The sequence below is a fragment of the Panthera uncia genome (genome assembly GCF_023721935.1).
Source record: "Panthera uncia isolate 11264 chromosome C1 unlocalized genomic scaffold, Puncia_PCG_1.0 HiC_scaffold_4, whole genome shotgun sequence".
Taxonomy (NCBI): domain Eukaryota; kingdom Metazoa; phylum Chordata; class Mammalia; order Carnivora; family Felidae; genus Panthera; species Panthera uncia.
The window spans coordinates 7,542,569-7,821,967 of record NW_026057585.1 but is presented as its reverse complement, the minus strand read 5'-3'; the positions used below and the strand labels follow the sequence as shown (position 1 = coordinate 7,821,967).

At 45.4% G+C, this 279,399-nt stretch overlaps 3 protein-coding genes and 1 long non-coding RNA gene across 4 annotated transcripts; 2 read left to right on the top strand and 2 right to left on the bottom strand.

Annotated features, from left to right (window-relative positions):
• Nucleotides 1-48,543: 48,543 nt before the first annotated feature.
• VANGL1 (VANGL planar cell polarity protein 1) lies at nucleotides 48,544-104,787 on the top strand. The gene is made up of 8 exons (XM_049618380.1): nucleotides 48,544-48,677; nucleotides 57,334-57,537; nucleotides 64,753-64,885; nucleotides 69,010-69,617; nucleotides 88,917-89,050; nucleotides 90,559-90,691; nucleotides 91,579-91,813; nucleotides 96,013-104,787. The coding sequence occupies exons 2-8, from the start codon at nucleotides 57,467-57,469 to the stop codon at nucleotides 96,271-96,273; spliced, it is 1,575 nt and encodes a 524-aa protein (XP_049474337.1). The 5' UTR covers nucleotides 48,544-48,677; nucleotides 57,334-57,466; the 3' UTR covers nucleotides 96,274-104,787.
• Nucleotides 104,788-109,877: 5,090 nt separating this feature from the next.
• Nucleotides 109,878-172,672, bottom strand: CASQ2 (calsequestrin 2). Its single transcript, XM_049618381.1, has 11 exons — nucleotides 171,595-172,672; nucleotides 148,879-148,963; nucleotides 146,037-146,137; nucleotides 144,548-144,659; nucleotides 139,162-139,235; nucleotides 133,349-133,479; nucleotides 131,861-131,906; nucleotides 124,480-124,534; nucleotides 114,183-114,283; nucleotides 111,974-112,048; nucleotides 109,878-110,427 (listed from the first exon to the last, which is right to left on the bottom strand). The coding sequence occupies exons 1-11, from the start codon at nucleotides 171,826-171,828 to the stop codon at nucleotides 110,215-110,217; spliced, it is 1,227 nt and encodes a 408-aa protein (XP_049474338.1). The 5' UTR covers nucleotides 171,829-172,672; the 3' UTR covers nucleotides 109,878-110,214.
• A 24,643-nt stretch (nucleotides 172,673-197,315) lies between these two features.
• On the top strand, nucleotides 197,316-273,651 carry LOC125913297 (uncharacterized). Its single transcript, XR_007454971.1, has 3 exons — nucleotides 197,316-197,399; nucleotides 234,706-234,808; nucleotides 273,363-273,651. It is a non-coding gene; the product is annotated as an uncharacterized LOC125913297 (long non-coding RNA).
• On the bottom strand, nucleotides 236,720-237,281 carry NHLH2 (nescient helix-loop-helix 2). The gene has a single exon (XM_049618387.1). The coding sequence runs from the start codon at nucleotides 237,279-237,281 to the stop codon at nucleotides 236,874-236,876; it is 408 nt and encodes a 135-aa protein (XP_049474344.1). The 3' UTR covers nucleotides 236,720-236,873.
• Nucleotides 273,652-279,399: the final 5,748 nt, after the last annotated feature.

Here is a 279,399-nt window from a genome sequence, read left to right as displayed (position 1 = left end):
GGGGGGGCGGGGAAGAACAGAGAGAGAAGGAGACACAGGATCCGAAGCAGGATCCAGGCTCTGAGCCATCAGCACAGAGCCCGACGTGGGGCTCGAACTCATGGACTGTGAGATCATGACCTGAGCTGAAATCGGACGCTTAACCAACTGAGCCACCCAGGCGCCCCTTACTGCCAGCTTTAATAGCACTATGGACTTGCAGGGCAGGACTCCCTTCTTGGGCATGTGACCAGTGCCGTCACACGGGGCCTTGGATGTACAAAGAAGGGCCCCAGCTTGGTTCAATGCTCTACCGTCACCATCTTGAAATTCATAGTGATGTTTGACAACAAGCCTGGAGATCACATTACCAGCCATGCTTTCAGAGCCAGGAGGATGCTTCTGGCTCTGCGGGAGTCAGGACAGGGTGGCTCCTGCAACAGAGTGGCCTGTGACTCTCTCATAGGTCTGATATTCATCATTTGCCTCCTCCTAACTCCATCCAAGAAAAGGACAGAGGGGAGACAGCGCTGGTGTAAGTTATTACCCTCTCTGGTAGGTTCTGGGGCAGAACAGAAGATGGTGAATGTTGGGAATGAATGCACCTTGATTAGGAGAAGGGACAAGAATGAACCTCAAACAGGCATCAGGCCCAGGGGCAAGTGCTGCTCAAGGGGCAGAGGTCAGCTCCCAGCTTTCCATGACCGGCTCTATCAGTAGATTCTCTGTCCCCCGGCCTGGATCCTGGGGAGGCCTCACGTGGCTCATCCTCACCGGGCTTGCCTTGGGTTTGAGGTGCTACTGAGGACACAGCCTCTGCCTGCCACAGCTGCCTGCTGTGCCCGCACATCACCTGGCCTCATCATCCCAGGAAGGAGCGAGCTCATCAAACTCAAGTGTGCTTTGGGTCTTTGCTCGTAACCAGTACTGGCTGCCATTTACTGAGCATTTAGTATCTATCAGGCAGGGGCGCCTGGGTGGCTCAGTCAGTTGAGCGTCCGACTTCGGTTCAGGTCACGATCTCACGGTCCGTGAGTTCGAGCCCCGCGTCAGGCTCTGGGCTGATGGCTCAGAGCCTGGAGCCTGCTTCCGATTCTGTGTCTCCCTCTCTCTCTGCCCCTCCCTGTTCATGCTCTGTCTCTCTCTTTCCCAAAAATAAACAAAACGTTAAAAAAAAATAGTATCTATCAGGCAGTGGGACTTGCTCCCATTTAATCCTCAACATGGTGCTGTCAGATAAGTTACACTCTTCTCCCAGTTCATGGATGAGGAAATTGATGTTCAGGGCACCATGTAACTTTCTAAGGTTGAGAAAGCTCCTATTTGATTCCAGGTTTTTCAGACAACAGACACCAGGCTTTTTCTCATTATATTTTATTGTCTCTCTAACATCTACTCACCTCACTGGACTTTTGTGTCTAATATAAACCCTACATCAGTTACAGGTATATACACATGTGTGTTGGTCCAGTGGCACACCCAGGTGGATGATAAGAGAGGCCCATGGGTTATTATTCTCCTGTAAACCTGAAGAATCAGGATAAGAGAGTCTCCCGTCTCTTCCCATCATGTATTTACACCTTGCTCAACCATCTTGCTTATACTTGGTCAGTGAGGACCCTTAGTGGTGAGAGCCGTGATGGCGGCTACATCTTGGGTGCTCTTCCCTAGTGCTTCCCCAATTAAAACTCACAAGAACCCTGAGAAGTAGGCATTGTCATCATTTCCACTTTCCAATCGTGAAATCTTGGAGAGGTTAAGTGCCAAGTTCATACAACTAAACATGGCAGTCATTTATTGATTCATTCAACAAACATTCTTAAAGCAACTGCCATGTGCCAGACCCCATGCCAGACACAAAAGTGAGCAGAAAGCAGCACAGAGCCCATCCTTACATGAGTCAGGATGGTCAGAGAAGGCTGATCTCCGGAGATCCCAGGTATGAACAGGAGTTGACTGGGTCAAGCAGGTATGGGACATGGAGGAAAGTTTCAGTGGAAGGACCACTGTGTGCAAAGCTTGTGGCAAGACACAGCATGATCTATTCAAGGAATTGAAAGAAGGTCAATGGGGCCGAAGTGGACAGAAGGAGAGGGTCATGGAGCGAGAAGAACCTAAAGAAGAAGGGGGTCAGGCCTTGCAAGGCCTTTGAGAACTTTGATCTTTACCCTAAGATCAGTGGAAAGCCAGTGATGAGTTTTAAGGAAAGTGACAGGATACAGACTATAGCTTAAGAAAAGCAGGCTGAGTGGTGGCGAGCAGAGAACAGGCTGAAGAGAGCTAGAATGGAGACACATGGCCAGATGGTTGGCTATTTTAGAAGTCCAGGAGAAAGACAATGGGTTTGGAAGCAGTGGTGGAGATAGAAAAGTTTGAGAGAGAGTGAAGAGGTAAAATCATCGGAGTTGACTATGATTGGATGGGGAAGGTGAGGAAGAGAGAGCTTCCAAGGATTTGAATTCAGCTCTATTAGTCTCCAAAGACTATACTTTTTTTTTAACCACCAGCCCTTAAGCATTTGGTTGCTCAGGATTAAGTTCAGCTAGATATAACCAAAATCCCCAAAACCAATAGTTTCAATGAGATAAACATTTATTTTTCACTCACATAAAGAAGTTTGGAGGCAATCCATCCATGAAGAGTTTAGGGTTCTGCCATGTTAAGAATCCAGGCATCTTGTATTTGCTTGCTTGTCTTTCCTTAGCACACGGCTTCTACTTCTTGGTCCAAATGGCATCTTGAATTCAGCCAGACCATCTGCATTCCAGCCAGTGGGAAAGAGGAAGAGGAGAAAGGGAATGTCTCTCCCCTGTCAGGTCATTTCTTGGAAGTCACATGCCAAACTTCTGATTACATCTCATTTACCAGAACTCGGTCAATAACCATACTAGCTGCATAAGAGGCTAAGAATTAGCACCTTTATTTTGGGTAGTGACGGGCCAGCTTAAATTAAAGGGGTCAACTACTAAGAAGGAGGGGAGAACGGATGGCAGGCTCCACTACAACCACAAGCCCTGAGTCTGTGCAATACCAAACCCCATGCTAAATGATGAAAAGTCAAAAGCAGAGACTCAAATATACTGAAGTAAATTCCCCTAGGTCTCAATTTTATGCATACTTCCACGTTCCATTTTTGTCCAGTTGTCGGACTGCTTATTGGTTTCAAAATGCCCATCTTGAATGAAAATGGTACAGCCGCTGTGGAAAACAGTTTGGCAAGACCCTCAAAAAGTTAAACATAGAATTACCCTACCACCCTATAATTCCACTGCTAGGTTTACCCCCAAGAGAACTGGAAATATATATTCATGCAAAAATGTATACACGAATGTTCGTGACAACATTTAGAGCAGCCAGAAAGTGGAGACATCCCGAATGGCCACCAGTTAATGAATGGATAAACAGAATGTTTATGTGTGTGTGTGTGTGTGTGTGTGTGTATACATATATACATATATATATGTGTGTGTGTATATATACACACACACATATACACACACACACACACACACACACATACACACACACACACATATATATACACGTATATATTTGTACATATATATAAACATATATATATTTGGTTAAATCCAGTGTGATAACACTGTTTAATTCTGGCTTTTGATTCATGACCTCAAAATCATATTTAGTGATAGGAAGCCAAATACTTGTGCTTTTTTTGCCTGAATTTTACAATTTTTCTGAAGGTGCCTGTTATCACACATCACTGAATGCTGCTGTGTATTAGTTATCTAATGCTGGGTAACAAATGACACCATGCCTCAGCAGCTTAAAACAATGATAATTGAGGACCTCACAGCTTCTGTGGGTCAGGTATCCAGGAGCAGTTTAGCTGAGTGGTTCTGGCTCAGGGTTTCCAGAAGGGTCTCTGTCAAGCTGCCAGCCAGAGCTGCTGTCCTAGACACAAGACCGGGGCTGCGGGATGTGCTTCCAAGCGTTCCACTGGCAGTGGACTTCACCATGAGCCTCTTCACGGGGCTGCTCACAATATAGCCTCTCCCCAGAATGAGTGATGAGAAAGAGAGAGACAGACAGACAGAAACATGCCACCATGTCTTTTTAACTTAATCTCAGAATTGACATTAAGCACTTCTGCCGTATTCTATTGGTCACACAGACCAACCCGGCACAGCGTGAGAAGGGACACATGGGGGGGTGAATACCAGAAGGCAGGGTCACTGGGGCTCTCTGGAGGGCTGGCTGCTCCAGGGAGACAGCAGTACTCAGGCTGGACAGACCCATATATCGGAAGTGACTCGACCAGAGAGGTTGAGTGATGTGAAGTGAAGTCCATGCTCCTCAGTCAGAGTGACACAGCGGAGGTCCAGCTGTGAGTGCTGCTCTGGGAGCTGCTGCTGAGGACAACATGTCCGAGGGCAAAGGGCACCAGACCCGGAATGAGGCCTCTCTGAGTCTGCTGCCCCTTCCACCCTCCATGAGCTTGGACAGACCACTGTCCCTCTCCGGGCCTCTGCTTCCTCATTTGTAGAATGGACAGTGTGATCAGATCAGTGTTTTCCCCTTAGGCTTTCTCTGCCCCCAGGGATCCAAGGATGTGCTGTCAGAGGAGTTCTGGGTGTATTAGGCCCCCGTGTAAGGCTTCATGGGGGGAAAAAATAAAGGTATGTCACTGATTAAAGGTAATACAAAGAACAAAGTGAGCTTGAAAGCCACTGTACTGTGTGATGCTCAAACTCCCCCACGTCTTCACTTTTGAATATCTCGGTCTGAGACTCAGCTAAGCCCGTGCTACGGGATGGCTCTCAGTCACGCTGTAGGTATGCGAAGAATGTGCAGTTATGTTCCATCCTGTGCTTGGCTAACCAGAGGGAAATTGCCCTTGTATCAGATGCCACAATAATTGTCATTCAATCATTTTCTTATTGCCTGGAAGGGGAGTAATCATAAAGGAAGGGTGGTGTCAGCCCGGTTGACACGAGGCCAACAGATCCGGGTGGAAAGAGAAAGATCAGTCATCGGGACTTGTGGCTCAAGCAGAGAAGCAGGGAAGGAGTGCGGGGAGAGGCCTGGCTCTGAGAAAGGGCTTGCCAGAAGTCCTCAGTTCTTTTCTCCTCGCCTGGGATCACCTCCAGGATGGCCAAGATGAGCCAAGGAGGTCCTGGCTTACTTGGGGAATGTATGGAAATGACAGTGCCTTGGCCCCCGAGGCTTGAAATACACTAGGGGTGGTGGCACTGGAGGGGACAGAGAGGGAAAGTCCCTGGAATGGGGGCAGCCTCTGCTGACTGCCTCTCCCACACAGGAATGTGGGCCCAGGGTTACCAGGCCTTCTCGTTTTTCAGGAGAAGCCAGAAATCCAGGTTTTTATGTGCATATAACGTAAAATGTCCCAATTTTTAAAATACTGTGAAGGCCAAACAAAACTTGTCACTGGGCCAGACCTGATCCAACGGCCACCAGTGTGCGACCCTGAATTCCAAATGAGTGACTCCGTTTTAACCAAAACACCAAGAAAATTAAATAAAAATTTCCATTCTCCTTCTGAGAACTTGGTCCCCTGGACTCATGTTAGTTGTACAACTATTCAGTGCCTACTGTGTGCCAGGCACGGAAAGGATTCTAGAATGTTCCCGTTTTCTCAACTCCTCTCTGACCACAGAGCCCCCCTTTCTCCCTTGCTCCATCTATTAGGTTCTCTGTATGTGGGAAAGTGGGAAGAAAGGAAATAGAAGGGAAGAACATCGGCCAGGAAGAAGAGTTTGCCATGTGTCTTATTCCACGAGTGGAGGGTAAAATTATGCCCCCAAGCCGCCATCTTTGTATCCTCATCAACTAGCCCAGAACTTGAAAGGGCGGGCCTACGCCGGCCAACTCCATCTTGTTCTGTGTCCTTCACCTTGACCACGCCTCCTCCCCTTGAGTAACCTCCCACTCACCTGCCTAACAGGACTCGGACCCTTCCCCAGCCAATCGGCTGAGGCCACAGCCATTACCTCACCAACTGCCCCTAGGCCCCAATAAAACCTTTGTCCTTTGGAAACTCTCTCTCTCCCCGGTATCTCACCACTGCGTCGGTGCAGGTAGGGGACTGAGCTCGAGCTAGCTCGAATAAAGGCTCTTTTGCTTTTACATCGGACTCGGCTCCCTGGCGGTCTTTGGGGATCACGAATTCTGGGCATAACAAACTCATTACTATTTATTGAAAGACCCAATAACAATCACAGCATATATCTATTGATCACCTATATGCATGTATTCCAGTGGTAGTATCATCATCTTATTGGGCCATGAGTTTTAGTCCTCACGACGTTTCCATGATGCAGACAGCTTTGAGAAAACTGAAGCCTACAGAGGCTAAGTAACCTGCCAGAGTCCATAGAGCTCTCAAAGGGTGGGGCTAGATTTACAATGACGTGGATGGAGCTAGAATATGTTATACTAAGCGAAATAAGTCAATCAGAGAAAGACAAATATCATATGATTTCACTCATATGTGGAATTTAAGAAACAAAACAGATGAACATATGGGAAGGGCGGAGGTGGGGGGAAGAGGAAAGAGGGAAGCAAACCACAAGAGACTCTTAGAGAACAAACTGAGGGTTGATGGAGGGAGGTGGGTGGGGGATGGGTTAGATGGGTGATGGGTGTTAAGGAGGGCACTTATGATGAGCACTGGGTGTTGTATGTAAATGAAGTAAATGAATTCTACTCCTGAAACCAATATTGCACTGTATGTTAACTAACTAAAACTTAAATAATAATAAAAAAAGAAAAACAAAGATGTTAGTTGGGGAAAAAAAGGAGGTAGGCTAGAATTTGAAGCCAGGTAGATGAGCCTGACTCCAGAGCACACATTTTTCACATTGTACTGAATGAATCAATGAATGAGTGAATGAATGACTGAGTGAATAAGTGAGCTGAGGTCCTGCTCCCCCTCTCCCTCATCCGGCAACCCCAGCCCTACCTTGCCCTCCCAACTCAGGGGCTGGTCCTAAGGCATAAAGACCTCAGGAGTCAAGAGACCAAGAAGAGTTACAATTGTGCTGATTTCCCAAAAGAATCTTGGGCCATCACTCTCCTTAGAGGTTCAGGCTTCTCCTTTTTGTCATGGGCCTCCCGGGAGCTGTCAGTGTTTAGACCTGCACTTAGCTCCCCTCCCCCATCACATTGATACACTCGGCCTCATTTGCCTTTCAAACACGCTGGAGAAGGGGAAAGCTTCAAGGAAGCTATAGGGGTTTTTTTCTGCATCAAGGAGGACTATTTACCAGCGCACTAGTTTGTTATTTTTTTCTGTACCCCGAGTGTGTAATCAGAGCTCATAATAGTGCTACTGTGTGGGAGGTCTAAGTTTCCTCCCGATTAAGCATCCCCAGATGTTGTAGATCCTGACACTTCATGCCTCCCTGCCTGCTTCCGTTCACCTTCCAGCCTCACTCTTCCTTTTTGCTCCAGCCAGGAGCTCAGCACCGCCTGCCCGCCCTGCGGTTGGCTAATCAGTCAACATTCCCCAACGCGGCAACTCAATGTCTGCCCCAAAGTCTGCTTCCTCCTTGATGTGGTCGAGTGTCTACTGTCTGCTCTGATTCAGAAATCTCTCTTTCATGTGAACCTGATTCCCAACTGCAGTTGGATCTCCTTGCTGCTTTTGGAAATCGCCAACAGCACTCCCCTGGTGCAATCAGAGAAGTCCCTGTGTGGTGCGTGCTGACCCGATGGCCAGACCAAGCATTTCTCCACACTGCAGTTAGTGAACTTGGGATTTCAGATGTCTGGATGAAGCCAGGAAACACTACAGTTCTCCAGATAGGTGCAATGTTTATTTTTGCAAAGTATCATGCTCAAAGGATACTAAGGAGAATCCAAATAGGGACCTCTCCCCCACCCCCAATCCACCCAGGACCAGCTCTGTGAGTTTAATAGCTCTGTGTCCTGAGGACTTTGGCCTTAATTACCCAGAAAAGGATACTGGGGGATCTTAGAATAACAAAAGACTTTGGAATCCGCAGAATGTGGGGTGGGGGGGCACTACGGGATGGGGGGGGCTACATTCTCACTCCGCCAAGGGCTACTTCTGGGATCCAAAGAAAAGCCACTGAATTTGGGGGCTTCATTTTCCTCACCCACAAAAATAGGAATAATAAGAACAAAAATTGCCTCACAAAATTATTGCGATAATTGAATAAATTAGCATATGCACGTGGATGTCCTTGGGACCGAGTAGACCTTCATGAACTATCATTTATAAGATTTGGAACCTTGCACAAATTTCTTCATGCCCTACAGCTCAGTTTCCTCATCTATACAATTAGGATTAATAAGAAAACCCCATAGTTTCAATGTGACAATTAAATGAGATAATCTATATAAATCAATTAGCAAAATACCCCGCACTAGTAAATGTTTAATAAATATTTGCTCTATTATTATTATCTTTACGTTAGGGAAACAATTGCTTCTGAGGTGGTTGGAAGTCCTTTATATATATACATATATATATATATATGTATATATATATGTATATATATATATATATATATATATATGTAGATGGAATATTCTCCCTGAAATATTTTTTATTAATTGTGATACTTTTTACTAATTATCTTCACTGTTATCTGGATTAATTTGCAGAGTTAAAAAGTGAGTGTATAGCCTAGGGAAAGTTCATTCCAGCCCCTGGCATAGTTATCAAAACTTCCCAGAAGAAAAGAGGAGCTGAATTAATGAGATGATCTTGTCCTGTTGGAGGTCCCAAAGTCAGATGGCTGAGGGATGTCCTCTTTCATTCCAGTAACCAAGGGCAGAGGTGGGAAGGTTGCCACTGGCTAAGGCTTCAGGCAGTTTCCTGAGTCAGAAGCTGGATGACCAAGATATACATTTACCAGCACCCCAGACCCCACTAACTGTTTTCACTCCTGCTTCCCAGCACATTTCACAGAGAGTTCTTTCTTTTGCTGGTTGGAAAGGGCGTGGGGATACAAAGGTATTGAAATATTGGTGCAAGCAACACCGTGGACACTTCAGGATGCTTAAATAAGGCAGAGTTTACTTGAAGATTAACCACAAATCATTTCTGAGCTGGCCATAGATTTAGAGGATCCAGGTGAGGGATACCCACCTTCAGCAAGAAAACGGACTCTAGAATGCTGAAAGCCTGTCTTGGTCACCGGAAGCTGATGAAACAATATTACAAACTTGGTTGACAAACCACTAATTGGTTCAGGTTCTTCTATTAATACCCGTTTACCTGAATGAACATTTACATTTGGACCCAATCCAGCCGTTCCTGCCACCAGATGGTTTATAGATTCGTGCTGAGACACATCTGAAAAGTAACATCTGGAAATCTTTGAATCACATTCTTCTTGCTAAAAGATCCCTAGGGAAACGGGGGCCTCAAAAAGAGAAAGATCCAAACTTGTAATGGATATTGCAAAGGTTAGGAGATAGTAAAGTTTTTCTGTCTTAATTAAAACTTTGAGAGCACAAAACAGAAATTGACCTGAAATTCTGATCGAAAAAGCATCAATGCCATATATGAGAGAGTGTCCCCTTTTGAATTGTATTATGAAGATGTCATTTATGAGAGTGCCATCTTTAATCCAAGTTTATGAAAATGCCCAATCCCTCATTAGGTCAGTGCTCAAAACCATTTGTCCAACAGTGGTGACAGATTTGCACAGAACTTCTACACACGTGTTTGCTCCGAGGGGCCTGGAGCAATCAACCTTCCTGGGTCGTTTCAAGGTTTAATGAGATAATGTCCCCGAAAGTGCTTTGTAAAACGAAGGACACTTTATAAACTGTAAAGAGCTACATTAACACATGATTAGTTCCTGTTGCAGACAAACTGTTTGACCAAAAGCATAATACAGCAAATAATTAAGGAGCAAAGAAAAGAGCAAAGAAAAATAGCTCCTGCAGGTACAAAACCACAGCTCAGTCTTTATTTTCAGACCAGTGATCAAACCACCAGATTTGAAGGATCGGTTTCCATCACAGACCTGGGGTGCAGGTAGGGAGGCGGTTCCAGTTTTTTTTCTAACTTTGAAAATACACTATATAGAATAGCATCTCAATTTGGAACTTTCTTCCCTATTTGTGAGTCTCAGACTTTCTGGGGCCACAGGTTATTCCAAAGGGTCCATGAATCCTCATGCAGAGCCAGCCCTGAGGGTGGTCTGAACAATATGCATATAGTAGGCCCTGGGAAATATTTCTTGAATGAATGAATAATCCATGTGATTCATATATATATTAGTAGATTTCAAATTTTGTAAATAGCATTGTGTTTTGATTATCTATTGCTGCATAACAAACTACTCTGAAATTTAATGGCTTAAAACAACACTGATTTGTTATTTCTCGCGATTCTGCTCCCGGGCTGGCTGATGCCGCTGGTTTTGCCTGGGATCACACATGTGGTTGCATTCAGCTGGTGGCTGGGCTGATAACTCAGTTGGGGCAGTCAGGCCTCTCTCTGTCCCCTTATGGTCTTTTATGCTCAAGGAGGCTAGCCTAGCTTCCTCGCATGATGGCAGTCAGGTGCCAAGACGGCAAACTTAGAGGGTAAGTGAGCTTTTACCAAGCTGATGCTGGTGTCGAGACCCCTGAGGTCTCTCTGGCCACAGCAGGCCACGCCATCCAAGTCCAGAGTCATTGTAGCAGTAAACTAAACCAGGAGGCTTGACCTTTGCCAACCGACAGTGTGACGGCGTACAACGCCGTCATTAACTAATTATAAACTCATTTAAAAGGGTTACATAAAAGCTGTCGGTCATAATGCTTTGGTCCGTCATCAGAATGCTCATTAAAACTTCAGATACAACTGGGAGCATCCACTAAGTTGTTTGACACGTTAAAGGGATCCTCACAGTTAAAAGAGATGGGACCCCCTTCTCTAAATAAATACACCATCTGCCAAAAATTTACAATATTTGGTCTTACTGGGGCACGGGGGTGGCTCAGTCAGTTAAGTGTTCGACTTCGACTCAGGTCATGATCTCGTGGTTCCTGAGTTCAAGCCCCAGGTTGGGCTCTGTGCCGACAGCTTGGAGCCTGGAGCCTGCTTCGGATTCTGTGTCTCCCTCTCTCTCTGCCCCTCCCCCGTTCACGCGCGCTCTCTCTCTCAAAAATGAATGAACGTTAAAAAAAGAAAGAGAGAGGGGCACGTGGGTGACTCAGTCGGTTAAGTGCCCGACTTCAGTTCAGGTCGTGATCTCGCAGTTCGCGAGTTCGAGCCCCGCATCGGGCTCTGTGCTAACAGCTCAGAGCCTGGAGCCTGCTTCTGATTCTGTGTCTCCCTCTCTCTCTCTGCCCCTCCCCTGCTCACGCTCTGTCTCTCTCTCTCTCTCAAAATAAATAAACATTGAACAAAATTTTAAAAACAAAATATTTGGTCTTACTGATGTTGGGGATGATATTGGACATAGTTGGGAAATGTTGCTTTAATATTTACCATGTTTACTACCGTAGTAGTGAAAGGGCGGGCCTACGCCGGCCAACTCCATCTTGTTCTGTGTCCTTCACCTTGACCACACCTCCTCCCCTTGAGTAACCCCCCCCCCCCACCTGCCTAACAGGACTCGGACCCTTCCCCAGCCAATCGGCTGAGGCCACAGCCATTACCTCACCAACTGCCCCTAGGCCCCAATAAAACCTTTGTCCTTTGGAAACTCGCTCTCTCTCCCCGGTATCTCACCGCTGCGTTGGTGCAAGTAGGGGACTGAGCTCGAGCTAGCTCGAATAAAGGCTCTTTTGCTTTTACATCGGACTCGGCTCCCTGGCGGTCTTTGGGGATCACGAATTCTGGGCATAACAGTAGGATGGTATTAAGTGAAGAATGCTTAAAAAGTGAATTTATTACTGTACCTTTGCTAGAGGAATAAGATGGGGTGTTTGTTCTTTCTCATCCGGGACGGACCATATCGGCCTGAGGTATTCAGGTATTCAGGTATTCAGCCTACGGCTCCTATGGCTTTAATGTGGCAGAAATCAAGGATAAGCACCACAGGATAAATACAAAACCAAGGACAGGGGCACCTGGGTGGCTCAGTCGGTTAAGCGTCTGACTTCGGCTCAGGTCATGATCTCACGGTCTGTGAGTTCGAGCCCCACGTCGGGCTCTGTGCTGACGGCTCAGCCTGGAGCCTGTTTCAGATTCTGTGTCTCCCTCTCTCTCTGACCCTCCCCTGTTCATGCTCTGTCTCTCTCTGTCTCAAAAATGAATAAACATTAAAAAAAAAATTTAAAAAAAACAAACAAACAAACAAAAAAAAAACCAAGGACAGATACCAGGTCAAAAGAAAAAAATGCAACAAATCTTTCCCAAAAATGCAACACTGTAAAGCTGGCGACGGCTAGATATAAAACCTCTACATTTTTTTGAGATGTAACTGACATACATTATATTAGTTTTAGGTATACAACATAATGATTTGATATTTGTATATACAAATACATATATTGATATTTGTGAAATGCTCGCTATAATAAATCTAATTAATGTCTGTCACCATACACGGTTACAGAATTTTTTTCTTGTGATAAGAACTTTTAAGACTTTCTCTCCGAGCAACTGTCAAATATGCAATACAGCATGATTAACTATAGTCTCCATGCTGTACAAGACATCCTCAGAATTTACTTATTTTTTTTTAATTTTTTTTATGTTTATTTATTTTTGAGACAGAGAGAGACAGAGCATGAGCAGGGGAGGGTCAGAGAGAGAGAAGGAGACACAGAATCCGAAGCAGGCTCCAGGCTCTGAGCTGTCAGCACAGAGCCCGATGCGGGGCTCGAACTCACGGACCGTGAGATCATGACCTGAGCCGAAGTCGGACGCCCAACCGACTGAGCCACCCAGGCGCCCCAGAATTTACTTATTTTAGAATTAGACGTTTGTATCTTTTTCTCCCTTCGCTCATTTGTCCACCCCACCCACCTCTGGCAACCGCCAATCTGTTCTCTTTACCTATCCAGCTTAGTTGTTTTTGGTTTTGTTTTTTGCTCTGCCTCATTTTTTTGGTTTTCACATTCTACATCTAAGTGGGATCACATGGTATTTGTCTTTCTTTGACTTATTTCACTTTGTCGTCTCTTATTTCAGCATGATACCCTCAAGTTCCATCCGTGTTATCTGGCACTGCAGAGCTAATATTTAAATGGCAAGATTTCATTCTTTTTATATGGGTGAGTTTATTCATTTACCTATCAATGGACACTTGGGCCGCTTCTACATCTTGGCTATTGTTAATCATGCTGTAATGAACATGGGTGCAGACATCTTCTTGAGTTAGCATTTTCCTTTTCTTAAGATAAATACCGAGACGTGGAATTGCTTTTTCTTCACTTCCTCGACAACACTTGTTATTTCTTGTCTTCTGATGTGGACCATTCTGACAGGTGTGAGGTGATACCTCATTGTGGGTTTGATTCACATTTCCCTGATGTTCACTCATGCTGAGCATCTTTTTGTGCACTTGGCTCTCTGCGTGTCTTTGGAAAAATGGATATTTGGATCCTCTGCCCATTTTTAATCCGATTGTTTGGCTTTCTGCTCGTGGGTTGCACGAGTTCTTTCTATAATTTGGATATTAACCCTTTATCATATGATTTGCAAATAATTTCTACGATTGCATAGGTTGCGTTTTCATTTTGTTGGTGGTTTCCTTTGCTGTGAGGAAACTTTTTAGCTTGCTCTAGTCCCGCTTGTTTATTTGTGCTTTAGTTGCCTTTGCTTTTGGTGTCAGATCCAAAAAAGTCATTGCCGAGACCGATGTAAAGGAGCTTACTCCTAAATTCTGGGAATTTAATGCTTTCAGGTCTTACATTCGAGTCTTTAATCCATTCTGAGCTAGTTTTTGTGTATGGTGTAAGATAGGGGTCTAGTTTCGTTCTTCGGCATGTAGCTGTCCAGTTTTCCCAACACCCTTTGTTGAAGAGACTGTCCTTTTTAGTTTGACTCGGTGTTTTTCATTTCACTTTTGATTTCTTCATTGATGCGTTGGTTGTTTGGTGGCTTGTTGTTTCTTCTCCACATACTTGTGAGTTTTCCAGTTTTCTTCTTGTAACTGATTTCTAGCTTCGTACCATTTGGGCCGGAAAAAATATGCTTGATATGATTTCGGTCTTTTTAAATTTGTTAAGACTTGTCTCGTAACCTAACATACGATCTATCTTGGGGAATATTCCATGTGCACTTGAGAAGTATTCTGTTACGTTTGAATGGAATGCTCTGAATGTATCTGGTAAGTCCATCTGGTCTAACGTTAAAACTTCCTCTTTTAAATATTAGCTCTGTAGTGCCAGATAATGACTATACAGTGAGAAAGGCATCAACCAAGAACAGGAGAGCCAGCAGGGAAAACACTGGGTGAGTATATGTGCACAATGACCTAGAGAAGCTAGTGGTTATCCAACTCAAAAGAGTGAAATCAGAAGTGGAAACGTGAGTTTCCTGATGAACTGGTTATTTTTATTGATGGTCTGAGTCGGTGCTCCCTTTGAGCAATCAATCAGCTGGCTATATAGGCAGACCCGGATCCTTTCCCAAGGAGCCTCCCTATAAGGATGCACACTATACATGTGGTCAGAAGGCAATGCTCTGGCTTATGGCCCGGCTGCAGATGGCATTGGTCCAGTGGACTGTGAGAGGTTGCCTTTGGGCACGCCGCCACCAGAACGGAGCGAGCCGTTGTGCACACCAATCCATAGTGGTGGCTCCCTGGAGGGCCTCCCTGTCCCAGTCCATGGTTTTCTATGCCGTCCTGATGTTCCTCTTCAGATATTTCCAGCAGACCATTGTCTCAGTTTCCTTCTGTAGCCTAGAACTCCTTTCTAGTCTCTTCATTTTATCATTCTTTTCCTTATATACTCACTGTGTACGGAGTGGCAACTGTGTGCAAGGCTCTATGCTGATCAGGGCTACACCGTAGAAATGCAGTTGGTTAGGGAAGCAGCTTTCCCAAATAGCCTCCACAAAGGTAGGAAGTGATAATCAATGTCACAAGTGATAGAATAAAGGGTCAGACGAAGGAACTGTTCCAAAGCTCTCCTATTTCCACTGCTTGCCAGCTTTCTTAAGGGCTCTCTTCCCTCTTTGCTGGAACTCACTTCCCACCCTCTTGTCTTCACAGTCTCTGAGCCACACAGCCACCCCTCTGGCTTTTTTTTTTTTATGTTTATTTATTTTTGAGAGAGAGACAGAGACAGAGCACGAGTGGGGGAGGAGCAGAGAGAGAGGGAGACACAGAATCCAAAGCAGGCTCCAGGCTCTGAGCTGTCAGCACAGAGGCCAACATGGGGCTCGAACTCACCAGCCATGAGATCATGACATAAGCTGAAGTCAGACGCCCAACCGAGCCACCCAGGCGCCCCTACCCCTCTGGCTTTGGTACCTCACTCCCAGCCCTGACCACTCTCCTTCACTCCCAACCAGATTTTCAACTGTCCCTTAGATGTTGTTGTTGAAGCCTTCCAGGCTTCTCTCACGCAGCGTGTCTAAAACTGAACTCATTCTTCTGGAATCTACTGCCCCTCCCATATTCCCAGACTCCAACAATGGCTTCAAGGCAGTCATCTTGGATAATCGTGGATGCATCCTGCCTCTGGATTTCTGACTCTAATACCTGGCCAGGTGTCAGTTGCTTTACCCTGGAGATGCCTCATCCTCTCCTCTTCTTCCTGACTATTGAATAACCTGGTTGTCTTCTCCCAGGACCATCACACTGCCCTCCTAACTGAACCCCTGTTTCCATCTCTTTCTTCTCCAAATGACCTTCTGCTGATTGGTGTTTTTAATATATAAATGTATGTATTTTAAATATATTAAAATTATATGAATAATTCTTAACATCATTTAACATATATTACATTAAATAGATATTAATCATATCTCTCTTCATATATTAATTATTGTATTAATTATTGATTATATTATTTCTTGATTATATTAATATATAATTATGTATAATATACTAATTATATATAAAATATAATTATATTAATTCTTAATTGTGTAATAATTAAATATAGTTGTATCTATCTTCATATATATTATATATAAAGTTATATAATATATAAAATATTTATTAAAGTTATATAGCATGTAAAAATATATTTTTAAATATATTAAAATTATATGAATAATTCTTAACATATCATTAATATATATTAAATTAAATAGATATTAATCATATCTATCTTCATATATTAATGATTGCATTAATTATTTATTACATTAATTCTTGATTATATTAATATATAATTATATATAATATATCAATTATATATAATGTAATTATATTAATTCTTAATTATGTAATAATTAAATATAGATAATTCTATCTTAATATATATTATATATAAAGTTATATAATATATAAAATATATATTAAAGTTATATAACATGTAAAAAATATATATTATATATAAGGTTATATAATTTATATAAAGTTTTATCATATATAACATATATATTATATATAAATAATATACGTGATCATGTCACTTCCCTGCTTCAAAACCTTGTTATTGTGCAGAGCAAAGTCTGGATTTTGTGGATGACACAGAAGGCTGTTACAATTCGGTCTCACGGCTGATACATGAATACCTCCTTGCCTGGCCCCCTTGCACATCCCCCACCCACACAGATGGATACTTTGTAACTCCTCTACAAAACCTCCCTGCTTCTCAGGGGGAAAAATATGTCAAGGACTCAAAACTGAAGAAAATTATTATTAGGAACACCTTTTAGGCAACGCTGGCCTCGTCTAGCGGGACCATCTAGCTCTACAGGGGTTGCGTACCCTTGACTGCCTTTGACAGATTGGGCTACTTCACAGCTCTGTGGAATTCAGGGTTAAGTTGTAGAAAACTGATGTCATGCACATGTTTTCTTCTACAACAATGGGAATGGTCCCTGTCCATAACTGAGCAAATGAGTTTTGTTCCAGGGAGACTGTAAGTTATTGTGTGTCAAATCTTGATTTAAACTGGTTTTCACATCCCACCGTTTCCCTCTTTAGTTAAAGAGTTCTATAATCTTTGATAAGGGTCCAATTAAAATTTCTGTCAGAGTCATGGATCTGCCATTTTGAAAGTAATGTTTCTGGGGTTTTGGTGATCATCCCCAAGCTACTACAGTGTGCTCTCCTCAGGGGGCAGGTAAGCTGCTTACAACACAGTGTGCCCCTCATACACCTGGGGACCTACCAAATCTGGGATAACCCAAAGGGCTCCTGGGAAGTGGCAACAATTTGTTATTTTGCCTTGAAAAAAGGAGGGGATGTTCAAAATAATTAGGTTTGTTTGGCATGCTCCGTATTTCCTAACTAGCTCAACATTATTGTAAGAGCTGCATAGGAAGAATTATCAAATCATTAAAAAAACAAACAAACCACTTAGCCTTCCTGAATTAAATTAGAACAGGTAAACTATTATGAATATAAATATTTTTAAATTGTATGCTTTATGTGAAGACCCTGGAAATTTTTCACTGCATTCACTCTCAGAGGAAAACATTGATCAAATCCATGCGAAATGTACCCCATTTTTATTATCTTATATTCTGCTATTATCGGTCACTGTAATGATTGACCTCAGCCTTTCCATCTTTGTCATCTACAAATAATTTTTGTTTCACTTGGATGCTTGCCTGACATCTCTCTAATAAGCTAGAGTTTGTGTCTTCATCTATATGATCTGAAGAGAAACCAGAGTATATGTGTGTCTTCATCTAAGAAGGAGTCAGGGACTTTGAACTATTGACACTTCAAAAAGTAGCCGGGTGGGTACAAGCTTCCAAACTGACACTTCCTCGACAACTTCAGACCACACCAGTCGACTAAGTGGGATTTCCAAGACTTGCTCTAGTCTGGAAGCAAACGGCTTCACGAAGACAAACTACAGACTGAAATCTCGGCAGCAGCAGGATTCTTGACATGGGGCGCCTGGGTGGCTCAGTTCTTTGAGCGTCCGACTTCCGCTGAGGTCATGATCTTAACGGTTCATGAGTTCGAGCCCCACATGGAGCTCTCCGCTGTCAGCACAGAGCCTGCTTCAGATCCTCTGTATCCCTCTCTCTCTGCTCCTCCCCTGCTCTCACTCTCTCTCAAAAATAAATAAACATTAAAAAAAAAGAATTATTGACATTGTTAGATTGAGTGACCTTGACAAGGTAAGCTTAATTGGAGCTTTCTGTTTAGTGTTGTTCATGCTGGTTTTATGTAATTTTTTCAATGGATCTATCAGGAAACACTTTCTCTTCCTTCTTAAGCTTTCTCTAACTCTTAGTTTAGTAGACTCTGCTTTGAAACAAATTGTATTCAATTCTTATGGATGCTCTCCTCACCCACCAACTCAGAAACTCATAGGGAGTCTCCTAATTTTTTTTTTATGAACACAATATAGTTATTGCATAGGTTCAATAAAATCTGGCTTTTTTGGGGCGCCTGGGTGGCCCAGTCGGTTGAGCGTCCGACTTCAGCTCAGGTCGCGATCTCACCGTTCGTGAGTTCGAGCCCCGCGTCAGGCTCTGGGCTGATGGCTCAGAGCCTGGAGCCTGCTTCCGACTCTGTGTCTCCCTCTCTTTCTGCCCCTCCCCCATTCATGCTCTGTCTCTCTCTGTCTCAAAAATAAATAAACATTAAAAAAATTAAAAAAAAAAATCTGGCTTTTTTTTTCACCAGCATATAATTGTGAATGCTGACTGTACAACCAAGGCCATGTCTGGTATCCCATATTTGAGAAAGATTCTCATTTAATCAGACATGGGAAAAGGGACATGTGACATTAATCCTACAAAGCCCTCTGTTAGCAAAATTGGGAAACACTTTGAAAGGAACAAAGAAGGGACACCTGGGTGGCTCAGTAGGTTGAGTGTCTGACTCTTGATTTTGGCTCAGGTCATGATCCCAGGGTCGTGGGATCAAGCCCCATATCAGGCTCCACACTGAGTGCAGAACCTACTTAAGATTCTCTCTCTCTCTGTCTCTCTCTCTTTCTGCCCCTTTCCCCTGTTCTTGTGCTCACTCTCTCTCTCTAAAAAAACAAATTAGAAAAGGTCAAAGAAGATGGCATGGTGTCCTCTCTAGTACTCGTGCTGGGTTATCTCCACTGTCATTATCTTTGAGCTATTTTACAACTCTGTATGTTGTAGAAATTAAGAATATATTGGATTCTTGTCCATGGAAAAGCAAATTGTAGTTGGTGAAGGTGAAATTGATGATTGCCCTGTGACTATCGGGTGGTTTCATGTAATTAAGCAAATTTATTTTGACATTCGAAGTGGTTGTAATGTCCTGAGCTTTCTCACATCAATAAGTCAGTTAAACAAAGGTCGCCTGGGTGGCTCAGTTGGTTAAGCGTCCGACTTCGGCTCAGGTCATGATCTCACGGTCTGTGAGTTCGAGTCCCACATCAGGCTCTGTGCTGACAGCTCAGAGCCTGGAGCCTGCTTTGGATTCTGTGTCTCCCTCTCTCTCTGTCCCTCCCCTGCTCATGCTGTCTCTCTCTGTCTCAAAAATAAATGAAAACATTAAAAAATAAAATAAATAAGTCAGTTAAACAACATGTTTCCCATGTGTTTATTTTATGTTTGTGTGAGTTGTGATTTTGTTTTTTGTTAAAAAAAAAATCATCTTTTCACAGTTTTGGAGATTATCTAAGTCACACACTGGATTCACCGGACAGAACCCGGTAAATATCATCTCCGGAGGAGTATACTGCACAGGGGACTCAGACCTGGGTGTATCTTTTCTCGCTGACTGTTGGCCAACAGCCTTCTTCAGTTTCCAATTACGGGCCCTTTCCATAGAGCAGGTCACATCCAGACAGCCACCCTCTCAGAGTGAGTGAGCCATAGAGGGGGAGAGAGCATCCAAGAGGGAAGTCACAGTCTTGCTGTAACCTCACATCAGGGGTGACACCCCATCACTTCTGTCATACTTTCTTCATTAGAAGCAAGTCAGTAAGTCCAGCCCACACTCAAGGAGAGGAGGCTACACAAAGGCATGACTACCAGGAGACAGGATCACTAGTGACCCTCACAGAGACTATCCCAAGGACCTTTTATATAAGTGGGTTATAACTGTCAATTCTATCCAGATTAGAAACTGATACTGAGAATTTTTAAGACATTTATTGATTGGTTCATTTAAAGATAAGCAATGATAGGGGCGCTTGGGTGGCTCAGGTGGTTAAGTGTCCAACTCCAGCTCAGGTCGTGATCTCGAAGTTCGTGAGTTCAAGCCCCGCGTCGGGCTCTGTGCTGACAGTGTGGAACCTAGAGCCAGCTTCAGATTCTGTGTCTCCCTCTCTCTGTTCCTCCCCTGCTCACACTCTGTCTCTCTCTCTCAAAAATAGATAAACATTAAATAATTAAAAAAAAATAAAGATAAGCAATGACAAATGCATTGCATGTTAACAAAAATAACATCTTGGTATTATTATTAAAATAGTTTCCACCTCATGGACCCTTGAGAGAGAACTACCATCCTGATGGAGAAGTATCAGTTTGTTCCAGAATACAAAAAAGTTTAACAAAGGACAAAGCTTGGAAAGTTAAATTTATTTGTCTTGGTTTACCCGCATCTGAAAAAACAAACACAAAAGCCATAAAATGTGTTAAAATTATAGCAAAGTTCATTCCATGTTGGTGGGCTTACTTTTCAGTTTACTGATTAATGAAATCTGCCTATGAAAGACTATTCTCTACCTTCTTTATAATCTACCTATATAATAGAGATTCTGGGTCTTACCAGAATAATTTCCTGAATTCCATATTGACTTCATTAGGACCTTTATCATTTAAGGAAAAAAAACAAGGGTCTCCACTTACAAAAGAACTAAGATTCTCTTCAATCCCATGTCACTTAAGTTTACTTCTAAATGTTTTGTCATTTTGACAGAACAGGTAACTAATACTAATTCTCAGTCAACCCATGATCCTACCTTAGACAACATTCCAAACCTCCTTTTACACGTTTTTGTTTTTGTTTTTTTAAATTTTGCCTGATCAAAATTGGATCCCACATATAGGAAAAAATAAAACTTTCACTATCTCTCATACACCTAAAATTTCCTGGAAATTCATAATGATTTACTTTTTTTACTTTACAAAAAGAGAAGTATTAGAAATAATTTGAGGGGCACCTGGGTAGTTCAGTCGGTTAAGCGTCCGACTTCGGCTCAGGTCATGATCTCGCGGTTCATGAGTTCAAGCCCCGCGTTGGGCTCTGTGCTGACAGCTCAGAGCCTGGAGCCTGTTTCAGATTCTGTGTCTCCCTCTCTCTCTCTGCCCCTCCTCCACTCGTGCTCTGTCTCTCTCTGTTTTTCAATAATAAATAAATGGTAAAAAAATTTTTTTAGGAATAATTTGATTTGATATGCTTCTACTACAACAGTTGTATGGAAAGTTGTCACATCAGAAAAGCTACTTGACTTTCCCTGTTTTAAATTTGCATAGGCAAAATGTTATTAATATAAATATTTTAGGAATTATAGGTTTTTATGGGAAAACCCTGGGTATTTGGCAGTGTTCTGGCTGCCATAATGTTTTTTTCCTCTGGGATAGCACTCATCAAAACTCTGATGAAATAGTCTGTTGCATTTTCCTATACTTGTCAGAGTCCTAGAGGTGCTTTGCCTGAAAACAATAGTATCATGTTATATCGATAATGATTTTGCCTATCATTAAAATGTTTAATTGGCCACTTTAATTTGCATAAAGCATATTCTAGGCCAGTGACTCTTAAGTTGGGATGCAGTCTTATTCATGGAGTTTAAAAAAAAATACAAATATCTAGGCCCAAATCCATACTTATTATATCTCTTTACTTAATATTCTAAGGAAAAAACATGTCTTGGCATTTGTTATATGTTAACCTCAAGATTTTTCAACCTTTATTTTTTATGCCATTGAAACAATCAAATTTCCTTGACAATTACATCTTCAACTTTATTAACATGCACCGGATCTTTCACACTTGACAGTAATCAGTCATAAAATAACCACAGCCCTGAGGTCTGTGTTGTGGAAATAAACAGAAACCACCCAAATAGGAAGCAGCAAAGGCTATTCTGAGCTTGCTATAGCAGAGAAGGCATCCACTGTCACTTACGTGTTAGCTGAGACTCAAAGGCAGGCAGAGTGGGAAATCTCTATAAGCAGGAAAGAGGCAAGGCCTTAGATGTGCCCTGATTTGAAGCTGTTGGCTCGGGGAAGCCGTGGATGAACTAACGAGAGCTAACCATGTGGGCATCCTGTGTGATTGATCATATTTAGGGCATCATGTCTGGCTTTCTCTAGTTGGCCCAAAGTTGGAAGTAGGGGCAAAATTTGGGGAAGCTTTCAGTAATTAATCACGTCTTGGTCATCCGGGGCCAATTGCTATAAAAGTTACCCTTCGGCTCCTTGAACAAGTTACTACCTATACAGTAGGTTGGCTCCCCGGGCTGGTTGCTGCAGGTTGTGGGTCAGTTCTACTTTTGTCTGTGGTCTGCCTCTCATCTGTTAGGACATTTAGTCTCTCACTGTCGTTTACAAGTGGCTTTAGTCTCACTCAGTTGCTTGCTTGAAGTCTCTTCTGTAAGCCACAGTCCAGCATTCGTGTCTTCAGCAAAGGACCGTCTCTGAGCCCAGATTGCAGGAAAGACTGTACCGTGTACTATAAACTACTGACACTTCAAAGACCGGCTCTAGGCCCAGGCTTCTGTGCAGCATTGATTAGACAACTTTCAGGCCACAGTAGTGGACTGAGCCAGGATTTCCAGGATTCGTTTTAGTCTAGACACAGATGGCTTCATGAAAGCAGACTCCTAACCCAGGAGCCAGCAGAATAAGAATGAATGACATAAGACCAAATAAACTGACTGAAAGGGCGGGCCTACGCGGGCTGACTCCATCTTGTTCTGTGTCCTTCACCTTGACCACACCTCCTCCCCTTGAGTACCCCCCCCCCACCTGCCTAACAGGACTCGGACCCTTCCCCAGCCAATCGGCTGAGGCCACAGCCATTACCTCACCAACTGCCCCTAGGCCCCAATAAAACCTTTGTCCTTTTGAAACTCGCTCTCTCTCCCCGGTATCTCACCGGGTATCTCACCGCTGCGTGGCTGCAGGTAGGGGATTGAGCTCAAGCTAGCTCGAATAAAGGCTCTTTTGCTTTTACATCGGACTCGGCTCCCTGGCGGTATTTGGGGATCACGAATTCTGGGCATAACACTGACGAGGGACATTTTTACGGTTATTTTATTTTTAATATCATCGATATCATTTTAATGGTCTATCTTCCCTACAGATAAGAAAAGTCCTTTCTCTTTCTTCCTAAGCTTTCTGTAATCGCAATCAATTTAATAAACTACTTTGGTAAACTGAAATAAAACATGTAAAAACGTTGTCTGATTATCCTTGAACCCCAAACCAGAAGTTCTGAATTCTAAGTTTCCTTATTGTCTGTGGTGATATATTTGTGTAAGTTCCTGCCAGGATATAACTAGACAAAAGATTGTACAAGCGAGACCTTAGCAGGAGTGGCACGTTTGAGAATAATCCTCATTGAATTAGGTGTGACCAGCCACTTTTAAGGAACAAGGGTTGACTTTACTTGTGGACCTAATGCCTACAAAGTCCTCCTGGGAATAGGAGTTTGGTTCCTGTTCTCACAGGTGATAAAGAAGGTCACTTCCTGGAAAGCCAGGGACCTTAGCAAATTTGGGGAACCTTGAGAAGAAAAAGATTTACTTAAGTTCATAAGTACCACAGGTGGCCTAGTGGATAGAGCTTCTTGGGTTTGGCTTTCCAGCTTGCTGTCCCCCCCCACCCCCACTCTAAACTTCCTACATCAACTTCTCCATCAGAAGGATTCCTGCACCAAATCCTAACATTCTTCCAGGCCCAGCTCAAACACTTCCTCTTCCAGGAAGCCTTCCTGGTTCCTCCTTCCAGGCAGAAGAATCCTCCCTCCAACGTCCTCAAAGCACTTGCATGGTTTCATGATCTTGGCAGACCCAGGGCAAAGCATAGCACGTGGCACCACACAGAAGATGAAAATATAGCAAATGAAGAGAAGAGGTAACTCGCAGCTAGGAAGAGATAGTGTGTTTGCACTGAGAATTCAAGAGATTAGATTTTAAAATCAGAGGAGAGAGGTCAGGTTTAAGTGTTTGATGCCTAAATGCTACTTCCTAGCAATACTGACCCATTTTGGGGGGTCGGCTACCAGACCCTGCTTTCCCTTCCTCCCTTCTAGGAACGAGGACATGAAACCCTCATGTTAAAAGCTTAGGAGACAGATCTGGTCTGGAATTCTCATCCTTTACTCCTAGGATTGCCAGCAAGTTCCTAACCTCTGTTAGCCCTCAATTTCCTTATCTCTGGAGTGAAAAAAAAAAAAAAACAAAACAATACCCATAGTGCAGGGTGGCTGATAATGTCTGTAAAACAAGTAGCTGCAGCTCCTGGCAAGAAGAAAATGGTAGCTATTGTACCGATATCCCTCCCTCCCTCAGGGATTCCCACTGCCCGTTATATTAGCAAGTTAATAAGCAGCCTGACCCAATTGTTCACCCTTAACTTATTTATAATCCTTAGTGGCTGCTTCTACTTGCCAAGGCTTTTACTTTGGGGGGCCAGGGTCTGCCTTTGTCATTGTTGCCCAGCTGGGTGTGTGTTTCTGGGACTCAGGCTCCGATGCCCCAGGTGACTGCCCCCAGCCTGGGGGTCGGTGCCTGGAGCCACATCTGCAGGGTTTCTTGTGTGGTGTGGGGGGGTGGGGGGGGAGAGGGGTTGGCAGCTGCTGCTGAGGCAGGAGAGGCTGGCCTGTGAGCTGCGGCCCCTCCTGGGTAGATTGCAGCTGTGTGTTAGAGAGGGGCCAGCCCACCCACCTGCAGGAAGCAGGGGTGAGGGGGGGGGTGCTGGGTAGTCCCAGGCCCCGGGCCTTCACAAACCACTTCACAGCCAGACCAGAGTTTCCCCTCCTAATTCTAGGGAGGGGATGCAGGCTAGAACTCACCTCCACCAAGCACCCGCGTCATTTTAGATACTCTGTGACCCTCTGGAGCAGGGCCCTTCACCATCTGAAGAAAGGCCCAGCCTGCTTCCATTTCTTGAAGCTTCCGCTCTCTTTTAAAGAAATGGGTAAAAGCCAAAATGGGATAAGAAGGGCTCTTTATAAAATTTTCATTAATGCTTTTTAATAAAGAAGCGTTAACGGAATGACTATATTAGGAAATAATATTGGGGTCACATTTCAGGTTTCCGGAGCAGGGGACACTCAGGCCCTCCCGGTTCTGCCTCCTCATGCCTTGCTCTCCTGTGTGTTCCTTTCCAGGCCGGCCAGTAGCAGTGGGGGGGCGTGTGGTGTGCATCAGAGGGGCGTGCGCTGGCCGTAGAAATGCAGGCTGCTGCTGGGACTTGTGGGAGACAGTTTCTTCCTGATCTGGGTGTGAGCAACAGACTCCAGTCCTTCCTTCATCGGTCTATGTGGCCTCGAAGCCAATCCAGCCCAATCCAGCCCAGTCCCCTGTTAATTGGTAAACGGTCATTTCTTTGCCCCAGGGATCACAGACCTAGCCCCTCGCTGCAGGAGCAGACCCAGTCTGAGCCCCGAGCCCCGGGGACACTGCCGGGCCCGCCTGGCCTTGAAGACACTCACCGTGGCCCCGAGAACCTGAAGAGCAAGACTGAGGAGTGTGAGGGCACCAGGGGCAGGGAGGATGGAAAAAACAACCTCAAAGGCAATCAGGTAGGAACCAAGGCTCCCACTTCTGAAAAGCAGAAGTGAGGCCCCTTGGGCTATGTATTAAAAGAACCGCTTGGGGACAAAAATGGGCCCAGCCAACTCTGACTGGTCCCCAGAGCTAACCTATTGCCTGTCAGTCCCTGTAGCTGTCCTTGGTCTAGAGAAGGCAGCAAGAGAGCCCTTGTGCTGGTCCCGGGCCCCAGCGATCAGACTGTTGGTTCAGCTCCAAGCCACTGGGCCCAGCTATGAGAGAAGTCTCTGGAAGTCCCTCTGGACTGCTAGGCATATAGTGAGGACATGGCGAGCCAAGAGACCCATGGCGAGCCCTGGATCCCCCTGACCACACCCAGGCTAATACGGAGGCACACAGTATCTCTTTGAACCCACACAAAATCTAGAAGACACGTGTTGCGATTCCCATTGTTCCATGTTAGGCATTAAGAAACTTGCCCGAAGTGTCTACGGTGGAGTATGCTGTAGGGGTGGGCACAGCCCCCTCCGGCTCCAAAAGTCCTTGCTTGTCCCACTGCACCATGATGAACTTGCGAGGGGCTGAACTTCCCATGTGTGTCTTCCATGGTCCCAGCTCGTTCTGCTGCTTATTCTCTTCTAGTCCCACCAGGATCCTGTTCTGCCTTCTCCTCTCTGCTCTCTGGCTCAGGCTGAACTTCGCACCTGCATCAAAGGAGGCCTCTGCCCTCTGGCTTCCCACTGGGTTTGCCCAAAGGGAAGCCCCAGTAGAGATCCCCGGGAGTGGAGACAGGAGGAAGCAGGGAGCAGAGATCCAAAGAAGGTGAGGTTGGGACATTTACTCCCCTGGTTCCCTCCAGTCCTCCTACAGCCCCCCCTGAAGCCTTAGCTCTTATGCTAGATTCCAGTAATTGCCCCTCAGCTGCCCTTAGCCCCGGGGATGGTAATGGCTCGCTTCCCCGTGTTGCTGGCACTATTGTGGTCCTCAGCTCTCGCTGGTTTTCCGTGAGCCTATAATCCCTTGTCATTGCTCTGTCATGAAACTCTCCTCCGTTACTCTCTTCAGGTGTGTCTTCTCCCCCCCCCCCCCCAACACGGTCCCTGACTGAACCCTCCCCGGTTTGCTCCCATTCCTCCGTTTGTGACACTCGTGCCTTCCCTTTCCAGGTGCCCAGTGCCCCCCCCCACCCCCCCGGTCTCCCATTCCCTTCCCAGCCCCCCTCCACCGATACTCCCCTGACACAGGAGGTGCAGCGGCCTCTCTGGCCACCGGGTCCAGAAGATGAGAACACGGAATGCCAGGCTGAGGCTTGTGGCTTTGAACAGGCGTGCTTTGGGATCTCACAGTTGGCCACACACAGACTGGAGGTCAAGGAGCCCGGGGGGGGGGGGGGGGGCGGGGAGGGAGTGCAAGTCAAACACTGTGGAAACGACTCAAGGCCGAGGCACAGAGGGTCTAGGGTGAAGGCAGGAGGATGCTAGGGTGGTTCCTCATTCTGTTAGAGGCTTTCGAGACAGTGTGAGCCTACAGACAGAACGTGGGGCAGCAGGAGTGGGTGGTTTTGAGCCAGGATGTCAGAGACAACAGTGGAATTAACAGCTCTCAGCGATATCTCCTTCCCTACCTGTAACTTTAGCCTCTCCTGGGCAGACCTTTCATGGGCGATGGACAGTGTCAGGGCAGATACTCCAGTCAGATTGCTGCCTCTACCTTTCCTTCACTGTGAAGAAGTCCTGGCCGAAATCCTTTCACAGAATTTCTTATAAAAAGTCCAGAGGAGCCTCTAACCAGCCCTTTTCCATTGTGGCTAAGGAAGCAGCATAACTGGAGATTTAGTGTGTGTTTGGTGCCATCTAGTGACCCAGGAGCCATCAGCCACCCTGCCAGAAACCACTCTCCCGTGAAGTCAGTTTGCCTTCTCTTTGTGCAGAGATGTTCTCAGACCCGGCGTGCGTGAAAATCACCCAGATGCTTGCTAAGCATGAGGGCCCCGGGGATCCAGGCCCTGAGGTTTTAATTTAGTTTGTGTGGGAGGAATCCAGGAATCTGTCATTCTAACTAGCACCTCAGGTGTTTGTGAGGCAAGACTCTGGCCCACACTTTGGGAACAACTCTCATGATGGACTGCATCTTCTAAATATCCTGTTTTGCATGGATAGTTATGTACATTCGCATGGTTTTAAGAATTGTGCTGACGACCCCTAAATCTGTATCTTCAGCAAAACTTCCCAGGTTTCAAGCTGGTATTTTTTGACTGGTTTGCATTATAAACAGATACACAGATTCAACATGGTCATCTCTGAATCCTTAATCTCTGCACCTTATCTCAACCTCCTCTTATTTGGGAGAGGATCAGTTGGTTTTGCTCTATTCAGGCCTTCAACTGATTGAATGAGGCCCACCTACAGCAGGGAGAGCAATCTGCTTTACTCAGCCCTGTTGATTTAAATGTTAAACTCATCCATCTCGATTTCAGAGTTGTGAGTTCAAACGCCACTTTAGGTGTGGAGCTTACTCATAATAAATAACAACAAAGGTGCAAAATTTAAAAAAATTCTTAAAAAAACCAATTCGGTCCAATTCGGTCCAATGTTAAACTCATCCGAAACACACCTACATAGAAAGATCCAGAGTGTTTGACCAAACATCTGGGCACCTCAGGACCCAGTAAGATTGACACAAAAAAATCAACCATCGTGAGTCCAGCCCTTGTCAAGTTGGCCTATCACCTCACCTTAAACTATATTTGATCTCCAAATAAAGAAAATTAGAAAGTCATAATGCTACCTCACATGAGGCAAATATCCTACATTTTGTGTACAACTGAAAATACACTAAGTCCTTCCTTAGAAGTGGGGATAAAGTCCTTGAGTTATGTTTATTTTTCTCCCTGATATCATGTAAGTTAAATACATGATATAAAATTGACAATACTTAGTTCCCCTCATCTCAAAGACGGCAGGGGAGTACAGGAACCCTATGCTTGCCTGGGCCCTCGCACACAGCTAGATAATATCAAATCATTCTGCACACCCAAGAAATTCATCTGAGCACTGCAGAACAAGCTGCACAACTAAAGGGAGAAAAGAGGCCACATTGAGGAGGGTAGGAAGTATGGAGACATAATTTGGGGGAGAAAAGAGTCACAGGTGCTGAGGGAAGGGAGCCCCGATCACAGAGGTGGTGGGGAGAGAGAGAGAGAAAGAGCAGCACACAGGGGTTCACACAAGAAACACACTTCCTCAAAATCATTGGGAAAACGAGAGTGGCTGATCATCATGAGTTTTTGCAACCAGTGGAGTGCAAAGACTGAAGTTTTAGAAGTCCATGCAGTGGCAGGTGTAGAGTCCAGCGGGCATAGCGATGCTCCGGTGGGGAAGGAGGACAGAGGCCTGGAAGTGGAGAGCGTGGTCTGAGAATCCCCTGGGTCACATTGGGAGAGAAGTTCCCCTTTTGGAGTGCATTTGGGAGAGACGGCAATGCCTCTCCGGGGACAAAAGAGCTGGCGGGCTCCACTGAGCTGTCCTTTTCATTAGCACAGGGGCAGAGACACCCACTGAGGGTAGCAAACCTGGATGCCAGCTTTTTGCTGCGCTTGACTCTAAACACCAAGCACCCGCATGTTCATGTCTTTCTAGGACAAATCAGTAGCAGCCACAACACGGTGAGATCAGCACAGGTCCGTGCCACACCAGGTCCTTAAAATCTGGAGTTTTGAAACTCAGCTGGATTGCTTGAGATAAAACAGAGGGGCCCTACACCGCCAGGTGGGCAACAGCCCAGATACAAACAAGGTGAAGGCAGGGATCTAAGGAAGGCCTGGGACACATGAAGCGAGATTGTTCATTCTTGTTTGAGGGCTTCCTGAACAGTGGTGGTGCACACTCTCCTCTGTGGGGGTGAGAGAGCTAGCTGATGCCATTTTTACCCCTACCCATCAGCATGGATGGACTTCAGTGAACAGCACAGTGCCCACAGTGGAGCTTGAGCCACTTACACCAAGACCCACCTCTCCTGCACTCTACAGGTGCCATTTACTAGGGCAAGTATGCTTGAGAACCAATGCAGCAGGCCCCTCTCCCAAAAGACCAGCACAAAAATTCCCACATGCAAAGCTTCAGCTCTGGGGGAAATACAATCAGGCTTATTTTAACAAGCAGACCAAAGCACTCCTAGTTAAAACCCCCCACACAGTGGACGCGGTTCAAACACTCTCCACTGCAGGCAACAAGAAGCTCTGCAGAGGACCAGCCTGAGGGAAAGAACAGCCAAAACACAACAGCAGAGTTCACACAATATACACCAGAAATACTTCTTGAGGTTAGCCCCTGGACTGCATATGACGTCTTCTTAATATAGCCACTCCTCTCAGGAGCAGGAAACAATGGGCTTTCCTAACACAGAGAAGAAGACAGAGACCTAGACAAAATGCCCAGATGGAGGAATTCATCCCAAAAGAAAGAACAAGCTCAGGTCATGGACAGGGGTCCAATGGAAACAGATACAAGTAATATACCTGATCCAGAATTTAAAACAACAATCGTAAGGATACTAGCTAGGCTTGAGAAAAGCATAGAAGACACCAAATTAGAGGTGGGGGGGGGGAACCATAGCAAATTTTTAAAAATAATAAGCACATATTTTAACTACATGGTATGCCCCCCAGAACTGACAACAGTTAGAAAATAACAATTTTCTAGTTATGACCTCAACACTGATCCAAGAAGAGATAGGACCCTGGAAAAGAAGTTGAATCAGGAATTTTGATTCTCATGGGATCTCAAAGGAGGATCTCTACAGACATGCTCCAAAAACTGTGTAGAAAAATAAGGGGAACAATTAGGATTACTCTTAACCCACACCTACACTGAAAGACCATTTGCTTACAAGTGGGCAATGAAGCTTTACAAGGAGCAAAGCAGAGCCAGCTTCGGAGACCTCTCTGGAGTAGAGAATTTAGCGGGGATTTCATGAAAAAGGCACAACAGGATTCGAGCAGGAACAGAAGGAAAATAGCCTCCACCAGAAAGTAACACCAGGAGAACCTTCTGTCCTGAGTGGGGAAATACCGATGGTAAGTTTGAGACCAAGTAGATCAGAGAAAAACACCTGAGCCTTGAGGACCTTAGGGAGAGGGGCATCGCTTAGAGGCTTGATAGTGAAAGGAAAGGAGAGGAAACATCTGAATTTCAGTGTCCTCGGAAACAGCATCACAAAATCAGAAGCCACACACCCTTCATGAAGAAGCTGAACTTCGGGGCGCCTGGGTGGCTCAGTCGGTTGAGTGGCCGACTTCGGCTCAGGTCATGATCTCGTGGTCTGTGAGTTTGAGCCCCGCGTCAGGCTCTGTGCTGACAGCTGAGCCTGGAGACTGTTTCGGATTCTGTGTCTCCCTCTCTCTGACCCTCCCCCGTTCACGCTCTGTCTCTCTCTGTCTCAAAAATAAATAAACGTTAAAAAATTAAAAAAAAAAAAAAAAAAAAGCTGAACTTCATTGTGCCAACTGAAGAGGGCACTGTTGAATTAAGAAACACAGCAAACTGCGCTCAGTCTGGGTGCCCACAAAAGCAGAGTCTGAGACCAGGTTTTGCGTGCAGGTAATCTGAGAAGATCTCAAGTAACAGGAGTGGAGCGTGAGGGCCAAGGTTACGTTATGGAGCTGATTCTTGCTGTGCGCTGGGCCCAGTCTTGCTGGGAACCCTCTGTGGAGCCCTGTAGGATGCAGACTCATCTGCCCTGGAGATAGAAGAGGGGAGTGTTTATTTAATCCACTGGTTGAAATTTAATTGAATCTCATTGGTTCATGTGGCGGCCACGAAGATGTGTTGGTCAATGTCCTTTCGAGATTTCCAGGTACTCTGGGCTGGCAATGCGGAACCTGCTTGGGATTCTCTCTCTCCCTCTCTCTTTCTCTGCCTCACCCCACTTTTGCACACATGCTCTCTCAAAATAAATAAATAAAACTTAAAAAAAAAAAAAGGATTTGGCATGCAGCTGTAAGGAGTGAGTACACTTAGCCCAAAGTCTCAGCTGCAGGGCCTCCGGGATCGGCCTCAGCTTCTGAGCCAGTCCTGCCTTTCTGGAGCAGCACCCAATTCACCAGTGAGCATGGTGGGGGTCCTGGGATCTTGCCATTTCTGCCCAACATGGGAGTCCTCTGCTGGGCAGCATTTGTTCCAGATCTCTCTGTGGGCCCAACGCTTTATCAGATCTGCCTCACCAACCGAGGCTCTCCCTGTCCAATCCGGCTTCCTCCAGTTTCCTTTCACAGGTGTCTGATCTGCGGGTGGCATCTAGGGGCATTTCCTACCAAATTCTCCCCCTGCCCCCATTTTATCTTTCAGTAAGCCCATGCACCCCTCACTCTGTCTCGGCATCTGTTTCTTGGAGGGCTCAGCTGAACTGCCCCATGGATGTTAACTCCTTTGGACTTCAAGGTTGTCACATGTCGGAGGATGGCCCAGCGCGCTCTTGCAGGCGCATCACAGGGCAGCAGTGGAGAAATCCCAGAGGAAACAGCTGGAGGTATTCAATGCAGCTGAGGCCAGGTGCCATCAGTTGATGCCTGTGCCCAGGTGGCTGCCTCAAGGAATGACCAGAGCGACACAGGTGACCTGAGAAGGTGGGAAGCCAGACGTCAAAGGTGCCTGATACAACCAGTCACTGTTGGCACACTCACATCCGTCCCGGACACACCGAACGACACAGCCTTCGGTGTGTGGCCAGACTTCATACAGAAGACGTAGCAAAACAGAGTGCGTGTTGCTGTAACTTCAGTGGGTCTAGGTTGCTTGCCTGGTGTGATGCTTCAAGACCCTCATCCTCGGGGGGTCGGGGCCCTGCTGGGGGCACAGTACTTCTGTGCGGCAGGAACCTGCCTCCAGACCATCATGGCAGCTATAGGGCCAATCATCCCTCCCAATATATATATTTTTTTATGAAATTGATTGTCAAATCGGTTTCCATACAACACCCAGGGCTCGTCCCAACCGGTGCCCTCCTCAATGCCCATCACCCACTTTCCCCTCCCCCCACCCCCCATCAACCCTCAGTTTATTCTCAGTACTCAAGAGTCTCTTATGGTTTGCCTCCCTCCCTCTCTGTGACATTTCTCCCCCTTCCCCTCCCCCTTGGTCTTCTGTTGAGTTTCTCAGGATCCACACATGAGTGAAAACATATGGTATCTGTCTTGCTCTGCCTGACGTATCCCACTTAGCACAATATCCTCCAGTTCCATCCACGTTGCTGCAAATGGCCAGATTTCATCCTTCCTCGTTGCCAAGTAGTATTCCATTGCATATGTAAACCACATCTCCATCCCTTCGTCAGTTGATGGACATTTTGTCTCTTTCCATAATTTGGCTATTGTTCATCCCTCCCAATCTTGCAACTCCTTTCTTGGCCTGCTGCTCCGCTGCGAGAAGGAGCCCGACATGACCAGGTAGCAGCTATAGCTTTGTTTTATTGGAATCCTCACTGTGTCCCCTGGTGGAATATGTATAATGCACCCTCCCCCCCCTCCCCACTAAGTGAACAGCTGGCCAGGATGGGAGAAGGTTAGTCTCCCCTGGACTTCCCCCATTTTCTAAGGGCAGCATTTTGGGGCTCCTCATATTTGGCTTGAAGGTAAGGGATTCTCCCCCACACGGGGGAGAGGAGAAAAAACTATAGCGTTCTCCACTCCGCCATCCCTTTCAGAATTTCCTGCCTTCCTCACTGATTTAATGCTTTCTCTTGATAGGCCCAACGTGGGCAAGAAACCTCTGGGCCAGCTCAGCTACTCCTTAGCACGTCCTGTGGGGATGGGTCCAGGGCCTCTCTCTAGAATCCAATGGTATGCATCATCCACTGCTTTTAGCTGTGAGGCTTCAGCAGAAATTCTGAGACCCCCATCAAATGTCCAATTCAAGATGAAAGTAGGGTCAACCTCATAGAAATGGAAATTAAAGCAACAATGAAATATCACTCTTGACATACAGGGTTGGCAGAAATTATCACAAATAATCACAGGGGTGCCTGGGTGGCTCAGTTAGTTAAGCATCTGACTTCGGCTCACGTCGTGATCTCACAGTTCGTGGGTTCAAGCCCTGCGTCGGGCTCTGTGCTGACAACTCAGAGCCTGGAGCCTGCTTCAGATACTGTGTCTCCCTCTCCCTCTGCCCCTCCCCTGCTCATTCTCTGTCTCTCTCTGTCTCTCAAAAATAAACATTAAACATTTTTTAAAAATAGAAAGAATAATCACAGCCAATGTCAGACAGGACCTGGAGACACCCTGCAGGCTGCTGATGAGAATTTGGTTATCGATTTTTCTTTCCTTTTTGTGGTACAGGGAGAGGCTTTTGTATCTGGATGACACTAATTATAGTTCACTGTGTGTGTGTGTGTGTGTTTAATCTAATATGCAATATATTAAAGTTTTAATTTTTAAAACCTAGTTTATCCTAAACCTCTAAATTCAACCTACAAATCATCCTGTTCTATTTACAAATTCAACAATTAAAAAGGATTTTCAAAAATCATTTCTACTGGCTCTTTGATCAATGCTCAACTAGCAAGTTTCACAGGTTAAATCCTTCTTAAACATTTACTCCCCCTTATTTTTTAATTAATCCTATTTCCTTAGACATTTGAAAATACAATCACAATTTAACATGTTGGATTCTTCCAGGCAATTGAGACTCTTGTCGTGGCAGACTTAACAAGGAGAATTATTCTCAGCAATTATTCTACTACCATAAATTAATAAATCGGTCTTGCAAATGTGGCATTTCAGATTCTCTCACCCATTTCAAACATCATAAAAACAGAAAAGCAGACAAAGCGTATACAAGGCAGCAGAATGATTTCAAGAATTATTACAAATCCCACACGATATCACCAACCGGAAGGAATTTGGCGTCCATTTTTCCATTTTCTGTATACTTATTTGTAGAGCTGTCCAGGGTTAGAGATTGCTCCTTCAACCAAGGGAAACAAAATTACAGCCTCAGCTGAACGATCCTGTTCACGATGCAGATTGAAAAGTTGACCGATCTTACTACCTGGTGGGAGATGGGTCTCTCTTCCACGGCACCACTTACTTGCCTCATCACCCACTTTCTCGGGAGTGCCGTGTTGACACAGGTGTAGGTGATGAGCCGACAGGGGGTGGTCCCACAAGAGAAAGGAACCTCATTCGTAACTCCAGGGTGGTGATTCTGCACATCTCACACTTAGAGTCTGATCTCTCCTCCATGCCAGAATGAATGGAAAGTGCCATGCAAGCCCACCCCTCTAGAATGCATTCTTCCTATTTAAATCAAGCAGCTTCAATGGGGTGCCTGTGTGGCTCAGTCGGTTGGGCGGCCGACTTCGGCTCAGGTCATGATCTCGTGGTCCATGAGTTTGAGCCCCGTGTCGGGCTCTGTGCTGACAGCTCAGAGCCTGGAGCCTGTTTCAGATTCTGTGTCTCCTTCTCTCTGACCCTCCCCTGTTCATGCTCCTCTGTCTCTCTCTGTCTCAAAAAAATAAATAAACTTTAAAAAAATTTTTTTTTAAATCAAGCAGCTTCCACAACAGGCTTTCCTTTTTGTAAAAATGTGATTCTTGGTTCAGATAGTTCTCTCATATTCAGCTGGGGGAGTAGCAGCACAGTGGCAACACTCTTATTAATGAATCTTCCGGAAACAAAGCCCTTTCGTTTCAGAATTCGCCATGGTTGAAACACGCATACGTATCCGCACACCTCATAAGTTACGTTGGCATGTTATATAGTTTAGCAAATTGTCCACTTAGCCCTTCCCTGTTCGTCCAGGCGGAGTCACAGACACACTCTTTCTGCCTTCACTTCTTTCTAGTTTCTCAACTTCCATGCCTGTCGTTCAGGGGACTGGACCCAATACTTGGCCACCAGGGGTGAGCCTGCACAGGCTCAATTCGCAGCCTCATCCTGCTGCTGCCTTGCTGGTCTGTACCCAGCCCCAGACTTCAGTGTCCGCGGTTCGCAGAACATTTCTCTAAAACACCAGAAGCCTCCCCTCGTCCCCAGCCTCCTTGGCCTGGACCCTCCCCTCCTCTATCAGTGTTTCCTCGAGGGTGGCCCACGATCACTCAACACAGAATCACCTGCAGTTGCTTGCTCAACTGCCAAACCCCAGGCCACATCCCAGACATACTGGATCTCTGAGGACAGACACAGCAGTCTGCAAGTTTGAAAGATGACCGCATGTGCTGCAGAGTTTGAGAACCATGCCCTCGATCATTCTTGTCTATGCCTTCCTTGGACCGATGGAGATGGCATGCTGTTCCCTGCGGTGAACGACCTTGGAGTGAAGGCTCTATTGGCCCTCTGCCTGCGGGCATCACCCCTTACCGGCATGACCTTTGCAATGAGCTCTTTATTGGGGGTAATATTCAGTCAGTTTACCGAAATCCCAGCATGCCCTGTCCCATGGCTTGACTTCTATTCTTGCTTAATTTGACTTGACTGCTTTTGTTTTTTAATCTAATGATAATTTATTCCATGAGTGCCCCACTTTTAACAACTTGAAATGCTAATGACCCTGTGAAGCTTCGCTCTGGGCTAAGTGAAGATTCCACATCATCGGGATATTCTCTGAGAGGTCACTCGTCACAGACTGATGGGTCTCAGGCCAAAGAACTACTTCTTCCAGTGAATCATAGAGCTGGAAGCCTGTAATGAATTATACAGCGGCAGTGTGATGCCCTTCCAGGCAGGGGACAGCCCCCTTTAGGAAAGGCGGTCAATTCTCTTAGGAAGATGAGGCTCTTCCTGAGGTTTGAGCTGCAAAATGAACAGTCCACTCAGCTGCTGGGCTGGCCACGCTCCTGGAGAGCGAGTGTGGGCAGCTGGCTCTGCACGGCTACAGGTAGAACAGGGAAGCCCATCCTTTGCCCCCTTCCACTGATGAACAGAACCCCACGTCCATCCAGGTGGGCCCTCGCTCCCACTCTACCCAGCTGTAACACCTGCCTTGTGGGTTTTCACCATCCTATCCTCCCTGGCTTCCCCGAGCAGATAACTGCTAGATGGACCCACACCAGTTATTAATAGTTTGCTGTGTTACCTCGTTTTCGAATCTATCTATCTCGTTATTCTTATCCTCTATCTCGTCTCTGTGAGATACCCACAGAATCTTAGAATGTCAGACCTTAGATCATCTGGCCCAGCTCCTTCTTCATGAACAAAGAAATGGGATGGAAGTCAGGGAATCACCTGTAGAGGCCCACACAGTGGTAGCCTGTGGGAGCCCTGCCCTCATTTCCAGAATCTTCTCTATACCCTCCTACGGCCATATCTGGATGGGAAGAAAAAGGAACAGTCCCCAAACACTGCCCTACCTCTCCTTGTCTATCGCCGTCTCCAGACTTACCCTCGCCTCTGCATGCCAGACCCTCATGTCCGTCTGTCTGCTTGACAGCTCCTCTTGTATATCCAACCAAACATGTCCAAAACTAACCTCTCCAAAGTTCTTATTTCAGGAACTGGCATGTCTGTTCTTGCAGTTGCTTGAGTCAAGACAACTTGGGGGTCACCCTTGCTCTCCGTCTCTCATAGCATATTCTAGGCATCAGTACCTTCACTTTCTATTCAGTGACTTTGCACTGCCTGCACAGTTAGGTCAAAGCCCCAGCCATCATTTCCTTGTATTGCAATGGCATCCCAGACCGTCTCCCTGCATCTACACCTTTCCCCTGCCTGCAGTCTACGCTCTACGCAGCACCTGGGGTATGAGTGTGTCTATGGCTCTCCTCTCCTTCAGGCTTCCCATGGCTCCCATCAGGTACAAGCCATGGTTCTCAGCATGGCCCATGAGACCTGCCTGCCATGACACCCCCCCCTGCCCCACCTCTCCCATGGCTCCCTACTTCTAGGGAGCCACTCTGGCCTCCCTCTTCTCCCTCCCACTTGCCCAGCATGCTGCAGGCTCTAGACGGCTGTTCATTCTTCCCTGCTCTGCTGACTACCCCCCCACCCCCCCCAGCTTAGGCACTCACTCCCTCACTTCCTTCAGGCCCTGCTCAAATCTCTCCTCATGAAAGAGGACTTCTGTACACCCTATACAGAATTTAATAGTGACCCTTCCCCCATGATCCCCTTCCCCTTGTGTTCCTCCCCAAAGCACTTACTAACTGAAATACTTTACATTCACTTGTTACTTTTTATTGCCCTGCACATGGGCTCCATGACAGTGGGGGATCTGTCTGCTTGCTGCTAAATCGCCAGCATGTAGAGGGGTGCCTGTCATTGGTAGCTGCTCAATAAACATTTGGTGAGTGAATGGACAAATGGATGATTCTTGCGGTGGATGCTCGGTGGGGCACTTGACGTCCATTATCTCATTTCATCGTCTTGACAAACCCGTAGGGCAGGTATCGTTATGTCATTATCCTCCCTTTACACTCGAGGAAATGGATTCTCAGAGGGTTAAGAACTAAAACCAAAGTGTTCACAGGGCTCATTGCTGGCAACCGGTAGAGTCAGGATTTGAACTCCGTTCTAATGGATTCAAGGCCCATGCTATTAACTTAAAATGGAACCAAAGGAATCAAACAGACTACCTATCCTTCTTAGAAAGATTAGCATTTTAAAGACTTGGGATGGAGACCATGGTACACTATTGAATCACTGATGGTGGGACTCCATACAGTCTGGCACTAGACCTTCCCAAGCCCTCAGCTTTCATGGAGGGGCCTCTGCTCACCCTGTTTGCAGCATGGGGAGCCTCACCCAGTGCCCATCCGTACAGCTAGGCTGGAAGAGGATTCTCACCATGAGCTGTCATTGTTACCCTGCTGGGCTAATTCTGTCTCGTCAGTGGCTGGACACCTGCATCTTACCAAGACATTAGCGCTGACAGAAGAGGCACATCTCCAGGGATGTTCTGAAACCATAATAACATTAGCAATCCCATGTTTGCCTGCCCCTCCTGCCCTTTGAGCGCCCTCTGAGTTGTCTCCCACCTTTGCTGGGGCACTTTTCTCCTGCCATTCACACATCCTTTTCTTTCATCTCACATACGCAAGGCAAACACACAGGTTTCCCCCGCTTCCTCAACTTTGGACAGGCAGAACTGCGCGGGGGGGAGAGCGGCTTCGTGGGAGTAGGAAGGGCATTGCAGGTTAGGGGACACTTTGAGGAAGTCCATAATGTCAGAGAAGGGAGGGGCGTTCTTCAGAAATGGCAAGTAGGCGCGTGTCTCTGCATCGTGGATGGATGGGGAGCAGGCTGGGTGTGCCTGGGAGAGCACAGCTGTGAAGGTCAGTGGGGAAGACAGTGGAGAGCACAGGGCAAGGTATTCATCTGGACCCTGAATCCAGTGGAGATGCTCTCGTCACACCATCTCAGTGCCCCTTCACCCTGGATGGGGCAGTTCTTGGCCAGTGGGGTTTCGGCAAGCCACCGAGTCGGGCTTTTTGTTCTTCGTTGATCACTGGATTCTTGCCTCTGACCGAGATGTAAACACCTGTGACCCTCACCCCCTGGGCAACTCCTATTCACCATGTGCTCTCACCTCCCAGGACCCTCAGCCTTTCTGCCTGTCCCATCCCAAGGAAGACCTCATACACTTCTCCTAGCTGGAGAGTCCCAGGCTCATCGCTTACCCACGGAGGACCATAATCTCTCCAAGAGCTCAGTTTTCCACGTGTAACATGGGAGACTTACCTCTTCTGGCCATTGAGAAATAAAATGAATCTGATGATAAGAGAATGGGGCTTCCTTCCAGGATGAAGAAAACTGGCAAGATTGTCGTCCTCACGCTGACAATGAGGAAAAGCTGGGTAAGCTGCAAAGTGATAACTTCTATGGAGCCCATGAGAAGTCTGCGTTCACGAGGCAACCAAGTAAACCAAACTCCAAAGAGGGACAGAGGCAGAGTGGTACACGCAGTGTCTCCCTTCGGCAGAGAATGGGAGACAGATGTGGCTGCCGAAGAAACGGGTAGGAAGTGAACTGAAATGTTAGCAAATTCTTAGAGGCCACAGGTGGGTCAGCGTGTCCGTTTGGAATAGCTGGGAGCCCTAGAAAGTAGGAAAGCTGCTTCTCTGGCAAACTCTTCCTCATGAGTCTTCTTCACTGGGCGCTCACAAGAAATATTGGGGGCAGGGAAGGAGACTGCCAGAGGCTCCTCTCGGACACAGGAGGGAAGAAGGTAACACATGGCTGAGGGGGACAGGCACAGAGCCCTCCTTGTTTCCCTGGCCCCTTTTCTCCAATGAAGCAAAAGCATTAAGCCACTGAGGGAGGGTTAGTGAACCTCTAGACCCAGGGCTTCTCAGAGAAGGTAGAAAAGCCTCCCCAGGACATAGGCAACGAACCGTTGCTGCTGGAAAAAAGAGTAGAAGTCAAAACCCTCTACCCCCAGGGGGCAGCAAGAAATACCCAGGGTCCAGACTTCTACACTGATTCCAAGAAGAAGACTATCATACTGGGATAGAGTAGATCAATGAACAGAAGCGCAAGCACAGAAGCAGACCCATGTGAATGCAGTCAATTCTATTTGACCAAGTACAAGAGCAACACGACGGACTCTTCAGGGAGTGGTGCCCGCACAACCGCACGTCCACGTGCCAACAGCTTTCTTACCGAGCTCAAAATGTAAAAAAGATTGTAAGCCCAGAAGTTAAAGCCTTTTGTAATGAAAAGGAGGAATTTTATTCGATCCTGGAATTTATGATTTATTTGACTTTCAGATTCTCACCAAGGCGAGAAAGAAACACAAAGAACACTGCAGAGGAATTCTTTTTTTTTTTTTTTTTTTTTTTAAGGGAAAGGTAGGGAAAAGAAAAGTGGTAGAGGATGGGGTGGGAAGCAATCGTTAATCAGAGATGGGAAGAGGGAATAAAGAAACAACAGAAAGAAATCTGTCTTAGCTATCTGTGACCAGCGAGAAATTCCTGACTGGGAACCAGAAGGCCTGGGTTTAGCCTCAGTCTTGTGAGCGTGCGAAATGTCACTTCACATACCTGAGCTTCTGTAAAATATCTGCTTTAGAGGATTGCCAGGAAAATACCTTTAAATGATAGATTTAAAGTTTTTGCGATGCCTGAAATGTAATTCAAGAAGACAACAAATCTTAATTTCTCCTCTTCGCCTGGTCATTTATATGTTTCACAAATCAGCAAAGTTTCCGTAGAAACTCTGTTTTAAAATTCAGGTTTTAATATGATTCAGGTATGATAGGCCAACGGATCAGGAGACAGTTGCCTTTGAAAAAACAGTTCCTAAGAGGAGAGGACACACGGCACTATGCAGGGTCCCATGGGGAGGTACAGGGTCACTTAGGGGGCAGAGGGATGGACAGAGAACAAGGCCCAGAGCCTCTATGGCTGTTTCACGTGAGAAGGAGTGAGGCGGGGCCAGCAGGCTTAGGACCGGCTACCTTGGATAATTTCAGCAGGTTCTGGGAGGAAGGTCTGTCTCTACTTGACTGGTACCTGGTCCTGGGGTGATTAGGGCTAGTAGACAGTGGCCCAGAGCGTGAAAGCCCGATAAAGGGGGTAGATGGGGTACGGGGTCTGGATTGGTGCTTTGCATGGGAAGAGCAGGGTCACAGGGGGGTCTGCCAGCTCCAAGAATTAGCTAATCCTGGGGACGGGCAGTCCCCCGGGGTCAGCAAAGCCCCAGAGGTCAGAGCCTCAGAAGTACAGAAAACAGAAAGGCATGATTAATACAAACCCCAATCACGAAGGTGGATTCATGGTGGTGTTCTGCCCTGCCCAGACTTGCCCCCCCACCCACCCCGCCGCAGCACCCATGAAGACCGTTTATGAGACACGGGTAAGCAGTTCTGAGTGTGGGCCAGAAGCTAGGGCCTTCCTTCCGTGCCGAGTCGGCTCCACAGCCGGGAGGAGCCTGAGCTCAAGCCAGCAGTGCCAGAGGCTGGTTCAGGCTCCGGAAATAATGCCACCTGCTGTTAGTCTAAGTAATTAGCTTAACGCGGCAGGCAGGGTGTTATTCAAGTGTTTCTCATAAATAGGTAATGAATTACTGATGATGACTCCCTAGATTAAAAAACAACACTGAAGGAGAAACTTCCAGGCCCCAGAAGGTATTATTAGCCAGTTCAGCCCTGCCCACGACGGGCCCTGAGGACGACCCTCTGCACAGCCCCGGCAAGTGGAATCGCTTCCAGGAACACCCAGAAGCACGGAGAAGGCCCTGTGCGCTGGCTGGGGTCTTCATCAGGCGCTCTGCTCCTGGCTCTGTCCTTTCACTGATAACAAAGCTGCCGAAGCAGTGCAAGGGGTGACTGTAGGCTTGGCAGGATCCTGCTTCTGAGATCGGGGCCCTCCCCGGCATTTAGTTCCCTCCCAGCCCCCGAGGTAATGATAGCCGTAGGGCCTGGGCGTGGGCCTTCCTGCCCAGACTGGCACGGGCACCAGTCCCTGGCCCGGCTGCAGAGCCCGCAGGGCACTTGATCCGAGGCCACGGCTGCTTGTTTAGGCTCCCGTGGGCCCGGTGGCTTTACCCGGAGCTCATCTGCTTTCTGGTCCGCCGACTACACGCCCACACCCAACAAAGCTACTTGGTAGAAAATCCCACCATTGCAACTACTTTTTCACGTTTCCATTGGCTGTCCTACCCTCACCTCGAACTCAGCTCATCAAAGACAACAATTCTTAGACACAGAAGAGACTTTAGAGAGCATTAAGTCTGGGGTCCCCTTAAGGCCTTCAGGGTATGTGAGCCCACAGAAATCATTTGAAAAAACGAGGGAATGTGCATTTTTCTGTGGCTTCGACCCCAGCGGCAATCAGCTTCTCAAAGGCCCCTGAGGAGCCGTCCATACACCTCCTCTCCCAGCCTCCCAGGTTCTGTGAGAGCATCTTGCCTCCTCCTTCACGGAGAATACGGAGATGCCCTTGACCTCTTACACCCACCCTGTCTGATCACCTGTCTCCACCTACGCAAGACCTGTCCTTCCACCGGTCTCCCAAGTTACCTTTCCTTTCTTAATTTCGAAATGGAAGATTTCTTCCCCCTGGTCTATAAACAGGCTCCAAGGGCTTCCTCTGTCAGAACACAATAACAACGACACCTGTCTCACCTCCGCCTGTCCCTGTCTTATCTCTTTGCTTCCCACAGTCTGCATCTCTCTACCCATTTCTTGCTCCTTGATCCACTGCACTGTCAACTGCACATAATCTTCAAAAACTTGATGCGTTGTCAGCAGCCTGTCTCCTCCCGGTTCTAAACCCACACTGCTTAAAAGCAGGGTAGCTTAGGGATTAAAGACGGGGCACCTGGGGTGCATGGGTGGCTCACAGGGTTAAGCGACCGACTCCGGCTTGGGTCATGATCTCACGGTTCATGGGTTCGAGCCCTGTATCGGGCTGTGTGCTGACAGCTCAGAGTCTGGAGCCTGCTTCGGATTCTGTGTCTCCTTCTCGCTCTCTGCCCCTTCCCCACCCACACTCCGTCTCTGTTTCTCAAAAATAATAAATACATGTTAAAAAAAATATTTTAAAGATGAGGCATCTGTGGCCGGCCAGTCTGGGTTCAGAGCCCGGCCCCGCCTGTGAGCTGCTGGGTGACCTTCTGCAGCTTTCTTCACTTTCCTATGCCCGAGTCTTCTCTGTAAAATGTAGACGATACAATACTTTACAACGGTGAGGAATAAGTAAGACCTATAAAATGCTAAGTGCGGTGCCTCGTATATAACGAATGCTCAGTGTGCTCTACAAACTTTTGCACCTACACACCCCAAAGGTACTGACATTTCAACATGCCTAAAACTGAACTTACCTTTCCTCCTTGCACTTCTTTCTCCAGGCTCGGCATCTGCCTAGGATGACGCCATCTGTCACTTGGGTTCCCTGTGTCTCCCCAGCCTCCCGTTGGGTCTTCCTGCCTTCACTCTTTCTTCCCCAAACCACTCTGCACACCTCACCTCAGCTCAGTCCTATTCCTCTCCATGAAAACCCTCCAATAGCTCCCGACTGCCCACCAGATAAAGGCCAACTTCCAGGTTCCACCCCGTAAAGCCTTCGGAATTCTGCCCCCTCTTCCAGGCTGTGCCCACCCCCTCTCTCACTCACCCCAGCCCTGCTTCCTCCCTTATGTTCACTCCTTGCGGAACTGCTCTCAGGTGCATGCTGCCTTCCTGTCCTCCCCCCATGACACCACCAGCATCGGAGCGCCTCAGCCCTCCAGATCTGAGTTCCACGCTGCCTCCTGCATAACCCCCTGCCCCACTCTCCAGCTCATCGGCGCCGCACGCTGCCGTCTGATACGGCCACCTGGACATGCTCTGTCACACTTCTGTGCCTCGGCCCAGAATGTTGCCTCCCTCATTATCTGCCAAATACTCATCCTTCCAGTTCTGCTCCCAGGGTCATGGCCAGGTGAAGCCATGCAGGCTGAGCTCCCGTCCTGGGACTGGCTCAGTCACAGCGCTCTCAGATGTGTTGCAAGGCTGTAAGCTGCAGCTTCATCCAAGCAGCCTGGGCTCTTGCAGGACAGTGAGGTTGCACATGCCCGCCCACATCCCTTCTCTCTCTTCCTGCTATGTTTTCTCAGTAGTGCTTGTTATCATCTGACCCCAATACACATGTTGCTCCTTTGTCCATCTCTGTCTCCCCTCTAGAATATGTATTTTACCAGGGCAGAAGCTTGCGTCTGTTATGATGTATCCCCAGAGCCTAGAACAGTGACTGGCACATAGTAAGTGCTCAGTAAATATTTTGTTGACTCACTGATCGGTTACATTACCTATCTTTGTATCCTTAATAGTTGATACATCGCCTGCCTTGTGGTAGATACTAAGTGTACATTTTTGAATGAATGGATGGATGAATGAATACTTTATGGTGTTGTTGCTAGCCTGTTTAAAAAAGTTCAAACACTGGAGTTAGATTCAAAGTTCTCTCTACCTTCTAATCCCGCCACTCAATATCAAATGTGCTGTGTTTAGCATGAGTGCTTATCTGCTACTGCCCTTGACTGTATCCCAGACTACTCGTTTCTTCACACCCCTGTCCACACTCTAAACAGAAATACTATTTACACATTTATTCAACTCATATTTATTAAGCACTTGAGATAAGCCAGTCACTATTCCAGCCACTGTCATCTACCTCTGCCTATTCTCTTCTTTCTTTCCTTAAAGTAAGGACAAGTTGACCCTGACTGACCATCCAGGTCCCTGTCACTTCTCTCCTTAGACACTAATAACCCATAGGTTAGCACCTCATCACTGGCATTATTAACCTAGATAAGATGTGGCTTTTACATATGGGCCTTTTTCACAGAAAACATCTCTGTAGAGAATCAGCACTTTATGACATTTCAAACATTTTGGATGGAAATCTTTCCAAAAAAATTTTTTTTACATTTTTTCCTGTCTTTTAAAAAAAATTTTTTTTAACATTTATTTATTTTTGAGACAGAGAGAGAGAGAGAGAGCATGAACAGGGGAGGGTCAGAGAAAGAGGGAGACATAGAATCTGAAACAGGCTCCAGGCTCTGAGCTGTCAGCACACAGCCCGACGCGGGGCTCGAACTCACAGACCGTGAGATCATGACCTGAGCTGAAGTCGGACGCTCAATCGACTGAGCCACCCAGGCGCCCCTCCTGTCTTCTTAGAGTACTATATACAGAATATCCATCTAATCTTTATAACTCAGGTTCATCACTATTATTCTGTGATGTGACAGTGTGCCAAGAGAGGTAACTGGCAAAAGGGCAGGAATTTGGGAATTAAACAAGCTTCATAATGACCTTTGCAGACCCTAAGGTCTCCTGAGGTCATCCGCTGTTCTGCTTTGGTAAGTATCTTATCTACGGTGGGTTTAGAAATCAGATGATGAAGTTTATCAGAAATGTTTGCAAACTAACTATAGACAGTATCTAAGGGAGCATATGAGAGATTCTCCTACTCATAAAGTCTACCCACTTTAAAGCATGGGTTTTATACAGTCTATTTTGTTAATCAGAGGACTTTCTCCTGTAACTGCTGTTTCTCAGGTGTATTCAGAATTCTTGAGGCTGGATAAGGGACTTTTAAAAATTATGCTTTTGGTGCATTTAGCATTTTATGTACTGTATTCTCTTCTGTTGTTGACTGTCTTCATGTCTTTTCAATTAGATTGTTCCCTGGTTAGATTATAAACTTCTCAGGGTGTCTAGGTGCCTCAGTCAGTTAAGCATCCGACTCTTGATTTGGCTGAGGTCATGATGCCACGGTTTGTGAGATCGAGCCCCACGAAGGGCTCTGCGCTGACAGCACGGAGCCTGCTTGGGATTCTCTCTCCCTCTCTCTCTGCCCCTCCTCCCCACATAAATAAACACTTAAAAAAAAGATTGTAAACTTCTCAAGGGCAAGTGGTATTTTATAGTCACTCATTTATTTGCCAAGCTTTTTTTTTTTTTTTTTAAGCAACTACTATGTGGAAAGATCTTGGATGAAAATAAAGATAAGACATGGTAGCTTCACATTATTAGGGAGCGAAATGCAAATAACCAATAGAAGCTAAGAAGGTAAGTGAAAAAATCCAGAGTGCTGTGTGAATTCAAGTAGGGGAGAGGAATGTTTCCTGGTTGTGAGAACCGGAAAATGCTTTGGTAAGAGGTAGCCTTTGAGCTGGATCTTGGCAGACAGGGAGAATTTTAGTGAGTAGCATTCTAGGCTTTGGGGATACCATGAGAATGGTCAGGAAGGGAGAAATACACACATGAGTTGGTGAAACATACAGTCATGCAGGAGTCTTGAGAGCACCCAACATGTTGTACCCCACTCCCCTACTTGAGTTTGGCATAAATGGAGAATTGAAACAATGGAGTGGCCGTTGGAACCCACAATTTTACCTTCACTACTAATTCAGGTTAAGTTGGAAGATTCAACTTTAGGCAAGAGCTAAATAAGCCTGATCCTCTTTAGGATAGAAAAAAGAAGCCAGGGCAAGCCTCCAGGTTACACAGACCACCATTCAGCTCCTGACAAGTTTTCCAACTCTTACCTTTTACACTTGGATACTTGAGTTTATTGAATTAAAACATAGAGTGGATGGCACTTAAATGCACATTTATTACCTTAAAATAGAGTTTATTATACACTGTTCCCCTTCCCCCGAAAGCACATAGTAACGGTAGCTAGATTTAATAAACTACGGTGAATTATAATCACTTCCCAAGAAAATTTAGTGAGGATTTGTGTATTTCATGGGGGCTATCCAGGATCATCGTAACTAGGAATGGAAATCCCTGGCCTGTTCTAACATTGAACAGTCTATGTTTTAAAGATGAAAGACACATTTTTTTTTAATGTTTATTCATTTTTGAAAGACAGAGAGAGACAGAGCATAAGCAGGGGTGGGGCGGAGAGAGAGGGGTACACAGAATCTGAAGCAGGCTCCAGGCTCTGAGCTGTCGGCACAGAGCACGACACGGGGGTCGAACTCACAAACCACCAGATGATGATCTGAGCCGAAGTCGGATGCTCAACCGACTCAGCCACCCAGGCACCGCGGAAGACACATGTTTTTATAAAGCTCTACATTTCTGCACCTGAGCACGGTGGATAGACAACTGGTTTTACCCTTAAGAAGGTGGCTACCCGCATCAGCAGGACCTGCCCTCTGGAGACAGGTGACAGGTTGGTGAGGGGTGGGCAGATGTCCTGGGGTGGCAGGCTGGGGGTGGGGTTCAAGGTTGGCACTTTGAGCATATGATGTCCTCTGAAGAAGTGTGACATGTGGGAGAGACAATGGGGACGAGAGGGATGGGGCAAGAGGTGGTGAGGGGACAGTATGGGCTTTGGGGTTGAAGTTCCCCCCCCTCCCCCAAGGCTAGCTTAGGGTGGGCGTGTGTTTCCCCACACCAACTGCCCACAGTACTTCATTAGACATGCCTCTACACGAGAGCTCGTCACGTGAGCAACTTTGGGTTCCAGCCGGATTCCAGACTCTCCACAGGGATGCTCAGCCCTACCCACGCGACACAACTAAGTAAGAAGAATGCAGATATTCAAATAAACAGATGACAACTGTTCAGCGCCTGCCTGGGCACCAGCCACTTTCCATCATCCTCCCCAGACGCTGCAAGGTTGGCATTCCCATCCTCTCACTTTCTGGACAGGGAAACAGACTCAGAGATGGAGCCAAAGGGGTTGAATCCGGACTGAGCCCCCCACCCCGGGGGCTGTGTGCCTTCAGAGGTGTGCTCTTCCAGCAGTTTCCAGAAAACTGGCTGGGGTGGGGATGGGGGGGGGGGCAGTGACTGCTCTGTCACAGGAGAAGGGAGAGGGTTGGCTGTGGGGGTGTGGGGGTGTATGGTTATTCGTGGGCTCATTTCCTGGGCTGTGTGAACTTAAGTGTGAGTAACGTGTATTGGTTGGGGGTATATGGACATTTGCAGCTCAGTACTTGGGATGTGTGTACATGAGTGTGTGTGTGTGTTGGGGGGGGGGGCTCAGTCCCTGGTCTGTGTGAATGTATGCGGGGCCCCGGTCAGGGCAAACAGGCTTGGATTTTGTGCACGATTGTGAATATGTGTGTGTGTGCGCGCGCGCGAGCGTTCAAGGGTGCAAGTATGTTGGGGTGCGGGGTGGGGTCGAGGCCGGGACATGCGTTAACGATGTATGAATGAGTGAGTGAGCGAATGATTGAGTGAGTGTGTGTGGTCAGTCCCTGGGGCCTGTGTGTGCATGAGTGTGCACGCGCGTGTGTGAGTGTGTGCGAGCTTCGGGTGTGGAGCGACCGCGGGCGGGGAGGGGCCGGGAGACGCCAGCCGGTCCCGCCCTCCGCTGCAGGTGGGCCGGGCCCGCGGCGGGGCCGGCCGCGCTCGCTGCTCTTGGCTCGCGGCCGCGCCGGGCTCGCAGGGCTGGGCTCGGGCTGCGGGGCGGCGCCGGGACAGGAAGCGGAAAGCGGCAGTGCAGCAGCAGCGGCGGCGGCGGCGGCGGCGGGGCTCTGCCTCTACGGGAGCCCAGCGCAGGCCGCAGAGCCGGGGCCGCTGTGAGCCGAGAGCGCGGGCCGGGGAGCCCGCACGGCCGGCGCGGAGGTGAGTCCCGCGGGAGGCCGGGCGCGGGGCGCGGAGCCGCTCCCCGCCGCGGGACCCCGCGCCCCGACCCCGGACTGGGACCCCGGGTCCCCGCCCTCCTCGCCTCCCGCCCGGGAGCCCGCTCCCCGTCTGCGCACCGCACCCGGATCGTGCCTCCGGGGTCCCACTCCTCTCCCGAGCCCGCGAGGTGCGCCCCTCCTGCCCCGCCGCCCCGGCGCTCCCTCCCCACGCCTCGGACGCCGCCTTCTGCCCCGGCCGCACTTTGGGGTGCGCCTCGGGGTGCGCGTTCCGGCCGGCCGGCGGGGAGTGGCCGACCTTCCCGGGGCACCCGGGCGGCTGTACCGGCCCAGCGGGGCGGGGGGCCGGGCCGCCCTGCGCTCCCTGGGAGTCGGGCGCGCACCGCGGTTCCCACCCTGCCGCGGGGCTCGACCCTGGAGCTGCCGGCCCCGGGCCAGAAACCGGCACAGAGCCGGCCTGTGTTCGCACCTCGCTTGCAAAACTGAGCCGGCCCCGGAGGCCTGTGGGGGGCGAGTCCGGTTGCGCCCGGGAGAGCGCAACAGGCAGGTAGGAGTTTACTTTCAAAAACGCCGGGGTGGAGCAGAAGGCGTCCGGCAAGTCCCCGCCCGAGGTGTCCCCGTTGGAGGAAATCTCACCGCACCGGGGCAGCCTTCGCCACGGGCAGGACCTCCCTTCCTCCTGCAGCCTTTGAACTGCCCCAAGCAACGCGCCCAGAGAAGTGTGAAGCTTTATAAAAATTTAAACGCGTCGCCGGCGGAGGCAGGCGGGGGGCGGAGCCGTGGCCTGGCGGCCGGGAGGTGAGCGGCTGAGCCTCGGAGCTGAGAAATCTCTTGCTCAGTTTTCGCGTGTTCAAACCAGGTCATCAAGGCCCAGCCGAGGAGGTGTCGTGAGCCCGTTTAGCTCCTCGTTAAGAGATGTCAGAGCGCTTAATATTCTGATGATTGTGTGGTTGGCGCGTGCATTCTGTTGAGCCCTTTGGACCAGGCTGTGGTTGGAAGTGCATGTATTTTTAGACCTTTATGCCAAAAGCCACCAAGCTGTAAAGAATCTGGCCGTTTTCACTGATATGTTTATGAATTTTACAGAGTTGCTGGAAAATATTATAGCTTGTGTCACCCATCAACAATGCTAATTAGCATTCTTCCTCCTCCGGGTGGGTTGATTACACAGCTCCTAGGCTTTTTAAAGTGACATGGCAGAAACTGCCTAAAACCAGGGAAAAGTAATTAGTCATTTTATGTAACTACTAATTAGAGTTTTTAGAGCTGAATTAAATCAGTGTGATCTAGCTGGGGCTTTGATTTGTGGGCGGAAACTGTTTTATTCTGCAGTTCAGAGAAAAGGACACTCTTCACCTATCCATGAGCCTTTAGAATTCCCAAACATTGGTGTCTGTCAAGGTAATTAGTGAAATTATTTGGTTGCAACTTAATTTGTAAGTAAAATGGCCGCATTTTGAGACGGCATATTTGCAAGGACTGCTTGCCAGGCAGTACATTTTTATTGTCTTACGTGTTTGAGCACCAGGACAGAACCATAAAGGAAAGTTTCCTTACCAAGCACCATTTCCATGTCACCTTAGTCTATTGAAGAATTAACAGGCGTTGAGTGAGGAAGTTATTCTCCCCTCCATCCCCTGATACACACAAACACCCTGTTTGTCACCCTAGACCTCAGCGGCATTTTTGGGTTACATGGGTGCTTATCCCATTGTATTTTAATAAGCAGTTTCTACCTTTGGACCTGCAGCTATTTCAGATTCTTTTCTTCCGGACTCTCTACAACGCTTGGGACACCGGGCCTGTGAGCAGGAGTTGAAATTGCAAAATTCTTTGTGGGTTATGTGTGGTTTGGGACAATTTATGATGGTTGCCTGCCCTCCAATGTGTAAATAAACAGTTCTGGTAATTGCTGTATTGCTATTCGTTTTCCATAGCTAAGCGCACAGGTTCTGGAATTAGATTCTCAGAGTTCAAGCCCTGGCTCCTTCACTTACTGTGACCTTGCTTTCCTTAACGGTAGCATGACATTAATATCTGATGTCCTTTACATTGTTGTTCTCAGGATTAAGTGGGATATTGCATGCAAATGATTTAAATGGTCCACAACACATAGTAAGCACACAAGTAACTAGTCTGTTAAATTGTTATTGTCATGCGCTCTCTCTGTAAGGTAACTAGCTGTGGTTAGGGGACTAGCTGTGTGTGGGCATGTGATGCGGGCATCGTGCTATGCCATTTTCCAGAAGGTGGACAAGACAGGTTTAAGTGGACCATGTTTCTGCCAGCAGCTTTGGTCTCGCCTGCAGCCTGATGAAAAGGTGCATGCTGCTGTCCCCATTAGTGCCTTTCTGAATGCCATTTATTGGACAGCAATCATTGGACTAGGCACCATGGGATTTACAGAGGAGGTAGTACTCATAAAAATCTGTTTGTTTTTTTTTTAATTTAATGTTTATTTTTTTAGAGATAGAGAGAGAGACAACATGAATGGGACAGGGACAGAGAGAGAGGGAGACACAGAATCTGAAGCAGGCTCCAGGCTCTGAACTGTCAGCACAGAGCCCAATGCAGGGCTCAAACTCACAAACCAAGAGATCATGACCTGAGCCGAGGTCGGACGCTTAACCGACTGAGCCACCCAGGTGCCCCTAAAATCTATTTTTGAAGCTTAAAAATCTAGCAGGGGATAAGGGGGTCACTTGAAAACAGATACTCATCATAGAACCCCAGACATGTTAACCATCCACAGCTCTTCAGAAATCCACACCCTGCTGCTGGGGGGTGTTCCAGGGGTAATTAGTGACTAGAGCCAAGAGCAGTTATTCGAGGAAGGTGAGTTGAAATCTTTGGCAAAACAGGTAAAAAAAAAAAAAAAAAAATGAGTTTAACATTTTCTTTGCTTGTGTATAGTGGCCCAGAATCATTCATTTATCAGAGTTCTGTTGTAATGAAAATATCAATTGGGTTTGTCACAAATGCCACAGGCCTTCTGACCCCCCATCAGCGACCTGGAGGGTGTTTTATGGTTTAGAGAGCACAAGTTCAGCAAAATGTTTTGCAGGGCTTTACCATACCCTTCCCACCCTCCCATACTTACAACCCCAAGGCCCTCCAGATAAACCCAGTGGAACACACAGTTTTTTCTCTGATCCCTTTGATAGTCACTTCCCACCTGGGACTAGTAAAAGGAGGCCCAAGGAACAGAATGGATGTCACTAAATTACTTAGCTACAGTTAACGGTATTAGTTCAAGGTAGAGTAGCACTGACCAAAAAATGTACATATAGTGTAATGCAATTGGTATGGAAGTCTTGTGCAATACTAGGGTATTCTTCCTAAGGAAGAAGGTATTCCTTCCTTGGGGCGGGCTCTGTGCTGACAACTCGGAGCCTGGAGCCTGCTTCGGATTCTGTGCCTCCCTCTCTCTCTGCCCCTCGCCCGCTCACACTTTGTGAGCTTGAAAAAAATAAACTTAAAAAAAAAAGATCTTAAAAGTTAATGGAGTAAACCCTTTAGCATTCTATGTATGATAAAAAGTAATATGCACAGTATGCATAAACATGATTGCACCAGAAACTTCTTTCCCTTGGATTTACTGCAGAAGGAGCAGAGTGGCTCTTTAAATACAGTGTATGTCTCCATACCCCTCACAAGATAACTTTCTACCCTCCAAACCAGAGTTCCCGTAATTACTTCATAGCTGTAGGCAGAGCCGTTGATGTTTTTATAATTTCCTTTTCGTCAAGGTTAACTTGTGTTTACCACTGTCATTACCGTAACATATTATTTCCCTCGTATGATTTTCTGAACACTGTGTTTTTCTTTTAAGTAGTAGTCAGGTATATTTTATGTGGGTGAACTTGACTTTAGGGAAAGATCCTCTCTGAGGCCAGTGACCTTCAATTTGTTTTTAATAAGGCATGGCGAAGGGGGTTCTCTCTGACATTTGTGCCTGGGAATCCCAGAATTTAAGATGCTGCCATGCAGTCAAAAGTGCCCTGTGCACCTGTCCCAGCGTTGCCCTCCTGGCCTTCATGAGATGTCACTTGACCAGCCCTCACCCTTTCCTGGTGTTTGCCTCCGTCTCCCACCCAAGCAGTGCCTATAGCGGGTACTACAGGGGTGAAAGGCAGGAGGGCAGTGGTGGGGGGGGGGGTAGAGGGGGTGGTCAGGATGTTTGTGGGAAGCAGCTGAATGAGACTGCTGCTGATTTTTACTTAGTGTGTCTGCAGTGAGATTGTTGTGTGAGCAAAAAGTTGGTGGTTCTGACATCACCACTAACCTAATCTCTGCGTTACTTTCCTCTTCTGTAAAACTGAAAATGTAAACTAGACAATGGCTAGGGTTTCTTCCACAGTGGATCTGTGGCCTCCAAGGCCTGAGGTCTGCCACAGAAACCCTTACTCAGCACACATTTATTGATTGCCTGGTATATTTCAGGAGCTGAACAGACAGTAATGAATGTGGTCCCTGCCCTCCTGGTGCTTACAGTCTCCACTGGAGCCAGACATTAAGTAATCGTGCAATGTATGATTAGAAATTGTGACATAAAGGAAAAGTATAGGATTCTGTGAAGGGGCCTCATGTAGACTGGAGGGTCCCGAAGGGCCTCTTGAAAGAAGCAGTATTTATTTATTTTTGAATTTTTTTTTCATGTTTGTTTTTGGAGAGAGAAAGCGTGAGCAGGGGAGGAGCGGAGAAAGAGGGGGGCAGAGGATCCAAAGCGGGCTCTGTGCTGACAGCAGAGAGCCGGATGGGGGGCTCGAACTCACAGACTGTGAGATCATGACCTGAGCCAAAGTTGGAGAGCCTGGTGCCTTGAGGGGCCTGGAGCTGGAGAAGGAAGAGTGCAGCCTGGGAGGTGGGCAGGGCCCACACACCAAATGAAGGATTTTGGTTTATGCCAACTGTCGTGGGACACCATCCATGGACTGGTTTCAAGCAGAGAAATGACCTCCACGTTGTGATATGAAAGATCACTCTGGGTGCTGTGCACCTGCCAGTGTGGGTCATCTCTTGGGCCAGGATGATAGAGGGACAGTTCCAGATTCCAGGATCCATATTTATACTTTTTTTTTATTATTATTTTGAGAGAGAGAGCACGCACACAGGCGCGTGCACAGATGTGCAAGTGAAGGGGGGGCAGAGAGAGAGAGGAAGACAGAGGATCCGAAGCAGGCTCTGCACTGTCAGTATGGAGCCTGATGCAGGGCTCGATCCCATGAACTGTGAGATCATGACCTGTGCTGAAACCAAGAGTCTGATGCTTAACTGACTGAGCCACCCAGGGGCCCCTATGTTTACACCTTTATGTGACTGTCCTATTCAGGCCAGTGTAGCAGCCTATCAGTTTATTACCCCAGGAACCTGATTCCTTTTCATTACTTTATTATTTTCCTGATAAGGCATCCCTCTGACCTGATTTGAATCCTGCTACTTTCTTGTGCATAGAGGCGAGCTGTCTCGGAAACATAGCATTGCAGTGATAAGCTTCGCCATGGGTGTTCCTGTGGGCTATATCGAAGCTCTTTCGTTGGCCCTTAAAATGAGTCCACCCGGGATTTTGTCCGTTTGCCTGCTGTTGCTCGTGCTTAATCCTTACTCAGATCTTGGACAAGAGTAGATCGCTGAAATAGAGACAGCATGACTTAGGAGAAAGGGCCCGAGCTCTGTGTAGACTGGGTTCTGTGGAGAGACCTGCAGGCTTCATAATACACGAGCCCTCTGTCCACAGAGCCTAGGGGAAGTGGGTGGCTGAGCACCAGGAGAGTGACGGAGGCTCCTGAGGACTGACGTCAGCACTTAGGGACAGCAGGATGTGTGCGAGTCACAGGAAAGAGACTGTCAGAAGTGGCACTGGGCTGGACGAACGGCGTTGGTGCAGTGACTGTACCCCCTGGCAGAGGAAATTGGAAAGAGGTAGCCGAGTAGGAGATGTGCCCTGGGGATTCTTTCAGTATTTGTTGAGTACCTACCACGTTCACAGTTTCTTGGTGTAGGCAAATCATAGCTCCTGACTCCAAGGAGCTTATGCGAGAATAAATCCGTGGACAAAGAAGAAAGGGCGAGTTTTGAGACTGAAGGGATAACCCGATGGGGGGAGAGGGAAGGCGCGTTGGAGAAATGGTAGCATCAGTACCATCAAGTCAGAGGCTGACGGGCAACAGAGAGCTCTGGGACGACAGGCCGGGGGCCGTGTGCGTGTGCTGTTGTCACTGCTGTGTCCCAGCAGCGCTTACCGGGGTCTCCTGTGGCTGCTTGCTAAATGCAGAGGTAGATGAATGCAGAAATGGGGTCAGAAGGTCTAGGGAAAGGAGGACAAGGCTGTGACCTTTGGGTTTGGCCTACTTAGAGCTAGTTCAGTGGAGTGTCGAGGGAGGAGGATTGGGGTGACAGTCAAGAGGGAGGGAGTGGCAGCAGATACAGACCACCCCTTTGATGAGTACAGGCAGGACTTGTGGGAGAACGTGGACGTGGGTGCCGGTAGAGTCAGGTAAAGCCCTTCCCCAGAGGGCACTCGGGAGCCCAGGATTTCCTTTGAGGGACGTGCCTGGAGTTGTCCTAATAGATGGCCGGAGGTTTTAATGAGGACTTGGAATGACATCCTTGCGCGGAGGGAGGAGGGGAATGAAGCCTGGGTTGCCATGTGCCTTCCACAGGGAGCCTGGTTTAATGCTCTCACCAACCTTGGGAGGAGCTCATGTGAAGTGGCCTCATTTTATGGGCGGTGGGTGAATAGTGGCTCAGAGATGTCATGACTGGGAAGCATGAACAGGACCAGCCCAGGTCTCAGGGCCTGGGTCACCTGCCTCTGAGACAGGCCAGCAGCATTTAGCCAGAATTAGCTAATTAGCTCCTGGTACTGAGAGGTTTAGTAATTTGAGGTTTCATAACCAATAAGGGAGTAAAGCCTGGGATTGGAACCCAGCTCCCGATACCGTATCTGTTTCCATTTTCAGATCACCCCTGGGAGAACAGTGGCTGCCTGATTTATCCCAGTTTGACAGATGAGGAAACTGAGGCCGACTTCAAGGCAAGCGGCCCCTCCCAGGTCGTCCTGGACAGTGAAGAGGTCTGGCTAGAACCCATGTCCCCCCACTGCTCGCCTTGGGCTCTTGATGGCAGAGGAGAAATGATGAGTCCGGACACCCAGGCCCAGGGAGGTTCTCCCAGGGTCACAGCCCCTGGAAGTGAACGTGCCTCACTTAGAGCGAATGCTGAGGGCAGACGCATCCTAAGCGGTGTTTGAGGCTGAGGGCCTCTAGGTTTACAGGTTGTTGGCAGGGTCATTGTGGGGGGCGGGGAGGGCATTGGCATTTGCAGCTCCTTTGTTTTCTCTCCACACTTATCTCACTGGCTTTGTTTGCACTGGAAGGAGGGGCCCTGAATGGGCGGAGACCAGCTCTCCGGTGAGGGATACAGGGGCAGACAGACTTGTGGTTCTCAGGCTTCTAGAAGTCAAGGTTGAGCATGTGGGGCTCAGGAATGTACTTGGAAATGTTTCCCATTTATTTCTATTGCAATGCAATATCTAATGAAAACTTGGGGAAACACCCAGGAGCCCGCAACAAATAAATCACCTACTTCCATTTTCTGATGTTCCCTCTTAATCATGTTTACATAAGCCTTTTATATGATTGTAACTGTAACCCAGATTCAGGATGTATCTATAATCCTGCAGTGTGCCTTTTATTTATTTATTTTTTATTAAAAAAAATTTTTTTTACATCTATTTATTTTTGAGAGAGAGCACGAGCAAGGGAGGGGCAGAGAGAGAGGGAGACACAGAATCCGAAGCAGGCTCCAAGCTCTGAGCTGTCTGCACAGAGCCCGACATGGGGCTCAAGCCCATGTGAGATCGTAACCTGAGCTGAAGTTGGACGCTTAACCAGCTGAACCACCCAGGTGCCCCTGTAGTCTGCCTTTTAAATTTACCATTATATTGTAAAACTTTCCATACTTCGTAATTATTTTAAACAGCTCTATGATTTTTCTTTGGGTGGATGAATCATGTTTTCCTTACCTATTCCTCTGCTTTGGGGGCATTTAGATGATTTCTCACTTTCCACCGTTATAGACGATGCGGTAGTAGTTTTTCTTTAAAAAAAAAAAAAAAAAAAAATTTGTTCCCTAGGATAAATTCTCAGGTGTTTGGATTCCTGGATTAAAGAGACAAAAAACTTTTTCTCTCTTTTCTTTCTTTCTTTTTTTTTCATTGGTTTTCAGCAACTGCAAGCAACATCCCTTAAAAGCTGCTTCCCTGTGTATTGTTCTTGGGACCAGCAAACTGGCAGTGGGGGCTGGGCACTGTCTAGGCTGTGGGATGGGAAGTCACTTCCTCCAGCCTGAACCCATGCAGCGAGGCTGTGGCCAGGAAATGGCCAAGGGCCAGGTCTCTCCCGGCTCTGGTTTGCCTGCTGCTGTGGAAGGGGTTTGGCCTGCCCTGCACCTGCCTCCCAGACACCCGGGGAAGCTCATTGCTGCCTGGGCAGTGCATTTAACACTCAGACACTTCTTCCTTGGTCACTCTGTTCCATAACAGAGACCCCAGAGGAAGTGGTTGCCGTCATTTATCTTCCAAGATCTTTGGGTTGCATTTGACAGTAAATCTCTTTTTTTCTCTCCACTTTTCCTAGAATTTGTTCCTGTCGAAGAGCGGCTCCTGGATCTCCAGACCCTTTGCAGTCTTAGGAGGCGAGTAGGTGAAATTCCCTACCTCTGAGGAGAAACACTGCCCGCTCCTTCATCAAGAGCAAGCTCCCCATTGCTATGGATACCGAATCCACATACTCTGGATATTCTTACTATTCAAGTCATTCGAAAAAATCTCACAGACAAGGGTATGTAAGCTCTGGGTTGTTCCACATTTCCTTCTGGGGACACTGGCGGGTGGGTCCAGATTTCAAGAGTCACTTTTCAAATGGCAAAGCCAGGTTGCAGGGCTGCTGATGGCTGGAGGTTCAGTCCATGGTGCGTGAGAAGCTGCTGGACGTTAAGGGCATTTAACTCGCACTGGGAGTAACTATACCACCAATTTATATTTTACAGCTGCCATTACGGTTGACGACCTTAAGTGTTCACAACTGATTTTATTTTATTTATTTATTTATTTTTAATTTATTTATTTTTAATTATTTTTTTTTAATGTTTATTTATTTTTGAGACAGAAAGAGACAGAGCATGAATGGGGGAGGGTCAGAGAGAGGGAGACACAGAATCTGAAACAGGCTCCAGGCTCTGAGCTGTTAGCACAGAGCCTGACGCGGGACTTGAACTCATGGACCGCGAGATCATGACCTGAGCTGAAGTCGGCCGCTTAACTGACTGAGCCACCCAGGCACCCCACAACTGATTTTATTTATTTATTTTTTTAATTATTTTTTTTTTAATGTTTATTTATTTTTGAGACAGAGAGAGACAGAGCATGAATGGGGGAGGGTCAGAGAGAGAGGGAGACACAGAATCTGAAACAGGCTCCAGGCTCTGAGCCATCAGCACAGAGTCCGACGCGGGGCTCAAACTCACGGACCGTGAGATCATGACCTGAGCCGAAGTCGGCCGCTTAACCGACTGAGCCACCCCGGTGCCCCACAACTGATTTTAAATTAAAGTTTCTCCCTGCAGTGGAAATGTTTTTCATTTCTAAGTGCCTCTCATAGATGACAGTTCTCCCAAAGCTTTACCGAGAATGTAAATGAAAGTTAAAAAAAAAAAAAAAAAAGTGTTAATTTGTTGCTTTTTACCCAAAGCTGCTGACTCATTGTCCACTAGGCATTTGCTGTGAGGTTAATGCACTAGGTGGTGGGATTGGCCTGGTGCCATATCTCTCTCTGACTAGTTTTCCCAGTGAACAGGCCCAGGTTATGAAAAAACGCCATCCGAGGTGATGGGGCCCTGTTGCCCTCCTCTATGCAAAGTGCACAGGTCTGCACTGGTGTGCCTAGAGCCTGCGGTATTCCAGACCTGCAGAATGTTTGGTGAGGAAAGGAACAAGGGAAGGTAGGAAGGAAGAAAGGAAGGAAGGGAGGGAGGGAGGGAGGGAGGGAGGGAGGGGTGCTACTGTAACTGGTTAAGAATACAGATGGTAAAGTTGTAGTGCTGTGTGCTGCCTCTTACTTAGACTCCTCACCTGTGAAATGGGTATAGCAGTACCCTACTTACAGGGCTAGTGAGAGGATTAAATTAGATTGTGCATGTAAAGCGTTTAACACAGCACAAGGTAGGAGGTCACTATCCCGTGGCCGTATCAATGCTGTTAATGGCCTTGGCATGTCAGCATTACATTCAAAGGTCCCAACTGGCCACAGCCCAGAGGTCCAGCTGTGGTCACAGCCCAGTGTGGGCTGGGAACAGTAGTGGAGGTGGTGTTTCCCTGACCAAGCAGTTCCTCATACAAGCAGCTGAATGCAGAGTGGGATTTTGTTTTGTAAAACAGCAGTAAGATGTTTCTGTCTAGTTGACTTACTCGTTGGTGAGCCCACACGGATTTACACAGGCAGCGGGAGGTCTGGGAGGATATTCTCCAAGCTGTCCGCAGCGGTCACCCACAGGAAAGGGTCCAGACACGAGATGGTGACTGATGGCAATTTTGTTTACGCTTTATCTTTCTGTACCCATTCAGTCTTCCCTAAGGGTGTGTTTCATAATTAAGAATATGAACGGAATGAAAGAACATAAAACAAAAATCTCTGAAGATTGTTTAATGACCCGAGACAATGTTTATGAATCGGTGTTATAAAAAAACAGGAGTCAAAACTTTGCACGTTACAATAGTTACATATTCTTATGAGAAAATGAATGGTAACATTGACGATGCTTGTCCTGTTTCTGAGTATCGGGTTATTAAGATTTTGATTGTTGTTGTTGTTTTTGAAACCTCCATTATTTTCTAAATGTTCATGTATTGGTCTTTTAATCCTAAAAATGTGGGGCAGGGATGTGAATGAGCTTGCCCCAGACCCTGGGTAAGCCTTTCTGGCAGCATGTGGAACAGAAGCCTGCTGAGTGAGGCTTCAAGTACCATAGATGAGCCCAGATCCCGAGAAAGTCAGAAACCCTCTGGTGATCAGAGATTCATCACAAATTTCAGCCGCTGGGTACATGTACCAGACGAGTTCTAAAACACCAGAAACAGCTGTTTGGAAACATCAGATCTTTGGCTCTAGCTGGAGAAAGCCATTCCCTTGTCAGTGTGCCAAGCTTCCCTTTTCCACATGGTGGTGACAGAAGTAGGAATTTGGGGTTCTGTTGGTGCTTGGAGATGAATCGGGGAAGACGTGTTCTGAGTAGGAACCACCTCTGGCCTCCCCTGCCTGTATGTGTGTCTCAACTGTCACACTTCAAGGCCCCAGGCTGTGCTCTGCTGTTTCCTCCGGCCTCTCAGGGGCCCCCCAGAAATTGATACAGCAGTGCTCTCGTGGTGACTTTAAGAGACAATAACTTCCAATTAAAACAGCCTGCGGAATTCTTAGTGCCTTTTTGGACCCATGCGGAAAGTCTTTGGCGAATGATAGCACAAGCTGAGACTTTTAATAAAGCAATCAAGGAATGTTCCTGAATACCTATTTAGAAAAGCTCTGGGTGAAGGGATGGGGAAAAACAGCACCCACATGCGGTGAGTTCTCTGAGAGCCCTGGAGGGTATGGTAACTGACGATGGGACCCAGCCTGTAGTCTGTGGATGGTGGATGCCAGGGAGTTCTTTGTCCGGGCGTAAAGAATATTAAGTGGTAATAATACCCCTCACTGGCGCATAAGCAGGCCCTAGACCCAGCCAAGGGTATTGTGTCCCCCAGGAGTGTCCCCGTGAAGGCTGCTCTGCTCAGGGATTTGTCAGAAATTTGAATGAAAAGTAGGAAAGGGGAGGGACCTTGGTTTTTGGTAATTTTAGTAGGCCCCTAACTCAGGAATAATGAAGTGTAGCAAACTTGATATGCCCAGTGACTCGGCGATCATCTTTGGGGGACTGGCTGGGTTCCAAACAGATGACAAGTGACTCCTTTTTAACAAAGAGGTCAGTGGTCTGGTTTTGTGATGTCTGCTGTCTCCAGAGGGTGTCCAGTTAACTTGCTGGGAAAATGGTGCGGACTTCAGCTGACCTTGCCTTACCTTTTGCGTTTCTGGAGTTACATGCTACAGCTATAACAGTGATGCTAAGGAACCCTTGGCAGGTACCTGCTAGGACCCTCAGGCTAGGATCCTCGTGTGCTGAAATGCATTGTTCAAAAGAGGGCTGCCTGAGCAGTGAGGGAACTGGTGCTTTTGTTCCCAGGCCGCCCCAGAGTCAGTTTGCCAGGTGCCCAGCCCTCCCACCCGACTCCATGCCGACCGGAAGCGGCCAGCCAGCCCAGCAGTCAGCAGAGAAAGGACAGGTAGTGGGTGGTGGTAGAGAAGGAAAGGGAGGAGTGACTGGTGGGGCCGGCTTTCCCCAAATAGAAATAGACCAACAACAGACACAGAGCTGAATAGTCTACCCAGGAAATGCCGACTGTGGTGGGAACGGAACAGGAATTGATGGGGGTTCTGGCTGGAGCCAGGGCGTTTTACAGCAGCCCCCAAGGGCTCAGCTCTAGAGCCGCCTGGGTAGATGCGTTTGCACACACATACACACACGCAGGTACAGACACGTGCTGGGGCCTCCTGCGTGCCGTCGCTGGCTTCTCCACCCTCTCGCCCGCACGCACATGGGACAGTTACACTGATCTGGACTCTGATGGGCAGATGCTGCATAGAGACCGACTCACAGGTAAAGACACCGGTTCCTGTGGCTGACACAGCTGCCCGGCACACCGGTGATCCACACCACTGAGGTGGAGCCGGAGACCCTCCCTGGCGTGCATGGCTTTGTCACAGCCCTCTTGTGGCTTGGTGGCCTTACCCACCCCCCTGCTTCAGTCTCCTGTTTCCACTCTTAGATCCCGCAAACAGCGGGGAGCCCTCTCCCGGAGTGCACTCGACACGGCATTTGGAGCCGTAGAGATGGACATGTGAGCACCCACTGTAGTGAGGCGGCCATCCTGCGGCTCAAAGCTCTGCACCCTGGACAGCACCGAATGGCAGTAATTTTGTTGGACTTCTCCATTTAGGACTGGCTCCGACACCTTCCCGGAGCGGTAACTCACAACCGGTGATTTTTGTAAAAGCCGTGTGACCACGGGCACCGGCCCAGTGTTGACAGACCCCGCTGCTGATGCTGTGTCCTGACTCAACGCACGCTGGCCTGAGCCTTGTCCCAGCCTCATCTGCTTAACACTATTTTAATAAAGAAGCCACGCTACGCCGCAACATCGTGAGGCCAGGCGTTACACTCACGGCTCCCATTATTGAGCCCCTGTTGTATACAGGCATGTCACAAACAGCCAGGCTGCCAGACAATCACCCCCAACAACCTCCTCCCCAGAGCATTTGGGGGGAAGCACCTTGCGGCAAGTTTCCCCGGACCGCCCGCATCTTAATCACCGGGGGTGCTGGTGACAAATGCAGATTCCCATTGTCTGCCTGCCAGAATTCCCTAGGGGTGGGGCCAGCGAATGTACCTAAATCCCATCCTGATGCAGGTGTGGGAAGCACTGGTTTAGGGTATCTGGCTCTGGGGGATGAGAAACCTTCCCGGGGTTATCAGATAGTAGACTCCTGTCTGGTTTACCTCAGATGTCACCAGGGGAATGGTTAGGCTGTCACTTCTCCTTTGGGTGCTGCGGGGCCCTTTAAGAGCCGCAGGGGTGGAGGTGGTCAGGTTGATGGCTGGCCCTAGAGAGGCTGTTTCCATCCCTGGGTGCCTCCCCACTTGCTTTCTGCCTTGGCAACGTTCAGGCTCAGCACTTGGCACTCAGTGAAAGAATTTTGATTTCCAGTGGAATTTGTGCTGTCACAGGATTTGACCCCTGGGACTAGTGAATAGATAGATGGGTTGGGGGAGCATGTGACTTGGCTGACGGCGGAAAGAGTGATGGATGGGAAAGCGGTTGGGGATGGTGGAAACACAGGGTGGAAGGGGAGGCTCCTGGGTCTGGCTGATGGAGGCCCTGGGGAGCGGGGGTTCTAGGCTTCGTCTACACTCTTCATCCTGAAGACTGCGCAGGCGCGTGGGAAGGCTCTCCCAACTTGTTTTTTGTTTCGCACACTGGGTCCTTTTGAAGTGAGTGTCTTCGGCAGCCCAGAGCGTTGGACCCATCGCTTCGTGCTGTCCAAGTTCACAGTGCCTTTGTGGCTGCCGGACGTAGCTCCACAGGCAGATTTCTTGGCTCCGGTAGTTCATCCAACAGAGGGTGTCAGGATGAGCATTAGGAATGTTCGTGCCACCAGATCTGCAGATCAGCGCAGCGTAGCGGGTATGAGACGCGGTGGTGGGAGCAGACCTGGGTTCACATCCTGCTCTGCCGCTCACTACGACTTTGGGAAGTCAGTTAACCTCCATGACCCTCAGTTTCCTCATCTGTAAAACAGGGACAAGACTACCAGCCTCAGACAGTCACTGTTAGGATTGAATGAAGTTAATGAATTAAAGCACACCGTGAGGTGCTCTCTAAGTCGGAGTGGGAGTGGAATGATTGGCACTGATGGATGCATCTCTAGGTAAACAGACAGATTCTCTGCTGTTGCCCTCGTAACCTGGTTAAAATAAAACACCCAAGTTGACCAGAGCATGTGTATTTCTAGACTCTAATTTAGCAATAGATTGGGATGATAAGTTATGCTCTAGCAGTTGGAGATGCTGTCACTGAGAACTTCTGGGACCAAGAAAGCCTCCCTGCTCTTTGAAGGAAATAACCAATGATTATCCTAGGGAGGTACTGATAAGGTAGGAGTTTGCCCCCAGGAAGTCTGCATGTGATTTTGTTTGGTAAATGGTAGGTTAACAGGACACTGTGGAGACGGAGTTGGATTGTGTATTAATAGCTCCTTTTATATCTCCTTCTTCGAGGCCCCTGTACTGAAATCTGCATACGTTATCTGTGGGGTATGATCATTATCCCCATGTCAACAGATAAGGAAACTGAGGTTTTCAGAAGTTAAATAATTTGTGCAAGGTCGCACATCGAATAGGGGCAGACCTGAGATCTGACTGATGTCCCCAGAGTCTATTTGTGCAGTGCTCTGTCCTGCCTGGGGGGCCTTGGGAATGAGGGCAAGTGTTTGAGGGAGGACTGATGTCAAGGAGGCCCTATAAGACCGGAGGTTGAGGGAGCTTACTCTTGGCCACCGAGGGGATCCTTTGGGCGGGGGGGCTCCTGAACTGAGTGTTCACAGATGGGGGTGGGAGTCCCAGTTTCCGTAGGTGGTTAATGGCCAGGTTGTGACCACACTCAGCTTCACACAGTAGTTGATCCCTGTTGTAATTTCAACATTGACCCGAGGCAGGGTGTTCTCACGGTTGCCCTGGAAGACCACCCAGGAAGTGCATCTGGGGTAAAATGAGGCAGCAGCCTGTTTTCCGTAGGAAGCCTGAACATACACACACATAGACAGTTGCACCCCTTGGTGTCATTTGTACTAGCTTTTTGTGTTCCTCTGGGTCCTTTGGACTCAGCCAGAGCCTATGGGAATGACTTTCAGTTTGAATTTCTAGGAATGAGAAGTAAATGCTGGTTTAGAATTTCCTTTCTTCTTGTGTTATGCAAAGGTGTAGGGTGACAGTGTGTCCCAGATTTTTTTGGACAGACCAAAGTGTAAACATTTTGCAGTGTTGCCCCCACAAGAAAGTCCTAGAAAATGAATTTAGGCAGATTGTAAGCAAATCAAGTCAGCTACAGAAATTCTAAAATTCACAATGTTAGGCTTTGAAAAGGTGTATTTTCAATTCTACTGTTGAGGGTGGAGTGACAGTCTCTGTGTTGGGTCTTTGGATGGCAGGAGGAAAATACTAAGTTGGGAGTAAAAATGAGCTTATTCCTTGTAGGCGGGTGGCTTGGGTGGGTATTGGCTGCGTGCGTGTGTATATGTGTGTGTGTAGAATTTTTCTAAGCTCAAAATCAAATCTGCAATGTATTTTGATGAGAAGTGATTCACGTGGTATAAACGTGCCAGCTGATGATCAGTCATTTTTGTTTTTTTCAGGGAGAGAAATAGAGAGAGACACAAATCACCCCGGAATAAAGATGGCAGAGGGTCAGAAAAATCTGTCACCATTCAAGCTCCCACTGGAGAGCCCCTGTTGGCAAACGATTCCACTCGGACAGAGGAAGTTCAGGTAAGGATCAAAGGCAGTCTGTAAGCACACTGCCACTGGATCAAGACTCTTTTCAGTAAATGTTTTCCTAAGTCTTGTTGCAGTAGGTTCTCTTGGGTTTTTATCTTTATTTTTCTAGCATGATAATTAGTTTATCTATGTCTCGTGGTTTCTTGTTGGTCTAAGGACAGCCTGTCCTGCCATTGGCTGCCTTGGGGATTGTTCTGAAATGCGATTGGTTGGCCTGCTTTGACTATGGTGTTGAAAAGAAGCCAGCCGGGCTGATGACAGGGCAGAGAAAGGGAAAGTTACAGGCTGTCGTCTCCAGAGACTCGTTCCAAAGTGGAACGGTATGGGAGGGAAGGAAATGTCCTCTCTAGCAGCCCTGAGTGGCATGGAGAAGAAGAGGTTCAGAGAGCCCAGACTGACCGCTAAGAGATATATGAAATAAATCGGGGGCTGGACACTTAGATGCCCGGTAGGAAAACCGGGAAGAATGAAATAGGCCCTCAGTCACAGAGAAGGGACACACACATATCAGGCAGGCTGGGGGCTGAGCAGCAAACTGTGGGGCACCTCAGCGTCTGGACAGAGGCGTGGAGCGTTGGGGTCTGTGGCAAACTAGAGAATGCATTTCCTCTGTTTGGGAAACAGAGCAGCAGCTCCCCAGCTCTGGACACGTCTTACTGCTCAGGGGTGCGGGAATTCTGTGTTTCTGGGTGTACTGGTACTTAAGAAGAGCGGGAAATCAGGATTTTATGTGAAGTCACCCAGTTTTAAAATATTGGCAGTGTATTAAAAGACACCGTGTGGGTTCTTCTCTCTGGGTCCTGACTATCTGGCAGCCCGCCTGAGTTAAATAAACATCTGAGCTGTACTCAGAAACACGCTTGCCTACCTTCCACAGCTCTTGAAATACATGCACGTATAGCCTTGGCCCCGAATAGACCGATGTGTGCTCACACCTGCAGCTGCACACATACGTGCATCTTTAAGCAGACAGAGGCACTTGAAATTGGGATTCCTCAGAGCACACGAGGTGCTCTCAGAACCCAACGCTCAGCTGTGGGATGAAGGTGGAGTTTGGCCAGTGATGAGTAAATGCCGTTAGTAGGAACGTCGCACTGTCTGCCACGGCTCTGGGAGGGCCAGAGGGGTGGCCTTGGCTGGCTGACCCTGAGATTGGACGCCCTTGAAGTGCTGCAGGGTGGCAGTTTCCTTCCGCATGTGGATTCCGCAGTGCTGGCGGCCCGCTGGGAGGACATTTCTTCTATGCCGCTTCTCTACACCTTGGAGCTCACCGGGAAGCTGTTTGTGTTTACACTAAGTTGATGTGATGGGAAAGGCCCTGACATGGGTTTTTGGAGGCGGTACTTCTCCGCAGCTCTGTGACCAAGGGCAGTCATGACCTTTGTGGGCCTCAGGCTCTTTAGATAGCAGATTTAGAGGATCTTAGGTCCTTTCTGTTCTAAGAACCCCAAGCTTCGGAGGACGCTTCGGACAGCTACGCTCTTTAGGCACAAGGTGTACATCCATTCTTTAAATGTACAGGGGATTTAGTTAGAAACGCTGGCTAAACCATAGCAGTGTGGTGGTCAACGAAATGACCACGAGACACTAGGAATAATTACTTCCACACTGATTATCAACTGAATATTAGGCCCAGTACACAACATGGAATCCAGTATTTACGTTTCACTCTTTCTAGGTGTTATAAAGTAAGTTATTTTATGTAGGCTGTGAACTCACCTTATATTACAAGTTGTTGATTTTTTTTTTAATGTTTGTTTATTTTTGAGAGAGAGAGAAAGACCGAGTGCGAGCAGGGGAGGGGCACAGAGAGAGGGAGACACAGAATCCAAAGCAGGCTCCAGGCCCTGAGCTGTCAGCGCAGAGCCCAAGGCGGGACTCGAACTCACGTACCTGCAAGATCGTGACCTGAGCCGAAGTCGGATGCTTAACCAAATGAGCCACCAGGCTCCCCACAAGTTGTTGATTTTTGATGTTGTGGCTATTTTTTCCTCTATATCGGTGATTTTTTTTTTCACTGAAGGAAATTTACCCACAGAAATGAACAGATTTAAAGTGTAGGGTTTGAGAATTTCAAACAGCTGAATAAACCCAGAGAACTTACACTATTGATACATATGTTTTTATTCCTCTACAAAGTTCTCATGTTCTCCCCAGTCAATTCCCGTCCCCACCCCCACCTCTTCAAGACAGACCCTGTTTTGATTTCTACCGCCATAGATTGGTTTTGCCTGCTTTAGAATTTGATATAATTGGGATCGTACTCTTTTGTTTCAGACGTTTTTTAGTCAGCGTAATGATTTTGAGATTTACCAAGTTCTGGTGTGTTTTAGCAATTCATCCTTTTTTATTTTCGCTGAGTAGTATTCTGTCGTCTGAATATACTACAGTTTGTTACCCATCCTTCTGGTGATAGATAGACATTTGAGGTGTGCCATTTGGGGCTACTGTGAATAAAGCTGTTAAGAACATTCTGGCACGGGTCTTCTTGCGGATGTGTATTTTCATTGATTTTGGATAAAACCGTGGGAGTGTCATTGTTGGATCATACAGTTCAGCATATAGTGAAATTTGTATGACCAGACCCGTTTTCAAGAGTGCTTGGACCATTCGGTACTTCCCTCAGACATGTGTGAGTGAGTCTTGGTGGCTTTTGTCTGTTGTCCTAGAGAGTTTGTGGTATGTGATACTTGTAACCTTCCAAGTCGAAGACCTGTTTGTTCATCGGTCAAGACCATTGCCACCGCCCACCAGTCCTTGTCATAGCCTATCTGTTCATAGATCATGATTCTGATCATTTCTAGATCTAAGGTTCTTGTTCAGTTTTGAGATCCCAATTCTTGCTGATTCAGCTATCAACTTAAACTAGATTTTTCAAAGTTGGTGTCTTACACATGAATTTCACCCAGTTTGTCCCTACATCAGACTATTTTCTCCAAGTTAAATCATGTACACAAATCTCTGAGGCAAAAACCTCTTTGGAACCCCTGTGGCTTTTCATTGCCTTTGTAGTGAAGTCAGGTTTGCTTGCCAGCAAAATAGCAGAATTGTTTGAAAATCTTAACAAGTGGATCTTGGTAAAGGAAGAGACTGCTTGCTCCAAATGGAAGCTACCTCAGACTTTAAAAAGAGAGAGGAAAGCACAAAAGTCAGAGACACTGCAATAGTCTGGTAGTTCTGTACCCTCGATATTCCATGTGTCAGTGAGAATGTGTGTTTAGGGAGGAAGTTTTTTGTTTTTTTTTTAAATTTTTTTTTCAATGTTTATTTTTGAGTGACAGAGACAGAGTGTGAGCGGGGGAGGGGCAGAGAGAGAAGGAGACACAGAATCCGAAGCAGGCTCCAGGCTCTGAGCTGTCAGCACAGAGCCCGATGTGGGGCTTGAACTCACGAACCCTGAGATCATGACCTGAGCCGAAGTCTGATACTTAACCGACTGAGCCACCCAGGCGTAGGGAGGAAGTTTTGCGTTGTCCTGGCCTTCCATACTTGAATTTGCTTAGGTTGCTCGCTGAGAAACATTGTCACGGAGTGCTTGACGCTGATACTTCTTGAAGAAAAAAAAAAAAAATAGCTACAGGTTAGCTGTGATTTGTACATGGCAGTGAAGGTCCCTGGCTCTTCAGAGCTGCTGGGGGGTATTATAATACCTCGCTTCCGGAAGTTGGACTCTGTTGGCCTTCGTAACCCAGCCATGAACTGAGGCGAGAACACAGAGTTTTCTTATGTTACGGGTGAGCCCTCACATGTCAGTCTCACGGCGGGATTGCTTATTGGGCCAAAAAGCCTCTCCGGAGATTCCAGCACGGGGGATGATAATCCACATGATAAGATGAATCCCCCAACAAACACACCAAAAGGGTAGACTGCGTTTTCTCTGTTTGGAAAGGTCAGTATATGACCCCCTTGGAAAAATGCCAGTGAAAACCGTTCAGGTCAAAACCTCCTGTATTTGAAGACTTAAGCCTCCGTTTTCTGGGATGCCCGTGGGTGTGAGCTGGCTCAGAGAGGAGGGCCCTCCGTGGGCACTGCGTGTCCAAATGCTTGCTTCGTGGCTTTTGCCAATGACCTGCCGCCTGTGGCTCTTCACGCTCCCTGTTTGTGTTCCCCGTCAGGATGACAACTGGGGAGAGACCACCACGGCCATCACAGGCACCTCAGAGCACAGCATATCGCAGGAGGACATTGCCAGGATCAGCAAGGATATGGAAGACAGCGTGAGGCTGGATTGCAGGCGCTACCTGGGCCTCACCGTGGCCTCGGTCCTTGGACTGCTGGTGTTCCTCACCCCCATTGCCTTCATCCTGTTACCCCCCATCCTGTGGAGGGACGAGCTGGAGCCTTGTGGCACAATTTGTGAGGGACTCTTCATTTCCGTGGCGTTCAAACTCCTCATCCTGCTCATCGGGACCTGGGCGCTCTTCTTCCGCAAGCAGAGAGCTGACGTGCCGCGCGTCTTCGTGTTCCGTGCCCTTCTGTTGGTCCTCATCTTTTTTTTTGTGGTTTCCTATTGGCTGTTTTATGGGGTCCGCATTTTGGACTCTCGGGACCGCAACTACCAGGGTATCGTGCAGTACGCGGTATCCCTCGTGGACGCCCTCCTCTTCATCCACTACCTGGCCATCGTCCTGCTGGAGCTGAGGCAGCTGCAGCCCATGTTCACGCTGCAGGTGGTCCGCTCCACCGACGGCGAGTCCCGGTTCTACAGCCTGGGACACCTGAGGTAAGGGCTGCTGACTGACATCTTTCTAGGAGGCCGCACGTGAGGGGTGAGGACGGGTGCCAGGACCAGAGTCTGACTCCTTCCCTGAGGTTCTGGGAAGACGTGTGTGTGTGCATGTCCGTGTGTGTGTCTGGTGGGGGGTGTCCCTGTCCGTGGACTTTCCTGACTGCGGGGTGGGGTGACACAAATGCTGCCTGTCATCCAGGCTGGAGTTTTATTGGGCGAGCTCTCAAACACAGCAGCTCCCAACAGAGCTGGAGGAAGGATGCCTAGTGATGGCTGCTGGCCTTGCCTCTGAAATTGGCCTGTGGGCAGTGGACAGAGTGGCCAGCACCTCCAGGCTGCTCAGAATCGCTCATTATTCCTTTGTTTTCCGCGCCCAGAGGCGTCCTGGTCTAGGCACTAAATTATATGGCCACCCTAGTGACCCTCCAGTAACGAATCAGGTGCAGGTTGGAGACCCTGAACTTGTGAGAGTTGAGTGTTTTGAAAATGTACGTATGTGGGACAAAGTTAGAAATACATTGAGATGTCATACTTTAAATCTGCGTATATAATCTACTTGGTGGTCAACTAAAAAAGCGGTGGTCGCATTTTATCTCATTTATTTTATTTTTATTTATCCCGACATAAGCGCTTCGTGTAGATTGTCACGTTTAGTCCTCACAGAACCCTTTGCTATAGGTACTCTTCATCCCAGTTTTTTTTTTTTTAATTTTTTTTACGTTTATTTTTGAGACAGAGAGAGACAGAACATGAACGGGGGAGGGTCAGAGAGAGGGAGACACAGAATCTGAAACAGGCTCCGGGCTCCGAGCCATCAGCACAGAGCCCGACGCGGGGCTCGAACCCACGGACCGTGAGATCATGACCTGAGCTGAAGTTGGCCGCTTAACCGACTGAGCCACCCAGGCGCCCCTCTTCATCCCAGTATTACAGATGAGGGGGATTAGGACACTTAAACAATGTGTAGAAACTAGTAACGGCTGGCCTTCGTTCGCAGTCACCTAGTTGTCGTGAAGCTGGGCCTAGGTTAATGCCCTCATCATGGTATGTCTCACTTTGTGTGTACGGGACTATTTGTCTGTTTTCTCCCACCAACTGAGGAAGGGGCTGAGGACAGGGGCTGTGTCTCCCTCTCATTGCACCCCCAGTGTCTGGCCCCGGAGCGTGGCATACAGCCGGCACTCACAGGGCTCCCGGTGAACGGATAGCCTGGGATGACCGACTTGGCCATCTCGTCGGGCTCCCCTGCCTCCTCGGGCGATGTATGTTGAGGTGTGTAACCTGCCTGGCACCTGGTGAGCCCTTAGTTAATTGTGGCCATTACGGCCTCTGATCGTGCAGCTGGCAAAGCAGCCAGTATCGGCAGGCGCACCTTAGTGGATATCAGAACAATGGGCTTTGTCATAGTTCTGGCTGGGACACAGGAAGGTGGCCCAGCCCTGGTTTGCAGCTGGGCCAAACCGGCTCAGTGTTGGCACACACCCTCTTTCATTCCTCTGGCTTCACCTGGGCCACCCCAGGCCTGGGCGGGGGGGGGGGGGGGGGGGGGGGGGTGGTTAGCATTGGAAGCTGCTGCCATCCTGACCGGTCCTTGGAGGGAATTGGTGTCTGAGTCACGCGCCCTGCACAGCAGAATCCTGTGTTTCGAGTCCTTCGCAGATGCCCGTGGGGCTGTGAAGGCAAGTAAGCCGCTGCTGCTTGTTCATCTCTGCTTTCTTTCCCCCTGTTTTGCGGTGGAGAATGACCAGCAGACTTGCATTAGACACCTGTCAGGTGCGCAGCCCGGCACTGGGGCTCCTGATGCGCGATGGCTGCCTTCAGGGCTCTGTTGCGATGCTCCTGGGGCCCACGGACCCTTCCCGGTTGTTCTCACCATGACCGACAACTGCCCAGCCTCTCCCTGCCAACCCTGAAGCCACTAACCCCAGCCCCCAGGGAAACCCGAGGGTAGCACCTTGCCAGCGGCCCCGGGGGGGAGCATGCTGAGGGGGTGCCCTGGTCTTCCTGGTGGCTTCTCTCCGGGCCCTTTGTTTTCCTCCTCTTCCCGCCTTCAGTAAGGCCCTCTTTGTCCTCAGGTGGAAACCCTGCTTCTGGGGTGGAAAGGTGGCTGGGGAAGGGGAGATGCCTTTTCTACACGAATGCCTGGCAGCCCCCGTGACAGCCGGTCTGTGCGAGCTGGAGCGGGCTTGGCACCTCTCCTGCTGGCACCGTGTGGGCTCAGTCACCCGCCGACTCTTGGGCTAAATCTGGTCTGCGCCCAGCGGTGGCCGGAAGAGTCACGGGGCCAGAAATAGAACTTCTAAACCCTTTCGTAAAGTGTGGAAACGGGAGGGGTGGGGGAACCAGAGAGACAAAGAGCGAGGCCAGGAATCAGATCAGCTGATGTGCGCCGCCCTTCTCCCCTCCCTTTATGTAAAGCCTTCCCCGTGGCAATGACCTGACGGGCTTAGGTGCAGGGCCACTGTGAGTTCTTAGTTCTTGTTTTGTCCTCAAAGATGATTTTCTTGAATCGACTGAGCTATTTTTGACAGTTGTCAAAAGAATGCCTGTTCTTTCGTTTCTCGAAGCAAATATGCTCCTCGTTAGCTCTCACAAAAGGCACAGTGGCCCTGTTTGTTGGCAAGAATGGAATTATGGGCTTATTTGAAAACTTCCAGAAAAATAAAAGATTATTGTGGTACAAAGTGAAACGTTGTCAATAGACTAAGATATTACTAACGTTTGTCCAGTGCCTTGGGGATGACAGGGGGCTTTTTAGATGTCTGCTGTCATTTCCCCTCTCTTGCCCTGCCAGGGTGGGGCAGGTGGTATGGGGCTGCTGCCCTTTACAGAGGAGAACCCAGGGTGCCTAGGTGGCTCAGTCGGTCTGACTCAGGTCATGATCTCATGGTTCGTGAGTTCGAGCCCGACATCAGGCTCTGTGCTGACAGCTCAGAGCCTGGAGCCTGCCTCACGTGTGTGTGTGTGTGTGTGTGTGTGTGTGTGTCTCTCTCTCTCTCTCTCTGCCCCTCCCCTGCTTGTGCGCTCGCTTGCGCTCGCTCGCTCTCTCTCAAAAATGAATAAACGTTAAAAAAAATTAGAGGGGAGCCCAAGCTGCACACAGATCAGGGACCTGTGTGCCCTCCTGAGGGTCCCACCCCTCCCCTGCAGCACCCTGGGTCTCAGCACATCTGCTTTGTAATTATGCATGCACACCTCCCTGGTCACTTGTTTTGACCTCATTCTCACAATGAGCTGCTGACTTTTCCAGGATGTCACCAAATATTGGTAAGTTTTGATCTGACCACATTTGGGGAGAAATCCAGAAGAGAGACAAATGGCATTTGATTATCATAGTTAATATATTTCTCAGTTTTGAGCTCTTTAAAGCCAAATGCTGTGAATGTTGGAGCATAGAAGCCAGTCGAATTGACTGAATCTGAGATGTAGGACAGCAGTTTACAGTGAAACCCTAAGGTAACAATCACCTGGTCCTTACCATGTGCCGAGCTCCTTCTGCGCTCCTAACAGAACTCATTTAATCTGAACGGTCCTGGGGGAGGCACCATCATCCTCATCTTCAGAGGAAGGAACTGAGACACAGAAGAGTTAAGCTGGTTGTCTGCTTGTGACTGTGGGAGCCAGAGTTTGAGACCAGGCTGTCTGGTTCCAGAATGTTCTTAACCTTTGGATAGATGCGTCCATATTCGCATCACTGCTTTAAGAACACGTGAACGAACTCGTCACCAATTTGGAGTTGTTCACCGTGGGCTAGGCTGGGTGCTGGCGATTTTTTTAAAATAACGTGATTCTACTGAACTCTCAGCTGCAGGGCTGGAAAGGAGAGAATGCAGAGAGGATTGCCAGAGATGTCCGGCTTGCGCTCTGCAGCCATTCCGTAGCCCATTGGTTCTTTTTGTTCAGTCAGTCAGCACACAAAACCTGGGCCTTGAAACCATAGCGGTAGGCAGCCGACGCCCCCAGCCACCTCGGGCTCCCATTCTCAGAGTCTGCTTGTTCTTACTTTGCATATAGTTCTAACGTTTACTTACCGACTTCTGTACCTCAAACAAGTCCACAAGTAACACATTTCAAGTGAGAGCTGCTATAGGGAGGCATGTGAACATCAAGGAAAAGTGGTAGCCGGGAGTCATCAGCAGAGAGACTGGAACCACAAAAGCAGGTAGAACTCTTGCCTGTTGACAGTGACCCGTGTTCTGTGAGATATTCATTTGGCTGAAGCTCTGTTGTACCTAATTCAGCGAGCAGGCTTTGACTGTGTGGGTTTCTAGGCATGCTTCATTCACTGACGTGGAGAGTATCTTATAAATTGGTGCCGACCCTGCACCTTTTTATCAAGGGTCTGGTTACTGACCATAGAACCACCTGTGCTTTAGAAGAAATGATTCACGGATTGCTTTTTGAACAGTGCAGGTTTATGGTCATGCATGATCGTAGCATTGCTGTGTTGAAAGGGGCTGTCGTGTCCCACCCCCAAAATTCACAGGTGGAAGTGAGAAACATGTCACTGGAGAGTGGCGAAGAGACCGTTTTTATTATAAAGTGGCAAGGAACTTGGCTGAACTGTGTTCATGTTCTGGTGTTCTGTGGCAGGGAGAACTTGTGAATGATGGAATTGGATTTCTAGCTGAGGAATTTTTTTAATAGTTTTTTTTTTTTAATGTTTATTTACTTAGCATGCATGCCAGCGTGTAAGCAGGGGAGGGCAGAGAGAGAGAGAGGGAGAGAGAGGATCCCAAGCAGATGCTGCACTGTCAGTGCAGAGCCCGACCTGGGGCTCGATCTCATGAACTGTGAGATCATGACCTGAGCAGAAATGAAGAGTCAGGTGCTTCGACTGAGCCACCCAGGAGCCCCGATGTTTAGCTGAGAAATTTCTAAGCAAGGTGTTGAGGATGCAGCTTGGGTCCTCCTTAACTGCTTATAGTAAAATGTGACAAGGAGATGTGTTACAGAAGGAGAGGTCGTTAAGCAAAACGGAATCCAAACTTGAAGGTTTGGAAAATTTTCAGCTTATTCATACAGCAAAAAATGATGAAGTGGATACTAAAGAGAACAACATCAAGGGTGTGGTCACACAACTGTTTGATGTTTTCTAAAGTTTATTTGTTTGTTCGTCTGTTTATGAAATCTCTACACCCAATGTGGGGCTCGAACTCATGGCCCCGAGATCTAGAGTTGCGTGCTCTACCAACTGAGCCAGCCAAGCTCTGTTTGATTTAATCCGGATTTGATCAGCCATTCCAGCAGAAGCCAAGAATAAAGATGGGAAGATGGATTTGTCCCAGTAGTAACACTGTCACCTGGGACTAACGGATACAGAGAAGGGGGTGTAGAATGAAGGAAGGCTGAGAACATGTGTTATCCTCATGAATAGGGAGGAATGACCCCAAAGATGATCCAGAGATCATCGGGCTGCCACTCCCACTACAGGCCCAGGGACCAGGTTCCTTTCTCATTGGCTTCAGAGGTTGTGTCCCCCACTTGGGGCCACTGCTGAGAGCTGCTTGGGCAGGGCGAGCCCTGAGCCCCGAGGACACCGTGTTGAACCAAAGAGGATTACCCTTAAGATCAAGATCTTAGGATCTAATGGAATTGGCCTTGCTAGGTTTTGGACTTGTCTGGGACCCATCAACCCTTTCCTCCAGTTTCTCCCTTTTGGAATGAGAATGCCTATCCTATCCCTATCTCATTAATATATTGGAAGCACATAAGTTGTCTGGTTCCACGGGTTCACAGCTGGAGTGGGATCTTTGCTTCACTGTAGGTTATACCTTGAGTCTCAGCACTTACATGAGACTTTGCGCTTAGGGCTGGTGCCGGAATGAGTCAAGACCTTCTGGGCTGTTGGGATGGAATTGGCATATTTTGCATGGGAGAAGAACATCAATTTTAGGGGCCAGGGGTGGAATGTTATGGATTGAATTGTATCACCCAGAATTTATAGGTTGCAACTCTAAACACTGTGTGGCTTTATTTAGAGAAGGGGTATCCGAAGAAGTCATTAAGGTTCAGTGAGGTCATAGATCTGATAAAACGCATGTTCTTATAAGAAGAGACACCAGAGAGCTTACACACACACACACACACAGACGCGCGCGCGCGTGCTCTCTCTCTCTCTCTTTCTCTCACCCCTGTGCTCACGGATCGAGGAACGGCCATGTGTAGATATCATGAGAAGGTTGTCATCTGTAAGCCAGAAAGAGGGCTCTCACCAGAAACTGAATCGGCCAAACCTTGGTCTTGGACATCTGGGCTTCTGAACTCCAAGAAAATAAGTTTCTGTTGTTTAAGCCACTCAGTCTATGGTATTTTGTTATGGTAGCCCGAGCTAAGACGGGAACATGACACAGTGGTGACTCTTGAGCCCAGAGCCCCAGGAAACCATGGGATCAATGAGCGCAGTTCAACCCTGATGAAACAGAGCTCATATTGTCCCTTCTCTGGCTCACGCCTGCGTCCTCACAGCTCGAGTGGGAGCCTTGCTTCTCTCGAATGCACTTGAGTTTTCTAGTTAGAAGTGAGAAAGCGAGAGTCTCTGGGGGAGATTAAGGTTATTCCAGTAATTCCAGGGCAGATCTACCTCCCCTTGAAATCCTAGGTCTGTGATCCTGGGTCAAGAGATATCCAAGCTGGTAATTACACCGCCGATCAGATTTGACCGTCCCGCTGAGCTGTGGGCCCTCCCTCTCACATTCAAGACTGGCATCAACGGGTTTGGTTAGGACCCAGCACCATTGGCTGCAAAGCTGGGGAGTGTTTTTAAGTGACCACCGGGGATTTTGGTTCATGTCATTTATGATCATGGTTTCGTACACAGTTTTCATTTTTAGAGAGATGTGTTTTGTTTAACTGCTTTTCATTGAAGACGTTTGCCAGTCCCCTAAAAAAGCAAAGGATAAAAACGAGTAAAAGCTGAGGAGTAGAGTGGAAAGGTTTTTGCTCGGATCTGCGTTGCTGTGGGAGAATTGTGAGGGCTGCCGTTTGCGGTTTGGCCCGGGGGTGCCTGTTCGAAGTGGCTGTAATGAGGGTGTGAGACGCTGGACACTGCAGCCCTGTGTTTGGACAGCTGCCTCTTGGCAGTGGCCACAGCTGGGAAGGCTTCCCTCGCACAGTGTCTGCCCGTAAGCCCTGCTACGAGCCCCTGAGGGGCCAACCCTCACAGAGTGCAGCCACCGAATGGCCAAGGAGCCCGTGGATGCAGAACTGGTCTAGATGGCCTTCCCATGGGGCCACAGGTGGCTAGGACATGCCAACACACAAGAAGGCAGATGGACAGGTGTCTGCATTCCCTGTCCTGCAGAGCCACTGCCCGGCTCCGCTCTGTGCCCGTTTTGGCTCCGTCTCTGCCGGCAGAGATCTAGTGGGCCAGGCTGATGGCCCTCAGAATTCCCGACTTTTCATGCTCTGCTCCCGTGGTTCTTCCCAAGGCCAGAGGTACTGAGGCTGAGAAATGGGAGGCTGGCTAAGAGAATGCCAGTCAGGCATCCCAGGTGGGTCTGGAGGTACCGTAGTTCCTATCTAAATCTCTGTCTTAGCCCCAAGCAGGCAGTTGTCTTTGATGTTTATCTGGTGTGATTCAGCTCAGTAATTTGAAACGTTGAGAAAGCTGAATTTCCATCCCAGGCAGGGCCGGCAGGTGCGGCCCAAATTGGACCGTGCAGGGAGGTGGCGGTGTGATGGGGTCGGTGCCCTGTCCCGGAAGCAGGGCTGCGGACTCTTCGGGCAGACCGTGGCAATAGCCAAACCTGCCGCTTACAGGGAGGCGTGTCTCAGATTTGCCAGCATTTCTGCTTCGGGAAGGGCCGCCAAGGGGACAGCCCGCCATGACGGGATCACCTCAGAAGGAGGTCTCAAGTGTTGACGCCACACTCAGAACCGCCCGCCCCGTGGATCATGGCACCGTGGCCTAAAAGGGCAACACGCGGGACAGCGTTTTGTTGTCTGGCTCCTGAGACCAGAAGAACCAGGCCGGTGCATGTAGCCGTGAGCTACCTCTCGTCCTCCCAGACTCCTCCCAGGGAGGGAGACCGTGGTCTCTGCACATGTTCTCAGTGTGGTCTGCCTGACATTCGGGAGGGTATTTTCCAGGGTGATCGTTTGTTAAGAGGGGGGACGTAAAGTGCAGAGAGAAGGGCCCCGGTGCTCCCCCAGACTGCACTTTGGAGGCCATTCCTTGGTGACCAACCCCCTTTGAGCTGCTCCCGGCCTCTAGTGTCTCTGCCTCCTGATGGGGAGCCCCTACAGGGCTTGCGTGCAGCCCCATTTGGTGCCTATGCCAGGGACACTTTCCAACCCATAAATATTGATTCAGAGAACTAGGTTTCTGCAGCTTCTGTGTGGCTGGGGAGCCCGCAGGCCGGGGTCCCCCCCGGGAATCCACGCAGCCTGGAAGGGAGCCTCCCTGGGCCGCGCCAGCGGGACAGGGTCCCAGCTGTGGGGCCTCCGTCAAGGTCGGCAGTCTGCCTCCCATCCCAGGATCTCAGGCAGCAATGTGTGTCGCACCTGGCCCATTGTGACAGAGTCCCTGAAAATCCAGGCTTGTGCCCGACTCTTTCTACCGTCCAGTCCAGGTCTGTCAGTAAACACAAGCCGTTTCCCATTTTCGCCCCTCCCTGTCCTCAAGTTCCAAGGTGATCATTGCCTGTTCCCTGTGTGGGATTCGTGTAAGCCACATCCCCAAAGGCGGTCTCGAGACAAACATTTTAATTAAAAGGCAGGAGGGCCCAGAGATGCAAACGCTCGTGTGCGCGGTTCCCAGGAGAGATGGCAGCGGCATTGAGGGGCTAATTATACTCGCGTCTCTGGGACTCGGCATGAACATTGCTGCACCTTGTCCTGACTCCTGGTCACCCCAAAGTCACTTTATCTCTACATCCAGGCCAACAGCGAAGGCCACGCATCCAAGCTGCGGCCTTGCTGACTCTTGTGGGGAGAAGTTAGTCAGAACTGAGCCCATCTGCCGGCTCGCCCACACTGGGAGTTGTCCCAGAAAGTCGAACCATTTTAGCGTTTTCTCAAAGACCCCGGGTTCAGGCCTAAAAAGCCGCCGCCGGATCAGGCACGCCTCTAAGAGTAGTAGGAGAGAGGGAGGCCTTGGTTACTGTTAGCATCCTCTGGATCTTCCTGGCCGGCTCTCCCTCTCTCCTACCCACACACTCCCTCTCTGTCGCGCTGTCCCCCCCTCACCGTCTCCGACCTTTGCCATCCTCTCAGCCTGGCCCTGCTCTTTCCCTGTTTCCATCCGTCTTGCCCTAAATACAGATGTGTTCACTTCCTAAAGCTGCGGCGGGACCACAGACTGGGTGGCTTAAAACAGTTTTCTCTGTCCGTTCTGGAGGCTGGGAGTCTCAAATCTAGGTCCTGGCAGGGCCGGGCTCCCTCTGAATCCTTCCTGGTCTTCCTGGCTTCTGCTGGCCGTCCTTGGCACTCCTTGGTTTGCGTCCACGTAAGCGCAGTCTCCGCTCTGTCATCACGTGGCGCCTTCTGTGTGTGTCCCCTTTTCTTTATAAAGATACCAGTAGGACCTTAACTCACTGTAATTACATCTGCAGGGATCCCATCGTGAGGTCCTGGGTACACACGTGGATTTGGGGAGACACTTCACCCCACCAACAGGGTCTCAAAGCTGTTCTGTGACTCAGCAGGGTGGCCCTGTCGCTGTTACTGTAGTTGTTTGGGAGGGTTGCTTCACACCAGCCTGCTTTGCCCACACCCCTTCCTCTGCCTGGAATTCACCTTACAGCCCGTTGTCCGCACGGCGTGGCCATCATCCATCATTTAACGCTTAGAAACTCCGCTTCGCCTCCGCCGCAGATCTTCACCTGAAACCCTCCACCCCTCCCCTGGTCACAGGTTCTGTCACAGTCTGTGGGTCACCACCGACGGGAGCTTAAGCCTCTTAAGGTTCTTTTCACATCTGTTTCCAGGTCCTTGGGATCTAGCGGGTGCTCCTAACTCATACTAGCCTGTGAATGGTGTTGGAGAGACTGGTTGTTAGGATTTTTTTGAGTGTCAGCATCCTTAGCTGGCTAGTAGAGTAATGAGTACTTGCCCTGAAAGCAAGCCCTTGCGGATTTTGCTGTGACTGGAACCCTGCCTCTTCAGTGCCTTCCTGTCGGCACACACCGAGGTAACCAGATTAATGGCAGCTGTCATTTACGTGGGGCACTAACATGTAAGAAATGCTTCCACGTTTTTCACGCATGAAGAAAGCTGTTTTTGTTGACAGAGCTAAAGGGAGCAGATGAATATTTAAAAAGAAGTGGCTAGGGGCACCTGGGTGGCTCAGTCAGTTAAATGTCTGACTTCAGCTCAAGCCACGATCTCACGGTTCGTGAATTCAAGCCCCGCGTCAGGCTCTGTGCTGATGGCTCGGAGCCTGGAGCCTGCTTCAGATTCTGTGTCTCCCTCTCTCTCTGCCTCTCCCCTGCTCATGCTCTCTCTCTTTTTCTCAAAAAATAAATACACATTAAAAAAAAAAAATTTAAGGGGCACCTGGGTGGCTCAGTCAGTTAAGTATCCAACTTCAGCTCAGGTCATGATCTCACGGTTTGTGAGTTCGAGCCCTGCCTCAGGCTCTGGGCTGACAGCTCAGAGCCTGGAGCCTGCTTCAGATTCTGTGTCTCCCTCTCTCTCTGCCCCTCCCCTGCTCACTCTCTCTCTCTCTCAAAAATAAATACACGTGCAAAAAAATTTTTTTTAATTTAAAAAGAACTGGCTAAAACCTGCCTGAGGCCTCCCCACCTGGCCCTGTCAGGGGAGGGCCTTTCTAGCTGCCCGGAGAGACATTAAAGCCTGTAAAGCGCGAGGATCTCAGACCGGCTGAGCTCTAAAACCTGAATATTTCTGATTTTAATAGCATGTCTTAATTTAATTACGGAAGCCACAACCAAATCGAAGGAAAAGCGAACAAAACAGGGAGCTCTCTGTGTGTGCATGCGTATGTGTGCATATTTGCATACACGCGTTTCTAGGCCTCGGTGCCCTTATTTGCGCAGGAAGAGAGTTAAAAGGGGGGAAGTTTATGGCCACAATTGTTTCCTTCAAATATTTGATGAGCTTTCACAAGAAAGGAGGGTTTGGGTGCAGAAGGAAGCGGTGGCAGGACCCCTGGGTAGAACTTAGAGGAAGGTCATTTCAAGGCCAAGTGAGAGAGAACTTTCTTTTCACAGAGAGGCTGGTTGCCATCCGGGGCGCCATAAAGAGAATCGGTATGTGGATTGGGAGTTTGGCCTAGACAGACTCAGATTTCTTTGCTTCTTGTGTCTCTGCCTGGGTGAGCATTAAGGTTCTCTTCCTTCTGCGAAGAGTAACATTTTGTGATTCAGGGGCAGGGAAGCTTAGGTCGTGCTTTCACCAGAGACGCACGAAGAATCGAGCCAGCAGCCAGCCTCAGCTCTTTGCTGCCAGATGCTCATTGCCCTTAGGAGCGGGACCGTTTGCATTCCATGGCCGTGTGCAGTTCACAGATGCTTTTCCTGCCCTTCCTTCATTTGCTCTTCGGGACATCCGCACGCAGCCCTAGGTGCTCTCTGGCGTCTCGGCTCCGGGGACCGAGAAACAGGCCCCGGAAGGGAAGGGACTGTACAGAGCTACAGGGCCGCGGCAGCAGATTTGGGGTCTAGGCCTTCTGACTCTGAGGCTGCTCCTCGTCCACAGCGTGTGTCATGGGTGCCTCCCGGGAGCAGGGCCCGGTTTGCAGGAGGCTGGGGTTGGCAGGAGACGCTGCGTAAAAACAGGCGGTAGCGCAACTCTAGGGTCTGAGGCAGTAAGGAAAGCTGTGCAGAGGGGATGTGTCCTGGCTTATTTCCTGTGGCAGCGCCCTGTGGCCTTGCTTCAGGCCAAGTACTTCGGAATGTAGTATCTCATTTAATCTTTCGAACGTACCTGAAGGGGTGCCTAGGTGGCTCAGTCAGTTGAGCGTCCAAGTCTTGATTTTGACTCAGGTCATGAGCTCACGGTTTGTGAGTTCGAGCCCTGCGTTGGGCTCGCAGCCTCACTGTGATTCTCTCTCTCTGCCCCACCGCGACTTGTGCGTGTGCGCGCCCTCTCTCTCTTCCTCAAAATAAACTGTACAAAGATTTTTATTTTCATTTATTTTAGAGAGAGAGCACACAAGCTGGGGAGAGGGGCAGAGGGAGGGAGGGAGGGAGGGAGGGAGAGAGAGAGAGAGAGAGAGAGAGAGAGAGAGCGCCTTTAGCAGGCTCTGTGTTCAGTGCAGAGCCTGATGCCAGGCTCAATCCTATGACTCTGGGATCATGACCTGAGGTAAAATCAAGAGTCAAATGCTCAACTGACTGAGCCACCCAGGTGCCCCTAAATAAATATACTTTAAAAAAAAAATACACCTAAACCAGGCAAGCAAGCAACTCCTCCTTGAGAGCAAGAAGGTAGAGGTCTCTGGTTTTTCTCCCAACCTAAATGCCAGCTGACCTTAAAGTCTTGGAAAGCCATAGAATTTGTATTTGTCTCCATTGATATTTAAGCTCAGGAGTTAAGTACAGGTGTCACCAGACTCCAGTCAGATCCTGGCGTATTTGGATCTTGCCCTCTGTCCCTGGAATTAAAAAAAAATTTTTTTTTATGTTTATTTATTTTTGAGAGAGAGAGCGCGCAAGAGCGAGCATGGGGAGGGGCAGAGAGAGAGGGAAACAGAATTCGAAGCAGGCTTCAGTCTCTGAGCTGCAGCACAGAGCCCAATGAGGGGCTCGAACTCACAGACCACGAGATCATGACCTGAGCCGAATTTGGATGCTATTTATTTTTGAGAGAGAGAGAGAGAGAGAGAGAATGGGGGAGGGGCAGAGAGAGAGGGAAATATAATTGGAAGCAGGCTCCAGGCTCTGAGCTGTCAGCACAGAGCCCGATGTGGGGCTCGAACTCACAGACTGCGAGGTTATGACCTGAGCCAAAGTTGGACGCTTCACTGACTGAACCACCCAGGAGCCTCTGGTTCTTTTCTTTTCTTTTCTTTCCTTTCCTTTCCTTTCCTTTCCTTTCCTTTCCTCTTCTCTTTTCTTTTCTTTTCTTTTCTTTTCTTCTCCTTTTCCCAGTTTTTTTAATGTTTATTATTTCTGAGAGAGAGGGAGAGAGCAGGGGAGGAGCAGAGAGGCAGACAGAGGATCCACAGCGGGCTCTGTGCTGACAGCGGAGAGCCCAGTGTGGGGCTCGAACCCAGGAAGTTCAAGGTCAGAGAATAAGCGACAGAGCCGAGAGTCGTGCTGTCTGGGGCCAAAGCCCGGTACCAGCTGCTCTGTGCACACGGTTTCCCACAGCAGAGATGCGGAGAACAGTAGCAAGCGTAGCTGTGTAGGACATTGATTTGGTTTGGGTTTGGGCCTTCAGAGTTCATCTTTCAAAAATGTCTTTCAGGTTCTTAGGAACTAAAGCACGAACTCTGCTCCCAGGTGTTTGTCTCTGCCGCAGTGCACGGGCAGGGCGAGCCCCTTGTCTCTGTTCCCACGGCAGTCGTAACAGACGCCAAAGGCCATGACACGTCTCATTCCACCGTCTTTGTCCTGAAAAGAAAGTGGGCCAGTAAGGCAACATTGTCAGCAGTGAGTTTCACATTTAAAAGTGGCTGTCGAGGGGCGCCTGGGTGGCTCAGTCCGTCAAGCGTGCGACTCTTGATCTCGGCTCAGGTCATGGCCTCACGGTTCCTGAGTTCGAGCCTCGCATCGGGCTCTGTGCTGACAGGGCGGAGCCTGCTTGGGATTCTGTCTTTCCCTCTCTCTGCCCCTCCCCCGCTAATGCTGTTTCTCTCTCTCTCTCTTTCAAAATAAAAATAAAAAATTTTTAAAAAGGTAAATAAAGGTGGCTGTTGAATTGCCTCAGACATGTGTGCTGACCCGTTGCAGGCCTGTCTTTCCCACGAGTTCAAGTTTGGGTCAGCCTGGGCCAAGCAGAGTAGAGGGGTGTGCTTTCGCTCTGGCAATGATGTCGGCTCTTCTGACCCTAAATATTCCATCGTCCGTGTGGTCTGTCACATACCTGGCATTCCTGTCCGTGTCTTTACGTGCAGGTTCAAGGGAATTTCTGTTACAGTTCTGCCTATCACCGTGCTGTTTTCCACAAATCCGTGTGGTCTGTGAGCAGTTATTTCCCTGGATCGTGATGCAGGGGTGTGTGTTGGAACACGATATTGATTGAGCTCAGCCTTCTCTATCTTGCGGGGGGGGTGGTCCTTGCCGTGGGTTTTGGGTGAGGCCATGTCTATAATCTGTACGTCAGGCTCCACCTGCCTATAATACGGGGTTTCTGCGTGAGGGTTGTTTAGTCAGATTACTAGTTCTCAGAATATGACAGCGATAAGAGAGATGGCAGGTTTCTCACCAACTTGATTGTTCTTGCCCCCGCTCCGTCCCCAGAGACCGTCCGGTCTGGAGACTGGGACTAGTTGAAAGATTTGCTTTTCTCCATCTCTGAGGCCCTTTTTGCCTTGGAAACCCCATGGTTTTATGAAATGCATGCTCTGGACTGATCATATGCCTGTTGGGATTCTGGGGTTTCCTACAGGAGCAAGTTGAGCCAGTGAGTAGTATGTACTTGGGGGAAGTCATAGGAGGTGTCCCTTGCACACTGGGGACTTTGATGGCCTTGCTGAAGAGGGAGAGTAGCACGCTTGAAAACCTCACAGGTCCTGTGTGGTGGCTGTTGATGCTGTGTGTTTTAGGGACAGATCAGTGGTGACCAGAGAGTTAGAAAAGGCTTCCTAAAAGAAATTGGGCCTGCTTTGGCCTTGGAAGACCCCAAGTTTGGAAGATGGTGAAGGACAGAGGCTCGGAAAGATACTGAACCTTGACAATGGCCAAGGACAAGGGTGTTCCTGCATCCTGGCATTGTAGGCCATGGCTGAGGCCAGCACTGGTGCCCTGCAGGATGTCCCCTCGGTGGCTGCTGAATTGCTCTTTTACTGGAAGCTAAATGCCATATTAGTAGCATGTCACTTTTAACCTACAGTCAGTTGTCGGACAAACTCAGTCCACGGCATGAATCAGGATCCAGAATAGACATGAAAAAGACCTTAGACTTTGGATTGAAATAGACCTCAGACTCACGTGCCATAGCGGATGACACTTAGCTGGAGCAGAGTTCCTCACCTGGGTCCGCCAAAGCCCTTTTCCTTATTTATACCCAGGCTGAGGATGTATGAGAACAGAAAGATGATTGCCAGAGGCGGGTAGGGAGATAGCACCTAGGAAGGAATCTGATAGCCACAGTGAAGGCTGGAGTATGTGAAGAGATGTGAAGAAACAGCCTTGAGTACCCAGCATGGGGCGTGGGGACAGGTGGCCTCTGTCTCCTGTGGGGTCTGACATTTTCACGGGGCTCTGTACGTGGCACAGCTCATAATTAACACATGAAACATTCATCCTGAGTCACCAACAAGGCTTAAGTCACGTGTAGGTTACTGTCTTTAAAAAGGTGAAAAAAGGCATATTGAATTTTTTTTTAAAGTTTGTTTGTTTTGAGAGAGAGCACATGAGCAGGGGAGGGGCAGAGAGAGAAGGAGAGAGGGAGAACCCCAAGTAGGCTCTGCACTCAGCACACAGAGCCCAAGTGAGGTCACGACCTGAGCCGAAATCAGGACACTTAACCGATTGACTGAGCCACCCAGGTACCCCACATTTTAATCCAGATTTCGCAAACATTTAAAAAAGATTTTTTTTAATGTTTATTTTTGAGAGAGAGAAATAGACAGTGAGTGAGCCTGAGCTGGGGAGGGGCGGAGAGAGAGGGAGACACAGAATCCGAAGCAGGCTCCAGGCTCTGAGCAGTCAGCACAGAGCCCGACGCGGGACTCGAACTCACGAACCTCAAGATCATGACCTGAGCCGAAGTCAGACACTTAACTGATTGAGCCACCCAGGCGCCCCACAAGCAGTTTTTTGAAGTTGGGACTTCAGTTATGTGTTATTTTTAGTTATGTGGAGCTTTCTGTACCCAGCATTGCTAGATCTGTTGAGTGGTGCACAGACGGTTTTCTATGGACGAGGCCATGCACCCCTCTTAGAGGCATTTCTAACCTTCCCAGGGGAGTCCCTCAGCTCCTGTGTCAGCTTGTCAGCCTGGAGTGGGGCTGGCCCGGTCCGTGGCTGCTCCTGGGAAACTCTGGTACCTCTGTGGAGGTGACAGTCCTGGGGAAGGCGAGCACTGCCTGACTTTTCCCCCTCATTCCGAACTGTTTTCCTGAGCAAAGGTTCTCGAGGACTCGGAGAGCCACACAGGTAACGTCAGCAGCTCCTTTCCCGGGTTCCCTGCCCCATCCCTGCGCGCTCCCCAGGGCCGCCTGGGCTTTGGCGTAAGTGGGCTTCGAGGGAGGCTTGTGGACTTGCCCGGTTTGGAGAGTGTCTGCCCGCAGCCCTGTGCCAGAAGGAGGCAGGGCGTGGGGTGGGCACCCCGGCAAGCGAAGCCGTGCTGGAGCTGCGCCTGGGCAGGACATCCCTTCTCCAGGCAGCACAGCACATTGTCTGTGGTTTCAGGGTAGAGAGGCTGGGAAATGGGGCCACCGGGCTCCCATCCAGCTTTCCCTCTCCTGCCTAGCAGGCCCTGACTGAGTTAGCGGGATCCCCTGGGCTCCTCTCTGCGGCCTGGCTGGACAGAAAAGCCAAACCCAGCAACCACAAGAGGGTTTGCTTTGACGATGGGCCTGAGAATAGCCTGTGAGTTGCCCTTTAAGTTTTAAGTTTTGATCAGGGAAATAACTTTCAGCTGGAATCCAGGAGCCTAGGGATGTTTTCACCTTTCACGTGCATATGGTAGTGTGAGAGGAAATATTTGCACGCCAGCGTGTCTGTGTGCATGAACTGAGACATTGTGTGTGCGGGGACTTCTGGTCTCACCAAGCCCGGAGCCTCTGGAGAGACAGTGCACAGGGAAGGGGGTGGGATGGGTGCTTATGAGGGCGGGTGTGTGTGTGTGTGTGTGTGTGTGTGTGCGCGCGCGTGTGCACGCGCGTGCACGCGTGATCAGGCCGCAGAGAGTCTCTGGATGGAGGGGTGGGGGTGAAGAAGTTCTTGTCCCGCTTTGGAAAATACCAGAGACAGCCGTCAAGGAAGAGCCGGGTCGTTCTGAGCTGGAGAGCCACTGAGCAGACTTAAGACCGGTGACACAAAACCTCGGCTCAGGGACCCCTTGGCTTGCTCAGGGAGTCTGGACCTTCCCTGCACTCTTCCCTGTGCTCCCTCAACCCACACGTATTCCCGTCAGCTGTCACAGGGCTTGGGTTCTCTATAGGGCTGGCTAACAAGCAGCCCCTTGCGTCCTGCCTTTGCATTCCTGGGGCTGGGCAGACGGAGGCACTCAAATGTGGAAGGGATATTGAGCAGCCGTGTGACTGAATGACTAGGGCTTTCAAAACGCGCATTTGCTCGTAGGACTCTTACTTCCATTATACAGGGCTGGTCTCGCCAGATTCTCCCAGCCTCCCATGAGTGTGCCTGTCGAGGCTGATACTAAGCAGCAGCCGAGGGTAGACCATTGATTGACTGAAGCACTGTTGGGATATAAGTGGGATAGCTTTGCCATGGCCCTGCTATCAGGGAGGTTAGCTGATTGACTTCTGGATCGTTTTAGACTCTGTGGCAAACAAGGGGAGCCAAGCCGGGGTTTGACAGAGTGTCCAGCTGATAGGTTAGGGGGCTGTGTTGTCTTTCTGTGAAGTGCACATCCCTGAGCCACTCAGAGAGTTACAGTGGCCATCCAGGAATGGAGGGCAACCCTGTCCTGGCACCTGGGCTATTGTAAGTGACCCTGGTAATCTCACCCACTTAGCAGGGGCTAGGAAGGAAAATAAGCAGGGCAAGATAAAAATAAATTTGTAGAGTTGGTGTCAGCACGTACACTGTCCCACAGGGACCACGTGTCACAAGGAAAGAGCATAGGCTGGAGGTTTGTAAATCCAGATTGGAGTTCCAGCTCTCGTGTGTGCTGATCAGAGATTTTTTTTTTTTTAAGTTTATTTATTTATTTTGAGAGAGAGAGCACACGAACAGCCGTGGAGCAGAGAGAGAGAGGGAGAGAGAGAGAATCCCAAGTAAGTTCTACACTGTCAGCACACAGCCCGACAGGGTTAGAACTCACAAACTGCAAGGTCATGACTTGAGCTGAAACCAGGAGTCCCATGCTCAACTGACCGAGCCACCCAGGTGTCCCTGGTCAGAGATTTTTGAATGACAGTTTTCTTACCTTGAATGGTTGTGGGAGTCAGACACGACGGTATGCAAAAATCAGTGCTGTGTGAACCCAAGTTTTTCTTTGAGGTGGTGAGCGTCCTGACCAAGAGCAGGTTCTTCTGCCGCCAGTAGGGAGTGTGGACACCCTCCCTCCTCTGCCCCTGTACCTGTTGGCCTTACCTCTTCTCTGCTGCTCTCCTAGGGGCCTGACCTTGGGCAGGGAGAGCCCGCTGCGTATGCCTCTACTGAGGGCCAGAGACAGCAGAGGGCCAAGGGCAGAAGGCCTCGTAGACCAGGAAAGGTCAAGGTCTCAGCTGAGGGCTCAAGGGGTCTTGCTCCCTCTGAAACATGGAGCTCCAGCTGGCCTGGGACAGATAGGATGGAACCCAGAGGAGGGATCGGGATTAACTAATATCTGCAGGCAGCATGCATTTATGTATTTATGTGTTTATATTTATTTATTTTATGAGAGAAACAGCTCAAATAGGGGAGGGGCAGAGAGAGGGAGAGAAAGAGAATCCCAAGCAGGCCCCGTGCTGCCAGCCTGGCCACCCAGGCGCCCCACTGGAGCCGGCTTCTATCACGTGCCCTCTGCCCTGTGTGGTTGTAGTTGGTTCTGATTTCTAGAAAACCGAAAACCCAGCCTTCCTTACAACAGGGGCGATGGGGCTTAGAGGGAGCCCCTGCACGGAGACCTGAGAAAGCTGAACCTACACTTGGTCCCATCACCCGTTAGCCCTGCCACCATCTGTAAGGCTCTTGACCCTTGTGGGGTCCTCGCTTCCCTCGTTTGTAAACTGAGAAAAACGGGAAAGTTCCGTGCAGCCTAAGCAAATCTAAGTTATAACTGATTCCTTTCTCAGCTGTTGTCTCGGTGGGATGTGGCTAATGACATAGCCCGGGAGAAGGCACAGGAGCCGCTTGATGACGGAACTCAGTCTCACCTTTAAATTCTCGTCCCGGAGACAAATGGGGTGGTGAAACCCAGGAGCCGCTGCCAGTCTGCCAGGTTACCCTTGGTGTCCTGACTCCAGAAGAGGATTTTTTTTTTTTTTTTCATTTAGGACCTGCTTATTCAATGAAAAAGCATTGCATTAATTCTGCCCTCTTTTCTCAGTATCCAGCGAGCAGCATTGGTGGTTCTGGAAAATTACTATAAAGATTTCACCATCTATAACCCCAATCTCCTAACAGCCTCCAAATTCCGAGCAGCCAAGCACATGGCCGGGCTGAAAGTCTACAATGTAGATGGTACGTGCCTTGAAATGGTGTCTCTCGTTGGTGGATCTAGGGAGCACAGTTTGGGCAACTCTTTAGCTTCAACCTTATGGTCCGTCTGTTTGGTTCTCCCTCCCCTCAGTGTCCGTCTCTATGGTACATTCTCAGTTCAGAACCATTTTTTTGCTTTGCTTTGCTTCTCTTTTTCCTTTTCTTTTCTTCCCCCTCCCTCCCTTTTCTTCCTTTTGTTCTTTCGTTCTCTCTCTCTCTCTCTCTCTTTTCTGCAGGCAGACATACTTCCAAAGGAATGTTGATTTACAGCCCACACATGTGGGAGGTTCATTCATTTTGGGATTTTCTGATTGAAAACAATAGTGATGTACGTTTCCTGCATCCTGCTCAGAAAGCCGCTTTTGAAATTTTGGATAAGCTACCCACAGACTCAGCTCCCTAGGTCCGTGGAGTCAGTAACTTTCAGTAGTTCAGGCATCTGGTGAGATACTTACAGGGATTTCTCAATCCTGGCTAGGAGCTGGGGCTGAGTGGGTGGCCGGAGGCCAGAGGCCAGCCGGGGGACGTCAGAGCTGCATTTCAGAGCTATCAGATGGTTAAGTGCAAGAAACAGGACACAGTGTCATTTCTTGCTCAGTGCCTTGGGTCAGGGCAAGAGCTTTGCAGACCCTATAAGAGGATCATATTGTTAACAAGTCGAGTGATTTATGGATGGTGTCCATTTTTACTGGCGATATCCTCCCCATTTTTGGCAGGGGGAGGTGGTTTCATGAGATATGCACTCTGGTGGGATTCCCAGAGGGTTGGTAAATTTCACCTGCTCTGAAAACTTAGCATAAATTCCCACGAGTGAAACCAAGTTATTAACTAAATAGTTGATACAGAAGAAAGCATGTGATCTGCCTTGTCCTTCTGAAAAGCGAAGGTGGTCTGTGGGCAGCTGGAAACAGGGCCGCGAGTTCCAAGTCTGTATTAACAGACGGGCCATATTGCCAGACCTCAAGTCCTTTTTTTTTCTTTTTTTCAATAAACACTGTGACCACTGTGATATTCCAACATGGCTTGCTGTCCTGTGCATAATCCGTGTCTCCATGTCCCTTGGCTTTCTTTTTTCTCTGTCCTCGTTCTCCCCGTTGCGTCTCATTCTCTCTCGTTGTCTTGTTGCCGAAACGTGATGTTCCACATACCCTTTGTGCCAAACTGAAACTTTATGTAGCCGATGGTGAGTAACCTCTTCAGTGTACTCCGTGTGTTGTTTTTGGCCAACGTTTTAATCACCTCCTCCTGAGTTCTTTCTCCATTTCCACTGATCCCAGGGGGTTTGGGGGAGATTTCCTTCCCCCAGGGAGCGCACTGAATGTGAGTACAGGAGGTCCTGTCCACCCTCCTGGGAAGCTCCTTCTGAGATTTGTGTAGGTGCGGGTAGGCGGGTAGACGGTACTGACAGACCGCGGTACTAGCTTTCTGCTGTACTTTGCGGCCCCATGGCATTAAAACCGTTCTTCCGCCTCCACTGTCCTTCCCCAAAGGCCCCAGTAACAATGCCACTGGTCAGTCCCGGGCCATGATTGCTGCTGCCGCTCGGCGCCGAGATTCCAGCCATAACGAGTTGTATTATGAAGAGGCTGAGCACGAGCGGCGGGTGAAGAAGCGGAGAGCAAGGTCTGTCGTCCCCCCACCCCACCCCGACATAACCCCCTGTCATAGTAGACTTTTTATTTATTTTTTTACTGCCGGAATGAAATCTCAATGTGTAAATGTGACATGCTCAAGCCTTAGGACTGTCTCCCGTCCCAGGGTTTCTCAGACTTCGGCGCCCTCGGGAGGGCTTATTAAAGCACGGATCTGAGGGTCCGGGCCCCACCTGCAAAAGTAACTGACTTACTATTCAATGGGACTGGAGCTGGGCCCAAGAATCTGCACATCTTACAAATTCCCAGCTGATGCTGAAGCCGTTGGGCTGCGTGGCCCACGCTTTGAGGGGCCCCCCTCCTACACCCCCAGGCCCTTGTTGGTTTCCAAGTTCTGATCACGTGAACGGAAGCGGACAAAGTTGGTTTCCATCGTGGATGCTGGGCCCCTTCCTTCCTTTTCCCCCCGAGGCTGCTGGTGTGGGTGGCTGGATCAAGGGGGATACAGCTCTGGTTCTTTGCAAGGCTGCTTCTGAACCGCCGGCCACCCCTCAGCGTGTGCAGAGCCCTGTGTGTGGCCAGAGTTTGAGTAATCTTACAGCTCTTTTCCTGTAACCCTTCGTTGTGGAGATGGAAGGGTTGAAGCGAGGCCCCTGAGCTCATTCGTGGCAGAATCGACTTGAGCGGTCATCCCCCCGTCCTAGGGCTCCTTCCTCTTCACCCCTCTGGCTCCCCTGCCTTCCTTTCTCCCTCTGTCCCCTTTCAGCCATCTGGACTGACAGCTAAGGAGGTGAGCCCTGGGTGAGCTGGCAGGCCGGGACGCAGAGGCGGGCGGGGGCCCTTCCAGACCCTTTAGCACCGCTCTGCTCTCAAGCCTGCAGCGGGCCCCGTCCTGATGACTGTTCTGTTGCCCGCCAGGCTGGTGGTGGCCGTGGAGGAGGCCTTCATCCACATCCAGCGTCTCCAGGCCGAAGAGCAGCAGAAAGCCCCAGGGGAGGTGATGGACCCCCGGGAGGCCGCCCAGGCCATCTTCCCCTCCATGGCCCGGGCTCTGCAGAAATACCTGCGCACCACTCGACAGCAGCATTACCACAGCATGGAGAGCATCCTGCAGCACCTGGCCTTCTGCATCACCAACAGCATGACCCCCAAGGTGCCACCTGTCCCTGAGCCTGGGAGGTCCCGCCGTCGGGTGTGCCCGGGAGTGATATGGTCAAAGTCTTCTCTAAAGCACCGACTCGTGAGAATTCATGACTCCCGCTTAACTTTGTATTATCTGGGTGCGATTGGTTTTTGTTAAATGGCCCTTTGATAGCCTCTAGGTTCACACAGAGGAAGGACTTTGACTTAGAGACAGTATAGGCAGTAGTTAAAGGAACTCGGCGGGTTCTGGAACCGAGCAGACTCCTTCTAACCTTCCTCCTCCACCAACAAGCTGGTCACCTTGGGCAAACACTTCAGTGGCTCTGCGCCTCACTTTCCTGCTCTATCCATTGGGGCTAATGGTTAGTACCTACCTCATCGGGCTGCTTTGGGAACTCAAAGAGCTCGTTCATATGAAGTGCTTAGAACAGTGCCCGTCGTATGGTAAAGACTGAATAAATGACTGTTATTAGTGGAGGAAAGAATGCCAGCACTCTGTTAGGCGTTTTGGATGTCGTGGAGTTTGTTTTACTTGAATGGTGTTTTGAATTATGACATGAGCATACTTTCAGGGATATTGCAGGAAACGGCTGTGCATCTCAGAGAGGGCTGTGGCCAAGGAAGCAGAATAGAGTAAATGACCTGTCACCAGACAGAGGGGAGCTCAGATCCCAGCTCCACCAGTTGATTGGTTGGTGACTTTGTAGAAGTCACTCTACATTTGTTTCCTCTTTTATAAAATGGGGACAGTGGCAGCATCTACCCGATAGGCCTGTTGTGTGAAAGTCATGTTAAATGTGGCAACACGACGTGTAAATCACAATGTAGGGAGTAAATGAGCTTGGCGTACAGTGCTCGTGAAACGATTGGTGGCTTTTGTTCTAAGGGCCCGTGTACACGCATCGCCCTGTACATGTACAACGTGTGGCTGTGTTGTCACTCATCAGTAGCAACCGTCAGGAAAGCAATACAGAAATATTCAGTGGGGGTCTGTAAGGTTTCATTTCCAATTTCTTTGACTCACTAATTCCTCTCCTAGAAAAAGTATTCAGCGCAGTCAGATACATACACAAATATACATGAAGGTGATTTTTGCAAAATAATCTGGAATAACTCCACGCCGGCCATCACTTAAAAATAGAACAGTGGCTTATAAATCACTGTATGTCACCTGTTAAAAATAGAAGAATCTTTGTTAGAATATTAAGTTACAAAAAACGGAATGCAAGAAAGTACGAGTATGATACATCTACACATGCAAAGTGATAGCTGATACCATGTGGGATGGAAGCCGTTTTCCTTTTATTTGAGATGTCTTACTGTCCTGGTTGCTTTCGTTTTTGTTTAAAAAATGTATACTTTTGGGGTGCCTGGGTGGCTTAGTGGGTTAAGCGTCTGGCTTTGGCTCAGGTCATGATCTCACAGTTTGTGGGTTCGAGCCCTGCGTCGGGCTCTGTGCTGACAGCTCAGAGCCTGGAGCCTGCTTTGGATTCTGTGTCTCTCTCTCTCTTTCTCTCTCTCTCTCTCTCTCTCTGCCCCTCCCCCCCCCCCCCCGCTCATGCTCCATATCTCTCTCTCTCTTTCTTTTTTTTTCTTTCAAAAATAAACATTTAAAACAAAAATGTATACTTTTTCTGAATTAAAACTCATTTCACACTCTTTCTTTGTGTAAAAATCCAGGCATTAAAGAAAAATATAATGTGCAAAGGGAACTCTCCATTCTACTACCCTAAACTGTTCGTAGTGATAAGGAGTCAGTATGTATGCTTCCAGAGGGGTGTGTGTGTGTGTGTGTGTGTGTGTGTGTGTCTGTCTGTCTAAAGTAGAAGTGGGAAAAAAAGCAAACCACAAATGGGAGCTTATGCACACACATGCACACACACACGCAGTTTGGAAACTTGCTTTTTTCATTTAAAACGATCCCTTGGCTGTTTTCCCATGTCAGTACCTTCCAGATCTCTGTCCTACAGATCTAACTCGTTCTCTTTAGTAGTTGCATCTTATTCCACTGAATAGCACGATTTGTTTAACCAGGGCTTACGATGCACATCTGGATTAAGATCTTTCACTAGTTTAAACCAGGGCTCAGCTGTTTTTGTTAATCGAGTTTTATTGGAACACAGCCACACCCTTTTATTTCCATATCGTCTATGGCTGCTTTCTCTCTACACAGACTGAGTTGACCAGTTGTGCCAGAGTGTGGCTTGTGAAGCTGAAAATATTTACGTTAGAGAAAATGTTGCCAACCCCTGGCCTAAACAGGGTTGCAGCAAATATCTTTTTTACATGTCTTTGTGCATCTGTGTAACTATTTCCGAAAGATAAATTTCTGGTAGAGGAACAGCTAGATCAAAGGTACAGATCTTGCCAAATTGTCCTTCCTATGCATGTTACTATTTTACACTTTTGCCTCTGAGATAGGATTGTTTATTTCTCCCACACAATTGATGTGTTGGGTGTTACCATTCTTTTTAATCACTGTCCTTATGATGTCCAATGATGTCTTTAATCATAAGAGGAAAAAAAATATTTTTCATTTTAATTCCTATTTCTTGAATTATTAATGTGGTAGAACATCTTTTTTACTATGTTAATTTTCTATTAATATTTATTCTATAAATTATTAATTTCATTTCTCTGCTGAGTTATTTCTTTTTCTCATGACTCATAAGAGCTGTTTCTTTTTTGTGAGAGAGAAAGAGAGAAAGAGAGGATGAGCAGGGGAGGGGCAGAGAGAGAAAGAGAATCTTAAAAAAAAATTTTTTTTAAATGTTTATTTTTGAGAGAGAGACAGCATGAGTGGGGAAGGGGCAGAGAGAGAGGGAGACAGAGAATCTGAAGCAGGCATAGAATCTGAGCTGTCAGCACAGAGCCCGACGCAGGACTCGAACTCACAAACCATGAGATCGTGACCTGAACCGAAGTCGGATGCTTAACCGACAGAACCATCCAGATGCTCAGAAGGAGAGAGAGAATCTTAAGCAGGGGCTCAATCTCAGAAACCGTAAGATCATGACCTGAGCCAAAATCAAGAGTCGGACGCTTAACCGACAAGGCCACCCAGGTGCCCCCGTAAGAGCTATTTTTATATTAGAAGGATGTTGAGGCATGGCTGTACTTCCCGCCTTAGAATATAAGCGTACAGATCAGAAATAATATACTTGGCAGCAGAGTGAGGTATAGAAGGAAGGGGATGCACATAGAAACCATCCTGTGTCTAGGACCAGAGTGCTATATCCCGATATATCCTGTCTGAATTGCTGGCTCATTCTTTTCTTGCAGCTTAATCGGTGTATTTATTGATTTAATACACCGCTGAGCCGAATGTCACACGAGAGTCAGGCCAGTGATTATAAGCGCTTGGAGGAGGGTGTGTTCACGTGTCCAGAGGTTCAGGTGGTGGTCTGAGGAGATGTAAACGCCCAGGAGGAACAGTGCATGTGGACACCATTTGGGGCAGAACGGGGGCAGGGGGTGCTGTCCAAGAACTCCCAGGAGCTAAGGAGCTAAGCACTGTTGGAGCGGAAGGACAGGGACATGGGCTCTGGCATCCCTCGGACTTGCCCTGTGCACATTGGTCCCCCGGGAGATCACCATCGCTCACACTGGTTGGGTTTCCCTTGTGCCATGCGATGGTTGGAGGTAATCTTTTCATCCCCACAGCGGCCCTGTGAGTTAGGAGCTGTTACTCTCTCCACTTACAGGGAGGTTAAATGACTTGTCCGCAGTCACACAACCTGTGAGTGGTACAACATGCATTTTCAAGCGTGCAAGTATATCCTTTTATGTGTTAGGCTTACATTTCCCTGGTGTCCCTCGGGGCCAGCCCTTGCCCTGAGGAGCTGTCCGTGCAAGAGGAGGCAGGCCCAGCACAGGGACAAGTGGTGGCATGTGTGGTGGGGCCGAGCCTAGGCTGGGCTGGTGCCTCAGCGATGGCTTCCGGGCAGATTTGGATGCCAGCCACCACCACCCCCACCCTGCCCCACCTCTGGTTGGAAGTTGGCAGAGGGGAATGAGGACGTCCAAGGAGGTTTCCCTACCCAACAAGGTCTCCGTTGTGAGGGTCTGATGGGAATACGGTGTGATAAATTGAGTTCCATCTTGGTTTGCTGGGAAACATTTTCATTGGCACAGGATGAATAGGTCCCTGGTGGCACTGCCGTGGGCGTGGGGTGATTCTTCCCTGATGGCCTTTCCCCTCTTTTCCAGGCCTTTCTGGAACGTTACCTCAGCGCAGGCCCCACCCTGCAGTATGACAAGGAGCGCTGGCTCTCGACGCAGTGGAGACTGGTCAGTGATGAGGCTGTCACTAACGGACTACGGGATGGAATCGTTTTCGTCCTCAAATGCTTGGACTTCAGCCTCGTGGTCAATGTGAAGAAAATTCCATTCATCGTACTCTCGGAAGAGTTCATAGACCCCAAATCTCACAAATTTGTCCTTCGCTTACAGTCTGAGACCTCAGTTTAAAAGTTTTATATTTGTGGCTTTATTACAAAAAAAAAAAAAGAATATATGAGATATATATATATATATATGTATACCAGAGGGGCATCCTTTTTTATTCTTCTTCATCACTGACTGAAACTGGCAGATGATAGACCAGTGTCCTTTCACCATCCGCACTTTATTTGGAAGGAAGCAGGGGATGTCCACCCTGGAAAACAGTGACTGACGACATCTGACTTCTGTGGATGGGACTTCTCTAGAAGCTGTTCCCTGGCGCTTCTGTGACAGCTGTAAACCAAAGCGGAGCTGGTGGCTCTCAGGAGCCTCGCCTTACAGCATCTAGTCCCCGCCTCTCGTCCAGGACCACGCCCTCCTGTCACTTCTGGTCCACCCCCTGGTAGAGCTCCCGGGGGACACATCTTTATTCTGTTCGGGGAAACCAGACACGACATGTCCACACATGTGTTTGTGTAAGTAAACGTCCAGCACCACATCACCCACGGGAGCCACGGGCCGTTCAGGAAACGCCTGCCTTCATCTTTGTTCTTTGTTGCCTTAAGTGCTGCAGAGAGAGGTCACGACAGAAAATGTGCACTATCCGTTTACAGCTCTACGTGATTTTATGTTGTTTTCTCCCCCAAGGAGAAAGCCTGCCTGTCCTGTTTCTGACCCTGCTTCCCTCGAGTTGAGCAGGTAGACCTTTCCTGACCCCACGATTGCCCACCCATCTCCCTCCACCTGCCCTCCCCTGCACGCACCACACACCAGCCAGGGAAGGCTGCCGGGACCTGGCTCTTCACGCGGGCTCACAGGCTTTGTGCGCCGCCTCCAATGGGCCCCGGGGATTGTTTGCACAGGGAAGCATAGAATGCCTACCAGCTAGAACACAGGGCGAGCAAGCCTGCTAGGCTGTCCCTCCCAGGCTGCAGTGGGAGCCCCCCGCCCTCCCGGTCCTCCTCCCGGCTGCTCATAGGGACCAGGCGGAAGACTGACACCAGGACTCAGGGACTGGCAGGTGCAGCTCCGAGCCTCTCATTTCCCACGGGGATGAGTCCTCACCAAAGCTTCAGAGCCGGCTGCCCTGCCACGGGAGACCAAACAGTGCCTGGCGCAGTGACAGCTGCTGCTGTCCGCTCCCTGCTTTCTGACCACCATCACTGTGCAACTCATCACCTCTGCCACTTACCACCAGGGAAGGAGCTGCTTTGGCCCTGGTGCTGGAATTTCTTGTAGTTATTGGGAAAGTGGGGAGAGGGATTGGGTAAGCGGCCGAGCTTGGGAGAAGGAAAGGGAGGGAGCCAGTCTTAGGATCCCGAGCCATTCATCTGTGATTGGTTTCTGAAATGCCGCTGGTTTCAGTGGGCTCACCCCTGGCCAGAGGGAGCAGCCGCGGCTTGGGGGTGGGGGTTGTGGCAAGCTGACCCGGCGGAGGCCTGCTGTAAGGGAGACCCTGTCTGTGCCTCCGTCTGCCTTCCTGTATCATGGCAAACCTTTACAAAGTATTTGGCCTTGCTTTTCCCAGGAAGTTGGGGGTATTCAGTCACCTCGCTTTAGAAAAGGAGAACGCTGTCGGAATGTTCTCTGTGTGTGTGTTGGCTCGTACCTTTACTGGGCTGTGTGTTCCAAAAGTGGTGCAGTATTTGTGTATCATTTTTCAAAATCACAATTGGCTTTGGATATTGGTAACGCACCTGTACCTGAAAAAGTAAACAGCATTCTCGAATCAACAGCCTTCCGCTCAAAAAGACAAGCGTTGGAAAAGCAGAAAGGAGACACCAGTCAGTGTGGCCTCGAGCCAGGATGTGCTGTGTCACTACATGGTTCTGTTTATGAAAAACACATACCATGTAACCATGGTGCTTTTTTCCTAGCTGTTGCCTTTAGGTCCTTTCAAACTGGACATTCCTTATGATATCTTTCTCAGGAAATCTATTTTGGGAGATGGGGCAAGGAAAGGTGTAAGTGGATGAGACTTTGGCTGTGCAGCAGTTCTAATGTCCCAGGCTAAGGGTGTCAGAGGCTTCTGCATCAGGGAGGGACACAGCGGCTGGAGACGCCGTAAGTCCATGGAGTTCATATACAGGACACGTAGTTCGTAATGACACTGTTCATCAACGTTCTAAAATACTGTGCCTCCGACCCGATCTTAAGTCCCCAGCCCAGGAGTTACGTTGGCGTCACTGCCTTGGTGTATGTATTCCCAGCAGGGTGAAAAAGGGTTTAAATTAAGGAATTTGTTTTCTCTCTCCCCTCCCCCCATCCTCCCTCCCCCCAGTCTTTGCATAGGAGAATGTCAGCCTTTCTGAAATTATTGTTTCGGTTTTAAATTGGATATCGATTTTTGACACTGGCTTCGTATTGAGTCCCCTTTGAAAGAAGAACAAAATAAAATGCAGGATCTTTGGGTAAAGCCTTTGCACTTTCAAAACCTTAATAACTCGAGTTGCTGGTGCAGTGGGAACATTGTAAATGACATTAAAGAGATTGAAGGTTTCAGAAAGCTGCGTCACACACTCGAAAACGATGCGTTTTCATTTCAGTCCATGGAACCAATAGGCTATTCTTTTTAAAAGAGGGTAAACTGCCTGAGGGCTAGTAAAATATAGGAGACTTCACATTAGACGAGTCAGGATTTCATTTGCCTTAAATGTTTATAGATTTCCTATAACTTTCAGCCTAAGGTATTAAAACATGAATGTTCAATGTGAGGAGTAGAGGACCCCGAGTGCGTGCCTGAGATCACTCTGTTCCCTGCTGCTGTTTTAACCAGTGGGTAATTTTTGTTCTTCGGTGCCTACTTCTGATGGTGATTATAATTTTCAATCGTCCACGAACTGCGTGTTACAGTTAAAAAGTCTGCATTCCTAGAGGGGGAAGGAACTCTAAGCTTTCTGGTTTATTCATCCTCTGCGTTATCGGTTAAGTCAGAAGCCAGAATACTTTTGCTGAAGTTCACGAAGCCCTTGAGAAAATGCCTGGCCAGGTTTTTGCCCGGCTCTCATCATCTTCCCTCTCTGTCCTTCCCTTTCACATCTACGGCCAGGAGAAACTCTGTGCAGAGGCGGGTGGAGGTAGGTGGCCCTGGGGAGGGCGGGGGGAAGGGGTGTGTGTGTGAGTGCGTGTGTGTGTGTGTGTGTGTGTGCGTGCGCACACGCGCGCACATGCAGCATTGTGGCTCATTGCTAGAGTTCGCCTTTTCAGTGTGTGGGGGGGTGATGAGATGAGGTGTCCCCCTCCCCTCTCACCCTACTCATGGCTCCCCTTCATTTTGTGTGCATGTGTTTAGATACCGCTGTATCTCTGTGGCAAGTGCTCTGTCGAGATGGCAGGAATTAATTACCCTGACTCTCCTCACCCCCACCCCCGGCGCCTGGGGAAGTGAGTGTTAGTCACTCCACAAAACCAAGAGAATCGGGCCCTTGGTTCACACGCCCTCTGGCTGGGCTCTGTGATGTAACGTTCCCTAAATGGGGATGCACATTGTTTGTGGGTATGTGTTTCCATATCTGTGTGCATTTCTCTTGAGGGTAATTTACAAGACAGGCGGCGTCTGGTTTATATGTTAGCCATCTGAACATCTGTGTTGTCTATAGATGGGTTAGTTCTGTCAGCAGGTAATTGATGCGTGTGTTTGTATGGATGAGTGTCTTGAGGGTGTCTGTGTTTCCCCCATACCCTATGGCGGAGAGAGTTCCTAACAGCACCCAATCCTTCGGAAGGCTTCTCTAAAGTCCGTTATTTCTCCCTTGGCTCCTATATTCCTTTCCATCAGTTATACTGGCTTCTCCCCAGGAGTAAATGGCTTTAGCATAGAAGTGTCTTCTGGAAATTTTGATGTCCTGCAGACAATCCATTAAACTCTCTCCTGCCTCAGGACTCTATGACCTGAAAACAGTAAGAAGCAGAGAAAGAAAGGTCAAGCTTTCTGATAATCACTTCTCCAAGTTCACTACCTTGGAAGCCTTATTCTATGTTTCTGAATATAACTTAAAAACTGAGCTTCATAAAAAAAGATAAGACTGATTACTAAAAGTAGCACAGAAATGTTAACATAATATTTAAATAGTCCAGCAGCGATCCTGCGATTGTAAAGTGATGTAAGTATTTCTGGGAAGTGTTTATGCTTTATGGATCTTGTTACAAAAAAAAATAAATAAATAAATCACTACTGTGAATTTACTATGAAACCTTGTGATCACATTCCATCGTTAATAAAATATGAGTCGTTCTTAAGCCCATAGCACAGTTCTTAAATGGTATTCAGGGCAGTAGTGAATCAAGGTAATTTAGACACTACATTGAAGTTGCTGTATTGCACTTTAACCAAGTTGATGCCTAGAAAATTAGATTTCAGGTCATGTTTTTGACAAAACATATTTTGGTCAGACAAGGAAGAGAAGGGTGCCGACACTGTGTCTCAGGTATCACGTCAGGTGCTGTTCTAGAACGGGAACTCCTTGGAGGCAGGGTTATCTCAGTTTAACAGGTGAGAAGGAAGACAATCAGGGAGGGAGGGACCAGTCTCAGGTCTCATGGCTAGTGAATGGGATTTCAAATCTAATGTTTGATTCCAGCCCCTCGCTCTCTGTACCTCGAGGTGTGATCTAAATGATCTGGCATCTGGGAATGTGGAGGAGGGACCTGAGGACACTTGACCTTGAATCTGAACCTGGGGGTGAGGGTTCCTTGGAGGTGGTGGAATCCCTTCGATTCTTTCACTTTGCACCAGAGCTGTGGCCCCAGGGGGAACCTCTCTATGGTGCTGGCATGTTTTTTGCGATTTCTAATTGAAAGAATTTGAGAATGCCCCACCCCCAGGAAAACCAGCACGACCAAGGTGCTGTTGTTCTGGCAGCCACCCTTTGCTTTTGCCCCTCTGGCCCTCTGCCTCCATCCTGCTGGCTTGGGCAGGTGGGCAGCGGGCGGACCAGGCTTCTTCCTGAGCTGAGGAAGCTTCTCACTGGTGCTCTGCTTCACCTGGTTAGGGTGGGAGAAAGACCACCCACAGGCCCAGCCTCAGGAGCTCTGGAACTGGGGGTCCCTGGCCTCCCTGTGACATCGGTGCTCTCAGCAAGCACTTTGCACCCCACTCTTTTTCCCCACAGTTGCCCTCAACAGTTTTAACAGAACTGATGAAACAGAACTCTGGAAACGCAGTTTTCCTCTCTTCTGATGCCTTTAAGTTTTGTTCCTTGGAGTACAGACTACCTTTTTCTCTCCTGCTGTTTGCTTTCCATAAAGGACAGGAAAACGAAGATGGGGCTCTCATTTCTCAGCATGGCTGCTCCTTAGGGATTGGCACAGATTTCCAAAGGGTAGAAAAGCAACTGTAAAACTGCTAAATAAAATAGAATTTGGGGACTCTGTGAGTCTCCCTTGCCAGGCCTTGTCCCATTTTTATTTAGATAATCCAGTTTGCTTTGTTTCACCTGTAAAATAAATCTATTTTAATGGGTTGTTTTAGAGTTTCCCCAATACAACAACAGATCTCTAACAGCCGAAGCATTAAGTGAAAGGTTACTTCCCATATGGCACTAAGGATCTACAATTACGATGTCTCGCAGCTTGAAAACACCAGTGGTTTGACTTAGGGGAATAAAAACACTCTTACCTTGAGCCTGGGAGGGGTGGGGCGCAGTGGGACAAATGTGATAAATGCCAAGGCTTTGGTCTTCAGAGTGTCTTTGGCACTTCTTCTGGCACTGAAATAAGTTTTGCATACAGATATTTGAATGTACAGTTGTCTGGTTTTGTGTTTGCTTATATTTACCGGAGTTTGCCCATGTAACATGAGCTTTCATTCTAAAGGAGCTGGTCATTTAGGAGTCGTTAAGCCCCCCAAAAGCCCAAAGCCTAGGAAAGCTTCATCTCTGAGGACCAGAGACTGTCGCTCAGGGAATTAGTGATGGGACCCAGGCATGGGATCTGTGGGTGACAAGTCTAGTTTGACTCATGTCATAGGGAATTCAGATCGTTGCACACTGTCACCATTGCAGGGGCCAGGTAGGAAGAGGTGCCCCTCCGTTATAGAAACAATGGAATATTCGCTTCATGTGGTTCATCATTCTTCAAGAAAAACGATCGTAAAATTCGAACTCTGGTGGTAATTCCTTATTTTTATAATGGATTTGCTGTAGGGTTTAGTTAAATAGCAAACTCCCCTGAGGTCCCTAAATTAGGACATTACCCAAACTTGATGTCCAAGCAGTCGTTTGTGAGTACAACTGTTGTGTAGAGTACAGGACACTGGCCAGAATGAGAGCGGCTGGGTCCTGACTCATGGGGGTGGTGAACCTCACTCACCTGGTGAATGACCACTTACTCAACAAAGACTCTAGAGAGAAGGCCAGCAGGGCCAAGTCAGGTCTTCAGAGAAGTTCATTTGCCAACAAATTGCTTTTGTATTGAAAGAAATTTTCACTTGTGGATCTACAACCCGGAAGATTCCATGACAAAACCATCTGTCTCTGTCTGAGGGAGCCAGAATGGTTTGTGCAAAAACGGGGCTGGGGGGACTTTGCGTTCTTTCTTGGTAGTTGATACTGTGCTTTTTGTAACCGGGAGGGGGCAGTTTTGCTAATCAGTCTCTGCTCCCGTCACTACGTATGTATGAGACCTTCTGAATAGGCTCTGATGAGGCCTTTCGAACATCTAAATGAATGGATCAACCAGCAGTCATCCGCACGAGGACACTTACACACATGCACAAGGTGTATCCTAGGAGATGTCTTCTCATTGTGACATCTATCAGTACCAATGTTAGTGTTTACAGCTGACACGGCGTACCTGGCAGCCAAGTCATATGGTCCCCTTTTGGGTCCCACCCCCAATCCCAATTAACTGTTAAAACATTTTACATGTTGCATTTTTTTATACTGTAAAACTTGAAAAATAAACTGAACTCCCAAATTGTATTTGGCTTCTTTTTTTAATGTGATTATTTCAATCTAAAAAGTTGTTTGGTGTTTTTCTTTTTTTTTTTTTTTTTTTTTTTTAGGGAACATTTGCGCTCTTGTATGATTTTGATACCCTCTTAAAAACACGTCAAGGTTCTGTGAAAACCAAGACAATTATAATGATAGATTGAATGAAATGTGGATTGCCACTGTAATGAAAACTATCTGTTGTGATCATTTTATGCTCAAGAGAATGTTTTTAAATGAATAGATAACTGGACATTAAAATCGTAGGCTCTAAAAATGAAGATCAAATGGGCCTTTTGAATAAATCAGCAAGTGAAAAAAGATCCTGGAGTTAAGTAGGGAGGAAGAAAAGTGTCAGACCCTGGATTTGTTGGTAAATATTGGATTGTTTTGGTGAGTGGTTTGGTAATTCAATGTTAATTATTGAGGGATTTCAGATAGGTAGGTCTATTCAAAAGGAACTTGATTATTTTCCAAAGAAATGTTGGAACTTGCCTTTTGCTACACTCAGCTACTTTTTACCTGGATAGAATGCTGATAGCACACAATCAAATTCTCACCTGTTGCATGGACAGGGGTCAGAGAAAGCAATTGATTTGAAGATATTCACTGTACAGATTATTGACAAATTCTGTGTCTCTGGGCCATCGGCCAAGACGTGCATACTTTATATCTGCACAAGCAAACCCTGCTGGAGAAAAGATTAAAGTTGCCTGCAGACATAAACCGAAGAGTCCTCTCTTTTTCATTCACTACCCATTCTACTGCTATGGAATTTTGGAAGAGTTTTGAGAATATCAGATGATAAACTATCAGATTATGGAAGTGGAGTGAGAGATACCAGAAAGGCACCAGTTAAGTCACTGCCTGCATACCCAGTGCCAGAGACCGGGCTCACCAGCAGTGGCGTGACATGGACATTGTCCCTGCTTCCGGAGAGACTTGGCAGTTCCCTGCTGGTGTCAACGTGTCACGCAAGCATCTTCTGGTTACACAGGCTAAGGTTGACCTGGAAAAACAAAAACTGCATTCGACTTTTGGGTATGTTCTCTGTATTTACAGTTGAATGTGTTACTGAGGTTCTGAGAATTTGTACTATTTCAGACAAGATGATGATGCATTTGTAGGACTGACACAAGCTTCTTTAAACATTTTCCTTTTCTAGCTTTTTGCTCAGCGCTCCCATCTCACCCACTCATTTCTGCCTTCTGTGATCCGCGTGTGTGAACAAGCGTCAAAGGGCCGTTGATTGAATACTTGAGCGAATGAGTGAATGAGAACACGATAGCATATTCAGGGCTGAAGCTACCAGCCACAATCTAATCACATGTGATTATTTTAAGGGAATCATTGGTGTTTTGGAGGGTCCTAGGGTTAACCTTGAGCATTCTAGCCATCGCTACTCTGAAGAGTTCAGACTGTTAAAATGCCAGATTAATTCCAAAGAGGTCCTTAGTTCACCTTGCAAGCATGTGGGTCTGCAGATGCATTACAATAAATGTGCAGTCAGGTGGCTGTGGTTATCCTGTTCCCGGAGGGTGGGGTCTGGGATTTCTGCTGCCATCCCATGCCGCTTTGCTTCCCGTCGTGGTGCCTGTATTTCTAGGTGACTGTGCTTACCTGACTAAAGAACTTCACACATCGGAAGCTTCCTCACTGAGCCAAAGAGTTCCTGTGTTCGTATTTTATTATTTTATTTATTTTATTTTATTTTATATTTTATATTTTATTTTATTTATTTTATATTTTATTTTATTTTATTCTATTTTACTCTATTCTATTCTATTCTACTCTACTCTTTTTAGCAGTTGGCTCTCCGAAGCAACACTGAACAGATGACAGCATTGCCAAAAAGTCCCTGCATGACTTTGGATAATCACCAGCATATTCTTAATGGTACTAATAGCTTTTGATAATCACTAGCACATTCTTAGCGGTGCTAATCACTGTTAAATTAGCTTTGCGTAGGGCTTAGAGAGTACTTAGTCAAACAAGTTTATTAAGTACCTATCAGAACTTAGGCACTGAGGATAGAACAGAATTAGACAAAGACTTTTCCCCAAGGTTGCTTTCAAACGAATAGACATACACATAAAAGCATAATAAATTGTAGTTTCTATAAGAGAACTTTACACAGGGTGCAGTGAGGGCTCAGCAGATGAGGTGGCCAGTTAGCTCCAAGAGTCACAGAAGAGTCCTAGGATGCACCCTACTTTATACTTAAGGTAAGATAGTTGGGAGTTCGCCAGGCAGGCACAGATGGGAAAGGACAGGCATTCCAGTAGACGGAATAGCATGAGCCAAGGCTTGGAGCTGTTAAGCAGCCAGGAAGTTTCCACAGACTTTAGCTTCTAAGAATAGAGGAGGCAGGTGGTCGGGAAGCATCATGGGAGATGAGGCTGATAAGGTGGATAAAAGGCAACACACATAGACCTTGAGTGTCCTGCAAAGGAAACTGGCCTTTACGTAATTACAAAGGTACACCTGACCCCGTAGCCTGTTGCCAGTGGTGCTGATAAAACAACTTCTGATAAAACAACCACTGGGCGCTATAATCCCAAATGGGGCATGTGGACGCCATAATTCCAAGACAGACACTCCACGTAGGCAGCAGAAATCACCCCGTCTCGTCCGATGCTTTCCTAATCCAGGATCCCAGATCCCGCCAGCATCAGTCAGCGCTACTCACACTTTGCTTTCTTCATACGGAGGCGAGACACTTCAAGGACTTTGGGTTTTACAAAACCCATCCCGTTTCTCCTCCCCAACCTCCCACGACACATCCCGGCTCTGCATTCACAATCAACGACCTTTCCATTCATAGCTCACTCTTTGGCTTCTTTTAGTCAGAAAAAAAAATTTTTAAACACCTATTGGGACTAGAGAGTCACTGAATTTTAAGCATGTGTGTGACATGATCGGTTTTTCATTTTAGAAAGATCACTTGATCGCAGCACTCAGGCTGGGTTGGAGATGGGAGAGCAGTTGGAACCCTGCTGTAACCCAAGTAGGAGATTGTACAGCCTCAGTTACACAGCAGGGGTGGGCGCAGAGGAGAGCCCAGGACTTGCTCCCTAGTCGATGCAGAAGCAGGACACAACAGAATGACTGTAAGATTTCTGGCTCGAACACTGCCAGAGGGGGGATACCTCTTCCCCAACTCCTCTGCTTCTATGAAGAAGGATCATTTCCTACGTGCTGCTGGCCTTTTGCCTAAACCTTACTCCTGTCCTGAGATAGAGCGAGTTACCTGGTTAGTGGGTAAACAGACCTTTGTCCAGATTTCTTGGGGTGAAGTTCTTGGGGGTGAAGTTAGTGTGGAGGGTCTGGTTTTTTTCTCTTCTCCTCCATCCTCGCCCACTGAAAGGCAATGGCCTTGGTCCTCTCTACAAGTCTGATTCCCTTGGGGAGCCCGCAGTTGGAGGCAGGAAGCTTGGGAAGCCCATTCTTCTCATATCTAGTCTCCAAATTGCTGCTCTTCTGTAATAATGGTGATTATTAATTATTATTATTAATTACTAACATTGCACTGCTGACTTCTTGACCTAATTTGGGGGAGATCTTTAAAGCCCCCAAACTGCGTTGATCTTAGGTGCCTAGGGGACCTCCAGATGAAGCTGTCCAGGAGAGATGGTTGGGGTGAGGGGTTTGAAAACAGGAGAGCCTGGCTAGAGATACATGATGCCGGTAACCACAGGTGGAGTGAGATCACCTGGGGGAGTAGATGAGCCGTGGTTCCTAGCCTTGGCTTGTGTCAGTCCCCAGTGACTCTAAAATGTAGACGGTCAGTCTCCAGCTCTGTAGATGGCACATCAGGGTGTCTGGGCTCAAGACGGGCATCTGTGTTTTCTAAATAAGCTTGGAGGACAATATTCTGCTGCTCGCTGAGCAGGGTGGAGAATCCCAGTGGGAGTGGGAAGTTGGAAGGCAGAGCCCCAGGACCCACCAGCACTTACGAGGGGTGAGTATGTCTGCATGTATCAGGATTGTTGATCAAAACCTACTTGGTAATGATCTATGACAAATGACATTACTAGTATGGGCTTCCTGCATTATACACACTAGGGCCTGGACAGTACACAGCCTTATTGTGGAAAAGATCAGCTCATTTCTAGCTATGAGATGTTACTTAAAAAAATACACTGAAAATGATTGTGCATTCTGGATAGCACAATGAATTTTTTCCCCGACAGGATGGCCAGAACTTGCAGTTCTAATTAACCTCCATTTCAAATATGGGAAAAGTTGAGTACGGCCTCCAGGGAAGGAATATCTTGGCTTAAGCAGCGAAAAGAATTGTGGGAAATTCACTTGCGTCCATCTCAGGACACTATCCAAGGAAAAGAACTGGGATCCTTTGATTGCTTAATTTAAGGAATTTGATTTAGTTTAAATCCTTGATTTCAGTATAAAAATGAAGTTACATTTATACTCCTTTAAAGTGTTTGTGTGGCCCTGGGAAAATTCCTTGGGCCGTCTGAGTCTTCACTTCCTCATCTGTAAAATGGGGAGAATAAGAACTTTGTGAGGATTAAATGACATAATACATGTAAAGCACATAGCATCGTGCTCCAGGCACACACCAAACATTCAATAAATACCAGCTCAAGAGGTTTTAGACCAATAACTAAACAGCACTACTACATACAAACAGTACTAACTTAACACTCAGTGCTTCTAACATGGGAGTACCACGACATGATTTAGACTTAATGCATATTACTCAGCCTCCAGGAACAGGGAATTTTTCCTGGGCTGGAGAACAGACCACTTTCATGACAGACCACATTCCTTGACTACTTGAAAGATTAGCTTCAAAGATTGCTTTGAAAATTTACCTCCCCAAGAGCTTATTAGAGGTGTGGTTGGGTCTGGCTGGGTCACAACATAGTCCAGCTTGGGAAGTGTCTGCCTTGCTTTGTGAAGGGGAGGCCTTGTAAGCATTGTTATCCAACAGCGCTGGGGAATGATACGTATTCTGGTGAATCAATCATTCACCCACCAGTTCAAGAAACGAGTGTGTACTTTGTGCTGGATAAAGTGCTAGTTGCTGAGGATACAAAGATAAATAAATTCCTTGCTTCCAAGAAGCCTACAGTTTAGTGAAAAGACAGGCACATAAATATGTTACAATTTAAATGATTTTTTAAGTTCATTTATTTATTCTGTGAGAGAGAGAGAGAGAGCACAGCAAGGGCAGAGAAAGAGAGAGAGGGAGAGAGACAGAATCCCAAGCAGGCTTTGCACTGTCAGCACAGAGCCCAGCGTGGGGCTCGAACCATGAACCTGAGCCGAAACCAAGAGTCGGATGCTCAACCAACCGAGCCACCCAGGCGCTCCTATGTGTTACAATCAAGGACAATTTCCATGGTTTGGGGTATGCACAAAATTCCATGGTTGCAGAGGGGAAGGCAGCCCCTTCAGATCACCTTGACAATTGGATACACAGTGATACCACTCTTCCAATATGGGACTCCATGAAGAGGAGGAGGAGAAGTTTAGGGGAGAAGGTAATGAGTTGGGGTTTTGCCATGTTGTTTGCATTGCTTGTGCAACATCCAAACCAAGATGAATGGGGTCTAAAACTAAGAGAGTGGTCAAGGTTAGAGACCCAGACTTGGACGTCATTAGCCCACAGGTGGTAGCTGATGGGCACGGATGATAGTACCTTGGAAGAAAGTTAGAGTCAAGAGATACTGTGAAACACTATCATTTAAAGGGCAGGCAGGGAAAGAGAGGCCAGAAAGGAAAACAGAGGGAACAGAGAGGTAGGACAGGAACCAAGAGAGAATGAGCAGGATCAGGAAAACCAAGCGAGGATTTCCAAGATAGTCTCAATATTTTCAAAGTATAAGTTTAATGGCAGTGTTAGTTGGCTACTATTCCATACAAGGATTACCCTATTTCCAAAGCATTTGCACCATGTCTAACACGTGTTAAAAGATTGAGAAAATAAATTAGAACGTTATAATGCACACTTACTGCTAAAACTATCAAGCACAATGTAACTTCTAGATAGTTTTGAAGGCACTTTGGGATTCTCTCAGTGCCTGAGGGTGCCATTATGAACTCTAGCTATTGTCCTGTGCAAGTGTGGGAGGGCTGACAAATGGAGCATTGGTTGACCTCTAGATAAACCAACTTTCACTCCCCAAGGGAGGGCTCACTAGCAGCAACAGAGAAGGGTATCTAGATCCCAGTTCAGACTAGGAAGCCAGCTGACTCAATCAGGGGCATGAACCCAGAAGAAAAAATTAAAAACCTGTAATCCTCCCACCTTCCCCACCCCCTTGTGCATAGTGCAAGATTTGTCGTCGCTAAAGGGAAGTTCAGAAAGCAAATCTACCTCCGATCCCAGATCCTAACGTACTAGAAATGATGGTGATATCTGTACACATGGGGTTCAAGGCCTCCCGGTAGCTATCCCAACACTTGGATCTGAGCTCATAAAGGTCTCACCTACACTTGAAAGAATCAGTTTAACTGATTTATAAACTCATTTCTAAGGCTGAGCCCTCCCTAAGAGAGAACCTCTTGCCTTGAGGAGGGATCCCCACTGATGTTCCAGGCACGGGGGCCAAATGGATTAATTGCGGGTCTCCCTGGGCTCCGACTGTAAGGTCACTCTATGCTCGGAGTTTGCCAGCTGTCCATTCTGTTACCGTCACATCTTGAGTAAACTTGAGTAAACTTACTCAAGTAAACTTGAGTAGCGGTGTCAGGGATTGTTTGACCAGACCACTGGATTCCAGCACTGCTACGACCGCTGACGGTCTGGCAAAGAACAAGAGTTTTTCCAAGACAATCAAGACAGTCCACATGGCAATAATTCCCCCACTTGTTCCTGCTGAGTGGGATTACTGGGTTTAGAGGCATTTGCTGAATGGTACAGCTCCTGATGAGAAGGGGTTGGGGAAAGGGATGGGCAAGGGGGAAGGAGCCGGCAGGCGGAGGCCAGGGCTGTGTGCTGTCCCCCGCCGTGCTGTCTGCATGGTCGTGTAGCTGTGATTTTGCTTTGATCAGTCATCCGGGGTGGGGGCTACTCATCATCGTCATCACTGTCATCATTATCCTCATCAGAATTGTCGTCGTCATCGTCATCGTCATCGTCATCATCCCTGTCGTCCTCATCTTCATTGTCGTCGTCTTCAGTGTTTATCTTCCCGGAAAGCACATCCTCGATCCAGTCTTCCAGCTCCTCAGCTGTGGGCAGGTCGTCATCATCTGGGATCTCCATCCAGACGCTGTCGGCCTGCAGCGAGGGACCGAGGGACCGAGGGACTGAGTGAGTGAGTGCAGGAAGGACGAGTCAGACCAGAGGGGTCCAAGCAGCCTGGCTCAGTTGTCAGGGACGTGTGCACACTGTTAAATGTGAAAGCCTCAATGCAGAACACTCTGGGTAGTATCGCACTTGTGCAAGATAAAAGGAGGGGTGTGTGTGTGTGTGTGTGTGTATGTGTGTAGTTTGTGCAGAACGGTTTCTGGGGAAGGAGGAAGAGTGTGGAGGCAGGGCTGTGGAGGGTTGGCAGGGGAATGGGCGGAGCCCAGCATGCTGAGACTGGCAGCTGCTTCAACCCGGCCCTTCCTTAAGATGCAACCTCCCCCCACCCACACACCCCGAATTTCTTCCTTGCTTCTCCACCCAGGAGTAGTTCCTCCAGATCCCCAACACTCCCCATCCTAACCTGCCTGCTCTCCTTATCCCAAGCATTAGGTCGTTACTGTGGAAAGTGCTTGGGATGGGGAGGCAGGCCAGGATTGGGGCGGTTTCCAGGGGTATTGAAATCAAGTATTATTATGAGTTGTAATTATGTTTGCACTGTTTTTTTCCCCCCTCTGATTACATGAGCATATCTACAAGACACCTATTTAATAAGAACAAACATGTATATAACATTTCTGGTAGGATGGCCATGAAACCACTTACCAGTGGTTCCCTCGGGGAATGGGAAAAAGTAGAAGGTCAGGGCAGTGGGAAATACTTTTGCTTTTCACCTTATCGTCTGCTGTTTTACTTAAAAATGTTTTAACTTGAGCAAATTTTAAAACTTGTTTATTATTATTAATTTAAAAGGCAGTTTCGAAAATAAATAAGTACAGAATTCCCCAGGTGACCAGACGCCCAGCAACAGGGTAAAAGGACATTACTACCTGGGCCCCATTCACAAGCATTTCCACTGCCATTAATTAGGGCTCTAATGACTTCTCTGTGACCATCTCTTTCTGTCCATTATTTGCCCATTATCTGTTGTATCTGTGCCCCCTTCTGTTTTTTTTTTTTTTATGGGGGAGTTGTATCAGACATCTGGGCTGAGATCTAAAATTCCTCATGCTCTGCCAGTCCGCCACACCAGCTTGCCTCCCTGCCCTCAGTTCAATGGCACCTGCATGGCGAGAAGAGGCCCCCTCTTCCTATGTGATCTTCCTCCCCTTCTCCTGTAGCCCCCTTGCTGACCAGCCACTGTGCAATGGAAGCTGCATGTGTGGGTTCTTTTGCATTAAAAAAGTTTGTTGTGCTTGGGGAGAAAATTCACAGGAGAGACTACTTGGGTGGAAAGCTCCAAATAGTAAAACAGGACAGCTGGCCCTGTAAGCAAGGAAATATGGCCATACATTTCCAAGGAAGTGCTCATGGAAGCAAATCATGAAACCATAGATTAAGACTGGCTCAGACACTAGGCTTGGGCCACACCGGCAAGTTTTTCATTTCAGGACAGGCTAGACTCGTATACGTGGTGGCCCAGTCAGGACGGGACCGTCTGAGGGTGCCTGAGCAAGCTTTTATGGGGTATACTCACATCTGTCACATTCACCACCCCAATCTGTGGCTTGAATAGATCAATCTTGAAAGTCTTTTCCCAATAGGCAACAAGCTGAAGCAACAACAAAAAAAATGAGATTAGACAGCAGACAGAGGGCATTCCCTGTTAAGGCCACATTTTGTGGCTGGACCCACCTGCCATCCCATCATCATAGGTCACCATTGATTAAAGGTCTCCAAAACATCTGCGGGCACTTTGAAAACTGAAGACTTGGCCTCAGCCCTCAAGCACTTTAAATAAGTATGAAAACAAGATGTTATAACACAAACTATGAAAACATGTAATATAAATTCTTCTACAGCTGTAAGGAAGAATATTACAGAGATGGTCTGACGTTGATTCCCAAATTACTTGTGGCTCTTTTATAGTTTATGTGTGGCGAGAGAGCCATTTTCCCCCACTTCTCTTCCAGTGGCCCATTTAAAAATCCCTTACCTTGCACTACTCTGATCCACGAGGTGGCTGGGAAGGTAGTGAAGTGCCATCCAATTAAAAGGGTTGGTGGCGGGGGAGGCGTACTTTGCCAGGCTTGGGATCCACATGGACTAGACTGGGGGGGGGGGACTAAAGGAATAAGGGGCCGTGGGGCTAAGACAGTGCAAATGTTCAGTGACAGAAAGTCTCCAAGGCAAATATATGGCTTGATGGGGACCAGGGATAGTCAGGAACCTGGATGTCGGGACAGTCTAAAGATTTCTCCTTTGTAAAAACCAAGATAAACAAACACACAGGGCAGGTTGGGAGAGCTGCTGGCCATCTGCAAGCCTGCATAACAAAACAGTCCGGGTAAACTAGAAATACAGTCTGGCAGAGGCTAACTAAAAAATGTCATAATATCTAGGATCTTATGAGGCCATGACTCTGTTACGATTACCCAGAATGATGACAGTGACCTCAGGTGTCAGGAGAGTCTCTGCCTTCGATTCACTTGCTCTGTATGTAGGGTTGGGTTTCAGGACCCTCAAACTCATGAAATCCCCTCCATTTTGACTATTTAATCATGATTTGATCCGTCGTGTCCTATGCAACAAATGGTAATTTCGGGAAGAAGACAAGTTATCGTTTGTAATCTAATGATAACTAAATGTGTACTGGTCACCAGCAGCTGGCTCATCCTAAAGTCCACTGACTAGCAGGCAAAACTTTGGCATCACATAGTCCTGGGTCAGGATATCACGTCTACCACATAGTAGCTTCAACCTCGCCAGCTGTTTTTCTTTTCATCTGTCAGACAGGGATTATGATAGTCCCTACTTCATAGTGTTGTCAGGAGGATTACATGAGATGGTCCGTGTGAAGAATTTACTATGGTTCCAAGCATACAGTAGAGTAAATTAGTTACATCCATTATCACGACCACTGGGCTCGTGTGCTGTACGAATTCTGTTTATTATTCTCTTTAGAAGTAAGCATAACCCTCTCTCAAATAAAATTTGAAAAAACTGGCTCAGGTCACGATCCCAGGGTCGTGAGATCGAGCACCCCCATCGGGCTCCGCGCTGAGTGTGGAGCCTGCTTGGGATTCTCTCTCTCTTTCCCTCTGCCCCCTCTCCTCCCTCTTTCTTTCTGTCTCAAACAAATTAAAAAAAAAAATAAAAATAGGCATAATCAAGGCTTTCTGGCCGTTGATCACTGACACCAGCAAGAGTTTGGACTTTAATTTTCTTACACATTCACCATGTGCTAGATACAATGCTAGGACCTGGGAGAACACAATGCACGTGGCAGATGGTCTTTGCCCTCCAAGAATTTGCTCCTTCTCTCCATGAAGTTCTTAACTCCATGCAAAATGTTCAGGTCTGATTTTAATTTCTTAGTAACTCTGGTTCCCTTGGAATGACGCTCCCCCCTCCCCCAGAACATGAAGGAGACGATAGCAAGGGAGGTGGTGGGATGGGAACAGCAATGGACGTGCTAGCAGAAGAAATTCACCCCGCTCACTTGCGTGGGTGGGCCGGAGGAACCCCTGGTCTCCGGAGAGGTGAGTGCTGGGTCTAATCGTGTCAGTGCGAAAGCCAGTGTTGCCCCAGTGGCCAAGGTCTCCCACACTGGATGGGGGTGGTCATCGTGTTTCTGCAAGTGCGTCTCCTGCTTCACCCCCTGCTCATGCTCCCGGGACTCACAATAACACAAGCATGAGACTGTGAAGGTGACCGCCAAAGGTGCCGGGGTCTGAGCCACTCACCAGAGGAAAGTCATCCGGGTCAATCCACACGATGCTCAGGTCAGGGTTGTCCGTGTTGTCCCTGGCAACCTGTTTCAGGATTTCCAGGAACTCGTAACCATCTGAAGCAGGATTCGAGAAGGCTGAGTAACCCCAGCACAGACATGGCTTCCAACACCAAGAGCAGGGAGTGTGGTTTTTCCACGAGGGTTTCTTAGGCTTATTTGGTGCATACCCTTAATTATAGGATTATTCTATAAAATGAGTCAGATGAGAACTCCAGCCGCAAAGCAGCTTCCTCAAAGGAAATGATAAAAATTTTAAATAAAAAAATTAAAAGTTCACAGGGAAGCGGCTGCTTCTTAACTCAAAGCTGGGCTCCATTGGCTAATCTGCACATGAAAACTGACCAGGCTTGAGTCAGCAAGTACAATCCTAGATCAGAGGAACCCCTGCCTGGTCCTTGGTTCCCTGTGCCCTCTTTGGAAACCAGTAATTTGCCATCCCTGAGTTCTACATACCAAGAACATGTAGCCTGGATGCTTAATTTTCTACAACCTGGAATTTCTAAAACTTTCAAATTATGCTTCTGATTTACAGCTGGTTTCATAGCTTTGAGATAGCAAATAGGGTTTCTCTTCTTCCCTCACCATTTCCTTGTATGTCTGCCTTCCCCCAACCAGGCAGCAGCATTCATTGCCCCCAGGGGAGGGATGATTCATAAGAAAAGCAGAGACAAGCCTTGTGAGCCTCAAGAACACGGTTTTTTGTTTTTTGTTTTTTGTAATAAAAATAAAAAATTAAGCCTAAACCTTTAAGGACTGGGAGCATAAAATTTATACCAGAAACAAAAAGTTTTGGAAGAATGTTTAGTAAGAAAAAGCACACCCTAACCCCACTACATCCCCACCCGACTCCAAACTAGAAACAAAGAGTGGAGACTCTGGGAAGTATCTGAGAATGAGCTCTGTGCCTGTGCGTATGTATGTGTTTGCGCATACGTGTTTTTACGTGTGTGTGCACAGATGTAAGCTGGTGTGTACATGTGTGTCCACACACAGAAACTCCACACTTCCAGGGAAAATCAGAGCATAGGGGCCTCAGGCTTTGTTTCAGAATGAAACTCAGGAAAATGGAAAGGCCCCTGAATCTCCTGGAGGACCCCTCCGTGCAGGAGCACTGGGGCAGAAAGGTCTGTCCCGAGGCCCCACCGAGTTCTCTGTGGTTCTGAGGAACATGGACGATGCCACAGTTGGGATGGACAGGACCAGAGGTGACCTGCTGGGAACAAGGGCTGGAGACCATATGCAACCACAGCCGATGCCAACCAGGTGAATAGTGCACCTGTCTGTGCCCCCGGGAAGCGGCAAGACCCCGGACCTCTAGGGATGGTGGGGGTGAGGGTTGGGGTGGGGGGCATCGATGATCAGACCCAGTTCCCACTGGGTACAATTCAGGTTTGGTTCTAGACAATAAAGTTCCACGTCTGGTCTAGCTGATGTGTGGCCTGAAATGTACACCCTCTCTACAAGCAACTGGCCACCTGCCTCCTAATTCAGTCTGGTAACTGCCCTTTCATTGTAAAGGTTTCTTCTTGTGCTGAGGTCCCAGGCACTTGGTGCTCTTCTCTGTTTAACAAGCCTCGCCCCTCTCCAGGAGCTCTAGCCTTTGCTTGGTAAAGATTTTTCTCTGCCCTTCCTCATCGCCAATACATTCCAGGCAAAATGCATGCGATCCTTAGCAATTCGGCTCTGAGTGGGTGGAGTCACCCACACTGTCACTAGCTCACACTGCTAACTGTGAGATTCAGACTGGGCCCCCTCAGGCCTTGCTATCTGGAGAGCAGAGTTACTGCTAGTAGTCAAGAGGCCGCAGACTCTTCCAGCAGAGATATGCTCTGCCTGGGTGATTTTTCCACCTAGTTTCTGAATTACGGGTCTCCCTTGATATCCAAAAGTAGAACGTTCCTATGAACCAAAATGCTGTAAAGCGAAGAAGCAATAACATTCTATAAAATCCAAAATCCTCTTTGGATTTCTTTTCATTAGCAAAAGCAGGTGTTAACATAGGACTTTTGTAAAAGCAATGTGATGTAAAGCAAATGTTCGGTTAGCGAGGGAAACCTGGAGATCACGAGTTACCTTCTAGGACAGACCCTTGTGAGGAATAGGGCCGCAGGCTTTAGAGTTCATTGTCATTGTGGGGATTGGATGGAGTTGGGTCTGGGGATATTACTCCTGGTGCCTGTAGGAGAGGCTGAGAAGGTCAAGCACTGCGTATTATGATACATAACCCACAGATTCCCTGTTCTGTGGCACAGTTCTATTTCCTGATATCTGGACACCACGGATCTCCCTTCTCTGGGGACAGAACCGTGCCACAGAACAGGGAATCTGTGGGTTATATATCATTACACAGACCACAAGGGGGAATTCTCCAAAAACACTTCCCATGACTAGTTTTAGCAGCCAGAAGGAAGTACTCTGGAAGGTAAGAATCAAATTTAAAAGTGAATTTGGGGGCACCTGGGTGGCTCAGTCGGTTGAGCATCCGACTTCAGCTCAGGTCACGATCTCGCGGTCCGTGAGTTTGAGCCCGCATCAGGCTCTGGGCTGTCAGAGCCTGGAGCCTGCTTCTGATTCTGTGTCTCCCTCTCTCTCTGCCCCACCCCCGTTCATGCTCTGTCTCTCTCTGTCCCAAAAATAAATAAATGTTTAAAAAAAAAAAAAAGTGAATTTGAGGAGCACCTGGGTGGTTTAGTAGGTTAAGTGTCTGACTCTTGACGTCGGCTCAGGTTGTGATCTCACGGTTTGTGGGATCAAGCCCCGCCTTGGGCTCTCTGCTGATAACATGGAGTCTACTTGGGATTCTCTGTCTCCCTCTTTCTGCCCCTCCCCCACACTCACTCATGCTCTCTTGCTCTCTCTCAAAATAAATAAACTTTTTTTTTTTTAAAGTGAACTTGACAAATCAGAAATTCACACAGAGGATGAAATTCAATGACACAGACCCTGATTCAAGTAGAAACTAAACTCGAGATACAAAAGATGAACTTGCATAAAGGGAGGCAAGAAGCCAGTTGGACACTGTATTGCAAAGGGGCAAGGGTGTCACCAGAACTACGACTAAACAGGGGCGCCTGGGTGGCTCAGTCGGTTGAGCGTCCGACTTCGGCTCAGGTCATGATCTCACAGTCTGTGAGTTCAAGCCCCGTGTTGGGCTCTGTGCTGACAGCTCAGAGCCTGGAGCCTGCTTTGGATTCTGTGTCTCCCTCCCTCTCTCTCTCTCTCTCTCTGCCCCTCCCCCACTCATGCTCTGCCTCTCTCTGTCAAAAATAAATTTAAAAAAAACTTAAAAAAATATGACTAAACACACAAGATAGCACTATAGTTTTCTGACGGAAAACCCTACAGAATGTTGGAATAAATAAAAAGAAATGCTATGTACAGGAACCTTTTCTATTCTACATGCTAGAGCAGGCTTGGAGATAAAAATAAAAAAACTGAAGGAATAAAAATTGGGTTCTGCAAGAAAAATCAAATGGACTGGAGTTTTTACATAAACAAGAGAAGTGAAAATTTTGGCTTAATGCTTATTTTTAGGAATATAAAAGATTTTTGCATCTATAGAGTAAGGAAATCTCAGAAAACATTCACAGTAATAAATGGATAAATGAGGTTGACAATAAAGCAAGAGAAACCTCATCCAGATCCAAAGGCAGCTTTTTGACTTTCAGGATGATGAATTCCATAATGGTCATAATCCTTCTCCTCCCTGGACATTTTCAAGAACAGAACAGACGGAAGGAGCCTGGCATGATGCTTAAACACACGGACCCTTGGGGCAAACAACCTTGGTCCAAATCCAGGTTCCGCCATTTTGAGTGTGACTTAGGGCAAGTCTTGGTTCCTCATCTGTAAAGATGGGATGATGATAATCATAGTACCTGTTTCATAAGGTGGTTGTAGGTTACATGAGTTCATACCTCTAAAGCACTGAGATGGTGCGTGGCACATAGTAAGCTTTAGCCGTTATTCCTAAATCATCTGGATTCTTCTGCTTGAATACAAGGAATTTGACCATTCATCTCTCCATTCAATGCATCGGTAATAAATACAATGATCTGGGCGCAAGTGGTGGGTCAGATACAGTCTTGGCCCCATGCAATAGAGAAGACAGACTCATAGGAAGTTACACGGGGAGACAGTATGTGATGGGGTGGCTCCTTCTGGCCCCCGTTAATGACTCCATGACTGAAGGCTTCAGGGTGGCTGTGCCGGTAGGTGTAGCTATGAGAATCTTGCCTCAATATGTGGGTTAGAGCAAGGTTTGTCTCCTTTGTTTTAAAGTCATTAAGCTAACTTGGATATTCCTTAGGGACAGCTTCTGTTTCTTTGTAAAACAGGTGTCCCAGCAGGTGTCTTGGGAAAGAGAAACAGCCATGATGGACTCTCCCTTTCTGACCAGGAAGGCAGGTGTAGGAAGCCATATTTCACTTTTGTTATTCGATGTAAAGCAGAAGATGAGCCCACAATTGGAATCACATGAATAAATGGGTTTGAAATGAATAAATGTTTACTTCATCAGTGATGCACTAAGCTTAGAGACCTTGTAAGAGTGTGGCCGTATATCTTTAATTGTTTTTTGGGGGGGGACAGAGAGAATGTGTGTGCAGAGTGGGCATGTGTGTGCATGGGGGAGGGGCAGAGGGAGAAGGAGAGTGAGAATCTCTCAGGCAGAGCCTACGAGGGGCTCAATCTCACAACCGTGACATTATGACCTGAGCCAAAATCAAGAAGTGGATGCTTAACCGACTGAGCCGCCCGGGCACCCCCATGTATCTTTCAGAAGGAATAGTCCACGATTTTTTAAAAAGCTAGATTTAAAAAAAAAGGAGGAAATATTATTCTGTGCTTTTGGGGGGCCAGTAGTTATTTAGACACCAAAACAACTACAGGACTAGTCTCTGCATTTAATCTTCACATCTGGTCCTGATGGGGTTAGGAAGATCTTAGTATCTCCATTTTAAAGAGGATGGAATTGAGACACAAGGAGAGTATGTGGCTTGCCCGGCGTCACCTGAGAGCAAGGGGCAGAGCCAGGACTGTGACTCAGGTTTTTGGGCTGCACGTCTAGAGCCATTTCCGCTGTCGTTTTCCCTCTGAGAGTTCGGCACTCCTACCAAAGCTGTTGCCATCTTCTTCCCTCAAAGTTGTGCCTGAGATTTGCAAGCTGTGAAAGCTTCAATAGTAGGGAAGCACGGGGCTCCAGGAAACAGCATGGGGGCAGCGTCCTCTGGAGCAGGTGGACAGGGCCGCACCCCTCTTCTTCCCAGCCCCATTGTATTTGGTTGGCTAACTCAGCGGTGTCCCTGAGTGTGACTGGAGTCTCAGAGATCGACCTAAATAAAGAAGAGGGACCTGGCACTGTGACAACTGTGACTCCCTCCCTGCCACACAGGCTTGGAACCTGACGTCCCATGACCCAGCGCTGAGGGCCAGTGTGGAGCCAGGTTTCCCACGGCAGGCGAGAGGCCTCTGGGAATCACAGCTCTGTGGGAGGGGAAACTGGTGATTATGCTCTCCTCCTCCCAGGCAGGGAGGATCTGGTGGGAATGAGGCTGGACCAAGCCCTGGGGGACAGTCCCAGCCGTGACAGGAGCCAGGGCTCTGTCTGGCAGAGACCTGTGTATCTCAGAGCCAAGCCCAGGGGCTGGGGGCCTGGATTTGAGCCCCAGTTCGACCACTTCTTAGCTATGTGACCTGGTGACGTTATTTAAGTTCTCCATGCCTTTGTTTCCTCATCTGTACATCAGGGAAGATGATAAGGACCATACCTAGTACATAGGGTTGTGATACATGCACAGTTAGCACTTAGCAAGAACCCCAAATGCTAAGTTCGATAAATCAGATTTGCATTTGGAAGCTCAAATAAGCAGTCAGCATGCCCACTGCAGACAATTGGTCTCAAAAGCATTTCCTAAGAACCTCAGGCGGTCGCAATCCGGTTGGAACAGGGCTTGGAGACGTTCATTCTGGGGCCAATCCGCGTCTGCACATGGCAGCCCGTCCTCGCGTTTCCAGCTTGTTAGTGCGAATATTCCCTGGGCCCTTGGAGGATATCCATCCAGCATGCGCTCATGTAGAAACGCCAGTCTGCGAACCTTTCAGCAGGTGTTATAAAGAAGATGTCAGCCTGATGCAGACACATCTAGGGGCGGCAGAGGAGAGGCGTTCGTTTTCAAACCTGTCAAACTGTGGCTCCGGGGGCATCCTGAGCGCAGGAGCGGAAGAGGCTCTGGAGGAGGAAGATGGAGCCGCACACAGGGCCTGGGATCTGGGGCGAGAGCAGAGCGCCAGACGTGTCCTTCCAGGGCCCAGAGAGCAGGCACTGAAGTCTGGGAACCAAGCTCACAGCTGGCATTGTCAGCACCGGTCGGAGAAGAGCCCTTGAGGGACCCAGGTCACTAGGATAGACGGTCGTATTCCAAATCTGGGAACATCAGTAGACAGAGGGGAGGACGGCTGACCTCCCTCCTTTACTTGGCACTCTCTTCTCACTTCCCCCTTTCTCCTGGCCTCCCTGCCCACCCTTCCCTGCCCCCTCCTCATCTCCGCGTTCCAGCTGCATTGCGCATGCTCAGAGCCCGTCTAGGGCCAGGTGGCCCGGCAGGTAGGGTGCTCAGCTGCACCGGCAAGAAACCGAAGCTCCTGTGTCTCCTCTGCCTCTGGCCATGTGATCTCGAGCACACACTACGGAACTTCTCTGTGCCTTTCACATGGTGGAGGTGGAGGGGGTGGTGAAGGGCAGCAGAGAGGAAGGAGGGCGGGCCGAGTGATCACTGGAGGTCATTGAGGTGGTAACTGGGAGGGGCCCCCAAGTCTGCAGCAAGGCCTTCCTGTGAAGGAAGCCTTCACAGCTCATTCCTGCTCTGCTTCCCCCAGCAGGCCACCCTGGCCTCAGCTTCCTCAGTTGTAAAATGGGAACAAAACGAGGGACGCCCGCATGGGGTTCTGTCTCATAAGCAGACAAGTGATCATGACCATTTATTTCATCATAATCAGGACGGATTCGGAGGTCAAGAAAGCCTGCTGGAATTTGAATCTTGGCTTAGATACAGCAAGTGATTTGGGTCATTTAACTTCTAAAACCCGCTTTTCTCATCTGAGCTGGGTTGACAATAATCGCACATATATCGCAGCGTGGCTTTGGGGACTGGATGAGGTCATCTCCATATAGCGTGTTTCCTCAAGACTGTTAGCTCTTTAAGGAGAATCGTATGCACTTCCTGGAAGTATGATCGTTCTTTGGCCAGCGGGTAAGGATTTGGTTGGGGCAATCGGCCATGTACAGCTTGTTAGCAAGAGCAAAGGTATATGAGCAACCACTGTCTGGGCAGGAATGAAATTCCTAGTCCTGCAGCCAGGCCCCTCAGCCCCGGGTTACACATCAGTGACCTTCGGATAATGACTGACTAGCCACACAGTCTGGACTTTCGCAGAAAAGCCTTTCCCTTTCCTAGGCCTGAGTGGGCCAGGCCCTCCCTTGATGAAAAAATCTGCTACGAGACCACACGCCCCCTCTTTCAGTGCATTTCTTCCCGCTTCTCAGTAACAAGCCCAAGCTTGGGCTCCTTTGGGGAAAGACACAGCTTCAGGCCCAGGGATATTTGTGCAGGGAGGAGGTGAAAGTAGTTTCAGGAGCTTGATTCATTACAGCAGCAATCTCTGTCAAACAGGTTCCTACAACTTCTTGGAGGCCTCTTTGTTCCATTGTTCCGAAGAGCCAGACAGGCTTCCCCCACCATCCTAGAAGGGAGCAGGTGGGGCAGGGTGGCTGGGGGGAGGGAGGAAGCCCCCCCATCCCCACCCTGAGTCTGGCCAGCACACTGCTGCTGATGGCAATTCCATCTCTGTTCACACAACACCAGGAATCCGACTCTGTTTGATTATACCTTGTAAACCCTGGGCAATTGGCTTCCTTTGCTATTTTCTCCTCCAGGGGCAGAGGGGTAGCCAGAAACTGTGGAGAGAAGCTGGAACCATTCAGGCATTTCTTTTTCAGTCAAAGACTAGATATCCTGGGAGAGTTTTTTCAACTTTGCAAGTCAGTGATGGGAAAACTGAGACAGAGTGGACGTTCAGAACTTTTAATAAAAAAAAAAAGGGGAGGAGGAAACCCTCAGATAATTTGGAGCATACATTTGGTCTTGATACAATGGAACAGTGTTTGGCCCTAACACGGAGTGAATTACTGATGCATGCATGCTACATAATGGAGAACCTCGAACACATTAGGCCAAGCAAAAGGTGCCGGGCATAAAAGGCCACAGATTACATAATTCTACTTCTATGACATGTCCAGAATAATCAAATCCATGGAGATAGAAAGTGGAGTAGTGGCTGCCCAGGGCTGGGGGAGGAGAAACGGGAGCCACTGCTGATGGGCGTGGGCTTTCCTTCTGAGGGCCTGAAAACATTCTGGAACTAGATAGAACACAGCTTTGTGAATATATTAAAGCTACACCGAATCACACACTTTAAAAAGGTGAATACTGTTGGGGCGCCCGGGTGGCTCAGTCGGTTAAAGCACCCAACTTCGGCTCAGGTCATGATCTCATGGCCCGTGAGTTCAAGCCCCATGTCGAGCTCTGTGCTGACAGCTTAGAGCCTGGAGCCTGCTTCAGATTCTGTGTCTCCCTCTCTCTCTCTGCCCCTCCCTGCTCCCACTCTCTCTCTCAAAAATAAATAAGCAATAAAAACAATTTTTTAAAGTGAATATTGTCATGTAGGGATTATCTCTCAAGTTTGATTAAAAATTGTATGATAACAACATTTAAGTCTCAATCTGTAAGAACTACGCAGGCTGATAATGTATTAACAGCATGGCAGTGGAGTCTTGGGGCTCAGTCTTGGTCAGTCATGTGCTGATCTGATCACCTCCTGACAGCTGTTTATTGAGTATCTACTATTCATCAAGGCACTGCACAAGGACCAGGTAAGCGCTGATGGCCAAGACCATCTCTGGCTCCCTCATGACCTACCACTAATTCCTTGTGCCCTTGTGGGAAGTTTGCTCAGCTTCTCGGAGCTTCCTGGTCGTCTCTATGAGTATACAAGAGGCCCCAGGCAAAGGCCACAGTCCTACATTGCCTGGAGCGGCAGTTCCCAAACCCAATGCTGTGTTAACTAACTCACCTCGGAGTTCTGTGAAATTACAGGTTTCTGAAGGTCCTGTTATAATCAGCCCCAGGTGGCTTTGGTGCTTGTGCTTCTCTGTGCTGGCAGGTTTGGAATCCCTGCCCGGGCACCTTATGGCCCAAGGCCTGGCTGTTTAGCCATCCTAAATGAAATTCCCTGCCTTCTCTGGTTGCAATCTGGATTTGCCAGGTCTCCCCAAACACACTTCAGAATGTCCACTCACACTTTCCCTTTGGGGACGATTTATCTCACAGGGCATTGCCAAAGGGACCTAGCATTTTACCGCCGGCAATATTGATTATTCCTGCACTTCACTCTTCACGGATGTGAAAAAGAGTGAAGCCAAGGGGCATCTGGGTGCTCAGTCGGTTAAGCGTCTGACTCTTGATCGCAGCTCAGGTCATGATCTCACGGTTGGGTTCTGTGCAGACAGCACTGAGACTGCTTGGGATTCTCTCTTTCCCTCTCTCTGCCCCCAACCCCCACTCAAAATAAATTAATTAATTAAAAAAAAAGAGTGAAGCCAGGAAATAGTCATCTAGGTTCCCCAATAAAACCAAGTTACTCATCCATTTATAGGGTTATTTTGCACTTTAGAAATTAGCTGCTAGTTTTGTCCAGTTCTCATTATTTGAGGGAATATTTTCTATGAAGTTTCCCAAGCACATACAGGATTTTACAAACCAAAGGGTACATTTGTTGTAATTCTAATGTAGGATTGTTATTTATATAGGCTAGATCACAACACTGGTAAATAAACTTTTAATGTGAACAGAAGTTCTCTCTCTCTCTCTGTCTCACACACACACACACACACACACACACACACACACACCCTGTAAAGCTAGGATGTTTTCATATCCTCCCCAGTACTCAGTGCTCCTTCCTAGTTTGGCCAGCTAAGCAGAACAGAATGAGGTTATGATTCATCCACATCCCTTAGCCACGAGCACAACTGAAAATGAAGTCCTACGTAACAGGCGACCACCAGGGGGTGCCCAATATCTTGCAGTGGCCTTGCAGACAGGAAGTGAGGGAAGAGAAAGGAATGAGGGCCGGCAAAGGTGAGAAGGCAGATCTTGCTCAAGGTGCAAAGGGGAAGATTGGGGGTTTCCTACCTGGGTCACTCCTCTCTGCAAAGGCCACAATGTGGATCCCATTCAAATCATCTTCCTGGAGGAGAAAAGAATCAAAGGTTACGCTCCCAGGGGGAGAGATACTAAGGAGCAAGTCAGAGACAGACAGGGGGGCTGGAACGGAAATGGGCAGCGGGAAGGTGGCGGAGGGGCAGTGGACACGGGGGCCAGGGGAACAGAGGGGCGCACAGTAAGGAAGGAAATATTGACGAGCAACTGGGAGGAACACGTGCTGTTTGATAAATGGGTTTGCGAGACAGGAAAACACCACTACACACATCAGCACTGACAGGGCCTCACTCCCATGGGCTGCTGGGTCCAGGAGAGCTGCAGTAAAAGGCACAAGGAGGAAAAACGTGAGTCTGGCCCGTCAGGCACTCTGAGGGCAGCAAGCACTCTGCACCTAGCTCAGTAAACGCCGTTGTCAGCCTGTGCTTCGAGAATTCACCGCCAGAACCAGCGATTAGGGGAACTTCTGAATGCTGCTGATGGACCCTGCAACCAGCCACAAACTGACAGCAGACAGGACTCTGAGGCAAATTAGGATGTGGGTCTGTTCTGTTCACACAAGAATCATATACAAGCGTAGGGCTTCTCCGCTAACACACCTCCTGTTGAAGAACTTTGTAGTCAGTAAGGGGCACCTTGCTGACGTTGACTTTCCAGGTTTCCTTCCTTGGGGTCCTTTCTGCTTGAGTCCCAAAGCTTGCTGAAGCAGTAAAGGCCTGTAACGGATTTCTATGAGTGTGGGGGGCTGTGGGAAGAGTGGATGTGGGAGCTAGAGAAAGGTGAGGGTGTGACACTGACAAGTGGGTGTGGCTGTGGAGGCCCTGGGCCAGGCCAAGAATCAAGCAGTTATTTCACATCTGTGGGCAAGTGGCACTCCATGTTTCTACATCCTGGACAGAAAGGACCATACATACACCTGTGTCTCCTTCGCATCAACCCATCCCATCCCATCCATAGCAGGAGCTTTGGAGGACCCTCTGTGATGAGAACCGTGATTCCCCAAAAAACACGGAGAGGAAGACGTATAAGAAGGAGGTACCAGGGACAAATCTGAGTGAATACTAATGAAAGGGAGTTACTGGGCACCCTGGCTGTCACACTAGAATCATCCTATAGAAAAAATTCCAGGCATCTCAACCCTCCCATGATCCTCTGTTTTCATTTCAATTGATTTTAATGCCGGTGCAATCCTATCTAAATGCTAATTTTTTTCCCTTTGAGTTTGGAATGGACAAAACCTCCAAAAATTCTAAGAGAGATTAAATGGAAAATATTATTGTTAAAAACAAGAGAGTGGGCCTGGGCTTGGCCAGATGCCCTGGGGAATTGAATTGTACGGATATATACGTGTGTGCGCGCGTCTGTGTGCAAGTTTATTACACAAATCCGACAGCAACCAGAAGGGGAGTCTGAGGTTTGACTGTTTTACATTTGCTATTATCGTCAAAGAGAATATCCTGATCAGTTCTCATTAGGCGGTCCTGTGTCTCTTGTCTCCTGCCATCAGCTGGAAGTGAGCAGTATTAACTCTGTGGAGCAGGCTTCATTTCTGTGTGTGCTTCTGGAATGCATTTGGAAATTGGTTTTGGAATTAAGAATCTATATTTGTTTCCTAAGAGTCTGCTCATAATATGCCTGTCACTCCCCAGGCCTAAGACGGTGCCTGGATGGCGGACTGATGGGGCTCAAAGATTCAGCACACAGCCCTGTGCTTAACACTTGCAAAGAAGCGGGTGCATGCCGGGTGCCAGATATTTTCAGTAATAAACTCACAGAGTGAGAATCCACGGGCAAGCCTAGAAATCAGGGTTGCTCAGTGAGAACCCAACATGCATGAGTGAGGAAGGACCAAGATGGCCACCCACACGACTGAGACCACCCAGGGGCTTTCTCCGAACCCCACAGCCTTCGCTCCAGATCACCCATTTGGTCTTTGGATCATATTGCCTTGGAAACTATCTTTTTAATAGCACCAATATTCCCTTCTCAACCAGATGGCAAGCTCTCACAGGGAAGGGATTATGCCTTGAAATAACAATGGTTAAAACGGCCACAATAGTATCTGCCACTTGCCATTTTTTGTATCAGTACTTTGTAAGTACATTATTTAGAAATCTCAAATGAAAGTCTTATTCCTGTTTAGTGCTTAAAGAATTGAAGTGACTTACCTAAAGCCACAGAACTAGCATGGACATGGCTGGGATTCCAGTCAGTTCTGTGTGGCCCCACATGCTTGTACTTTCTCACTGAAAGAGGTCCAGAATAAGCCACTGTGGCATAAAAATTACTTTGAGCCGAAGGCATATGAATTCCTGAAATCCTTTACCTACCTAAAAACAGAGCCGCCCAAAAGAATTCAATTGTCATCAACCCGCTCCCCGAAAGTAGCTCTAATTTCTCAGATAGATAATATCACAAAACTATCAAATCTCCCATCTATTCCCCAAGGGCCCATTTCTCTTTCCAAAAAAGTCATTTGTTTTTCCATAAGTTCTCTTTTACCTCAACAATCTAACAGGTCACCTATTCTCCCAGAACTGCCCCCTGCCTCTTCCATTTCCAATTAAGATGCTAAGCCCCTTCTTGAGTCACATTTCCTTGTAAACTTCCATGCATAAATCGGTCATTAAATCTGTTTTTTGCTCATGCTAATCTGTATTTTGTCAGTTTCATTTGCAGGCCTTCAATGCTGAACATAAGAGGGTAGAGGAAAGTCTTCTTCCTTGACATCACCTAAAGCAGTAGAATGGGTTCCATGAATCTATTGTCCCCTGCAGGGTGTGTAGGTGTTTCAAACTCAGATTAGTGACTCTTAAGTTAAAGGAGGCTGATAAGGGGCCTTTATGTAAAGTGACTGAGCCCCAGATCCCCCAAAGAACTGGAGATCTAGAATTACTTTGGTGAATACTTTACTCTGAATTCTTTTTCACTTTGTATGTCCATCTGTCATAGCATCAACACGCTGGACTGGTTTATACATTTTGAGACTGTTTCATTTGCTCAACCTTGAACTCCTAAGGACATGACAGCAATGTTCATTTTTATAACCCCTGTGCTTAGCACAATGTAATAGGTTCTTATTAATGCCCATTGACTTAAAAAAAAAAAAATGCCCAGAATCTTAAACACTTGTTGAAAAATCTACAAAATATTAGATTCCAAGAAGAAACTAGTTACCCACCAACCAGATAAATTAATTACCACTGTTCCTGTTTTGCTCTGTTTCCTTCCAGGTTCTGTTGAAGGTTTGTTACTCTTGTTGAGTGGAGAGATGCAAAGGAAAAAACATGCACTTAAAGCTGAAGACTCCCTGGTGCAATGGGATGCTCCAGGGGCTTATCTGGAAGTTTCTGCCCCACCCCCACCCCTTTTAGAAGTACTACTTTGTTACTGCCACAGACAGAGGATTATTTTCTAAGGAACTATTGACTCCCATCCCTGTGGGCTTTTTCCCGGGACTCTGACCGCTTGCCAGCATGGCGAGCCGGTTGGAAGATAAAGTGTCAAAGAGGAAGGACACGTCAGCACTCAGTCTGGACCACCTTGCCCCACCTCGATATTCTTTAAATATTCTAAATAAACAAATAGCTGTTCGATTTATACACAGCAAGTATTGCTGGCCACCAATTTCTTTAGTAATATTCAATTCTGTGTTTTTTATGGCTTGCTGCTTTAAAAACCTGCACAGCTGGGGAAAGAGAAAAGCCGCTAGTTGCTCTAGCTTGACTTAGTTTTTCTATCTTATTTAAATATTTTGCAATGTCTAGGGAAGTGGGTGGTGAAGTTAAAGACTTCCAAGTTCATTAACTGGTCACTTTCTCCAGGATCTGTAGTTTCATTTGCTGCAGCCAAGTGGCCCATGGAGGTGCTGTTCTTTGGAGCAGAGCTCTTCTAGGTGGGCAAAGGTGGACGGGGAAGGTGCATGGAGGGTGGCTCCCCAGAAATCCCTCTGACTTCTCCTTTTTAAGGATGGAAAGATGATGCTGGAAGGGTCTGTCCTGGCTTCCCGCCCTAGATGGAGACTTGGGGTTGGTTAGGTCTGGTTATGGCTTCTGGGGAAGTCGTGTGGGTTTTCCATGATGGGGTGTAGGAAAGAAGTAAGCCAGTCTAGCTGCCCTTTCCTCTAGCAGGTTTAATACACAGCCCTTTCCTGATTAGAAAACAACTGAATATATAATAATGTAGAAAATACCAGCCGTCATTGTTATATCATAGCAAAAGGCTGTAACGTACCTTTTTCCTTAAGTGAAAAGGAAGCAGAGAATGACTTCCAGTGAAGCCAGACAGTGGAAGGGTCTTTCTGAACATCTGCCTCTGACATAATGAGAAGGAGCATTTGTACTGGGCGGTTTGGGGTGGCAGGGTGTTTGTGGTCAGGGGGAGGGGCAGGACACACAGGCTCTTGTGCCATAGCACGTGGTGTCTTGGGTGTGATATGCTGTGTCAGTGAGAAAAGGCTTGAAGGTAGGGCATCTCTTAGGGATGAAGAAAATAAAAAGAACTAAGAATAAAGGCCATAGCACAAAAGAACAGTGAGAATCACTCTCAATTTAAAATGGTACTTTGTGGGGGCCCCTGGGCGGCTCAGTGGGTTAAGCATCCAGGTTCGGCTCAGGTCATGATATTATGGGTGTGAGTTTGAGCCCCGTGTCGGGCTCTGTGCTGACAGCCTGGAGCGTGGAGCCTGCTTCAGATTCTGTATCTCCCTCTCTCTCTGCCCCTCCCCTGCTCACGCTCTGTCTCTCTCTCAAAAATAAATAAACACTTTAAAAAAAATCATAATTAAAAAATAAAATGAATAAAATAAAATGGTACTTTGTGGGGTGCCTGGGTGCCTCAGTTGGTTGAGCATCCGACTCTTGATTTCAACTCAGGTCATGATCCCAGTGTCATGAGATCAAGCCCCGAGCTGGGGTCTGTGCTGAGCATGGAGCTGCTTAAGATTTTCTCTCTCTCCCTCTGCCCCTCCCCTGCTCATGTGCACTCTCTTGCTTTTTCTCAAAGATAAGATGAGATGAGATGAGATGAGATGAGATGAGGTGAGATGAGATGAGATGAGATGAGATGAGATGAGATAAATAATAAAATGAAATAAAATAAAATAAAATAATAAAATAAAACAAAATAAAATAAAATAAAATATAAAATGGTACTTTGTGTCATGAAAGATAAACATCAAGAGCCTATTTGGGATTAAAGACAACTTAGAGAAACATAACAACAAAGTATGAATGTGAGATCCAAGATCAGATCCTGGGCCAGGAAAAAAAAATATATGTATATATATATATATTTTGTGCTATACAGGGCACTAGTGAGACACTGGTCAATTTGAATAAGGTCCATAGAAGAAATAGAATTTTACTAATTTCCTGATTTTGGTAAATATATTGTGGTTATGAGAGAAATTCGTTGTTTTTAGAAAACGTCTGAAGTATTTAGAGGTAAGGGGAGTTGTATCTGCTACTTACTCTCAAATAACTCAGCGGGAAAAAAGTCTATATCTGTATCTGTCCAGAAGTGTGTGATAAAGCAAAGGAGATAAAATGCTAACATTTGGGGAATCTGGTAAACAGATCATGGAATTCTTTACATTATTTTTTGTAAGTCTGAAATTATTTTAAGTAAAAGGTAAAAATGTTTTTAAAGGAATATTATTTTTAAAGCACTGTTATACACTTTTGTTATTTTTAAGTCTTGTCACAAGACCTCCTAAAGGTTACATTTTTGAGGGGCGCCTGCGTGGGCTCAGTCGGTTAAGCGTGTGACTTCAGCTCAGGTCACGATCTCACGGTCCTCCCATGGGTTCGAGCCCCGCATTGGGCTCTGTGCTGACAGCTCAGAGCCTGGAGCCTGTTTTGGATTCTGTGTCTCCCTCTTTTCCTCTGCCCTTCCCCTGCTCATGCTCTGTCTCTCTCTCAAAAATAAATAAACATTAAAAAAAAATTTTAAGGTTAAATTTTTGAAAGGTTTAAATGTTAGGAAAATACGTTGCCAAAGCACTGGGTTGTTCTTAAATAGGCTGCTCCTCCAGACGGGACTATTTGCTCTTCTGTGTCCCATGAAATGTTTGCTCTGTCCTCAGATGTACAAATAAGTTACCAGGCAGTAAAACACAAAGTGTTAAGTTACTCCATGGTTCTGTTCATCTGTCACTTTGGGCTCTGAATTAAAGAATAAATAAATAAATAAGTGCCTCCATATTAATTCCTTTCTCCTCCCCCAACAGCCCCTGACAAAATGGTGCCTTATGGGGACATGGCTTCCTCTAGGGGACTCTACTAAAGAGAACATGAGATTTGGCTCCAAATGATCTAAACTGAAGTCCCAAGATCTAATGCTTATTAGTTTTGTATCCTTGAGTAGTTAACTTAATCCACATGACCACCAGTTGCCCCATGTAAAATGACGTTAAATATGACCTGTTCTACATTACTCTTTGGAACTGTTGAAACATCCAGCTTAAGAGGATACATGCTTTTAAGAGACTGTTAAAAACTGAGAACAAACTGAGGGTTGATGGGGGGTGGGAGGGAGGGGCAGGTGGGTGATGGGTATTGAGGAGGGCACCTTTTGGGATGAGCACTGGGTGTTGTATGGAAACCAATTTGACAATAAACTTCATATATTGGAAAAAAAAAAAAAAGAGGATACATGCTTTGAAAAATGCTCCACAGACTTTGGTCGTTATCGTTTAGGGAATTTTGTGTAAAGCTGAGGTAGGAGGGGAGGTGCACCTCCATGGCCATCTTTCAATATATATCTTTTTGACCCACCTGACACATCATCTATGACACAGACCCAGGGAATAATCTGACTTAGCGCTTTCCAGCACCTTGAGTTGACATTTATGAAAAGGGCTACCGTTGACTGGCCAAACACCTACCATGCTCTGGGTTCTTCGCACTGCTCGTCCCTAACAAAAAGCCCTGATTTGAGAAGCAGAAACTAACTAAAGCTCAGAAGGATAACATAACTTGATGCAGGATGCAGACCTACCAGGTAGCAGATTCTGGATTTGAACCCGCATCTCTATGACCCCCACAGCCTGAGCTCCTTCCATTATATTACCCTGGGTCTCTGGTTGCCAGTCAACAGAAGCCAGTAGTCACTGTGGGAAACCAACTCAGAGATGGAGTAATCTTACCTAGTGGGTGGTACCAAAGACTCTTCAACCGGGTCCATGGAGAACTGGGCTTTAATTTAACTTAATTTAAATGTTGTCCACGTTTCAAATACTCCACCCTCCAGACATCCATTCCAGCACAATAAAACTTGGTTTAAGTTTGGGGACTCCCCTCTTGGGGAATATACTCGTGTCTAAAAAGGCAGAAAGGGTTTGCCACTTTCTTACCCATGTTTCAAACATATCTTCTGGGCGCAGGCGACGTAAGGTGGGTCTGAAAAAAACAAAGGTGAGCTTCTTTGAGGAGGGATTTCCAAGGCAGACGCTGCAGCCTCAGCCCAGCGAAATGTACAATGAGATGCTGGTTCATCTGCGAGGGCATGAAGGGGGTGAAGAGCTCTAGAAATCTCCCCTAAGGAGACAGAGCTGTTCTACCCTGCTTGGTCACACACAGAGCTGAGCCTGAAGCTCCCAGCCTTTTCACAGACCCATGTGATCCAAGGATTACAAACAGTGGGTCAGAGGGCTCAGGCTGGGCTCATTCCCTGGGCAAGAAGCCATTTCCTTCCCCATTGACAGGGGACACTCCTGAGAACCCAGAACAGGCCCAGAATGAGGACACCTGGGAGAGAAAACAAAAGTCTTGGTTTTTCCAGCCCAGAACTGCATTGTCTTGTCATTGGGTCATCACCCAAAAGCTCTTTAGGGATGTGTAGGAAGAACAGGCAAAACTCTATTTTGCTCATGGTTTTATGTCTTTCTGAATGTTGGCAAATAGTGCTGGACATGTTGATATTTGCTCCTCCAAATGCCACCTCCCTGTGGGGACCAGGTCGACCAGGTGATGCAATCATAATGCTCCAGGTTCAATGAACAACGTGGGCATGTGTTGGAGAAGGTGGGTGGTGAGGCGGTGAACCCACCACCATGTTCCATGTTTCAATATTGTCCCTCCCTCAAGAGCAGGGGTCAACAAACTAGAGCTGGCGGGCAAATCCAGCCAGTGCCTCCTGTATTTGTAAATAAGCTTTTATTGGGAAACAGCCACACCCATTCGTTTACATGCTGTCTACAGCTGCTTTCACACTACAACAGTAGAGCTGAGTATTACAACAGAAACCATCTGGCCCGCGGAGCCTGAAATATTTATTCTCTGGCCCTTTATGGGAAAAGTTGGCCGATCTGTGCTACAGCGACTCTAAGTCGTATCAAAAATTGCTCTCCCAGAAGTTCTGTGTATAAATGTTCAGCCATGGCTAAGCTACTTAACTACTCGTAGCCTAATTCCTTGATCTGTAAAATTGGGATAATACTAATTACTCCATAATGTTGAATGTTAGATAAATAGTTTCCATAAGCACTTAGCATGGTATTTGGTATTTGGCTGTCACTAAATCTCTTCTGTTATTATTGTGGAATTTGACTTGTATCTTACTATGACTTAGGGGGGATTTGCTGATTGTGGGGAGGTGGTCTAACCCCATTTGCAGGTGTAGACCCATATTTAGAAAAGGTAGCAACATCCCTGCCCAACTGATCAGTGACCAACAAAGCCATACTACTGACGTCAGTTCTACTGGGGCAGTAACTCCAGGTTGTTGTTCTCGGGAGGCCCACAATGTTAGGACCAAGAGGTTCTTCTCCCTTCCCCAGACCCTAGACCACGACCACCACCACCACCACCACCCCGTATCCCCTGCATGCCATCTGGGGCACCTTTGGTGCTCCTTGACAAACTCCACGAGCTCCTCTTCTGTGTAAGGTTTGTCAGGTATGGCAATGGGCTCTTCCATAAATGGCTCGTAGAAGTCAACCTCATTCATCTTCAAGGATAATTTCTTTGCAACCTGTAACATTCAGAAATCCGACAATAGTTTCCTTAAATGCCAGTTTAGAGTGGCAGTGGGTTGCCCATCTGTAAGGAGTGCGTGAGTTTTCTGGCAAAGACATGACAGTGTTCTTTACAGTTTTAACTTAAATGTTGAAGTAGTAGAGGGGCGCCTAGGTGGCTCAGTCGGTTAAGCGTCCGACTTCAGCTCAGGTCATGATCTTGCAGTCCGTGAATTCGAGCCCCGGGTCAGGCTCTGTGCTGACCGCTCAGAGCCTGGAGCCTGCTTCGGATTCTGTGTCTCCCTCTCTCTCTGTCCCTCCCCCACTCATGCTCTGTCTCTATCAAAAAATGAATAAATGTTAAAAAAAATTTTTTAAATATTGAAATGGTAGAAACTCATCGCCGATGCTTAGCTCAACTGATTCAAGAAGGACCGATAGGAAGGAAAAAACCTATCTGGCAGATGAGGTCCAGGCAGGAGCAGGGAGCAGTGGGAATAAAAAGTGTGAAGTCTAATTGCACAATCGTCATCACGCCACTGTATTTGCCAGGGCTGGGGGAAGAAGCAAATGTCAACAGAGCAAGCTCAGTGTTCTGGGATGCATGGATTTAACTGAACCAATTTTGATAGCACAGGCAATTGATGGAAACCATTTAGAGCATACAAGTACTCAGAATCAGAGGTCAACCCATTAATCCGTCCTCAATCAGCCCCTACCCCCTCCTTTCGATTTAGGCTGAAAGCACTGGCCCTAGGGTTCTCTCTCAGTGCAGGGCTTGTCCTACGGGTTCTCAGGCTCTGGGAACTGCCCGCTTTGTTGCCAGCCAGAGGGTGACCAGCCATCCTGGTTGGTCCAGAGTGGAGGGCTTTCCCAGACTTCAGACTCTTAGTGCTAACACTGGGCTAGTACCCGGCAAGCCAGGGTGAACTGCTCACCCTCTACCAAATAACAAGCTCGGGGAGCCAGCCTGTAGCCCGGGAGACATCGGTGCTCTTGATTAAAGTGGCCACACGGTCTGCTCTCAGGGCAGAATGGTTGCTGTGTTCGCCTGCAGAGCTGCTGAGCTCAAATCTCTTTTTGTGAAATGATTTGAGAGGCCTGGAATGTGCAACGCTTTGTAGAAAATCAAATGCCATTCTTTTCTAGTTCAGAGCTGTGGTCCAAGAAAGCACAGGGATGAACAGTGGTTCCCTTGAAACGAAAGAGGAATTGCCTAAGAGCTGACGCCCTGTGGTGGTAACCGATGGTACAGAGGCCCCGGGCAGCCGTGACTAATTGGGGAGGGGGAGGAACTGGGTATTACATAAGCTGTTATACAAGGAGGGCCATTCTGAGCCAACACTGGTGTCCCTATGGCTTTTGTCATCAATTGCTATTAATTCCAGGTCACTATATTCCAAAAGACATTTCTTAGGAACTACAGTCAGTCAAAAGAGATTTATGGTCATGTTGATTTTGAGGGACAGGGAAGTGTGGCGTTTTTTCTTACTGATCCCCCCCTCTTGTACGGGGCCGGGGGTGGTGTGGATGATGGGGTGGGGAGTGTAGGAGGGAACCAGCAACCACACAACCAGTGTCTGGGTTTTCAAACTGTTGTTTACAAAGCTGGGCCCGTCAGAGAATGGGCTTAAAATGACACTGGATTCTGGGTTTCTGACTTCACTTACTACATATGTTAGGAACCAGGGAACTGTGCTTATAGAAAGTGGGAATTGACAGGACGCGGGAAAACAGTAATAGTAGCAAGCACAAGGGGTGCTCACTCTGTGTCAGGCACTCGTGCAAGGTGCTTTCTGTTGAGTCCTTTATGAATCCTCACTTGGACTGCTGAGGTGAGAACCATCATTATACTTATTTTACAGATAATGAGCCAGAGGCACAATCTGTGTATGCAATTTGTCAAGATCACATATGTGGAGGGGGATAGAGCCTGAATTTAAATCCAGGCAGTGTGTGTGTGTCCGGTCCGTGAGCGCCAGTGTCTGGCTTTGTGATGTTAAGATCATGAACGTAAAGTTGGATTGTGACGTTCTTAGGTTTCAGTCCTGGGAAACCCGAACAAAATTTTCCAGATAGTCACCATGTCCCCACCACCACCACCACAGAGTGCCCCGCTCTGTATCCCTGAGAAGCCCTTTCTTCCACTCTTGCAGTGGTATCTTGGATAGTAAGCCTGCCGTCCTTAGCTCTTAGATTCTCTTGCTCCATTTGCTCCAGAGATGTTGTGGCTTGGTTTGGGATCAGGATGCGTAGATCAATCAGTACCGGTCCCAAACCTGTGGGCCAGGTAAAACTCCCCAGGGAGCTCTCCGAAAACACACATTCCTGGGCCTGGGCACAACCATAAAAAAACACCAACTTCTAGATGTAGGGCTCAGGAATCCATGATTTTAAAAGCTCCTTGGGGGATACCAATATGGGCAGCAGTTGGAAACTACTAACTCCCAAATCTACATCAGCGGCCCTGACATCTCAGTGTCTTTATGGATCTCTTACTCATATATTTAATATCACATATTTATTGGTTTGTTTATTTACTTTCTGTCTTCCCAGCTTCACCTCACCTCCTCCCCTGCCACATTAACTCTAAATTCTACAGGGACAGGAATCTGTTTTGCTCGATGTTGTGTTCCTGGCATCTAGAAGAGCTTCTGGCACATAAAAGGCACTCAATAAATATTCTCCGAATGAGAAAATGAATAAATAAATGAAAGCCATCTCTAGTTATACGTCTTCCCTGCTTGCAGAAAGAGAACTCATCAACCCCATCCTTATGTTGCTCAGTAGATTCTTCTTCCTAGATTCCCTAATGTTTTCAGTAGCTTCAAAGTCTTTGCTGTCTCGAAACAGAGACTTGCAATCTTATTTTTGAGTCTTCTCTTGACTTTCTCTCCCTCACCTCAATAGTGGCCAAGTCCTCTTGTCATCTCGACCTCTGCCAGTTGGCTTTTCGTCTTTGAGACTATATGAGTGCCTCCTTGCCCCTGGACTCTCCTGACTTCACACCTCTACAAAGCACCTCCGCTCTAGTGTGTCCCTCTGGGCTGCCATGCTGTCTCAACAAAAGGTTCTTCCAGCTCCCTCTTCTTCACTAGCGCCCCCTGCTGGACACCATTGAGGCAGCTGCTGGGAGCAGCCAAGCCTTCTGGACTTCACCATCTTCTTGTCTTGGGCTCTGTCTCCCAACTGATGGGTGCAATTTTCAAGCCCCAAGTGACACTGAGTCCTCTAAGTGTGACTGCTTTTCTGTGTCCCATGTAGAGGAAGACAGGGTGTCTTTCTCTTTTTAAATGTTATAAAATCCAACAAGGCTATGTGAACGGGGACACTTATGACTCAGTGTCTTACAGAGTTTTGAGTGAAGAGGTTTCTGAGTTTTTAATTATAGCCTGACCTCACCTTCTTCATGGGCCACAGACACGAAGCCATATGGTTAGGCTGGGAGGCACGTCTGAAAACAAACACTACCCTGAACACAGTGTTGGGCCACCCTTCTCAGAACTGAGGCTTTGTTGCTTGGCCAAGCCCGTCTGCCTGGTTCTGTTCCCTCAGATGATTTCTTACCCAGGAGCCACGTCAGTCACTGCTGGCCTATCATAAATGAACATCAATGATGTATTCAGTTTAGGCTTCCCTGTACGTCCCCTTCTCTCTAAAATTATCTTCCAACCTCCATTTTCCTGGGCTTAGATGGCTGCCTTTTATGCTCAGCAGGACTAACATTTGCTGAATGTTTACCATGTGCCAGACGCCAGCGAAGTGCTTCACGTGTATTGTTTCTTTCTCTGATGTACAGTAAGTAGTATATGGCATTGACTTTGAAGTCAGGCTGAGCTGAGGTTATATCAGGCTTGACTACTTACTCACTATGTGACCATGAGCAAATCACTTAATCTCTCGGTGCCTTGGTTTCATTCTGCGTTGACTGAGAATACTAATCCTCCTTTATAGGAACGTTGAGATAATCGAAAACAGCTATGTAAAGCTCTCAGTACAAAGCCTGGCATGTAAAAAGTACTTAATAAACGATAGTTACTCTTCTTCTTGGCATTCTTGCCCAAGATCTCTTTGGACTCTAATCCAACCAGTTACGGTACATTTTCTTCAAGTTTAGGTTACAAGACTCAGATTATAGACTCTCTTCTGGATCCTTTTTAATCCAGAATTTTTATCCATAGAGGTGGTTCAATACACACATATACAAAGATTGAATACGATCTATTTTTGTCATACTCCTTCCCTGCTTCAGCACCTACAGGCTTCCTTACAGGCTTCCTCTTGTTCTTCACAGAATACTTGAACTTCTCATAGTATAAAGGTCCATCAGAACCCCTTCCCCCACTACCTTATTCCTCAGTAGGCCACTCTCTGCCTAACTTTTACTTGAATGTGATCAGGATTTAGTCTGTCCTAGATTTATTTGTTCTAGTAAATATGGTGATTTAGGGTTTTTAGTTGGTGTGTGTGTGTGTGTGTGTGTGTGTGTGTGAGAGAGAGAGAGAGAGAGAGAGAGAGATTGAGAGAGACAGAGAATCATATATGTGGAGGTGTGGATGTGAGTGTGAATGTGTGTATTGAGTATAGCTAGGTAAGTGTGGTGTGGATTTGAGTGTAAGTGTGTGTGAGGAGGTATGTGTTATATTTGTGTGTTGTGTGAGCATGTGTGTTGTATGTGTCTTGTGTGTTGTGTGCTTATGTGTGTGGTGTTATGTATGTGTGTTGGGTTTGTTGTATGTGTTATATGTGTGGTGGGTGTTTTATATGTGTGTTATGTATGAGTTTTTGTGTTATGTGTGTCTGCTATGTGAGTGTGGGTGTGTGGGCATGCACTCTGAATCTCAAGGGCAGGTACAGGGTACTCTGCTTAAGTGTGTGGTACCAACGAAAGGGCAGGGGTTTGGGGCATAGGCGGGGATCGCAGCACTACCATTAATTCACTGGAGACCTTGGTTATTACTGAATCTTTCTAATTCTGTTTTGTCATCTGGGACGTGGGACTTCTTACCTTTCAAAGTTGTTGAAATGATTAGAGATCATACAAATGCAATATTGCAAGTTGTACTCAACATATGGAAAGCCCTTGATAAATAGTAGCCATTGGAGTCAGAACTCCAACCACAGTAGACCCCAAATAAACTACCCATTGATTCGAAGTCCCTCACATAGGCCGTTCTTCGGCTGATGAAAGCACTTGCCACATCCAGAAAAGAAATAACTGGATTATAGACAAGTACATCAAGGACTTCTCTTGGAGACGTAGGCAACTTACTGAAGCGTGCGAGGCTCCAAATGACCAGTGGTCCTCCCCATTCCATCCCATCCTAACTCAACAGAGTGGGGAGCATGCAACCCTGGGAAGGGGGAGAATCGCTCTAAAAACAAGGAAGCAGTGACCGGTGTCCTGGCACACTCTGCTGATGCATCTCCCACTCTTAGTGATCGAGGTGGCAAAGAGTGGTCCATCATTTTTCATGGACTGTTTTCAGAAATACTCTTCGATCCTCTGGATTTATCATCTTTGTACCCCTCTCCCATTCAAAAGTGATGTCCTGCCATACATCTAGCACTTCTGGAGAAAGTATTAATGGATAGAGGATGGTTAATGTTTCCAAAAGAAGAAAACAGTACTGTAAAGTTCAAATTTTAATCCTACGTGCCTACAAAAGTATTTAAATCGGGGTTTCACAGGTACTTACCCCTTTGTCGAACGTAGCAAAAAATTTGATGTAAGGTTGGAAGTGTTCAGCTGCCTCTTCAAAAGCCTTGTAATCTAAGAGGGAAAAAGATCAAAGAAAGAGACATTTTCAAGATGCACACTGCAGACATTTCTCTCTTTAAATAATGTCGAGAAAGTGGGGGGCCAATTAATCCTGACTGGATAATTATTCAGAAGATATTATTTAGATAGATAATGATTTAGTACTATTTAAACCCACAATTTCCCCCCAAGGTGTTTGAATTGACTGGTATTCACTTGAGCTAAAGAAGAACCCTTTACCACATTTTTATGTGTTTTTGGGAATTGGTAAATGGGAAGGAGAAAATGGAGGAAACTCAGAGAGGGAGGAAAATAGAATATTAGACTCTAAACCCAAGGGAAAAGTTCTTCCACTCAAACTCACCACTAGTTGTAAGTGTGCCCTCTAGAGAGAGTGCAGCTTACTATAAATGAGTGCTAAGAAGAAAATCCACCTTAGTATGTAAAGCAACCTCAATTAAAGATGACATCATGAAGGTACTTTCAACTTCTTAGCAGGAATACCCCTTTTGGTAAATCCTCATTTTTCTTTCCCTCTCATTAATGTTTTATTTTATTTTTGAGAGAGAAAGAGAGAGAGAGAGCGCGAACAGGGGAAGGGCAGTGAGAGAGGGAGACACAGAATCCAAAGCAGGCTCCAGGCTCCAAGCTGTCAGCATAGAGCCTGACGCGGGGCTCAAACCCACAGACTGTGAGATCATGACCTGAGCCGAAGTCAGACGCTTAACCGACTGAGGCACCCAGGCACCTCTCTTTCCCTCTTTTTAAGGTTTTGTTTTTATTCTGACCCCTTGGGAGGATGATTTAAAATTAATCAAGCCTATGCTTGACTCTGGTCCCAAACGTGAGTCCAAACTGGTCAAGAGAGGCATGAGACACATGAGGATGGCCATACTGTGCCTTACTACATCGGGATAGCTACCTGGCAAATACACTGGTCTTTCAGCCTTAGAGGTGAAGGTGATGGTGATGGTAATGATGGTGGTGGTGGCTCTGCATAATGTCTATAATCCTGAAAAGTGGTCATCCTATGATTCATTCTTAAGATTAGCTTTCTCCCATTTTGTGGAATCCCCTGTCTCTTAATCATTACAAGCATAGGCTTTGGCTAGGATTCTAGGAGCATGCAGACTTTTCTAATAGTCAATCAAAAACATTTCAAGAATAATACTGGCTCAGGGAACACCAAGATATAAGACAAAGCCACTGATCTCAAAGGCTCACAACCCAGAGAGGGTATGGATCCTTAGAGAACCACAGTGCAATGTGGTTGCTAGAATAGAGGTAAACACAATAAACACAGATGGGGGGGGGGGTTGAAAAATTTACAAGAATGCCTGTACAGACTGATACACATTCACACAAACCCACCCCCATAAAAGTAACTGGGTAGCCAGAAAATATATCCTATAGACTGATAGTTGGGGTAGAGAAGGGGGTGGAGGGAAAGAAGATGGGTGGGAGGTCTGGAGAATGCATAGAGAGAAGGTGGGAGAGAATGGAAGTGTTTAAGCTATACCGAAGTCATTTATGTGTATCTAAAGCTGCAGTGGGCTCCATCAGAATCCTCCTTCCCTGACCCCCTTGTCCCTGATGAATCTCTCCCTACTTCCTTAACTTCTACCCTGAGGGAAAGAATGGCCTAAACCTGTGTCCAGAGAATTCCCTTCTTCCCCTAGGGAACCAGTCTATATCCCTTTTAAGATGAAGAACGTTAGATAGAGCAAGGCAAGTCCCCAGGGTGGTGCTTCAAACTGTGGCTGAACCTTTAACCTTGCCCAAACAGCAGCTGTCTTGCAGGGAACCTGGTCTAACCTCGGTCTCACCTCATGTGGTCCCAGGTATTTCCTGCCCTCATGTCCTGTTCTGATGCTGACCAGCTCCGTCCTGGCTCCTTCAGTCTGACCCTCCAGTTTCCCCTTCTGGAATAGGCTCCTCAACATTCAGCCTTCAACCTCCAGCTTACTGCAGACTTACCTTAGCATTTCCTCACCTTTCTTCCCATCTCTCAGGGGTTTCTGTTCTGAGTATTGTACCACCCTCCCCCGCCCCCGCAAGCTCCAGATTTCCCCCAGTTTGGAATTCTTAACATCAGCTGAATTCCCCCCAGAGAGTTCCTGTCATGCTCTTTCAACACTAGCATCCATAGCTACATGTTAAAGCCAGATGTGAACCTTCGTGTCCAACTTCCTTGGTAGATGTAGCCCCCCAGTTCTTCCAGGTCCTTTCTAATTTGGTCCCAAATCACTTAGGACCCTCTTCTCCCAAGACCATTCCAGTCTAACTATGTGTGAAACCCCTCCAATTCTCCATTGTCCCTCCATCGTTCTTGCTCTATAGGATGGCTTGGGATCACTTGTAGAGCCAATGCTCTTGGTGCCATTAAAGTTCCCTGACCAATCACCCTCAAATTACAGCAGAAATACAGGACTGCTTCCCTTGGTGCCTTACCAACTCCTAGCTTCCCCATCCACGGACTCCATCCTCTTTTGCAGGGCAAGAAGAAACAGAGAGATGTGGATGCCTGATAGAACGTCGTGATGCTTTCAGTCAGTGTGTGGTAGCAACGGTGCGTCACAACAGCCTTGAGAGACATACATTTTCTTGTGGTGATAAACTTCCTACGTGCTTTCCACAACCATTCAAAATTCTACAGTAGTTAGTATTATATCTGAAAGTCATGGCCCCCTCTGTAAACTTCCTGCATTCTGGAACAATTATCTTCTGCCGAAGACGTCAGCAAGCATTACAGCTAAGACAGCCTTGGAGAGGCCACTCCCCTGACTTCCTCACTGGATCTTCTCAGGTGTTGTGATTGTGACCAAAGTCCACGTTTGTTCGTCATCAGTGATGTTTTTTGGTTTGTGACACTCTGTAAAATATTCCATTTTTTCGGTTTTGATTTAATATGCTCTAATGTTTGTATTTTCTACTAACATCAATGGAATGAATGTATGATTGCTCTTTTTTACTGTGTTCATCATCATCATAATCAGTATTATTAACCTGGTCTGGTATCAGGTATTCCTAAAGACAAACCGTGTCAATTTAAAGATAAAAATTCAGCCTTACGAAGGAGATTGAAATGGCTCACTAAGTGATTTTATTATTTGAATCTTCAGGGGAAAAAAAATGGTAAGACCAGGAGAGCAATATCTGTGTATTCCTAAGGAAATCCTTCATCGTTATTTTCAAATATATAATATGGAAAACTTTGAATTTGAAATCTATTCAGATTATCATAAGAATATTCCATTTATCGGTGAAAAAGAAAGTAATAGCCATGAGGGCTAAAAGAACGCTCACACCTTGGAAGGATAATTTAGAGATTAGATTTCCTGAATTCTGTTCAGTGGTGAAAAAAGACCGCTCATCCATCAAAGACAAAGCAATGACCATTGTCCTATCATTTGCCACCATCCAAAGTCTCTTGTCAACTGTGACCATCAAGAATAGAAGAGATCATTTAAACCCTTCACTGGGAATAGCATGTTGCTGTTTCAAAAGCTATCTCAAAAATCTAAAAATATTTTATTTGAAGGATTTATGCAATGAAATATTTGATAACTTTTATCTTCTTTGATTATTATTATTATTATTATTATTATTGGTAACAGTAGTAGTGTATAAAGAAAGCAAAAGAATGTTTTGTTTTGTTTTTCCACTAAGTCCAAATCCTTTCCAGTTTACTCCTATGGGCTGTATAAGCATTCCCACGTTTTGTGTGTGCCATGGCGTGAAAAAAGTGTGTAAGTCTTGAAAGTACAAAACAGTGTTTAAGTGTGTCAGCTATAAAGTCAGATTCCTAGGACTGACATCGTGGCTCTACAGTTTATTTACTAGCTGTGTGACAGTGAGTGACTTTAACCTTTTTGTTCCTTTCATTTCCTCATCATTAAAATGCGGATAATACGGTAACCACCCTACAGGCTAGTCATGAGAAAGAAATGAAGGCATCTGTATGGAGCTCCTGGCATAGGCCTTGGCCCATGACGTGTGTTTATTAAAGGAAGCTGTTTTTGTCAATTGGTTTAGTAGGGAGAATAGGAACCGGAAGATGTGCTCTTTATCCCAGTCTGGGCCTGGCCTCCCTCCTTATCTGCTGTCCTGAGCTTAATGGAGGAGAGAGAAACAGAGGACAAAACAAACGGAGGGGTGCGGAGAGAAAAGGAGAAAGTGAAATAGAAGGAAATTAAAGAGAAAGAAGAAGGGAGTAGGCAGAGCACCCCCACAGTAGTCAGCATCTAAAAGAAACAGAAAAATCGAAGTGAAATCACCCAAAGGACAGCTGGGCAAACCTCTTTGGCTAGCCACCTTCTGCAGGCACGCTGCTAAGGAGGGCGAGTGGAGAGGCTTTTACATAACACATGAGAAAACGGTTACGTTTGGTTACGGGAGAGGGAAAATAGGTGGGTTGTTGGTGCAAAGACCAAGGATGCCAGCTGGCAGACGGGTAACAGCTTTGCAAAGGATTTTCAAAATATTTTCAAAATATTTTGGACTTTCCAGAAACATCATAAGCAGCCCTCCTTTGCATGTCCCCCACGCACTAATGCTACCATGGTTATGCCCACTCCTTCTATCACTCTCCTTCTCTCCACGGCTGAGACTTCAAGAAAAGGATTACTTCATTGGGTCATGCTGCCAAAGCTGTTTGGAAAGAGGTACTCCAGTAGTAGCCTTGCTGGTCCCTCCTCTTCCTGATTCCCACACTCTACCCTCTCACCCCCGTATGGGTGGTGGTAGCGCTATGAGGCATTCCTGTGCCCGCCCAAAACCGGACCACAAAGCGTTCAAAGGGATTATACCCAAGGGTGAAGCTGTGCTGTTGCAGGGAGCCTTGGTGGTCAGCTGTGGGGTTGGCGAGCAATTTTCCACACTGTGTGGCAGCTGCAAAGCCCCGCCTACTCAAATTTTCCTCTAATCCTGTCCAAGTGACTGAGAAGCTCTCCAACCGGTGACCACAGGAGGGGCTAACGTCACGGAGAGAGAGCCCACTATTTACTTATTTTAGGGGAGAGTCCCACTGGTAGGTGGCCAGGTGGAAAAAGGGGAGGGAGACTTTTCTCTCTTCTGTAAAGCACTCACCTCCCTGCTTCAAGATCAGGGAACATGGCCCCAACCTTAATGCTCTTCCAGCATCCTTGTCTGTTTTGCATAATTCTTGGACATGGGTCCCACCCATGGCAGAGGGTGCAAGATTCTCCCTCCATCCCACCCAGCACAGGATTGCTGGTAGCCCATCTTCTTTATGGGCGACATGTAACATATCTGGTTGGGAATCTAGGCTTTAGACTCCCAGATGGGGCTGACAGACAACTTACACTCCGAGTCTTCACTCTTGAAAAAGCCAATGAGCTTGATGTGGTCCTCGATGCGTTCAAAGGCTTGGACTTCCAGTTTGCTGTTGATGATCTCCACGGGATCCTCAATTAGCTAGAATGCCACACACACACACGTGTATGAAATATGTTCCAACAAGAGAGCTGTTCCTTCCTCAGCGGGGAAATCAGGCACACATGTAAGCTACTTTGGCAGGAAGCTGTGGACCCCATGCATCCCCAGTGAGCACAGCGGCAGCGCCTTCTGAGGAATGGACTTAACTCAGGAGTAGGTCGACTGGGCAATTCTCTCTGTCTCCTCCTCTATTGAGTTTGGAATAGTCTGTGACTCAATTCTGGCCAATGGCTCTCGGGGTAGATTTGCTAAAAGCTTTGGGAAAGTTCTCCTTTCTTTTAAAGAGAACTAAGGAAGCCAGATCCTCCGTGCACCCCCGCCCTTACCTCCCATTGCATATGAATGAGATGTGAGTATCAGCTCCTGCCACTGGCTTTCTTGTAACCAACCTGAGAAGAGTCAGCTGGAGGACAAAACCAACACTCTGAAAAGCAGACTACCTGTGATTTGTCAATAAGTCTAGAATCTGCCCTCTCTCTGCCCTTCCATTTGTGCTTCTAGGTAGCTGAATTTGGTTTCCATTACGTGCATCTAGAAGCCTCCACTTGGCTGACAGAGATGGGCCAGTGCTGGGTTGACCCAGAGTTTTCTGTTGCCTCCTTCACATTTTTAGGGCTTGTAGGTATGGGTCCATGAGAGAGCCGAGAGACTCTTGGGTGCTTTTTCGCAGGAGGTGGCCTTCAACTCTCTTTTGACTCACTCTTTCTGGGTTTTTGAGGCCGTGAGGAAAAGGCCACAGGCCACTGTGCGCTAGCTGGTAGATAGGAAATCACCAGCATAGATGTCATTTACCTGTACAGGTATCTGTTTGAAAGCATTCGACTTCACAGCTATTATTGAAAGTGTGAGTTTATTTATGGATAACATATTTTTTATAATGTCTGTTCCTCTATCTGCCTGAGCATATGGATCTATAGTGTCGTGCTTCTGTGGCTGAGAGGGAGTATGATATCGGGGGCTCATTAGTCCTGCCACCCTCAGCTGATTGTTATTCTATCTCTAAGTGATTACCCATCTCTCTTTCCCACTCTCTCCAGAAGCCCTGGAGCAAAGCCAAGGGGGTGTCAGGGGCTCCTGGTGTATAACTGCTAAGAAAACTAATGTGTTGCCTACACGATCCCGATTAGTGACCCTCTGGTCACTAATAAAACAGTTTCTAAGGTAACTTAAGGGCCAGCTTCCCAGTAGAAAATAGCACTGTGAAGTAGGTACTCCCAGGTTTTTTGTGAAGCATGAGGAATCTGTCTTAGACCACGACAGATTATCCAGCTACTCTGTTTTTACTTTGGGGTTTTACATCCCCCTGTAGTTGAACCCAAACAGCTCCAAGCAGGGCCACTGTGCATAAATGCTTACGTCCAGGAGAAACTCCACCAGGACGTCAGCTGCAAATTCGCCATCAAACTCAATTGTGCGATCGCCCTTAAGAACATACAGACTTCCTTCTTCGTCAAAACCTGGAAGAAACAAAGAGTCCCCAAGACAAGGTCATCCTGATGCAAGAAAAATCATCCCCCGGGCTGAAGTCTGGCTCAAGATCTATGGAGCTAGCATTAACCTCAGGATCAGTTCCCCTTGAAACCACCCCTGTAAAGGACACCCTAAGTACACATTTAAATTGAAATAGTCAAGAACCAATGGCCCCACCTGGACTTTAACTTGATAGAAAAATCTATTCTCTACCCTACCACTGCTTTCATTTTCCAAATATGCTGCCAACCTCATTCTCCCTATAAAATGTTTCAGTGCCCACTTGACTCCTTTTAGCCGGGCATTCCAGTCCCTCCATGACCTAGTGCCAATCCTACCCTTCACATTCTCCCTTGGGTAGACCCGCTCTCTTTGTGTGCTTCCCTCCTTCTTGCCCTCATGCTGATGTGAAAGAGTGTGTAAAGGAAAAGTCACAGAGTGTGGTTCTTTACACAGATGTTCTCCTGGTTCCTCAAATTTGGAGTGACCTCCAACCCTGCTCTCATCCTGGTCAGTTCCTTTGGATCTCGGCTTAGGACTCATCTTTCCCAAGAAGGCCACTCCAATCTCTCTCACCACCATTACTCTTCTCTCAGCTTCATTTACAGGTACTCACTGGAACAGTAAGGTCTCCAAAGGCAGGACCACTGTCACCTTGGTGTCCCCAGAAGCTTGCACAGAGCCTGGACACATCAGGCACCCCATAAATGTCCGTGGCCAGAATGAGCGGCTTGCTTTTCTATCGTGGCTGAATTCTGCACATCTTTTCCCAGTTAGCTGATAATGCTGCAAGGGAAAGTTCTGCCTCTTTTCTGCCCTCCATTGCTGCTGGCGTAATGCTATGCACTTTAACAAATGTTTGCTGGAAAACTATGTTTCCCTCCAGGAATGCTAAATAACTCAGGCTGGCATTTAGTCCAACTGCATGGCATCCTTAATTCCTTAGACTAATTGTTTTCAAACTCTCTATTAGCTGGAGAATGCTTTCTCCAAAGGAACTCTCCTGTAGAGCCTCTAGAGAAGAGGAGGCTGGCCCATTGCCTGCTGTGTCCCAGGGCACATCTGAAAAACCCCAGACACATTCTGGAGCACCATTTGTAAATCTAAAGGGTCAAGGTGTCAAGTATCCTTGAGGCCAGCAATGACCAACAACAACGGGTAACTTGGGAACATCAGCCAGTGTCCTGATGTTGGAGTTTTCTCTGAGTGAAACCAGTTAGGAGACTTTTGTAGTAGTTCAGGCATAGCCTGACGGAGACCAAACTCAGGCAAATGGAAGGAAGGATGACGAAGAAAGAGCAGGTTCACAAAATATCACTGTCCTGTAAACTCTGAGAGCCAAACAGTCCAAAAGAATCTGCTCCAATTCCTCCAGGCTGAATGTAGAGAAAAGTTCGTTTAGATTTTTCAAGCTCTGTCCACTTGAGAATACCCACTGGTCCACTCTTATAAAAGCTTGTCCAGCATTTCCCTCCCACCACGCTAAATTCTTAGATCACTGGAATACTAGTATTTTCCTCTAACTAAATTTACTGGAAATTCTCTCAAATTCAACTTTCCATGAAAGCAATGGGAAAGAAGACTAGGGTAGCAATAGAATCTGGGGGCAGAGAAAAAAGTCATTAAATTGCTTTTGACTAGGGAAGCAGTTTAACATACTCTGTTCCCCCGACCAAAGGGGGAAAATATTCCTTAATTTATCCCCAGGGAAAGAAATACCCCAGACATTCTTAATAATCTGCTATCGTTTTATAACCATGAGTTCTTCCTTGTGTCTAACCTAAATACAATCTCATAAAATTTAAATCTTAAAAAAAAAAAAAAAAGCTGGTCTTCTTGAAAATAAAATAGAGAACAGTTGTTTGTAATGCTCTAAGATAATGAACCTTCGTGTACCTGAAGCCACTAATCTTTCCCCCCCTGCGTTTACTACCCCAAATCCAATTAACCTTTCTTCAAAGGTCCTGTTTTATAAGCTCCTGCTATATTTAAATAGCCATTCTTCACTGGTCATGCAGAAAAGGCAAAATGGGCAGTACATGTGTGTGGGTGTTGGGAAACCAGAGGAGCTACCCATATTGTCTCTCCTTGGGATTAGGGGTGTGAGCGTCTTAAAGTGCACTTGAACTTGAGGGTGACATATTGACACAAGAGATCACAACACGCACTGTGTGGTCACTTAACCATGCTGCCTCTAAATCCTCCCTCTCGCCCTTAATGATAATGCCCAGCTGGGGTTTAGCTTTACATTTAGAAACCACTGGGACCCCAGGGTCACTACTATTAACGTTATCTTGTGTTGGCTGCTTCAGCCAAGAGATAAGGAAATAATAGATGATGGAAGGAGAGATTTGCTCTCTTCCAGAGAGATAACCATGGCAGTGAGATGAAGAGGCTAGGCTTTTAGCCTGTTCTAGGAGCTGAAAAGAAAGGTTTGACTTCTTTGATGCCAATTTCTATGGTGATACAAAGATAGATTTGATGATTCATGTGAAATCATTCAATTCAAGATATATTTGATGATTCATGTGAAATCATTCAATTCAATTCAATTCATTCACTACTTTCATGAAACTCATCCCCAACCCAAGACTAAGGTGTGCAGAATTGTTTTGTATTCATTGAAAAATAGTCCAGTTACCATGCAAGAAGAAATGAAACTGTACTTTTTTTTTTTTTGCAAGACACATTTGTTTCTTCCTGGTATTCCTAAAGAAGTCCCACTTACCCAGTTTCTTGGCAAGCTTGGCTTCTTTCTTGGCATCCACCATCACAAAGCCTATATCTTTATGTTCCAGGACCTGGGCCACAAGCTGAAGGGAAAGACAAGGCAGACAGTAAGGGGACCAAGGGCAGAAAGATGGTACAATATGTTACGGGATAATATTCTGACATAACGACAAGAAGACTGTCCTCCATACGTCCTGTCACTCTGACCAATTCAAGCAGCAACAAAGAGATTCCATGCCATACCCCAGGAGAAGGATGGTTTAGCAGAATGCTGAGAACTTAGGAGAAAAAATATGAGGACCAGACCTAAGATATAGGATTTGGAAGTACATCCACTGTCTCACACCCTCCTCTGCCCTTGAGGTAGATCAAGTTTGAACTGAGAGAAAGGAAAATCAAAAAGGAAGCAAGGAGTATTTGGACAGCCGCAGGTACATGACAATGGGCCCAGAGCCCTTCCCTTGCCACCAACCAAACATGGAGTCAGGTGGGGACACAAGATATCACAAGGTACACTTTGTGGTCACTTAACCATGCCTTATCTAAATCCTCCCTCTCATCCCTGAAAAAGCTGAGGAACCTTAAAATGAAGGAGACCTGTATCCCCAATACTCAAGCATGGTCCTTGGGTTCCTTCAGCCCCTGGGCTTGTGGAGTTGAAATGCCCACCGGGTGTATCTGGCCAATAGACACAAGACGGCTTCTGACGCTTTCCCACAGCCCACTGAGAAAAAGAACCAGTAGAGGACCAGAATGGAACCATCAGCCCCAAAAGTGAAAAGGGTGCAGCAGGGTCCTAGGTGGACAGATGGCTGGACACCAGCACAGGACTGGCATCACGTGAATCTTCCTGAAACTCAGATTTAAGGAAGCAGGGAAACCCTCAACTGACAGAGATCTACGTCCTGCCATCTGGTGAATGGAAGCTTAAATAGAAACAGTGAAGGAGCTACTAGAGAGATCATGAAACATTAATGTCACTTTTCTTTAAATTAAAAAAAATGTTTATGTATTTATTTTGAGACAGAGAGTGAGAGCCAGAAGGGGGCAGGGAAAGGGGGAGAGAGAGAATCCCAAGCAGACTCCATGCTGTCAGCACAGAGCCCCACATGGGGCTCGATCTCATGAACCGTGAGATCATGACTTGAGCCACAATCAAGAACCGGATGCTCAGGGACGCCTGGGTGGCTCAGTAGGTTGAATGTCTGACTTCGGGTCAGGTCATGATCTCACGGGTTCGTGAGATCTAGCCCCGCATCCGGCTCTGGAGCCTGCTTCCGATTTGGTGTCTCCCTCTCTTTGTCCCTCCCCCCCTCGTGGTCTGTCTCTTTCTCTCAAAAATAAATAAATGTTAAAAAAAATTAAAAAAAAAAAAAGAACCGGCTGAGCCACCCAGACACCCCTTTCTTTAAACTTTTTAAAAAAGGTAATTATAGATTAATGTGCAATTCTAAGAAATGATACAGAGATCCCTTGCACATTTTACCCAGGTTCCCCCAAAGTAACATCTTGCAAAATGATAGTGCAATATCACAAACTAGACATTGGCTTTAATGTAGTCAAGATACAGAACATTTCCATAACCACAAGGACCCCTCATGTTACCTCTTTAGAGTCACATCCTCTTTCTCCCAAACTCATCCCCTCCCTAAAAAGATTTCTACAACCTTTTCATTTGAAGAATGTTACCTAAGTTCAATCACATAGTATGTAGCCTTTTGGGAGTAGTTTCTTTAACTCATCATATTTCTCTGGAGATTCATCCAGATGCTTATGTATATCAAAAGGTCATTTGTTTTTTATGTGCTGAGTAGTATTTACATGGTATAGAAGTACCACAGTTGGTCAATTATTCATCCATTGAAGGACATCTGGGTTGTTTAAAGTTTGGGGCTATAATGAATAAAGTTGCTATAAACATTAACGTACAGGCTTTTTGTGAAGGTTGGTTTTCATTACTCTAGGATATATGCTCAGGAGTGTGGTTTCTGGGTATAGCAACTGCATGCTTAATGTTTAAAGAAACTGCCGAAGTGTTTTCCTGAGTAGCTGTACCACATGACATTCCCACCAGCAACGCAGTGATGAGCTGTCTCATTCTCCCACCTCCTTGCCAGAATTTGGAGTTGTCACTATTTTTAATTTTAGCCATTTTTACAGACGTGTAGTGATATTTCGTTATGGCTTTAATTTGCATTTCCCTAATGTCTAATGAGGCTGAACATTTTTTTCATGTGCTTATTTAACATCTATATGTCTTTCTCCATGAAATCCTTATTCATGTCTCTGCTTATTTACTAAAACAGGTTGTTTTTGATTGTTGAGTTTTGAAAGCTCTTTTAATATTAGTCTTTTTTCAGAGATGTGGTTTACAAACATTTCTCCCACTCTGTAGCTTATCTTTTTATCCTGTTAATAGGGTCCTTCACAGAAGAAAACATTTCAATTTTGATGAAGTCCAATTTATCGGTTTCTCCATTTATGGATTGTGCCTTTGGTGTTAAGTCTAAGAACTCTTTGTCTAGCCCTATATCCTGAAATTTTCTCCTAATTCCTTTTCTAAACATTTTATAGTTTTAATTTTACTTTTGGGTTCATGAACCATTCTGAGCTACGTTTCAGTAACGTGTGAGATTTATCTTGTTCTTTTTTGTTTTTTGGCCAGCACCATTGTTGAAAAGGCCATCTCTCCCCCATTGAATTGCTTTTACACCTTTGTCACAGATCACTTGACACAATTATGTGGATCTATTGCTGTTTTCTCTCATATGTCTGTCAATACCACATGGCCTTGATTACGGTAACTATATAATAGCTCCTGAAGGTGAGTAGACTGCCTCTTCCCACATGATTCTTCTTTTTCAAAATTGTTTTAGCTAGTTTAGTTCCTTTGCATTTCCATATAAACTTTAGAATAATCTTGTATCTAATTGTAAAAAAAATATTTCTAGGATTTTCATAGGAATTACATTGAAACTTTTTTTTTAATGTTTATTTTTGAGAGAGAGACAGAGCATGAGCAGGAGAAGGACAGAGAGAGAGAGGGAGGCACAGAATCTGAGGCAGGCTTTAGGCTGTAAGCTGTCAGCACAGAGCCTCACATAGGGCTCAAACTCACAAACCGCAAGATCATGACGTGAGCTGAAGTCAGATGCTTAACCAATTGAGCTATCCAGGTGCCCCTGCATTGAATCTTTAAATCTGTGTATTAACATGGGAAGAAGTGACATATTTACTATGTTGTCCTCCAACTCAGGAGTATGGTATGCCTCTCCATTTATTTAGATCTGCTTTGGCTTCTCTCATCTGCATTGTGTAATTTTTAGCACACAAGATGTATGCATGTCTTGTTAGATTTATACCTAATTATTTAAATGTTTTGAGTGATTATTAATAGCATTTTAAATTTTGGTGGTCATGTGCTTATTGATGGTAAATAGGTATATAATTGCTTTTTCTATGTTTATCTTGTATCTTGCAACCCTGCTGAATTGTGATTAATGCTAAGAGGTTTTTGTTTTGTTCTTTGCAGATTCTTTTGGATTTTTCTATGTAGACAATCATGTCATTCACAAAGAGGGACAATTTTTTCCCCATATCTGTATGCCTTTCTTTTTTTGGGTTTCCTTATGGCACTGACAAGAGCTTCCAGCATTATGTTCAATAAAAGTGGCAAAAGCAGACACCTACGCCTTGTTCTCAATCTTAGGACTTGGTCTACTTTTCCTTTCCGTTCTATCAGTTTTTGCTGCACACATTTTGCAGTTCTGCCCCTTTGTGCACATCCCTTTAGTATTTCCTGTTTTCTCTGTGGAGTGATCCTGGATCTATTTGGCTCTGCAGTTTGTGCTATAATCCCTCTACTTCTTCTTCTGTGGTTGCTTCTCTCATTTTCTCTTCATTCCTACATCTGCCTTCATTTTTCCCGGCATCTCTGTCTTTTCCCTTGGATTTCCTTTCCTCTTATAACTTCTTTGAGGGCTTTATTTGCCTCTTCACTCTTCCTTGCCATTTTCTTTCTTTCTCTCTGCTGCTAACTACTTCTGTTCCTTTAAAGCTAAGGATATTGGTGGGAAGCACAGAAGCTGCTCTGTGGAGTGTCCCTGGTGACCACGGGTGGAGGGGCAGACAACAAATGGCACCACCTGCCCCTAGGGCAGTTTTCTCTCCTTTCTTGGATTTTGGCTGAGAATAGGGAAAGCAGGCTTTGGGTGAAAGACATCATTATCAGTGTTTATGTTATGACTCATCTTGAGCTTTCCTGCAATACTTAAACAGGCTAATATTTCTGGAAAGTCACTTGGCTTTAGCCTATTGCATTCAATTCATTAGACAAGGTCATTTTTGAAAGAGTTTTCTGGTTTTCATTATAAGCCACTCTGTCCTGCTTAGTGCTATCAAAATGTTGATTTAAATGCCCCCTTGTCTATCATGCAAAGTTAATAATGATACTATTAAGTTTCCCTACTCCTACCGCAGGAGCCGTTAGCAGTGGCTCTTAAAGTATAGCATGCATTTAAATCACCAGTTAAAATGGGGCTTCCTGAGCCTCAGCACCAGAAAGTAGAGAACAGAGCTGGGTGGGGCTCAGAAATTTATATTTTTACAAGCCACACTACCACATCTCATGATTCTGACACAGCAGATTTCACACTACACTCTAGAAAGCACTGCTATAAATGATTGTCAGTTGATCCAAAAGTGATACGGTGTAATTTTTTTCACCTGTGACCCTCAGGCCCACGCGTGGCTCTGTTGACCCCTCTACCTCAGGCATAGGAGAGACATATTAATAATAGTAAGAATATAAGACATTAACTATGACAATGAAACAGAAGTTTTAACTGACCTCTCCTACGTATATGCCACCGTGTTTTGTTGGGTTTTAGGCCGATGCAAAAACCCAGGCATGAAAAGCGTGGCCTCCAATTACTTTATTGATATTTATATGTGGCTTTTGAACCTATATGAGCGAGAGGTGCTATCTCAGATAAGCTGAGTTCTGTTTCTTGGGTTTCCTGTTTAACTAAGCATAGCCGGTCACTGTCCTAGGATCAGATGGATGGACAGAGCTGGCACTCACAGATGGGCCAGAAACCTGTGCTAGCTGAGACCTGCCCACCTCCTCCTTGGCACAGTCCCGGCAGTGTCTGTCACTCTCGCCTCCCACCCTGATTAGGCCCAAAGCCTGCCCACTTGAGCTCTGTCATCGCTCCCATCAACCCTCGCAAGCACCCCTCATGGGTTGAGCCAAGGGTGGCCGGGGCTGGCAGCAACCCAAGAGAGAGCAGTGAAACTGGGTTGGGGGAGAACGTCTGTGGTGAAAGTCCGAGCCCCCCCCGGGCTGAGTCCTGACATGACCCAGTCCCCCCAGGACCGAGAATCCCTGCCAGGCTGATGGGGGCTGGCCGGACATCGTTTGCCTCTCGCACTTGGCAACATCTTGCGTCGCCCTTGCTCTGATCCTAAATCTCCAGCTCATATGTTCCTTTCCCCACTCTCCAGCAGCCCAGCTCACTGCGCTCTCTCAGCTGCTGCCAGCCTTGGCGCCCCTGGCTGTAAAGCCAGCTCCAGGCTCATCTTTCACTCCAGCCTCCTTTCTGTGAATTCCAATGGCCCATGGCAGGGGCGTGGCTCTCTGACACTTATTTTGCAGTCAGAGTCATGTCTAAGTCTCTTCTGTTTTGTCCATCTCTCCTCCCTAAGGGGAAGGACCCCATATTGTGCCTTGGGTCTCTCATCTAGCTCCTTAGAGATACTCGGCATGCTTTGGATGAATGGATGGATGGGCCCATGCACTTCATAAGTTCAAGGGACTTCTGAGCCAAAGTGGGAAGAGGCAATTGTCACTAATTACAGTGATTAAGAGTTACAAACATGAGGAAGAGAAAAAAATAGAGTCAATATGTCTCCTAAATTCCAAGAAAACTGGAATACTCTCATCCCATCTGACTGCAATTTTCTCCTGTTGACTTATCATCTTTCTCCTGCTGGTTTTGTTAGTTTGGTTGGTTGGTTACTTCTCTGTCGTCTGTCCTAGAGACTGGGGTCATCTCTTATTGGTTGGCATATGCAGTCCTGGGCACTGGTGCAATGCTTGTTCTTTCCAGAAACATTAGGATTTGCTTTGACCACAGATGATTCTATTTTTTTTTAATTTAATTTTATTATTTTTTTATTTTTTTAAGTTGGCTTCACACCCAGCACAGAGCCCAACACGGGGCCCAAACTCATGACCCTGAGATCAAGACCTGAGTTGAGATCAAGAGTCAGACACTTAACTGACTGAACCGTGCAGACACCCCAGATGATTCTTTTGAGTACAAAACTAACTTCATAAAAAAAAAAAAGTTGTACTAAATAATATGCACAATTCAGTGTAAATAAGCATATATGATAGTATACCCTTTCTATCTTTATATTGCATTGTATAGATATTTATTACACCAGTGTTACCTCTGTATTGATGGAATCAAAGTAGATCTCATCTTTAAATGAATTAATGAGTCTCTTCTTTAAATAGTTTATCCCAGTCATTAAGAATACAGCACTTGGCATCAGCGACCTGGATTCCTGACTTGGCCCTACGTGCTGTGACTCTGCTATAAAATATGGATGATTACAGCCTATTTCACAAGGCTGTTGTAAAGATTACATGAGATAATGCATGCAAAGTTGTTGACACAGCTTTGGGCATGCGGTAAGTGCCAAATAAATGTTATATTTTGTTCTTAATATTATGACAGCTGGATAAGGTTCTGGACCTTGTGCCAATTCCAAAGGATCAAAGCCGAATGGACTGGAATGGAAAGGAAGCAAGAACTATGAATTGAGGACCTGCTATGATCAAGGTACGTGCTAAACAAAAGTGTGTAAGGCATGTTAGAGCATCAAGGACCGTGTGATTTCATTAAGGGAGAAGCTAATGAAAAATTACCTGGTAGGTACTAAAGAAAACAAGGGTTATGGAGACTTAGAGCTTGTGAGCAGGGAGGTCAAACCATGCAGAGCCTAGTGGGGGCTGTGATAAGCAGCGTGGATTTAACTTCCACACACTCAGAATGAACTCTCAAATCCCTAACGTGGCCAACAGGGCCCTGCCCAGTTTGGCCTGCCTGACTCTCCAACCTCATTTGGGGCCACTCAGCCTCTTACTTAATACCCTCTTCTTCAGTTCCTCAAAACGTCAAGCTGTCTCCTGCCTCAGGAGGTCTTTGTACAGGGTATCCTCGTTCAGCTGTGTCCCCACGCCCAAGGCTGGGCACCGGCCACAGCTGTCTGCCAGAAATGCCTGGTTCTAGTCACACAAAGGCACGGAATGTGCCCCGCTTCCACGCCCCCACCCCTCTTCCAAGAAGAGCCTTTCCTTCATACTTCACCAACTCTTACTAACCTTTTTTTTTTTTAATTCTTTTTTTTTAATTTTTTTTTTTAATGTTTTATTTATTTTTGAGAGAGAGAGAGAGAGAGGCAGGGGCAGAGAGAGAGGGAGACATGGAATCCGAAGCAGGCTCCAGGCTCCGAGCTGTCAGCACAGAACCCTGATGCAGGGCTCAAACCCATGAACTGAGAGATTACAACCTGAGCTGAAGACGGACATTTAACCAACTGAGCCGCCGGGCACCCCTATCAACTTCTACTATCCTTGAAGTCTACACGTAAATGTCAGTTTCTCAAAAGGCACCCCCTGACCCCCAATCTGAATTGGGTGCCTTCTGTACTCTTGTCCAAGGAAGCCTGGGCTTCTCCTTCATACCTCTTTCTCAGTTCATAAGCATACCTCAACCTACACAATCATTTGTCTATACCTACTCATTTGATAGCCTGTCAGCTCTCTGTCCACTTCTGTTTTTCTCCCCATACTCTCCTCAGTATAGTACCTGACCAGAATGGATCTCAAAAAACATTAGTTCCCTGCTTTTGGTATGATCTCATCTAAATGTAGAATCCAAAAACAAAACTGAACTCATAGATACAGAGAACAGATGGGTGGTTGCCAGAGGTGGTGTGGCGGGGAGGGGGGTGGCTGAAATCAATGAAGGGGGTCAAAAGGTACAAATGTCCACTAATAAGACAAATAAGTCCTGGGGGTGTAATATAGAGCATAATGGGTATAGTTTTGTATATATATTATCCATATTTACATATATATTATATATGTTTATTTTATATATAATACTGTATTGTATATATATATAATACTGTACTATATATATAAGTATATATATATATATATATATATACACAATACTGTATTGTATGTCTGAAAGTTGCTAAGAGAATAGATCTGAAAGTTCTCACAAGGAAAAAATTAGCAACTATTTGTGGTGATGGATGTGTTAACTAAACTTACCACAGTGATCATTTCACAATATATACATGTATCAAACCATTATATTGTATACCTAAATCAAATACAATGTTATATGGCAGTTATATCTTAATAATAATTGTTTCATTGAATATTTTCATAAAACAAAAATAAGATATACTGAAGTCATCTGGTTACATTAACTGATGGAAGTGTTATATTACTGAATTCATCTGTAAAATGAAAATATGATAAACACTGCCATACTTTTCGCCTATCATTTAAATCCCAAATTCATAGGATATCACATTCAACTCCTGATTTTCAGGAAAATCTATTTATACAGCCAAAATCTGTTCTGAAAAGTAGAATAGTTACTGTCTTTTGTATCCGCACATTGAATATGTTACTATTTCACATCCATGTTGCACATGAAGTAACCTATAAATTGCAATTTTAAGGGACTATGGTAGGTACCATCTGTACAATATGGTGCACAAATTTCTCAATTAAGCACTTTCCTATGGAAATTTCATAAGGAAATTTCTGACTTTCCTTGAAGTATCAGAAGAGCTGGAACTACATCTCTACCTTTTAGTAGATAAAAACACCATTTGTTTTTTAAGTAAATGAATGAATGAAAGAGGAGGCTGCTTGGAAAAGGAGAGGCCCACTAGACTTTGAACAAGGAGAAGTGTGTGGATAGGCAGAGGAGAGCAGCGAGGGCATCTCAGGAAGACAAAATGGCAGAAGTGGAGGTTTGGAGATGCAGACGTGCAGAGTGAGTGTAGAAGAGGCTGACTTACTTGAACAGAAAGCTTATTTGAGGGCACTGAATGGAGTGGTGTATTTAAGGTACACAAGAGAAAGAGTGTAAAGGATGTGAATATTAGGACGAGCAGTTCTGAGTTGGGGGTGTTTGGGTAAGAGAACGATATGGCTAATTTGAGCTTGAGGAGGGTTGATCTGAGGGCATAGCCCGTACAGACAGAAAGAAGAGTGGAAAGGAAAGGTGACCAGCTGAGAGGCTGATGCCATTGTCTGCATGGGAGATGACTGATCTCAGACTGAGGCAGCAGCAGTGGGTGGAGTGGTGATGCTACAAGCGAAGAGTCCATCAGACTGGCCACTCTTCCATGGCTTTGGAGAGAGAAGGGAGGGAGACCACACAAAAAGAGGAGGCAAGATGACTCCAGGGTCTCCAGCCAGGGAACGGGGTGAAGGACAAAACAATGGCATCAGGAGGGCATGCCAGAACCGGAGGCAGGGTTCTCAGCTTGGATTTAGATGCAATGCGTTCATGGCAAAGTCCAGCCAAGAGCTCGAGGTGCCAAGCTGGCGCTCAGGGGGGAGAGGGCCCAAATGGAGTGGTGGAGGTGAGAGGTGAAAGTTTAAGGGTGGGTGGCATCTTCAGGGACAACAGTGGGTAAGGAAACCACAGGGTCAAAGACTGACCACCTCATAGGAAGCAAGAGCAGGAAGACAGAGGAGCCTGCTCTGGAGGTGGAGAGGAGTAGGGGGCAGAAATCAGAGAAGGACAGGGAGCGTAGTGACTCCAAAGTCATGAGAGGAGAGTGGCTTGAGAAGAAGCAGGTGGTCGGTTCGAATATTGCAGGGAGGAGTCATGGACAGTAGGACCACCATGAGGTCTCCTTTCAGGACTGGTAAGTCACTGGTGACCTTTTAGAGAAGAGCTGGGCCAGGAGCCAAAGCACTGGGAGTTAAGCATTTGAGTGGGTGGCAAGGACATGTTAGAGCAGGTGTGGATCACTTGTTTAAGAAGTTTGCCCATGAAAGGTAGGAGAGAGTGGCACAGCAGCACTGGGGGGCACATCGTGTGGGGCACGTCCCGTGGGCCTCAGGACAGCATATGCGGAACACCAGGGCCCCATATTTGTCCCTCCAAGTCCAGTCCCTTTGTGGCATGCCTCACCTCCAGGGACAGATTGAAGAAAGCTACATTCATACTGCATTTCATGGTCAGAGGGAAGGTGGGGAAGGCATGGGGTAACAGAGGAAAGACAGTGGCTCCATTAAAGGGAACTGAGTGTGTGTGGGGGATACCTTCTGCAAAGTCAAGAATCCGAAGAAAAGGGAGGACTGAGGAGCCTGGGGAAAAGTATCACTGATCTTTGCTCCAAGTGAACGTCCCTCAGGCCAGTCATTAAAAATACCCTGGCTGCAATCCTGTTCTTCCCATGTAAGCCAAGAAGCAAACTGTTTTCACCCACTGTCCCTGATACCATCTGGCAACGTGTCAAGCAATTCAACAACTGTGTGTCCTCCCTTGAAACCGGAGAGCTGATGTTTATCCCCGGTAATCTCCTGTCACTTTCCACCACCCTCAAATGAGGCCCGGGCTATGTATAGCTGGGCATTGCACGTGATGTCTCCACGTGGGGGGGCAGGCAAGGGAATGGAGCAGCTATTTTATGAGAGTGAAGTAAATATTGGGGCCTGTTGGGGCTGGAATGGGTGGCCTCTGATTATTGGGGTAAGAGGGGAGCTGTTGACTGTTTTATTGGCACCGTGAGGCTCTCACTTTGCTCAATGCCAGGGAAGAAACCCAAGGGCCAAGGCTGTGTGTTTTACACTCTGCCATGTTGAGAGCAGTATAGCAACTATAATAAAAGTATCACCCATTGGGTGTTCGTTCTATGCTCCAAGGCCTTGCATGAATTATCTTATTGAATCTTCCCCAAACCCACATAAGAGTAGAAGTTTGCAGATGAGGAAATGGAGGCATAGAGAGGTCAAACAACTTGCCTAAGGCCACACAGTGCTTAAGTAACATAGCTGGGTTCCCGACCTGACACCGTGGCTCCGGAGCCCCGGCTCTCACCCATTACATTCTACTCCTGCACCTGGGTCTTAGAGAAACCCAGGCTCCAGTCATCAGCTGTGAGACTCTGAGCAGATCACAACTTCTCCCATCTCAACTTTCTAGTCTACAGATGAGATCTCATTCTTGTAGAGGTTACATGGGAGCAAGTGCTTAAGGAAGGTTTGTTCCCTCTAAAGTCACTTGGGGCAACACCATGACATTGAGCTGGTAGTTAGTGAATCCGAGCCCACATCAGCATTACTTGGAGGAAGGTCTCGTGAAAACACAGATTTCCTGGGCCCACCTCAGAGTTTTTGACTCATCAGGTCTGGGATGGGATTTGTGACATGCACTTGCATTCATGACGAGAAATGCATCCCTGGTGACGCTGATGCTGCTGGTCCCAGGCCCACACGTTGAGAACCACTGCTTACAACGGTCTCTAGTCTATAATCACAATCTTTTATCACATAGCATCTTGCGATGTCCATACAGACTGAATGAGAAAGGCCAGGTTTTTCCCTTTTCACACTAAAAACATTGTTGCAATGGAATTTTTTTTAAAAAATGGCTTTGACTGACATGGGACCAGGCCGCGCCCTTTAACCTTGTTCTCAGTGGGGTTCTGTTGTGTCCCAGAGGCTGTGAAAATGACATCTGGCAGTCCCGGACCTGACCTCTTCTGGTAGCTCCCTCCTCAGCCTGCCTTAGAAGGGAGTCCCACAAAGTAGTCACTATGTTCTGGAAGCCAGAGAGACACCAGCCCTTTTCTTTTTAAATTTTTTAAAAATGTTTTTGTGTTTGAGAGAGAGAGAGAGAGAGAGAGAGCATGAGCACAAGAGGTGGGGCACAGAGAGAGAGAGACAAGAATCTGAAGCAGGCTCCAGGCTCTGAGCTGTCATCACAGAGCCTGATGCAGGGCTCAAACTCATGAGCCATGAGATCATGACCTGAGCTGAAGTTGGACGCTTAACCAATGGGGCCCCAGAGACCAGCCGTTTTCTAACTAAAACTTCCATAGTTTGGTGCACCTCATCCAAAAACAAACAAACACACAATGCAAGAGGTGCTTCAGCTGACGGAGAAGCTTCCTAAAGATAAAACAATGAGCAGACCAGGAGCTCTTTGACTTGTCGCTCCCAGAGCACGTGGTGAAAAGCAGAAGAGAAGCCTGTTGCTGCTTGGCTGAACCGTATCAAATGTCTGACCAGTGTCTGTTCTGCTAGCATCTGCTAATGACAACAAATAGCATGGATATCCAAAGCGTGGGGACAGCAACATGCTCTCACGTACCCAATAGTTTCAAGAACAGCCCTTTGTTGTGTGCCAAACATGTGCCAGTCGCCTTACACATCCCCTTGTTTCTCTTTGTAAGAGCTCTGTGCTGAAGGTATTGCGGTTTCTAATTTTACAAAGGAAGGCTGGAGGAGTGAAGTGACCTGCCTGTGGTCACACACTAGTACAAGGACTCCAACCAGGTGGGTCTAACTCCGAGCTGTGTGCTTCTCTGCCAGGGGATATTGAGGGCTCCCGTTTATGTGTTGTGTCCACTTTTTTCTTTGAGTCTGGGGGATGCTCTCATCGTCTTCATAAATAAATCGGGTGAGTGTGGTCAGATCTGTTTGGTGTCCTGAGCCAACTTGGCCGTGTGTGTCGGTGTGAGGTACAGGCAGGTGAGCATGTGAGGGAGTACCTGTTGGCTCGCCTGGCCCGCCTCCATGCCCAGCACACAGCAGATGGTGAGGAGAGGCCGGTCTGGCGTGGGGCACCGGGCAGCAGGCAGGCACTCCTGGAACAGGCTCTGCGGGCACTCAGAAGCGGGTCTGGCCGGCCCAGCCCAGCACGCTGCAAGATGGCGCACTGGCCATCTTCCTGCATGGCTGTCCAAACAGAAATGGCTTATCTGGATAAAATCACATCCAGTTTTCAGAAGAGGGAGCCTCTGAGGCTTTTTTGTACAGACTCAGTACTCTGGACGGCTGGCTTTCTTGGTGGAAGAAGTCATTTTAGATGCTAAGGCCGAGCTGTCAATTATACAAAAATCCTCCACACCAACCATTGAGACTCAAACTACAGGAGAGTGGGGCTGCTGCTTTTAAAGAAAAACCGAGTGATTCTGAAACATTTTATTTTTGACTTTTTATTTTACTGCTTTATCTTATGATGGTTTTATAGTGGTGACTTTCATGGTATCTCACGTCTCCATTTAAACATGTTTAACTTTGGGAGAAGGTCTACCTAAGGGATTTGATGGCCAGACTTGAGTAACATAGTGAGAGAAGAAACTTCCAGTGGTTTAGAAGTTCTGAGTCAACAGTGTGTTTTCCATTTCGTGAATCTCTGTTCCATCTCTATATGGAAGGAAGAATTTCACTGTCATCAACTCAAGCCATGATCTTATAATAGCACTTCTGTCTTTCCAACATCTGCCCCTGGGAAGTGCACAGCAAACTCTCATCAAATATTTGGGCGGCACTTGGGCTCTAAGGAGATCTGCAATTTAAGAGTGGGCATGGTTATACATCGTGGGAGAGAGGACTGGCTTTATGTGAGGGTTTGTTCCCAAAGCCAAACCAAAATAAGCCTGACCTCATCCAGTTTTACAGAGGGCAGCAGGTGCAAGTTTGGAGAATGCCATTTTTGGGCAGTGAACAGTTGGAAGAAATACCTGAATCCTGGTGTGTTGCTATTCTCTGCCCACAGTTCCCACATCATTCCATCTGTAGATTTACTCGACTCCAGCAACTTAATTTTGCCTTCCTCTCCTGGGGTTTAGGAATGCAATCATGGGGACATTTGCCAGTGCTAAATAGGTTTGAAGGCAGGGTCAGCCTCACAGAGCCCAGAAGTTTCTGCCCATGCTGGATATATAGTTGGGACTGAGAGTCCTGTGGTTTAAAAAAAATCAGTTTTACCCCTATGTCAGTGGGATTAAGCAAAGATGACAAACAGGTCCCTGAATCTGACAGAGTCAACCTAATTTTATACTATTCCACTCAATGCTTTTTTGGAATAAATTTAATGTTAAAAAGAGATCAAGGACAAATATATTTTCAATATAGGCAACACATTTATAATTGCTTGCCTTTCCCTCTCTTTCCATCCATCCATCCATCCATCCATCCATCCATCCAGTGTTTTCTGGATTTTTATTAAATCCCAGTAGGTGCTAAGCATTAGCCCATTTGCTCACACTGGTCATTTTGGTTCAACATAATCCAATTGTACAATTAAATGTTGCTCAAGCATGGGTGAGAATCCAGAATACAAGCTAAAGACTCTTGTCCCTTTTTAAGTTGGCCTTGCTTACAAACACAAAGCAATCCCTTTCAGCTGTTCCTTGGTTTAGAGGAAGGAACATGTCATTTGGAACCAAACAGACATGAATTCAAATCCTGATACATGCTCTGCCATTTTATAGCTTTGTGACCTTGGGCAGTCTACTTTCAGGATCAGTTCTTTGCACATGATGTAAACAAATGTTGTTAAGAGTTAAGTAAAGTAACATATATAAAGCGCCCATACTGGGTACGCTTCACGGTAAATTCATAACAAGTGCTATCTCCCGTCTCCTCCTTCTCTTCTGTTCACTTAACATTCACTCAACAAACACCACTGAGTGCCCACCATGAGTCAGATGCTAATGTAGGTGCTGGCATACAGCAATGAAGAGAACATTTTGCCTCTGCCTTTGTGGATTTACATTCTCTAAGGGCGTCACACAACGGGCACCATGCCAGCCAAGCTCTATGGAGAAAAGACAGAGTAGGGAAGACAGGTCAAAAGGAGTGCTCAGAGAGTGATCTGTGTAGGAGGTCAGGGAAATAACTTCTTTCATAAGATGCCATTTAAGCAAAGAACTAAAGTTCTTTGAAGGTGAGTTCTTAACATTAATGAAAGAACATCTCCTTAGCTGTAAGGGGCCATGCCATCTGCATTTTGTAAGGAAGCAGGTATGAATATTTGATGGATCAATGAAAGGGTGAATGTTTCTCTTTGGGGAGCCATGGGCTAAGTTTCACATTATAGAACACTCACGAGTTTGCTGTAACCAGTTTTCTCATAGTTTTCTGTTAAACATGGTAACACCTTAGTATCCCCTCTTCTCTAGGGTTCTCTGATTTGTCATTTCTTGGCAGAAAAGGGCAATGCAACACAGCAACCCAATAGATGTTTTTCGTCTTTCTGAAGGTAAATGCTGGACCCTGACTGAAGATTACTTTCTGATCTGACCTTAGAAAACCCTGTAACTCAAAGGGAAACCTCTCAGGTAGGGTAAGGCTTCCCATGAGCCCAGTCATCCCCTTTTAAGGAGGTCCAAAGTTTCAATCACTGACTGTCAGAGAGGACAGTGGGAGTGCACTGGGAGGCTTGGGTGAGACCCAGAGCAGATTTGAATCCCTACAGCCCCAGTAACCAACTTATCCCAGCAGTTCAAACCAGAGGTGTGCTAACCGGTCCAATAGCACTGGAGAGAGGCAAGAGACAAAGGGTCAAGCAATGACAACACGATTCTGGTCATCTAGAAAATTTCTCTAACCCAAGAGGCCAGTACTATGCTCTGGAAACTTTAACATGCCTATGAATAACTTTGGAAATGCCATTTAAATGGAACCAGCACCCAGGTGATGTCACTGGAACTGCTCTGGGTTCCACATTTTGAGCATCAAGTCTCAAGTGCCTGTAAACTTGGCTGCATGTGAGAATCACCCAGGGAGCTTTTAAATTCTGTAGTACATAGATATCATCTCTTACCTCATCATCAATGAAATCAGGATCTGTGGGGAGAAGACCCAGGCACCAGTATTTTTAACAATTCTGTGGTGATTCCAATATGCAGCCAAGGTTGAGACCTGTTGCAACCGGCCAAGAACACGGTCTAAATTTCGAGCAACAGGTGAAGAGAATTAGCAGTTGATAAGCACTGGGTATATATTTCAGACCCTCAATTAGGCATCCTACATAGATGAACCTCCTAAACAGTAATCAGCATAACCAAATGATAATACCTGATACGTGTACAGCTTCTTATAATGTTATGAGAAATTTCCATTCACCTGCTTTCATTGAAGTCTTCTCATTCACTGATAGAAACTACGTGACTGGTTTAGCAGAGGAGCAAAATGCGGGGCTCATCTGTGACTTGCCCTGGATCCAAAAGCAAGTGTCAGGGAATTTCAGCACTCTGAACTCCAGTTGTCTGCTTTTCCTGAGCATGGCTCCCTCAACTGAGGTCAGGTGTAAGGGGACAGCCATGCTCAGAAAGCGCACACGAGTCACGTCAATGACACTGGGCACACTGCCGGGTCTGAAGAGGTTGTGCTCCCAGCCAAAGATATTTCACCGATGTGCAAATCGATTAGGAGACTAGGTTCTGAATAGCTAAGGGAGCTCGGTCTGTTAGGGACCTTGGTAGACTCAGAGCAGCAGCAGCAAGAGATTTGCTTAAATAGTGGCAGAACCCAGAGGCCGACATGGCCCAGGATTCTGATCCTTGATTCTGCTACAGATGGTGGAACCGGCCTCCCCCAGCCCCACAGGGTCTCATGCATAATCTGTGCCAGAGTCACCATCTAAAATTATTGGAAAATAATCTGCTTACCAGTCCTGGAAAATTGGTCATAACAACAGGCTGTCTTCTTCCTGGTGGATAGGCCATTTCCAATAATTTTATGTGACCATCCTGCAATCAATATCTAAGAGGGCCCAGGACAAAGCCACTGGGCAGATTGTGTGCGGATGGCAGCAACTTTCATGTGGTGAGTGGAAGTCGGACTTCCATAAACAGGAAGAAGAGAAGGTCCCCAGAGGGGGACACAGAGGAGCAGCCTCAGACCTCACACCCCAGCTGAGGCCTGTTGAAAATAACAGGAATACCAAGTCAACCTGGCATGAAACTACCAGGATAGTGTGGCCGTTCCTACAGGACCCTGGGCTGCCTGCTCTAGGGACTGCCTAAGGGACCTAGCTCCCCCTCAGCAACTGAACCGGTTTTCACTGTTCACAATGAGGAAGGCACAGCTCGTTCATCACTCGTTCACTGGCTCACTTGTTCATTTATTCATGCTAACGTTACTCAGAGTCTGGTAAGAGCAGTGGGTATTTGGTGAATTAATATTTCTGTTCAGGGATTCACGATACTTATTTTCATGTTCCAAATCGCTCAGTAACTTGCCTGAGAAGATCCCCCAAGGCTTCTCCTAATCCAATAAATATATATCGGTTATGGGTTGGCCTGTTTGCATGCTCCCACAAAACACATGTACACACTTAATAGTATCAGCTTTGAACATGAGGGGTGCCTGGGTGGCTCGGTAGGCTGGGTGTCTGCACTGTGACTGAAAATGTGGAAGGGGTCTAGTTAATAAACGGTGTTGGCGAAAAGGCTTAGTGCATCAGGCACGGACTTGGCAAAGCCCGGGAGAGCAGAGGGAGAGCTGAACATGGGGAGGGGGTGCTTCAAGAATCTGTGATCATGGGCAAGCCACTCGTCCTCTCTGGGGCTTAGCTGCCTACGAAAAAGCAACATGGCACCGTGTCACAAATCCGGAGCTCTCTGAAAGTGGCCTGGTGTCCTCAGTCTGTGAAGTGATAGGGTTAGGCTGGGGCCGTCTAAAATCGTGACTCAAGAGTGGAGTGCGGACTGCAAGTTGCCGGTATTTGTGAAGTACTTCCTGTTTGCCAGAAGCTGTGCTCTTGCCAAGCCACCACCGCCGTCTCCACGTCACCAACATGGAGCCCGAACGCAGAGGGGCATCCTCCTTGGGAACGGGGCCCCAGGTCTACCTGACTCGGAAGCCCATGTTAGAGCGCACCACTTCTCAAGTATTTCTACCCAAGACAGATGGGTGATGTTGGAGGACTTTCTGTGACACCCTTTCTAGGGCGCGTGATAGCAGCAGTAACTTGCACGGCAGTTTCAAGGGAAGAGTAGAAGCAAGAAACAAAAGGACAAGGAGGAATCAAAATCACCGGGCACGTCCTCCTCCTGTGCCTGAGTCCGGTGAGGCTAACAGAATCTGGCTGCTGTGGTGTAACTCAGTTATGGTCTGGGCTGAAGCTGAAAGAAACAGCATACAGCATGGCAACTCCCTTTATAATTGTGTTGACACCTCAACAGGAAAATGGGGGAAAGGCACTGAAGAATAATTCATGGGAGAAAGAAATATAAATGGCAGATAATTTTATGGGAACATTCCATCTCGCTAAAAATCAAAGAATTTTCATTAACACTACAATGAGAACCTCAACAGACAAAGATTTTTAAAACTGAAAATTGTGTCAACATCCCCAAATGGACAACTTATCTTAAGAATATGCATGGTCATACCATGGAGTGCTAGGCCAGCCTTAACATTGTTTGTCAAGAATATTAAACTCTTTCGTGACACAGAAATACAATGTACTGAAGTGAAAAAAGCAGGAAACAAAACTGTAGAATCGGTATAAACCCACTGAAAACTGTACGTTTACATATAGACAGAAAGTACGGGGGAGAAATCTATCAGAACGTGAACCGTGTTGCTTTCTGGGTGGATGCTTTTATTGCCTTCTTTTTCCTTTTCCATATATTCCAACATTTCTAAGTGAGCGTGTGCTATTTTGTGGATAAAATGCCCAACCAGGAAGCGGGATTCCCAGCAGCCTGAGTCCTGTCACTACAAAGCCACGGCTATGAAGTAAAGGTTCAGAACAATCTAGATGGTGTTCAAAGAGAACGTTTCATCGAACATGGCATCCATTCAGCCAGCCTCTACAGAACTTCTCTACAGAACTAGCTACCACGCACTGCCCCTGGTGCCCTCCAGAGCCAGACCCTGGCCAAACTGGAAAGCAGTTTGAGCTCGGTGTCACCTGGTGACATTTAATTTGCCCTTTTTCTGCCCAAGCTTTTAGTGACTTTCTATTTTTTCCCTACTCCTCTTCCCCCTTGTCAAACCCTGTTCCCGCACGGGACTCAAATGTGGTCAGATGCAGGTATAAGTGACTGGCAACATTTTAAAGGACTGCTACTCTCAGAGGGGTTTAACTGTGTTTGGAGAAAAATCCTCCCCTAAAGGAATGAGACCCTCATGGGCAAATTTTAGGAAAATTGGGTGGGAAGGTCCCCGAGGGCTGTCAGAATCCTTGCTCTTGCGGTTCCCTCCCCAGCCCTTGCTTATTGGCCTGGTAAATTTTCCTCGTTTTCACAAACCAGTTCTTCCTTGTTACACCTTCTGTGTCTCTCCCTGGGAAGCAGGGCCCTTGCTCTTTGTGCTCTGGGAGTACCTTCTAAGTTGCTCTACTCTTAACAGTAACCCCATTGCACTATAGTTTTTTATTTGCCCTTCTTCCATAATAGGTCAAGAGCCACCTGAGGGTCACATTTTCCTGTGTCCACAGCATCTATCCCAAGACCCAATGTCTAAGTAACAGACAGATGACTGATTGATCAGCATTCAAGACCCTGAGTCAGGGAGTGACCTGCTCACCCTGTGGAAGGGGATGTTTCTGGGTCATTTTTCTTGTCATCCCTTAGAATGGCAGGCAAAATATACACAGATGACCATAGTTCCTCTGGGTTTTTAGCAGAATGGGGTGGGCGTTACATGACAGGTTATGAGCTCCTAATCCCTAAAGATGTCTCAGGTGTTTCAACTGGGGGATAGCAACTAATAACGGTAGAATGAAATCAACTTAATAGGTTGGAATCAATATTTTTTTTAATGAAGACAAACAGAATAGATTAGAACAGAAAGAATAAAACAGAAGACAAAAGAATTTTGTTAAAAACCCAAGTATTTCTCCAAATAATAATTAGTATTGTCCCATGAAATCTGTGTTTCCGTTGTGTATGTGTCCCTGAGTACTAGGTTGTGGTGAATTATGACACAGAGATACCAGAAGCCACCTTCCTGAACTGGCTGGAGGAGAGGAGCCAACTGTCCCCTGCACTGTCCAACCATGGCTGAGACCTCACTTCCTGTGGACATTGGCTGGGGGCTGTGTCCTTGCCTCTTATCCCTCTAAAGCCACCACGCCAGAACAGGCAGCATACTTCCCTTCATGCAGGTCTCAGGTCCAGGGAATTCAGAGGACAAAATAACTGTTTTGACTATGAAGAAAATGTAGAGGCTTAAATCACTCTCTTTCTACCCATGGGATTCTTGGAATCAGTTTTGTCCTGGACTCTGAGAAAGAGCCTGCACCTGACAGGTACCCCCAACACCCCCAAAACCTCCCTCCATTCTCACCCCCCACCTCCATCCTCACTAAGGGAGCATGGTCTCCTGCCTGGTCGGGGCATCTGCATAAGTAGTGCCTCCCTCCAGGGCTATGTGCTTCTCAACCGTGAGTGTGATACAGCTGGCCTCACCAGCTCTGGACCCACGGCAGAGCAACTCTAAAGCAGACTCAAAGCGATCCTCAACAGAGTATCTAGCAGCTAACTGAACACTGTCTCATTTGGTTCTACAAATATTGCAGTGCAGGGGCTAGGACCACCTTTGCCTGCACTAGTTGGGTGACCCTGGGCAACTTACCTTCTCTGTGCCTCAGTATCCCCCTGTAAAATGGGGATGGGAACTGTACCTATGTCACAGAAATACTGTAAGGATTAAACTAGCTAACATATACAAAGTGCTTAGAACCGTCTCTGTAAACAGTAAGCATTCACTAAATCTTAATTATTGTTACATAATTATCTCTTAAGCATGTATGATGGTTTTTTTCTATATTTATAGATGAGAAAATGAGACCCAGAGGAATTAAGCAACCTGCCCTATGTCATGTGCCCAGGAAAGGCAAAGCCAGAATATAAATCTAGATCTCCCAACACCAAGTTCTGTGTCCTTCTTCCCCTAAGGATGCCCACCTCAGCTTTAGCACCCTGCAGGGCATCAACTATGTCCTTTGGGTCTCTGCCAGGCACTCTTGGATCAAAGGGGCGTGAAGGGATGGTGAGCCCAGGGGAAAGTACCTTCTCAGGGCCCTAGGTCTTTGCGGGAGATACATTCTTGGGGGAGAGTATGTGTACATGTGTGCATGTGTATGTGTGTGTGCACATGTGTTTTAATATGATGGGGCATCAGAAATGGGAAGTCATTGCTTGTACTGGCATTCTTTTTGAGTTCCAGGCTGCCAGACAGTGATGAGCATATAGGGTAGGATCTTTATGCCTTCAATTAACTTTTTCAGTCTCTCAATAACTGAGTATGGCAGTTTGAGACAGAGACAATGATATGAGCGAGGATTTCAGGGGCTGAGTAGCAGCTATGCTATACGTCCTGGTTTTTTTCCAGCCTGCAATGTTCCCATAGATAGCACAAAGATCTAAAAACTGTTCCTGCTTTCTCTTTGCATGCAACCCACAAGATGAACGTCCACTTGCAGCCCCCAGGATAAGCCTGAGAAAAAACATAATGGTAGTGGTGATATTTTTTAAACGCTTAGTTTTTTGTCAAACTGAGCTCTCTGTAATGACCAGACTGCCACATATAAGTGCTCTGAGAATAGGTGCTTGTATGATGATCGGGAGACACTTAGGATTCTGAAGTACTTTAAAGTATCCAACATATTTGACTATATGTCACATGGTTTTCATGGAGTTTATTTGAATCTTTTTTTTTAAGATTCAAATCTATATGAGTTTCATACATGGTAACTCTCGTAATCACAATATTTGATTAAGCTGAGCTTTCTGAGGTGCTAGTTAACAAGCTGCTGTAATTCTCAAATGTCTCTTTCCACAGGTTTGTGCCTGGGCTGGGCACGGGGCTGATAAGGGATCTTGGTGACTACTAGAATTCCTGGCACTCACAGGTGCTCCTGAAGTGTAAGTGACCTTACACTGTCCAGGAGGCGCTGCAGGAATTGGCCCTGGAGCCCTCACCAAGGATTAGAGGATGGGCCCCACAGTGCCAGGCTTAACAGACAGGCCATGTAATGCAGATAAAACAAGAACTGACTTCAGCATCTGCCCTGAACTCACACCAAGAACTTTCTGAGGCAAAAAAAAAAAAAAAAAAACCCTCCCGTTAATTAGTGAACGTGCAGCTAAAGATCTTCACACGTGTACACTGTGCAATGTTGACCGAACCGAGATCACAAGAGACGAAGATCACTTAGTGATATTCCCCGGCTGACCCATGGAGAGAAGCAAGGTCAAAAGCCTCCTGTCTCTCCAGGATTGCGGCAAAAGTTCAGGGAGCAGAGGGTGGGGAGTTAGCACACCGAATGAAACCAAAATCGTCTCTGAATTGCATTTCACCAAGCCACTTAACCAAACTTTGAAAATTATCTCAGAAAAATAGTTGCTGGGACTATTGCCCTTGAAAACCCAAGAGGACCATCATGGGACAGGTTTTAAATCAGACCCATGCATTGTGCAACACATTCGATTGTCCCTATTTTAGGAGTCAGGCCCCACCCTGCGTTGTTCACACACCCCAGCTTTGCAACAAAAATATCTTCAGATTCACATGAGACTAAAATGCAGCCAGACTTCAGGACACAGTCTCTGCTCCTGCGTTCCCACATCCCCAGGCCGCTGGCCAGCCCGTGCTTGCTGGGACAAGGTGGTCAGCATGCCCCCTGCTTACCTCCAGCACAATTTCTTTCAGTTGGAACTGTTTCTGCGCGACTTTGTCTGAAGACACAGGCTCGTGGTAGTAGAGGCAGAGCAAGTCGTATTTCTTCAAAACCTGCTTGAAGTTCTTCTCAGTGAGGCTTACCACGCGGTCCTTGCCGTCATACGTGGGGAAGTTGAGTCCCTCTTCTGCCCTGCAGGAGGACAGCAGGTAGACCCCCACGATGAACAGGTGCGTTCTCTTCATCTGGGAACGGTTTTCGTTTCACTTTCCCAGAAAGACTGAGGGCAGGAAAGTGGCCGGAAGACTCTCAGAGGTCTGGTTGCAAGAAGCGGGGGAGCAGAGAGGCAGATTTGGTCCCTCCTCTCTATCCCTCCTGGGCCCGGAGGACCAACTCTCCACTGCCTGGGCTCCAGCTACTGGTACTCCTGGGCACAGGACACAGGCGTGCGGAGACTGAGGGCCGGGCCGGGCCAGGCCCCAGATACCTCGCATAACTGGGCCCAGCCCCTGTCTCATCAGGAACTCCATTTTTAGGATGCAGTTGTCTCAGGCTAAAAATAAATCATGCAATGAATAAAAAAAAAGTTAGATATGACACTGTTGAGGGATTCGCTGATACAGTTTGTCAGAGGGGTAGCAAGGGAGGAGGCAGGAGGGAAGGAGGAGAACTCGTGCACAAGGAATAAGGAGGACAGCAAGGTCAGGGAAGAGAAACTCAAGAAGGAGGGAGAAAAGATGAGAGGGGAGAGAGATGGGACCGTAAACGAGACAAGCTAGTGGAGACGTCTGCATGTACACAGGGCCACCCAGGCCTCGGAATCGTTCAATTAAGGATAGAAGTCAGCCTGTCCCCTCTGGGTGGGCTGCCTGTCCCCCTACCTACTCACTGCTCACACAGTCCAGTCCAGGCGGACTTCAGGTTCTGCACCTGCCTTTCCCTGCCCCCCATCCTCTCTTCTTGGGAACTGGGCCCCGGGTGGCCTCTGTGCCATGCTCACATGGCCCTGACAGGCACTGGGCAAGAGATACAGGGACACCCTCCCTGTCAGACCCCCCGCCCTGGGGCCTCAGTTCCTCTCCTTCCACTCCTGCCCACAGCTGAACACTGCTGACACCAGGAAAACCCATCTCCATTTTAAAATAAATTTAAAATACTTTAAATAAAGTAAAAGTTCAACAGTATTCCTCAGAAACTCTCTTAGATTAAACTCTCTTAGATTATGACAGACTATCTCTGTTATATCTCTTTTTTTACCTTAACCCCTAATGTGTCATTTTTGTCCCTTTCCTCTTCATTAGAGACGGACTGGTACACAGAGTCTGGAAGTTGGACAGATGACAGTTCCAATCCCTGTTCTGCCTTTTAATGGCTGGATGCACTTTGAGGCGTCACTCACTCTCTCTGGTTCTCAGTTCCTCCCCCTGCCTTGTCACATGAGGATAATTATGACTATATTGTAAGGTTTGGAACACAGAGATGGAAAAGCATTGTACAAAGCAGGTGTGTGGTAGCTATTATACTTACTTCATTCTCACTGGAGATGGTGGAACATAGGTTATTATAAGACTTGTCAGTTTCTAATAATAGTGGTTTGTGAATCCTTTCCGGTCCACTTTCTCCTTGAACCAAGCAGGCAATTGGGGCAGAGTTGATAAGCGCTCATTTCACAGGTGAGCTAACTGAGATTCAGAGAGATCAGCAACTTGTCTGAAATAGCCTTCCTAACTGCCAGTGTGAGGATTCCAGGTGCTGCTGGCTGCTTTAACTATGAGTCAGGGCAATTTCTTAAGTGGTTCCTCGACCATCCTTTCTGGTCAAACAACAGCCCAGTCATGTCTTTCCACTCCTTAGAGTGGTCTATGGCTCTTAAAATTTGGACCAAAGTTTTGTCTTCCTTTGGTTGGAAAATCAGCTTTGGAAAGAGTGAGGACTCACTCATGCACAACATTTACAGAGGATTGAAGGAAAAGAGGTTTGTCACCCTACTCGAGGAAGACCAGGCCCCTCCTCTACATCCAGAGGGCCTTATGCTGAGAAGTAGGGTGACAAGGAGCTGTCAGGACACTTTCATGTCCAGGAAGCCAGGACCTTGGAGAACCCATCAGTGAAAACGTGAAAACCTTCAGTTCTTTCTAAAGGTGAATTCTCTCTGCTTTTAAAAATGGAGCCAAAAATAGCCATTCTAAGGCGTGGTTAACTTTCCAGGTCATTGGCAAGCACCAGAGATCTCTGCTTTCTTTAGAAAATTTCCCAGGAACAAGATTTCCGAGTGAAACAATGTATGTCTTGTCTTTTCCAGGTCAGTTTCCCAAACCTGTTCCCATTGTCTCAATCTCACGGGGTTACCTTTATTTAGAATATGCACCACTTTTCTTAATATGAAAGGTTTTTAAAATTTTACTGAAAAATTTGGAAATATTTAAAGTCAGAGTCTTTGAATTTCTTGACTTGAAACTGATAAAAAGTACCAAGGAAAAGAAATACATTTGGAAAATGTAGTTTAAGCCTTCAAGTCTGGCTTCTGACCAACTGCATGTTAACAGAGAGAAGCTCTAGTGTGGAAAGTTCCAGTCCCCAGATCCTGGACTCTACTGGGGGCTTCGCAGCCCAGCCCCGAGGACACATGCTGTAGAAATCAGGTTTCTCACTGTCCACGGTCTATTTTTTAGGTACCAGTCATTTCTCTGGCTGCTTTTATTTTCCTCTTTTTGGTTTTCCTTTGCATTCTTGCTCACCAGCCTTAATTAATTCATTTTGTAAACAGGGAATGCTTCTGGACATTTCTGAGTCAATTTTGTATCTATCTACGAAATCAGCCCTCTCATTCGGGTTTTTAGCTGCTGCCCCAGTCAGTGTGTCACCCCCACACACTCCTAGTTTGTGATTGTGCAGAAGTGTGTGTATCCTTATGTGCCTGTAGCAGTATTTTTGTTTCGTTTTGTTTAAACCGGAAGGGATAAAACAAAACAAAAAAAAAAAAATAAATGCAAATAGATGTTAATTATTATCACAATGCAGGCCCGTTGTTCTTGCCAGTTCTCCACTTTGTGAGAGGGCCCTACCTACAGTCCTTTAATCTAATCTAACCCCTTTCAATTCTTTATTCTCGTCAGGTGCCAGAGTGATTTTGCATATATTATTTAATTTGATCTTTACAATAATTTATTTCACAGATTAATCAGGACTTGAAGCCATGGTCTTCCCTCCGTTTGTTAATTATATTTTTATTGGGCATCTTCTACTTACCAGACACTTCTCTGGGTACTGGGGATTGGTCGCTAACCTGATTTTACATGAGTTTATAACCTCGACAGACGATGATCAAACAAGCAAAACGTAAACGCGGGGTGTGCGCACGCATGCGCAAGCACATGAAGGTGTAGCTGCGCGCATGCGTGTAAGCCTGCGCGTGCGCGCATGGTGTGTGCATACGTAAGGGCAAGTAGAGGCACGTGCTCTGAAGAACAACAGAGAACAACGGAGAGTCCGAGACCGTGGGTAAGTGGAGGCACCTTTGGACGGGTGGTTGAGGAAAGCTCCTCTGGGAGGGGACGTGGGAGCAGAAGAGAGGGGAGCCGCGAGCAGGCTGCCCAGGGGGAAGGCGCGAGCCTCCATGCTCCAGACCTGGGGGACTCCACCAGCGGAGGGCTGTGTCCGCCTCCCCCTTCTTCCGCGCTCAGAATGCACCTCCCAGTGAAACATGTGGACGGGATCTCACCTGCACTGGAAGGTCTACAGGGCAGAGACTCCGTCTGAACGACCCGGAGGCAGCCCAGCGAGAGAGCTTCAACAGGCGACAGGCGGCCGAGGGACCTGGGTTCGGGGCTGGTCTGACGCAGCCTGGCAGTGCGACCTCGATCAGGACTCCTCCCTCCCCTCTTGGCCCTCATATTCCTCATTTGTGGGGGGAAGGGTCAGACTCACTGGTCTCCCCTGGTCCCTCTTTGGCTCTCAAATTTTTAAATTTGCTGAGGCTCGTAGAGGATTTTCTTTTACCAGGATAGGCCTTGGCACAGCCCTCAGGTTTGAGAAGTTTGATGACTGACTGCCTGCGGAGGAGGGTTTGATGGGCGTGACTCTGGACAAGTCCGGGCTTATCTTTCTCCCAGGACTTCAGTGCCTCCAAACGTCCCTTCTTTGGCTAAAATACTCCACCCCGTGGATAAAGCGGAGCACAGCATCTTTCTTTCTTTGATCCGGTTCTTCCCTCCCACTGGGCTGGGCCAGTGGCCCCGGGAAGTCAGCCTGCTGGCCTGATAGTCCCAGAAGCGCTTGTGTCTAGGGCCTGGTGCTCCCCGCTCTCAGGCTTCCTCTGGTGGATTGGAACAGGCCTGAATTCAGGCCGTCCCAGGAGCCTTCTGCCCAGCACCAGGAAACTCCTACTAAACAGCACCGAGCAGAAAAAGACCAGTGCTGGTTGAAAAAGAGCCCCAAAGTTTACCAGTAATAAGTCCAAGTTGTAACTAATGACACGTCGTCAGGGAAGCGCCCAGTGTAGACCCCTGGCTGACTCACTGACCTTACACAATAGTTCTCCTTGGAAACATTTCTACCCTGGGGATTTGTTTCCCCCAGGTAGAATGAGCCTTAAAGTAGCCGTATAGTAGCAGATTATTGTTAACAGTAATCCTCAAAATCAGCCTGGCCTGTCACAGTTCTCACTAAATAGTCATTAAGTAAATTGGAAGCACTTAATTTGTGCTAGGCCTTATTTTAAAGTACTATACAGGGGCACCTGGGTGGCTCGGTTGGTTAAGTGCCCAACTCTTGATTTCAGCTCGGGTCATGATCTCATGGTTTGTGAGTTTGAGCCCCACATCAGGCTCTGTGTTGACAGTGCAGAGCCTGCTTGAGGTTCCCTCTCCCTCTCTCTCTGTTCCCTGCTTGTGCTCTTTCTCTCTCTAAATAAATAAGTAAACTTTAGAAAATTAAAAGAAAAAGTACTTTACAAATTTAACTCATTTAGTCTGAATGCTATGAAGTTGGTAATTTTAGTATCCCCGTTGAACAGATGGGTAAACTGAGGCACTGGGAGGTTAACTACAGGTGTAATTATCCCCATTTGACAAGGGGGGGAACTGAGAATCAGAGAATGAGTGATCCTCGAAAGTTTATTCAGCCATTAAAAGGCAGATTGGACAGAAACTCTCATCTGTCCAGCTTTCTAGACCCTGTGCCAGTCGTTTACGAGAATGTATGGAATCACGTATTATCTGTTCTTTATTTTTTTAATCTGGCTTCTGCTACTCAGCATAATTATTTTTTTAGACTTGGTCATGTTGTTGCATATATTAATACCTCTCATTTTCATTGCCAACTAGAGTTATATTGTATCAGTATACACAGTGTGTTTATCCATTCCATATTGGTAGACATTTGGGTTTTTTTCATACATAAACCCTTAAATTTAGGTCTGTGATTTGAATTAATTTTTTAATAAGTAATGGTGTGAAGTATAGATCAAATTTGTGGTGTTTTGTGTGTATGTGTATGCGTAAGGATATCCGATTGGTTTTGCACCACTTAAAAAGTCTGTCCTTCACTGAATTACCTTTGCACCTTGTCAAAAATCAGTTTTATGTATACCTATAAGTCTATTACTGGGCTCTGTTTTGTACCTTTGATCTGTTTATCTTTTTAAAATATCGATACCACATAGACTTGATAATTGTAGCTTGGAGTGTTTTGAAATCAGAGTAGTTACCTTCCAACCTCCTCTTTCAAGTTGTTTTGTCTTTTCTAAGTTCTTTTCATTTCCATGTGAACTTTAGAATGAGCTCATCAAGTTAAAAAAGCTCATCAGGATTTTGATTGTGTCAAATGTATAAATCAATTTGGGGAGAACTGACATCCTTACAATACTGAGTTTTCTGGAACATGAATGAGCAAGGTAGATCTCTCCATAGATTTAGGTCTTCAATAATCTTTCAGCAGTGTTTTGTAAATTTAAGTATATTGTCAGATTTATTTGCAACTATTTCATGTTTTTGATGATTAAAATGATAAGCTTTTAAAATTTTGATTTCCATTTTTTGTTGATAGTATATAGAGATATACTTGGCTTTTGTATATTGGGCTTGTATCCTATAAACTTGCTAAACTCAATTTTGAGTTTCTGGAAGCTTTTTTTATGGACTCCACTGCATCTTCTGCATAGTCATGTCATCTGTAAATAGAGATCATTTCATTTCTTTATTTGAAATTTTGATGCCTTCTGTTTCTTTTGCTTGCTTCATTGCACTGGCTGGAACCTTCAGTACCATGTTGATAGACATGGTGAGAGTAGATATCCTTGCCTTGTCTCTGATCATCTGAGAAGAGAATTCAGTCTTTCAGTATTAAATATGACAGTAGCTATAGATTTTTTTTATAGATGCCCTTTATCAGGTTGAGGACGTTCATTTTTTTTTTTTAGTTGTCTGAGAATTTTCATCAGAAATGGATATTGAATTTACTTTTGGGGATAGGTGTTGAAAATACTTTTTCTGCATCTATTGAGTTGACCATATGGTTTTTCTTATTTACTTTGTTGATTTGGTGAATTACCAAATTGATTTTCAAAGTTAAATCGACTTTGGATTTGTAAGATAAACCCCATTTAGTCATGATATACTGTCCTTTTTATAAATTTTGGATTAAATGTACTAGAATTTTGTTTAAAATTCTTGCACCTTTGTTCATGAAGGATATTGGGCTGCACTGCTTTGTGAACATCCAGATTGCACATCTGTATTTTCCTTCTGCCCAAAGGACTCCCTTTGCCATTTCTGTGGTATCAGTTTGTTAACAATTGTTTTAGCTTTTGCCTGTCTCTAAATGTTTTCATTTTGCTTTTGTTTTTGAAAGATATTTTCATTGGATAAAAGTTCTAGGCTGTCAGTTCTTTGTTTTTGTTTATTGGTTTTGGTTTTTTTTTAGTACCTCAGAGTTAGTCTGCTGTCATCTTGCTTGCATTGTGCCCTACAAGCAATTGCTGTCATCCTTGTCTTTGTTCCGTTGTACATAATTTTCTATTTTACCTCGGGCTGTTCTTAAGATGGTCTTTTCATCCTTAGTGTTATGCCATTTGGTTCTGACTTGCCTTGATTTAGTGACTTGGTGATTTAGTTTTCTTCATGTTCCTGGTGCTTGCAGTTTGTTGAGCTCTTTGGAACTTTGAATTTATATTTTTCATCTAATTTGTTACATATTAAGCCACTATTTCTTCAAATATTTTTCTGCCTCCTCCCCTCTGAAGAACTCCACCCATACAAATAGAGTCACTTGGGTTGCCTCACAGCTCACTGATGCTCTTTCCATTTTCTAAACTTCTTTTTTCTGTTTCCTTTTGGATAGTTCTATTGCTGTGTCTTGAAGTTCACCAGTCTTTTCTTCTCCAAGATACAGGATTTGTTAATCCCAGCCAGTGTATTTTTCATCTCAGATATTAATAGCTTTCATTTCCTAAAAGTCTGCCTTCACTCTTTTTATGTCTTCCTTGAATTACTTTTTTGAATACATGGAATACAATTATAATAATTATCTTAATGTCCTTGTCTGCTAAGTCTAACATCTGTGTCATATCTGGGTCAGTTTCAATTTTCATCATTATGGGTCTTATTTTCTGCTTCTTTGAAAAAGCCAAATATTTGACCTGATGCCAGACTTTGTGAATTTTATCTAATTGGGTGCTGTGATAAGTCTTCTTGAACTTTGTTCTGTGATGAAGTTAATTTTTTTGGGGGGGATCGTTTAGTCTCCGTTATAGTCTCAGTGTTAAGGTATTTTTTTGGCAGGACCAGAGCAACACTTGACCTGAGACTAATTATTCTCCACTGCTAAGGCAGGATTCTTCTGAGCAGTCTACCCAGTGTCTCACCATTATGAGGTTTTTCAGTTTGGCTAGTGGAAACTGGCCTTCTTAGGCCATACGAGCACTAGGTGCTGTTCCTCCTAGTCTCATGTGTTCTTTTGCGTAGTCTCATGTGTTCTCCTTCTATACATGCACTCCTCAGTATTCTGCTCAGGACTTGAGAAGGGCCCTCAGGACTTGACCTTCATGGTTCTCTCTCTGTGCACCTCTCTTCTCTGCTGCAGTGGCCTGTGAACTGTGGCCTTCTTGCCGACCTGGATCCTCAGCTCCTCCTCCTCAGTGCAGAGGCCCTGCTCTGGTTATCCTTCCCTGTGCCACCACCTAAAAGCTCTCTCTGCAGGCAGTATATTGGGGCAGTTGTAAGGCTTACATCATTGGTTTCCTTTCTCGGGGATCACACTCTTTCATCGCCTAATGTGTAATTTCTCAAAAACTATTATTTCCGGTGTTTTTATGGATTGTTTGCTGTTGTTTCAGGTACAAGTGTAAACTGGTCTTTGTTACTCCATTTTGGCAGGAAGCAAAAGTCTTGGAAAATTGAAATTAAGCTATGGGCTGTACAAACAAAATAGACAAAAACTGTTTTTATGATGTGATGTTGATCATTCTCATAGTTTGCAGTTAGCTCATTTAGTTTTTATATTTTTTTTAGTTTGTTTCTAAATAGGAGAGCTAAAGCTAAGATTATGTTAGGATGCAAATAAGAAAAATCCAGTGCAAGCTGGTTTAGCTTGTTTTACTGAAGTGGGGAGGGTTGTAGGGTTGGTATGATTCGTCTGCTTGACAGTGTCATCAGGATCTCTTCTGTTTCCATCTCTCTGTTCTACCTTCTCGTGTCTTCAACCATATTCTTATGGGCTGTGCCTGGTTGTTAAGAGATGACTGCCAACAACTCCTGGGCTCCATGTTTTCTCTTCCACTTCCAGGAGGACAGTGTGAGTTCTTTCCCCCCAGAAACCACCAGGAACCATCTTCTCCAATTTCTGAAGTTAAAATTAGGTCATGTCCCCACTTCTGAAAACCAGAGTCCAGGGGATGCACTTATACTGAATCACTGAGGCTCTGGTGGGATCAGCTTCCCCCAAAGCCTGGACTGCCAGGAAGGCGTCATTGTCCAAAGTCAGAGAGGAATGGGGGGAAGCAATCACAGTGTCCACCTGGGTGAGTGCGTCAGGCTGTTTGTAAGCTCTTTGGGACAAGTAATACAACATAGTAGTCTCTTTAATCCTAATAAATGAACAGTTAAATTCACTATGATAGTATATTTTGGACTCTGACTTTATAAACGTTGGCTGTATCTGGATATGTGAATTGGGATTTGGGTTGAATAAAGTGAACTCATGGATTTATGAAGATACATTTGTAGAATTAGTTAACATTCATATGCTTCCTCTTGTGTCTTAGCACCAGTGTTCCTTGTATTTTTTGTCTTTGCACAATAATGTGTTGTAGGCACAGGTTAGAAAACATGATGACTAAGAGTAAAGATAATTGAAAGCTCTGCAGTAGCCCAGACTGCTGTGGCAGCTGAGTGATAATCTGAGTGCCTGAGTCAGGAGCTGGCCTGTCTGACCCCACTAAGGGCCATGTGTACTCCTATTTAATTGGAGGCTCTCAAGCAGTTTTATTTTAAGTGGCAAGATATTTAAGTTATTATTTTGGGTACTTATAAAAAAAAAAAGGAACCTTTGTGCTGTTAGTGTCATGAACACTTGAACACGTGGAACACTGTCACAACCCGCCCCTCCCCCCTCTCCCCCAGCTGACAAGTGCTAGAATAGATCATCTTTAGGGCTCACCATTTGTCAAACACTGTTCTGAGTGCGTCACATACAACAACAAATATATATCCTCAGATACCTCATGAAGTAGTCCCTGTGATTATCCATAGTTCACAGATAAAGAAACTGAGGCACAAAGAGATGAAATTCCCTTGCCCAATGCTACGCAGTAGTAAGCGATGAAGCTAGAATCTGAACAGCTGGGATTGATGCTCTGGACGGTGTGTAATTAACCACTACACTCTGTTAAGGGCTTGGGGCAAATTTTTATTTTATATAAGTAATGGCTTTTTGCTTCACAGGTATCAGTAAACCGACATAAATATGGGATTTTGAGCAGAGATCCCTGTATTTCACACTGAGCTCTGAAGTCAGGAAATGTTATTGCTAGTGCTGTCAGTTTTTCTAAGGTGTAAGTCCAGAAGGCCAGATCAGTGGTTCTCAACCAAAGGCAATGTGACAACCCAGGAGCTGTTTGGCAGTGCCTGAATACCTTTTCAGTTGTGTCAAGTCACAGGGAGGGGATTGGCGTGTACTGGCACCTAGTGGACAGAAGCCAGTGATACATGAAACTTTCTACAATGCTCAAGACAGGTCCCCACAACAAGGAATTGTCTGTTCCCAAAATGTCACTAGGGCTAAGGTTGAGAAAACCCGGGCTAGACCAAAAGATTCCTGCTGATGTGCTGATCGAGACTCCCTCCATCTGGACAGTACCCAGCATTGTGGTCTTTGTGACTTAAATAGCAATGGTCTTCATCTTGCTCACAGAATCTGAAGAGTATGTGAAGAACCTGAAGAATTGGTTCCTTGTTTGGTATGTGAGCACTGGCTTTGCCTCTGTCTCTAGCCTCACGGCTTGTTGTACAGCTTGTTGCTCTTTATAGCTCTGTCTCCTTGCCTGACAGGCTGCAGGATAAGTTTAGACTGGGAAAGACACCCTGTCCTTAACTGTTCTAAGACAAGCCCCCCCAGCCTGCCTGGTTCTTTTACCTTTCCTGTGGCCCTTTGATTAGCCCTTCTGCCTGTCCTGTTTGCTGGGTCCTTTGGTGGTAGCCACCCATTCTCTGAAACTCCCCTGATTATCCCCATTCAGGACACAACCAGCCTGCTAGAGCGAGATGCTGAGTGTGTGTGAGATGTTGTCCTATGGAAAGTTCTCAAATGCTGAGGAGGGTGTGGACACATGACCAAAGAGGAACATGGGGCAGAGCCGTCTGCTGTTGTTGCGGTGGCACCCTGGGACTTGTGGGCTCTCAAGAGCAGGAATGACATCCTCTAGATCATCATCTCAGCAATGTTCTGGGAATAGGCACTGTACCTTGCAGTGTATGGTCTGGACTTGTAGCATCCAAAAACATTCCTCTGCCACTCCTTCCGAACGTAAAGGGACTGCTAATCCTTCCTCTGACTCATGACTAAAACCAGCTTCCAAAGCGGTGAGGTTCTAAAACTTGAAGGAGGGGCCTCATGGCCACAAATACCTCTTCCATCTGTTTGCTGCTCCAACAAATTCCTGCCCATTCAGTGAGCATTATCACTCAATCCCATTTTATAGGTGATCGTTCTTACACTCAGAGAAGTTAAGTGACTTTCCTGTGGTGACACAACTAATAAGCTGGATGGTCCACATCTATGTACTTCAAACTCCCTACTCTGTGGTAGGTTGTTCTAAGAAATTCCATGGCCTTATTAAGTACTGGGAAGGACCAGTCAAATTATTTAAGGGTCTAAATGACAAGAGTAGGTCCCAGTAAAAAACTGAAATGGAGTTTCTAGACATGAAAAATAAAATGTCTGAAATAAAAAATATACTGGATGGGATTAAAAGCAGATTAGTCATTGAAAAAGACAGTAAAAAATCAGGAATTAGAATAAGGGGAGGGATGAGTAGGCAGAGCAGAGGATCTTTAGGGCTGTGAAAATACTCTGTATGCTGTTATAATGATGGATACGTGTTATTGTACACTTGTCCAAACCCACAGACTGGGCCACACCAAGAGTGAACCCTAATATAAACTGTGGACTTGAGGTGACTGGGGGTGTCAGTGTAGCTTTGTTACTTATAACAAATGTACCACTCTAGTGGAGAGTGTTGATAACTGGAGAAGTTATGCATGTGCAGGGGGAAGGGGGAGATGTGGAAGTTATCTGTACCTTCCCTTCAATTTTGCTGCGAAGCTCAAACTGTTCTAAAAACTAAAGACTTTTAAAAAATACAGCACTAGAAAACCTCTTTGATCTTGGCCACAGCAACTTCTTACTCAACACCTCTCCAGAGGCAAGGGAAACAAAAGCAAAAATGAACTACTGGGACCTCATCAAAATAAAAAGCTTCTGCATGGCGAAGGAAACAATTAGCAAAACAAAGGCAGCCAACAGAATGGGAGAAGATATTTGCAAATGACATATCAGATAAAGGGTTAGTATCCAAAATCTATAAAGAACTTATCAAACTCAACACCCAAAAAACAAATAATCCAGTGAAGAAATGGGCAAAAGACATGAATAGACACTTCTCCAAAGAAGACATCCAGATGGCTAAGAGACACATGCAGACATGCTCAACATCACTCATCATCAGGGAAATACAAATCAAAACCACAGTGAGATACCACCTCACACCTGTCAGAATGACAAAAATTAACAACTCAGGCAACAACAGATGTTGACGAGGATGCAGAGAAAGAGGATCTGTTTTGCGCTGCTGGTGGGAAAGCAAACTGGTGTGGCCACTGTGGAACACAGTGTGAAGGTTCCTCAAAAAATTAAAAATAGAACTACCCTATGACCTAGCAATTGCACTACTATTTATCCAAAGGGTACACGAGTGCTGGTCCAAAGGGGCACATGCACCCCAATGTTTATAGCAGCACTATCAACAATAGCCAAAGTATGGAAAGAGCCCAAATGTCCATCGATGGATGAATGGATAAAGAAAATGTGGTATATATATATACATACAATGGAATATTATTCGGCAATCAAAATGAATGAAATCTTGCCATTTGCAACTATGTGAATGGAACTGGAGGGTATTATGCTAAGTGAAATTAGTCAGAGAAAGACAAAAATCATACGACTTCACTCATATGAGGACTTTAAGAGACAAAAGAGATGAACATAAGGGAAGAGAAACATAACATAAAAACAGGGAGGGGGACAAAACAGAAGAGGCTCATACATATGGAGAACAATCTGAGGGTTACAGGAGGGGTTGTGGGAGGGGGGATGGGCTAAATGGGTAAGGGGCACTAAGGAATCTACTCCTGAAATCATTGTTGCATTATGCAAACTAATTTGGATGTAAATTTTAAAAAATAAAAAATAAAACAAGTTTAAAAAATGCAAAAAAAAATACAGTGCTAGAAAAAATTGGATATTTATAAGGGAAAATGGATCTCAAACCTCACTTCATACCATACACAAAAATTAAATAGACTTAAACATAAGAGCTAAAAAATAATAATCGTTTTAGTTATGTGGGGGAAAATATTTGTGTCTTTGGGTTGGGCAAAATACTATTAAGAAAATAAGAACCACAGACTGGGAGAACATTTTTATAAACCCTATATCTGATAAATAACTTGCATTCAGAATATATAAATAACGCTGACAACTCAATTATAAAACAACTCCACAATAACAACCCAGTTGACAATTGAGCACAAGATTTGAATTGGCACTTCACCGAAGACAGATGAATGGCAAATAAGCACATGAGAAGGTTCTTAACATCAGTAGTTGTTAGAAAAGTGCTTATCAAGATCAGAGTAAGAGATCACTACACCACCTGCTAGAATGTCTAAAATTAGAAAGACTGATCACATTAAGTGTTCGAGAGCAAATGGAACAACTGGAATTCTATATTCCTGATATGCATGCAAAATCGTAAGTGCACTTAGGAAAACCTTTATGTGGTTCCTTTTAAAAAATGTACATTTATCCAAGTCTCCTAGATATTTATCCAAGACAGGTGAAAACTTACGTCCACACAGAGACCTGTATACAAATGTTTACAGCAACTTTATGCATAATAGTCAAAAACTAGAAACCAAAATTACGAATGAATGAAAATTTGTGGTGTTATTCACATGATGTATACTATGTTTCATCAGTAAAAAATAACAAACTACTGATGGATGCAATAACATGAATACATCTCAAAAGCATTATGCTTAGCAAAAGAAGCCAGATACAAGACTACTTACTGTATGATTCTATTTAAATGAAATTCTAGAAAAGTCAAAACCATAGCTGTTAGTTTTCTAAGAATTTTATGAGATGATTATTAAACACTGCCAATATTAAAATAATATAAACTTACAATTAAATTACATTAAACACAAAGTTAGTAAATACTCATAACTCGTAAACTTTCTGGGGCTCCTGAGTGACTCAATCGGTTAAGCGTCCAACTCTTGATATTGGCTCAGGTCACAATCTCACGGTTGTGGGATCAAGGCCCACATCGGGCTGTGTGCTGACAACTCAGGGCCTGCTTAGGATTCTTTCTCCCCCTGTTTCTGCCCCTCCCCTGCTTGCATTCACTGTCTCTCTCAAAATAAATAAAAAATATATATATTAAAATTCATAAAGTTTCTAATTATTTTACTACAGTTTATTAACATATATGTTCTTGAGATTAGATCTGTTGTATTTGTATGGTGGGAATGCTATGGGAATTCTATGTAATGTTGCTGTATTGCACACCTCTTTCCAGCTCTGCATTCAGTGACTGTCATGCTGAGAGCAGGAAATTGACCATGGTGGGAGTAATTACACCATGGAAATTGACAAATGAAAAATCAGGGTTTTGTCTGATTCTTCGTTTTTCAACGGAGCAGTTTTAAAACATTTTCCAACACACCACTGAAGGTACAGACAGGAGACCCTTTCTCCTGGAAAGGAAAGAATGTACAGGTTGGAAGAAGAGGCCTTTCTGGGGAGTTTGAATTTGAACTATCCCTTGAAGACTGGTGAGATCGTAGACCAGCTGAGAAGGAAGGAAAGGGCATGTTAGGCAAGGGAGACAAAACAAAAGGCAAGAGACAGCCTAGTTTGGCTGGAGTGGAGGCTGTGTGCAGCCTTAATGAGCAGTAATGCTTAAACACACAACAGACCCACACTGAGGAAGGTTCAGAATGGCAGATACAGTGGACATCTGCTGTTTTTCTTTTCCTTTCCTCTTTTCTTCCCTTTTTGTAACAGCCACATTGGAGCCAGCCATGTGGCTCCGGTGGATTCCACCCATCACAGAGGATACCCTGCTTTTGTCCTGAGCAGTAGATCCCAGGGAGGGATGCCCAGCCTAGGATGGTCCAAGCAGAGTCCTCCCTTTGATGTCTTTTAATGGACATGGTATGTCAGTGGGTATTTTACTCTTGTCTAATTACTAAGCTTGAAGAATGACTGTCCAGAACTGATGCTGCTTACTTCAGGAGGTGATAATGGGATCAACACATAACAGAAGCAGAGATAGAAGGAAGAGAGAGAAGTTTTGAAAGTTGCTTTTAGATCAGCTCCTCCTGTCCTTGAGGTTGGATATGTGAACCAATAAATTCTCCTTTTTTTGCCTAACATGGATGAAAATTTGTTTTTTGTCCCTTGCAAAGAGACATTGGTGAACAGTACCCTGTGATCAGGATTTTATTATCATGTATTCTTTTTTTTTTTTTTTAGTTTATTTATTTATTTGAGAGAGACAGCACAAGTTGGGAAGGTGCAGAGAAAGAGGGAGAGAGAGAGAATTCAAGCAGGCTCCTCACTGTCAATGCAGAGCCCGACGTGGGGCTTGATCTCACCAACCATGAGATCATGGCCAGAGCCAAAACCAAGAGTCAGACGCTTAACCTACTGAGCCACCCAGGTGTCCCTGTCGTGTATTCTTTATTCCTGAAGACCTGAATTTATGTGTATAAGAGCAAAAAGGAAGGGCCCAAACCTTTCACAGACAGGTGTCCTACTGCTGGGAGAGGCTTAATTCCCACCTTTTATGCAGTCTTAGAGGGCATTCTTGCAAATGAGGTGATCTCTCCAGCTTGGAACAGGAGGGACCTTTGAGGTCATCTAGGGCAGAGGTTTGTTTTGGTTTGCAGACTGTGTCTTTTCAGCTGTTGGCTTCCACAGTGCCTCATGGATTGTTAAGGACCCTATAGAAAAGTTCTAGGCTCCCTGCTCCAATGAGAGAAGCTTTGCTTTTTTTTTTTTTTTAAGTTTATTTATTTTGTGGTGAGGAGGGGCAGAGACAGAGGGAGGGAAAGAATCTGCACTGTCAGCGCAGAGCCCGCCACGGGGCTCCATCTCCTGAACCGTGAGATCATGATCTGAGCTGAAATCAAGAGTTGGACACGTAGCCAATTGAACCACCCGGTGCCCAGCAGCTTTGCTTTTTTCTATTGGGTTCATCTTTAGACTTTATTTGACAAAAGGCTTCCACAGCTTAAAAGACAGGAAAACAAAGCAAAGGGATCGAATCCAGTTCTCTAATGCCCTTATGGGAAAAGTGAGGGTGATGGCCTATCCGAGACATACAGCCATCCAAGTGGCAGGCCCAGCATTGGGGCCCACAGGCTCTGGCTCCTAGGGGGACACTGTCCTGCCTGACTTGCTGGGTCTCTTAGACTTTGTTTCCACATTACCCCACGTGAATTCTTCTAGAGCCAGTACCCTGAGGTCAGTGTGCAAAACACCAAGGTTCACATCTGCCCCCTATTTCTAAGAAATGTGTGATTGCCTAGGAATACAAAGTCTGTGAGGGAAGACAGGGTTAGAATGCATTCCCATTGAATGCAGTGCGCTGCTTTACAGCATCTTCCATTTCTGAGCACTTCACAACAAAAATGATAAATCACAAATTAGAATCATACCTTGTACAGAAACCACATATGCAGTCTAAAATAGACCAAGACATTGAAGGTAGGTGGTCCTCTGGTCACCTTCTGCACACAGCTGGAACCCTCCCTGCCCTCTCTCATCAGTAGTCCCTTCACTCCTTCTCTAGCACCTTCAGGAGCAGGAAGTGCAGTACATCAGAAACAGCCGTTTCATTGGCAGACAACTCAGGTTATAAGTGCTTTATAAGCAGATAAAGGTTAAATGAATTTAGTGAGGTTAAATCAGTTGAGATTGAGCCTGAATCCGCTTCTAAATAATGTTTCCCCTTTTCCCTGATTTGACTGGAAACCATATGCAGCCAGTCCTGACCCCACCAAAGCCTGACAAAAGGTTCTCCCGTACTTTGACGTTTTGATACACCTAAAGTAGCAATTTCATTCCCTTCATTTCCTAGAAGGAACAGAACGAGGTTTCCAAATCCTTTGCTACTCAGAGTGTGTTTGATGGACTAGCAGGTCAAAACCTGGGAACTTGTTTAAAATGCAGACTCAACTCACCCCAGGCCCAGTAAATCAGAATCCATATTTTAACAAAACCCCTAGGTGATTCCTCAGCCCATTAAAGTTTGAGGAACGCTCTTGCAAATTGCAACCACTGGCTATAAGGAAGAATGAGGAGAGGTTCTGGCTACCCTCTGTGACACAGAGGTTGACCTGCGTTTTGAGTGTTAGTGATAGATCCTGACGGTCTCCAGCACTCCCTCTCAGGGACCAGTGTGGGAGTGTTTATCAGTTTCCAGAGTTTCACTTTCTAAAATAAAAGTGTTGGTTAACTTCACTTGCCCTAGCTGGACATGAAGACATGCCTGAAACCTGGTATGTAGGGCCCTGCCTTGATGGTTGGAACAACTGGCAGTACTTATGGAGGCCTGTCTTGCTAATGGCAAGTCAGCTGGAAGCATCTTGGTTTAGGATGGATAGCACATTGTTTCTGCCATGCTGTAGTCTGACATGTCATGTACACTGAAACTGTTTTCTTACGAACTCAAACCCCAGAATCCTCCAAGGAGTGAGCAGAGAAGAATGCTGGAAGGAGAATCACATGCAAAGTGTGTGGGGGGTGGGGGGGAGGGGGGTGACTACTGAACAAGAATTCTTAGAAACTGTTCCCCCGTGTTTCACCTCACTTGGGATTCTCGCCCTGGGATCCATCAGTTCCATTTAAAATTCAGGCTCAAGGGTAGACAAAAGTGTTTCTCCTTGTTCTTCATAACAGCTGAGACAATCTGACATTTTCAAAAAGAATTTAACTAAACACTAAGGGAGAACAAAAAGGAAATAATAGCAGACAATACAAATAGTGAGTTTCCAGAGCACTAGTTTCTGATCCTAAAATAACCACATGCTGGTCTTAAGGATGGTGTAATAATTTGCATTATTGTTAAGCAAATATTCATTTCTTACCCTTCCCACTGTGTGTGCAATATACATCCTTGTCACATTGGTGTTGACTTTCACCATGTGACTTTCTTTGACCACTGGAATGTTAATAGACACAACATGAACAGAGGCCTTAAATGTGCTTGCATGGCTTGCTTTTGCATCCAGTGATCTGCCGTGACAAGGACATGCCTTGGGTAGCACTGAGTCTTCAGCCTGGATCTGAGCATGACACATGGAATGGGCCTGAACCCAACCTGAAGCCAGGAGCCCTGCTTGACCCACAGCCTGAAGCAAAGCCTCCCATGTAGCCCATTCTAGATCAGCTGAATAGCAGAAAAACTGTAGACCATGAACATAAATGCTGGTGTGGTGATGTACTGAGTGCCGAGCTGACTTGTTTTTCAGCATCATTGTGACAATAGCTGACTGATACGGATGATGCAGTGTCACAGGCCCTGTCCGGAATCCCTTCCGTGGAGCAAGTCCTGCCCATCTCACTGGCTGCTACCCACAAGCTATAGCAGAACCTCTTGACCTTGTTCCTGTTACCCAGACAGCAGGGTGAAACACAGGACCTGCCTCCAGCCCCCTTTGGAGGGTGACATTTACCATCCTACTCAGGCAGAACCTCTCCCTCATCACCCACCTCCATAGTAGAAAGCAGCCTTGCCTTGCAGCTAGCCTGGCCCTCTTCTGTTGACCTAGGGTATAAAATGTCTGAGCCACACAATAATTGATGCAGTGAATAGTAAGACCTACTTGCAATTGCAGAAGCCTTTTTTTGCCCACCTGTCCCAGCAGCTTGGAACGCTCCTCTTTCCCTTCCACATGGAGTGAACCCTACTTGTCCCCTCGACTCTCAGCTCCGGTGCCACACTCTGAGGGGCCTTTCCTAACTGGATCAAGTCCTCCACGGCCAATCCCATAGCTCTTTGCTTCTTCATGGCACTCAGAGATGCCGTTTTACATTTACTCGTGGGAAGATTTGTTTAATGGCTGTTTGCCCCCCAGACTGTAAGCTTCAGGAAAGCAAGGGTAAACTTCTGGTTGTTTTTGCTCACTGCAAACTCCGTGCACAGCATGTACCTGGTATTCCGAGTCCTTAGTAACTACAAATCGAGTATAGCAGCCTCATTCTCCCTCTAAGCCTCAGAAATGCCCCTTTCCTAGGCAGTTATTTGATTTCTGGGCTTTCCTTCCTTCCTCTAGCACTTTTTATCCCACAGCTCATGAACGTACATGGTTCTCTCCTAATTTCAAGGTCCCTTCCAGCCCCCTAAGGACACACACATGCAGGAACAGAAATTGGATCTTCAATCCCAAAAAGATCTTACCATCTGAATCTTGGATGTGAGGGCACATTCCTCTCAATTACAAAAGAGGGAAACTGAGGCACATTGTTTCTTCCAAGTTTACTCGGTCGGCCATTGGCAGGCTGTTGACAGGAAATTGGTTCTGCCCCTTTTGTTGTCACTGTGGGCATAAATTGTTTTCCTCCTCTAACGATGACTTTGGCACCAAATACCTTTGGTCTGAAACGCTCGCTCCTCATTAAGCAACCCTGGCTTTAGAGGGTCTGCGGGTTGAATAAGGACGGATTGGGAGCCGTCCACTGGCCAGGTGTTTGGTAGCAGCTGCCACTTGCCTTCCTTTGTTTTTTTCCACCATCACTGGTTTGAACCCTCATCGAGAAGGCCACTTTGTCCGGGACGGGAAGGTAATTTAGTCTCGCGTCTGTTTGGCAGCTCCCTGATTACCAGCTGAGCCTGATTACACAGTCTGTGTGCCTGTCCCCAGGACAGACGTGCTGCTGCCATGCTGGAGGAGGAAGGTGGCTCCAACTGTGAAATTGCATTTTGGAATCTCACTTCCAGTGCTTCTCTGTGGCTAACCCAGACCCAATTCCCGTGGGGAAAGGGCTCCCAGTCCCAAAGTTAATTTCAAAGCTGCTTACTTGCACCCACTTTCTCTGTCCAGCAGGGGGTCCTAGTGGATAGACCAGGCTCTCCTGTCTCTAGACCTGTCTGCCCCTTTCCTTGGATTCCCTGGAGCTTCTTCCCTTCCTCCAGCAAGAACAGCTTCCATTCATGAGTTAACAAGTTTAACTAAAACACTCAGCAAATATTTATTAAGGACTTCTGTGCCAGGAACCTGAGGTGTAGGTTGAGTAAGACACACTTCTGACCGCAGGAGCCCTCACAATAGAGATGGAGACAGCCACGCGGCCTGTTGGGAGTTACAGTAGTGGGAACCCAGAGGAAGAGATTGGTTTCCTCAGAGAAGGGATAGAGCAGAGTAGTTCCTGGGAAGGCTTCACAGAAGTGGCACCATCTTGATGGGGCCTTAAAGGGAATGAGATTTTGTTTCTAAGTGAGGAAGTAATGGCAGGACGGAAGGAGCGTTGTGAGTGACACACAGGCATGAAAACCCCAGGTGTGTGAACAAACAGTGTGGGTAACCAGTCTGGTGGCGGCGGGGTGGGGGGGTGTTGGACGAAGGTGGGGGTGTGCCTGTAGGAGACACTGTGAGGAGCCTGGGCAAGAAGAGTGAAAGATGAGAGGCTGGAAGGTTGGGCTGAGATCAGAGAGTGAAGGGTGCTGTATGACAAGCTGGTCCACCGTGAGGCAGGCAGAGCCACAAACGTGGGTGCCTGTTCAACATGGAGCAGGTAGGTCATCAAGCTTCTGCAGGAAAAGATCACTGGTATATGGTAGATTAAAGATTTTTCCTAGAAATGCCAGTTTCTGGAAGATAAAACACGTGCCATAAATAAACCCAGGAAGATTGTTTTTGAAAGGTCATTTGATAAAGTGGCATTAGGGACACATTGTGAATAATTGTCAAACCAAAAGCTGTGGCTGGCATCCTTTGAGCACTTATGGTGTACCAGACACGATATAAGCACTTTATGTATATTTCTTTCATTTGACCCTTAGAACAACATGATGAGGCAGATACTGGTTTCCCTGTTTGGTAGTTGAAAGTGGCTGGTAGTTGGTACTTGAAACAATGGGCATTCGGTGAGTCAGGCAGTTTGAAGCCAGTCAGTCTTGACTCCAGGGATGGTGCAGTAACTTACATGCTCTTTAGGAGACAGCCAGAATCCTAGGTTAAGGAATGCCAATTTTCTACAGGCATTTGGGAGCCACGGAGGGTTCCGAGCAAAGAGGAGATCTCCTCAGTTGACGATGACTTCTCTGCTGAGCACATAGGGACAGCCTGCAGAACTTGCAGGGGCAGCACTTCAATGAATGGGGCACTAGCAAAGGGAGGCCAGGCCTGTGGGTAGCTCTTCCTGAAGAAAGGCTTTGTGTACATCTCAGGAGCCAAGCTGCACAGAGTGACAGGCTCTGAGGACAGAGGGCTGCCTGTGCACATCGAAGAATGGCACGGACCTGGTTGCCTACTGGTCTTTTTAATCATCCATATGCCTTAAATCACCCCTCAGCAGGAGCACATGCAATTATGAAGGCAGAGAAGAGATCCTAACTTAAATTCCCTATGTCTTCTTGAAACTGAATTCAGCAATCTAAAGACCATCTCGCAGACCTTTACCTTGCCAGTCCGAACACCTAAAATGTGTGGCGTTCCTTAATAAGCAGGGGTAAAACTTGACCACTGCCAGGAAGCTCTCAGAATTCCTGCAGCCTGAGATGCCTTTCACCTGCTGCAATGGAGTTGTTGCCCTGGGATTCCCCATTTCACTGCTTTCCAGCCGCCTTTGTTTTTTTTTCTGACCACCTTTCCAAATGAACCTCTGAATTTCATTCCTGCTCTTCCTGGGGTCTGCAAATCCTCTGTAATGAGTAGCCATCTGCAGATTTCATTTTTATTCAGCCTCCCCTCCCCCTTCAGATTGGTAATAAAAATATTAAATAGGACTAAAGCCAGTGCTGACCCCCACGGCGCCCTGCAAGACAGCCCCCCTTGGGACTGGCTGCCTTTTATCACTGGCCTTTTTTCCCTGTGGTTGTTTGGCCAATTTAGAGCCATCTTCTCTGCCCTCAGCCTGGTCCATCTGAACCGATTTTGAAAATAAAAATATTGAAAGATATTCCAAGATTTTCTAGTTGAAGTCCAGATCTGCATTTTTTTTTTCTATACAGCAGGAAACAATTATGGTATACAACAGAGTTCTTTTTTTCTTTTTCCCTAACAGGATATTAAATATCAGCATATTTTGATGTGATCTGGATAGTTGACAAAATGTTTTATTTTCAACAGGTTCTTTTGAATCCTGTGTTCCTGAGTTAACAATTGCTAATAAGGAATAGAAATTCTACTCAATTTCTCTTTTTGATCACAAACTCAGGCCTGGAGCATTTTGTGCTTTGGTTTCTTTGGGCATAAAAAAAAAAGTAAACTGGCGAATTTGTGTTCATAACAAACTCCAAGGAAATATTTGATAGCACTACAAAGGATTGTTTATCGCCTAGAGATGCTTGTCTTCTGATACAAATATTCCCCTGTGTTTGGGGGATCCCACCAAGAGACATGCCACAAAATCCATTTAATTGAAAAAAAAAAAAAGACTGTTTTTCTTTTTTAGAAAATAGACTTTATTTTTTAGGGGAAGTTTTAGGCTCACAGGAAAATTGAGAGGAAAGTGAAAATTTGCCCCGTACTTTCTGCCTGCACACACGCATCGCCTCCCCCACCAGAGCAGTACATTTGTTACAGTCGTTGAATCTACATTGACACATCATTATCACCCAAAGCCTATAGTTTACATTAGGGTTCACTCTTGGTGGTGTACATTCTGTGGGTTTTGACAAATGTATTTTGACAGATGTTTTGACACGTATCCATCATTATGGTATCTCACAGGATATTTTCACGGCCCTAAAAATCCTCTGTGCTCCACCTACTCAGCTCTCCTTCTCCCCAACCCCTAGCAACCCACTGATCTTTTTACCATCTCCACAGTTTTACCCATTTCGTGTTTATTCTACACATTCCACACCTTTAGAAGTCCTAGAAGAGTAAAAGTAGCATCCTTCTCCTTGGGGACTGCACTCTGCATGTATGAATGTGCTATGAAATATAAATGCATCTGTTCCTGGGCATTTTCTTTTTTCGCTCGCCCTCCTGAGACCTAGGGCTCATGGAGTCAAAAGCCCATGTGGTAGCATCTGGCCATGAGAAGACATCTTTTCAGGCTCTGTTTATCTTTGCCTCAGTACCCTCATCATAGTAATGAGGATGGACGGAGATTTAAAAGCAAATATGATCTAACAAATAGGCCAGACCACTTTCTAATCCAGCATCCAGAACAAAAGATAGCACTTCCCGGCATTAGCTCACCAGGGGGGAAACACCCTCAGCTCTTTCTGGAAAGCCTTTTACTTTCTCTCAATATATGTATGTATCTATTTCTTAAAGTCTTTTATTTGTATAAGGACCCCAGAAGAGAGACCTTGAATACTTGGACCCAAATTTTTAAATTTTTTTGTGACATTTTTCTTGGTCAAGAGCTTTAACAAACAAGACCATCCAAACTAGAAACCTTAATAAAAATTTTTACGCTACAGCTGAACAAGAGAGCATGAGATAATAGGAACCCCACCATTCTCAATATATTTAAGCTCTATTCTATAGAGAGAAGACGTGATAAAGGGGGAAAGGATTTTATAATTCACAGAACACCATTATATTCCATCACAAATATATTTGTACTCAAGATATCACCATAGCTGATAAAGAAATTTCTGAAAATACTATATTATATATACTACATGTAATAGGTGGATTTTTCTATACACGTGATATTTGCTTGTGTTATATGGACACATCTTTTTGTGAATGTATTTATAAAAACGTATATAAACATAATTTTACTGGTTAGCAACCTCATTGAAATGGTGATGTGGGCCCTGGGCCTGGCTTTCTTTGTATCTCAGTACATCAGGTCTCAATGGCAATAGAGTGGGAGCTGTCCCGTTTCAGAGTCCCTGAAGCCCAGGTTTGTGTTTGTGTATGGGGAGAGTTAATGAGAACAGAATGGCTTTCTTTCCCTGCTTCCCCAATCCCATCTGTTCAAACAAAAGGCTGAAAGGGAAAGAGAACGGAGACCCTGCTGGTCAAGGGGGGAGGAATAATAACACATATCCTTGGGCAACATTTCAGCACATGCAACCCTTTTATACTGTGCTAAAGCTTTTATTCAGACAAAAGGAAGTCAGGCCAATGTAGGTTCCCTTTTAAAAAAATCATTATTAAAAAAAGTACATTAGGCCCAAAGGCTAGTTGGTTTTTTTTTTTTTTCAGTGACTGCATTTGTAAGTGTAGATTAAAAAATGGAAAATATGTAACGAAGGAGAAAGCAATTTGGTTGTAGTGAAATCTGCTGAGTAACCCATGTGTGTAGGGAGCTGTAGAAGACTAATTTTATTTTGCATGAAGTTCAATTAACAGTATCACAAAAGGAGTAAAAGAAGGCACTTTCTGGTCTTCCTAAGGAGAGTCTATGAAAATATTATAATTTCCAGTGGTGAACAAGAAAACACAATGCCCTCTGCCCCTCAGGTCAATGGCTTGTCAGCAGAAGCCCAGCAAGGAACTCACTGGAAGGTCAGAGCTTTCCCTGGAGCAGTTCATTGAGCTTGACTGGCTCCTAAAGATGGCTTCTAGAATACCAGTGGGACACCTCGAGGTATTATTTTATAAGGTTTGTTGATACACAGTGCTACTTAGCAAGGCAGAAGAAAAGGCTTTCTGGGGATTACTCCACTACATATAGGTCTAAGCTACTGGGCGCTCCTACCACAGAGGGGAAAGCGAATTTGCCATCAAACGATTAATTTTCTTGTATCTGTACTATAAACCTTATGTTTCAATAAATCAGTCCTCACAGTAGCTGTGTTGCCATCATGTACAGACAGCCTTATCATTCTTTTGGAGGTGTGCAAAATTAATGCTATCTTCTCCTCTCGAGTTAACTCAGATGCTATCATGCCAGTGACAAGGAAGATAAGAGGTGAAGAGATTCACAGAGATTGCCAAGGAGTGAAGAGGTCTAGGTCACTATATATTTGGGAAAAGAAGGAGACCACATCTTCAAAATACTCACCAGGGGTGCCTGGGTGGCTCAGTCAGTTAAGCGTCCGACTTTGGCTCAGGTCATGATCTCACGGTTCGTGGGTTTGAGCCCCGCGTCGGGCTCTGTGCTGACAGCTCAGAGCCTGGAGCCTGCTTCAGATTCTGTGTCTCCCTCTCTCTCTGCCCCTCCCCCCATTCACACTCTGTCTCTGTCTCTCAAAAATAAATAAATGTTTAAAAAAAAATACTTTTCCAAAGGGTAAATAAGAGAAAGGAAGAGAAAAGTCAAATATGAGTGTTAAGAAATGTCATGTTCAGATCTCCTGGGAATTGTGGATGTCTGAGGAAATTTCATAAGGAAATGCCGTTAAGAATCCCTAATAGGGACACACCAAGGTATAGAGAGCTAATTCCCTAGAAGGTCTACCGTCTATCCATGAAAGGCAAACTAGACCTAAATTCTAAGGGGGCACAGACTCTGAAAACGAGACATTTCCTACAAGGGAGCCTTGAAGGTTAGTAAAGCACAAATTTAGCCACTCTTGGTCATCGTGATGGCAATATTTTCTCCTAAGCGTTCCTTTTCATCAAGTAGGCAACATTCAATTATGCATGCAAATGGCAGAGAAAGCAGGGAAAAGGCAGTCCAAAGCAGTGATTGATCAAAACCGTATTATCTGGCTTTCACCTGCTTCATATTATTCTTTTTTACAATGCATTTTCTTCCCTCATTATTTATTTTTGCTTGGGCTAATTTTAAAATGAGTTTTTATTCCCCAGGTACTTCGGTCAGTGTTTGGCCCAGAATGAAAAACACACCCCTTATAATCCGCGGAGGATGTAATCCACGGCATTAATAACTGGTGAGCTGAATGCATTTGCCTACTCCATTTCCCTCCTCTATCCCTAAAGGAAACGAGGAATATAAATATACCTACTTTACAGAATAGATGAGTTTTTAAAGGTTTGGCTACAAAAGGAAATTTTTGGGTAACAGAATTAGATTTTGCCATGGACATTCATCAGAAAAGTAAAGCTGTGTACCGGATAAACAGTCTTGTTCGAGGGGATAATGGGAACCATACTTAAAAGATAATAAGGCTTTAAAGATCACACATTTGAAGGAAAGGTGGTCAAGGCTACCCGTTGGGGTGTGGCTACCATTATACCATCCACGCTAAGTCAGAAGAGAAATACAGTGTGGTTGGTACAGACTCCTTAGTTAGCACAAGGACTCCTCTGCCCCCACCCCCAACCCTACAGTTTCAGGCACCTTTAAGGAATGTTTGGCTCATTTTTGCCATCGTTTTGGGTAAGGTTGTCACACAAGTATGTGGGACCCCTTCTCTCTACCATCCTTGACAAAGTGTGCATACATTTAGAATGAGCGGCTATCTTCTGTGCATTTGACTTCAACTCAGATACATGGATGTATTCCATAATCATTCACTGTGAGGAACTGAACAGAGGCTGCAAGTGATTTGGAAAGGCTGGCGCCCAGGTGCATATGAGGGAGCAGATGACACGGTCTGCCAGGTTTGAGGCTTGGATATTTATTTATCCTGAGGGCGGTGAGGGGCTTCTGGAGGTAGTAAACAGGTGACTACAGCAGTAGTGCCTCTCTTCTTTATCTGGTGTAACTGAACTTTTCCTCATTAAATGAACGCGTGGCATTAAGAGATTCCTGTAAAGAAGCAGCAGACAAGCAGTCGAGAGAATGGTGGGGCCAGATCGTCTACTCTTGGCCTGAGCTCTCAGCCACATTTTGGGGTAAAAACAAAATGGATATACTTAGTTCTGACAAGAAGACAAAATAATTAAGATTTATCAAGACACTTTGAAATACGGGTTAGTAACATTAACTACAGGGTACGATCCATAGGCTTATATTGTGTTTTCATGAAATGAGGTATCTTTTTGGCCAAGTCTGCCATGAAAATCTAATGGGGAGAGGGGTCAAAAGGTACACACTTCAGTTATGAAATAAATAAGTCCTGGGGATAGAATGTATAGCAGTATGGTGACTATAGTTAATAATAATGTATTGTATATTTGAAAGTTACTAGGATCTTAGAAATTCAATTGCAAGAAAAAAATGTGTAACTGTGTGTGATGATGGATGTTAACCAGACTTACTGTGTTGATCGCTTCAAAATATGTATGAATATCGAATCATTATGTTGTACACCTGAAACTAATACAATGTTATATGTCAATTATACCTCAATTTAAAAAAAAAATCTAGTGGGGAAATAAACCAGGCATAGAACTCCAACTCTGAATTATTGCACCATGAGTTGTTTGTTTGCTTTTTAATGAAGTATATCCAACTACGTTGCTCTCACTAAATGTATCGTTATGAATGATAATATTAAGAGTATAAAGAGTTTTTATGCCATTGATAAAGTAAGATAATTTTAGAAGTATTTTACCTCATCTTTGTTTTTTTTCCAGTTACTGTGGCTGTAGAACACATCGCTCCCAAACTTAGCAGTTTAGAGCACTGACAGTAGTGATCCCACTTACCATTTTACAATGTGGGCAGAGCTCAGCAGGGATAGCTGGTCTCTGTTCCACATGGTGTCACCTGGGTCGGTTCAAAGGCTGGGACCTGCATCATCCCCTCAGGGAGTTGATGGGGACTGTCACCTCCTGTTTGCCTGGGCCATCTACTCTTCTGTTTCAGCTCAGGGCCCCCCAAGGCACACATCCCAAGAGAGAAAGAGCCAAGCAGAATGGTATCTCCTTTTATGACCCTGTCTAGCTGGGGTAGCCACAGACTTGCACCCAGGTTCAAAGGGAGGGAACACAGACATCACCCCTCAACGAAGGAGTGTCAGAAAGAATAGGTGGAAACAGAGGATGTTGATAATAGCCATCTATGGGAAATCCGGTTTTCCAATTGGTCATTTTTATTATCTTGCTGTGTTTTATGTGCTTTACACAACACGTCAGTATATGTTCACATTTCACCCGTAACCATGTATATATTTATGAAATTGTCCACATGTTTTATAAATTAGGGCACATGGTAAAAATCATTTGAAAACCCCTAATTAGAGGATTGAAGGCAAATAAAACATTGTGTATTTGCATAGCATGGCAGGCACTCAGCATATTTTAGCTTTTGGGTTCTTCCTCATTGGCCTTCAGATTAGCAGAAAGTTTAGTACCCTGTAAAAGCAGTGCTACTAGGATTCCTCACCTTAATTAATCTCTCTTTCCCCTATATTCTGATGGTATACTACACCTTTGGTGCCACATTTCTCACATTTTTTTTTTCTCATTCAAGTTATGTATGTAGATATATAAGACCAAGTCTTACTCAGCTCTGTGTACCCAGCAGCTACTAGGATGCTCTGTACATGGTGCGTGTCCCCTCCTCAAATACCAAGTAGAATGGAGTTGCCAGAGATTTAGGACCTTTCCTCCAGGGAGGAAGGTGGTGGTAGGAGGGCTAATTAGCTTAGGAGAGAAGGGAGAAGGGATGTCTGATGTCTGTTCCTCTGACCAACAGCTCTCGCTATCATGTCCTATATGTCTTCCAAGCCAACTCTGAGGGCCATAATAGTGGGGCAGAGGAGAATGACTAGGCCCTTAATCCAAAGAACAGTAAATATCTACTTTTCACCTTTGGCACAGTTGCTGAGGTCTCTGATCCCGTAGCTCATGGCGAATGGAAATAGGTACAGATTATCAGTCATGACATGTGTCACTGACTGAATAAAACTTTGAGCCAATTGATTCTTGGTTTCCTCATCTGTAAAGGGGTGGAGTCGTTTTCATAAGTTCTCAGGTGCCCCACAGCCCAAAAAAGTTGTGGTTCTTCAAACCCTTGAGGTATGGTTCTGTGTGGGTGGTCATGATGGGGAAGTAAAGGTGCTGATCCTGAATCCTGGTCAAGGCATGGTGCTGTTCTGCAGGCTTGTGGCTTAATGAAAACCATTGAAAATACAGATTATTCCCCAGTGCCTAGCATAGTACCTGGCCCAACGTAAGTGCTGGAATATTTATTGAGTATGATATAATAAAGAACACAGCTGGTCTTTGTCCCTGGTTCCTGGCACAGAGTTTCAAAAATCCTTGGAATTTCCCATGTGATAGTAGAGTCTTTTATTATCCTAAGAGCCCCTTTGACCATACCTGAGTTTATGCTAATGAGGTGACTCTTGACGGGCCTTAAATAATTTCAAGGGAGGGACTGGTTATGTCAGAAAAACCAAGACATGGTTATGATTAGAGTATGGAACTTTCTTTCAACCCCACCCCCTGACCTCTGGGGCGAGGAGCAGGGCTGGAGATCAAGTTCACTCAAGCGGCCTGTGATTTAATCAGTGGTGATAGTACAGTGAAACCCCAGACAAAAACTGAAAACCGGCGCTGAGGAGAGCTTCCTGGTTGGTGAAGAAGTGGATGTGCTGAGAGGGTCACATGCCCAGAGAGAGCAAAGAAGTTCTGTGCCTTTCCCGCAAGAACTTACCTATGTACCTTCAGTGTTTGGCGGTTTCAGAACTGTAGCCTTCAGTCATTCTAGTGAATTGTCAAACCTGAAGAGGGGCTGGGACATTGGAACCCCTGAATTTGTAGCCAAGTCACACACAAGTACAGGTATCTGGGGATCCCCCTTGCAACTGGCATCTGAAATAAGGGCTATCTTGGGGACCTTGCTCTTTATCTCGTGGGATCTGGTACTACGAGTAGTTAGAATAAAAGGACTTTACCCTTAACTTCTTGGGTCTGTGCTAACTCTGAGTAGTTAGTGTCAGAATTGAATGGAATCATAGGACACCCAGTTAGTGTCAGAGAATTGGTGTTGGAACATAGTAGGTATTTGTATCAGTGATAATAATGACGTTAGTGAGCACTTACTCTGTTCCAGGCGCTCTTCCGAGTGCTTTACATATGTTACCTCATATGACCCTCATGACAAAATGGTGAGACAGAAGACATTATTATCCCCATTTACATGTAGGAAACTGAGGCACAGAGGTGGTAAGTAATTTCAGTGTCACACAGATGGTAAATAGCAAAATTGGGACTTAAGCCCAAGCAATTTGGATTCAGAGCCCACGTCCTAAACCCCCTCCCCCCCCACGGTCTCACTGTTCAGCTCTCTTTTCTACACCCTCAGGCAGCTAGCTGATGCAAAACTAAAAGACTTGAAGATGTTGGGCATGTCTGATGGCCAATATTCAGAAACATGGAAAGGATTTCTTTTAAGACACTTTATAAAAGAGGCTGTGATGTAGTTGCCGGTTCCCTGAGAATTGAAATGATGCCACATGCCTCATCTCAACTCAGATATTAAGTGTGAAATTCCTCAGACCCTATTAATCAAAGCAGTCACCAGAATCAATATTCATTAAACAGCCATGTGCATGAACAAAAGTTAATCACAAAGAAGGCATAGACACTGCTCCCAAGTTGGCTCTACCCAAAAGGGAAGATATCACTAATGGAGACAAACCTTCCTTCCTGTCTTGGGTAAATAGAGGGTAGAAGGGACTCCCACTTATCCGGATGGATTTGAAGCACTCCACATCTGCCCCTGTGCCCTCCTCATATCTCTTCATATGTAAAGTATTTTCTATTCGGAGGACAGAGCAAGACTAGATTAATAGCAGGGCTGGTGACCCCTATCTGTAAAGGGCCTTGGCCTCTCATAAAAATACTTAATAGAGTTCTTTCCCTTTAATTGCATGCCACAATCTTTGGGGGCCCATCCATCTCTACGGCTGCTCCAGGCACTGGCCTCCCTTTGTATGGTGGTTCTGCCTAAGTGTGGAATCAGCTGATGAGGCCAGGGGTCCCAAGGCAGTACACCATCTGGTCAAGGTCATGGGTGGCAGATTACCAATTAGGAAGCATGGCAGGGAGGATGTTGTGTGGCTTGGGGCCAGGAATAGATGGTGGATCAGCCATTAGTAAGGGAACCGGTGTAGATGTTGCAACAGATTAATACACAAATCTTTGCTCCCAGGGGATCCTGCATGAAATCTTAGATTTGGTCACTAGGAGCTTTTAGAGGTGGATAATGAAGCAACTTTATTAAAAGATGAGCACGCGCTTAGAGCAGTGAGTCTCAAATTTTAATGTGCAAATGAATCACCTGGGTGTTTTGTTAAAATATATTTTCTGATTCAATGGGTCTGAGATGGGCCTGAGATTTTGCATTTATAAAACACAAGAGATGTTGGTGCTCTGGGCCAGGGACCACTCTTTGAGTAGCAAGGTCTTAGAATACATCTTACCTGCTTCTCTCTTCTCTTCAGAATACCTCTTCTGCAGTAATCAACATCATTGGAACCTGGTTTCCATAGATGTGCCTTCTACCCAACTCCTTAGATTAAATGAGGTCCCTCTCATATGTTATGTTGAATAAGAAAGACCTGGTTTCTACACTTTATTTTTTCTTTTACTTCTCATTTTCATTTTAATTATACAAATAATGTGTGAATATATCTGGAATATTTTAGCCAGCTCAAATGTCATTTAATCTGAGAACCCTTTTAAGACTAAGAACCATGATACCATTATTATTCTCAATAAAGGTAATAATAATTCTTTAATACCATCTCATCTCTAATTCATGTTTAATTTCAGGTAATTTTCCCCCAAATGTCCTTTTATGGTTTGAATAAAGATCTAAATGATCTCTACAAAATTACATTTGGTTGGTTTGTATCTTAAATTTCAATTTATCTTCATTTCTAACAGCTCTTATTATTAACCAATTATTAGTATTAATAATAACAATTATTATTATTATTTTGGGATTCATCCCATTTATTTGTTGAAGAGACTAGATTATTTGCACTGTACAACTTCCTTCGTTCTGAATTTGTCTGATTGCATCCTCTTGGTGTCATTTAACCTGTTCCTTTAACCCCTGTATTTCCTGTTATTGGGTAAAGCTGACTTAATTAGATTCAGTACTTTTTTTTTTTTTTGCCAGTAATACTCCATAAGTGGTGCTATGTGCTTTCTACTCTGTCACGTTGGGAGGAACGTATGACAGATTGTTTCACTTTTTGAGATGTTAGGATTGATTGGCCACTGGGTTCAGATGATGTTAACTTGACTGCTGTGAAGTCCACCATCAACCTTTTGTGCCTGGTGTTAGCCTTCATTGATAACACTTGTCTGCACTCTGTGCTTCCCTATCACACCACTTTATTTATCAGTTTTCTCTGCTTTATGGTGGATCCGTTCAAGGCAGAATTATGTCTCTCTCTTTAGCCCCTAACCAAGTACCTGGCATATAGTGGGTACCCAATAAATAATTATTGACTTTGTGAATTCTGCCTCTAACATCTCCTGAGATCAGTGCATGCCTGCCAGAGATCGGCTCTCAGGTTACATCCTTTCTAGAAGGTATGCAGGACTTTTAAAGGCTTCATAATATCAAAGGCATTCCTTATAGCAAGGCTGCCACTTTTGAGTTTGATGTCATGTCAGAGAAAAGGTATTTAAGACATCACTGGAGTTCTCAGGCCCCCTGGTGCCACAGAGGACATAAGGAGAGAAAAGGAAGAGTCTTTGTCAATCTTTGAGTCAAGAAACGGGTTTGGGGGTCAGACATATGGTCACAGGCAGAGACTTCCTGAGGGGCACAGAGAAGGGCTTGCTTCGGGAGAGAACCGAGGGATATTCCAGGCAGCAGTTTCTTACGTGACTGTGTGCTCATTTGAAGCATGATAACCTCTTTTCAGAGTGGAGGAATCACTGATGCTCTCATTGAACTTTTTTCTCTTTCTTCAGAATGTCTTTGAATTCAACAGCTTTTGTGTGGAACAGTTCCTCCAAACTGTTCAACTTGTGCAGTGATAGATGACCTTTGAGCTTTTTTAGTACATTTGGTTTTTTCTTTAAACTTTTAATGTTTATTTATTTTTAAGAGACACAGAGAAACAGAGCACAAGTGGGGGAAGGACAGAGAGAGAAGGAGACACAGAATCCTAAGCAGGCTCCAAGCTCTGAGCTGTCAGCACAAAGCCCGACGCAGGGCTCGAACTCACAAAGAGCAAGATCATGACCTGAGCCGAAGTCGGACGCTTAACCGACTGAGCCACCCAGGCGCCCCATTCTTTAGTACATTTGTGACAGGGAATAAGGGGTGGGGGTTTGCTAAAATATCCTAGCTGAGGGGGCAACATCTTAGCTTTTGGAGACTGAAGGGGAAACCACAGCATGTCCAGTAGGAGGAGCCCTTATCAATGAAGATGCCACGGTATTTTAAGTTGAAGAGGAAATGCCGAAAGAAGGTCGAAGATGGGCAGTGGTTCGATTTAGAACGTTCAACTTTCCGATGGGGCAAAAGCAATATGCATTCAGTAGAAATTATACTTTGGACTTTGAATTTTGATCTTCTCTTGGGTTAGGGATATGCGGTAGGATGCTGGAGCTCTCAGTCGGCCACATGATCACGAGGGTGAACACCCATTGCACTGATAGCCATTCTGCATGCAGCCATTCTGTTTTTCACTTTCAGTTCAGTAGTTAGTAAATTACATGAGATACTCAATACTTCATTATAAAATACACTTTATGTTAGGTGATGTTGCCCCACTGTAGGCTAATGTAAATGTTCTGAGCATGTTTCAGGGAGGCTGGGCTAAGCTATGATGTCCAGCAGGTAGGTAGGTTAGGTATATTAAATGCATTTTTTGATTTAATGATATTTTCACTTTATGATGGGGTTTATCTCAATTTAAACCCCCTTGTAAGTCGAGGAAGGTCTGTATCAGCTGAGGTCCTGAAGTCACCGCCTAAAAGAAATATGTGAGATTAAAAGAGAAATGCTAACGTCCCAGGTTCCTCCCCTGTTTCTCTCTCTCTCTCTGATTCACAAGTTTTAAACTTTAAATGAGTGGTTCTCAACTGGGGATAATTTTGTCCCCCCCCCCCAAGGGTCAGTTATCAATGTTGGTGACATTTTTGGTGATGAGGACTGTGGAGTTGCTACTTGCATCTGAAGCCTACAGGCTGGGGACACCACTAAGCACGCTACCATGCACAGGACAGCCCCACAGCATAGTAGTATCTCGTCCAAAATGTCAGTAATGTTGAGGTTGAGAAACCCCTGCCTTAAAGCAGTCTTTTGTCTGTTCACCAGTTGTCCCTTTCAATGGTACAAACTCTCCGGCTCTTCAGTTTAGTGTCTTCTAACTGAATTCCTAAATTCCCACTCTCAAATTCCTTGGAGTCTTTCTTCAGAGTTATCCAAGGACTAGTTCTGGAATCTTCAAAGTCAGGTGTCCCAAAATGTGTTTCTCTTTTACTAGCCAAATCTCTGCCCCTCATGCCCATCCCAAAGTACTGTGTTCCTCTTTTTGTGTGTTTTTTTAAAACTCTGTTTTTCATACCTCATATTGTTTTAGGAAATAGAGAACAGAAATATAGAGAGCAACTAACGAAACAAATGAAAACATCTCTGGTTTGGGCGCCTGGGTGGTTCAGTTGGTTAAGCGTCCAACTTTGGCTCAGATCGTGATCTTGTGGTCCGTGAGTTTGAGCCCCATGTCGGTCTCTGTGCTGACAGCTCAGAGCCTGTAGCCTGCTTGGGTTCTGTGTCTCTCTCTCTCTCCCCCTTACCTGCTCACCCTCTGTCTCTCTTTCTCTCAAAACATTAAAGCAAGCAAGCAAGCATCTCTGGTTAAAATATATATTCTTTCTGAATACTCCCTATGTTCTCTATATCAGAGTTAAGGAAGGTCCCCCTAAGGTCCAGTTAATCAGGGCCTTTGGGGGACCACTTGTATTCAAAATTAAGAGATTAATACTTGACAGGAAAGGCTAGGGCGTTTTAACCTTTGCTGAATTGAAGAGCAAAAAGCTATGGCATCTCTAGCATCACTGAGTTACCTTAAATATTTTGATGAAGGTAGTTGAAGACCCAAGTGATAAAGTTGGGAGACTTACGGAAACTCTCAAGTTTCTAGCTCTTTTCCTTTAAATAAAGGGTTGTTTCTAGAATCTCTTCCAGCTTCAGACTTGGAGTCATTGTCAACTCTTAGGAACAGGGGGCTAGACTGAAAGTAGTCAGAAGAGACACAAGCTAAGAGGGCAGGACTAGTTGGAAATAACTTCTAAGCAGATTGCAGTGGAAGAGGAGATGGTAACAGAAGGCATACTTTCCTCCTTTATGTCCTTCTCTGGAGATTGTTGTCTTTTCTTATTCAGGATCCTGGTCATACACGGAATGTGAGATCTTGAAAACACCTTAATAGCCTGCAGTGGAGTGCAGTGTATCTCCTGACTCAAGTCCCCACCCTCACCTAGTAATGTTTCCTGTACTGAGAATGCTGGAAAAATTCCTAACCTTCCCTCAACAGCTGGGGTCTGGCATCCACCTTACGTGCACCAGCAGGATTTGGATTGTGGAAGTGAGGGAGGGGCTGTCGTCTTGCTCCAGTGGTTGTTGTTGCTGAGCAAGGTCAAGGACAGAGGGAAGGCCTGCAGCAGTGTCATTCTCTAGCTTCCTGACGTAGAAAGGTGGTTTGGAGGAAGTAGCAGAGGATGTAGACCCTTGGTTAGCAGGCATGGAAGTACGGACTTGAACTCTATAGTTCTAGTGCGGGCTTTCCAGAACCCAGCCTAGAATCCAGTCCTCTAGCCCTTCCAATAACTTGCTACCACTGCGTTTCTTGTATTAAGTTCCTTTCTGCTTACAGTACCCATATTTCTGCTGTCCACATTGAGCCGTGCCTCATACAAGGTCATAAACAGGTGAAGAACCTCCTGTCTTGCTTCCCACTGATCTAGGTGCAGTGCTGAGGGCCCCGGTGTACTGGAGAGAGGGAGATAATGAAGAGGAAGCTAAACCAGGACGTGGCAGGGCCTGGGGAGATGCAGAGTGGCTTTACAAATGTGTATAGGGATGTATTCTGAAAAGTCATTCATTTAACTGAAATATTGTAAAAAAGTTCCTGATGCCTAGGCTTGGAGTTGAAGCCAAGAATGGGTTTGGACTGCAAGTTGAGCAGATATACCTATTGGTCCAGATCCTTTTCTGGATAAATGTGAAGAGGAGGTGGGTGCCACTCATTCACAACATCTCACGTTCTGTCAACAAACCGAACAAGGGGTAAAGTGAAGAGGAAGGTTGCACACAGAAAGCTTGTATTCACATCAACTCGAACCTCAGATTTCCTGGCTGTAGATCATACACATTGCTGAGAAGCTTAATTTCCCTGTTGTATCACAGCATGTTATCCGAATAACCTATAAATTTACACCATAGTGATGTATTATGTTTCTAGGGCACACTGTAGATTCTCACATCTGTTGTTCAGGGCAAATTCTCTTTTACAGAATCTGGAAATTGCTGGCAGTTTTGACACAACTATCTGGCAAAAGAAACAAACTGGAGGGGCAGAGGGAGGATATTACACTTTTTGCAAAAGCTGAAAACAAAAAGGTAAAATGCTTTGTTGGATAATAGAGGTCAGAACCAAAGCAAGCTCCTAGAGGCCACAAGGAGAACAGCAGAGCGACCCTGAATTCTGGAGAAGCTGGAAAATATTCTCCCAGCATTCCAGGTGTCCTTGTGCCCTCTGTGTGGTACACAAAGTATTCCACTTAGGTTGTTTTTGCAGGACGTGACTCTAAAGTTGCCTCCTCTGGGGTGAAATACTGGGTTTTGGGCTGTGTGCTTTTCTGCTGTCACCCCTTGGTGGGATGTGTCAGGGGTACCCAAGACCAGCCTCAGGCTCTGTGGTTTGTTAGAGGAACTCCCAGCATTCAGGAAAGCTCTTATACTTGTGGTTAGAGTGTATTACAGTAAAAGGATGCAGATTAAAATCAGCAAAGGAAAAAGGCATATGGGGCAAAGTCCAGGAGAAACCAGGTGCAAGCTTCCAGATGTCCAGTCCCAGTAGAGCTGATGGGATGTGCTTAATTCTTCTGGTAGCAGTGTGTCAGAACATATGCGAAGTGTTGCCAACCAAGGAAGTGCACCCCAGCCTTGGTATCCAGGGTTTTTATTGGGGAGAGGGGTCTGTCATGCAGGCATGCTGTGCTGTGTGGCTGACCTCAGCTACTCAGACTCCATCCCCAGAGCAAAATAGGTGTTCACCACAAATCACATTGTTAGCATAAACTATCTGAACAAACTGCTAACATATGGCCCAAGACTTCGGGCATACAGAAACACTCTTATCAGGCAGAATATTCCAGAGACTCTAGAGCTCATCTCCCAGGAGCTGGCCAGGGGCCATGCCTAAATCAGGTGTTTCTTGGGAATATGCAGAGTTTGAGAGACTCAATCCTCCTGAACTAACCTTTTCCTGCATGTGGAGAGGGTTATACCCTCCCTTGGCTGGTGGCTCCAGGACTGAAGCCTCACTCCATAGATACTTAGCACTCCCCCAAAAGCAGTGGTTTGGGAACCACAGGTATCCACACAGGCTATGTGCATTGAGCATAAGGATTGACTGGTATCCACCTACCTGCAGAGAGCCATTTAGAGTGGAAAGCCTGCTGGTGGAGGAAGCTGAGGACATGAGTCATCCTTGAGGGTGCCCCAGCCCTTTGCTCCCATCTGGAATACTTACTAGGAGTCCCTATGTTACCCGTAAACATTTTTCCAGATCCTTTTCCCACTCCTTGGCCTCTCTGTTGTCCCAAATGTGTACCAGTAGCCTCCTCCCTCACCTTCTGGCCCCCTGTCTCTTCCTCTCTGCAGCCCGAGAGAGCTTTATTAAATATAAGTCTGCCCTTCAGTGACTACCCATGTCTTGACTCTGAGTAGAATGTTCTCTTTCCCCTACTTTCCAGCCTCTGCCTCCTGTGCCTCTCGTCTCTGCCTTTGGCAACCCAAGTTGCTTCTGGTCCTCAGTTCAGAGTTCATCATTTCTCAGGCAGGCCTGTGCATTTGCACCAGCCCTACTGTCTGGAACACTGCTGTCTTCTCACTTCCCCACCTGAGCCCAGCCACCCTTCTACTCCTTCCAGATTGAGCCTACATATCACCTCTGAAAGTCTTCTTCAGTTCCCCCTTCACCCCCACAAGCCAGGTTAGCTGCCCTCCCCTGTTTGCTTGTCTGCCTCCCCTTCTAGACTGTTCTCACTGAGGGCAAAGATGGCGTCTTGTTAATTTTTTTATTCTGACTACCCAGCACCCTCCCTACCACATAGTAGGTGCTCAGTAATGGCATAATATATGAATAAGTGAGCGACTGGACTAATAACTGAGTGAATAGATGTGAGCGCGAACCCAACTTGAGCCAGACACACCTTGCCCGCCCTGTGAGAAGTCGATCTACCGTGTAGGCAGTTTCATGCACCAGCCAGAAACATCGACTTTGCGTGCATGCGTGTCTCGGCGCTGCCCCTTAGTAGCTGTGTGAGCTCAGGCCGGTTACCTAATCTCTCTGAATCTGTTTCATTATAGTAAAGCAATATAGTGATACTTTGAACATTAAGTGACCTGAGGCCTGTGAAGCGCCCAGTACGGGGCCTGCCACATAGTTAGTGCTTCATATAGGGAGGGCTTTTATTGCTCCCAGTTCATTTGCTTCCATGTCCCATCTGGTCTCCCACCTGGACCAAGTGGAAGAGCCCTCATTGCTATAAATTTCCTGAATTTCCAAGTCTCATGGTCAGCGGGTGGGAAAGTGTCTTGTTCTCCTGAGACTGGGATGTTAGTGGAGAGGTAGGGGAGCTAAGTCTTGAGACTGCTGGCGTTGTTTACCTGGAGCCTTTCCTTCTAGATCTGGTCACTGGTGCCCTTGACTCCAGAAGCTAATCGACCACCAGGTCCTCTGATTCTACCTGCTCAGAATTCTAATGCCAATTGTCATTGCTGCTGCCCGTAGGCTTGAGCTCAGGCCCTTCTCCCTGAGCCCTAGTCCATTGAAATCATGTCCTCTCCTATTGCCTCTCCCCTAACCATTCTGCCCCTGACCCATCCCCAAACTGCTGTCCCAGTTCACCGTCCTCAGGGGGCCATCATGAAGGCTAAGTAGGTGAATGCCTCAGAAGTGTTTAGTGGGATGCCTGGATCACAGTGAGTACTCCATAAAGGGTCAGTATTATTAGATCTGATACTATCATTCCTCTGCTTAAAAGCCTCCACTGGTTCCCCACTGTTTACAGAATGAGCTCCACGTTCCTGAGCACAGCATTCAAGGCCCTCAGTGATCAGAACTCCACCTACCCTAACCCTTTTCAGCTTTGTCCTTGTCTTACACCACTGCTGCCCTATGGAATACCTTTTCCTATTTGGCCTGTCGAAACCTGCCCACTGAGGCCCAGTGCAGATACAATTTCCATGAAGCATTTCCTGATTCACTTGGTTGTAATTAATCATCTTTTCTTTTGGACTCCCATAGGGTGTAATTTATATTTCCACTCTACTCCTTTTGGCTCTGTGTTTGCTTTGGTTAATCTGTCACCAGATTTCTTTCTTCCATTCAACTAGAGGATAAACCCACAAACAAATTGTTAGCTGAATTGTTGACTGTAGGAGATGTTGGCACCTGGCGGTAGAAAATACCTGGGTGGGGACAGAGCACGTGTGGGAAACAGCTGCAGGAGAGGCTGTTGGAGTTGAATTGAGAGAAGGTGTGTGGGGGCAATACGCCAGGGCAGCTTGTCAGGGAGACCATGCTGGCTTTCTAGGCGCTGGAGATACATGGCAGCCAATGGTCCTGGGAAGGCGTCTGCTCTTTAGAGAAGATGTGGACCTCATCTGAGTGGAGTCAGATTAAAGATTAGCCAGCTCCACCACTCCATGGGCCGTGCTGCCTCAGAGACACAAGACCGTGGTGGCACTCCCTCCTCTCACTAAGGGGTCACAGAGTTGAACACAGGCTCCAACCCCACAGTTGGCCGGCAGGCAGGCGAAGGACAGAGTGAGAGGGAGGGAAACCCCTCTCTATGCACTCAATGTCTGGGGGTGCGGCGGGTGTTTCCACCTGCACATGGCTTTGAAGGGAGTCCTCTGGGCCTGTGACGGGCAAGAGAGGCTAAGTCTTGGGGCAAAGGAAAAACGTGTCCAACTCATCCTCTGTCACAATTCTGCCTCAGACACAAAGCTCCTCCCTCTTTCTTGCTGGCTTTTCTCTTGTTAATTCCTTCTCTCCTCTTCTTCCTCGGGTGTCTGAGTCACCTTAGGCCACCTTGTCTTTGCTAATTGTCCCAGTGCCCAGACAGCAGCTTCCTCGTTCCAGGCTAATGTTCACAAACATAACTTATTTTTCTAGAGTAAGTATGTGGTAATCCCCGATGACAAGTATCAGGAAAGCCACATAAGTGGTGTTTCTATCACACAGGATTTAGGAATGAAGGATCAGAGACGTGACTGTCCTGATACTGACTGTGTCTACACTCTCCCATCACAGTTGGGGTGGTAATGCAAAATGCACCATTTTCTTACTTTGGCTTTGGTCGACCTCCATAGGAAATTATCACTATTTTACTTGATTAGCTTTTGATGGACCACTTTTCTGGAGAGCTAACATGTAAGGTGCCCCATGAGGCCCAGGGAGGGGTTTGGATTGCAGAATATTTCTCTGTTCATGAAAGAGGGCTGTCCTGTGGCACTCTCCAACTTTCTTTGCTTTTATCCCATAACACCAAGCACACCTCATAATTCTTTATCTCGTAGGTTCACCACAGGAGATGTGGTGGCCAGCAGACCTGAGAATCCAGCCTACTCAATAATCATATTTCTCATGGTAAATCTAAAACTTGGAATGTGCCTTGGGAGAGAAAGGAGAGAAATGACAGGAGACTGGAGATAGGACTACATACTCGTCTCCTGTTCCCTGGTCCCACCCTCTACCCATCAGTTCACACGTATTCTTATCTAAATGAATAAATGGAGAGCCCTAAAGAGTAAAGGTAAAAGCACAAAAGAGCAACCATTGGCCAGACAGGAGCAGGTGGAGTGGGGAGAAGCTTTGCTGAGAAACCATGGAAGGATTTGAGGCAGGTTGTTGATGGAGCCTGAGGCTTCTTGAGGCCCTAACTGGGGGAGTCCCATCCCTTACTCCATCGTCTACCACTGCCTGTGATTAGAGATTGAACTCAGACAGCCCACTTCAGTAATTTATAGTCTACTTCCTGTTCCCTAGTATGCATGAGTAATCAAATCAATTAACCCCTGGATTTTAATAAAAAGAAAAGAAGTCCCTCTTGGGGCACAGGGATCAGATGGAAAACACAGAAAGACAGCTATAATCTAGTTATTCTTTCCTCACCCCTGGTGTGGCATGCTGCCGCCATGGTTGGGGGTTGTTGCTCGTGAAGTGGTGAGCAACTTTCCATCTGCTGTGCAGGGGGAAAACCTCCAAACTAGAGCTGGGTCTGTAGGTGTCTGATGAAAGGAAGGCAGCAACCCAAGTTTGAGAGCTCAGATTGTTTAGGGTGTCTTCCTTTCCATAGCTGTCCATTAAATACTCCTATTCCCATCGTCCTCCAAATCATCAGTATCACTGGTAGATCTTCCCTGTTAACTCCTGTTAAGGTGGACAGTGCCTTAGCTCTATACACCTTATTGACCCTTCTTCCCTCCTACAACATAGTAACATTACTATGGTTTAATTTCTCTAACTTCCGGAAAAATATGTACACCCCTTTTTCTTGTTTTGTCATTTCTGATTTCTTCATGAAGGCTAATAAAAGCCCTACACTTCCTTCTGCTCTTCCTCACCGTTATATCCCTCAACTATAATCAGCCATGCTTTTTCTTTTGCATTTCCAAAATTGGCAACATTCTGTTTCGTAACTGTTATGATGTCTGCCATAATTTGTCTATAGCTTTATTCTGTAAGGTAAAAATCAATAAACCAAATAGACCTGAATCCGTGAAAAAAATATATGTTCTTGAACAGGAGGCCTCAATATCATAACGATGTTTTCTTCCTAAGTTAGTTTATAGATTTAATGCAATAATAAAAATACCATCAGACTTTTTTTTTACAGAGCTAGATAAATTGATTATAGAGTCCACTTCGAGGGAAAAAAGCAATAGCAGTTAGAAAAACCAAGAACAGTGGGGCCAGATTGAGGGCCTAAATCTACTAGATATTAAAAGCACATCACAAAGCTTCTCTAAGCCTTAATAAAAACAGGATAGTATTTGCCCATGAATAGAACGAAGAAGAAAAGATTTTATAAAATACAGTAATATTCAATTGCATTTGGAAATTTAGTATATGATTAAGGAGAAATTCTATTAGGGGCACACACATTTAGGATTATGTCTTCTCGGTAAATTAACCTTCTTAACTTTATGAAGTATCCCTCTTTATCTCTGGTAATAGTTCTTGTCTTAAATTCTACTCTGTCTGAAATTAATATAGTTACATCAGATTTCTTGTGGTCGCTGTTTGCATAGTATATCTTTTTCCATCCTTTTGCTTTTAACCTTTTGGGACCTTGAATTTAAAGTGCATCTGTCTTTGAACTTGTCATTATTTGAGCTAGGAGGGGGTTGGGGTTGGCTGCAATTTCAGATATTTTCACCTTTAGATTCTATTCTGATAAGTTTCCAGAATGCGGTCATTGTGAAAATGCACAGAACTGGAGGATTTCTCTGCCTACCAGCCTGTCCTTCACTGGAAAAAACTTGGGGAAAAATCCCACTTCCAGGAATCTGCCTGGAATAAATAGTAAATATGCACTGGCAGAAATACCAAATGACACACGCACAAAATTATATATTTACTATATAAAAAACTAAAAGCAACCTTAATGTCCATCAGCAGGGAACTATCCTATAAACTATGAAACATCTGTACAAAAGAATATTGTGCAGCTACAAAGTGGCATTATCTAGGAATGGAATGATTGAGTTATATGCTTAAGTGTGTTTAGTTTTTGAAGAAACCAACAAGGTTAAAGTCCACACAAATACTGGTACATGAATGTTCATGGCAGCTTTATGTGTAATAGCCCAAATCCGGACATAACCCAAATATCCATAAGCAGGTGAATGAGTAAATAATGTGATTTATCCATTCACACTGGAATACTTTGGAATCCATTCACAAAAGGAATACTACTCAGCAATAAATAGCAACAAACTACTTACTGATAATAGCAACCACATGGGTGAATGGTTAAAATCGTTGTGCAGGGTGAAAGAAGCCAATGGAAAAAAATACATATTATATTATTCCATTTATATAAAATTCTAGAAAATGAGATCTGATCTGTAGTGACAGGAAGTGAATCAGAAATTGGTTGGGTACAAGGGTCACAGAGGGATAAATGACACAGAGGCACAGGGACACTTACGAGAGCAGGAAAAGTGTTTGTTAGCTTGACTGGGGTGCATTACATATGTAAAAATGGATAAAAGTTTGTATTTTAGGGGCTCCTGAGTGGCTCAGTCAGTTGAGCATATGACTCTAGATTTCCACTAGGTCATGATCCCAGGGTCATGGGGTCAGGCCCTACATCAGGGCTTAAGATTCTCCCTCTCTCGCTCTCTCTCTCTCTGTCTCTCTCCCCCACTCGTGCTTTTTCTCTCAAATTAAAAAATAAATTAAAAAATAAACATTTGCCATTTATTATTATCTTTTAACTATACCTTTAAAATTTTTTCTTCAAAAGGAACGTGAATATTTCTATGTTTTCCTATGGAGTGATGTCCAGGATACATTAAATGAAAACACAATATGAAAAGAAGTACATCTAGTATGCCACCATTTAAGAAATTGAAAGATATGGTATCTATCTGAAAGATATGGTATCTATCTGTATTTATATGTTTATTTGCTTACATAAAAAAGTAAAGGATAAACTGTAAAAGCAAGTTTTCTATAGGGAGAGGAAGGGAGTATAGTAAGAGGTGGTGATGGAAATATAAGGTCAATTCTTTACATATATCTAATTCTATAAGTAAAGCTATTGAAACATGTAAATAGTCTACATAATTCTAAAACAAAATTAAATTTACAGAAGCAATTCTGGAAAATTGAAAGCAAAACGAAGCAAGTTATCCCAAATATAAACCCAGTTGGTGGGTGGTATTACCACGCAGAGAAAAACTACTTTAAGTAACTTTAACCATAAATATGATTATGTATCTCTAGTGGTATATACCTTAAGAAAAAAAGAATTGCCAAAAAAATTCTTAGAATGTTTCAGTTATATTTTTCATAGTAGTTTTGTTTCTGCTATTCTGTATTGTGTTTTTAATGTAGGATAAAGCAAATAAGTAATTATATTTTTGTCATTGAGAACTGGTATATTCAGCCTAGAAGAAGGAGATATAAAATTAAAAAGGGCAACGAAAAGCCCTATATAGTCTTGAATTTCAGTTGGAAGTAATGACTTATCCTAAAGCAAAACAAGCAAACAAAAATATTTTCTAGCTCTTTAAACTGCAGGAGTGTGGTAACAATGACCTGGCCAGTAGTAATGAGAATCCCTATACCCAGACTGTGATCTTATAAGCACCACCGGGCACTAAATAGAACTATAGCATCTTGGAGGAAAGACTGGTTTAAGAGCTGGGGAAAGATACGTATACAATGTTGCTAGAACATTCTGCCAGGTCAGAAGCAAGAATATTGTGAAATATACTGAGGTCATGTCAAAAGCATATAGAAGCCAACCTGAAAAGGCTCTCATTGGTCAAGGATGGGGCAGTGTATTTTTTTTTTAATTTTTTTTTTAACATTTATTTATTTTTGAGACAGAGAGAGACAGAGCATAAACAGGGGAGGGGCAGAGAGAGAGGGAGACACAGAATCTGAAACAGGTTCCAGGCTCTGAGCTGTCAGCACAGAGCCCAATGCGGGGCTCGAACCCACGGACCGTGAGATCATGACCTGAGCCGAAGTCGGACACTTAACTGACCAAGCCACCCAGGCGCCCCCAGTGTGAGTATTAATAAGGATAATAACTGCAAGCAATGGAAACACATCAACTACTTTAGATCCATGATTTCATAAACATATTTTTACAACACAATAAAAATTCTTATTAGTCATCTTGGTAGGATGCTAGAGAATTAACTTGTTAATAAAAATGGGTAAGTAAAGTGAAAGAAACAACAATTTATCCTATCTTTCCTATCTGAGCTATGCTTCAGGTTAATCAAATGGTTGATGACAGGAAGTTTATCTCTACAGAAGTGTCTCAAATAATAAATGAAGAATGACAGAAGTAGAAGACCCAACGAACAATGGCTAATTAATGACCATCAAAGACTGCTAATATCACAAAAAGAGACCAGCTAACCTCCTAAAGGAAGTATACACCACTGCCTAAAGAGCAGGCTAGCCAAAAATTCAAACCTGAATCTGGCCAAACTTCTGGATCTACTTCTAATTTATAGAAAATGCAAAAGATGAATGATAACAAATGGAGATTAATTAGAAAAATCCAGATTGCAAGAAACTCATTGAGAAAAACAATTTGGTTTCTATAAAAAATAAATAAAAATAAATGCAAGAATAGAGGGAAATCCTACAAATTAAGGAGACTTGAGGGACATATCAACCAATGTTTAAAGCTCATTTGAAAGAATTATTATTTAAAAGTAAAAACTGAACTATTTATGGATGTAATGATATAATGACTTGGCTATATTTCCAAACAATATAGGAGGTGGGGAGAGGAAGAAAATATCAATGAGATAAAATTTGCCATGAGGTGGATCACCGTTAAAGCTGGGTGATGATAGGGGCGCCTGGGTGGCGCAGTCGGTTAAGCGTCCGACTTCAGCCAGGTCACGATCTCGCGGTCCGTGAGTTCGAGCCCCACGTCAGGCTCTGGGCTGATGGCTCGGAGCCTGGAGCCTGTTTCCGATTCTGTGTCTCCCTCTCTCTCTGCCCCTCCCCCGTTCATGCTCTGTCTCTCTCTGTCCCAAAAATAAATAAAAAACGTTGAAAAAAAAAAAATTAAAAAAAAAAAAAAAAGCTGGGTGATGATAGAGGCTCATTGTTCTACACACTATTTTTGTGTATGTTCTGAATTTTTCATAATAAAAAATGAAAAACAAACTGCAAATAACACATTTTATGACCATGAAAATATTAATCCCAGCAAAGTTGAATAGTGTGCTATGGTTTCAGAGGCCCAGTCTGTGTGTCTCTCAAATGTTTCTCATGCCAAACAAATGTAATAGATAAAAACATAAATAAACAAACATAGATACTCTTTTTCTTACAGTATACTAATTATTAATTTTTTGGGGTTACATTTTAATGTTTTATATTTGGGCCATGTCTTTCTTAACACATTTCACCTTTCAGAATAGATCCCAGATTTGTTCTTAAAGTCCACTGACTTCTTGATTGTATTTGGGCTGGTTGCCTCATATTTGAACTTGGACATTTTAATGAAGCTTTGTATTTTTTCTGACATTTCTAATGACCCTTCTAATTGCTTTAGCATAGCCTCAAGTTTGTTTTTCCTCAGATATCAAGTGTATGGTGTCTCTTTTATAATCAAAGGCATCCCTCTTGATATCTTCTAACTTTCTGCTCCAAACTGGATTATTTATTTGCTTTCAGGGTTAGCTGTACCATTAACCATTGTCATCTGGACTTGGCTGCTTTGCTGTCCTCAGTAGGACCTCTTCTTTGTTTTATATTATCTTTTTTGGTTGAAGCTCTCACTTTTCCTGCAGTTATGTATTCAAATAATTCACTTAGAAAGGATATGTGGAAGGCAAGCTTTCTGAGGTCTTGCATGTTTAAAAAAGATTATATTATGTCTGTACACTTGATTGATAACTTGGTTGGATATAAAATTCCAATTTCAAAATCTTTTTTTCGTCAAGTCTTTGAGAGTATTGCTTTACTTTCTTTTGACATAATATAGTTTCTTTTTTAAAAAATTTTTAAAAATTTACACCCAAATTAGCATATAGTGCAACAATGATTTCAGGAGTAGATTCCTTAATGCCCCTTACCCGTTTAGACCATCCCCCCCTGCCACAACCCTCCAGTAACCCTCAGTTTGTTCCCCATATTTATGAGTCGCTTCTGTTTTGTCCCCCTCCCCGTTTTTATATAATTTTTGTTTCCCTTAGCTTATGTTCATCTGTTTTGTCCCTTAAAGTCCTCATAGGAGTGAAGTCATACGATTTTTGTGTTTCTCTGACTAATTTCACTTAGCACACCCTCCAATTCCATCCACGTAGTTGTAAATGGCAAAATTTCATTCATTTTGATTGCCGAGTAATACTCCATTGCATATATATACCACATCTTCTTTATCCATTCATCCATCGATGGACATTTGGGCTCTTTCCATACTTCGGCTATTGTTGATAGTGCTGCTATAAACATGGGGGTGCGTGTGTCCCTTCAAAAGAGCACACCCGTATCCCGTGGATAATGCCTAGTAGTGCAATTGCTGGGTCGTAGGGTAGTTCTAGTTTTAGCTTTTTGAGGAAACTCCATATTGTTTTCCAGAGTGGCTGCACCAGCTTGCATTCCCAATTATATTTTCTTTTGACACAATATAAATCTTATTCTTTTATAGGACATCTTTTTTATTCCTGAAAACTCTTAGGAGTTCTTCTATATCTTTGAAGATCTAAAATTTCCCAGTGATGCCTTAGATGTGGTGTTTCTGCATTTATCCTGCTCAACACTGATAATATAATAATCACAGTGAAATAAAATTTACTCATTATATGTTGAGGATTGTTGGAAGTGCTTTATATGTATTATCACATTCAGCAACCCTGTGAGGTAGGTATGATTGTTTCTCCCACTTTACGTATGAGAAAACTGAAACAAAGAGAGGCTATATGACAAGGCCTTTTTAATTCAAATAATGTTGTATACTTTCATCTATGGAAAATTTTATTGTATTACTTCTTTATAATCCCCCCCTTTCATTTATTTCATTTTTTCTTCTGGAATTACTATTTTAGATCTCCTGAAATGAACCTCCATATTATTTATTTTTTCTCTTATATTTTCCTTATTTTTGTTCAATGTCATAAAAGATGGCCTTGTTTTTATTCCCTAATCCTTCTATTTTTTTTCCTTTAGGAAATACATTGTTTTATCCCCCAAAATTATGCTGTTCTCTGGTTTTCCTGTGAATACCTTTATTAGTATAATCTCTCAGAGATACTCCTCAGGGCATTTTTAAAGTTATTATTATTTTCTTAATTATCTTTGTTAATTCTGATGTCAAATTTATTTATCTTAGTGTTTCTCTTTTATGCTGTAGCTGTCCTTCAAATGTCTGGTGGTATTTGGTTATTTGTACATATTTTTAAATGAGGAAGTAAAAAGGTTAACCATGAGCTCTATATAGGTGGGTGATACTTGCTGATCGTTGGACTATTTCAAAGTTAAGTGGTGAGAATTTCATATTATATGAAATTTGGACTATTTGGCCCCATAAATGCCAAAACAAAAAAGAGTTTACTTGGGCTCTTAGCACCCATGTGAGGTAGTTCTTTTCTAAAGAAATTGAGAAGAATCCTATTTTTTCCTAAAAGTGCATGTCTAGCTGCCTTTTCCCATGGTGGTAGGAGTGAAGCTGGGAATGGCAGGCAAGTTCATTTGTTCCACATTTAAATCTTTAATCACTTTCTCAATGTTTGACTTCACTTCTCACTCCCAACCCTCATTATGTCTGCTATTCACAACTTGAAACCTTCAGAACTTGCTGGACACATCTCTGACGAAGTCTGCTCAGCACATAGTTTAATTAGGCTAGGGTTTCCCCAGTTCTGCTCATCTGTCAGCATGCCTCCACCTTCTACCAAGTGTGTTGAGATTATTCTTTTGCTGATACCTTGCCTACTGTTTTCTTCATCGTTTTGAACTTACACCTATGTTTATTCTTTTACTATAATTCTAATGAGGCCTTGGAAGAAAGGAGATAAAATGTGAGATCAGTCTGCTGTCTTAATCTGGTTGCTCCATGACTCGTTCTTTTTTTTTTTTTTAAGTTTTTATTTTAATTATTATTAGTTAGCATACAGTATCATATTAGTTTCAGATATACAATATAGTGATTCAGTGATTCCCTACATTACCCAGTGCTTGCTCCATGACTCATTTTACTCATTCTGAGCTAAAATATACTCAATATCTAAACTTTAAATATTATTTTATTAGTTTTTTTCTTAAGGAGAAAATAATTCTGTAGAGATAAGTGTTCACTTATCGACCAAAATCTTTAAAAAAAATCCTAGCCCCTCCTCAAGTTTAATCATAATAATAGTAAAAAATAGGGGTGTAGTAAATAATAGTAAATAATGTAGTAAATAATAGCAAAAAATGGGGTGCCTGGTGGCTCAGTCAGTTGAGCATCAGACTTCTGATTTCAGCTCCGGTCATGATCCCAACCAAGGTCATGGGATTGAGCCCTGTATCTGGCTCCAAGCTCAGCATGGGATTCTCTCTCCTCTCTCCCCCACCCTCTCCTCCACTGAAGCACTCTCTCTCTCTCACTCCCTCTCTCTCTCTTTCTGTTTCTTAAGAAAAAAAAAAAGTAAAAAATATCTTCAACATTTATCAACATGTGAGACTCTCCCAAAGGTAGAGCCTGAAATCCCCCATACTCTGTATTGTGGGAGGGAAAAAGAGAAGAAGAGAGTGATGGGGAAGGTGGCAGGGGGGAGGGCAGAAGGGGAGCAGTGTTAACTTACTACATCTTTGTCCCCAGTAGTGGGAGGGGGAAGCTTTGGCAGCTTTGGCTCCTCAGTCTGCCTGGATGTCAGGCAAGCATCCCAGGACTCAGTCACCCTTAGACTTGGGATTTGGGTTTTTTTTTTTTTTTTTGGTCAATTTGATAATCCATTTAGCTTAGGAACTAAGGAATAGGAGCTCCAATTTGAAGGTATTATATAGGAAAGATGTTGATTTTGAATCTGTTAGAGAGGGAGATGAAGAAAGACACAATCTAGAAGACGATTTTTAAAAATAGGTACATCCAAAAAAAGCGTGTGAAAAAAATAAATTAAAGTTACTTTTACATGGCTTATTATTGTTGAAAGTATGCCCACTTTTGTGAGTAATACCTCTTTTCCCAACACTCAAAAACCATATATAATAGATTTTAAAACTTTATTGGGACTTCATGTCACCTGGGCCATTCTACAATCCAATCATTTTCTTGTTAAAAATTTTCCCAGCTACTACCTTGTGCTAGGTCTATTTCCCTTCATGATTCTGGAAAATCATCTGTAACAAACCTTCAAGTTTCTGGAAATTTTCAGGATGCTAATTTTTAAAAGTTGGGTTTAGGGATATAATTTGCATTCAGTAATATTTGCTCTCTTTAGATGTATAGTTTGCTGCATTTTATATAGTCGCATAACTACCACAATCAAGATATAGACTATTTCCATCACCCCAGAAAGTGTCCTCATTCTTTGCAGTCAGTCTCCACACCATTCCAAACCCAAGCAACCACTGGTCTTACTTCTGTCTTTATATCTTTGCCTTTTCTAAAATGTCATATGGATGGACCAGTATGGTGTGTAACCTGTTGTGTCTGACTTCTTAGCATAATGTTCTTGAGAACCACCCGTGTTAATGTGTGGATGATTTATTCCTTTTAATTGCTGCATAGTGTTCTGTTCTATGGTTGTACTGTAACTTGTTTATCCATTCACTGGTGTGTGGACATTGGGTCCTTTCCACTTTAGGGCTATTATGAATAAAGCTGCTAAAAAAATTTATGCATATGTCTTTGTCAACATACGCTTTCATTGCATTTGAGTGAATACCTAGGAGTAGAATTACTGAGTCATGTGGTAAGTGTATGTTTATAACAGATTGCCAAATTGTTTTCCAAAGTGACTGTACCGTTTTGCATTCCTGCTTGCAAAATATAAGAGTTCTAGTTGCTCAGTATCCTTGCCAGTACCTGGTATTATAAGTTTTTGTTTTTAATTTTTTAAGTTGTCCTAAGAGTTGTGCAGTGATATCTCATCATAGATTCCATTTTTATTTCCCTAGCAACTAATGACATTGAGCATCTCTGTGTGTGCTATTTGCCATCCTTATCTCTTCTTTGGTGAAGTGGCTCTTTAAATCTTTTGCCTACTTGTTTTCTTTAATGTTTATTAACTTTATTTTGAGAGCGCACGAGAGAGAGTGTGCACATGCACATGTGCATGTGTGAGCAGGAGAGGGGCAAAGAGAGAGGGAAAGAGAAAATCCCAAGCAGGCTCCTCACGGTCAGTGCAGAGCCCAACATGGGACTTAATCCAACAAACCAAACCCAACTGTGAGGTCATGACCTGAGCCAAAATCAAGAGTCCTGCACTCAACCGACCGAGCCACCCAGGCCCCTCTTTTGCCTAGTTTTCAATTGGGTTGCATGCATTCTTGTTGAGTTTTAAGAACTCTTTATATATTCTTGGTGGATTCTAAACATCGTTCTGAACACCTTACCTCTTTCAACATTCCCTTGAAGAAGTTGCTATTGTTACACCCATTTCATACATGATAAAAACAAGGTATAGAAAAGCTAAGTGACTTACCCTAAATCTCATGGCTAGCAAGTAGCCGTGCACTGGGATTTGAAACCAGGTGTTTTGATTTTAGAGGTCTTGCTCTCACCAGTGGTTTTAAACTTTCTGTAAGGAGCCAGATAGGAACTCTTTTAGGTTTTATGGACTATAAATTCGGTTGCAACTACTTGATTCTGCCATTGTAGCTCAAGGGCAGTCATAAACAACAAGTAAACAAGTGGGTGTGGCTGTGTTCCAGTATACTTTTATTTATGTACACTGAAATGTGAATTTCAGTAACTTTTACATCCATGAGTATTGCCAACCCTTGATCTAAACCATACTTCACTGCTTTCTGTTTGAACTACTTACATTTTCCATTCATATGTCCCCAAACCCCAGTCTTTTTTTTTTAATTTTTTTTTTACTGTTTATTTATTTTTGAGAGAGCAAGAGACAGAGTGGGAGCAGGGGAGGGGCAGAGAGAGAGAGAGAGACACAGAATCCGAAGCAGGCTCCAGGCTCTGAGCTGTCAGCACAGAGCCCGACGCGGGGCTTGAACTCACGAACTGTGAGATCATGACCTGAGCTGAAGTCAGACGCTTACCGACTGAGCCACCCAGGCGCCCCCCCAAACCCCAGTCTTAAGCACTTCTGCAAAACATTTATCTTCTTGTCTAAAAAATGTATATTCCTTTTAGCATGTAGGTACTCAGTAGATACCTGTTGAATTGAATTCAAATAGCTGAATTGAATTGGCATATAGACGAGATAACACACTTCATTCCTAATCCTCTCTCCAGCTATTTTTTAAGTACCTTCTCCAAGGCTGTTGTTCTTTATGTGTCCTCCACAATAAGGAATTTATTATATCCTCTATAATAGTGGGTTTTGTGATTTCATAATCATTTGTCTTCCTCTCTGGCAATTTCTGTGTCAAACCCTCTTTAACAGTTTGCAAAGCTTTCCATGATGTTCTTTTAGTTTATTATTCACATATTAATTGAGGGTACATCCTAGGTGCTTATAACTCAGTGGCCAATAAGTCAGATTGCCTGCCTTCAAGTAGCTCAAAGCCTAAGGGAGGAGTCAGAAAAATAAATAAGCCAGTACAGTGTAGTGACATCAATGATATGACAGAGGCTGACACAAGGGGGTTATGGGAGCATTTAGAAGTCTCCCGGCTTAGGGGAATCACAGTCTACATTAGTTGACCCTTGCTAAGTGCCTTGCATTTTGGTATTGTAAGCCATAACCTCTGGAGGCAGGGATGGAAGGGATCTTCAAAACCAACTTTGGAATTACCTATTCACTTTCTGAAACCTCCTCTTTACCCATTTTATGACTTTCAAATGTAAGAGGCAAAAACATCACCTGTCCCCTGATCCCTCTAATCGTATTCAGGAACTTCATATATAGTAAAAACACATTTTGGCTTCTCCTCACTGCATCATTCACTCTTACCTGGGTCAGAAAGATGACCAGCAGGTCTGGAACCCTGGTGAATTTCCACTCAAATATTGATACCTGCTCTGAAGGGAGAGCAGACCTCTGGCTGGCATTGTCAGGCACGCTGTCCAGATCAGCAGATTTGCCCGTGGGTCTCCTTGAGACTGGTTTTCTGTAATTTGCCATTGCCTCTTAGTCTTTCCCAATTTGGATCTCAGGTTGTGGCTTTTTCCTTTTCCTTTTTTTTTTTTTTTTTTTTTTTTTGTTGTTGTTGTTGTTGTTCACAATGTGGTCTTGGCCGAGATGCCTTTCTCCTTATGTTTATCAGTGGTTGAGAATATTGTTACCTGTAGTTATGCAGTTGATACCAGTACTAATGACCACTGTCTGTGTTAGTGTTTGTATTGTGGTGGGGGTTGGGGGGGGGGAGGAGAGGAGGGCCCTGAGGAGGAACAAGTTGCTGTATTTGGAAAAGAAAGGCAGAATGGGGTGGGGCGAGTGTTGGGAGAGAAGGGTTTCCAATCACTGGCTTGTTATAGACACCATCTTGAGATTATTTCCTCTTTTTATAGTCATAATTATTATGTGAACGTTTTGCATATTGATTGTACCTCTGTTCGCAGGAGCTGGAGACTGTGGCTTGTTTCTGCAAACCCCATTGTGCTTTTAATTCCAGAGGCCATCTCTTAGTATCACTATCTCTTTGAGGGGCAAACCACCAAGAGATCCAGGCTGTCCAATAGAAAAGAAAGCCTGATAAAAATTCCCTTGTTCTTTGTACTAGAAAATAATTTTAGCATCACATTCTGTCCATCTGGACATCATTAATATTGTCAACCACTCCCTTCAGTAGCCTTTAATGTCTAAATAATTACTCCCTGTGGCCATAATCCGACATGATGTCACTCCCCTCCTGATTTGCATTTCATAGATAACAGACAGCTTGGGAATTGCAGGGGGCTTTGTGAGCTGTTCTGAAAGCCTAACACTTACTCCCACCATCACCTCGATCACATCATGTCCCCTCCTCTAAATCTGTCACCGAACCACACAACCTCCCCCCCCCTCCCCCGTCAATTACCCTTTTCCTTCTGTTACACCATCCCGGGTTGTGCCGATACCAAGCTCATCATCCTGATTGATAACTGGAAGTGAAGTTGACTACTCGGGACACTTCAGTGCTTTTCTGAACGTGGGCATCTTGACAGGAAGTTCAACTCTTCATCCTGTGGGATAACCACTTCCCCCACCATGCGGATCACTTTTCCACTTTGCAGTCCCACCTCTCTGCAGGTGCACAGCCACCCGCCTTGAGTAAGCCTCGCATCCCGGCCCGGACCACTGCTCCAGGCCTGTTCACGGGTGTCTTCCCGATCACCCCCTTGTACCCTTTACCACCCAGACACCGGCAGGCAAAGCTGCCTGTCACGGAGCCAGGGGGGTGTGAGGCCAAGGTGCAGGCCATTAGGAAACAGAAAACTGTTCTCTTTTGGAACATTTATTTATTTATTTATTTATTTATTTATTTATTTATTTTTATCTTCTCACTTAAGTTTTTCCCTTTCATTTCTCTTCTTCTTCCCCCATCACCCCGCAATCTCCCTTCTCTCTGTCCCCTGACCAACTTTTGGTGCCTCTCTTTCCAGGTAGTTATCTTGCTTCTCTGTGTCCAGGTTTGGCCTTTGTCTACACAATACCAAGCATCTGGATATATGGTAAAAACATGCTGTCAAGTACCCAGATGTTTGGGAACATCTGGGTATTTTGGCAACCAGCAGCAACAACAGCTGCATAATGGAATTCATGTTTCCCTTTTCAGTCATCACTTGACATCGGGTGGACAGAGTCTCACCAGCCACAATCTAAGCACAGCCACTCGCTGCTGGCAATTCTGTTTTTCATCTCACATGGGGAATTATCTCTGTCAATCATTTTATTGTCGAAGAAAAGGGGAAGAAATTTGTCTCTTCTTGGGCCTGCAGTACATCATCACTCTATGCCTCAGTTCTTTTCTTATTGAAAGAGCTAGTAGGAGCTGACAATTTCTTTAACCTTTCCTACCCGAGAGGCAGGGAGAGAGAATAAGGCATGTGAAACGCTGTTTTCGCCACACGAGTCTAGAGAATCTGACAAGAACTTGTTTCCTATTAGAGTCACTCTCTCTGGTTTGAGATCTCCCCCCCTCCACCCCCCGCCCATTCTCTCTTACATTCTTTGTACCACTCTATCTACAAGAGAAAGCAAAATGATGGTAGTGTATTATTCCTGCCCACTAAAGGCCCACATTATCTGTTTGTATTTTTCTCAGGTAGCTTAGAATAACACTGCTCTGCCCCAGCGGGGCCTTCAGTAGAAGGATGATCTCTAGAGGCTGCCTCAGACAGCCAAGTGTTCATTGTTATCTCTGGTTAGACCTAGCAGCCTCAGTCCCCTCCAAAGGGTTCCTGAAGCTGTAGGACATCACCATGGCAGGGTGGGCGTTAACTCTGGCTGCAGGACAAATCCCAGCAGTGTGGTTCAGTGGCTGTGCCCACCCGGGGCTATAATCAGGGTGGCGCATCTAGGTCTGCACGTGCAGATTGGCGCGGCTTGATTGAAGAGTGCACTCGTGAGCGAGCCACTTTCTCGACCAAAAGATTAAGGCAATGGATGTGTTGGATGTTTGTTTTCAGGAGATGGGACGGAATAGAGACACAGACCCCCCAGTCAGTGCAGTCAGAAAATACGTCAGTCTATTTAGTGAAACCAATTCCAGGGTGAGTGCTCGCTGGCGCCGTGTAGACGCGGCCTGAGTGGCGGTGGATCTCAGAGGGTCAGCAAAGAGCCGCGGGGTCGAGAGCCTACTCGGGGGCCCCCAGGGACACAGTGTCATCCCCACACCACGTCCCCGGCAGTGCTCGCTCGCTCCAGGTCCTCTTCGCCATCCTCCAGCAGCCAGAGCCTATTCTGGCTCTCTGTTCTCCTGCAGTGAGGCCTCTCCCCTCTCCCCCTCTCCCCACTCTCTGCCTCCTTCCCTCCCTCCCATCCCCCTCCCTCCACCTTCTCCCAGAGGAGGTGACAGACGGGCCTGTAATTTGGTTCCATTCGCTCGACTGGAGCAACACCTGCCCCCCTCCCCTGGGACCAGAGGGTCTCATCCTAAACCCTACAAGAAGCCAAAGACAAATCTGGGCCCACATGCAAATACAATGACTCCGGGGACAGGGACACAGAGCCCGCAGCACACACCCCAGCCGCCAGCGTCCTGGCTTCTGCCTGCAAACCAAGAAAACCAAACACCTCTTGAAGTCCCAACTACCAAAAAAATCACCCAGAACTTTAATTGGGGTTTCAGAGTTTTTAAAAAATTAATCATGAGCTACTGTAGTAAGTACCATTTCCTCTTGCTCACACCACAGGCCAGAACTAAGTGCCTGGCATCAGGGGATCTGGACAGCAAAGTCCAGAAATAGAACTAGATATGAAGAACAAGGTGGGGAGACATGAGCGTGTGTGTGTGTGTGTGTGTGTGTGTGTGTGTGTGACTGCCGTCGGCCCGTGGCATCTGTCACACCAAGGACGCAGTAGACGTGCGATTCCTGGGTGGGCTCATTTTCTTTGTGCGAACCTTTAGTGTCTGCACCTACCTGTCTTGTGGGAACATTCGTTTCTGTTTCCACTGACTCAGAATCGTGCAAGAGCACTGACCACAGAGGCTTTCTGACCACTTCCCAAAGTCTAGGTGTTGTCAAGGTCACCCTGCAACCGTGACTCCTTGTGGACCTTTCCCAGGCTTGGCCTGGGGCCATGCAGCTTGATGCTTTCAGCACCCAACTTCCCAAAGCCAAGCTCAGAACCACACCCCACACTTGGGCCCTAGCCACCTGCTCCACACTAGAGGGCAAGTCCAGTGGGCTGGGCCAGTGTCTGCTCCAGGGCCCAGGATGCTTAAGAGAAAATGTGTTCTTTCAATTCCTGTAGTTTTGGGTGGTGTTTTGTTTCCCACCAAAAAAATAAACTCTTGTATTTTTTTCCTTTTTCTCCGTTTTCAAAGTATAAGGTTTTAAATTTTACTGCCCCCGCCCCAGCTTCATTTTCCATTCAGAGCTTGCCAGCCGTGTGACCTTGGGCATGTGCCTTAATTTCTCTGTGTTCCAGTGTCTTCATCTGTGATTTAGGAAAAATAAGGGCTCATAAGTCACTGACTGTTGGGGGACCACGTGAGTAATCATCAAAAGTGCCCTGCCCAGGGTAAGTGCTAAAGTCTGTGCACTTCTTGCTGTTTTGCTGTTAGTCGCAGGGCTACAACTCAGGGAGGACAGTGTGGGCTGTCTGGGAGTCAGAGGCTTCTAGGCGGCTCTGCTGCTGACAAGGTAGGAGACTGTGGCTGAGCCACTTAAGCACTCAGGACGTCAGCTGGCCATACCTCTGTCCTGGGGGCCTGAAGGGCTCACAGAGCCGGCATATGTGACAGACTTCGTGAGCTGGAAGGACCGTGCTGGGGGCATTTGTTGCTGTTGTTAATAATCCTCAAGCCTCTGCAGATGCTGCTGTCAGGGAGGGCTCGCAGGTCCTCACTTCTAATTCCCCAGAATTCTTCCTTCTCCAGAGCACCCCCTCACCCCAGTTCCCAGCCAACAGCTAAGAGAATCCACCTGGTTTTTTGTTTTTAAGTCTTTGAAATCTGCCTGAGTTGGGCTCTGGCAATGTTGTCTTTTACCCCGGGTTGTAGTTAACCAGCCATCACCCACTAACTACCCAGGTGGTACCCCCACAGCAGCTTGGGGCTGTGGAATGACCTCCTGTGTTAAACTGGCCAGTTCTTGGGCATGTCCCTCCATTGACAAGGCAGGGAGAGGGTGGTAAGAGGGGCATTCATGGTGTGTGTGTGTGTGTGTGTGTGTGTGTGTGTGTGTGCGCGCGCACGCACGCGTGCACGTGTGAGAGAGACAGAGGAGAGAGAGTGCCAAAATTAAGAATTTTTAAAATAGAGGACCATCAGGGGCACCTGGGTGGCTCAGTTGGTTAAGCGTCCGACTTCGGCTCAGGTCATGATCTCACGTTTCCTGAGTTCGAGCCCCGCATCGGGCTCTGTGCTGACCGATAGGAGCCTGGAGCCTAGAGCCTGCTTCAGATTCTGTCTCCCTCTCTCTGCCCCTCCCCTGCTGGTGCTCTCTCTCTGTCTCTCTCTCAAAAATAAATAAACATTAAAAATAAATAAATAAATAAAATGGAGAACCATCAGAAAGACGATCCAACTGGCTGGAGGAAAAGATAATTCGGAAAGGTGGGTTAGGCCAGCTGTAAAATTCCCCCCAAAAAAGGAGGTACTCACTGATGATATTCAGAAAATACTGCTAATTTGTTTCACACTAATAATGGTAATTTAGTTATGTTAAAAGAAGGTCCTTATCTTTTAGAGATATTTACTGATGTATTTATGGATGAATGATGTGATGTTTGGAATGTGCTTCAAACAGCCCAAAGGGGTAGGGGGAAAGTGTGGATAAGAGTATATATGAAATGTCATCATATTAGAACACAGTGTACTATGCCCTTTGCTTTTGTAGATGTTCTTAAACTCTCCATTAAGAGTGGTTTTTAATGTAGTTACTCAGAAAATTCATGCTGATTTATTTTTACTCACCAGGCCCCAATCACTCACTCCTGAACTGAGGCAGCCTCCCCTCATAGCAGACCTCTCCTGCCTCCAGCGCAGCTCACCTCCCACTGCTCCAGGAATGACCCCTAACCCTCACTACTTTTATCCCCTAGGAGAGGACTCACCAGGTGCTGCTCCACAGACTCAGCTCCTTCCCTTGAGTGCGTCTGACCTCCTGAGCCTTTCAGGCAGACTGATCCCCATGTCCTTTCCCCTCCCAGTTAGCCCATCTGGACCCCAGGAGATCCCCTTTCCTACATCCACCACTCTTACACCTGCCCCGTGATTCCTGATATCCTAATATCCTGTCCCTTTTTCCTAGTGTCTTTCTGGAATGATCATCAAGGAGGTGAGGAACTTCCTTCCTGATCTGGAAATACTTAGCAAAACTGGACAGGAAATTCCAACAATTCCTCTCTTCATTACCTCAAAAATAATTTAGTTGCTTAACTTTCAAAAAGCTTACCTGCTGTAAGAGCCATTATAGTAAGTGCTGCTGAGCTCTTAACATGCACCGGACCTGTTCTAAGTGTTTTACATGAATTAACTCAATCTTCCTAACAATGCTACAGGGTAGGAACTACTATCGCCACCACCACCCCCATTTTACAGGTGAAAAAACTGAGGCAGAGAACTAAGTAATTTGTTTCAGGGTCACTGCCAGGCAGTGGAAGAGCTGGGGTTTGAACACAAGCGTGCTTTGTCAGAGCCCGCGCTCCTGACCACTCTGCCTGTCACAGCATCAGTGCTGAGGGCAGAAACCACGATGAGAAGATAAAAGGCGTGGGACAGGCCTCGCACATGGGGTGGCGCGGGGGCTTCAGATGTATGCGTCACTTGTAATGTCTGCATTTATGTTTCATTCCATCGCATGCTGTTTACTTCCCTGTAATGTTTTCTGTCTTATAGGACAGGGATTTTTGCTGTCTGACCTCTTGTAGACCTAGCAGTGTGTCCTATGCACATGAATACAGGTGGTAGAGACCACAGATCGTTAATACACTCATGAACTATTGATGTATTATTTTTTAGTTTCTCCTATACAGTGTCCTATGCATACTATAAATGCAAAGTAATGGTAATAGCTCGCATTTATGCGGCACTTACTGTATTCTTGCTCTTCTGGCAAGCACTCTACAATATCCTGTGGAAACCTCATGATATGCATTTGAGATAGATGCATATGTTGTCCCCTCCTACACATCTGAAAATGACAGCTTGAGGAGGTATGGTGACACGTTCCACATCACACATCTAGAATGGGTTGGAGCCAGAATCTAAACCTGGCCCCAGACCCCTGGGTTTCAAACACAGGGATAGGAGAAACAAATTCTGGTATAAGGTTTGTGCGTGGGACTCAGGGAGCTGAGTGGCTAATGCTGCCCAAAGAAACCGAGGAAAGTGTTGTAAAGTGGTTACATTTGAGTTAGGTGACAATGGAATGATTGGAAGTTTCTGGGCAAAAAATAAGAATGGAGGAGAGCATCCTAGGGAGAAGGAGAGCGAGTACAAAGGCACAGATTATAAAGGACCAGGCATCTCCAGAGAAGAGAGGAAATCTGAATTTGGCAGGAACATTTAACCTCAGGGAGAATGGCTGAAGATGATGCTAGAGAGTGTCTGCAACAAGCCTGTGAAAGATTTCTATGCCTGGAGAAAAAACTTGAGCTTTATTTATAAGCAATGGGAACTCAAGGAGAGCTTTCAGGCAGGGAATGGCAGGCTATCTTTAAAAGCTGTTTCTCGGGGCATCGGGAGAATGGACCTCAATGTGCTAAGGAGTGCGGGTGGGGTAGACTGAAGAGCCAGCCCCACTGTGGTGGTGAATAGTAATGTCGCAGACAGTGTCCTCCTCCAGGAGGAGCCTGTCCACAGCTGCCACCTGCCTGCAGCGTCTTCCTGCAAAGTAGAAAGAGGCTCCCCTACCACCCAACGGCTTAGTCCCAAGCCCAGGCACATGCTGAACTTGGCAAGCAGGGCACAGGCTCAATCTTAGCCTCCACGGGTCCACTTGGTTGGGGGGCCTGCACTCCTTAGGCGTTACCTGAACTGGAGCTTCTCCTAAGCACATGCATGAGAAGATGGGGTACAAGGGCCAAAGGTAGGGTGTGTGCATGGCACGGCCCCCCTTTAGCAAAGGAAAACCACTGAATGTGACCCCTAAATGCAGGCACTTGGATAGACCGACAGACGTGGTTTCGTGGCCCTGAGAAAGTTATGTAATTTCTCTAAGCCTCAGTTTCCTCAACTTGTTAAATGGAAGTACCTACCTCAATGGGCTATTGTGAGGATTAAAAGAGCTAAGAATGCACACAAAAACAGGATGTGAGGGTGATCTGGCCACGACATCTGTCACCCCATTGATCACCAGGGTTGATTCGGCTGATCTGGCTGGCTAGGCGGGGCTCCACGTGTGTCCCTCCGGAAGCGCGCTCAGTCGAAGAGGACGACCTTCCCCGATAGAGGAGGACTGTTCTTCAGTCAAGGGCATACGAGTAGCTGTGCTCCCCTGCTAGAACCTCCAAACAAGCTCTCAAGAATGCACACAAAGGTCTTAGCGCAGTAAGCACATAGTACACACTGACTACACGTTAGCTGTTAATATATCTACCACACCAACAATGAGCGAGAGCCCGTCCAGGCCTGGGAAAGGGTATTGGCTGTACATGCACTTGAGTTGGCTGTCCCCTGCCCCTCATCCCTTGCTACCCCAGACCTCAGTGGGAGGAAGGCGGCAACCAGAGACAGATAGCAGTGACAGGGACTGGATACACCACAGCACTCCTGAGGTGGGCTCTGTCTGCTTACCTCATCCTAACAGACACGTGGTCATGGGGCAGGGCCACGGGAGGAAGCCCCAAGAACAGGATTCAGAGGGGGAAACAGGCCTTCCGTCCTCCTTCATCCAGCTCCATTTCTTTCCATATACACGCCCTGTCCTCAGTCTGCTCTTCCTTTCCTAATCTATGCCACCACCCGTACTCTCTGCCACTGGCCCTCCCATTATCCTCCCCACCCCCCTGCCCGGGGAGGGGTTTTTTGCTCAAGACTTTTGCCCCTTTTCTCTGGATGTCTCTGGACAGTGGCAGAAGCGAAGCAGTCATCTGGGCATAGAAATACCCAGCACAGGTGGCCTCGTCAGCTGGGCCAGGTGGGGCTCAGTTTTCTGGGGAGTGGCAATGCACTGGCCAGTTGTTGGGCAGCTGGGACAGAGGGAAGAAGGTGAGAGAAACATTGGGAGGAACTGTGGTCCCCAGCGTGTCTAGGGAGAGAGCGACCTGGGGGTGAAGGACAAGGCCCCTGGCAGTGGGGAGTGGAGAGAGATCGGCTTGGGCTGTTTTGGGTGGCTTGTGCACAAGACACGTTAACAAGATGTGAGAAGACGGCCCTCCAAGTAGCAGTGATCTTGGAAGCGGCTGGTTAGGTGGATCCAGGTGTCTGCCTCTTCTGAGAGGCCTGCCCTAACAGCAGTCACAGGGCAGCAATGCCCTCAGCTGCCATTCTCAATTTACCCTGCTGTATTTTTCTTCACGGCAAAACTTGAAATTAAATATTGTTTACTTGTTGTCTTTTCTCCAGTAGACTTGGTCCCATCTGTTGCTCTTTTCGTGGCATCTAGAACAATGCTCAGCACACAGTAGGTCCTCAACAAATATTTGTTGAATGTAAGATTTGAATGATTGCTGTCATTCTACAGACAAGAATTATTACTCCCTTACCTGTGGCTGAATACATGTCGCTGAGCCCCTGCTACATGCCAGGGATGAGTCAGTTACCTTCTGGTGTAGCAGAGCACCACAGTGCTCCCTTTCTCTTTGGAGGGTGCTGAGCTGCCTTGGATCTGAAATTGCACAATCCTCTCCTGGCCTCACAGGGGCCGTGTGCCTGGGAAAGGATGTTGCCCTTTGCCCTTGGTTCATGTCCGCCTTACTTAACACCAGAGGTGAGGGCCGTGGTCTGGGAAGTGAGTTAAAAGATCCCCGCCTAGCTGTCAATGGGAAGTCTGTGTAGGTCAGTTGGAAATTGGCTCATAAACCAGGAAAAGGGGGCTGTCAGAAGGTTCTGGAGGTCAGAAGTTGACTCCATTTCTTGGCATGGGAGCAGAGCCGATTTTTCTGTCATACAAGAGAGAAGTGCCATGAGGACTGAGACTGTTCCTGGAGGGGGAATACTTCAATTCAAACACTCAGTCCAAAGACAGCATGTCTGGAGGCTGGAGGAACCAGCCCCTGCTGCAGTGGCCAGGACTTGGTCCAGGTACAAAGCCAAAGCAGGTTCCATTCTTTTTCATGCCCTAGAAAGTGTGTTCTTACTATGCACCTCCATGTGAAGAAGAGAATGAAGTCTCACTTACTAGGTATCTGTGAACTTTACTATAAGATACCTGGGTGAAAGGTGAAAATGCTCAGAATCCCAGATATTTCACAGACATAAAACGAAGTATCCATATAATTAGAATTTTTACTTGGCAACCAGAGATTTGGTGTGATATAGACTCATGGTTCATAATATTCTATATGTGTGTGTGTGTATATATATGTTGTACATATGTATAGAGTTTTAAAGTTATTCATGTGTTCTGCTTATACACGGACTATTTCACATCTTTATAGGCTTTGGTAGATGACATTCTTCACATCCCAAGGTTGGTCCAGGACTTAGTTTTTTTTCTTGTTTGCAGGTGTCATGTCTGGATTAGATGTTCGAGTGCTACAATATACACCTTGTTCTTAACAAGTGCCACGAAGACTCAGTGTCATCATCTTGGGGTCTTCTTACTGCCAGTAAGTAGCCGTGTGATTTAGTGTAGGGCACGTAAACTCCCTGTGCCTCAGTTTCCTAAATCAAATTTGAAGAGGTTGAGTTAATTACTAAGACTCCTTTTAGAGCCAAAAAACCCATGATTAAATAATATTTTTCTGCAGGCATTATAATTTATTCCTCATTGGGAGGAACATGCTCTGTGTCACCATCACATGTAGGACATCTATAGATGATCAGTATCCAAGTTTAGGAAAAGTATCAAATACCTCAGTACATAAATTTGTTAATGTTTGGGTTGTTGGGGGTTTTTTTGTGTGTATATTTTTTATTTAGTTCCTTTCTGAGAGGATTGTGTCCATTAAGATACTTCATGCTCAGCCAGTATGTTTATTATTTTTCAATAGTATGCTTTAAATAAAGGAGAGAACTTTATTTGATACCTTTATTTATATGCAAAACAGCGCACCATTCATGAGATATGAAAAACTTGTCAGATAGAAACCAGGTTATATCTATTTTCACTACAAAATATTGCATTATATAAAGCAACAGAGACACAAAAAAACCCTGAAAAAGACTAAAATCTTTGGATAGCAGATGTGTGGTTTTTTTTTCCCCTTGTCTCTAAAATACACTCCTTGTTTTAAGAGTTTCACAGCTGAGAACATGAAACATTTTCAGGTTATAGACTTTTCTTTTTGGTTGTCACAGAGGAAAGTAGTTTTGAAATCTTTTTTTTTTTTTTAGGAAAATAACTTAATTTCCTAAAATCATCCCACGCACAAACAGCACACACACACACACACACACACACACACACACACACAAAGAAGCTACTGTCCTTATAAACAGTTTGTAAAGTACTTTTCAGACATAACTACACATAAGAATAACAACACTTACTTTTTTTAAAAAACTATAATAGTGAAGTGCTAATGTTGCTGATCTCACAACAAAAGAACCTTTTCAAGAACAAACATCTTAATATATAAAATATGTTTAGAAACAGGGAGAAGTGGGAAATTTGTTATACAAGTGCAATATAATTAGAGCAAAAAAGAAAGACCACAGTATAATCTCAACAGACACATAAAAAGTTAGACATAATTATTCCACAGGAAAAATTGTAAACACTTGACTATAAATAAATTGGCACAGAGTATCCAAAGTAAAATTATCACCACTCTGAAAAATAAATGTCTTGAAAAAAATACTCTACTCCTTCTAACATAAATAAAAATAGGTTGTCTTTTGCTAACTGTACCTATGGGTCCACATGTTTAAGGTCACAAATAGATGTTTTTGGATATATAAAGGGGCACTTTGCCTGAAAAAGCAATCAGATATTAAAATTTCCATTTAAATATGGATTCTCCTGTCTACATCAGTGTCCTACCTTGGGGTGAAAATCTCACCAAGATCAAATCTTCCCACAGTGTGTCTGTTCTTAATCTATCTTTTAAGCTTACCAATATTCAGGGTTTGTCTGTTTTATTTGGATCCTAATATAATCTTCCCTTCCACAGCAGAATGGAAACTTTCCTGTTCCACCGTTCTGTGCCTTAAATCTCTACACTGGAGGAGAGTCCCTCCCACCCCCTCCAAATGTTAGGTGATTTGTCAATTAGAAAAATCCCAGATAGTCTAAAGTTAGGAGGCTTTACTCTGAGCTTCTGAGCTCCTGCCCTCATTCTTTCAAAACGTGAAGATCTGTGGGAGATAAATGGAGAACTCAAAGCCTCCAGTGAGCTAAAGCAACCACCCTTAAAGGGATCCTAACACGCGATGGGGAGGTTTGGAGGCTGTGCGTTGCGGGTGCCTCGGGGAGGCTCGCCTGGAATAACGCCCCCTGCAAACCCCGGGGCTCGCCAGACAACCCCACCTTCCCGAGTTGGAAACCTTCCCTCGACTCCCCGCTGACCGGAGAGAGCTCGAACGCGTGGCAAGCTTCCTCCCGCGTCCAGGCCTCTCGCGACGGCTGTCCGGCTGGGCGGCCCTCTCGTCCACCAGCCCTGCGGCTGCCCCCCGGGGCCGGTGGCGCTCCCCCGGCTTCCGGACAGGCGGCCTCCCGCCGCGCCCGCGGCCCTACACGTCCAGGACGTGGTTGAGATAGGAGATGTAGCAGATGGCCAGGCGCAGGATCTCGATCTTGGAGAGCTTCTTGTCCGGGGGCAGCGTGGGCAGCAGTTTGCGGAGCTCGGCGAAGGCCAAGTTGAAGGCCTCCACGCGGATGCGCTCGCGGGTGGCGTGGGCCGAGCGGTACTTGGCGGTGGCGCGCCGGCGGCGGCGCTTCTCCTCGCGGCTCAGCTGCTGCGGGTGCGGGTAGAGCGCGGCCCGGCTGCCGCCCTTGCCGTCGCCCTCGGCCTCCTCCACCGGCTCCAGGTCCGACACGCTGCCCAGTACCTTGGCCTCCGCGCCGCCCAACGACTCCGGGTCCGAGTGCGCCGAGCTGGGGTGGTCCGAGTCGGCGGCTTGGTCCGGACTCAGCATCATTTTGGAAGCTGAGGGGGAGTCAGAACATCAATCAATAAAAGGAAGGGTCTTCCTTGGATCCGAGGGAGAGCGGGCGAGGGCCTACCGGGCCGGTCCTCGGCGCGTCCCGGGTCTCCTCCCCACCCCAGGAGGGCGCGCTCGGCGGAGCTGGCCCCGCGGGCAGGCAGCGCGCGGAGAGGGGCAGACCCGAGGGCCCGAGCCGCGCGCCTCCCCGCGCCGGGGCCAGCGAGGTCCCGGCTGGGCCCCGGCCGCATCCCGGACCCGACTCCTGGCCTGCGGGAGGCCGAGACCGGCCTGTGGGCCCGGCCCGGCGGGGAAGCGGCAGGCCCAGAAGGCTGCGCGCGCGTCCGGTGCCTCCTTCTGCCAAAATACCGACCCCGCCAGGCCGCCTGCCTTCCTTCCCCTTCCCTGACAAACGAACGATGCCGAACGGCGAGCACTTCTGGGTTGTACGCGGGGCGGGGGGGGACGCCGTGGGCGCCCCGGCCCCGAGGACCTTGGACCAGGCAGCCGGAGGCCGCGGCGCCCGTGGGCCTGGCACCAGTCTGGGGCGTGCGGGGCGGCCGCGGCCGTGGAGGGCGCCCCGCGCTGGAGGGGAGCCCCGGTCACTAGTGCGGACGGAGGGCAGGCTGCCCGAAGGGGGCAGCTTCTCCGTCACCCTCGCGCTTCCCCGGAAAAACAAAGCAATGACTGAACAAACGCGAAGGCTCCTTTCTCCGGAAAATTGACCCTTTTGCCCTCGCGGCCCCCCGAAGCACCATCTGTCACGCAGACAGCCACACACATCGGGGACCTAGGGACGCGGCGACGTGGCATGAGACAATGCGCCCAGCAGCCGGCCGGCCACCTCACGGGAAAATGTCGCCGGCGGGGTAGTGGCGGGAGGGGAGGCTGGGAGGGAAAGGGAGACCCGGGGCGGGAGGACGCGACCCGAGCTTCCTCTCCAAGGGCCAAGCCCGGTGCTGGGGGGGGGAGGGGTCGGAATCGAGAGCCCCGCAGCGGCCCCGGGGCGGCCTGGCCCAGGCGGAGCGGGGCTGTGCTCAAGCTCTCCTGGAAAGACGCCTTCCCGGGAAGGCCACCCCGCCGGGCTCCTGCGGGGGCCTCGAGCTCCGACACCGACCGCGCGCCTCCTGGGAGGGGGTTGCCCACAACCCCCGGGGCTCGGGTGGTCTGCGGGGGGGGGGGGGGGGGGCCGGCCTCCAAGAAAGGGGCCGGCACCTGCGGGGCAGCGCGCACCGACCGCCGGCGCCAGTAGGAGAGCACCAGGCCGCGGGCCCCGCGCGTGTAGCCCGAGAGACGCTCGCCGCGGGAGAAATCCGTGGCGGCGACGAGTCGGAGGGCTCGCTTCTAGAGAAACAAAAGCCAGGGAGGTGAGCTCCGCTCCTCGCGCCGCGCTCGCCCAGGAGCAAATGTGTCTCCAAGCTGGCTCGTACTGCGCTGCGAGGAAAGCGGGTCCTCGAAGGCAAAATAAAAACAAATGCTCCAAGTGAGCTACATGTGACTCCCTACGGGCTTCTCTCGGGTACGTTTATAAAGGAGAACAACTTGCACCTGTACATTCGGCTTGAAAGGGCATAAATAAATTGGCGAGTGGTGGAAAATCACAGTAAGCATCGACATAGTTGTAGTGCGGCTAAAAAGTTCCCGGGTTGCCTTCAAAGCATGCTAAATTCTCCTCCAGATATCTTTTTAAAATAGTCACAAATAGCATGTCGTGCATACATCCATTTCACAATTAGCTGAAGGACATCTATGAAGACGGTATGAATAATCTAACTTAGTTCCAAGGTGGGAAAAAAAAATTACTGAAAGGAGCCTTACCTTGTAAAAGCCTTTTCGATAATCTTTTCTCCAATCTTTTAGAGTTACAAATCCCAAAGAATAGAGGGGAGAAATTCCGAAGTATATATTAAAAGCAGCAAATATTTATTACATTCGAGTGTGAAAAAGCAGCTGTCATCTCGCTGGTGTCCACAGCGAGGGACGATAGTGTCTCAGGATGTGGACGATGTAAATGATTGTTCACTTAGTTGATAGACCAAAAATGCCTTCTCCTTTTAATTGTTCTCAAACATTTCGGGAAATTCGTTGTTGATTTTTTTTTTTTTTTTAAATGAGGTGTTGAAAAGTCTGGTGCCTTTTTTCCTCTTCTGGGTCTCTATAAATAACAAAAGAGATGCAGAGATAAACACAATCACATCAAAGGGCTGATTCCTCCACTTTCTAATAGTGGAAGAATCAATAAGAAAGATGGTTACATTAGATAAGATCCCGCTCCTGTAGGACTCCTTTCCTTCCCTTAATACCGTGGAGAAGAAACTGGGAAGTGCAAGGCAGAGATGCGATCTTCCTCAGAAGTGATTTTTTTTTTTTTTTTTTTTTTTTTTTGAGATAAGGCTTTGTTCAGCTGATGTCTCCCCAGTCCCCAGGAACACAATACTGTAACTCGGGGCTAAGCTTGCCTCTTCCTCTCTCCTCATTTACTTGTAGATTGTATAAACAGGCACCTATTTGCAGTTTCAAAGTCTTCCAAGGCTTGCTAACACCTCCCACCCCCACCCCCTCCTTTCTTTACCTTATAGCAAAATACATATAGTCTGGCTTGGAGACGCTTGGAGAAAGGTTCGTGGAAAGTGAATGTCTCCCGGAGTAACAGTGACAGGGACGCGGAGAAAGACGGGAGAGGGTGGGAGAGCCAGAGCAAAGAGGCAGAGATGCGTGTGTGGCTTCTTGGCTCTCCTGGTACCAATTGATTCAGCCTGGAGATGGTGGAAGAGATAAAGGCTTAAGAAGGGGGATGGAATTTTTTTCCCCTAAATTGATATTTAATGGGAAATCCTATTGGACAGAAACCTGGACATGAGTCACTTAATTGGACTTGACATCTGTCACAGTGTGGGAGTTTTCACAGCCCAAATATTTTAGCAGATCAGATTCCCACTGAATCTGTGCCATAAAATATAACAGTTGAAAGCAGTCCATGATAGAAACCTTAGCCTCTAAACAGAGTCTCTAGCCATTATCAGACTATTTCTCTTTTTCCGATTATTGATGCAGTCTTTAAGTGCAAATAAGCAACATATTGACTGTGGAAAATTTCTCCTCACATATTAGAAAACCGGCATCTTCCCCTAATGTTTGGGAAAGTATTTGTGTCCAGAACGTGAAAATATATACTATATATGGTACTATAATAAATATATTCACGTATGTAGTGGCCAACATTTATTAGTGATCATCAGAAGATATTTGATCAAGACTTGATGAAGCATATTCATGTTTTTGAAATATATCCTGCCACTGGACTAATTTTCCAATATGTGGTTTAAAAAAAAAAAACAAAAAACCTTTCAATAGATTAAGTCATTGGTGGAACTGGGAACAGAATCCAGGCATTGTAATTTCAGAGAGCACTCTAGGAGACCATCCTACTTTCCTAAATATGTTTGTTTTTCTCTTTACCCATTCGTTCATTCAAGTTAAAGTCTGGCATATTACATGTGTTGATTATTGCACTTCATTTTTGCTTATTTTACCATGTGAATATTTAGCGTAGGGGCAGTGCATTGGGCCAGGATGTAAACACACACAAATCACCAGTGTATTGCAGCACATTATGCCTTTGCTATACCCGACCCCGTGGCCCTGAATTTATATGCCTTATAACAAAAGGGAAAATCTAGTTCAATTACTTGGCCACTTTATAAAGACACTGTTAGTCTCCATCAACTAAGTATTATTTGCAATCATTTTGGCTTTTTTGATTGTGTAAGCTTAAAAGAAATAAAGAAATACTGTAGCCTTATTCTCCATGTCAATAATTCCCTGGGGGAACATTTGTGGAGAGAGGACTCCTCATTTTTCCTTCTTTTTCAATTTTGCTCTAAAAACAGGTTTTATCATCAGGGGAGAGGATTGATCAGCCTACCCCTGGGAGTGACCCTCATGGCTGCCACCAGTCCTGTTTGCCTTTGCACACATATTTCAGCCTAGGGGAGATGCCTGGACCAGAATGGGGTGGGGGTGGGGAGAGTAGGAAGTGTCTCCAAGGAAAATGGGCACCAACACTTTCCAGCTTTGCCTCTGCCCAGCCCCAGCACAGAAGCATGTTTTAGATATCCCCAGGACGTTTCAGCAGAGGCAGAAGCCAGCTGCATTTAGGTGGCAGTGGAAAGAGGTGAGTGGAGGAACTCCCCAAGGTGTAAAGATGAAGGGAAAAGGGAGGTTTCCCCACTCTGGCCAAGCATCCACACATAGCCAGACCTGTGCACCCAGATGCGCACCCACAGATACCTGTAGTCTCACCCCCCACTACTCATGTAATCTGGCTGGCTCTGTTAGACTGCTACACATTCAGACTGACAAAGTGAAAAACCTGGTAAGTCTAATCACCGTAGCTCATGAGACCATTGCTGCCGTGGGAAGCCACTGGTACCTCTAGTTACCCTGGTGTTGGAGGAAGGAAGGAAGTGGGGGAACATACCAGGGCAGGTCAGATCCTGCCAACGTGTGTGTGGATCCAGATACGTTCTTTTTTACATTCAGGCTTACCGATTCCATACTGACAGCCTGCGTGTACATAAAGCCCTTGTAAACAGGTACACGCTTAGCCTCATACATAGCCATGGCTGGATGCACAGTCATGGTCACAAACATGAATTCACGCTCACACACGTGTGCATTCTCTCTTCCAGGAAAGCCTCCCCCTCTCCTACTGCCACCTTTGCCTTTTCTAAGACCTCCCTAGCACAGATGGTCCCTCCTTCTGTGCTTCATAAGCACTTTTTTTCCTATCCCCCTTAGAGATTACATATCGTACACAGTGATTCTCGGTTTCCATACCTGTGTTTCCCACTAGGCTGTGACGCTCCCAGGGCAGGTCTGTAGCTCATGGCCCCAGCAAGGATGTCTGAGTTTGACACATTGTAAGTACTCAGTACTATGGTGAATGACTCTCTATGTACAGAGGCAGCTGGAGTATTTGTAACACAGAAACATTTCCATCAAAAGACCCTTAGTTTCATCCGTATCGGTTTCCTCCCCTATAAAAGTGAGGGTAATAATCCTACCCTCCTCGCTTCACAGGCTGGTTATGAGACTCACCGTATGTGAAAGTATCTTCTAAAATACCAAGCATCATACAAATGAAGATACTATGGAGTATTAGGAGTAATATTAGGTAATATTATTAAATCAGTAGGGAGGTGGCAAGCAGTGATTTAAAAAGCCAGACTTCCTGGCTCTATCATAGGCTAGCCATGTAAACTTAAGGGATTTACTTTACTATCCTGGACCTCAGTTTTCTGTCTATAAAATGGGAATGAGAAAAGTATATCATGTTGTTATGTTATGTCATTCTTTTTCTAAAGACGAACAAAGATAATCTGTGTACTTAACTGAATGCCTAAAACTCATGCTCAATCAGGTTGACTATTCATATGGTTAATAATATTACTGTTATTGTTCAAAATAAATATTGTGAACCAGAAATACAAAATAAAATTACATGAAATATAAACATATCCATATACTCACCCCAATTGTGTGTGTGTGTGTGTGGTATGTGTGTGTGTGTGTGTCTGTCTGTCTGTCTGTTTGTCTGGCAACTAACCTACAGTGAGCACTTTCCATGTCAAATATAGGTCTAGGGACTTTACACATATTAACTCATTTTATCTTCATCACAAAGTGTTGAGACAGGTACTGTTGTTATCCTGGTTTTGCATATTAAGGAAATTGGGACGCAAAACATGATCTATTCAAGGGTGTACAGCTAATAAATTATGGAGCCAAAATATAGACTGAGGTAGTCTAAACTCAGAAACTGCCACCACTGTGCATTTACTGCTTCTATGGTCATAGTATCCTATACAAATATACTCAGGTAGAGGACTTATTCACCAAAAGAAATGCATATTCTGAAGGAGAAATATATACACACGCAAAACATATATAAAATACCACATTTTGCATTCAGAGGTGGTCAGTGTGCAAACAGTTTTAAATACTTACTGTGCATCTAGCATTGTGCCACACATTACTGGACTACAAAAGCTTTATAATTATTTGTTAATTCCACTAGACAGCTGTTTCCAATCTATTTTCTTCCATTTTGCACCCTATCAGCAAAAATTTTGAGCATACACATCCAGTATATGTATTTTATTGTTAACAAACTTTATGCAGAGACTACTAGCATATTCTATAATTATAAAGCATAAATGAAAAGACATTTTTAAGTAATGCTAAACATAAAAATAATTTTTGTTAAAAATTTGTATTAAAATACAAAAGCCTATTAACTGCAAAAAATATTGATAATATATAGTTTTTGGAAACAATAAGCTTCATTTTATTGTAATCATTGCTTAACCCTTTGTGATAATGTGATCTGATGGTCTGGTTTTTAAGCCCAACTTATTTAGAATCTGGTTATGGCAAATACAACAGAAAGGGATGTAATACAAAAATTCAAAGATCCAAATAGTAGTTCATCATTGATTGTTAACTAAATTCTATTTCTGATTTTTCTGTGTTATCTACCAAATGTGCCAAAGTTTCATTGAAATTTGGCTAGCAAATTTCCTTCTAGTGGGAATTTATTATTCTTTTAAGAAATGAGTTCAAAATCCCTGAAACTCTTTATTTGGACACTTTTTTTTAACAGTTTAGATTTTTCTAAGTATTTTAAGTGTTCGCATGTAAGAGATTTTGACATACGGGCACATTTCCATTGTTTTGGACATCAAAAATCACATATAATAGAACAATTTCCAAATATCTCTCTTTAAAATGCCTTTACCGTGGCACAAATTTTCTTTTTAAAAATCACTACTTAACTCTTCTAAAAATACATACTTGGAGAGACACATTTAAGGTGTTTTGTTTGTTTTTAATCTGTTAGCTTCCAATTGACATCCTTTAGTCATAAAAAAATAAATTTGGAACACTTAAATATGAACAAGATCTTTTAAGAGATTCTGTAAGAGCTTTGCTATGTACTAATTGATTCTTTGTGGGACATTAGAATTTCATGGTCTCTTCTGGTTTCATGTATTGCAAAGATTCTACCATATTCTAAAAGACTCGTATTTCTAAAACTACGTGGGTATATCTGGTATACTTCTTCAACTTCCTTATGGAAAATTCTTGCCTAGGAATTATTTAGTGAATAAATTTTGTTTGTGAGGTATTTCTGGCCCCAGGCTCTATATTTGAGTTAAAGAAGCCATTTCCTCAGTGGTTATACGTCCACAACTTTTCCATAAATCATTCTTTTAAAAAAAATTTTTTTTAATGTTTATTTTTGAGACAGAGAGAGAGCATGAGCAGGGGAGGGGCAGAGAGAGAGACACACACACAGAATCCGAAGCAGGCTCCAGGCTCTGAGCTGTCAGCACAGAGCCCGGCGCGAGGCTCGAACTCATGGACTATGAGATCATAACCTGAGCTGAAGTCGGATGCTCAACCGACTGAGCCATCCAGGCACCCCCATAAGTCATTCTTTTATTAAAGATCATTTCCGTTGTGAGTAGCTCCTCTCCCATACATTTTACCTTTAATGCCCTCTTAAAAAGAGAAGTTCTTGGGGTGCCTGTGTGATTCAGTTGGTTGAGCATCCAACTTCGGCTTACGTCATGATCTCACAGTCTATAAGTTCGACCCCTGCGATGGGCTCTGTGCTGACAGCTCAGAGCCTGGAGCCTGCTTTGGATTCTGTGTCTCCCTCCCTCTCTGCCCCTCCCCCGCTCATGGTCTGTCTGTCTGTCTCTCTCTCTGTCTCTGTCTCTGTCAAAAATAAATAAGCATTAAAAAAAAAGAGAGAAGTTCTTTGTGTATTTGATTATTGAAACAGAATCTGTGAAGTACTGTGAGCTGAAACACGTTAGAAATAGCTGCTCTTTTTTCTCATCCCACTAAATAGCAAACTTCCAACACTACATGATTTGGTCTCATACTTGTTTCTTCAGATCTCCAGCAGTGTGTTGTGTCCCCATGTCTATCAGTGAAATTTGCTGACATGGGAGTGCATTTTAGTTTGTTAACCTTCTTACTGTTTGTGTACTATTTCAGCCTTCTCCCCAAGAGTGGCTTTTGCTATAAAATATGAAACCTTAAACAGGGCGCCTGGGTGGTTCAGTCAGTTAAGTGTCTTGACTCTTGATTTCAGGTCAGGTCATGATCTCACTGTTCATAGGTTTGAGCCCCACATCGGGCTCTGTGCTGAGAGCACAGAGCCTGCTTGGGATTCTCTCTTTCTCTTTCTCTTTGCACCCCCCCACCCCCCACACACTCTCTTTCTCTCTCAAAATAAATAAATAAATAAATAAATATTTTTTAAAAACTTCTAAATATTGACCATTATATTTAGTGAAATGTTTAAAAACTTTTTTTTTAATCTTCACTTATTTTTGAGAGAGAGTGACAGAGTGTGAGCAGGGGAGGGGCAGAGAGAGAGGGAGACACAGAATCTGAAGTAGGTTCCAGACTCCAAGCTGTCAGCACAGAGCCGGATGGGGGGCTTGAACTTACAAACCATGAGATCATGACCTGAGCTGAAGTCAGATGCTTAGCCAACTGAGCCACCCAAAAGCCCCAGATTTAGTAAAATGTTTAAAAGTACTAGATTATGACATTATTTTAATTTTTTTAATTTAATTTATTTTTAAATTTACATCCAAGTTAGTTAGCATATAGTGCAACAATGATTTCAGGAGTAGATTCCTTAATGCCCCTTATCCATTTAGCCCATCCGCCCTCCAGTAACCCACTGTTTGTTCTCCATATTTAAGAGTCTCTTATGTTTTTGTCCCCCTCCCTGTTTTTGTATTATTTTTGCTTCCCTTTCCTTATGTTCATCTATTTTGTATCTTAAAGTCCTCATATGAGTGAAGTCATATGATATTTGTATTATGATATGATTTTAAATGTCACTGAAAAACTTAAGAGGTTTGCTTTCATGTTTTGGATGGTTAATTTTTAAAATCAGTTCATTGAAGTTTAATTTATACAAAGTAAAATTCACCCTTCAGAGATGGTTCAAACTCTATGAATTTGACAAATGTATAAGTTCATGTAACCAGTATAATCAAAATCTAGAACATTTCCATCACCCTAAAAGCATCCTGGTCTCCCTTAGTAACCAGTTCCTTTGTCCCACCCAGCCTCAGATAACCAGTGATCTGATTTCTGTTCCTATAGTTCTGCCTTTTCCAGAATATTGTAAAAATGAAATCATACAGTGTGTAGATTTTTGAGTCTGGCTTTTTTCCTCAACATAAAGCTATTGGGATTCATCCATGTTGTTGCATGAATCAGCAATTTGGTGGTGGTGTTGTTATTTTCCTGGATAGTAGGCCATTGTATGATGTAGCACAATTTGTTTATCCATTCTCAGATGAATCGGCATTTGGGGTGTTTCCAGTTGGATACTAAGACTGCAGCTAAGAGAGGCACCTAGGGGGTTTAGTCGATTGAGCATCTGATTCTTGATTTTGGCTCAGGTCACGATCTCACGGACATGAGATAGAGCTTAAGATTCTCTCTCTCCCTCTCCCTCTGTTTTTCCCCTGCTCACTCGCTCTCTCTCTCTCTCTCTCTCAAAAAAAAAAAAATACAGCTAACAAATTTGGTATAACCATGCCCATACAGGCATGTGTGAGGGCATATGTATATACAGTTCTCCTGTAAATAACTGGGGTGAGATCATTGGGTGGTATGGTGTTTGTTGATCTTCATGAGAAATTGCCAAACTGTTTTACAAAGTAGTTGTATCATTTTACATTTTTGCCAGCAGTGCTCCAGCTGTCCAACAAATTCCCTGGTATTTATTGTGTTAGTTTTTAAAAGCTTATTTTAAGCCATTCTAATAGGTGTCTGGTGGTATCTCATTGTAATTTTATCTTGCATAACCCCCACCCCCTTTCAGCTTTACTGAGGTATAATGCATTTAATAAACTGCATGCATTTAAAGTGCACCGTGTAATAGAGTTTGGGGATATGTGTAGAGCCGTGAAACCATCACCGCCATCAGGGCCATGAGCATATCAATTATACTCTTATCCATCCCCGCTCATCCTCCCTCCTGCTCACCCCACAGGAAACCATTGGTCTAATTTCTGTCACTAGAGATTATTTTGTGTTTCTAGAATTTTATATAAATGGGATCAAATATTAGGTTTTCTCTTTTGCATGCCTTTTCTCAATGGGTCATTATTTTGAGATCCATCTGTGCTGTTGTATGTATCAATAGTCTGTTCCTTATTACTGCAGGGGAGTACCCATTTTACCACTTTCAGAACTCCTCATATGATTGCGGAGATACAAGTTTCTACAAGAATTGAGTCACGTGAGTCAACTCATATTTCTTCTGCCTGGAGAACGCCCTTTAACCTCAGGTCAGCTGGCACTGAATTTTCTCACCTATTGTTTTTCTGAAAATGCCTTTACTTGCTTTCATTTTTGAAAGATTTGCACTGGGTATAGAATTCTAAATTGACAGCTGTTTTTATTTTTTTCTTTCAGTATTTTAAATATGTGCTGGGTTGGTTTTTTTGTTTTTTTGTTTGTTTGTTTGTTTTTTTTTTTTTTGGCTTGTGTAGTTTTTGACGAGCAGTCTGCTCTAGTCCTTATCTTTATTCCTCTGTATATCATGTGTTCTCCCTCTACTCTTCCAGCTGCCATCAAAACTTTTTCTTTATTTTGGCTTTTCAGCAGGTTAACTATGATGTATGCAGGGCTGTGTGAAGTATTTTGGTTTGCTAGTTTAGTGTCTATCCTCTTTGGAGTTGTCTGAGCTCCTTGGATCTGTGATTTATTGTGATTCATTATTTTGGGGTAATTCTTGGCCATTATTTTTTAGATATCTTTTCTTTCCCATTCTCTTTTTCTTCGCCTTCTTGGCTTTCAATTATAAGTATGTTATGATGTTTGATACTCTCCTGGATCTTTGGAATGCTCTGTTCTGTTGTTGTCATTGTTGCTGTTGCTGTGGCCTTGTTCTTTCTCTTTGTGTCTTTTGTGTGTGTGATGGGGGGGACTGGTAATTTCTATTGGCAGATCTTCAAGCTAATTGATTCCCTCAGCTGGGTTCCATCTACTGATGAACATGTTGAAGACATTCTGCTTCTCTGATACTGGGTTTATCATTTCTAGAGTTTCCCTCTCCTGAAACTCCTCATATGTTGGTACCTGTTGTTGACCTTTTCCACTATATCCTTTTACATACTAATTATAGTTATTGTAAAATCCCTGTTGCTCATTCCATTATCCGAGTATTACTTGAGTTTGCTCCTACTGATTGCATTGTCTCTTGACAGTGGGTTTTCTGTGTGTGTGAGTGTGTGTAAAGTGTAGTTTTCCAGTGAATAGCAGATGTTTCATGTAGAACAGTAGAGACTGAGATAAATATTATTCATGCCAGGAAATGATCGTGGCTCTTCTTTGGTTGGACTGTTAGCGTGGAGAATTGAGTCATATGAGTCAACTCAGTCAGCTTTGGGCTGGCTGTGGGTCTTGGTGTTGCTATGCTGAGCTTCAGTACAACCATAGACTTTAAATTCTTCAAGTGGCGGGCTACCTTTGCCTCGTGGTTAGGATAAGAGCTGTCATGATAGAAGCTTTTCTCGGGATTATCACTCCACCATCAGCTTTCAGCCTAGGTCTCTCGCCATGTGCACGCCCCGTCCCCAGCTACAGACTGCTGGTGTTTATTGCTTTGTACCAGGCTTGTGTTGGGAGTACAAGGACCTCTCTGTTGTTCTACCCTGGTCTAAGTCTTAGGGAAGGACCTATGTACTCAAGCCTCAGGTGTGGGCCCCTCTCTGCGTTCCTGCTCCTCCTCCTTATGGCGCTCAAGTTCTGTCTTGGATTTGTGATTGATCTTGAGCAGGAGTTTTCTTCCTCCTCCCCCACTGGTAGGAAACCTCTGCTTGACATTAATTCAGGATCTTGGGCTCAAGATGGTTTTGTGCTTCTCCCCTAGGACTACTCTTTGTATAACCTACTTTCGCCCCACAGCAGGTCTTTTTCTGTGACTTGGGCAACAGTCTTTGCTGCCAGTCCCCCAAAAGCTTAAAGCTTTTGTTTCACATGGGAGAAGAATCTAGGGAAACAAGTGGTGTTTTCTGCCTGAACTCCATGCCTGCCAGTGACCTCCCATACATCTATTCCACCCTTACTCTTGTTCATGAGCATTCAGTAAAGGCTTAAGGATAAGAGCTTATGAAAACAATGAACTCCCCTTGGTGGGGCCCTCACTGTTCTGGACTGACACACGAACCCCCTCTTGGCCTTTAGCAACCCCTTAAAGTTGTAGTTGTTTCTCGTTCCTCACGTGTTTCTTGGCCAACACCTTTCTCTCATGTACTCTTCCATAGGTGAGAGAGTTTGTGTCTTCCACCTCTTATTAGAAGGACTTGTGTGTCTTTGGAACTCAGGCTGTTTCCTTGTTTTGTGATTTCAGCTCTCAGAAAGGTTTGCTGAAATTTTCAATTTTATTTTTTATCTGGATTTTGCTCAATATTAGGATGGGAATGACAGCTTTGCAGCCCTCCACAGCCTAAGCAAAAGTGAAACTCCATGAGTAATTGTAAAAACTCATGGTTGTCATGACGGCATGGCACTATCATCAAATGAGCTATATCTAAGGATAAAAGATACCGTTCGATTGAGTGTCATTGTTCACTAGTTTACACTGTTAACAATTCTACATTTTTAGATAAGTTCTTGATGGACCTGCTTAGCTCCACGTGGTGTTTGTGGAAATGTCTGATGTAGCACTCATGTCTGCAATGGAGAGAGTGACGGCTGCCATCTTGTTTGTTGGCGTCTGCATTGTTAGTATGATATATAATTTATGGCATCTTTATTTATTTATTTTTTTTAATGTTTATTTATTTTTGAGACAGAGAGACACAAAGCATGAACGGGGGAGGGGCAGAGAGAGAGGGAGACACAGAATCGGAAGCAGGCTCCAGACTCTGAGCCATCAGCCCAGAGCCCGACGCGGGGCTCGAACTCATGGACCGTGAGATCGTGACCTGAGCCGAAGTCGGACGCTCAACCGACTGAGCCACCCAGGCGCCCCTAATTTATGGCATCTTTAAATGAATTATTTTTAAGCCATTGGTCTCTTTGTGAGGGTTATTTTCTTAAAGCTAGATAATATAATTGCAAATCCTCTTAACCAAGCACATTCAAACTGCAATACATCACAGTACATTGAAAGGGATTAAATGGCAGAGGCCTCCACTGTCTACCCCTGTAAGTTTGACAACTCCCACTCTGCCCTGAGGATCCTTTTATACCATACATGACATATGGCTACACGACATAAACCCAACTGAAGGAACGAGGATCAGTCCACATATTATATGTCTGTAAGGCTTAATTTCTCTTTTTAGATAAAACGTTTGCTAGAATATTGGACATAGAAATTAGAAATTATAGAAATTCGAGGGACACCTGGCTGGCTCAGTCAGTAGAGCATGCAACTCTTGATCACGGGGTTGTAAGTTCGAGCCCCACGTTGGGTGTAGAGATTACTTAAAAATAAAATCTTTAGGGGCGCCTGGGTGGCTCAGTCAGTTAAGCGTCTGACTTGATTTCAGCTCAGGTCGTGATCTCACGCTTTGTGGGATCGAGCCCCACATCGGGGCTTACTCTCCTATGTATGGGCATTTAGGTTGTTTCAATACCTCACAATTATGAGCAATACTGACACCTATATCTGAAGTAATGTCAGTTTTTGAAAATAAAATGGTGTTTTCATTTCATACTTCCCTGGGTAGATTTGCCCATCTTGAGGTCCAGAGGGAAGGTACTGAAGTGCACGGAAGACGTCAGGGAATGGGAGCCGCGTGCAGCTTAGACTCAGCGATGGAAAACCCACACGGTGGGGGAAATGATCCTGCACTCTGGTGGGGACAGTAATGAAGGGATGAGCAGTTGCATGGAACATATTCTTGAAGTCAGTGGTCCCTAAAGAGGAGTGTGTATACCCCAGGGGAAGAGCAAGTTAATCCTCCGGGCTACAGGAAGAAAAGGTTCGAACCACTTTTAAATTTTAGCTAAGATGAAATAACTGTTACCATTCTTTAGTGCACAGAGTGACAGCGATGACCTCGTTTGGTCACCAGCCACATGTGCACCCTGCTGCAGGGAGGGGATGGCAGTGGAAGTCACGCGTGTTATTTTGCTCTCGGTGAACTGCAGGGCATAGTAGCCTCGGTGTTAAGGGGGTAGCACTGGTGTGGCTACTTTTTGTTAAAGCAGGACCTTTCCACCATCGGAGAATCTTCAGGGTATGTTTTTTTATGAGATGAGGAGTGCCCCTCAAGATCTTGTATCCCCCATGGGAATTTGCTAGTGAACTCATGCAAAATTACTCTGAAGAGCCATGAACTAGAAATGGAATTTAACACTTTTCTTTTGTAAAAAGGAAGTCCTCCAAACATACTGACCTTCCTATGACAACAAACGACAGAAAGGAGTTTGTAACCAAGTATATGTTTTCAAAAATAAATAAACAAGCACACTTAATCTGCTCTGCCAAAGTAACAAAAAGTGAGCAAGTAATAATGTTTCAAAAAACTGGTGCTTCTGAGGAATCATTGAAGGATGGAAATGTGATTTTGTTACCAGAAAAAAAATGTGTTTCACCTATAAGGAAACCTCATACCTCTTCCCTTTACAAACAATTTAGAGACTAATTAAAATTATAATGTTTCCAAAAGCTTTCAATAACTTTTAAACCCAGATAAATACTAAATTAAATAAAAATGTAAATATTGAAATGCAGTGCCTTCTGAGGGGCCTGGGTGTCTCAATCACTTGAGTGTCTGACTCTTGATTTTTGGCTCAGGTCATGATCCCAAAGTGATGGGATCCAGCCCAGAGCAAGGAGCCTGCTTGAGATGGTCTCTCTCTCTCTCTCTCTCTCTCTCTCTGCCCCTCCCCCACTCTTGTGCACATGTGCACATGCATGCTCTCTAAAAAAAAATTTTTTTTTTAATGCAATGCCTTCTGAGTAGTTTGCAGGAAGAAGGTGGGTTTTGGCAGGGAAAAAATGGAGCTTCACTAGCCAAATTTGAATGAAAACCAGTATGTGGAGGCAATGATACACGTCCTTCGTTTGGGTCTCCACATGTTGTAAGATCTCTTTTCACTATGCCAGTCTTTAAAACCAAGAGTCAGGATAGACGAAGCTTAGAACCAGAACTTTGAACTGCTGAACTACGAAGAGTTCAGCCAAAATTTTAAAAAATTAAGCATATTCAATAACATTGCTCTCTCTACTTATCATTTGTTAACATTCATTTTAGTGGTATTAAAAAGGGCTTTCATATTATTAATAAGGGAAATGTATATATTTTTTTAAATATGATTTATTATTTGTGTATTCCCTATCAGTACATTGGTACTACATGTAATTTATAAATAAAGCAACAAACATATGCCGAGGGAATGTGTTCAAACAACTTTTTACTGTTTGTGATGTGTGACCAAATGTTTGGAGAGCCCCTTCTAAAAAATGTAGTTAGCAAAGGACCGCTTCACCACTACTACATGACCAGTAGAATTTTTTTTATTATTTCTTTTTATTTCCCAATTTTCAGATAGGGTTGATAATAGGGTAGGGCCTTCCCTGCTTCTAAAGGTAACCAATGACACTTTATTTGCACTCTCTAGATAGATAGCTATAAATAGGTAGATAAATAGGGATCTAGATCTAGATGTAGAAAGATACATAGGTATATATGAATATATATACTCACACGCACTCACATAATCTTTCCTTTTTCAACCATTTGAGAATGAGTAGCGAATTGCGTTCTTTTATTCCTAAACATTCAGTGTATATTACTTAAGAACAAGGACATAACCACCCTATAGTTATCCAAATCAGGAAATCAATGTTGACATTGAATGCAGAATTTAAAGATGTTAACCTGATAATAAATGTAAGACGGAGAAAGTAAAAAAGTAAGAATAAATCAAATGCCTGCCTTAGTTGTCTCATCTGCAATATGAAAACTAAGACCATTTAGGTTGTCTCATCTGCAATATGTAAACATAAGGAACATTAAGGAAATGTGGAAAGCACTTTGAAATTTATTTATTTATTTATTTAATTTATTTATTATTAAGTATTAAGTATAAAGTATTATTAAGTATAAATTATTAAGTAATTTATTTATTTTTGAGAGAGAGACAGAGATGGAGTACAAGCGGGAAAGGGGCAGAGAGAGAGGGAGACACAGAATCAGAAGCAGGCTCCAGGCTCTGAGCTGTCAGCACAGAGCAGGACGCGGGACTCGAACCCACGAACCGTGAGATCGTGACTTGAGCTGAAGTCGGACGCTTAACCGACTGAGCCACCCAGGCGCCCCAGAAGCACTTTGAAAATCTTTTAAAAGTTACATGTTAAAGACTGTCATAATTGCTTTATCAATTTTATTTACGTCTATTTATTTACGTCTATTTTGTCTATGTAGCTGCTCTTAAGTCTAACTGTTGTAAACACTGTTTTAAAGTGCTAGGCTGTCTTAATGAAAAGTAAAAATCCACTGGTTAAGCTTACCATTAGACTGAGAAGGTGTAATAAGGTTGGTCTGCGGTTACACTGAGCCCAGCTGCAAAACAGCAGGCATGGCCAGAGGTGGGGAGATATGCGTGAGTCATTGTCATCGGGTCTCTGTGGATCAAGAACAGTACTGCTGCCTCGCCGCGTTCACTGCAAGAAACTGGACTCGATTCGTAGCTGGTGCAATTTACTGCTAATTACCAATACCTTGTAGATTATCGGAGGTTAGGTGAGAAGGGGAGGAAAACAGCCCTGTCAACTTGATGTCGCTTGTTACCAAGAATCCTCAAGAGACCAGGAACTTGAAAGCAAACAGGAGCAGAAATTTATAGAAGAAACTACACAAGGTTCTTTTTTCAACTTGACTCTCAGATGGTTGGAACATGAAAGGGAATATTCTGGAGTCCACTTACTTGGTGTCTGTCTGTCTCTATTTCTCTCTATCTCTCTCAGATGGGCTATAAATGCCACTGCTCTCCTTGCAGAGGGTAAAAGGATTTGAGGAAAGCCCTAGCAGAGAGAACGAAGGGTTCTTAGACTGAGTGCCAGAAATAACCCAGCGGGTAGTAAAAGTGGGGGGCAATTTTTAAGAGGACAGAGGGGTGTTCTAGCAGGTGTATGGCATGGAGGAAAAGAGGAAAAACCCCCAGAAACTTTCCATCTTGAGGCTCTCTTTCACCCAGTCCTGAAGACCTTCAGGATGAATCCATATCTGAGGGAAAAGCAGCATTATGTGTCCTTGAGATTAATCGAGAGAAGACCCAGACATTGATAGGTCTGAGAAATCCTGATCTGGACATCAGGCAAAGAAAGGGCTAGAAGGTGAGTTACTCCTTCCTGAAGCTGATAGAGAAACCCACCCAAGATCCCACAAGGTAAATCAGGTTTTCTCATTTCTTCCTCCAGTTGAAGTTTATAATTTTGGAAGAGAAGGGAGGGTAGGAGAAATGACAGCTGGCTAAATAGGTGGTGTCAAAAACCAGAGTTTGTTTTTCGAAACCATGGCTGTTGATGCTAGAATGATGGGCTCCTGGCAACAAGAGGAAGGTATCTTTCAAAAACCAGGATAGCACGTTTGGCAAGAAGCCTTGTGATCTGATAAGGAGGACTCCAAAAGGAAATGTAGCAAAGGGAGCAGAGAAATGCGCTCAGATAAAACTGTAAAGATACTATGTTGTACACGTTCCACCTGCCCATCCAGATCCACTCTCTGCCCCACTCCCCGCTGCTCTGTGCCTGGCAATCTGACCATAAAGGCTGCAGTGATGCAATGATGGTCAGATTCCTGTTTTGCTTGAACCAGTGAGGGCCACCATAGAGGCACTGTCTCTGGGCTCAAGTAACCACATCTTCCCCTTGCCCTTCAGTCCTAGAAACGGGGTTGCCTCCCTATGGTTGCCACACCCAGAGTGCTGCAGTATCTTGCCTCGGTTTCCCCAAATCGTGCTCTCTCCTTCATAAGTAATATCTGAGAACTGCTTCTTGCCCTTTTTGAGTATGCTCTATCTGACAGATAGTTATATATGGAGGATGATGGGTGTGAGGTGGAAGAGGGGAGTGTATGGGAAGAAGCGCCCACTGAGTTTCTATGGAAAAGTCAAAGGGAAGAGACTCAGCAGCCATGACAGTTGTGGCAGGAGCAGTGGTAGTCCCGGCTTCACAAGACTGAGTGGGAAAGAACGTATTTGCATAATAAAATGAAGCAGTCCTCAATTCAGATTCTTAAATGCAATCCAGGCAGTGAGGCCATAGTTCCAAAGAAGCCGATGGATCCCTGGAGTTTAGAATCATGCTCTCTACCAGGAAGGTGTGCACCTGTGTTAACGTGAATTTATTTCCAATGGACTCATATGGCAAAGAGCAAACCAGCGAGGAGACAGAAGCTAAGCATGGAAGTGTGGGATTGTCTACAGCAGTGCTTCTCAACTGGGGGCAATTTGACTCTCCAGAGAAAAGTTGGCAACGGGGCAAGACATTTTTGACTATCTCTGCAGCAGAGGAAATTGTGGTTCTGGCATCCTGTGGGTAGAGGCCAGGGATGCTTCTAAACATACTATAATGCACAGGACACCCCACCCCCCACCCCACGACCTGGATTTGAATCGCTGCTCCATTCCTTCTAGGCTAGTGATCTTGCCTCTCCAAGCTTCAGTTTCTTAGCTTTACAATGGGGGAAATAATAACACCCATCTCATAGAGCTGCTGTGAGGATTAAAAGGGGTGATGCATATACATTGTTTGGCACAGTGTCTGACACGTAGTTCAAGTTCTCCACAAGTGTTCGCTCCTGTTAGGGTAATGATCCTCTTCCAGCACAGATTATAACTCCATTAAAATTAATTCATGAGGAAGAGGGAAGTTTCGGCAGAGCTGATAGGTTCGCGATGAAGTGACTAGAGGGGTGTGTCCGCCTTGTGAAAATTTGTGGAGCAGTACACTTAGGACTTAAGGTATATTCTATACCTATGTTATAACCCAATGAAAAGCTTACTTAAAATAATAAAAGTCTCTGGGGCCCCTGGGTGGCTCAGTCGGTTCGGTGTCTGACTTTGGCTCAGGTCATGATCTCACAGCTCATGAGTTCAAGCCCCACGTCAGGCTCTGTGCTGACAGCTCGGAGCCTGGAGTCTGGTTCAGATGCTGTGTCTCCCTCGCTCTCTCTCTACCCTCCTCCACTCATGCTCTGTCTCTCTCTGTCTCAAAAATAAACAAACATTAAAAAAAGTAATAATAAAAGTCTCATTCTGTCTTCCTCCCAAAGCAAAACAAAACAAAAAACTACAACATCGAATAAAGTCTTGATTCCCTTGCTAGTGAATGTCCCAGAAGGTGGAAGATGCTTTGAAAGAAACAGTTGCTTTCTGCGCTCTCCTGACCCATACTGGCAAACTGGAAGGAAAGAAGTGAAATTGACAGCCTCACATCCAAGGGACCTGACATGAGAGTGTAGAAAGAAAATGTGTGTTGTTCTGGCACATACCCTGGATTTTAAGAAAACGGAATTCATAAAGTTTGAACTAAAAGCAGCTGTGATCCCATAGTCTGAATTTAAAAAAGGGAAGGTGGCTTAAGTTCTAACTCTCAATCCTACATTGCCACCAACAGGATGTTTCCCAAGGAAACAGGTCAGTGTGGCCCCCGCGGGGGCTCTGTGATGAGTTTGGGTCCCTAGGAGCCCTGCACTGAGTGAACAAAGAACATCCAGCCGGGAGCAAACACAAAGAATGGGTCCCTTTTTCTGTACGTAAAGGACAGAATTAGGGGAGGCTTGGAAGCCTACTAGTAATCAGAAAGACCTTTCAGTTATCTTTGGGGTTGGAAGAAGAACAAGGAAGCTTATGTCCACAGCGCAGTTTGGGTGTTAACAGCAGCACAAAGAAGGCAGAACAATTCATTTCATGTGTTTCTTTCATCTTTTCTGTCAAGGAAAATGATCTTCAAATGGTAACGGGTAGTGTGATACTGGCTAGGACAGGATTTGAGTACGTACCGGGTTGAATAAACAGTAAGAGTCTCCCTTACTTGCTTTAAATGGACTCAAATCTGTTGGCCGGATGAAAGATGTCCAGGTGTGTCTGTGAACCCTTACATAAAACCTGAGGCGAGTGGGGCATGAGGACCCGTGCTGGCTTAAGGACAAACGTGGTGCTCTCTCCTAAGAAGTGGGGTACGTATTTCAGAAACCAACACCCAGTGGGCTTGATGCTAATCCCTGAAAAAATCCTGGGCTGTCCTAATTAGCGGACAGCTTGTGAGTACTTGGGGGAATAAAGGGGTAAAAATCCCTGGACTCAGCATGATTTTCCAAAGACAGGTGTTATACTAACAGTCACTGATGTTTACAGAGCATACACCAATTGTGAAGTTTTAAGCACTTTGCTCCTTCAGGCCTCAAATAATCCTAGGCAGCAAGTACTACTGTTATCCCCATTTTTCAGATGTAGAAACAAAGGCACGGGGTTGGGGGGGGTCAATTAATTTTTCAGAGGTCACACAGCTGATCTGTGACAGAACTGGAGCTCACACAAGGCAAGCTGGCATTAGCACCTGTGTGCTTCCTTTTTATTACGATTTTCGCCAAGCAACCAATAATGTGCATCCACACATTCTTCAGGACACAAAGGGAAATGCAGGCTACCCTGGGCTACACGGAGGCAATCTTAAAAAATCCAGTCTAGATTCATCCCTTGGTGCCCCTTCAAGGCTTCCCAGAGAGCCTCACGTTAGTAGTGTTTGCCCTCCAGGAAAATAAGTGTCTCTCTTGTATTTCCCAGTAATCCTAAAATTAAGAGTACATTCCTTGGGCTCAAAAGCGGTGGCTTAGGTGTCGGTGAGACACCAAGAGAGCGTTTTGCCCTGGAAAATCCCAACATCCCCAGGGACTCCATCCGATTTCTATGGCAAACTTCTAGCACAAAGTTCCAACGAATCACAGTGAAGATTCATAGTACCTGGGATTTTACCAGGTGATTGCCCACTTATTTGAGCACATCCGTCAGCATTTTCTGGTGCCAGGGCGTGATGAAGACCTATTTATTCATAAGACTGTTGCCAGGGTACCTAAGTGTTTTAATCAGTTCTTGAAGTAGTTCTTTGCCTCACAACTGAAAAGCAAATATTTTCCTGTTTCTCTTTTACATACAGTCTCAAGCTGTTGCTGGAGGAGCGTAGTGATGTTCAATGTTAGAACCTTCTCCTCCTGAAAACTCTTGTTTGCTAGGTTGGTCGGATTAGGGGTGATTTTTTTTTTTTTTATCCTTTCAAAGATGTTCTTTCATGTTGACATAAAATTCTTCGAAAAATAAGCATTTTTAAAAAGGTTACAAAAAAGGTCTTTTCCAGGAGGAAAAGCAAAATGTCTTGGAGAGTTCTCAGTGTGGGGACATGGAAATAACAAACAAATGGATCAAGAAATGCCAATCTGACAAACAACTTAAACCTAAAAGGAGATGGCCAGATAGCTAAGTGCTGTGAATAATCAAGCATATAAAATTTTTTCTGTGGATAAAACTTACAGTTAATTAAATGTTGCATTTTTTTTTCATCCAGATATTCTGGTGTCTGTCAGATAGGACTCAAAAAAAAAAAGAAAAGAAAAGAAAAGAAAAGAAACAAAAAACATGGCTCAAAGTACATTCCAAAGCCATTGTTCCTGTCAACATAATGTGCCTGAGAAAAGAAAAGAAAAGAAAAGAAAAGAAAAGAAAAGAAAAGAAAAGAAAAAAGAAAAGAAAAGAAAAGAAAAAAGAAAAACAAAAAACGTGGCTCAAAGTACATTCCAAAGCCATTGTTCCTGTCAACATAATGTGCCTGAAGAAAGTGTTAATCCTTCTGACTAGGCCATCAGACTTGACGTGATTGGTGTCTCATTTCTGCAGGGCTGTGAGTGATGAGGGTTAATCTGATAAACTGATCTCAGTTAAGGTGATTGTGGCTGGTAATGCCTCCTCACTTACGCTTCCCAGATATCTTGTTTTGTTCATGTCTTGATGTTTGAATCCAAAGGAGTTTGTGAATTTCAGGTCCCTGGAAAGTTCAAGTAACTGGATCTGGCTCAGGAGCTACGTGCACTTGTAGGTGAGGCAACCCTTAGGTCCAGCTCGAGGATTTCTTATGCATTAGTGATGGGGACCACAGAAATGGGGTTTTGACAGCTTCGAAGTCTGTGGCCAGCGAAAAGTTAACACACCCCCCAAGATACCCACATACAATTTCTGGAATCTGTCAAGTGTTATTCTAAATGGCGAAAGATGTGCTTAAGTTATGGCTCTTGATTAAGTTAATGGGCTCATCCTGACACATCCACATGGGCCCTAAATGCAATCACATGTGACCTTGGAAGAGTGAGGTGGAGGGAGTTTTGAGAGGCACATGCAGGGAAGGTGATGTGAAGATGGAGCCAAGTCCAGGAACCAGGAGTCAGGGAGCACGGGGAGCCACCAAAAACCGAACAGGCGAAGAACGGACTCCCTCCTATAGGCCCGGGAAGGAGTGTGACCTGCTGACATCTTGATTTCAGACTTCTGGCCTTCAGAGCTGTGAGAGACCACATTCCTATTAGTTGGCCACCAAGTTTGTGGTGGTTACCCCAGCCACAGACACCAATGCAGGGTCTGCTACTCTTGGGTTCAGACTCTGGGTCCAATGTAGTTCTGTGTCATCGTAGACATAGTTTGTTCTGAGCCTGTGTGTCCTCATATATAAAATAAGACCAGATGTGTGAGGTATCTAGTACATAGTGGTTGGCACCCGGTACTACCGTGTGAATGTTGATTTTTGTGGATAAAAACAACTTTGTGCTTGCAGCTTGCAACAGTATGTCCGCAAAGATGATGAGGGTCACAGCTTAGCAGAGACGTTCTGTGAGCACATCTGAGGAAAGTGTGTGTGCTCGTAGGTGTGAGGAAATGGGTACATACGTGGGTGGTGGGCCAGGCAGGGGGGTGGTGGTGACAGAATCAGTGGGGGAGAGATTGTGTTGGAGGGGTCAGCGAAGGGATCACAGGATTCTTGTACGATTAGAGAGCAGATGGATGAAGCCCCTTAGAATTTAATGGGAAAATTCCCTGGTTTCTTCTTGAAGGGCTTAGCTTTTTATATCCACATCCATATTTTAAACCTCATAACTGAAATCTAAGTACACTCTTCATTTGTAGCTTGTCAGCTGAGGGAAAATTACAGAAAGGGTCACAGCAGCGGGAAGATTACGGGTTGCATCTGATAAATGGCTATTTATATGTACTGAGCCGGCTCTGGGGTATTCTCAGGGTATAATTTCATAGCAGAGTTAACATCATCACATAAAATATGACAACAGGTTTTACACTGCCGATCTGGAATGAAATTGCAGCCCTTCTATAATGAGCAAGTGAGGCCCAGAGGCAGAATGCATTGAGCTTCACCAAAACCTGTCACCTCCAGTCACAGGCCCTTTGAGGGGAGAGAGGACAAATGGGCAGAGGTGACAGGACATTCCTGACTTTCTCGTGGCACCCAGCAACCCACCTTAGGAGGAGCGGTTTCCCGCCTCCGCATCACCCAGACCGTTCCCTTCATTCCACGGACACACTTCCTAAAGCCCGGGGTGTAAATCATAACCCCATCCCTCCCATCGACTCACAGCATCATCGCCGGGATGACGGCCCCTTCGCTTTTATTAATCTTCAATTGGCAAGGATTCTGAACTCGCCCTCACTGTATGCCCTCAGCCCGGTGCTTAATGATTTATGAAAAATCTAAATGCCCCCAGAGGTGGTCCACACTTGAAGGAACTACCAGAGTAAATATTTTAAGTGGATCCTTTTTGAAATGAAAATAATCACAGCGGTGTTCATCTCCGTGGTCAGCTGGGAGTTTGCTTCCTCTAATTGTAGCAGGGAGGGGCTGTCTTCACAGTGTTGGGGGAGGGGGGTGCACACCTGTACTTTCCAAGCTAAGTTTCCTCCCTGAGTGAGTAGGTCTCACTTTAAGTGAAAACGAAACTTACTCTGTTTACAGCCTAGAGCCGCCTGGATTTCCATGTAGTAAACTCCCTGGCTTCAAAGAACTCTGCCTGGAGTCTGGGCACCTTTGAGGGACAGAAACGTGTATTGGGGTATTGCATTCAGTAATGAAGTTATCACTCAGTTTTTTACATCCGTGGTCGTCTTCTCTTATATAGCTGGTCAGCGTCACCCATTTTTCCCCTTTGGGTCATCACAGACACGAAGAACCTTTATCATATTTACAGAACACATTTGAATATCAATTCCCATTCCCACCCCAAATAAAAGGCCAGCTGGAACCGCATGCAGGGAGGGTTAAGCGACCACAGGATTAGCTGAAACTCTGCCTCTATTGCTGTGGGCAAGATGGTGCTTGGTCCCCAGCTGTTCCCCGTCACAGCATCTGCTCCGTGGTTTCAAGTTACTTGTCAGCACCAACCATGAGTGAAAGAAATTCTTAAAATTTCCAATCAAACATCTAAGTCCTTACCTACCTCTGACTCCCAGTGATATCACGAGTCACACCATTCTTTCCCCTAGTCCGAGGCAGGCCTGCAGACACAGAAAGCCCTAGAATAGATTAAATTGATTAGAATTCAAGGCAATTCGGGGATGAAAACCAGACTCATGGAAATCTCAAAAGTTACATTTTCACATTATTCAGTTTCAAAGATCAAATCGCCCTTCTATTGTTAGAGATTATGGCATACAGTAGGAACTCCCTGAAGTTTTATTTTAAAAATCACAGAGTAGGGGCACCTGGGTGTCTCAGTTGGTTAAGCGTCTTGAGTTCAGCTCAGGTCATGATCTCACAGTTTGTGAGTTTGAGTCCTGCATCCAGCTCTGCGCTGATGATACAGAGCCTGCTTGGGATTCTCTCTCTCCCTCTTTATCTGTTCCTCTCCCACCTGTGCGCTCTCTTTCTCTCTCTCTCCCTCTCTAAATAAATTAAATAAATAAATAAATAAATAACCTTTAAAAAAATTACAGAGTAGAATTCACCTTTTGGTGTGCTGTGTGTAAATTTTTACACTGCATGGATTTTGACAGCCAGGATGGAGAACTAGTGGAATATCCCAAAGCATTCCCTCCTGCTACCTCTTTTTAGTTAGACCCTCTTTCCACTTACAGTCCCTGGAAACCACCGATCCGTTCTCTGTTCCAACACTGTCTTTTCCAGCGTGTCCTAGAAATGGAATCCTATCACATGCTGCCTTTTCATACTGAGATCTTTCACTTAGCGTAATGCATTTGAGTTCACCTCTGTTATTGCGTGTGTTCATAGTTCATTCATTTTTATTGCGGACTAGTATTCTGTGGTGTGGATGGATTACGGTGTGTTTATCCAGTCACCCACTGAAACTCTTTTGGTGATTATGAATAATGCTGCGATCAGCATTTGTGTACAGTTTTTTGAGCGAACATAAGTTTTCATGGCTCTAGAATAAATACCTGTTAGTGGGATTGCTGGGTCGTATGATAAACATGTATTCAGCTTGATGAGAAACTCCCAAGCCATTTTTCCGGAGTGGCTGTACCATTTTGCATTACCACCAGCACTGTGTGGGAGCTCCTGTTGATTTGCATCCTCACTGACACTTAGAATTGCCATTTAATCAGCGCATCACTAATAAATTACATTGAAGCATCTTTTCATCCATGTTATTAATCTTATTAACCTGAAGCACCTTATTTGCCATCCATATATCTTCTTTGGTGACGTGTATGTCAATTTTTGGCCCATTTTAAAATATGTTCTTTGTTTTGTTCATTGAATCTTGGGTTCTTTATATATTCTGGGTACAAATCCTTTGTCTTATAGGTGATCACAAAGACTTTCTTCCAGCTTAGAACTTGTCTTTTCACAGGATGTTAACAATCTCCTTTGCAGAATAAAGTCTTCTCTATTGTATGAAGCCAAGTTTAACCATGTTTTCCTTGTGGGTGATCCTTATTTCTTATTTCTGAGAACTCTTGTCTAACCCAAAGTCAAAGTGTTTTTCCAGTTTTTCTTCCATGAGTTCAAATTAACTTTATATTTAGTTCTAATTTAACTCATGTGTTTAAAGTTAAAACTAATTCCGTATTCAGTTCTGTGATCCATTTTGAGTTAAGCTTTGTGTATTCTATGAGGTAGAGTTCTTTTCCATTCTATTGAGTCTTGCCAGTGAGTTTTTCAGTTCTAAAGCTTCCATTTAGTTCCTTTTGATAGCTTTTGTTCTTACTGCAAACTTCTATCTTTCCATTTATATAAAAAAATATTTACCTTTACTTCTTGAAGCATGGTTTACAATAACTATTACAAGGTCTTTGTCTAACAATTCCAATACTGAAGTCTTCTCAATGTTCGCTTGTGTTGACTGCCTTTCCCTTGAGAGTTATCTATGTCTCCCTGTTCTTCTGTATGTGAAGTGATTTGGGGTTGCATCTTAAATATTTTGACTATTATGTCATGAAACTCTGAGTCTATTTAAATCTAGAAAGTTTATACTTTTTTTTTCTTTTTTAACCAGGCAGGCAACCTCGTTAGGTTCAGATGGTACAACCTGGTCTACTTTCTGTGGTCTGTGATTCCAATGTCCATTTAGTTTTGAAAGCATTTACAAGCGCTCTGCTGACCCGCCCAGCCTATATACCGCTCAGCTGCCAGTCTGAAACCTGGGCCATGGTCTCCCCTACAGTTCAGCGTTCAAAGTCTTCACGGGGCTGATTCTAGGCTGGTTGACACATACTCAGTTCAAGCGTGAGCCAGGAACTTCATATGCAGTCTTAATGGAGTCCTTTCTCATGCCTCCCCACCCTGCTCTGCACCCTCTGTCTCCCAGGGTTTCCCCTTCCTAGTGTTCTGGTTGGAAAGCTGGGGCTTTGGAGTAGGGTTTGGTCCTGCCACGTCCTCCCTTTCCAGACGCTCTGGCTTTCGCTGGGGCTGGCTTGCTTGCTTATGTATGTATGTTTGTGTGCATCCACTGGCAGTTCAGGCTGTTTTAACATCCAGGTCAGGATATATAAGGGGCAAAAAGAGGACCTATCCCCTTCAGAAAACAAACCTCAAAACAGAAGCCTCAGAAATCACCACCACGTCCTCTTCTTGACTCCAGTGATCCTTGCTCACCCTGCCTGCTCTCATCCACCTGTCAGAGCCTTCTGAAAGTTCAATTATGTGGTTTTGCCCAAGGTTTTTAGTTGTAGTTAATAAGAGAGGTGAGGTTGCCTGTGTTTACTTGATCTTGTTTGGAACCAAAAAAAGCGAATATAAATTTTTCTGAATGAATGGGAAAAAGGAAAAAATTCTGTCTCATTTTAGGAACTGCCTATTTTCTCTTCCCAGATTTATGTATATCTAAAAATGTTAGCCTTTCTTCCTGTCTCTTAAGGAACACAAAAAATTTTTCTTTATACTTAATTCAGGCTCCAGGGAGATTAATTCTGGTTTTTATTTAAATGATTAATACTACGTTGCCAGCCTTGCCACTGCTCTTACTACTTGGCTGACGTAGACAGGCCTGGCATTCAAGCCTGGGCTCATATGCTCTCTAGCTGTGTGCCACGGGGAAGGTTGGAGGGTTCCATCCATAAGACAAGCAACTAGGACTACAGGGTCCCTAAGTCCTTTCTCCGCGAGCCTTCACTTTCCAACGCCCCAACCATTGGTAAGCCTGGTGCTCCCACATCCTTCTCCCTCCAGCCCAGGACACTCTTTTCTTCATGTTGTGCTCATTTCCTCTTGTGATTCAGCCCAAGACCTGCGAGGCTTGCCCTCTGTTCCAGTTCTCTGCACCCACCATCACGTGTCCACCATGCAATCCTTGATTCTTTCTTCCTTGAACTACAAGCTCTGGCCCTTCTTCTGTGAGGAACCTGGACTTAATTTTCCTCACAGACTTAGTAATGAAAAAAGAGGGTTTAGTCTAAGCAGTCCTGTGCAATCACAGCCCCAGCTTATGGATCAAGACCGCCATGAGGTTGGCTCTCAAAGACCATGCTCTTGAAGCTTTATACTTCCGGAGCCCTTTGGTTGATTTCTTCTGACACACTTGTCAGAGAACAGTCTGGAATCAATAGAGCAATCAATAGGTTCCCTGGGGTTCCTAAGCCATTGGTTGGCCAGACATCATTCTTCTTATTGGCCTCCTGCCCAGTGGTTCTCAACTGTGGGGTTCAACACATTGGTGTTTTGGAGGCAGTTATGGCTTTTCTGGCTGGTTACTTGTTACTATCTGTGTTTGAAAAATCCATGTTTATGAAAGGTTTCCTTTTTACAGTAGTTGCCCTTTCTCTCTGGTTTTACTTTCCACAGTTTGTTAACCACCGTGAACTGTGGTCTAGAAACAGATGATCCTCCTTCTGATATATTGTCAGAAGATCAGTAGTAGCCTAATGTCACAATATCTACATCATTTACCTCACATCATCACAAGAAGAAAGGCGAGTACAGTACAAGAAGATATTTTGAGAGAGATTGAGAAAAAACACATTCATATGCCTTTTATTATCATTTATTATCATTGTTCTGTTTTATTAGTTATTGTTACTCTTAATGCGCCTAATTTACAAAATTTATCATAGATATATATGTATAGGACAAGACATAGTACCTATATAGGGTTTGGTAGTATGCACAGTTTCAAGCATCTACTAGGGATGTTGGAACATATACCCCACAAATCAGGGAGGGCTACTTATTCTTTAAACTGCTGGGGCGCCTGGGTGGCGCAGTCGGTTAAGCGTCCGACTTCAGCCAGGTCACGATCTCACGGTCCGTGAGTTCGAGCCCCGCGTCGGGCTCTGGGCTGATGGCTCGGAGCCTGGAGCCTGTTTCCGATTCTGTGTCTCCCTCTCTCTCTGTCCCTCCCCCGTTCATGCTCTGTCTCTCTCTGTCCCAAAAATAAAATAAACGTTAAACTGCTACTTATGATCATGAATAAACCCAAGCTGTCTACACCAGCCTAAAAGAGTATTTCACTGAATATTAGCCCCACAGGTTGGAACTCAGATTTATTTGAAAATACAATGCCTCCATGATCAGTAAGTTTTAGAAATATTGGCCTGAGCAATGTTGATCTTTCCTGTAGGACTTGACCTTGTATATAGTTACTGTGTTTTATGGCTCTCCAGGGGTGCTAGGTAGCATAGAACTACTTCAAAAATTTATTTGAACACAATACTTTTTGAAAGAGACATCTTGAAGGATTTGTGTTCAGTGGAACTCACTAGCAAATGGTGGTGTCCACTGTCCCTCCTTACCATTAGCAGGAGATGGCAGGGAACCCTAACTCCAGAGTTAAGGTGCTGAAGGTCACTGCTGCGTTTTCATATAAGTTCTTCCCCTCTGGTCCCCCATCCAAAGATCCTCCCAAAGGGTCTTCTGTCAAAGGCTTTTTTGTGACTGTTGAGATAAAGACCAAGTTCTTAATATAACCTGCAGCACAACTTTGTCTTATACTACTCTCCCTCTACCTCTACATTCTGGCCGAAACTTTTTTTTTTTTTTTTTTTTTTTTTTTTAGTTTTAAAAACTTACCATACACCTTTTTACTCCAGACCCTTTGCCCCTATATTACTCTTTGCCTAAAACCACCTTTTACCCCTAAACTTGATTTGTTCAATCCCTAGTTATTTTTTAGATATCAGCTCCAACTTTGTTTTTAGAAGGTCACTTCTGACTGTGCTCCAGGCCCCTTCCCTCCCCCTATTTTTCACTCCCTCCCCCCTCCTTAGATGGGGTCCTATTGTTGCGTGTTTTCATAGAATGATGACCTTTTCCTTCAAAGTATATATATATATATCAGTTTTAATTATAGACTGATCTATGTGTTTATTTGTTTGATGACCGTCCTCTCCTCGAAATCCCTGCACTGGTCCGAAAACAGTCCCTGCACTGCATGAAAACAGGGCCCATGTTATTAGTCAGTCATCATTATACATGAAATGTTTGCTAAATGTGAATAAATGGTATCTATTCGTTCCTGAGTGGTTAATTCAAAGTCAATAGAAGAACCTCATAGGCTTTGAAGCAGTCCACTGGCTCCACTCAGAGTGGCCACATGTCTCACGACGAAGTGGATTGGAGCCTTGTGTCATGTACATGCCATTAATGAGCTTGTGAATTTGCTTGTTGACCTAAAGAATGTTTATTCCTCTGTCTCCTTCAAACACACTTCTGTTCTATTACAGGAGATCTTTCACGTGGCTGTGTTAATAGTGGCAGCAAAGAGCATGAAGCAATTGATCCATAGAGCAGAAATGGTTACCCAGGGGACTCTTCCTTCCAGGACTCTGATATCAGAAAATACATGGTTGAGGGAGCCTAGAAAACCCACATGGGGGCCTCAACTAGCAATCTGGGAGTTGGCCCAGGAAAAGTCACTTTAGGAGCATTCTCTAGAAGTCACTCTTTATTCTTTGGTCATTTGGTCCCTGGTGTATGTCTCTGTTATTTATCAAAGACCGACTGGGTGCTTCTAGGTGTTAGTGATACGAACATTAAAAAAATATGGTCACTAGAGACACAGCAGACTGGTAGAGGAGGGACTTGTGCATAGGCTGAACTGCCTTTCTGGTTCCTCCCGGATATCCTATTAACATATTTCAGCTGGCACTACAGATCTTCCAGAATTATAATAACTAACACTTAGCACCGGATATGTCACAGTCCATTGGACTGTTCACAGATATCCTGCTTCTCCTCCCTGCAGGAATGTAGTGGGCTCCCAGTTCCTTGCCCACTTGAAGCAGTCACCCGCTTCAGCCAATGAGATGTGTGACACATCTGAGAAGAAATTTTAAGACCATTGCACATAGTGTCTCTTTCCCTTGCCAAAGCAATTGACAGTTCTCCTAATAGTGGAAGCTCTATCTACCTTGATCTTGTAATGGGGAGATCTAGAGCAGAACCCTCACCTTAGAAGCAGAAACCACATGGGGCTTAGTGGGCAGTTCCTGCTATTGGGTAAAGAGAGCTGTTAAAGAGTACCGTAAGTGTTCTCCCCCTGGCTTTATGAATCTCTGTGCGAGGGCTCAGAGAGGTTCCATTCCAAAGCTTGTGCACAGAGTTGCTCACCTTGTGCTACTTGGCCTTCTATGCTTGGAGAATACGACTTTTTTGTTAGACACTAGCAATTGGGAGTTTCCGGTTACTGTACCATAACCTAGCTCATTCTGACTTACACAGTTTCCCAGGCTCTGTTTCAAGCATCTTGGGTATAATGAGTCATTTAATTTTTATAACCACACTACAGAGAAAGTACTGTTATTCCTACTCTGGAAATGTGGAAATCAAGGCCCACGGAGATTAGGTGACAAACTGAAAATGTGACAGAACTGGGATTCAAACCTAGGGAGTCGGACTTCAGAGTCTGTGTCTTTAACCAGTGGTACCATAGTGCCTCTTGATAACCCTGTGGTCTCTTATCTTTTGCCGTCTCCCTGCTCCCTTGGACCTCATGCCCTAGAGGCTAGGTCTCTACTCCTAGAATTCTGAACGCCAGGCGCTAGTCTGAGAAGGAGATCACCAACTAGTACTTGGAGAAAGCCCACGTACAGCAATGTTATTACCATTTAACTATTTTCGCTGCTCCTATTTTAGCACCTGGACTTCGAACACACCATCAAAGAGATCCTAAATTGGGACATCCAGGTTCCAGATTACCGTATCGGGGAGATCCTAACAAACCTATAATTTAATCTGTGATACATAGGCAGTGTCTCTCATCCATCAACAGCTCAGTCACTAACAATTATAGAGAAACATATCAGAGCATAGGAGAGAAAAGAGGCAATATTTTTGGATATAGAGTCACAGAATTAGATTGATGATAATCTCTTTTTCATGAAACACTCTTCATTTTTGATCCTTGCATGGCCCTCTTTGTTCATATGTGTGTTTTCATGTATATATTCGCTGACTTGTTTTTCTTAAGTAATAGAAGTAAAATGCAGGAGCCCCCCCCCCCCCATCAACACGGGAAGGAAACTGTTGGCAATAGCTTACATTACAATAGCTTGCATACTTGTCTTCCATCCTGTCTTTCTGTGGCGCCCACCCACTGTCCTGACTCCTGTGTGTGTCATTCCCCTGCTTTTTTTTAACATGTAGTTTTTCTTTTTTCTTTTTTTTAACTATTCTTTATATTAGAGGATACTCTCCTGAATGCAATCTTGTTGGGGGTTTTTTCCCCACTCAATATTATATTGTTAAGGCATCTGTTGGTGGCCATGAGAATGCAGGTGTACTTGACCAAGGGCCCTCTTCTCTGCTGTCTATTGTGAACATTGCTGAGCTGTGCCAAGACCACGATTCCTGCGGATCCCTAGGACATTGCTCCCAGCTGGTGACTGAGTGTGGTCGAGACACTGAGACAGCCCCAGTCCTGGGAGACACAGGGCTCCTGTGACAGCTGACGCTCGCTCAAGGACACCGAGGTGAACTTGCCGAATCGTCTGCAGATCTAGTACAGTCTACATCCCTTCCATCCAACCCTCCTTTCCTCCTCCTTCACTTGGGGTCATATTTGCATCGCAGTCTATGACTCCCCCAGACTTCCTCCCATTTTCTCCACAAGCATTGCTCCTAAGGAAAACTTCCCACAGTTAATCCTACCTTGGCATATTTCCTCAGAGGTCAGATACAGCATTCACACTGTTACATGTAACAGAAATCTATTGCTTCCACTGCTGTATGGTGTTCGATTATATGAATATACCAAGGGAATGGATAAATACACTGTGGTATATTCTAATAATTGCAGATTTGGGTTGTTTCCAGATTTTACCATTAGGAAGAATGCTGCTATAAACATCCCTTGTATGTTTATGTGTTCGGTAATTTGTCTTGGATATATATCTAGAAGTTTCTGGGTCATGGGGCAGGTATCTGGCTGACATTTAAGATAATGTCGAACTGCTTTCTGAAGAGTTTGTACACATTTACACTCCTACCAGTGGAGTATAAAAAATCCTGTGGACTCATAGCCTCTCCAATACTTAGTAGGTTGGAATTCTTAATTTTTGCTACTTAAATGGGTATAAAATAACCACTGTGGATTTGATTGGCATTTCCCTCAAGGTGAACATCTTTCTATGTTATTGCCTCTCCTGTAAACTGCCCGTTTATGGCTGTGCCATTTTGGGAAGTGGGGGGTGGAGATGTTTTTTGACTGAAATGTAGGACTTCTTTATATGCCCCTGATAATTAACCTGATAATTCATGTGTTGAAAATACCTTTTCCCAATCCAATTTGTAAGTTGTCTTTCACATCCTGTAAGGTGGCTGTTGGTGAGCAGAATTTCTTCATTTTAATAAGACATCAAGTTTTAATAGTTAGCATTTCTGTTTAAAACTTTCTCCCTATCCCAAGATTAGAAATAGATTCACCTAGGGCTCAGTCAGTTAAGCGTCCAACTCTTGATTTCAGCTCAGGTCATGATCTTGTGGCTTGTGAGTTTGAGCCTCGTGTCAGGCTCCGTGCTGGCAGTGCGAGGCCTGCTTGGGATTCTTTCTTTCCCTCTCTGTCCTTCCCCCACCTCTCCTCCAAAATAAATAAATAAATAAACTTAAAAATATATATGTTCATGGAACGCCTGGGTGGCTCAGTCAGTTACGCGTCCGACTTTGGCTCCAGTCATGATATCATAGTTCATGCGTTCGAGCCCCACATTGGTCTTTGTGCTGACAGCTTAGAGCCTGAAGCCTGCCTTGGATTCCGTGTCTCCCTCTCTCTCTGCCCCTCCCCCATTCACGCTCTGTCTCTCTGTGTCTCTCAAAAATAAATGTTAAATATATCTATATCTATATCTATATCTATATCTATATCTATATCATCTGTATCTATATATTCACCTATAATTTCTCCTAAAAAGAAAAATAAAGGTATTATTGTCTTTGTCATTTAAGTCCTTGAGTTATCAAGAGATATTTTTCTGTATGGTACAAACTTAGAATTAGTTTCACTTTTCTGACACAAGAACAGACACTCAGATCAATGGAACAGAATAGAGAATCCAGAAATGGACTCACAAATGTATGGCCAACTAATCTTTGACAAAGCAGGAAAGAATATTCAATGGAGTAAAGACAGTCTCTTCAGCAAGTGGTGCTGGGAAAACTGGACAACGACATACAGAAGAATGAACCTGGACCACTTTCTTACACCATACAAAAAAATAAACTCAAAATGGATGAAAGACCTAAATGTAAGTCAGGAAGCCATCAAAATCCTCAAGGAGAAAACAGGCAAAAACCTCTTTGATCATAGCCACAGCAACTTCTTACTCAACACGTCTCTGGAGGCAAGGGAAACAAAAGCAAAAATGAACTACTGGGACCTCATCAAAATAAAAAGCTTCTGCACAGCAAAGGAAACAATCAGCAAAACCAAAAGGCAACCGACAGAATGGGAGAAGGTATTTGCAAATGACATATCAGATAAAGGGTTAGTATCCAAAATCTATAAAGAACTTATCCAACTCAACACCCAAAAAACAAATAATCCAGTGAAGAAATGGGTGAAAGACATGAATAGACACTTCTCCAAAGAAGACATCCAGATGGCCAACCGACACATGGAAAAATGCTCAACATCACTCATCATCAGGGAAATACAAATCATGAGATACCACCTTACACCTGTCAGAATGGCTACCATTAACAACTCAGGCAACAACAGATGTTGGCAAGGATGTGGAGAAAGAGGATCTCTTTTGCACTGCTGGTGGCAATGCAAGCTGGTGCAGCCACTCTGGAAAACAGTATGGAGGCTCCTCAAAAAACTAAAAATAGAACTTCCCTACAACCCAGCAATTGCACTAATAGGCATTTGTCCACGGGATACAGGTGTGCTGTTTCGAAGGGACACATGCACCCCCATGTTTATAGCAGCACTATCAACAATAGCCAAAGTATGGAAAGAGCCCAAGTGTCCATCGATGTATGAATGGATAAAGAAGGTGTGGTATAGATATACAATGGAGTATTACTCGACAATCAAAAAGAATGAAATCTTGTCATTTGCAACTACATGGATGGAACTGAAGGGTATTATGCTAAGTGAAATTCGTCAGTCAGAGAAAGACAAAAATCATATGACTTCACTCCTATGAGGACTTTAAAAGACAAAACAAATGAACATAAGGGAAGGGAAACAAAAATAATATAAAAATAGGGAGGGGGACAAAACCAAAGAAACTCATAAATATGGAGAACAAACTGAGGGTTACTGGAGAGGTTGTGGGAGGGGGGATGGGCTAAATGGGTAAGGGGCATTAAGGAATCCACTCCTGAAATCATTGTTTCACTATATGCTAACTAATTTAGATATAAATTTTAAAAAATAAAAAATAAATAAAAAAAAAATTAGCTTCACTTTTCCCCCCACCATACGGATATTCTTTTTCTCCCCCAGGTTAATTCATTACATAGTCTCTTTTCCCCTACTGACCTTCCATGCCAAGTCTTTCAAATATCAAATTTCCATATATTCAAGGGTCTGTTTCTGAGGTCCTATTATATTGGACAGTATCTCCACTAGAAACACATAATCTTTTTTTAAAATATTTATTTATTTTTCAGAGAGAGTGGAGGGACAGAGAGAGAGAGAGAGACACAGAATCGGAAGCAGGCTCCAGGCTCTGAGCTGTCAGCACAGAGCCTGATGCGGGGCTCGAACTCACAAACTGTGAGATCATGACCTGATCTAACTCTCCATTCATTTAGGTCTTTCTTCGTTCTCATGGAGGTGTTGCAGATACTTTGTTCAGTGTACTGCTAGGTGCCTAATTTTGTGTGTGGTGCGATTGTTATTGTAAACAGTGTCTTCTTTTCAATTGCACTTTCTAGTTTATAACTGTTAGTGTATACGAATGCAGTTGACTTCTATATAAGCAAAAATATTCTGGTAAAAACAATGATCACGATAACAGCCATTATTCAGTATTTCTAGCTTTCATTTGCTGAGCACATATTCTGTGCTGGCCATGATGGTAAGTGCTTATATACATTTTCTCCTTTATTCGCAGCACAGCCCCATGAGTTTGAAAATAACTCGGATGAACAGATTAGAAAACCAAGGTGCAGACCGATGGGAGCACTTGAAATCACACATCTAGACAAGTAAGCCACTGGGGTTCAATCTTAAAGTGTTCTGACTCTAAAGCATACACTTTTTTTTTTAAATGTTTATCCCTTTTTGAAGAGAGAGCACAAGCGGGGGAAGGTCAGAATCCGAAGCAGGCTCCAGGCTCTGAGCTGTCAGCATAGAGCACAATGTGGGGCTCGAGCTCACGAACCACAAGATCATGACCTGAGCTGAAGTCGGACTTTTAACTGATTGAGCCACCCAGGCTCCCCTAAAGCATAAACTCTTGACTATCAGCAATTTATAGCAGTTCTCGGTTTTAAGGGGAAACAACCATAACAAAATAAACCTCAATCACTGTATAATTTTTTTGCATTTCCTGTTTTCTCAGTTATGGCTGCCACATACAGGTGATATCTCAATGTTGTTCAGATTGACCATCTACAGAAGGTGCAGAAAACTGTTTCTCTAAGAGTATGGTCACCGGTGTCTTTAATAGATGAGCCATCGCATTCTTTACTGGCAACAACATCCACTTACTCTATCTGCCCCTATTATAATCAAGATTCCATGATTTAAGAGGGGGTAGGGAGAGGGCTATGACTCCCAGAATCTGACTCCTTCTCAGAGAGAGGGAGACTTGGTCTGCGGTGTTTATTTTTATGTGGCTTTACTGGTCATGTGTTGACGGTGGCACACACCATTCAGCCTGGTTTGTGATGAGCAAGACAGTGCTTTCAGTTGTGAACCTGATACGCCCTACACCCCAAAATCACACAGCAAAGGAAATATAAGGTCACCCAAGACTAAAATCCTCACATTGTAACAAGCCAGTGTACAGCAGATATATAATCATTCCTTAGATTTGTAGAACAAAGAAATTTCACAGTGCCTATCCAGCTAATTTACTCTTCCTCGGGAAGTAAGGTGAGTAGGTGCCACTATGCCTCCTTTATAACGAAGAAGGTGAGACCCAGAGAAAGTGACTTGTCCAGGGTCACCATGCAGTTGGGAAATTGGAGCTATAGTTCACCCCATGGAGTGTGTTCTCTCTACCTCTCTGTAGACTTTCCCCTTTATTATTTTTTTAAATGTTTATTTATTTTTGAGAGAGAGACAGAGCATGAGCAGGTGAGGACAGAAAGAGAGAGGGAGACATAGAATCCGAAGTAGGTTCCAGGTTCTGAACTGTCAGCCCAGAGCCTGACGTGGGGCTCGAACCCACGAACCGCGAGACCATGCCCTGAGCCAAAGTTGGTGCTCAGCCAACTAAGCCACCCAGGTGCTCCTCAAAAATGTTTTTAAAACAGACTTTTAAAACATGAAAAATACTCCATTATTTTGGTATACAATAATTTATTCAGTCAATTGCACATAATTCAGTCGTTGTGCTCATTTAGGTAAAGTTTTCCATTTTTACTAAACATCTTTGTGTCTAAAATGTGTTCACCCTTCTGATTGTTTCACAATAGATTCATACATGTGGAATTCTTAAAGGACAAGACTATTTTTTAAGATTTTTGATGCAAGACTGCCTAACTGCTTTCCAGAAAGACTGCACTAATTTATACTCCCTCCACAGTGGGGGGAAAAATGCTGATGTTACCAGACTTTGAGTGTCGTCATTTTTCAAACACTTTGTTATTTCAGTAGATTTAAAAATGGTATCCTAGGGTTATTTTATTTGTTTGGGTATTCCTGAGGTGAACTTTTGTTTTTCTAAGTTAATCATTCATATTGTCCATTGCCTACCTTTTTTTTTTTTTTTTTTTTTTTTTTTTTAGTGTAATGGCAGTATTTCTCTTTCCTTCTTTAGTAATGAAGGATATAAATCCTTTTTTCTGAAATATTTGTAGCAAATGTTTTCTGCCAGACTGTTGTAAGGCTTTTAAAAATTGTAATGACTTTCCGATGTACTTAAGTTTTGTATTTTCGTCAAGGAATCTATTGTTTTGTTCTTATTCCCTCGATTAGTTATCTGTACAGGATTTCCTTTTCCACCCAGAACTCTGACAAATATTCATCTCGATATTCATTTAAAATTGTCTCCTATCCATCTGGTTTTATTTTGCTATATGGTGTGTAAGGCAATACATTTTCTCTTTGTTTGCAAATAGCCAGATTTTTCAACAGATTTGCATAGTTTGAATCTTGATGTTAAATTGGACCAAAAAAGGCAGGGCGGGGGGCGGGGGGGGGGTGGTAATAGGAATATTTGGTGCTGGAGGGATTCATAAAGCTGCAGTGTTGGAAATGCCGATGGATGTCTGGGTGATCACCAGGAAAGGAAAACAGGAAAAACCAGTATTTGACAGCTGGTAAGTGGGTTCTAGGTTGTTCCTCCTTTACCCCTTCTCCCCAAGTATGGAGAGTTCACCATACCACAGTGAACTGTCCCAGATTCCAGTAGTCAAAAGTCAGGGGGCACCCCCAATTGTTTCCTGATGTGAAGATCTCACTCAACTACTGGAGAATGAACTTCTCTCCGAGCAAGTTGGCAAGGATGCCAGGAGGGGTAGAGACGTATAATTGTCTTGTGGATAGATGTAAGCTCAAGACTTGTCCACATTCAAACTGTTTGTGTTTCCATGGTCTCTCACAAAACTCTGTGTGTGTCTCTAGCATTGCACTTACAACATCATATTGTAATTTTTCTTTGTGTGTCTTCTTCCTCCTTATCCTGCGCCTAGGGTTTTTTTTTTAATATATGTTGTTTTGTTTTTTTTTAACGTTTATTTTTTTGAGACAGAGAGAGACAGAGCATGAACGGGGGAGGGGCAGAGAGAGAGGGAGACAGAATCGGAAGCAGGCTTCAGGCTCTGAGCCATCAGCCCAGAGCCCGACGCAGGGCTCGAACTCACGGACCGTGAGATCATGACCCGGGCTGAAGTTGGACGCTTAACCGACTGAGCCACCCAGGCGCCCCTTAATATATGTTTATGCAGTATAATAACAGTAAAGTGAATAAATCTTAAATGTACCATTCATTGAGTTTTGATAAATGTAAAGACCCATTTAACTGACACCCCAAATAAGACCTAAAACACTGTCATTATTCTAGAAAATTCCTCTGTGTGCTTTTCTAGTCATCACCCCCTCCATCCAGAGGCCACCACTATTCTGATTTCTATCCCCACAGACTAGTTTTGCATGAGTGGGGACTTCATATTGATTCTAAGTATGTGTTCCTCTGTGTCTGGCTCCTTCCAGTCTACCACATGATATTTGGGGGTCATTCCTATTGTCTCAAGTGTCCATAGTATGTTTCTTTTTGCTGCTGAGTTCATTCTAGCCCCATTTGTTGAAGTGCCTGTCCCTCCCACATTGATTTGCTTTGGCACCTCTGGCAAAGATCATTCGATAGTCATTGTGGGTTTTTTTCTGCCCCATTGATCTATTTGTCTGTCTTTATACCAGTAACTTACTGTCTCAGAAATTGACGAGTTAATACTAACATTTATATGGAAACATAAAAACAATAGTCTTTTAAAAATCCCATAAAGCTTTATAGTGACACTTAAAATCAGGTTGTGTAAATCCTCCAACTATTTTATTTTTTATCAACTCATCAGTTTCTACAAAAACCTTCCTGGGAATTTCACTAGAATTGCATTTAATCTGTAGATCAATTTTGTGAGAACCACCATCTTTACAATGTTGATTCAGCTACCCTGTAAGTATGGTATATCTCTCCCCATTTATTTGTCTTAATTTCTCTCAATAATATTTTATAGTTTTTTAAAAATGTTTATTTATTTTGAGAGAGAGAAAGAGTGAGTGGAGGAGGGGCAGGCAGAGAGAGAAAGAGAGAGAGAGAGAGAGAGAGAGAGAGAGAGAGAATCCCAAGCAGACTCTGCACTGTCTGCACAGAGCCAAACAAGGGGCTTGAACTCACAAACTGTGAGATCATGACCTGAACCAGAATCAGGAATCGGATGCTTAACCGACTGAGCCACCCAGGTACCCCAATATTTTATAGCTTTAAGTGTACATGTCTCACCTATCTTTTTAAAAAGTGATCTGTATTTCGTGATATTGATTCTGTTGTAAATGCTATTGACTTTTAATTTCCTTTTCCAATTGTTTATTTTTTAATACACAGAAATATAATTAAATTTTCTATATTGACATTATATCCTTAAACCTTGCTGAATTACTAGCTTCAGTAGGATTTGGGGGTAGATTCCTTTGATTTTTCTATATGCAAAATTGTGTCTCTGTAAATAAAGCTAACTTTATCTTATTTAAACTTGGTCTCTCCCAGTCTTCAGGACTCTTAATGGAAAGAAATACCATGTTGACTAGAAACAGTGAGAGTAGACATCCTTACCTTGTTTCTGACCTTAGAGGGAACATGGTCCATGTTTTATCATCCATTGTGGTGTTAAGTATAGGGTTTTTTTTTTTAATTTTTTTAACGTTTATTTATTTTTGAGACAGAGAGAGACAGAGCATGAACGGGGTAGGGGCAGAGAGAGAGGGAGACACAGAATGGGAAGCAGGCTCCAGGCTCTGAGCCATCAGCCCAGAGCCCGACGCGGGGCTCGAACTCACGGACCGCGAGATCGTGACCTGAGCTGAAGTCGGATGCTTAACCGACTGAGCCACCCAGGCGCCCCAAGTATAGGTTTTTATAGATGCCTTTTATCAGGTTAAGGAAGTTCTGTTCTATTCCAAATTTGCCTAGAGTTTTTCTCATGAAGTGATGGTGAGGTTTGTGAGATCCTTTTCCTGGACCTGCTGAGATGTTCATGTGATTTCTCTCCTTTGTTTTTTAATGGGATGGGTTACATTGTTTTTGTTTTTGTTTTTGTTTTTGCTTTACCCAACCTTGCATTTATTTGTGATAAACCTCACTTGGCCATGATATATTATCCCTTTTATATATTGATGGATTTGATTTGCTAATGTTTTGCTAAGGCTTTTTGCATCTCTGTTCATGAGGAATATCGGTTTGTAATTTTTTTGTAGTGCATTTGTCAGATTTTGGTATTAGGAATATGATTAGGAATATTAGGCTTTTTAAAGAAGGTCAAGAGGTAACCTCTCCTCCTTTGTTTCTGTAAGAGATTAAGATTGGCATTATTTCTTAAGTGTTTGATAGAATTTACCATTAGCACTATGTGGGCCAGAAGTGTTCTTTGTGGGGGAAGCAATTTTAATGGTGAATTCAACTTCTTTAACAGATTTCAGGTCATTTATTTCTTCTTGTGTCCCATTTTGAAAAATTGTATTTTTCAAGGGATTATTCATTTCATAAACATTGTCAAACTTGTTGGCATAAAGTTGTTTGGAATATCCCTTTATTTTTCTTTTAAGATCTGTAGGATTGGGGCACTGGGTGGCTCAGTCAGTGAGGCATCCGACTTCGGCTCAGTTCATGAGTTCAAGCCCGTCATTGGGCTCTGTGCTGGAGCGTGCTTTGGATTCTGTATCTTCCTGTCTCTCTACCCCTCCCCTGCTTGTGTTCTGTCTCTCTCTCAAAATTAAATAAACATAAAAATTTTTTTTTGAAAAATAAAAATAAATAAAAGTAAATATTTTTTAAAGTTTAAAAAAAAGCTCTGTAGGATTTGAGGCACTATCCTTCCTTTCATTCTTCATAGTGGTCATTTGCATTTTCTCTTTATTTTTTCCTTGTTCAATCTAACTAGGGATTTATCAATTTTATTGATTTTCTCAAAAATTATTTTTTTTCTTTTTTGCTGTTTATTTCCTCCATTGTTTATCTGTTTTCTATTTCATGGATTTTCACTCTTTATTATTTGCTGTTTTTCTATTTACTTTGAGTTTAGTCTATCATTCCTTTATTAGCTTCTTAAGAAGAAAACTTGGGGAGCACCCAAATGACTCAGTCAGTTGAGTGTCCGACTCGATTTCAGTTCAGGTCTTGATCTCCGGGTCATGGACTCAAGCCCCGTGGTGGGCTCTGTGCTGGGCATGATATATATGTGTTTTTCCTTGAGATTTTTTTTTTT

Excerpts from the sequence above, each read along its gene's own strand:
- VANGL1 (XM_049618380.1), top strand. The coding sequence starts at position 57,467 with ATGGATACCGAATCCACATACTCTGGATATTCTTACTATTCAAGTCAT. Across the intron at positions 89,051-90,558 it reads GAAAGTCTACAATGTAGATG|GCCCCAGTAACAATGCCACT; the intron begins GTACGTGCCTTG and ends CCTTCCCCAAAG. Across the intron at positions 91,814-96,012 it reads CCAACAGCATGACCCCCAAG|GCCTTTCTGGAACGTTACCT; the intron begins GTGCCACCTGTC and ends CCTCTTTTCCAG.
- CASQ2 (XM_049618381.1), bottom strand. The coding sequence starts at position 171,828 with ATGAAGAGAACGCACCTGTTCATCGTGGGGGTCTACCTGCTGTCCTCC. Across the intron at positions 146,138-148,878 it reads CAAGCTTGCCAAGAAACTGG|GTTTTGACGAAGAAGGAAGT; the intron begins GTAAGTGGGACT and ends TGTTTCTTCCAG. Across the intron at positions 139,236-144,547 it reads CAAGAGTGAAGACTCGGAGT|ATTACAAGGCTTTTGAAGAG; the intron begins GTAAGTTGTCTG and ends TTTCCCTCTTAG.
- NHLH2 (XM_049618387.1), bottom strand. The coding sequence starts at position 237,281 with ATGATGCTGAGTCCGGACCAAGCCGCCGACTCGGACCACCCCAGCTCG.